Source organism: Pongo pygmaeus, chromosome 10, assembly GCF_028885625.2.
Source record: "Pongo pygmaeus isolate AG05252 chromosome 10, NHGRI_mPonPyg2-v2.0_pri, whole genome shotgun sequence".
Lineage (NCBI taxonomy): Eukaryota > Metazoa > Chordata > Mammalia > Primates > Hominidae > Pongo > Pongo pygmaeus.
This window is the reverse complement of record NC_072383.2, coordinates 55,269,313-55,495,894: the sequence shown is the minus strand read 5'-3', so window position 1 is coordinate 55,495,894 and position 226,582 is coordinate 55,269,313. Positions and strand designations below refer to the sequence as shown.

At 48.8% G+C, this 226,582-nt stretch overlaps 14 protein-coding genes, 1 long non-coding RNA gene and 3 pseudogenes across 59 annotated transcripts; 7 read left to right on the top strand and 11 right to left on the bottom strand.

Annotated features, from left to right (window-relative positions):
- Positions 1-4,960: 4,960 nt before the first annotated feature.
- LOC129010723 (large ribosomal subunit protein uL13-like) lies at positions 4,961-5,542 on the bottom strand (annotated as a pseudogene).
- Positions 5,543-21,650: 16,108 nt separating this feature from the next.
- LOC129011102 (small nucleolar RNA U13) lies at positions 21,651-21,746 on the top strand (annotated as a pseudogene).
- A 28,734-nt stretch (positions 21,747-50,480) lies between these two features.
- Positions 50,481-60,368, top strand: B4GALNT1 (beta-1,4-N-acetyl-galactosaminyltransferase 1). 5 transcript variants are annotated; one of them, XM_054443465.2, is made up of 11 exons: positions 50,484-51,016; positions 51,658-51,876; positions 52,423-52,587; positions 52,701-52,807; positions 53,269-53,309; positions 53,455-53,635; positions 54,639-54,737; positions 54,882-55,072; positions 55,523-55,663; positions 55,927-56,167; positions 56,821-60,368. In XM_054443465.2, exons 2-11 carry the CDS (start codon positions 51,659-51,661, stop codon positions 57,036-57,038), a joined length of 1,602 nt encoding a protein of 533 aa, XP_054299440.1. In that variant the 5' UTR covers positions 50,484-51,016; position 51,658; the 3' UTR covers positions 57,039-60,368. The 5 variants fall into 5 exon arrangements, with proteins under 5 accessions (XP_054299442.1, XP_054299440.1, XP_054299443.1 ...); XM_054443464.2 differs by lacking the exon at positions 50,484-51,016 and adding an exon at positions 51,110-51,250; XM_054443467.2 differs by lacking the exon at positions 54,639-54,737 and having other exon boundaries at positions 50,481-51,016.
- On the bottom strand, positions 57,629-64,453 carry LOC129009867 (solute carrier family 26 member 10-like). The gene is given in 17 exon segments (XM_054443469.2): positions 57,629-58,200; positions 58,324-58,372; positions 58,464-58,546; positions 58,626-58,659; positions 58,800-58,916; positions 58,989-59,058; positions 59,176-59,282; positions 59,684-59,779; positions 59,869-59,946; positions 60,640-60,753; positions 60,842-60,989; positions 61,137-61,219; positions 61,943-62,095; positions 62,358-62,522; positions 62,692-62,849; positions 63,333-63,443; positions 63,907-64,453. Coding segments are annotated over 17 exon segments (2,073 nt in total). The 5' UTR covers positions 64,250-64,453; the 3' UTR covers positions 57,629-58,036.
- Positions 61,806-65,382, top strand: LOC129009868 (uncharacterized). The gene is made up of 4 exons (XR_008492857.1): positions 61,806-63,144; positions 63,298-64,154; positions 64,948-65,045; positions 65,155-65,382. It is a non-coding gene; the product is annotated as an uncharacterized LOC129009868 (long non-coding RNA).
- Positions 65,383-66,875: 1,493 nt separating this feature from the next.
- Positions 66,876-74,008, bottom strand: ARHGEF25 (Rho guanine nucleotide exchange factor 25). 8 transcript variants are annotated; one of them, XM_054443459.2, is made up of 17 exons: positions 72,135-72,740; positions 71,559-71,636; positions 71,252-71,370; positions 70,982-71,085; positions 70,767-70,862; positions 70,610-70,686; positions 70,366-70,432; positions 70,007-70,110; positions 69,725-69,794; positions 69,520-69,609; positions 69,344-69,436; positions 69,108-69,158; positions 68,807-68,884; positions 68,409-68,609; positions 68,104-68,284; positions 67,626-67,837; positions 66,876-67,337 (listed from the first exon to the last, which is right to left on the bottom strand). In XM_054443459.2, exons 1-17 carry the CDS (start codon positions 72,164-72,166, stop codon positions 67,227-67,229), a joined length of 1,764 nt encoding a protein of 587 aa, XP_054299434.1. In that variant the 5' UTR covers positions 72,167-72,740; the 3' UTR covers positions 66,876-67,226. The 8 variants fall into 8 exon arrangements, with proteins under 8 accessions (XP_054299434.1, XP_054299431.1, XP_063528918.1 ...); XM_054443456.1 differs by lacking the exons at positions 71,252-71,370; positions 71,559-71,636; positions 72,135-72,740 and adding exons at positions 73,443-73,557; positions 73,809-74,008 and having other exon boundaries at positions 70,982-71,196; XM_063672848.1 differs by lacking the exon at positions 71,559-71,636.
- A 318-nt stretch (positions 74,009-74,326) lies between these two features.
- DTX3 (deltex E3 ubiquitin ligase 3) lies at positions 74,327-79,651 on the bottom strand. Of its 6 annotated transcripts, none has more exons than XM_054443453.2 (7): positions 79,263-79,651; positions 78,389-78,777; positions 77,867-77,929; positions 77,601-77,676; positions 76,518-77,266; positions 75,389-75,606; positions 74,327-75,052 (listed from the first exon to the last, which is right to left on the bottom strand). In XM_054443453.2, coding segments are annotated over exons 4-7 (1,044 nt in total). In that variant the 5' UTR covers positions 77,602-77,676; positions 77,867-77,929; positions 78,389-78,777; positions 79,263-79,651; the 3' UTR covers positions 74,327-74,976. The 6 variants fall into 6 exon arrangements, with proteins under 6 accessions (XP_054299428.1, XP_054299424.1, XP_054299425.1 ...); XM_054443449.2 differs by having other exon boundaries at positions 76,518-77,247; positions 79,263-79,639; XM_054443450.2 differs by having other exon boundaries at positions 76,518-77,247; positions 78,389-78,549; positions 79,263-79,639.
- Positions 79,652-80,741: 1,090 nt separating this feature from the next.
- On the bottom strand, positions 80,742-93,048 carry PIP4K2C (phosphatidylinositol-5-phosphate 4-kinase type 2 gamma). 2 transcript variants are annotated; one of them, XM_054443960.2, is made up of 11 exons: positions 92,709-93,006; positions 90,049-90,146; positions 88,952-89,048; positions 88,142-88,285; positions 84,946-85,092; positions 84,719-84,757; positions 83,731-83,844; positions 83,090-83,357; positions 82,820-82,923; positions 82,530-82,640; positions 80,742-82,240 (listed from the first exon to the last, which is right to left on the bottom strand). In XM_054443960.2, exons 1-10 carry the CDS (start codon positions 92,880-92,882, stop codon positions 82,560-82,562), a joined length of 1,266 nt encoding a protein of 421 aa, XP_054299935.1. In that variant the 5' UTR covers positions 92,883-93,006; the 3' UTR covers positions 80,742-82,240; positions 82,530-82,559. The 2 variants fall into 2 exon arrangements, with proteins under 2 accessions (XP_054299935.1, XP_054299934.1); XM_054443959.2 differs by having other exon boundaries at positions 80,742-82,640; positions 92,709-93,048.
- A 4,842-nt stretch (positions 93,049-97,890) lies between these two features.
- KIF5A (kinesin family member 5A) lies at positions 97,891-135,117 on the bottom strand. The gene is made up of 29 exons (XM_054445730.1): positions 134,737-135,117; positions 121,297-121,384; positions 121,130-121,203; positions 120,609-120,713; positions 120,309-120,357; positions 119,846-119,901; positions 117,584-117,671; positions 117,179-117,303; positions 115,724-115,828; positions 115,387-115,535; positions 115,108-115,256; positions 114,640-114,815; positions 113,097-113,165; positions 112,204-112,410; positions 111,745-111,891; positions 109,308-109,496; positions 108,823-108,940; positions 108,431-108,495; positions 108,204-108,313; positions 107,720-107,821; positions 106,807-106,867; positions 106,493-106,564; positions 106,231-106,335; positions 103,401-103,617; positions 103,005-103,158; positions 102,621-102,703; positions 101,945-101,972; positions 101,320-101,434; positions 97,891-100,310 (listed from the first exon to the last, which is right to left on the bottom strand). The coding sequence occupies exons 1-28, from the start codon at positions 134,863-134,865 to the stop codon at positions 101,356-101,358; spliced, it is 3,099 nt and encodes a 1,032-aa protein (XP_054301705.1). The 5' UTR covers positions 134,866-135,117; the 3' UTR covers positions 97,891-100,310; positions 101,320-101,355.
- A 2,703-nt stretch (positions 135,118-137,820) lies between these two features.
- Positions 137,821-155,065, top strand: DCTN2 (dynactin subunit 2). The gene is made up of 14 exons (XM_054445724.2): positions 137,821-138,276; positions 139,208-139,276; positions 149,507-149,603; positions 149,808-149,869; positions 150,197-150,295; positions 150,896-151,056; positions 151,251-151,395; positions 152,056-152,121; positions 152,334-152,372; positions 152,547-152,624; positions 152,714-152,785; positions 153,042-153,144; positions 153,251-153,342; positions 154,605-155,065. The coding sequence occupies exons 1-14, from the start codon at positions 138,241-138,243 to the stop codon at positions 154,689-154,691; spliced, it is 1,206 nt and encodes a 401-aa protein (XP_054301699.1). The 5' UTR covers positions 137,821-138,240; the 3' UTR covers positions 154,692-155,065.
- MBD6 (methyl-CpG binding domain protein 6) lies at positions 153,843-164,928 on the bottom strand. Of its 17 annotated transcripts, none has more exons than XR_008493113.2 (15): positions 162,365-162,658; positions 161,275-161,338; positions 160,947-161,083; positions 160,541-160,643; positions 160,248-160,410; positions 158,980-160,014; positions 158,141-158,802; positions 157,708-157,861; positions 157,350-157,519; positions 156,807-157,220; positions 156,649-156,701; positions 156,357-156,420; positions 156,038-156,207; positions 155,702-155,765; positions 153,843-154,219 (listed from the first exon to the last, which is right to left on the bottom strand). XR_008493113.2 is itself a non-coding variant. In XM_054445713.2 (13 exons), exons 3-13 carry the CDS (start codon positions 161,057-161,059, stop codon positions 156,133-156,135), a joined length of 3,006 nt encoding a protein of 1,001 aa, XP_054301688.1. In that variant the 5' UTR covers positions 161,060-161,083; positions 161,275-161,338; positions 164,615-164,683; the 3' UTR covers positions 155,228-156,132. The 17 variants fall into 17 exon arrangements, 8 of the variants coding, with proteins under 8 accessions (XP_054301688.1, XP_054301683.1, XP_054301687.1 ...); XR_008493109.1 differs by lacking the exons at positions 153,843-154,219; positions 162,365-162,658 and adding exons at positions 155,228-155,442; positions 164,615-164,928; XR_008493103.2 differs by lacking the exon at positions 153,843-154,219 and adding an exon at positions 155,228-155,442 and having other exon boundaries at positions 156,807-157,223.
- On the top strand, positions 164,868-168,300 carry LOC129010951 (DDIT3 upstream open reading frame protein). 2 transcript variants are annotated; one of them, XM_054445728.2, is made up of 3 exons: positions 164,868-164,940; positions 167,589-167,636; positions 167,975-168,062. In XM_054445728.2, the coding sequence occupies exons 1-2, from the start codon at positions 164,878-164,880 to the stop codon at positions 167,628-167,630; spliced, it is 105 nt and encodes a 34-aa protein (XP_054301703.1). In that variant the 5' UTR covers positions 164,868-164,877; the 3' UTR covers positions 167,631-167,636; positions 167,975-168,062. The 2 variants fall into 2 exon arrangements, with proteins under 2 accessions (XP_054301703.1, XP_063528915.1); XM_063672845.1 differs by lacking the exon at positions 167,975-168,062 and adding an exon at positions 168,146-168,300 and having other exon boundaries at positions 164,878-164,940.
- Positions 168,095-168,978, top strand: DDIT3 (DNA damage inducible transcript 3). Its single transcript, XM_054445726.1, has 2 exons — positions 168,095-168,301; positions 168,390-168,978. The coding sequence occupies exons 1-2, from the start codon at positions 168,095-168,097 to the stop codon at positions 168,759-168,761; spliced, it is 579 nt and encodes a 192-aa protein (XP_054301701.1). The 3' UTR covers positions 168,762-168,978.
- MARS1 (methionyl-tRNA synthetase 1) lies at positions 168,916-193,779 on the bottom strand. Of its 2 annotated transcripts, XM_054445716.2 has the most exons (22): positions 193,542-193,779; positions 192,633-192,723; positions 192,397-192,475; positions 192,184-192,318; positions 191,771-191,846; positions 191,363-191,535; positions 191,098-191,204; positions 185,698-185,814; positions 185,348-185,551; positions 183,492-183,693; positions 179,411-179,485; positions 173,694-173,864; positions 173,458-173,553; positions 173,208-173,325; positions 172,596-172,809; positions 170,716-170,847; positions 170,509-170,613; positions 170,231-170,417; positions 169,578-169,649; positions 169,413-169,436; positions 169,234-169,326; positions 168,916-169,136 (listed from the first exon to the last, which is right to left on the bottom strand). In XM_054445716.2, the coding sequence occupies exons 1-22, from the start codon at positions 193,648-193,650 to the stop codon at positions 168,990-168,992; spliced, it is 2,727 nt and encodes a 908-aa protein (XP_054301691.1). In that variant the 5' UTR covers positions 193,651-193,779; the 3' UTR covers positions 168,916-168,989. The 2 variants fall into 2 exon arrangements, with proteins under 2 accessions (XP_054301691.1, XP_054301692.1); XM_054445717.2 differs by lacking the exon at positions 169,413-169,436.
- On the bottom strand, positions 174,436-174,534 carry LOC129011023 (U6 spliceosomal RNA; annotated as a pseudogene).
- On the top strand, positions 192,851-209,205 carry ARHGAP9 (Rho GTPase activating protein 9). 4 transcript variants are annotated; one of them, XM_054445720.2, is made up of 19 exons: positions 192,851-193,127; positions 201,649-201,713; positions 202,152-202,352; positions 202,685-202,902; positions 203,763-203,984; positions 204,174-204,287; positions 204,480-204,572; positions 204,802-204,863; positions 204,999-205,089; positions 205,288-205,383; positions 205,523-205,621; positions 205,838-205,979; positions 206,064-206,171; positions 206,489-206,587; positions 206,759-206,836; positions 206,986-207,039; positions 207,286-207,420; positions 207,753-207,858; positions 208,780-209,205. In XM_054445720.2, exons 3-19 carry the CDS (start codon positions 202,283-202,285, stop codon positions 208,949-208,951), a joined length of 1,959 nt encoding a protein of 652 aa, XP_054301695.1. In that variant the 5' UTR covers positions 192,851-193,127; positions 201,649-201,713; positions 202,152-202,282; the 3' UTR covers positions 208,952-209,205. The 4 variants fall into 4 exon arrangements, with proteins under 4 accessions (XP_054301695.1, XP_054301694.1, XP_063528914.1 ...); XM_054445719.2 differs by lacking the exon at positions 192,851-193,127 and having other exon boundaries at positions 201,449-202,352; XM_063672844.1 differs by lacking the exons at positions 192,851-193,127; positions 201,649-201,713; positions 202,152-202,352; positions 202,685-202,902 and adding an exon at positions 203,111-203,658 and having other exon boundaries at positions 203,767-203,984.
- On the bottom strand, positions 209,200-221,504 carry GLI1 (GLI family zinc finger 1). 7 transcript variants are annotated; one of them, XM_054445704.2, is made up of 12 exons: positions 221,235-221,364; positions 217,672-217,798; positions 217,372-217,464; positions 216,590-216,785; positions 216,204-216,348; positions 215,763-215,852; positions 215,534-215,671; positions 215,070-215,219; positions 213,971-214,135; positions 213,245-213,475; positions 211,771-212,038; positions 209,200-211,152 (listed from the first exon to the last, which is right to left on the bottom strand). In XM_054445704.2, exons 2-12 carry the CDS (start codon positions 217,769-217,771, stop codon positions 209,408-209,410), a joined length of 3,321 nt encoding a protein of 1,106 aa, XP_054301679.1. In that variant the 5' UTR covers positions 217,772-217,798; positions 221,235-221,364; the 3' UTR covers positions 209,200-209,407. The 7 variants fall into 7 exon arrangements, with proteins under 7 accessions (XP_054301679.1, XP_054301680.1, XP_063528906.1 ...); XM_054445705.2 differs by having other exon boundaries at positions 216,590-216,755; XM_063672836.1 differs by lacking the exon at positions 217,672-217,798 and having other exon boundaries at positions 221,235-221,504.
- Positions 221,505-223,401: 1,897 nt separating this feature from the next.
- INHBE (inhibin subunit beta E) lies at positions 223,402-226,142 on the bottom strand. Its single transcript, XM_054445725.1, has 2 exons — positions 225,615-226,142; positions 223,402-225,355 (listed from the first exon to the last, which is right to left on the bottom strand). The coding sequence occupies exons 1-2, from the start codon at positions 225,910-225,912 to the stop codon at positions 224,601-224,603; spliced, it is 1,053 nt and encodes a 350-aa protein (XP_054301700.1). The 5' UTR covers positions 225,913-226,142; the 3' UTR covers positions 223,402-224,600.
- Positions 226,143-226,582: the final 440 nt, after the last annotated feature.

Here is a 226,582-nt window from a genome sequence, read left to right as displayed (position 1 = left end):
TAGAATTAAAACACATTAAAACAATAACATAGACCTTGGGAGGTAGGCGGACAAAGTTAAATTGTTCTAGGCTTCTTATATTGTCTGCAAGGATAGTATGCTGATTATCAAACTATGTCCTTCAACTTCAAATCCACCCTTCTATACACCATGATGCTGGGGCTGGTATTCTGCAAACTACATTTTGTTTTTTTGTTTTCTTTCTTAAATTGACTTATTTTTTCAAACAGCAGATTTAGGTTCACAGTGAAGCTGATCAGAAAATATGAGCATATTCATATACCCTTTGTCCCAACACATGCACAGCCTCCCCCACTGTCAACATCCTGCCCCAGAGTGGCACACTTGTTACAGCTGATGAGCCTATATTGATACATCATTATCACCCAAGGTCCACAGTTTACACATGGGTTCACTGTGGTGAACACAACTCTGTGTTGTACATTCTCTGGGTTTGGATAAATGTATAATGACCTGTATCCATCACATAAGTATCATACAGAATGGTCTTACTGCCCTAAAAATCCTCTGTGGTCCACCCGTTTATCCCTTCCCCTACCCCAGTCCCTGGCAACCACTGATCTTTTTACTATCTCCATAGTTTTGCCTTTTCCAGAATGTCACATAGTTGGAATCACAGCATTTAGCCTTTTCAGCTGGCTTCTTTTACTTAATAATATGCACTCAATGCATGTTCCTCCATGTCTTTTTATGGCTTAATGGCTCATTTCTTTATAGCACTGAATAATATTTCATGTCTGGATATACCATAGTTTAGTTTTCCATTCACCTACAGAAAGACATCTTGGTTGCTTACAAGTTTTGACAATTAAGGATAAAGCTGCTATAAACACTCATGTGCAGGTTTGTGTGAACATAAGTTTTCAACCAATTTAAGCATATACCAAAAAACATGAATGCTGGATAATATTGTAAGAGTATATTTAGTATTGTAAGAAATTGCCAAACTGCCTTCCAAAGTAGCTGTGCCATTTGGCATTCCCACCAACAATGAATGAGAGCTCCTGTTGTTCTACATCCTTGACAGCATTTGGTGTTTTCAGTGTTCTAGATTTTGGCCATTCTAATAAGTGTGTAGTGGTATCTCATTTTTGTTTTAATTTGCAGTTTCCTAAAGACATATGATGTAGAACATCTTTACATATGTTTATTTGCCTTTTTTTTTTTGGAGACAGGGTCTCACTCTGTCATACAGGCTGGAATGCAGTGGCACAATCATGGCTCACTGCAGACCGAACCTTCCACGTTCAAGCAGTCCTCCTGCCTCAGCCTCCCAAGTAGCTGGGATTATAGGCACATGCCACCACACCCGGCTAATTTTTGTATTTTCAGTAGAGACCGGATTTCACCGTGTTGGCCAGGCTGGTCTCGAACTCCGGACCTCAAGTGATATGCCTGCCTTGGCTTCCCAAATTATAGGCATGAGCCACTGCACCTGGCCGTAGTTCTTAGGCCTTTGGACTCAGACTAAGACTTAACACCATTAGCCCCCTGATTCACAGGTGTTAGGTTTGGATCAGAACTACAGCACTGGCTTTCCTGGCCTCCAGCTTGCAGATGACAGATTGTGGGACTTAATCATTGTGTAAGCCAATCCTTCATAATAAATATCTCTCTATATATCTAACTATCTACATTTCTACCTACCTGTCTATTTACTTATATATCTCTCCTATTGATTCTGTTTCTCTGGAGAACCTGACTAAATACATTTATTGTTGAATTTTAAGAGTTCTTTGATATTTTGGAAACTAGTCCTTTATCAGAAACATCTTTTGTAAATATATATATATATGTACGTGTATATACGTGTGTGTGTATATGTGTGTGTGTATGTGTGTGTGTGTGTACATATATATATTCTTGTGTGTGTGTATATATATATATATATTCTTGCTCTGTCACCTAGGCTGGAGCGCAGTGACATAATCATGGCTCACTGTAGCCTTGAGCTGTGGGCTCAAGTGATTCTCCCACCTCAGCCTCCTGAATAGCTAGGACTACAGGTGCATGCCACCACATCTGGCTAATTTTTATTTATTTATTTATTTATTTTGTGATGGAGTCTCGCTCTGTCACCAGGGTGGAGTGCAGTGGTGCAATCTCGGCTCACTGCAACCCCTGCCTCCCGGGTTCAAGCGATTCTTCTGCCTCAGCCTCCCGAGTAGTTGGGACTACAGGCGTGTGCCACTACGCCCAGGTAATTTTTTGTATTTTTAGTAGAGATGGGGTTTCACCATATTGGCCAGGCTGGTCTCAAACTCCTGACCTTGTGATCCACCCGCCTCGGCCCCCCAAAGTGCTGGGATTACAGGCGTGAGCCACCTCGCCCAGCCAAATTTTGTCTAGAGACAGAGTCTCGCTATGTTGCCCAGGCTGGTCTTGAACACCTGTGTTCAAGCAATCTTCCCACCTTGGCCTCCCAAAGTGGCAAATATTTTCTCCTAGTCTGTGTCTTGTCCTCTCCTCTCATTTCTTTTTATAGTGTCTTTTACAGAGCAAGTTTTTAGTTTTAATGAAATCCAGTTTATCAATTCTTTCATGGATCATGCTTTTGGTATTGTATCTAAAAAGTTATGGCCATACCCAAGTTCATCTAGATTTTCTCCTATGTTATATACTAAGACTTTTATAGTTTGCATTTTACATTTAGATCTATGATCCATTTGGAGTTAATTTTTGTTGAGGGTGTAAGGTCTGTGTCTAGATTCTTTTTTTTTTTTTTTTTTTTTTGGCATGTGTATGCCCAGTTGTTCGAGTACCATTTGTTGACAAGGTTATCTTTTCTCCATTGTACTGGCTTTTCTCCTCTTGTTTGTCAAAGATCAGTTGACTGCATTTATATGGGTCTATTTCTGGGTTCCGTTGATCCATTTGTCTATTACTTTGCCAATACCTCACTGTCTTGATTATTGTAGCTTTGTACTAAGTCTTGAAGTTAGGTACTATCAGTCCTCCAACTTTGGTCTCCTATGTCATTGTGTTGGCTATTTCAGATCTTCTGCCTCTCCATAGAAACTTTAGAATCAGTTTGTAGATATCCACAAAACAACTTGCTAGGATTTTTATTGAGATTGCATTGAATGTATCAGTCAAATAGGGGAGAATTGACATTTTGACAATATCAAGTCTTCCTTTCCATGAACATGGAATATTTCTCCTTTTATTTAGTTCTTTGATTTCTCCCATCAGAGTTTATAAATTTCCTTATATAGATCTTGTACATATTTTGTTACATTTAAACCTAAGTAGTTTATTTTTGGGGAGTATTGTGTTTTTAATTTCAAATTCCACTTGCTCATTGCTGGTATAAAGAAAAGCAATTTACTTTTTTATATTAACCTATATCCTACAAACTTGCTATAATCATTATTAGTTTCAGAAATTTTTCGTTAATTCTTTTGGAATTTCTACATAGACAATCATGTCATCTGTGAACAAAGACAGTTTTATTCACATTTCTTTCTTGTCAACTGGCTCCCTCTTAGTTTCTATCAATAGGATTGTTAAGGGAGACTGGAAAACTGAAAGAAAAGTGACTTTCATTTTCCTCTTTGCTTGCTATGCCTGTCAGTGTTGGCCTAGCATCAGAAGTTAGTCCAGCCTCAAGCTTCTCTCAGCTCTCCCAGAACCAGACTCATTGTGCCCCCTTAGACATCCAGCACCAACCAGGAAACATTCCCATCCTCAGAGGTCTAAGCCTCAGCTCTGTTAGGTCTTTTCTCTGAACTTTTGGTTTAGATAACCCCACCCTCTTCCCTTTGTTTCCCTAGCTCCAAAGGTGGTAGCTGCTCCTTGCAGATTTTATCTCTATGTTACCTCAATGTTTCCCTTTGCTTTTTCATTCCTCCAACACTTATTTAATTAACTCCCTGCATTGCATTTTGTATTGAAGCAGCTAGTGTTACTTTTGTTTTCCTGAATGAACTCTTAATACAAATAATACTGATTAACTTCATATTTTGATAAATGAAAGGTTTGTGTTGTAGGTAACCAGTAAAAGTGTGGATATAGAATTATATAACTTCAAATTGATCAAGGGAAAAATGAAATGAGAAATAAATACCAGTAATGATGCCACTGATTTCAGGAAATACTTGTATCTATCATCAAAAAGAATATCGGCGGGGCTTGGTGGCTCATGCCTGTAATCCCAGCACTTTGGGAGGCCAAGGTGGGCAGATCACTAGGTCAGGAGATCGAGACCATCCTGGCTAACACGGTGAAACCCCCGTCTCTACTAAAAATACAAAAAATCAGCCAGGCATGGTGACGGGTGCCTGTAGTCCCAGCTACTCGGGAGGCTGAGGCAGGAGAATGGTGTGAACCCAGAGAGGAGGAGCTTGCAGTGAGCCGAGATCGCGCCACTGCACTCCAGCCTGGGCGACAGAGCGAGACTCCGTCTCAAAAAAAAAAAAAAAAAAAAAAAGAATAAAAGTAATTTATTTGATTCTGATCACAAAATACAGGTAAGACGCACAGGCAATGCCTGTAACTTCTTGATCACACATCTTCCCAGTCTGTGCTTTTATAAATACCCTTCGTACAACAGCAAGCTAATGCTGTCCCCCAAGCGCTTGTTCACATTCTAACAGCTGCAAAGTATAGTGTATGACTAGTTGGGAAGTTAAACAGATGCCCCGCTCACAAGGTAGGGCCCCTCCAGTTAGTGTTCCAGCTCCCTTTTGCTGATATTGAAACTGAAGTAATTGCTTGCTCTGTTGGTCACAGATGAATTATGCCTGCACAATTCTTCGAGTGCTTTAAGTAACCTTATTGAAAGGCAGTGACTAAGACCCTTTCCTTGCTCCCAAGCTTCCTAAGTCCCAGGCTGCCTGTGGCACCTGGACTGCTGCCCCTGGGTCCCCCACATTCCAGGGCCACGATGGAGGAAGGGCAGGCCAGGCCAAGCATGAGGAATAAACAGTCTTTACTGGGCTCAGGCCAGGAGTCTGTGGGCCTTGAGGACCTCCCTGTATTTGTCAATTTTCTTCTCCACATTCTTTTCGGCCTGTCTCCCTAGCCTCAGGAGTTGTTTCTTCTGGTCGTGGATCTTGGCTTTCTCCTTCCCCTTCTCCTCCAGGATGGCTGTCATGGTCTGGTACTTTCAGCCAGTCTCGTGAGCCAGGCACCCCAGGTAGGCGAACTTTCTCGTAGGCTTCAGACGCACAACCTTAGGGGCAACAGGAAGCACCATCTGCTTTTTCCTGTCAGCGGTGGGATGCCACCGAACACCTGGTGGCAGGTCCTAGGCGGCCTGACTGGCAGCTGTCGTGGGGCGGCCCGCCTCGCAAGCTCCGCCAGAAGACATGGGGCCTCGGGAAGGGCTGGTGTTCATCTGCTTGTGGAGGAAAGCCAGGTACTTCAACTTGTTTCTGTAGAAATTGCCAGAAATGTTGATGCCTTTGCAGCACACGATCACCACCTTCCGGCCCAGCAGCACCTGCTTAGCCACGATGGCCGCCAGGCAGCCCAGGAGGTGACCTCGGCCATTGAGCACTAGGACCTGCCCCTCTGCCATCTTCGGCAGCCGCCTAGAAAAGATTGAATTATAAATCAGAAACTTCCCATGAAGAAAATATCAATACTATTTCTTCACAAGCTTTTCCAAAAATAGAAGAAAATGAAGCTCTTCCAAGCCTATTCAATGAGGTAGTACTACTCAGATATCAAAATCAGACAAACACAGGAAAACTATAGACTATTTCTTATGAATATAGACCCAGAAATTCTCCACAAATTACCATGAATTCAACAACAAATAAAAAGGATTATATACCACGACCAAGTGGGATTTATCCCAGGAATGAAAGCTTGAGTTAACATAAGAAATAAAATTAATGTAGTACATCCTATCCATAGACTAAAGGACAAAAACCACATGGTCATCTTAATAGACACAGAAAAGACATTTGACAAAGTCAACATCTCTTCATGATAAAAACATTTAATAAACCAGGAAGATAAAGGGACTTAATCAACCTGGTAAAAGTCATCAAGCATCTACAAAAAACCCACAACTAATATCATACTTTTTGATAAAAAATGAATGATTACTCTCTCTAATATTAGGAATAAGACAAGAATACCTACTCTTACCATTTCTATTTGACATTGTACTGGACATTCTAACCAGTGTAATTAGGCAAGAAGATGAATGTTGTATGTAGATGAATGAATGAATGTAAAAGGCATACAGATTGGAGAGAAAAACAAAACCATCTCTATTTGCAGATGACCTTATATCTAAAATATCCTAAGGAATTCACTAAAAAATCTATTAGAACTAATACAAGAGTTCAACAAAGTTGCAGAATACAAGAATCAATTGTATTTCTATACACTTGCAATGAACAATCTAAGAACAAAAGTAAGAACATAATTTTATATGCAATAGCATCAAAAAGAATAAAATAATTAGAAATACACGTAGCAAAGAGGTACAAAACATATACTCTAGGCCAGGTGCGGTGGCTCACACGTGTAATCCCAGCACCTTGGGAGGCCAAGGCAGGCAGATCACCTGAGGTCAGGAGTTCGAGACCAGCCTGGCCAACATGGTGAAACCACGCTCTACTAAAAATACAAAAAAAAATTAGTCGAGCATGGTGGTGGGCACCTATAATCTCAGCTACTTGGGAGGCTGAGGCAGGAGAATCGCTTGAACCTGGGAGGCCAGCCAAGTTTGCGATGAGCCAAGATCACGCCACTGCACTCCAGCCTGCGTGACAGAGCAGGACTCCATCTCAAAAAAAAAAAAAAAAAAAAAAGAGAAAAGAGGCTAAAAGAGGCTAAGTGAACAAAGCTAGTCTTCAAAACCACATATTGTGTGATTACATTTATATGAAATGCCCAGAATAGGTAATTCTATAGACAGAATGTAGATTACAGGTTACCTTGGGCTGGGGAGCTCACTGAAAGTTGGGAAATGGGTAGTGACTGCTAAGGGGTACAGAGTTTTTTTGGGGGTGATAAAAATGTTCTAGAACTGATTGTAGTGCACAACTCTGTGAATATACTAAAAACCATTGAATCTACACTTTAAATCGGTGTGATAGTTAATTGGATTGAAGGATGCAAAGTATTATTCCTGGGTGTGTCTGTGAGGGTCTTACCAAAGGAGATTAACATTTGAGTCCGTGAACCAGGAGAGGCAGACTCAACCTCTATCTGGATGGGCATCATTTAATCAGCTGCCAGCATGGCTGGGATAAAAGGAGAGGAATGTGGAAGGGCTAGACTGACCAAGTCTTCTGGCCTCCATCTTTCTCCCATGCTTGATGCTTCCTGCCCTTGAACATCAGACTCCAAGTTCTTCAGCTTTTGGACTCTTGGACCTACGCCAGTGGTTTGCCAGGGGCTCTTGGGCCTTTGGCCACAGACTGAAGTCTGCACCGTTCGCGTCCCACTTTTTTTTTTTTTTTTTTTTTTGAGACGGAGTCTCGCTCTATTGCCCAGGCTGGAGTGTGCAGTGGCACGATCTCGATTCACTGCAAGCTCTGCCTCCCGGGTTCATGCTATTCTCCTGCCTCAGCCTCCCAAGTAGCTGGGACTATAGGCGCCTGCCACCACACCCGGCTAATTTTTTGTATTTTTTAGTAGAGATGGGGTTTCACCGTGTTAGCCAGGATGGTCTTGATCTCCTGACCTTGTGATCCACCCACCTCGGCCTCCCAAAGTGCTGGGATTACAGGCATGAGCCACCGTGCCCGGCCCTTTTTTTTTTTTTTTTTTTTTTTTGAGATGGAATCTCGCTCTGTCGCCCTGGCTGGAGTGCAGTGGCGTGATCTCGGCTCACTGCAACCTCTGCCTCTCATGTTGAAGCAATTCTTCTGCCTCAGCCTCCGAAGTAGCTGGGATTACAGGCACTCACCACGACACCTGGCTAATTTTTGTATTTTTAGTAGAGATGGGGTTTCACCATGTTGCGGAGGCTGGTCTCGAACTGTTGACCTCAAGCGATCTGCCCACCTCGGCCTCCCGAAGTGCTGGGATTACAGGTGTAAGCCACCACACCCAGCTGGCTTCCCTACTTTTGAGGTTTTGGAACTTGGACTGGCTTCCTTGCTCCTCAGCTTGCAGATGGCCTATTGTGGCACTTCATCTTGTGATCGTGTGAGTCAATACTCCTTAATAAACTCTCTTTCATATATACATCTATCTTATTAGCCCTGTCCCTCTAGAGAACCCTAATATAATGGGTAAGTTGTTTGATATGTGAATTATATATTCTTTTATGTTTTAGAGACAGGGTCTTGCTGTGTTGCTCAGGTTAGCCTAGAACTCCTGGGCTCAAGGGATCTTCCTGCATCAGGCTGCTGAGTAGCTGGGACTCAAAGGCACAAGCCAGTACACCAGACTTATATAAATTATATATTGATAATACTACTATTTTTTTTTAAAAAAAAAGTGAAAGGAACAGAGCACATAGCTTCCAACCTAGATGAGGAAAAAAAAAAATAGGCAAAGGGCAAGGTGCAGTGGCTTCTGTCTGTAATACCAGCACTTTGGGAGGCTGAGGCAGGTGGATCCCTCCTGGGTCTGTCCTGCAGACCCTGGCCGATGGATGAAATGAGTACTCAGACACAGGTATGCAGTGTAAGAGCAGCTAGGTGACTGCCTGGCTCTAGTGGACAGAGAGCAGCCCCGAGAAGCTGGAGCTGCTTGCTTTTATTCAGTGCAGGCACAATGCCGAAAACCTGGAGCCAACACGACCTGTAGGTAATTAACATTTATTGTTCCCCTTTGAGGGAACGTCTGGTGAGCGGATAATCAAAGGTCAGCTCCTGGTCAACATAAGTAAACAAGATTGTTTAAGATAAATTCCCCCACACTCCCTTGTACTTACTCCTTGCCCTCTGCCTGAGGGTTATAGAACAGCTGCCTTCAGCTATTCTCCCCTGGGGCTCTGCAGAACCTTCTGACCTTTCAGAAAATTTGTGTCCTTTCCCTATAGTTTTTCCCACAACTCTGATCACCCCCCAAGGATCCCTTGAGCACGGAGTTCAAGACAAGCCTGGGCAACATAGTGAGATTTCGTCTTTACAAAAAATATTTCAAAAATTAGCCAGGCATGGTGGTACACATCTGTGGTCCCAACTACTTGGGAGGCTGAGGTGAGGTGGGAGGATCGCTTGAGCACAGGAGGTCAAGGCTGCAGTGAGCCAAGATTGTGCCATTGCATTCCAGCCTGGGTGACAGAGTGAGACTCTGTCCAAAAAAAGAAAGAAAGAAAGAAAAAAAAAAAAGGTGAAATGATTAAAACAAAACAAAAGCCAGAAGGGAGAGAAAAGAAACAGAAGTAGAATAAATAGAAAGCATAAAATAAAATGTTAGCTATAAATGCAAATATATTTATATATATATAAAATAAGTGTAAATTGATTAAACTTTTTAGATAATGACATGCCACACTGGTTAAAATTTTGAAAGTACAACTGTATACTGTCTAGAAAACATTTAAAATATAGGAATACAGAAACTTGAAAAGGATGGAAATATATTTAAAAACAGTAACTCAATATGAGTGGTGTTATAATTTGAGTATACTTTTTGTCTCCACCAAATCTCTTGTTGAAATTTGATTCCCAGTGTGGCAATGTTTGGAGGTGGATGTAGTGGGAGGTGTTTGGGTCATGGGGGCAGATCTCTTATGAATAGATTAATGAGGGGGGAGAAAGGGGAGTGAGCAAGTTCTCGCTCTATTCATTCCTGCAAAAGTTGATTGTTAAAGATAGCTTAGCACTTCTCTCTCTCTCTCCCTATCTCTTTCTTGATTTCCCACTGTGTGGTCTCTGCACACACCGACTTCCCTTCCCCTGCTGCCATGAGTGGAAGCAGCCTGAGGCCTTCACCAGATGCAGATGCCCAATCTTAACCTCTTGAACTTTTCCAGCCATCAGAATCATGAGCCACATCAACCTTTTTTTCTTTATAAATTACTCGGCCTCAGGTATTCCTTTATAGCAACACAAAAATGGATGAAGACAAGCTGTTATCACAATATTAACATCACACAAATTAGAGTTTATGTTAAAATTATTAAAGATAAAAAGGTCATTTCATAATGTTCAAAGATTCCATTTAGAGAAAGATAATTTCAAAATTGTACGCAATTATTTATCTTGCTTATGGTCTGACTCTCTCAACAATAGCAGGAAAGTTTGCCTGTTTGGTTCACTGCTATATCCCCTAGCAAGTAGAACAGTGTCTGGCACTCAGAAAGCTCTCTCTCTCAGGCTGTTCTCAAATTCCTAGGCTCAAGCAATCTGCCCACCTCTCAATATACCTTTAATGAATAAATGAATAAGTAGTTCCAGTATACCTAAAATAGCAAGTGACAGAATAATAAGGTATATAAACAAATCCATAATTATGGTGGGAGACTTATAAATCAATAAGGCTACAAAATATTTGAATAGCATGATTAACATTCATGACCTAGGAGACACACAGAAAACACAGTAGCCAACAATAGAGCATGCAAATAAACATTCACAGAAATTGATATATACTGGACCACAGAAGTCTCAACAAATGTAAAAGAACTCAAATCAATTAGGACAAGTTCTCTGACAACAATGTAATAAAGCCAGAAATCAGTAATAAAGAGATAACTAGAATAAATGCAAATGTTTGAAAAAGAAGAAATTTCTAACAACCCTATAGTTCAAAGCAGAAATCATAATGTAATTAGAACATGTATATATAATAATGAAATAATATTCTATTATCTCAATGTACTACAGTTTATTTTACCCATTCACCTACGGAAGGATATCTTGGTTGCATCTAAATTTTGGCAACTGAGGATAAACCTGCTACAAACACCCAAGTGCAGGTTTTTGTGTGAACATAATTTTCAACTCATTTGAAGCATGATTTCTGGATTGTATGGTAACAGTATGTTTCATTTGGTAAGAAATTGCCAAACTGTCTTTCAAAGCAGCTGTACTATTTGGCATTTCCACCAACAATGAATGAGAGTTCCTGTTGCTCCACATCCAATTTGGGCCATTCTAATAGGTGTGTAGTGGCATCTCATTGCTGTTTTAATTTTCAGCACCCTAAAGACATATGATATGGGGCATCTTTTCATATGTTTATTTTCCAATCTGTATATCTTCTTTGGTGAGGTGTCTGCTCAGGGCTGCTGCCCATTTTTGAATTGGGTTGTTTTCTTATCATTGAGTTTTAAGAGTTCTTTGTATATTTTGGATACTAGTGCCTTATCAGGTATGTCTTTTGCAAATATTTCTCTCCCAGTCTGCACCTTGTCTTCTCATTCTCTTGAAGCACTCAATATTTTTAAGATGACAATTATCTTTAGATAATTTAGACAATTCTACAAAGATTGATCTGTAGATTCAATGCAATCCATACCAAAATCCCAGAAGGATCTTTTGTCAAAATTGTCATGCTTACCCTAAAATTTATACGGAAAAGCAAAGATCCCATAACAGCCAAAATAAATTTGAAAAAGAAGAAATTCAGACTATTTACCTCATCCCATTTCACAACTTAGTATAAAGCCTCAATAATAAAAGACTATGGTACTGGGGTAAAACTAGGCATATAGATTAATGAAACAAATTTGAGAGTCTGGACATAAACCATTATACTTCTGGTCAATTGATTTTTGACAAAGTTGCCAAGGCAATTCAATAGTGGAAAGGGTAGTCTAATCAACAAATGGTGCTAAGACCATTGGATATCCATAAGCAAAATGTAGACCCTTGTCACACACAAAAATTAACTCATAATGGATCACACATCTAAATTGTATTAGTCTGTTTTCACACTGCTGATAAAGACATACCTGAGACTAGGTAATTTATAAAGAAAAAGAGGTTTAATAGACTCACAGTTCCACATGGCTGGGGAGGCCTCACAATCATGGCAGAAGGTGAAAGGTATGTCTTACATGGTGGCAGGCAAAGAGGAAATGAGAGCCAAGTGAAAGGGGTTTTCCCTTATAAAATCATCAGATCGCATGAGATTTATTCACTACCAGGAGAACAGTATGGGGAAACCACCCCCATGATTCAATTATCTCCCACTGGGTCCCTCCCACAACACATGAGAATTATGGGAGCTACCATGAGATTTGGGTGGGAACACAGCCAAACCATATAATAAATGTAAAAGCTAAAACTATAAAACTTCTAGGAAAAATTCTTCGTGTTTTGGCTGAGGCAAAGCATTCTTAGATATAACACTAAAACATGACCCATAAAATTAAAAAGTAATAAATTGGACTATATAAAAAATTTAAAATTTGTACAGGACAGTTCTCTGGGTGCATGGACCCACCCAGTTCTTCCCTGTTTCTTGCTTGTAAGAATAACTTGGAATGTAGTGGGAATGTAACATCCTCAAGAATAACTTGGAATGTACTGGGAATGTAACATCCTGAGACAAGGAGGAACCGCCTGAAACAGCCCAGGCCTTGTTCCTGTCCCTCCTGGGGAATGGAACATCTTGAGTAGGGAGAAACTGCCTGGGATAGCCCAAGAGTTTTTCCTCTCTCCCCCGGAAGCAGTACATTTTTCAAAGCATTGCCCAGCAAGACATATGACCATGAGATATGTAACACAGAGAGGGCTACCTTTTGGAGTCCCTCAGCTGTGGTGCAAGTGGGGCACATGCAGCGGAGACTATATCTGCCCCAGGCAGCTTTTTTGAGACTTGGCATATCAGCTCACAGTGGATCCCAGGCTTCTGCCATTCCTTGCTGCCTATCTGTAAGGAGTAATTCTGCATCATGTAACTTGCATATAAGTGTGTTCTGCCTCACCAGTCTGACACAAGTTGGTAAGCAGTGCACAGTGAACCTGCTTCACAAAATTGGCACAGTGAGCAGCATCTGGTCTGACAAAACCATGGCTTATTGTCTACATGGGAGGGGCAATACCCCCCAGTACCTGGCCCAGAGTGGAGAGATCAGCTTAGGGGTTCAGGAGCTGAAAATGCAAATGGATGATTTATGGGAAAGGAAGAGTGATAAGCAGGATATAGATTGCTAACCCTGCCCCAGCCCCACAGATGTGAGTGAGCTGGCTTCATGGACTGAGGCAAAGAGAGAGCGATGTCATGTCAATCAAGAAAATGACGAAACAAGTGTCAATCATTTTAGGAGGTTTATTTGCCAAAGTTAAAAATGTGTGCCCATGACACAGTCACAGGAAGTCCTGATGACACGTACCCAAGGTGGTTGGGGCACAGCTTGGCTTTATACATTTCAGGGAGACATGAGATATCAATCAATGTATGTAAGAAGTACATTGGTTCTGTCCAGAAAGGTGGGACAACTCGAAGCAGGGAGGGGGCTTCCAGGTCACAGGTAGGTGAGAGACAAATTGTTGCATTCTTTGAGTTTCTGATGAGACTTTCCAAAGGAGGCAATCAGAATATGCATCTATCTCAGCAAGCAGAGGGGTGACTTTGAATAGAATGGGAGGCAGGTTTGTCCTGAGCAGTTCCCAGCTTGACTTTTCCCTTAGCTTAGTAATTTTGGGGCCCCAATATTTTCCTTTCACAGTGGCAACAGGGAAACATAATGCAAGATCCTCTGGTTGTTGAGCACTTATGTGATCCCTCATTCCTGGGGCCAGAGAGTTTGGGAAGTGGCTACTCAGATGGACCCTGAGGTACTTGACTGGGTACAAGAAAGAGGTACTCAGGTGGCCCCTGAGGCATCTGAGGGGAAGCGGTGGTCCTTCACAGAATGTGAGGCTCACTATCTAAAGGTCAGACATGGAGAAATGCCAGGGAAGTCTTATGCAGCCTAGTTGGTGTGTCTGTTCGATAAAGGGACATTACAAACCCAGATGTCTCGGGCTGAATGGTGCAGTTAGGAATGGGGGCAAGGTCTCCAGGTCCCCACTGGAGGCCAATGGCCCTATATCTTTGTCAAGATAAAAGGGGGGAAAGATGGGGAGTTCAGGCTTTTCTGAGGCTCTTGAATACTGGGGCCCACACAACAATATTTCCATGTTCCCGTAGGAGAAAAAATTAAACTGATGACAGTGAGAAGTTTTGGGATGAATACAGTGACCCACGGTGTTCATCTGCTTGTGGTGCTTACTTGCTTGTGAATGGGGCCTTTGGGACATTTCAGGTGCTGATGCCAGTAGTTCCTACCACTGAGTGCATTATAGACGTTGACATTTTGACTGCTGCCTGAGGGGGTATGCCCCCTCACACCTGAAAATTCGAGCTATAACAGTGGGGCAAATTCACTCCTACCTGCCACCCAGCTACCCAAGCCCCAATGGGTCATTCAGCAAAAGCAGTGCTGCATACTAAAACTTTTAAAGGCAATGCCTGCTAGTCTGATGGAATTTCAGGTATCTCAGATATCCCAACCTCCATACACACTGATTAGAGTCTGTGGCAACAGCAAACTGCCACTGGGGTGCCCCAGCCTCTCAGATTTTGGACATGTAACTTGCTTGAAGCAGCATGAAACATAACCATTTAAATGGCAACTCCGTACTTGCTTCTGGGTCCTGGTGGAAACAGCATCTTACAGCTGGAGTGCCACATGTTGATGCTGTGACCCGAACTGCCAGTTCTCACTTGGGTGCTTAGAAATCCCACCAAGAAAACTGGATAGGCTTAACAGAGTGCAATTATCAAATGGAAATGGTACACTCAAGATAGGGCCCAGTCAGGACCTCAGAGGACCAGTAAGCTTCATGGACAAATGGCCAGCTTGCCACAAGGGACCAAGGGACCTGTAGGGGATGCTTTGGCTCCTTCTGTGGCTATCTGTAGCCCAAGACTCAGACCTCAGAGACATGCCTAGTGCTGGCATGGCATATTTTACTGATGGCTCTGTGAAACAAGAAGCAGACGGGATCCACCAGGCTGCAGCAGCCATCTATTCATTTTCACAGACTCAACGGCCATTGCCAACAGCCCAGCCACCTGGTCAGGAGAATGGCAACTAGGAGACTGGACTGTTAAAGGAACCCCTGTGTAGGGACAAGAACTTGCCGCCTGAAAGAGACAAATATACATCACTCACATGGATGCTGGGTCTAACATGACCACCCTCCACCCTTGAGAGGAACTTGTGTCATGTTTTTGGATGACCTATGGGACTTTACTCTGACCAAGAAACATACTTCACTGACCAAGAAACATGCTTCACTGACCAAGCAACTTGCCAGTGGGCACTCTCTCATGAAATACATACACCTCATCATCCTTTGAATGAAAACTTTTAATGATGAAACACCCAGCTCACACAACAACTGAAGAAAGACATCAAGATGGCCTGCTAATGGGATGGCACCCCTTTCTGACTAGGGCAGTATTGACACTAAACTCTGCACTCCAGTGCAAGGGAAACAGCACCACAGTGCATGTTGAGAGACAATGAGCTTAGCAGGGGTGTTGGTAGACCAGGCAGCCACCTGCTAGGCTGCACCTTTGAAATCCCAATCTTAGTGTTCCCAGACATTCTTTTTCTTTTTTCCCTTTAGAGTGCACACCTTGGGGGTGGTTTGCAATTCAGGCTGCCAGAGTAGCCCAGAGAAGGCACCCCAACTCTAATCTGGAGGTGAGGCTTCACTGAGTGACTCCACTCTATGTGATCCCACAGGAGTGGGGAATGGGACCCAGAAATACCGGGGTGCTAGGTCCCTCAAGCTGTGCTGGGGATGCCTGATTCTTCCATTCAGGTGAGCAACGTGTTCAAACATGTCAAGTTTGTATAGGATGTGACCTCCCTTCCTGGACTGGACAACTGAGGCAGAAAGGTCTGAGGCAAGCAACGAGGGCAATGGGTGCCCATAGAGGTTAACAGCCTCAGGAAGAGATAGACAGATGGAGTTGCTGCACTAACCCAGGCCAAGCCCATCTGATAGGTAGGGAACGCATAAGACCCCAGAGGATGGAGAGTGGAGCACTAACCTGTCCATCTGCTTTTTTCACAATAAAATGGCAGCAGAGGCCTGGAAACAAAAACACATTTGTTAGGCTCTCCCAGACTGTGGCCACAAAGGATAACCTGAAGCAGCGCTGGATCTGCCATCCTAGACCTCATTTTGCTGTTGACCAGAGTGACCTTCTTGTCCTGCAAGTAGTAAACTACACCAGCATTCCCAATACCACAGTGTACACCAGCACACCAGCAGAATGCCAGCTCAGGCTTACTGAGGATCTGGCACCCTCTGAGTGGCAGGGAGGTGGAAATGGCCTGTTTTAACTGACTCTGGCAGATTGTCACAACCACAACTAACAAAACTTTGATGGACTGGAACTTTAATGTACCAAGGTCTTTTGATTACATGAATGAGAAGTGTCCCAAAGGCAACAACAAAAAACAAGGACTGGACTAATGCTAATCCTCTGAATAGCGGCTTCATGAACAATATTATATGGGGGAAACTGAGCTCATGAAACCATGCCATCAATGACTTGATTGGCAGACACCAATGTGCCCATACATATATAGAATATATATGGTAAACTAGAGGAAAAAGAAAGGCAATATTTAAAACCCTGGATAGTAGTCACTGGTGGGGGAGGGAAAAGGTTGTAATAGGGAGAGTCATTTAGAGGCTTTAAAGCAATGGTTCTCAAACTTCTGAGTCCCAGGACTCCTTTATATCCTTAAAAAGTGTCAGCCGGACATGGTGGCTCAAGCCTGTAATCCCAGCACTTTGGGAGGTCTAGGTGGGCGGATCGCCTGAGGTCGGGAGTTCGAGACCAGCCTAACCAACATGGAGAAACCCCATCTCTAATAAAAATACAAAATTAGCCAGGTGTGGTGGTGGGTGCCTGTAATCCCAGCTATTCGGGAGGCTGAGGCAGGAGAATCGCTTGAACCTGCGAGGTAGAGATTGCGGTGAGCTGAGATTGTGTCATTGCGCTCCAGCCTGGGCAACAAGAGCAAAACTCCATCTAAAAAAAAAAAAGATTATTGGGAACTATAAAGGACATTAGTTTTTGTGGGTTAATATCTTTTCTTTTCTTTTTTTTTTTTTTTTGAGACAGAGTCTCACTCTCGCCCAGGCTGGAGTGCAGTGGCACAATCTCAGCTCACTGCAACCGCCGCCTCCTGGGTTCAAGCGATTCTCATGCCTCAGCCTCCCAAGTAGCTGGGATTACTAGCATGTGCTACCACTCCTGGCTAATTTTTCTATTTTTTTCAGTAGAGATGGGGTTTCACCATGTTAGCCAGGCTGGTCTCGAACTCCTGACCTCAAGTGATTCACCCGCTTCAGCCTCCCAAAGTGCCAGGATTACAGGTGTAAGACACCGTGCCCGGCCTTGTGGGTTAATATCTATTGATATTTACCATATTAGAAATTGAGGCTGGACACGGTGGCTCACACCTGTAATCCTGGCACTTTGGGAGGCCGAGGTGGGAGGATCACTTGAGCCCAGGAGTTTGAGACCAGCCTGGGCAACAAAGCAAGATCGAATCTCTACCAAAAAAAAAAAAAAAATTTGAGACAGATTATCACTCTGTTGCCCAGGCTGGAGTGCCACGGTGCAATCTCAGCCCACTGCAACTTCCACCTCTCGGGTTCAAGTGATTCTCCTGCCTCCGCCTCCTGAGTAGCTGGGATTACAGGCACACACCACCACGCCTGGCTAATTTTTGTATTTTTGTTAGAAACAAGGTTTCACCATGTTGGCCAGGCTGGTCTTGAACTCCTGACCTCAGGTGATCCACCTACCTTGACTTCCCAAAGTGCTGAGATTACAGGCATGAGCCACCATGCCCAGCCAAATTTTTTTTTTTAATTAGCCAGGTGTGGTAGCACACACCTGTGGTTCCAGCTACTCAGTAGGCTAAGAAGGAAGGATCACTTGAGACCAGGAGTTCTGGGCTGCACTGAGCTGTGATTTCGCTACTGCACTTATCTGGGTGACAGAAACCCTGTTTCAAAAAAAAAAGAGAAGAAATTAAAACAGAAAAACTGTAAATATATACTTATAAATTCATGTTAAATAATAATAAAACCACTAATTTTAAAATAAATATATATTTTAAAACTATTATATTTTCTAAAACAAAAAATAGTGAGAAGAGGCATTGTTTTAAACTTTTACAAATCTCTTTAGTGTGTGGGTTAATAATAAAAAACAGCTGGACTCTCATATTAGTTCTCCATTCAATATATTTGCTTTTCTGGGTTTTTTGTTAGTTGTTTTTTTTGTTTGTTTGTTTGCTTTTGAGATGGAGTCTCACTCTGTCGCCAGGCTGGAGTGCAGTGGCGTGGTCTCGGCTCACTGCAACCTCCACCTCCCGGGTTCAAGCAATTCTCCTGCCTCAGCCTCCCAAGTAGTTGGGACTACAGGCGTGTGCCACCACATCCAGCTAATTTTTGTATTTTTAGTAGAGACGGGGTTTCACCATGTTGGTCAGGATGGTCTCGCTATCTTGACTTCATGATCCACCTGCCTCGGCCTCCCAAAGCGCTGGGATTAAAGGCACGGGCAACTGTGTCCAGCCTGTTTATTTTTGAGATGGAGTCTCACTCTGTAGTCTAGGCGGGAGTGCAGTAGTGCCATTATGGCTCACTGCAGCCTCAACCTCCCAGGTTCAAGTGATCCTCCCACCTCAGCCCCATGAGTAGCTAGGACTACAGGTGTGCACCACCACACCTGGCTAATTTTTTTGTATTTTTTGTAGAGATGGGGTTTTACCATGTTGCTCAGGCTGGTCTTGAACTCTTGGGCTCAAGTGATCCACCCACCTCAGCCTCCCAAAGCACTGTGATTATAGATATGAGCCACCACCCCCGGCCTCCATTCAATATATTTGTGAAAAGTTATTTTGGCTAAACTATATGAAGAATTCTGAGCCACTGTACCTATAGTCCAAGCTACTCAAGAGGCCGAAGCAGTAGGATCACTTGAGCCCAAGAGTTTGAGGCCAGCCTAGGCAACATAGTGAGACTCCATGTCTAAAAAAACAAAAAACAAGAACTGTATGATGCAGGATTTAGTTGCCTTTTGTTTATTACACCACACTAAACAAATAGTTCTTTCTTTCTTTCTCCTTCCTTCCTTCCTTCCTTCCTTCTTTCTTTCTTCCTTTCTTTCTTTCTTTCTTTTCTTCCTTTCTCTTTCTTTCTTTTCTCTTGAGACAGGGTCTTGCTCTGACACCCAGGCTGGAGTGCGGAGTGCAGTGGTACAATCATAGCTCACTGCAGCCTTGACCTCCTGAGCTCAAGCGATCCTTCCACCTCAGCCTCCTGAGTACTTGGGACTACAAGGAGGTGCCATTACGCTTGGCTAAATTGAAAAAAAAAAAAATTGTAGAGGCAGCATCTCCCAATGTTGCCCAGGCTGAAATACTTGTTTCTTAAACGTTAGCTGCAACGTAAAATCTGAAACCATATCAATAAGCCTTTTCCACTCTGGGTTATATGAAAATCTATCTTGCACTTTGATTGGATTTTTTTACCCATGCATGATTTTGTATCATCAACGAATTGGTCATTTGGAAAACATTGGTTCACTGAGCTATGCAGAGCTTCCAAATGTTGCCACATTTCACTATACAACGTTTTTAAAATAACATTCATTAATATTACCACCAGTCTCATCAGAAAAGTCTTTAAGTATTGGGAAACGGTCAAGCTTGGGTGGCAGGTACAAAATTCTATTTCGCTTGAAAGTTCTAACTTTATGATTGCCAACAAATAATGTTAAGTTGTTTTCCTTGAAGTGACAGGCTTACTTTGTTTATTTTTGTAAAACTGTCTGCCAAATACTCAAGACTCAATAAACATAGTTCATTATACTTTCAAGTAAAAAATGCGTTCACTGAAAAAAAATTGGCTAGTTCAGCTTGTGTCTAAATAACACAAATGCTTTTCTTCCAAACAACCAGACTTTGGTAGGGAGCAAAAGCACTTTACGCATACTTCCCATTTTGTTAGACAGAATTTTCAAAAGATGTTCACTCAAGGGTTGAGATTTAACAAAATTAATACTTTTCACAGCTTCACAAAGGACACTCTTTGTTTTTGTTTTTTTCTTTGTTGTTGTTGTTGTTGTTGTTTTGAAATGGAGTCTCACTCTGTCACCCAGGCTGGAGTGCAGTGGTGCGATCTAGGCTTACTGCAACCTCCACCTCCCGGGTTCAACTGATTCTCGTGCCTCAGCCTCCTGAGCAACTGGGACTCCGTCTCACAAAACAAATAAACAAGCAAAAAGAGGCAAGTAGTGTTTTATTTGTTTCTTTGTTTGTTTTCTAATAGAGAAAGGATTTTCCTATCTTGCCCAGGCTGATATCAAACTTCTGGGCTCAAGGTATCCTCCTGCCTCTACTTCCCCAAGTGTTGGGATTATAGGCATGAGCCACCTTTTTTTTTTTTTTTTTTTTTTGTGATGGAGTTTTGCCCTTGTCACCCAGGCTGGCACACTGCAACCTCCGCCTCCCAGGTTCAAGTGATTCTCCTGCCTCAGCCTCCTGAGTAGCTGGGACTACAGGCACATGCCACCACACCTGACTAATTTTTTGTATTTTTAGTAGAGATGGGGTTTCACCATGTTGGCCAGGCTGGTCTCGAACTCCTGACCCCAGGTGATCTGCCACCCTCAGCCTGCCAAAATGCTGGGATTACAGGCGTGAACCACCATGTCCGTTTTTTGTTTGTTTGTTTGTTTGTTTTTAAAGAGACAGAGTCTCGCTCTCATCCAGGCCGAAGTGCAGTGGCGCAATCTCGGCTCACTGCAGCCTCGGCCTCCCAGGCTCAAAGAGATCCTCCCACCTCGGCTTCCTGAGAAGCTGGGACTGCAGGCGTGCATCACCACACCGGGCTAATTTTTGGGGATTTTTGTGTATGTGTGGAAATGGGGTTTCACCATGTTGTCCAGGCTGGTCTCAAACTCCTGGGCTCAAGCAATCCACCTGCCTTGGCCTCCCAAAGTGCTGTGATTACAGGCGTGAGTCACCTCGCCCAGCCATATTTTTTAAGAAAAAAGAAGATGATGCTTTGGGAGGCCAAGGTGGGAGGATCAGTGAAAGCCAGGACTTTGAGAGCAGCATGGGCAACATAACATGACTCTGTCTCTACAAAAAATTTTTTAAATTAGCCAGGCATGATGGCACACTCCTATAGTCCTAGATACTCAGGAGGCTGTGGCAGGAGGATTGCTTGAGCCCAGGAGTTTGAGGCTGCAGTGAGCTGTGATCATGCCACTGCACTCAAACCTGTGCAACAGAGTGAAAACCTGTCTCAAAAAAGAAAAGAAAATGGAAAAAGTGCCAAGAAAACATCAATAATATGATATAATAATATTGGCCGGGCGCAGTGGCTCACGCCTGTAATCCCAGCACCTTGGGAGGCCGAAGCGGGCAGATCACAAGGTCAGAAGATCAAGACCATCCTGGCTAACACGGTGAAACCCCGTCTCTGCTAAAAACACAAAAAAAATTAGCCGGGCGTGGTGGTAGGCGCCTGTAGTCCCAGCTACTCAGGAGGCTGAGGCAGGAGAATGGTGTGAACCCAGGAGACGGAGCTTGCAGTGAGCCAAGATAGCGCCACTGCAGTCCAGCCTGGGCGACAGAGAGAGACTCCATCTCAATAATAATAATAATATTAGCAAAAAAGTGAAAATATCTAGTAATAACAGCAATAATAATAGCATGCACGATCCTTTTGTGGGTCATACACATGATGATTGAGTGTTCACGCACAAGTATGAGATGTGCCACCTTTTTACAGCATTGGCACATTACCTGTCTGACGACGACGATGACAAGAAGGAGAAGGAGGAGAAGAGAAGGAGAAGGAGAAGAAGAGGAAGAGGAAGAGAAAAAGGAGAGCAGGCACTTTTTTTTTTTTTGAGACGGAGTCTAGTACTGTCACCCCGGCTGGAGTGCAATGTCGCGATCTTGGCTCACTGCAACCTCCGCCTCCCGGGTTCAAGTGATTCTCCTGCTTCAGCCTCCTGAGTGGCTGGGATTACAGGTGTCCACCACCACGCCCGGCTAATTTTTTGTATTTTTAGTAGAGACTGGGTTTCACTATGTTGGCCAGGCTGGTCTCGAACTCCTGACCTCATGATCCGCCCACCTCGGCCTCCCAAAGTCCTGGGATTACAGGCGTGAGCCACCGCGCTTGGCCTGGGCAGGCACTATTAAAGCATTTTAGTTATGGTACATCTATATCACAGAATACTAGGCAACCTTAAAAATATGGTGGCAATACTTGGTGAGAGTGTAAATTGGTATAACCTTTCTGGAGGACAATTTGGGACTAACTATCCAAATTTAATGTGTATATAATCCTTTCATTTAAAAATCCCACTGCTAGGAATTTATCTTAAAGATATTGTAATAAGTGTAGTTAATAAATTATAAGGTGATATGATGTATAAATTCAGAGTAATGTAATATATTCTGTCATCCTGAATTATTTGCTGAGATGTGTTGGATGGGGTGAGGAGCAATTTGTAAGTAAACATGTTACCTTAAACTTATAAACACATATACAGGTCCACTAGGCTGTATCACACTCAAAAATAAGCAGGTATTGTTTACACCACTTCATCACTAATAAGCACCTGTTGTGTGCTTAGATGTAAACAACTGGCCGGGTGCGGTGGGTCACACCTGTAATCCCAGCACTTTGGGAGGCTGAGGCGGGTGGATCACGAGGTCAAGAGATGGAGACCATCCTGGCCAACATGGTGAAACCCCGTCTCTACTGAAAATGCAAAAAATTAGCCAGGCATGGTGGCAGGTGCCTGTAATCCCAGCTACTTGGGAGACTGAGGCAGGAGAATTGCTTGAACCCAGGAGGCGGAGGTTGCAGTGAGCTGAGATCATGCCATTGCACTACAGCCTGGGCAAAAAGAGCGAAACTGCCTCAAAAAAAAAAAAAAAATTAGCCAGGCGTGATGGTGCATGCCTGTAATCTCAGCTACTCGGGAGGCTGAGTCAGGAGAATCACTTGAACCTGGGAAGTGGAGGTTACGGTGAGCTGAGATCATGCCATTGCACTCCAGCTTGGGCAAAAAAAGAGAAACTCTGTCTCAAAAAAAAAAAAGATGTACACAACCTAAAATTGTAAATATATTAGGTAAAACATAATTTGTAAAAAAGTGACATCTGTCACATACAGCCTTGTATAATAGGAATGTGAAAAGTGTGAACCCTGAAAATCTGAGACAGGTCTCAGTTAATTTAGAAAGTTTATTTTGCCAAGGTTGAGGACATGTGCCTGTGGCACAGCCTGAGGAGGTCCTGACGATATGTGCCCAAGTGGTCAGAGCACAGTTTGGTTTTATACATTTAGGGGCGTATGAGACATCAGACATATGTAAGATGAACATTGGTTCAGTCTGGAAAGGCTGGGCAACTCAAAGCAGGGAAGGGGCTTCCAGGTCATAGCTAAATAAGAGACAAATGGTTGTATTCTTTTGAATTTCTGATTAGCCTCTCCAAAGGAGGCAATCAGATGTGCATTTATCTCAATGAGCAGGGGGTGACTTTGAATAGAATGGGAGGCAGGTTTTGCCCTGATAAAAGAAAAACTTCAGCCAAATTAAATTTTAAGGAGTTTAATTGAGCAATGAAGTATTTGCAAATCAGGCAGCCCCCAGAATCAGAGCAGATTCATAGACTTCAGGGGTGCCTTGTGGTCAGAACAAATTTATAGACAAAAAAGTTAAAGTGACATACAGGAATCGGAAGCGAGGTACAGAAACAGTGAGATTGGTTACAGCTCCGCGTTTACCTTACTTGAACTAGTTTGAACACTCAGCAGTCTGAGTGGTTGGCCAACACTCAGCTATTGTTACGGGTGCATACTATTAAGTTAGGTTTTCAATTTTATCTGACTATTAAGCTAAGTTACAGTTCATCCACAAGGTCTCAAATATGGAAGTACGGAGTCCTTCTCAGGCCATATTTAGTTTGCTTTAACAATTCTCACATTTTGATCATTTTCTCAATTTTGAGAGATTGACCAAAACCTTAGTCATTGATGTTACTATCACTGTCATAAATGGACTTATATGGTTTTGAAACCCACTGGGAAACAGTAGAATAGTGGGTTTTGCAAGGAGAGAATAAGCACTGAGTAGAGGGTATCTCCTTATGCTGGAACATCTGTTTACAGGAGAAAAACAAAACCTGATCTGTTCTAGGAGCTATGTGTTTTCTTAAAGCCTTAGTTTGATTATGTCACATTTAGCACAAGTGACTCCATTTTAGTTTCATTTGGTTTTTTAGGGCCTAGTGCATGAGCTCAGTCCAAAATAATGGCCTCCCATAATTTTTTTTTTTTAATTCCCCTTTTCTGGCCAAGTTCTCACTTAGGTGAGAGTGTGACCAAAACTTAGGGCCTTAGTGCCACTCTCAGTTACCATCATTTTAGGTTTCCAGTCTCAGTGTGTCATTCATAGATTATGGTATCCTCATTGTTACACATTTCTTTTAGCTTTTGTCATTCCAGTTGAAGAGAGACAATTTGGTGTTCTAGAGATGGCTACATGCAAACATTTAAAATCTTTGAGAGAATACAGAGCACCAGGGAGACTGTTGTTATGACTATGGGGAGGCCATACCCCAAGAGTTTGGAGTATGTTCCTTACCCAGGGTCCCCATAAACCAAGCCACCTAAAATTAAATAGATTATGAATGAGCTAGCTAGAGTCTACTCACTTAACTAAGTGGTCTTTGCATTAATCCCCTACAACCGAATTTTTATAATTTACATTTGATATATTTCTCCATAGGCCACAAATGTCAGCAGCTGCACACGTACTTTTCTGTTTAGCCAATTCTATTATTTAGCATAACTTTCACAAGAGAATTTAAAGTCTGTTGTGTAACAATAGCCTTTAAAGTAGAATTTGCTGTAGAGCCTATTATGAGGGAGACATTTCTAATTATTGCCTCTTTTATTCTAAACCATGGAAAAAGGACCAAACAAATGATGTCCTTCTAGAAGAGTGAAGGCCTCCTGTCAATGTTCTCTTTAATCCATGATATGGGTTAAGAGGAGTTTTGACTGATTTTGAGGTAACGTATGTATCACTACAAACGTTTCTCACCTACATTGGGCCTTCATCTTTTATCTATTAAAGTGTAAGTTTATTCATGTATAAGGCTGGCTGCAAAATCCTTCACAAAGAAGAGCATACCCTTTAAGAGCACATAATAGACCCCCTTTTCATTTCTATTGTTCATAGAGGCATAAACAAGAAAAAAATATTCAAAGATAAGAGTCTCATGATAGCAGAAGTTTTGATCCGTGATCTTGCAGAAAAGCTGTTCACATCAAGGATGCCATCTTCTTCTGGGGAGAAGCTTTCCTGATTAGTTTTACCTTAAGGGTTCCAACAGGTGTACAGTTCCAGGAGTGTGGAGGGACCCTTTTCAGTTGTGAGATTATAAACCCAAGGTTCGAGGCTCCAAAGTTTTTCTGTAGTGTGGATGGCAAGGACGGTCTTTCTCTGATGTTCTCAGAAGATCCAATCTTCGGGTTCTAGATTGTGAAGGGATTGCCCTCAGTGAACCATAAAACCTTTCTTTACCTGGTTAAAATACACTGTAGCATAATAATATACTGCTATAACATCAGCCCTCTTGCATGGAAAAGCTTTTATACACCAGAAAACATGCACTGAAAATGACAATTGAATGAAATTCCTTTATAAATGTTTAAATGGCCCATCAGGTAGCCAAATGTACCTGAAGCTTTGATTGTCTTCCCGGGAATATGGAACCAAACATTGGTTTTAAATTATTTCCTCAATTTATAAGTCACCACATCAATATATTCAATTTGGATTATTTTATCTTTTCCATGACCAGTCATGGAATGAAGAACCTTTAATAACAAAAACTTTAAGGATTCAGGAAGGACAAGGCAGCTGTCCTGGTTCTTAATGAGACCATGCTTAACATTAGACATATGTCCTCTTGAATTCCAGTTGTTTTCCAATTTAGGTGCATAGCACTGATAACTAATGGGTTATCATAGGTAATTTGACTTAGACCATGGAGTTCATTCCAATTGTATATTTAAACAATTTTAGTGTTGGCTTATTTAGCATGATAATCTAGAGCTTGATTTTGAAAGGTTTGTTAAATACCAAAGGTTTAAAACATTGGATATTACAAAATAGATTCTCAGATTACCATAAGTCACTCAATTAGCCAAAATGATAACTCAAAAATTTTTTAGTCCAGGCATCATGGCTCATGCCCGTAATCCCACCACTTTGGGGAGGCCCACCACTTTGGATCATTTGAGGTCAGGAGTTCAAGACCAGCCTGGCCAACATGGTGAAACTCCACCTGTACTAAAAATATAAAAATTAGCCATGCATGATGGTGGGTGCCTGCAGCCTCAGCTACTTGGGAGGCTGAGGCAGGAGAATCACTTGAACCCAGGAGGCAGAGGTTGGAGTGAGCCAAGACCACACCACTGCACTCCAGTGAGACTCTGTCTCAAAAAAAAATTTTTTTTAAGGAAAAAACATTATTCTGATAAAGAGGAGACTCAGCTTTCCAAACAAGACCCAATGAAGATGAAGACAGCATGAGGACAACTGGTTCCATCTCCTTTCTTTCCTTTCCCCCACTTTTTCCTTTTATAGTTTACTTAAAAGGTAAACAAAACCTTTCATTATCTTTTAATATTACATAAAAGTCCTTTTTAAAATAGAAAACCAAATTTTTTATTTCCATTAGTGTTATTTTTAATGCTATTTTTAATTTTAAAAAGCTAGTTTTTAAAAACATTTTATAAATCTATTGAGTTTTAATTAGTTTGACTATAAGGTAAGATTTATATAAACATTTTATAACACTTTACAGCATTTTTTTCTCAGAGCAGAACAATGTTCTAATGAAACTCTGTTGTGCTTCTATTCCAATGTCCAATTTATGGGGAAAAAACTAAATAATGCCATTTTAACTTTAGCCAATATGTTCACACATAGAATCTCCTATAATTAATTTTTATAAACCTTTTACAACTTGTTCAAACCTTTAGCTTTATTTAATTTAAAACAATCCTTTAACCCTCTAACCTAGGCAAAACTTTACATTCCCATACTTTCTTATAATCTCTTACAAAAACACATTTTATTCTCCCTACACATCTTGTATGTAAACTTATTTTTTCAGTAGTCTCAATTACATATTACAATGTTAACTCCTAGTAATTTTACTTTTGGTGAAAACCTTGGTAAGTAAGAGATTTTAATTATGTACTAGGTGTGGAGCCTGGGACCCAGACAGAAATGCAGATAAGATCTGACTCTTTCCAGCATCTAACTCCATGTGTCCGAGGCCTTACCTAGCTGTAAAGCAGGCAAGCTGTACAGTTAAGAGTCATAGCGGCATTTTATGAAACATTTAGGAGGCCAAATCACCTTTAAATTGTACAACATTTTTGGCATAAATTTCTTTTCATAAATCTTTCACAACTTACACAGACCATGTACAACATGTTTAGACTTTATGACTTGCCCTAAACATCCCTCTTTTAAACAACCAGTCATTTTACTTTAAGACAAGAATTTACCATACAACATCCTTTCTTATATAAAATTTCTTTTCTTTATAACCTTCTTTGCATAGCTAGGGGGCATGGCTAATTCCATGTATCCCCATGTCTTATTTAGAATTTAATGTCTTCAAAATAAATTGAACAATTTTCAAAAGTTAAAGCAGTTTATGACCTTAAAGCCTTTAGCAAACCTAATATCTGACCTGCATAATTTAGACAAAATGTTTTTATTTTATCAATAATCTTTAAAGCTATTTTTATTTGCCAAAGATTACTAAAGTTACATGAACTAAAAGGCATTACAGTTTTTATTTTGCTTTTAAGAGCTTATTTTTGTTTAAACCAATTAATTAGAGCTCTTTTATATAAGCATTACACACAACCCATATACAGTTACACAGAAAGATAGACAGAAGATTACTACAGTAGTTGTTAAGATTTTTCATTTGCCAGTTTTTAAGTTTCTCAATTGGTTATTGGCTTTAGGGTGGAGCCCTTGGAAAAACAGAGCCAGGAAAGGGGTTTCTGGTGCCTCCTGTTTTTCCCAAGGAGTCCAGGATGTTAGAGCTTGAATATCTGCTTTTAATTAAGCTGACTTTTAATCATAGCACTTTTTAATGAAATCCATTTAAAATTTCCTATTACCTAATTTTAGCCAGGCTAAATGGCCGATATTTCTGGCTTTTGAAATTTACCAGAGGTAACCTCCCAAGTGCTCAGAGAAAGGAAAATTTTTTTGAGGCAGAGCCTCACTCTGTCACCAGGCTGCAGTGCAGTGGAGCGATCTTGGCTGCAACTTCTGCCTCCTGAGTTCAAGCAATTCTCCTGCCTCACCCTCCCGAGTAGCTGGGACTACTGGTGTGTGCCACCATGCCCAGCTAATTTTTGTATTTTTAGTAGAGATGAGGTTTCACCATGTTGGTCAGGATGGCCTCAAACTCCTGACCTCGTGATCCGCCCGCCTTGGCCTCCTGAAGTGCTGGGATTACAGGGATGAGCCACTGCACTTGGCCAGAGAAAGGAAAATTTAAGATAGTCTGTGGAGGAGAAGAGACTAGACAAAGTTATGCAGATATTAAACCAGAAAGGACTTACTTCCTAAACAGGGAATCAAACCTGGACTGCCAGTGTGAAATGCCAAAACACTAGCTATTGAGCTATAGCACAGGGTAGTCTCTGTTGCCCTTCCCAGAAGAAGTCTAGAGTAGTTAATTTTGCATTAATTTTGAGCTTGCAAAGGCTTTTATCTACTCAAGATAATTTTTAGAGCAACCTATGACATAAACCCTAAAATTCCTGTTCCCTGGAAGGCAGAGACCAAGAGAAAGTACTGCCACGTGGTTATAAGTTCAAGCACCCAAGGACATAAAACAAGATGGAGACCCCATCCAGTTGTTTGTTTGTTTGTTTCAGGGACATGAAGGAAAGTTTGTTATTAACCAGCTTGCTGGGTCATCTTGGGCAGCGAGTTTATGGGGTCCTAAGCCCATGTTTTATCCTAAGGTACCCCTCAACACAGAAAAACAAATTCATAGCACAAATACATCAATATGAGACTGGCCTCAGAATTCTTTTTTGCATTAATCCCAACTTTACAGAAGAATAAACAGCGATTTTTACCATTCATTCAACTGTTTGCACAGAGAGAGAGAACCCAGAAATCTGACTGGTAAGAAATTCTTACCCTTGGCTGGGTGTGGTGGCTCATGCCTGTAATCTCAGCACTTTGGGAGGCCGAGGCGGGCAGATCATGAGGTCAGGAGTTCAAGACCCGCCTGGCCAACATAGTGAAACCCTGTCTCTGCTACAAATACAAAAATTAGCCAGATGTGGTGGCACACCTACTCCCAGCTACTCGGGGGGTTGAAGCAGGAGAATCGCTTGAACCTGGGAGGTGGAGGTTGCAGTGAGCTGAGATCATGCCACTGCCCTCATAACAGAGTGAGACTTTGACTCAAAAAGAAAAAAGAAAAAAGAAATTCTTACCCTTTTGCCAGCATGCCAGGCTTCTGGGTTCCCTCTCCCTGAGTGGCCCCAGTGACCCAGCTTGTCGCCTCATCACGCTGGGGTCCAAGCTGCATCATAAAGGAAAATTATCTTTTTTGGTTCTGAACAGAGTAAAATACGTGTAATAAAACATAGACATTGGCCACTCTTCTTATCACCCAATATCAAACTGATAAGGCTTAAATTTGCCCTCACATGGGCCCCTTCATCTTTAATCCAACCTCCGACTAGGAGTTTCAACACGGGTCTCTGGGTAAGATGGTTGCCGTGAGTAAGAGAAAAGATAAAAAAGGGAAAGGAGAGAGAGAGAGAGAGATTGAGAGAGAGAGAGAGAGAGAAAGCATTGCCTGTGGCAGGCTGGGAAGGCAAAATGCTCAGGGAGCCCAGAGAAAGACCCGCACTGAAAAGCTCAGGTGGCTGCAGCTGCTGTCATGAAGGGATTTTTTTTTCCAACAGTTCCATCAGCTCTCAAGTTTCCCCTTTTGGGGAAGGAAAAAGCTCCCCATGTCCCACAATCCTCTCTATGCCTAATCCTGTCACCCACAGTCATCAGCAAAGAGTGCAAGGCAGATTATTCCAAAGGGAATAGCAGTTGGCATCCTGTAGTGCCAAATTTGTTCTTAGCCAAAAGGGACTTTACTGAGACCCTTTTTTTTTTTTTTTTTTTTTTGACAGAGTCTCACTCTGTTGCCAGGCTGGAGTGCAGTGGCCCGATCTCGGCTGCGATCTCGGCTCATCGCAACCTCCAACTCCCTGGTTCAAGTGATTCTGCTGCCTCAGCCTCCTGAGTAGCTGGGATTATAGGCACATGGCACCATGCCCAGCTAATTTTTGTATTTTTAGTAGAGACGGGGTTTCACCATGTTGGCCAGGATGGTCTGGATCTCCTAACCTCGGGATCTGCCCGCCTTGGTCTCCCGAAATGCTGAGATTACAAGTATGAGCCACTGCGCCTGGCCAAGAGCCTTCATTTTTAAATGTACTTCAATGCATTGCTGTTCATTCAGAACGTTCCACTGTAAGTTATCTTTAGTAAGATTTTGCCGTTTCTGTAAGACTTCGCTGCCTCCCAGGCCTAAAGTATAAGCCAGAAGGAACTCATTTTTCCAGAAATTAAGGATCCCATTTTTACCTAAAATATTGGCTTTACTCTCAGGTTCTCTTAACTTAGCCAATAATTTTTCCTACCTAAGCATGCAAGAAAAATGAAGCAAAAGGGTAGAACACAAAAATCCCTGTGAAGTTTCAAAAGCCAAATTTTATAATCCCTGAAATATTACTGCTTACCACCAGTTCCTTTCTGACCCATTCAGATGTTAGACACCTCTAATTGGATACAAGCCAGTTCATTACTGGATCAAATCCATTCCTGGACCCAGTCCAGTTTCTGTTGCAACTCCAAACCCAGTTTGAACCAGATATTTGCTCAAAGAAACTTGGAGAGCTCAAAACACAAATCTGTGAAACTCTGAAATCCAAGAGGAAGCTTACTCACGATCCCTAGCCACTCTTTGAGATCAATGGACACAAGTGGGTCCTGCAGTCATCTTTCGTGTTCACTCAGTGCTCCTGGGGGTCGCTAGAAGCTCCACTTCAGATCCCGCTTCTGACACCATCTGATAAGAAAAATTTCAGCCAAATTAAATTTAAAGGAGTTTAATTGAGCAATGAAGGATTCACAAATCAGGCAGCCCCCAGAATCACAGCAGATTCACAAAGACTCAGGGGTGCCTCATGGTCAGAACAAATTTATAGACAAAAAGTTAAAGTGACGTACAGGAATGGGAAGTGAGGTACAGAAACAGTGAGATTGGTTACAGCTCTGCATTTGCCTTATTTGAAGACAGTTTGAGCACTCAGCAGTCTATGAGTGGTTGAAGTATGGCCACTGAGATTGGCCAACACTCAGCTATTGTTATGGGTGCATACTATTAAGCTAGGTTTTCAATTTTGTCTGACTATTAAGCTAAGTTACAGTTCAAGCGCAAGGACTCCAGTATAGAAGTATGGAGACCTTCTCAGGTCATATTTAGTTTGCTTTAACAGCCCTAAGCAGTACCCAGTGTGACTTTTTCCCTTAGCTTAGTGATTTTGGGGGCCCCCAAAATTTATTTTCTTTTTACATTTCTCCCCTTTCTTTTTAAAAATCTTTTCTAGAAAGTATTTTAGAAGAAAATGAGTCTCTGGTTTGAGGTTCTGTTTGATCTCTCATGGCTAGAATGGTTTATTCCTAGACAGGTAGGTCCTGAGCTATTAGTGTATCTGGAATTGGTGGGTTCTTGTTCTCACTGACTTCAAGAATGAAGCCGTGGACCCTCGCGATAAGTGTTACAGTTCTTAAAGATGGTGTGTCTGGAGTTTTTTCCTTCTGATGTCAGGATGTGTTCGGAGTTTCTTCCTTCTGGTGGGTTCGTTGTCTTGCTGGCTTCAGGAGTGAAGCTGCAGACCTTCGCAGTGAGTGTTACAGCTCTTAAGGTAGCACGTCTGGAGTTGTTTGTTCCTCCCCTCCAGAGTTGTTCATTCCTCCCGGTGGGTTCATCGTCTCACTGGCCTCAGGAGTGAAACTGCTGACCTTCACGGTGAGTGCTACAGCTCATAAAAGAAGTGTGGACCCAAAGAGTGAGCAGCAGCAAGATTTATTGCAAAGAGAAAGAACAAAGCCTCCACAGTGTGGAAGGGGATGCAAGCGGGTCGTCATTGCTGGCTCCAGCAGCCTGCTTTTATTCCCTTATCTGACCCCACCCACATCCTGCTGATTGGTCCATTTTACAGAGAGCTGATTGGTCCGTTTTACAGAGAGCTGATTGGTCCGTTTTACAGAGAGCTGATTTGTCCGTTTTGATAGGGTGCTGATTGGTGCATTTACAAACCTTGAGCTAGACACAGAGTGCTGATTGGTGCATTTATAATCCTTTAGCTAGACACCAAAGTTCTCCAAGTCCCCACCAGATTAGCTAGACACAGGGCACTGATTGGGGCATTTACAAACCTTGAGCTAGACACAGGGTGCTGATTGGTGTGTTTACAAACCTTGAGCTAGACACAGAGTGCTGATTGGTGCATCCACAAACCCTGAGCTAGGCACAGAGTGCTGATTGGTGCATATACAATCCTCCAGCTAGACATAGAAGTTCTCCAAGTCCCCACTAGACTCAGGAGCCCATCTCCAATTACCCACTAGACTCAGAAGCCCAGCTGGCTTTGCCTAGTGGATCCCACGCCAGGGCCATGGGCAGAGCTGCCTGCCAGTCCCGCGCCATGTGCCTGCACTCCTCAGCCCTTGGGCAGTCGATGGGACCAGGTGCCGCAGAGCAGGGGGTGGTGCTCGTCTGGGAGGCTTGGGCCACATGGGAGCCCACCGGGTGGGGTGGGGGGGTGGGCCCACCGGGGGGGGGGGTGGGCACCCAGCGCACCCTCTGCAGCTGCTGGCCTAGGTGCTAAGCCCCTCACTGCCTGGGGCCGGTGGCACTGGTCGGCCATTCCCAGTGCAGGGCCCACGGAGCCCGTGCCCACTCGGAACTCGCGTTGGCCCATGAGCACCACGTGCAGCCCCAGTTCCCGCCCAGGCGTCTCCCTCCACACCCTCCCGCGAGCAGAGGGAGCCAGCTCTGGCCTCGGCCAGCACAGAGGAGCTCCCACAGTGCAGCGGCGGGCTGAAGGGCTCCTCAAGTGTGGCCAAAGTGGGCACCAAGGCTGAGGAGGTGCCAAGAGGGAGCAAGGGCTGCCAGCACGCTGTCACCTCTCATTAGGAGGGTGTGAAGTCTCATGTCACCTCTCATTTAGCAGGGTGTGAAGTCTCATGTCCTATGAAGAGAAAATAGGGGGAGGAAGGGAGAAAACAACAACAAACAAAGAAACAATTCTGGAAAATTGATACTGGCCACATTACTCTGAAGTCCATACATCAATCAGTAGGCAGGTATGAAAGTGCCTTATGTATGTAAATAGGTTACTATTATTTTCTTCTGAAGTTTAAGTTGTCTAGCTTCAGTTTACAGAGTTTTATGAAAGTACAGCTTAGTTTTTGGTGACTCCAAATTATAAAAAATGGGGAAAAAAGAAGGAAAAAAATTGAAAACATTATTTTGCAGGCTTATAGCCAAGAAAAGTTGGTGCAAATTGTAGGAAATAATAAAAATTGAAAAATATTAGGCAAGACTAGAATCTAACAACAGGTTACTGTAGTTTTTGTTTTTGTTTTTGTTTTGTTTTTCTTTTTTTTGAGACAGAGTCTCTCTCTGTTGCCCAGGCTGGAGTGCGGTGGTGTGATCTCAGCTCACTGCAAGCTCCTCCTCCTGGGTTCACACCATTCTCCTGCCTTAACCTCCCGAGTAGCTGAGACTACAGGTGCCTGCCACCATGCCTGGCTAATTTTTTGTATTTTTAGTAGACATGGGGTTTCACTGTGTTAGCCAGGATGGTCTCGATCTCCTGACCTCGTGATCCCCCTGCCTCGGCCTCCCAAAGTGCTGGGATTACAGGCGTGAGCCATGGCACCTGGCCTACTGTAGTTTTTGAAACATTTTTTCTGTCTCCAGTTTCCCATTTTTACTAAAGACAAATCATGGTAGGACTGGTTTTCTTTATTATGCTTGGCCTGATTATTTGTATACAGTGAAGCCAGAATAATTATTTTTTTACATAGCCTTTTAAATTGGCTTTGATGGAACTTTGTTCCATAGAAGGAATTTCAGATAAGACTTTTTTAAAGCCAAGCCTAGCCATAGATTTGTACCATCAAATACCTATGAGTTAGGTGAATTCCTCTCCTCTTGAGATTTTAAGATAAACTTAGGGCTCCTGGGCCTGTCAGAAAGTGACATTCTTTACTTACCACAAGTTAGGAACCCTGTATGGGGACTGTGTAGACAAAGCTATGAGACCAGTATTTCCAAGGGACTTTTATTGGCTCCATAAAACAAGTTTTATTCCTTAAAGGAAAGCACACCATTCCAGCCAAAGCCTTAGTAAAATAACCAGTTTCTTTAACTGTGACATGTTACAAATGAAAACATTCTTATTGCATTTATGCAAATAACTGTATTGCCATAAGTTAAGAATACTCAGAAATAGTTTCCAAATTCTGTAGAAATCAGGTAGAAAGAAATGAATATGCTCCAAATTGTGTTCATAGGAGTAACAATTGAGTAACAATTTTACTCAATTGTTAAAAGCTGTAAATAGCTTAAAAGTTTTCTTGACTCTGAAAAATGGAACGAAAGATCAGCAACGTTTTTAGCAAAAAGTTAAAAAGATCATTTCAGACTTCTATTATTTTAGTCCATGTAGTTAATTTCTGTTCTGCTTGATATTCATAAATATTTCAGCTCTGTACAAGTCCTGAAAGTTTTTCCTCTATTCTGATGTCACAATCATCAAAGTTATCAGAAATCTGCTTTCAAAAGCACCTGTTAGAGTTTTATAGTTGATTATAAAACCACCTTCTAAAGAGGACTAAAACAAGACAATTGTTCACAGGTGACAAAAAGTTTTAGGGCAGCCATAGCCAAAGACACAACTGACAAGGAAATTTGTTACCTCTGTGGCACACAATAATTTAACACAACAATTATAATTATTAAATGTACATTAAGCTATATCAGAATTATAGGAGTTTCCCATAATTTTGGGACACATGCTAATAATATATTTATACAAATACAGCCCAAGGGAAACCAAACACCATTTTATATTTAACAATATTTCCCGTACAATTTTTATACCAAATAAGCAAAATATGTCATTTTTGGACTTTAGGGAACCTAATATCTTAAAGAATTAATTAGGTCAGAAAAAGATATAATTTATAATTTTTTTTTTGAGATGGAGTCTTGCTCTGTTTCCCAGGCTGGAGTGCAGTGGCACAATCTCAGCTCACTGCAACCTCTGCCTGGCAGGTTCAAGCAATTCTCTTGCCTCAGCTTCCAGAATAGCTATGACTACAGGCATGCACCACCATGCCCAGCTAATTTTTGTATATTTTTAGTAGAGACCAGGTTTCACCATGTTGATCAGTCTAGTCTTGAACTCCTGACCTCAGGTGATCCACCCACCTTGGCCTCCTGAAGTGCTGGGATTACAGACGTGAGCCACAATACATGGCCATAATTTATAATTTGATTTGGAAAGTTTGTTCAACATCAAAAGTTTAAAACACTTGATATCACAAAGTACCATTACAGGTCACTATAAAATAAGTAATTTCATCTAACCAAAGTAATATCTCAAGGATTTTAAAAAAAGAAACAGGTAAAACCTTCATTCTTTGAGAGAGGAGACTTAATTTTCCAAACAATAAGCGCTAATAAAAACAGCATGAAGCCAATTAAATTTGTTTTTCAAAATTTAATGAACAATCTATAAAATTTTAATCTTGACCATAAAATATAACTTCCATAAGCCTTTTATAACCTTTATTCAGGAATTGGTTAATGCCTTAAGAAAACCTTGTTAATCTGACACAGGGGCCCATATGCTGGTATTGCATTAGTGTACCTCTGACATTGATGATTAATTTATAGAGAAACTGAACTTATTTTATCTCTTAAAATTGGCCTTTACAATCTCACATGTCTACCTCTTCCATGATAGTCCCTAGGCCTTGAGGAGTTGAATAACTTTAATTTCTGGCCCTGTGTCTCAAGAATGCAGTTTATTTTGATTGGCATCTTCAACTGGGACTGAAGACGGGGTTTTAATTGCTGTCAGTGTTTAAAATTTAGCAGGACTTGGTGTCCTTTTTAGACCCAGGAGTCAAAGCCCTGTAACTCAGTGTCACAAGTACTTTAAAAGCAGAAACAGAGAGATACACAGATGTAATAACCTTAATTTTTAAAAATTTTTATGTTTTTTCTAAAGCAACCCAAAACTTGATAATAATATGATAACTTGATCATATAAAAGTTTTGTTTTAGGCTGGGTGCGGTGGCTCATGCCTGTAATCACAACACTTTGGGAGGCCAAGCCAGGCAGATCACCTGAGGTCAGAAGTTCAAGACCAGCCTGACCAATATGGAGAAACCCCATCTCTACTAAAAATACAAAATTAACTGGGCACGGTGGCACATGCCTGTAATCCCAGCTACTTGGGAGGATGAGAGAGGAGATTCGCTTGAACCTGGGAGGCAAATGTTGCGGTGAGCTGCGATTGTGCCATTGCACTCCAGCCTAGGCAACAAGAGCAAAACTCCATCTCAAAAAAGAAGAAAAAAAAAGTTTTTAAAAATAAATCCTCTCTTTTTGACTTAGACCATTCACGACATGCTTGGACTTTCTGGTTTGGCCTGAACATCCTTTTTTAAACAACCAGTTATTTATTTTACTCCAGGACTAAATATACCATACAAGATTCTTTCTCATATGAAATTATTTCTTTTTCAGCTTTCTTACCAATAAAAAACTCTTTATTTTTACAACTTATTTTACATTTATCTTATTTCATGGTTCCTTTTACCTTGTTTTACACATGACCTTTAAATAAGCTTTGAATTAGATGAAAATTGTTCACATTTTTTAAAAGGACACACTTTTTTAAAAAGAATGTTTTCTTACAAATATATTTTTATTGGAAAATACCCAAATAATGAAATATCTATTATGTAATTTAATATAATTTAGATTCTAAATTATGACAAGTTTGTCTACAAGTATGTATCCAATTATAATTACCTAATTATTTTAATTGTTTTTTGTTTGTTTTATTTGTTTTTGAGACAGTGTCTCACTCTGTCACCCAGGCTGGAGTGTAGTGACATGATCTTGGCTCACTGCAACCTCTGCCTCCTGGGTTCAAGCAATTCTTCTGCCTCAGCCTCCTGAGTAGCTGGAATTACATGTGTGTGCCACCACACCTGGCTAATTTTTTTTTTTTGTATTTTAAGTAGAGGTGGGGTTTTGCCATGTTGGCCAGGCTGGTCTAAAATTCCTGATCTCAAGTGATCCACCTGTCTCGGCCTCCCAAAGTGCTGGGATTACAGGTGTGAGACACCATGCCTGGCCTAATTGTTTATCTAGATTATTTATGAAAACTGCAATAGTCATTGTTTAAAGTTATGGAAACACCATTGCAAAATTATAACTGAGACAGTGAAAAGATTTGACCTAACTGACTCCATCTTGCTTCTAACCTCCAAACTGTCCTTGTTCATTCCTGGACTTTGGGAGGAACTTAGCTTATAGTTTAGCTTTCAAACAAAGACAATAGCAGTTCTTTCCCAAAACAAACCTCATTACTAGCTGTGGACTAGACTGCCTAAAGTCACAGAATTAAAAGTTATGGTAATTTTATTAAATAATTCAAGATGTAGCTACTTTCATTAAACCAATATCAATGTCTTATTTATTAAAGACTATACAAGCAAAGTTTTATTCTGTCTTTGGCTGGTTTTATAATTTTGTAAGCCCTATGGCAAATTTTGACAACTTATAGTATTTGGCAGGGATAAGTATGAAATTGCTTGATTAAGAAATGCAAACAAAAATGTATGCTGGCAATTAGAAATGTATGACATTTCTAATATTATTTTACCAATAATTTTAAAGCTAGTTTATTTATTAAAGATTTTACTTAAGTTCTGTAAACTTGAAAAAGCATTTGACTAGTCTTTTCTTTTTTCTTGATAAAGTATATGATTCAAGCACTTTTACTTTTCTTTAAGCCAATTAATTAGAGCTCTTTTATATATTTTCAGTAGTGAAACGTTGTGTACACAACACATAAATACATAGACGTATTAGGCATGCCTATCAAGGTACATCTTATAGATTCAAAACACCCTTTTTTTCCCCTGTCTTAGACTTTCAGATTCTTGATAACCTGCTTCACAACTCTAGGCAGTTGTTAGCAAAACAGACTTAAATTTGCATATTAAAGGAAATAACCCAGGTGAAAATTAAATAGCAAAATTTACATCATAAGATATAGAGAGGGCCGGGCGTGGTGGCTCATGCCCGTAATCCCAGCACTTTGGGAGGCTGAGGTGGGCGGATCACCTGAGGTCAGGAGTTCAAGACCAGTCTGACCAACATGGTGAAACTCCGTCTCTACTAAAAATACAAAAAATTAGCCGGGCATGGTGGTGAGTGCCTGTAATCCCAGCTACTTGGGAGGCTGAGGCAGGAGAATCACTTGAAACCAGGAGGCGGAAGTTGCAGTGAGCCGAGATCACGCCATTGCACTGCAGCCTGGGCAGCAAGAGCTAAACTCCGTCTCAAAAAAGAAAAGCCAAACAAACGAACATGAAGGACTTCTAAATATAAACATACACATGCTCTCATACACACATACATTTTGGATGTTACCTTTTAATTAAGCTGACTTTAACCATTAAGCTGCTTTAAAAATTTTTTTTCTTTTTTTTTTTTTTTTTTTAGGCCAGGCGCAGTGGCTCACACCTGTAATCCCAGCACTTTGGGAGGCTGAGGCCGGCAGATCATGAGGTCAGGAGATCAAGACCATCCTGGCTAACATGGTGAAACCCCATTTCTACTAAAAATACAAAAAATTAGCCAGGCATGGCGGCACGCACCTGTAGTCCCAGCTACTTGGGAGGCTGAGGCAAGAGAATCATTTGAACTTGGGAAGTGGAGGCTGCAGTGAGCCGAGATTGCACCACTGCACTCCAGCCTGGGCGACAGAGAGAGACTCTGTCTCAAAAACAAAATTGTTTTTTAATCTCATTACTGAAGCGGCTTTATTGTCTGGGGTGATACCCAAGATTTATTCTCTCATAGCCACGAAGATCAAGGACATGAACACATAAGAGTTAGGTTAAGAATGGAAGTTTAGGGCCAGGCGTGGTGGCTCATGCCTGTAATCCCAGCACTTTGGGAGGCCAAAGTGGGTGGATCACCTGAGGTCAGGAGTTCGAGACCAGCCTGGCCAACATGGTGAAACCCTGTCTCCTCTAAAAATACAAAAATTAGCTGGGTGTGGTGGCAGGCACCTGTAATCTCAGCTACTTGGGAGGCTGAGGCAGGAGAATCGCTTGAACCCAGGAGGCAGAGGTTGCAGTGAGCCAAGATCACACCATTGACTCCAGCCTGGGCTACAAGAGCAAAACTCTGTCTCAAAAAAAAAAAAAAAGACTGGGCGCAGTGGCTCACGCCTGTAATCCCAGCTCTCTGGGAGGCCGAGGCAGGCAGATCACCTGAGATAAGGAGTTCAAAAGCAGCCTGGTCAACATGGTGAAACCCCATCTGTACTAAAAATACAAAAATTAGCCAGGTGTAGTGGTGGGCGCCTGTAATCCCAGCTACTTGGGAAGCTGAGGCAGGAGAATCACTTGAACCCAGGAGGCGGAGGTTGCAGTGAGCCAAGATTGCGCCACTGCACTCCAGCCTGGGCAACAGAGAGGGACTCCGTCTCAAAAAAAAAAAAAAAAAAAAAAAAGAATGGAAGTTTAATTGGCAAAAGAAAGTGAATAGGATTGACTTGGGGATGCGGGCTCTTTTTTGGTTTCATATGAACTTTAAAGTAGTTTTTTCCAATTCTGTGAAGAAAGTCATTGGTAGCTTGATGGGGATGGCACTGAATCTATAAATCACCTTGGGCAGTATGGCCATTTTCACGATATTGATTCTTCCTACCCATGAGCATGGAATGTTCTTCCATTTGTTTGTATCCTCTCTTATTTCATTGAGCAGTGGTTTGTAGTTCTCCTTTAAGAGGTCCTTCACGTCCCTTGTAAGTTGGATTCCTAAGTATTTTATTCTCTTTGAAGCAATTGTGAATGGGAGAAATGCAAATCAAAACCACAATGAGATACCATCTCACACCAGTTAGAATGGCAATCATTAAAAAGTCAGGAAACAACAGGTGCTGGAGAGGATGTGGAGAAATAGGAACACTTTGACACTGTTGGTGGGACTGTAAACTAGTTCAACCATTGTGGAAGTCAGTATGGCAATTCCTCAGGGATCTAGAACTAGAAATACCATTTGACCCAGCCATCCCATTACTGGGTATATACCCAAAGGACTATAAATCATGCTGCTATAAAGACACATGCACACGTACGTTTATTGCGGCACTATTCACAATAGCAAAGACTTGGAACCAACCCAAATGTCCAACAATGATAGACTGGATTAAGAAAATGTGGCACATATACACCATGGAATACTATGTAGCCATAAAAAATGATGAGTTCATGTCCTTTGTAGGGACATGGATGAAATTGGAAATCATCATTCTCAGTAAACTATCGCAAGGACAAAAAACCAAACACCGCATGTTCTCACTCATAGATGGGAATTGAACAATGAGAACACAAGGACACAGGAAGGGGAACATCACACTCTGGGGACTGTTGTGGGGTGAGGGGAGGGGGGAGGGATAGCATTAGGAGATATACCTAATGCTAAATGACGAGTTAATGGGTGCAGCACACCAGCATGGCACATGTATGCATATGTAACTAACCTGCACATTGTGCACATGTACCCTAAAACTTAAAGTATAATAATAATAAAAAAAAGAAGAAGAAAAAAAAAGAAAGTGAATAGCTCTCTGCTACAGAAAAGGGTCCTGGAAAAATGGATTGCTGGATCCGCAGTGAAATGCAGGGAGTTTTATAGATGAGCTGGTGGGGAGGTGGTGTCTGATTTACGTAGAGTGCAAAAAACTGGTTAGGACCAGGTGTGCCATTTGAATAGGGCACGAATCTCTGGTAGCCTCCATCCCAATCTTTATTTTATTTTATTTTTTTGAGACTGGGTCTCACTCTAGTTAACCAGGTGCAATCTCGGCTCACTGCAGCTTCGACTTCCTGGGCTCAGGTGATCCTCCCTCCTCAGCCTGTTGAGTAGCTGGGACTACAGGCATGCACCACCATGCCCGGCTCATTTTTTGCATTTTTAGTGGAGACAGGTTTTGCCATGTTGCCCAGGCTTGTCTCAAACTCCTGCACTCAAGTGATCCTCCTACTTCAGCCTCCCAAAATGCTGGGATTACAGGTGTGAGCTACCATGCCCAGCCTCCTAAAATTTTATTATGCAGATGGGTTATCTGCCTGAGCTGTGCCATGTTACCCATTTCTTTCTTACTGTACACATGCTAACAAAAAAGGGAAGATGGAGCCTCCATGTTGGACATGCTTGGTCCCCAGGTAGCCCTTTTCTATTGACACAGCTGCCAGCATTCCCCCGTGCAAGCTTCCAGCTTGCTTATCTATGTTTGCAGCTCGATTTTTCAGGCTTCTCTGTTTTAGAGGAAAAAAATGATTTTGGGGGACTGCTTACTGTTAGAGGGGAAGCTCTGCCGAGGACTCTTTTGCCCTCACTATCTGCCTAAATAATCTCTTTCTACCTCCTGTATCATTATCATATTTCAGCTAGAACAAATTGCTGCTATTTCAGAAGTACCAAGTATCAAACCAGAAAGGGCTTGATTTAGGAAGAAAAACCCAGTCTGTCGTGGTGGAAAAAAGAAAGCAGGAACTTAGCTATCGAACTGTAGCATGGGGTGACAGCCATTGCTTTCACTTTGGCCTGGCTAGCAAAAGGTGGCCTTGTTATGTAAATAAAGCCCCTTTTGTAGTCAAAATCAAAAATCTTTCCTCCTTTTTTTTCTTTTGCTGGCCATTTTTCTCCCCACCACACCACCTTTTTTGTGTGTGTGGGAATTTAAGCAGTTCAGAGGACTTGTTCCCCATAATTTGGAACTTCCTTTGTATTTGATCAAGTCAGATAGAGTTGACCAAACCCAATGGGAAAAAGACCGAAACAACAACAAAAACAGAAACAAACAAACAATTTTACCTACAAAATAGGTAAATTTATGTGATCACTTAGTGCTCTAATGGTAAGGAGAAATTAAGACCAGCTGGTTGTTAATTTTCACTTTAGCCACGACAATCCCCAATTCAGTTACTTACCTAGGGATGAGTCTCAGGCTGTAGACTGCTCTCTACTGTTTTAGAAGCCAGAAAAAAAACTCACCTTCCCTGTTGGAAGCGAGCTGAAACTCTATAAAGGAGTCGCCTGCCTTCCATCGTCATGGAAACAGGAAATCTTGCCTTCCTTGTTGGAAGCAGTAAAACTCCAAAAAATAAGAGGAGTCACACAGCAAAATAAACTTTAGACTTCAACCAAATTTAGGGAGATCAGGGATTTTCTGGAGGGGGTGCTCTTAGACCTCAGCAAATTGTCCTATTGGTTTGAGCCAGAGCCATGAAGTTAGCTCATGCTGGTCCCAAGCATTGATAGGAGATTTGTCAAAGGTCAGGGGCATCTCCACTCAGAATCCCCCCATGGTTACCAAAATGTGAACCCCAAAAATCTGAAACAGGTCTCAGTTAATTTTGAAGTTTATTTTGCCAAGGTTGAGGACACATGCCTGTGGCACAGCCTGAGGAAGTCCTGATGACATGTCCCCAAGGTGGTCAGAGCAGTTTGGTTTTATACATTTTAGGGAGACATGAGACATCAATCAACATATGCAAGACGAACATTAGTTCAGTCTGGAAAGGCTGGACAACTCAAAGCGGGGAGGGAGCTTCCAGGTCACAGGTAGATAAGAGGCAAATGGTTGTATTCATTTGAATTTCTGATTAGCCTCTCAAAAGGAGGCAATCAGATATGCATTTATCTCAGTGAGCAGGGGGTGACTTTGAATAGAATGGGAGGCAGGTTTTGCCCTATGCAGTTCCCAGCTTGATTTTGTCCTTTAACTTAGTGATTTGGGGGGCCCCAAGATTTACTTTCCTTTCACAGAAGTATCATATAATATTGAACCAATAGAATGTAAGGCATGTCTAAAACACCCAAAGCCCAAGCTAGCATAAAAATCCCAGCCTGCCACCAAACACTGGAGGACAAGAGCACTACTGTCCCTGCATCTCTCTGGAGTAACTGGACAATTTCATGTAAGTCGTGAGGTCTTTACGACTCCCTTGTGCTGGTTAGGGTAAACAAAATCCATGAGCAAAAGAATACTTCGATGAAAACAGCCAAGAAAAGCTGACCAAATCCTGGCACTAAAGTAGAATGGGGCTTCCCTTTTGTTAGTTCTCATTGCTAGCTAATTGAGCAATACACTGATTTTTATTAACTTGTTGAGTGCAAATAAATGTGTGTATGGCAAGCATTAACTGGCTCACAGTTTCCTTGGTTGCCTCTTCTGATTGACGTCTTTGAACTTGGTCTTTGCTGTAATCTAAGCAAAAAATCTAAATTAAAGAACAATGACATAATAATTGGCATTCAGTTTAAATAGATCGGGCATATTTATAACATTTCACCAAGTATGTTTATTGCAGCACTGTTTGCCATGAAAAGGAAGTGTCAATTAATATATTCATTTGATGTAGTAATATGCAAATTTTAAATGAGACATATTTTCATGTGCTCTTATAAAAAAAAAACCTCCAAGATATATGTGTCATGTAAAAAAGCAGTATGGGGTTCCACGTGTATAGTATAATTTCTTTCCTGTTTTAAAAAAAAGTTTATAAGTAGACAATTTGTAGGGTCACTTCCATCAAAATGATTGAGTAAATTCAAGGGAAAATCCTTCCTTTACTCCAAACAGATCAAATTAAAATGACAGATAATATATCCCAAATATGTATTAAGAAGACAAGCCATGTTCAATAAACAAAATAAGCATCCTTTGAATTGTTAAGGGAAAGATAACAGCTGGGGGCTTAAGTCACAGGTCTGCTGGGCCACAGGACAAGAAACAGCACCTGCCAGGAGCCCACGTCCTTTGGAGAACTCACTGGATGTTCTGATGCATGACAGGGGGCTGTATAACGTTGTGACTGCTAGCTGGGCTCCATCCATCCATTCAGAGCCACTTGCCTAGAGTGATTGAGAAGAGCAGCGAGGACAGGGCTAGCCCAGCCCTGTCCCCAGCCCTTTAGGCTGCCATGAAGAATTGGACTTTGCCTGCAGCTGGCTGGGGATAGGATCAAGCAACAAACAATCTGGATTTTTTGTTTGTTTGTTTGTTTGTTTTGAGACGGAGTCTCGCTCTGTCGCCCAGCCTGGAGTGCAGTGGCGCGATCTCGGCTCATGCAACCTCCGCCTCCTGGGTTCATGCCATTCTCCTGCCTCAGCCTCTCTGAGTAGCTGGGACTACAGGCGCCCGCCACCACGCCCGGCTAATTTTTTTGTACTTTTAGTAGAGACGGGGTTTCACTATGGTCTCCATCTCCTGACCTCGTGATCCGCCCGCCTCAGCCTCCCAAAGTGCTGGGATTACAAGCGTGAGCCACCGCGCCCGGCCTGGATTTTTTTTTTTTTAATGTAATCCCCCTGCCTGTCAAATGTAAATTCTAGGCTGTGGAGACAGGCTTGGCACCACTTAACATGAAGGGATGCAGTGGGGAGAGAGGGAAACTTACAACTCCAAAGTGGACTGGCATATTTAGCACCCATTACAATCTTTTCCTAATGAATCTGACTCTGCTGGAGTATGAAAAACTGCATTTTCTGAACTCCCTCTGAGCTAGCATTCCTTGTGTCAATCACGTGCACACTTGAGAAATCTGAATTGGAATAGGGCTTAAATGGGAGAACGGGGGAGGACCTTGAGTGGAAGGTGTCTGCTTTTCTCATGTAAATTGTGGCAGAGGCATTGGGGTTCCTCAGCTAGTAGTAGCTTCCTGGTTTTGAAAGCTTGCTGCACCGGGCATGGTGGCTCATGCCTGTAATACCAGCACTTTGGGAGGCCGAAGCAGGTGGATCATTTGAGGTCAGGAGTTCAAGACCAGCCTGGCCAACATGGTGAAACCCCATCTCTACTAAAAATACAAAAAATTAGCTGGACATGGTGGCAGGCGCCTGTAATCCCAGCTACTTGGGAGGCTGAGGCAGGAGAATCACTTGAACCCAGGAGGCGGAGGTTGCAGTGAGCCGAGATCACACCACTGCACTCCAGCCTAGGCAACACAGTGAGACTCCATATTAAAAGAGAGAGAGAGAGAGAGCTTGCTGCAGTTGTGACCCCAGTTTTGCTGATACCAACAGAGTTGTGTGATTCTGGAGGCAGGGAGCTGTTTCTAGAAGTTCTGCCTAAAGCAGTGCTTCTCCATTGAGTTTCTATCGGTGTCTAGGGAAGGGCAAGTCTTTGTTGCATAGGCTTGTTCTGTTCATCGTAGGACATTTAGCTCAGCTGACACCTGCCCACCAATTGCTGGCAGCTGGCCCAGCTATTATGACAACCCAAAATGGCCCCACAGATTTCCAAAAGCCTGGGGAAGCACTATCACCCATGGCATTAAAAAAAACCAGCCCCCAAATCACATTGTAAGCCCCCTAATACCAAGAAATAAACCCCTGTCATCTACATGTTTCTGTCAGCTATAATGAACCCTAACAAGGACACACACATGTACAAGAAATTCACACACAAAAAACAAGCTAGCAAACTAAAATTTCAAAGCTCTTCATGAAAATTAACATCACGAAAGATGAAAAGCTTAATACACAAGAGAATTTATTCTAGAGTAAATAGAAATAACAGACCAACTGGAGAAAAAAAATTAAATATAGTCATCCCCCATTTCTCAATTATCTGCAGAGGATTGGTTCCAAGACTCTTGCAGGTACCAAAATCCCAGAATGCTTAAGTTCCTTATATGATATGGTATATTATTTATATATAATCTATGTACATACTCTTCTATACTTTAAATCATCTCTAGTTTCTTTATACCTAATACAATGTAAATGCTGTGCAAATCGTTGTTACACTTTAAAATTTGTATTATTTTCAATTGTTATATTGTTATTTTTTTCCAAATATTTTTGATCAGCAGGTGGCAGAACTGCACTTCGTGAACCCAGAGGGCCCACTGTAAGTATGTTTAATATCCTCAAAGATGAGGAAACAAAAAGACATGACAACTAAATACACTAAGTAAAAAATCAGCCGGGCGTGTTGGTGAGCACCTGTAGTTCCACTACTTGGAGGCCGAGGTGGGCTTGAGCCCAGGAGGTGGAGGCTTCAGTGAGCCAAGATCACACCACTGCCCCTCAGCCTGGGCAACAGAGACTCAAATCTCAAAAAAAAAAAAAAAAAAAAAAAAAGTCTTAATGTCTACAAAACATGAGAAACAGAGAGAGAGAATTAAAATCAGTATTTCGGTATTCAGCTGAGGCTAAATATCACCATCATAGAATAAAATGCTGAGATACAAGAACTAATATGAAGTTCTATTAGAAAGTTTTAATTATTAATATTTCATTATGAAAAAACTTTAGTTTTTCATTTTTAGAAAGCGTGACAGTTACATGCTAAAACAATTTCTCAGTACTGTCACCAAATTATTAAATAGACATTCATTTTCTTTTTTGTTTGTTTGTTTTCAAGACGGAGTCTTGCTCTTGTCACCCAGGCTGGAGTGCAATGGCGTGATCTCGGCTCACTGCAACCTCCACCTCCTGGGTTCAAGCCATTCTCCTGCCTCAGCCTCTGGAGTAGCTGGGATTATAGGCGCCAGCCACCACGCCCAGCTAATTTTCGTGTTTTTAGTAGAGACTGGGCTTTACCATGTTGGCCAGGCTGGTGTTGAACTCCTGAGCTCAGATGATCCACCCGCCTCCGCCTTCCGAAGCGCTGAGATTACAGGCATAAGCCACCGCACCTGGCCAACACTCACTTTCAACTAAAGTAAATAAAGGAGTGATTTTTTTCTTTTTAATTTTTACTTTGAAATAATTTCAAACTTAGATATTTAAAGAATAATACAGAGCACTCCCACATATCATTTATTCGGCTTCACCAATTTTTCACATTTGGTCACATTTTATCATTTCCTCTCTATACATAATTCTATATAATTTATAATAAATAATGTGATTAATAATTATCAAATTAACAATAAAATATAAATTATACATTATATATACCACACATATATACTATATAAATGTATCACATACACATTACTATTATTTATTTTTTCTGAACAATTTGAGAGTAGATTGCAGACATCCTTCCACTTTACCCTTTAACACTTTAGATCATATTCTCTAAGAACAGGGATATTTTATTATATATCCACAGTTATCAACTTTGGGAAATTTAATATTTACCCTTTATCTTTTAACAAAGATAAAACAACTTTTATCTGATCAACTTTCCATATTCCAATTTTTTTTTTTTTAGAAAAAAAAAGATAGGTTCTTGCTCTGTTACCCAAGCTGGAGTGCAGTGGTGCAATCATAGCTCACTGCAGCCTCAAACTCCTGGGCTCAAGCAATCCTCCCACCTCAGCCTCCCAAGTAGCTGGTACTACAGCCACGTGCTGCCACACCTGGCTAATTTTTAAAAAAGTTTTTGTAGCCCAGCTAGGTGGCTCACATCTGTGATCCCAAAACTTTAGGAGGCCCAGGCAGAAGGATTGCTTGAGGCTAGAAGCTGGAGACCAACCTGGGCAGCATAGCAAGACTCCATCTCTACAAAAAATAAAAATAAAAATAAATTTCTGTAGAGATGAAATCTCATTATATTGCCCAGGCTGGTCTCAAAGGCCTGATCTCAAGCGATCCTCCTACTTTGGCCTCCCAAAGTGCTGAGATTACAGGCATGAACAAGCTCACCTGGCCCCAATTTTTTAAATAGTCCCCCAAAATGTCTGTTGTATCATTTTTAATCTAGGATCACATATTGCATTGAGTTGTCATGTCTCTCTAGTCTCCTTTAATCTGGAGCTGTTCCTCATTCTTTGTCTTTCATGACCGACATTTTTAAAAACTACTAGCCAGTTTCTTTTTCTTTTCCTTTTTCTTTTTTTTTTTTTTTTTTTTTTTGAGACAGAGTCTTGCTCTGTCACCCAGACTGGAGTGCAGTGGCGAAATATTGGCTCCCTGCAACCTTTGCCTCCCAAGTTCAAGTGGTTCTCATGCCTCAGCCTCCCAAGTAGCTGGGACTACAGGTGTGAGCCACCATGCCCAGCTTATGCCTGGCTAATTTTTGTATTGTTTCTTTTTTTTTTTTTTTCTTGTGACAGAGTCTCACTCTGTCACTCAGGCTGAAGTGCAGTGGTGCAATCTTGCCTCACTGCAATGTCCACTTCTGGGTTCTAGCGTTCAAGCGATTCTCCTGCCTCAGACTCCAGAGTAGCTGAGATTACAGGCACACGTCACTATGCCTGGCTAATTTTTATATTTTTGGTAGAGACAGGGTTTCACCATGTTGGCCGGACTGGTCTCGAACTCCTGACCTCAAGTGATCCACCCACTTCGGCCTCCCCAAGTGCTGGGATTACAGGCATGAGCCACCGTGCCCAGCCCAAGTTTCTTTTATACAGAGAAAATATTCCTTACTTGGGGTCTGTCTGTTTCTTTGTATTTAAAATCAAGTTATGTATTCCCAGCCAGATCACTACATAAATGATGTCATGCTTTCTCCAGGGAGCATTTCTGGAGGCACATGATATTCTTCTGTCCCTCATTGATGATGTTAATTTTGGCCACCAAGTCAAGGTGCTGTCTGGTTTTCCTACTGTGCAGTTACAATTTTTCCTCTTGCAACAAATAAGCCAACTATGGGGAGATACTTTAAGCTACATACATACCCTGCTTCTGTCAAACTTTCCCCCTAGAATTAGCATTCATTGGTAATTCTTGCCCAAACCAACTTTTACTCTGATGGTTGCAAAATAGTTATTTTCCAACTCCATCAGCTCCCTCCACATTTATTAATTAGCATTCTCCCTTCTCCTTCATTCATTTAATTAATTAATTAATTAATTATCTATGTATTATCAGTGTGGAGTCATGGATTCCTATGTTTTCAATGGTTCATAATTCATTCCTGGTCATCTCCGCTGGGGGCACCAACCAGATAAAGTATACCTGTCTTATATGTTACAAATATTTTTTCACGGTTTGTCATTTCTCTCTCAAATTTAGTGTATGTTAATTTATTCACTCAAGTTTTTCATATAGTCAGATTTATTAATATTTCCCTTTACATCTGGCTTAGAGATCTCTTCCCTACTCCAAGATCATAAACAAAACAAAAATTCCATGATATCTTTTTTTGAGACAGAGTCTCACTCTGTCACCCAGGCTACAGTGCCATGGCACCATCTCAGCTCACTGCAGCTTCAACTTCCCAAGCTCAAGCAATCTTCCCACTTCAGCCTCCTAAGTAGTTGGACTACAGGTGTGAGCCACCTTGCTGGGCTAATTTTTAAATTTTTTGTAGAGACGGGGGTCTCACCATGTTGCCCAGGCTGGTCTCGAACTCCTGGTCTCCTATCGCCTCAGCCTCCCAAAGTGCTGGGATTACAAGCATGAGCCACTGCTTGTAATCACTTCATGATTTCTTTCACTACTTTTATGATTTCACCTTTAATATTAAAATATTTAATACATTTGGAATTTTGGTGTAAGAAGGGTAGAGATTCCACTTTCCCCCCAGCTGATTAGTCATTTATTTGTATAAAATTCATTCATTCAATAATCCATCACACACACACACACATATTTTCATTATGTTCTATATTTCTTATTACATCTTTTTTTCCTATTGAATCTTGATGCATCTTTTATTAGAACCATGGAGCCACAGAACTCCGATTCTCAGCAATGTGAGGTATCAGGCTATGACCTAAGTCTTGCAAGCAGAACTACCGCCAATCTGGCCTCTCTGGGGTTCCCTTCCTCCTGCAAGGTTGCACCAAGCGGCAGTTCGGGGAAATAGGGCCTTGAATTACCCAGTGTGTATCTCTTGAGTGTCTGTTAAATAATGGGGGGCAGGGCGGGGGAGGAGGGGGAGAGGCTGTGCATCAGTCTTTGTTAGCCAGGCAGAGCATTTATTTCCCAAGGGTTGTTTCCTTTATCTTCACCCTAACATTCAAACTTGACGTGAGTTTTAGCGCGCCCCCGCCCTACCTCCTCCCAACGCCCTTATTTGCCCATCCTTGCCTACAAGCTCAGAACGAGCAGGCAACGGAATGGATGGTCTTGGGAGCAGGCTGTTGAGATGCCAGGGTTTGGAGGCCAAGGACTGGGGACTGTGAGCGAGGACCTTCCCGCGTTTGCTCCGCGCCCCCGCAGTTTCCTCCTCGCCCACTAGAAGGCGCCGGGGCGCTCGCATTCCCCGCGCGGAGTCGAAGCAGCCGCAACCAGCCGGGAGCTGAGCCGCGCTGCGCTGCGGTGCGAAGAGCCGGGCGGCGGCGAGAGCCCTCCCCGCACTGCCAGTGGGACGCGGAGCCAGGGATCCCCGGCTTTGCCCCGGGGCTGGGGTGCAACAGACTCTTAACTTGGTCCTCGTGCCCCGCCAACCGCCCCCGGGCAGGAAACGCCCAGAACCACCACCGCGCCGCGCTCCACAAAAGCCCCGGGAATTCCAAGGCGGGAGGGGTCGGGCGCGCTCCAGAGGCAGGAGGGTCCCCCACACCCTCAGGCTCATGCCCAGCTCCCCCACTGGGCAGCCCCCAGCCCCATGAGGACCCTCAGGCTGGGGCCGAGAGCCCGGCACAGCCCGGACCGAAATTTTGCCGCTGCCTTAGAGCGTTAGACAGGTCAGTGCCCGGGGCGGGGGGGGCAGGGAGGAGGCGGGGGTTGAGGGGAGGAGCAGGAGGCGGGAGGAGGCGGGAGAAGGTGCGCTTCCCGGTCCACCCTGTCCCCCGCGCCACTTCCCGAGGCCACTCATCGGGTCACCTCCGCCGGGGGCGCCCGCCAGCACGGGCGTGATTCTGCATTTTTTCCTGACAGGCTAGGTGTGGAGCCGCCCTCCGCAGCCCACCCCGGCCCAGGTGATGCTCGGACTGAGGAGTCGGGGGCGCGCCGGCCAGGGCGGGCGGCGGGCTTGGGGACTGCCACTGCCCTAATAGAGCGGGGCTTTTCCGCTCACGCACGGCCGCGTCGAAACCGCGGCATCCAAATATCTTCAGAATTAAGATGCCAGGCCTCGGGTGTGAGAGGAAACCGAGATGCAGGAGAGGGCGAGAAGAAAGGAGGCCGGGAGACCTTGGGGCCTGGGAAGTGAGGGGAGGGGTACCGGGAAAACCGCGGCTGGCAGTGCAAACCCTAGCGCGATGTGTGGAGTGAAGAGGGCTCTTGGGAGCCGGCAGGAGCCTCGGAGGACGCGGGGGCCAAGGGCCCCATCCCTTGCCCTCCCTTCTTCCCTCCCTTTCTCACTCCCCACCCTACCCCCACCTAGGATGTGGCTGGGCCGCCGGGCCCTGTGCGCTCTGGTCCTTCTGCTCGCCTGCGCCTCGCTGGGGCTTCTGTACGCGAGCACCCGGGACGCGCCCGGCCTCCGGGCACCTCTTGCGCCGTGGGCGCCCCCGCAAAGCCCCCGCAGGCCCGAGCTGCCAGATCTTGCTCCTGAGCCCCGCTACGCACACATCCCGGTCAGGATCAAGGAGCAAGTAGTGGGGTGAGTGCTGACCGCGGCGGCGCAGCGCGGCGCTCGCTGGGGGTGGTCTGGGGGCTTTTGTTTCCTCCACTGCTGGGCTCGGATGCCTGCATTCTCCTAATGGGTTGTGTGGAGTGAAGTGGGAGGTGGAAGTGGGAGGCTGCTGAGGCTTGGGCTGGGGAAAATCTGTTCTCCCTGAACCTTGCCATGGGGACGAGGATGGGGATGGGCGTGGGAGGTTGTGCAGTCAAGGGAGGGCCCTGAAAGACTCCCTGAGGTCCTGATTCAGGTATGAGACGAGACTCCAGGTGGGGTCCTGGTTGGTGGGTAGGCAGCTCCTGAAATCCTGGTAATTGGCCCTATCCTACAACTCTAAAATCCAGATTTAGGGGATACGTCATCCAATCCTTGGTCCCCCTCCCGAGGACTATTTGAAGGGCAGCATTTAAGGGGACAGATCCTAGATAGACAGAACTGCAGGGCCAAAGTGTGGGGTGCTGTGTCAGTATTTATGGGATGAATGGAGCTGTGTAGCTGGGCTCTGATGACCGTCACTACCCCCTTCAGGCTGCTGGCTTGGAACAACTGCAGTTGTGAGTCCAGTGGGGGGGGCCTCCCCCTCCCCTTCCAGAAACAAGTCCGAGCTATTGACCTCACCAAGGCCTTTGACCCTGGAGAGCTGAGGGCTGCCTCTGCCACAAGAGAGCAGGCGTTCCAGGCCTTTCTGTCGAGGTACCAGCTTGAAAGAAGCGCATGACTCCACAGGGGGAGAGCAGTGATTGTGCCGGGAGGGAGAGACCCTCTCCCCGCGACTCTGCTCTGTCCTCTCCTTCCTCCACTGCCAGGAGCCAGTCCCCAGCTGACCAGCTGCTCATAGCCCCTGCCAACTCCCCGCTCCAGTACCCCCTACAGGGTGTGGAAGTTCAGCCCCTCAGGAGCATCTTGGTGCCAGGTAGGGAGGAGTGTCCCAGAGGATGACCTCAGCCACAGTGGGGGTGGCAGAGCCCAAGGTTAGGTGGGGAAGAATGGGAGATGATTGGAATAGGAGGTGGGAACCTCTGATGAACGGGGGACTTAAGCTCAAAAGGGGGCTTAGGAGGTGGGAAGTGAGGACGGAAGGGACTCTAGGAATGTCAGAAGACTGTAACTGGGGAGTTTTGGGGGAAAGAATCTATTCTTTGCTGACTAACCGTTGGTTAGGTGGTGGTCAGGGCAGGCCATAGGGCAAGCTTTGATGGGACGGGCTCAAAAATCAGTCACTGTAGGCTATGTTATACAGTGTGCCCTGCTGAGGCCTCAATAAGAAGAATAGGTGGAAAGTTCTCTATTGTGTGTGGTGACAGCAGGGAGAGAAAATGAGAAAGAATTCAGGGCTGCCTGTGTGATTCTGATCCCCCCACTCCTTTCTCCTAGGGCTGAGCCTTCAGGCAGCTTCTGGTCAGGAGGTATACCAGGTGAGAGAAAACAAGAAGGCAAGGAAGCCAAGTAGGCATCAAGAATGCTGGGAGGGAGGCAAGGCTACTAAGGGAAGGATGGGCGAATCAGGGAGGCAAGAAGTGGGTCTGGGGCCTAACCCTGCACTCTCCAATCCCCTCCTAGGTGAACCTGACTGCCTCCCTAGGCACCTGGGACGTGGCAGGGGAAGTGACTGGAGTTACTCTCACTGGAGAGGGGCAGGCAGATCTCACCCTTATCAGCCCAGGGCTGGACCAACTCAACAGGCAACTACAACTAGTCACTTACAGCAGCCGAAGTTACCAGACCAACACAGCAGACACAGGTGCAAGGCCTGGGTGGAGAGAGGGGCAGGCTGGGCAAACAGAGAAGAACCAGAAAAGCTGGAGTGGGCAAATGGCAGAGGGCATGGGAGGCATCTGGGCTATGGCAAGAGCTGTCCAGCCACACAATGGCTGCTTCAACTGGACCAGCAGGGCCAGAGGGAGAAAGGGGGCCTTTGTTCATCTGGGGCTGGAGCAGGCCAGAGGGAAACCTGAGCCTTGGGTGTGTCTCCCCTTTAGGCCAACTGTGGGGGCCCCAGAAAGAGACCTGTCTAAGGAGTTAGAAGACTATATTCCCAACCCACCCCTTACTAGAGGGCAAAGGCCTTTACTTTCCTGAGTTCCCATTTCTCTTCCAGCAAAAGAGGCCTAAAAGCCCTCCTTGCTTCCCCCCAAAGCTGGTTTGTTGCACGAAGTTTGCTTCGACCTTAGGGCCTTTGCACTTTCTGTTTTCTCAGCCTGGAATGCTCTTCCCCAGATTTTTGCAGACTGGCTCCTTCTTGTCATTTAGATCTCAGCTCAAATGTCTCCTCTTCACTATCACATTACTTGTTTGTCTTATTTTCCACTCAATACTTACCAGTATCTGAATTTTTTAATTTACTTAGCCTGGCACCAGACTGACTAGGTTGCTCTCAGTTTTGTTGCTTAATAGTTGTGTAAATGTGGCAAGTTACTTTTCTGTGTCTCAGCTTCTTTTTCTGTTGTAGGAATCTACTTAATAGGGCTATCATGAGGATAAAATGAGTGCATATATTTAAGGTAATTTTTTAACGGGTCTGGCACATAGTAAGTGCTCAATAAAGGTTAGCTTTTACTTAAAATTTTCTTTATTGTTTTTTTCCTACCCATTAGAATGTAAGTTCCATGAAGGTAAGAACCTTGTGTTCTTGTCCACCAAGGCCTAGAAAGGTGGGACACAGAGTAGGCACTTAAATATTGATTGGCTGAAAACAGAATGTTATCCCACCCTTCAGGGTCAAATGCCATGTCCTTTCTTCCCAGTCCGGTTCTCCACCGAGGGACATGAGGCTGCTTTCACTATCCGCATAAGACACCCGCCCAACCCTCGGCTGTACCCACCTGGGTCTCTACCCCAGGGAGGTGAGGCTGGTAGGGGCAGGGACATATTAGATCCAGCCTTGGTGGGGAGCAAGTTGGGAGAGGGCAGTCCTGGGAGGGGATCTCTACCTGTTCCCCTCTCCCAACTCTCCTTGTCTGCACCCAACCCTGTGCCCCCAATCTCAGCCCAGTACAACATCAGTGCTCTAGTCACGATTGCCACCAAGACCTTCCTCCGTTATGATCGGCTACGGGCTCTCATCACCAGTATCCGCCGCTTCTACCCAACGGTTACCGTGGTCATCGCTGACGACAGCGACAAGCCAGAGCGCGTTAGTGGCCCCTACGTGGAACACTATCTCATGCCCTTCGGCAAGGTGTGCAGCTAGCAGGCTGAACGGCAGGCCAGAGGACTCCCGCAGGGGGTGTGCCCTCAATCTGCAGCCTCCAGGGTAGTGATTCGAGGACCACCTGCCTCAGAATCATGGGGTGCCTGTTAAGCATGAGGATTCCTGGAATGTAAGCTTCGTGGGAGCAGGAAATTCTCTCTGAATTCTTAGAATGGTGCTTAGTGCCTAATGGCATTCAATAAAATAGCTGATGAATGAATAAATAAATGCACACAGAAATTAAACGCATTCCAAGACCACTGACTTGGAACCTCTGTGGGGATCTGCATTTTTTTTACCTAGCTCCTGGCCTTTTGAAAGCACTCAAAAGTCTGGAGAAGGATACAAGCTGAGAAGGGTCGGGGGAGAGAAAGAAAGGTGACAGAGGGCCATGTCCTATTTCTGCAGCCTCCCCAACCACACACACCTTTCTGCCAGGGCTGGTTCGCAGGCCGGAACCTGGCCGTGTCCCAAGTAACCACCAAGTACGTGCTGTGGGTGGACGACGACTTCGTCTTCACGGCGCGGACGCGGCTGGAGAGGCTTGTGGACGTGCTGGAGCGGACGCCGCTGGACCTGGTAAGGCAGGGGCCGCAGGATGTGGGGGTGGAGAAGGGCCTTGAACAGGCTAAGGCCACAGCGGGGGCGCTGCGGCCAGGAACGACCAGCCCTGGGACAAAGAGAGGACCACGAAGTGGGGCCTGGGAAATGTCTGGGTCCTGCAGGGGTGAAGCGGAAGAGAATGGGGCAGGGGTACCCCCGAAGGCACCGGAGCGCAGACCTTGACCCCTTCGGGTCCCCTATCCCAGGCCGGCCTGGAACCAACCTTCCTCTCCCCGCAGGTGGGGGGCGCGGTGCGCGAGATCTCCGGCTTTGCCACCACTTACCGGCAGCTGCTGAGCGTGGAGCCCGGCGCCCCAGGCCTCGGGAACTGCCTCCGACAAAGGCGCGGCTTCCACCACGAGCTCATCGGCTTCCCAGGCTGCGTGGTCACCGACGGCGTGGTTAACTTCTTCCTGGCGCGGACTGACAAGGTGCGCGAGGTCGGTTTCGACCCCCGCCTCAGCCGCGTGGCTCATCTGGGTGAGTGGCGCCCCCTCCCGGTCGACCCTGGCAGGAGCCCCACGGGGAGCTGGCGCACCGTCACCCGCCTCTCCTCCTAGGATGCACCCGCGCCCAGCCGCCACCGGGAACCCTAGAACAGTTCTGCAGTGATTTACCAAGACCAGCACCTGGGCGAGAGACAGCTCCCACCCTCTCCCAGCCCCGCATACTCTTTTTTTTTTAATATATATATATTTTTTTTATTATACTTTAAGTTCTAGGGTACATGTGCACAACGTGCAGGTTTGTTACATATGTATACATGTACCATATTGAACTCCATTCCCAGCACAGCCTCTGGGTCCCCATAAGCTTCCCCATCACTGTTCCCGCCACCCCTACTCTACTCCCAGCGCTTCCCCTAGTTCAGACTACAGTCGGTGCAACTCATCTGGCGTATATTTAACCTCTGGGAGTGGGGGTAGGTTTTTCCATTTTCAAAGCCCAAATGTACTGACTCCATTTACACAAGAGTAAAACTGAGAACCAGGGAGTTGATTTACATGCTCAAAGTCCTTAGAAACAAGCCTTTGCACACACACTTTCCACACCCTAAATTTGAGAGTTCCCCCTTACCAGTCGGCCTTCTGCACCCTCAGGACCCCTCACTGTGTACTCCCCTCCACTCCCAGAATTCTTCTTGGATGGGCTTGGTTCCCTTCGGGTTGGCTCCTGCTCCGACGTCGTGGTGGATCATGCATCCAAATTGAAGCTGCCTTGGACATCAAGGGATGCCGGGGCAGCGACTTATGCCCGGTACCGTTACCCAGGATCACTGGACGAGAGCCAGATGGCCAAACACCGGCTGCTCTTCTTCAAACACCGGCTGCAGTGCATGACTTCCCAGTGATGGCCCGCTGGGGATTTCTGACTGTCAGGCTGGGCCTGCCTCCTTGTCCCTGCCAGGAATTTCCAACAAACCCCAACACCCTGTGAGCACTCTACTGGCTGTCCCTGAGCCTCTAGTTCCTCACTCTTCCTTTTCAGAACCTGATGCCCAATAGGGGTTGTCCTGGTGACACCCCTCCTTTTTCCAGTGCCCAGAGGCCTGGTGGAGCCATAACCTCTCCCACAGCCAGTGCCGAGTCCTCCCCCTGCCCATTCTCATGGGGCAGGAAATGGGGGGATCACTTTCCAAGTGCCAAAGAGCCCAGAGGGACTCTAAGAACCTAAGGTGGAAACACTGTCCTCTCATCTTGGGACTGAGGGGGTGGGGAAGTTCCCCAACACATAATCCCAAGACTGTGCCCCTCATCTGCATCTTCAGATCCAGTACTCTGTACCTGCTCCAGCCCCACCCCCACAGAGAGAACTTGTGGCTCTGGGGCTGGGGTGAGGGCTGGTGGTCGGTGAAAGCCATTCTTAGTTGTGTCTCTGCAATGCTGTGGGCACAAAAGAAGGGGCGCCAGAGTCCCTGTGCAAACACCTAGACTCACTTCATGGATTCCAAAGCTCTCAGCTTCATTTTATTAGTCACGTTAGGTAAGGGGGTTCAAGGGTCATGGTCCTCATCACACACATGTCATTGGGGCCCTCTGCACTCCACATGATGAGGTCAGACCCACACTGTGCAAATCTTTGGGTCAGTGAGCTCCTGGAGAAGAGAGGAGACATGTCAGGAATAGATTAGGCACCCATCTTCCTTGATGAAATGTGGCAGTCCTCTCGGGGTACCCCACCCACTTGGGGATCTGAGTTCTTCAGTTCCTCACCCATAGCTCAGCCCGGGCTCCCTGAGTTGGTCTTCAATCTAGTATTCATTCCGTCCCCACCCTTTTCTTCTTGATCTTCCTCCACAGACCCTTTCCCAAACCCCTCTCCCTGGGTCTCCAGCCACTTACCCCTGCCTCACTTGCCGCAGCCCAGTGCCTCCCGGCTCCCGCTCCTGGTGCTACTGCCCCTTACCAGGCTCCCCAGGGCATAAGCAGCTGCATCCTGCACACTCACAAACAGCTGATCTGGGGTCACCCTGTCCAGGAGTCCTGCCCGGGTCAGTGTCCCCAGCACCGAGGCTATGTGGGGAGGGTGTCAGGCTCTGAGCCCCTAAGTCCACACTGGGTCCTTTTCCCTCCCGCACGTGTCCAGTCATTGCCCAGGCACTGGGCCCCGCTCTTCTCCACACATCTCACCATTACCCTGAGCCAGGAGGAGGCCGATCCTAGCATCTCGACATCGGCTGGCCAGCTGCAGGGATGGGGCAAAGGGGTTAAGTCCTAGATCAGAGGGTATGAGTGAGATGCTAAGGGATTTCTCCTCAACCTACCCTCTCCCTCACCTGCACCACTTCTCTGGCCCCAGCAGCATCTGCAAAGGTGACACCACTGAAGTCTAGGACCACCACCCTGACAGGCTCAGCAACTAGAATGGGAGAAGACAGGAGTACCCAGGTGCCACCATGCAACATACCCAAATCTTCGTTCTTGTCACCCCATCTCACCTGCAACCGTTGGGCCATCTGGCTTTAAAGTCTCCTATGAGTAAAGAAGGGCAGTCACCACTCCCGAGACACAGCATGAACATGCACCCCTTGAGCACAAGGATTCCCCTCAGAACACCCACCTGCCTCCCACTCCTGGAGGATCCACATTCCTCCTAAACCAAGTTCCTTCACCTTTTCTCCTTCTCCGAGCCCCAGGTGCCACTCTAGGTTGCGGCGAAACTGCCCACGGGTCCCAAAGTACAGTGGTGTTGGATAGCTCAGGATGCAGAGCCCCGGGACCTGGAGGAGCTAAGAGGTCAAAGGATCAGAGAAACGTCTGGGGCTAATCTTCCCTTCCTTTGAGAAGGGAAGCCCACCCACCTTGTGGCTTCCTTTGAGTGGTCTGTAGAGCTCTGTCCCCTCAGCCTGTCCAAGTGCCAGGCACTGCACCCTAGGGAAGAAGGTGGGGCCAGATTTCCAGCTTAGCCTGGCCTGGCTGGAGAGTCACCCCAAGCACCTCATTCTCTTCCCCTGTCCCGACCTCAACTCCACTCATCTCTATGCCCACCTCCGGGTGCGGCAGACCACAGTCATCATGGAGAAGACCACACCCACAGCCAGGCCCAAATCCACACTCAGGGTCACTACAGCCACCCAGGTGACCATCCACACAGCCTGCAGGACAGGGATAGGGGTGGATTGCCCAAAAGAAAACCCAGGCCATCACTGCTGGGGAAAGAGATCCAGGGCAGTGACTACCAAGGCAAGTGATGGGGAGAGATGACCCAGGAAGAAGTAGAAAGCATGACAGAGGGAAAGAACAGGGTTGATTCAATGGGACACACACCACATGTAATGACCTGCACCAGTTGGGAAGTTACACATATTCAGGTCAAAGGGGTTCAAACCCCATCCTTTCCCTTGCCTGTGAGTAAAGCGTATTAGGAGTTATGTTTGTTAGGGGAGTGGGTGGGTTGCAGAGCTTAAGACCAGGACGATTAGGTTTGGTTCAGGGCAGAGGCTGGGGATGCTAACAAGATGAGAGGCGGCAATCTGCGGGTAATGGCATTTCTCACAAAGTCCACTCGGCTGATGTGCCATAGTTGTGGAAGTTCCTACATCTGGCAGAACATCTGGCGCATGCTGGAGATGTTGATGCAAGCCAGGACAGCCTTGAGGCAGAGGAGGTGGGCTGACTACCTTGATGTCCTGGAATACAGCCACCCCTCCCAGCCATGCTCATGCCTCCTCTGCTCCTTACCTTGGGCAGATAGTAAAAGAAGGGCCCCAGCCACAGCAGCACCGACAGGACCACTATGCAGGAGAAGAGGCCTGCCAGCTAGAGGGAAGGAGGAACAGGAGCAAAAAAGGAAGGGAGCCTCCCACCCCCACGAGAGCTGGTCTCCCTGCCCACTCTGCCTAATCTTCCTCGGAAGTCTCCCTTCTCCCAAATCTCCTTCCACACAACCCCCTTCTTAATATTCTGCCGTTCACATCTAACCCTCCCCCTCCCCCCAATTAATTAAATACCCATTATTCACCAGTATCCCTGTAGATGTCTGTTCAAGTTCCCCAGTTTTGCAGCCCACCTCCACCTTAAAAGCCACTGTTGGGTTACCCTATAAGCAGGCTATACGTGCTTAGGGCACCAGCAAAGTAAGGGAAACCAAAAATATTAGGGGGAGACTTTGATATGTGATATTCCTTTTAAAAGACAATGTCATTGTGTGAAAAAAATAAGAATTTTGTCTCTTAAGTTTATTTTATAGTTTTATGTTTTTATTTTGAACCACACCTGGGGCACCATAAACTTTTTCAGTGCTTAGAGCCTACAAAGGTCTTACTGCAACACTGTTATCTTCCATCTCTCCTATCTATAATTCCATCCCCTCAGTCACCCTTTCTCACAGATCCCCAGTCTTCTCTATATAGGTGCCACCTGAGTATCTAACCATCTTCCACCTGTTTCTCCACCACTGCCACCTTGCCTGGATGGCCCATCCTTTCTCCTCATCCAAGGATGCCCTCTTACCTGTGTTTTCCCACCAGCATCCACCAGTAGACTGGTGGTGGCCAGCGTAGCCGAGTTGGGAAAGCAAGAGAAGAGGGAGGAGATGAGGTTGGAGGCACCATGTGCCAGGAGCTCCTGAAGGGATGCAGTGAGATGAAGTGGGAGAGACAAAGGCATGGTGGGAAGTCAAATGAGAGGGTTGGGTCCACGGTCAGAGTCCCACCTGGTTGGAGTCAATAGTGTAGCTATACTTGTCTGCATAGATGGAGGCCAGGGAGGCAGACACCGCAAAAGTAACCAGTGCAATGGGCAGCGAGTCAGCCAGAATCCTAGGCAGCTCAGCCACGTTGGGGAGGAGGGGTTGGGGAAATCTGGAGAGGGAGGGATCCATGGTGAGGAGGGGTTGGGTGCTTCAGTGAGATAAGGAAGGCAGAGAAAATGGGGGGTGGAGATAAGAGGAAGTGTTGGGTGGGAGAGGTGGGAGAAGAGAAAGCTGGCATCTTTTCATTCTGTCTTACCCTCCAGGCAACAGCCCCACTATCTGGACATGGTATCTTGTGTCCAGAGAAGAGGTGAAGCAGAGCACGGAGGCCAGAAGCACCTGAGAAAGAGAGCAAAATGAAGGCATGGGAAGAGATGGGGTTCCTGGCAGAAGCTAGAAGGGGCTGACCATGAGAGAGGACCATAATGCAGGCCTAGCTGGTTGCAGAAGCCCAGCACCTGGGGGAGCGGGGATGTGTTTGGGATGGAGGCCTGACAACTGATTTGTAGTGTAGAGCTGGGAAAGAGGGATGACGTATGCCTGAGGCCACAGAGCGCTGGAGCCACGGAAGTAAGAGGAGGCTTCTGCGAAGGATGGTGGATATGAAGAGATGCCACTGAGCCTTCCAAAGAGGGAAGCTGGATGATATCTAGTGATATACTGGCATCTGTGGAGACGCGGAACGTTTATTTAGTGGGGGAGAGAGAGAAATGTCGGTGGAGGATGGAGAGGGAGATGCACTGTGAATTACAGGGAAGGACCCTGGTGAGGACGGATGTCAAAGAAGGTGCTGTGACCAGCAAGACCTCAAGGGAGCGCTGTAGCATGGCAGAAGGAACTCCAAGAGGTCTAAGGGGTGCTCCGTGAGAGACGTGGGACAGTGTCGAGGGGGGCTGTGGAAGGTCAAAGCGTCCTTCTGCAGGAGGCCAGGGAAAGTGAGTGTGAGCCGACCCCTCTGTTCCGTGGCCTCTCTGCACTCCACCAGGGGGCGGCAGCGGCCAGTTCCCACAGGACTGCAGGGTCTGCGCCGGCAGGGGGGCCGGCGCACACGGCTATCCTCACCAAGACGACTTCCCCCGGGATCGGCACGGGTAGCCGGTCTCGGAATCTCACGTTCAATTCCTTGACCGGCACGAGCAGCGCCAGGCTGAGCGCGGAGATGGTCATTTCGGCCGGACTGCTCCGGGGCAGCGCAGTCAGCACGGCGGCCAGCGTCTGAGGGCAGGGGCGATGAGCAGAGGGCCCCGTGCCAGGGTTCGTGCGCCCCGGCGCGGGCCCCCCAGAGCGAGGCCTTCTCTCCCCAGTGCCACCAGGGCTTACACCTCCTCAGCGCCCTCGTTCGGCCACGTGGCTCCAACCCCCTTTCCTGCGCCCTTGTCACATACTACCCCTCCACCCTCCGTCCTTCCTCCCTTTTCGAGTTTCCCTATTCCCGGGACCTCTAGAAGCCCCTTCTCCTTTCTTCTCCCACCCCCACCTTGAAGAGAGAGAAGCAGCCGATCTGGCGCGGGAGGGACAACCCCAAGAGGCTCGGCAGCTGGGATACGAGCACGTGCAGCGCGGCCCCGCTGGTCAGCGCCTTGACCACAGGCTCGGACAAAAAGGTGGACAAGACGCCGAGCTGCAGCACGAACATCCCCAGCTGCGGGGGAGAAGACGCGCTGTCACCATCTAGAGGAGGAGCAAACCAACCCCGCGCACCTCCGCCCTCCCGAACCCAAGCCGAAAGCTGGTCCCTCCCTCTTCCCCGGCCCAGTTTCCCCGGCCTCTCAGCAGGGATCCCCCGGGATCCTCCCCGGGTCCTCCCTCACCATCAACGCCCCGCTCCCGAAGGCCACGGCCGCGGCTACCCCAACCCGCTGAGCGTCCAGCTGCTCCTTCTCGATTCCGCTCAGGTTCCCCACGAGGGGTTCCGACACCAGCCGCTCGACGGCAGAGCCTGTCATGAGGCTGAGTATGGCGAAAGTTCCTGCCTCCGGGGGACAAATGCAGACATCACCAGCTGTGCAGCCCTGGGCAGGGAAACAGCTCAGGGTCCACGCCCTGGGTCCGAGATCCTGCTGCCAGACTCCGCTCTCCCAAGAAGGCTGCTGCCCCGTCAAGACTGTGGGGCGCGAAGAGCTACGCTAGCCGGCAAAAACTGCTCCCTCCTGCAGATTCTCTGCCTACTGCGTGCCCCTTTGGGGGACCATGCACCTATTCTTCCACTTCCAAGTCCCTGAGATGTTCATTTTAACCAAATTTCATAGGGGAAAAAAGTTCAGGTAAACTCCCACCTCTTTGCACCCACTCTAGCAAGCATTGCCTAGGTCAGTTTCCTGGCAGGATTGGGCAAGGAGGGAGGTGAAGGTAGGAGAGGTGAAGAGGGAAATTAGGAAGAAGGGAAATAACAGCCCCTGTCCATTTTCACCCCATAGGGAAGAAGAGTCATTGGAAGTCCCTGGTCACTCACCTGTGGACAGGTGTCTCCCAGTACCTAGCAAGCTATAGATGAGGACGGGGAAGAAAGAAGTGTAGAGTCCAAACACCGGGGGCACGGAGGCCAGGAGAGCAAAAGTCATGCCTGGGATAAAAGTGGATGGAAAGGTGTGCTGTGGGGAGGGGGCCTTGTCCAACCTCCAGGACTTAAATGCACTTCCCAGACTCTTAGGGACTGGCATCAAGGATGCTAAATCATGCCTCATGAGGGAACTGAGGGGTTAATGGGCCTCAGTGGGCGGTCATGGGGCAGACAAGGTCAGGGACGCTGTGGCCAAGTCCTGGGGGCCAGGTGTTGTGCCTCTCTCCAGTTCTCTGAGCCAGAACCTGTCTAAGGCTTCTCGCAGGATTGCGCAGATGAGGGGAGGTGGGGGTGGGGATCTGATGGAGCTCCACAGTCCTTACCTCAAACTTGGCCTCAGATCCCTCTCTCTCACCCTCAATGGCATGAACCCACCATCTGCTCCCGGATTCCCAGCTCCCTACGCCTCCTCCCGGAAGCCCTCTAGAGCTTGTGCTCCCGACAGGCCGCTGTTAGGGCCTCTCACCCTGGGGCACGTGCACGATGCCCACGGTCACTCCGGCCACCGCATCTCCGAGCAGCCAGGCCCGCCAGCGGTAATAGGGCAGCCAGTGCAGCGCGGGCAGCCGAGCCAGCAGCAGGCGCCACGCCCCCGTCCCGGAACAAGCGCGAGCCCGCAGCCTCCACAGCCCGAAGAGCCAGGGAAAGCGGCGCTCTGCAGGTAGCTCCGGTTCCTGCTCTTCGCGCCCGAAGAGCTGATGGAACCGAGCCTCGGTGAGAGCTTCCCTGAGCCTGGTTCCCAAGGGGTACTTAAGATCAGAGGTGTCCCCCGCGCCTGGGTAGGTCCTGGTGCCCTGAATCCCGCTCATTCTGCCCTTGGCCACCTCCAGCTCCGCCGGGTCTTAAATACTCCTCCGCCCGCTAAGCCCTGAGTCCCGCCTCCCACGAAGCAGGGTCCAATCCGGCCCTGAGGGCCCCCTGGCTTGAGGACCTTCTCCGGTCTGGCGAGAGCCGCGGCTTGGAAAGGGAGAGTCTCTATGTTAGGCGTTTCTGCAGACATCCTTGGCCGGATCTGATCGCTGGCTCTGGGGTGGCTGTGGAAATGTGTAGAGATTAGAGAGAGAGAATCCGAAAGGCAAGCGCACTCCGACACTCAACACCCGCTATTTACCCCTCCTTAGACTTTTCACTTAACTCCCGGTTCCTTTCCTCATCGGCACCTTGGGCGGGGAGAGAGGCTGGTTCCTCTTGGGTCACTGGTCCTTCCCTGAGCCACTACATTCTCCCAGCCAGAGCAAAAAAGTTCAGCGCCCATCCTGAACCTTACCCAGACCCACATCTTCATGGGGCACAGCTGGCTCCAAAAAGCAGTTTCATGTCCTACTGACATGGAATGCAGCCACATGTATTGGAGAGGGATAATGACAGAACCAGCACCCATACCTCTGTGAGGAGTGGCTGGGCCTAGTTCAGGGCCTCAGGGGAAACACTGAACCCACAGGATATTTTTTTCTTAGGAACCAAAAAAACTGAAGCACCATTTATCACATTCAAATGCTTTTCACAGGCCAGGCGAAATGGCTCACGCCTGTAATCCCAGCACTTTGAGGCCGAGGCAGGTGGATCACCTGAGGTCAGGAGTTTGAGACCAGCCTGACCAACATGGTGAAACCCTGTCTCTACTAAAATATACAAAAATTAGCTGGGCATGGTGGCAGGTTCCTGTAATCCCAGCTACTCGGGAGGCTGAAGCAGGATAATCGCTTGAACCCAGGAGGTGGAGGTTGCAGTGAGCCGAGATGGAGCCACTGCATTCAAGCCTGGGCGACAGAGCCAGACTACATCTCAAAAAGAACAAAAAACAAACAAACAAACAAAAACAAATGCTGTTCACAAAGTAGGCATTCAAAAGCACATATTGGTCAAACTAAGTGCAAAGGAGTCAGCCACCCCCCTCATGTGTCCCTATGGTTCCTAAATAAATATAAAGGTTCTAAGTCCAGAATCCTGCTGTTTGCCATGATCCCCCCCTCCATTCGCAAGAATCTTCGGCACCCCCCCCATGATCCTCTGGTCCCCCAGTCCATGACCCCAAAGCCCGGGGGGGGGGTGGGATGCAGTGAGGGTGGGTCTCCCCTCTTCAATTCCTCCTATTGTTCCGCAGAAGTCTTATCTGGGCGCTACGTCCTGTCCCCCCCTTAGTGAAAAGTCTAAGTGAAAAGTCTAAGGAGGGGTAAATAGCGGGTGTTGAGTGTCGGAGTGCGCTTGCCTTTCGGATTCTCTCTCTCTAATCTCTACACATTTCCACAGCCACCCCAGAGCCAGCGATCAGATCCGGCCAAGGATGTCTGCAGAAACGCCTAACATAGAGACTCTCCCTCTCCAAGCCGCGGCTCTCGCCAGACCGGAGAAGGTCCTCAAGCCAGGGGGCCCTCAGGGCCGGATTGGACCCTGCTTCGTGGGAGGCGGGACTCAGGGCTTAGAGGGCGGAGGAGTATTTAAGACCGGGCGGAGCTGGAGGTGGCCAAGGGCAGAATGAGCGGGATTCAGGGCACCAGGACCTACCCAGGCGCGGGGGACTCCAGCTCTCCTCCTCACCCTCCCACCCCAGCAGTCTATTGTCTGTTGAGGAAGCCCAAGTGCACGTGACTGAGCCCAAGGGACGAATGGATACAGTGGACTCCCAGATGCATAAGGACCCAGGACAGGGTATCTGGACATGGCTGTGTGAATGTTTGGCTTGCTCTGTTCCAGCAGCTCTCCCAGAAGTTGGGAGGGGTGAAGATCCCCTTGGGCTGTCCATTCTTGGGTCCATGGCTTGAAGAAGAATCCCCTTCTGCTCACTATGAACATGGCTTATGACCTCGCAGAGAGCAAAGATAAGGAGACCCAGAGCCAGGAAAAGGCTGCAGCCCCCAGGATCCTCTCCACCTTCCCATCCTCCCTCAGCTGAACATGGCAGCCTCAGAAGGAAAGGTACATTGGCATTTTGTGCTTTCGTATCTGGGTGTTGGGGGAATGGTGAGAAGTCACACTGCATTGGGCTTTCTGGTGGGGTCTAGACCAGAGGGTGGGTAGGGAAAAAGAAGGGCTGGGTAAAGAGGATACATCAAGAATCTAGGGCTGGCCAGATGCAATGGCTCATGGCTGTAATCCCAGCACTTTGGGAGGCAAGACAAGTGGATCACTTGAGCCCAGGAGTTCAAGACCCTGGGCAACATAGCAAGACCCTAACTCTACAAAAAAAAAAAAAAAAAAAAAGGAAGAAGAATCTAGGGCTTTCCAGTGGTTCCATGCCTCAGTCTTTGTCCCTCAACTGCTGCAACTGCAGTTGAGGGACAAAGATAGCAACATCTTTTATCTTACACCCTGTCCCCTTCTCCTTTCACCAGACCCCCTCCTCCAATGGCTGGGGCCAACCAATCTCTTCCATATCACTTCACTCCACCTATCCCCACTACAGCCTCCCCTTCCCTCTGCCAAGACAGCAGCCTCGGTGATATAACAAAACCTTTATTCTCAGAAAACAGGAAAAACAAAATTAAAAAACAAAACCAATAATTTCTATCTGGCCCCTGCCCCAGCCCTCCCACCCACCCACATATCCTCCTTTTGGGGGGACCGTGATGCATGCGTGGGGGTGGGAGCTGAAGGAAACTGTGTTCCTTGGGCGGAAAAAAGTCCTTGGGTCTAGGTGCTCTCCTCCAAGTTGATATCCCTCCCAGCCTTGCCCACCCTCCAGACACACCAAGAAGGAGGAATTCTGGAGCAGTGCCAGAAGGACTGCCCTGAAGCTCCTTGGGGAATAGGCGGCTGAGTCAGCACCACCCCCATGGTTTTCACCAGTTACAGCTCATCTTCATCCAGCTTGGCAAGTCTGGCTTGGCAGGGAGGGGTTTTTGGAGTTGGAGAGACTGGAAGAGAGTCATGGGGAGCCTGGGGGATGTCACCGAGGGCCTGAAGAAAAGATTCAAGTCAGAGGATCAAAAAGGCCAGAAATCTACCCTCACTTCTCTCTTTTCAGTTTAAGTCCCTAGCCAAGCCACCTCCTCTTGCCAGATATCTTAGACTGTCTGAGACTATCAGCTTCTCCAGAGTTAAAATAGAGGAGAGAAGCGTAAGGGATGGGAAGTAGGAAGGACCAGATAAAAGGAAGGAATGATATGGGGAGGGAACTTGGGGGTCCCCGAACAAGAGAGGCTCTCCCTTTTTATCCCTACAATGAGGGAGCTCTATTCGTCATACCTGTTTATCCAGTGGCAAGGGGGCTCTGGCCACCTCCCCTTTGGGTGACAGCAGCAGGGAGGGGAGAGAGCCATTGATGGGTGTGTGTGTGCTGCCCTGGGCCTGATCTCCAAGCCGAATTCTTCCAGGGCTCCCCACTCCAGGCCTTCCTGGCCGCCCCAGGCTGTTGGTCTGGCTCTCCCGTCTCTGGTACTCAATGGGTGACTGCAATGCTGGAGCAAAGAGAGGAAACAGAAGGAGGGTTACCGCAGAGACAGGTCTCTTCCCTAGGGCCTGTATCATTCTCCCACTTTGCCATCCTCCCTGTCAGCCAATGTCAATTGCTTAGGGCTTTAGGGGATTCTATCAAATTTTGAGCTAGCAGTGGAAAAGGGGATGGGCCATGGTCAGAGGGTAGGTACTGGAGACTGGGCAGTGAGGGATTCAGGAGGTCAAGGGGCTGAGAGAGCACATCGAGAAGAAAGGATGAGAGCTTCACCGTTGAGGAAGTCCCGTTGGCTCTCCAAGATCTGAGCCACATGCTTGATCCAGGCCTGACTGATAGCAGGGTCTGCAGCCTGCAGGACATAGCGCTGGATCCCACCCTCTGGCCCTCTGGAGGTCAGTGCAAAGCGGCAAGGGTCACCTTGGAGGTTCCCCTCCAGTCCCAGGCAGCTCACCTGAATTGGCAGATAGAAGACAGCCCCCAGATTCCTCAGGCCCTCTCTGGCTCCTCTGAGACATCCTCTCAGAGGCCTCATGCCCTCTCTCTCTCCAAGCCCTCCCTCATGGCCCTCTCCCCACCTTAATGCTGTTCTTGTATACATATCCAGGCTGTGTTCCACCCCTCACTCCTCCTCCCAGGGCTTCACTGAAGATGATGATTTGCTCAAAGAGGAAGACGCGCCTCTCTCGACCTCGGGAAGACAGCAGCCCTCCAGCCTCAGGCTCGGTGACCCAGAAAGTGTCCTGGCTCAAGAGCTTCCCCTGAGCAGTCAGTTTGCCCTGAAACCAAAAGGATAGCGGCCTTGGAAAAAGAACAAGAAAAAGGACAATTCTCTGCTCCTCCCTTCCTTGCCTGACATGCCCAACCAACCATGGGGTCAGACCCAGGAGAAGACAACTCCCCATAAGGACCTCCTGAGTGCTAGGGCTGGGGCAGAAGAGCATCGGGCCTCCAGTTTCTTGCCCTATCTCCGTACCTCAAATCCCCGCAATCTCCCCAGCGTCATCATATCGTTGCAGCGCTTGGGCACAAAGCACATGACCTCCACAGCTTGCTGGGACACACACAGGTGAGGGGGGCACATTGTTGGGCGAAGAGAGTCGTTATTGGGAAAGAGGCCTCCTCAGCCAGTTGCCTCTTCAGACAGTGTCTCAACCCCAACCAGCCTCCCCCTAAAAACCAGACAGCTGTAAACCACCCAAGGGGCTGGGGGAACCCATGAGATACTAGGAGGATAAGGAGCACATGGTGTGTCCTGGAAGATCTGGGGTCCTCACCTCTAGCTCTGCAGTATCCATCCCAGCTCTATTGTAATACTTGAGAAAATCCTAAGGCAGAGAGGAGAAACGCTCAGGGAGGTCACGAGGACACCCTTAGAAGCTTTCACATCCTTCCCTGAGGACACCAGTGGGGGCCCTCTGGAAGTCTGGGGGAGCCCTAAGAACCCTGGGGAGATGAATGAGGAAACGGCTGTGCCAGCCAGCTGTGCCCCCAGGAAAAAGGGGGTCCTGACCTTGAGCAGCAGCTGGTATTTCATGATCCGCTGCACAGGTTTGATGAGGAGGTCGTTCAGCTGCAGGCGGTGCCCCAGCTGCTGCCGGAGCTCCTGGGGACAGGGACAGGGTGATTATGCAGCCTGGAAAGCCCTAGTTCTGTCCTCCTTCCCACCAAGGCATCTCAGCCACTGACCTCAAAGTAGCTGTCCCCAAACTCTGACACCACATGCTCTGACTTGGGCTTATTCTGACAGTACACCACATACATATGCAGCCGGCGCTCCTAACAGGGGTAACGTTTAAGAGAGAGCAGGGTGGGCGAGGAGGGAGGACACATCTCCAGATAATCCCAGCCCATTCCTAATCCCCACCCCAGGCCCTGCCCCCTCAAGCCTCACGTGTTTTATGAATAGCTGAGCCAGCCAATCAGGATCTTTCAAACACCGTTGTAGCTCTTGCAAGAAATAGCTGGTGGGGTTGGTAGAGAAGGGCAGGTCAAATACATTTCAGAATCCCCACCTCGCCCACTCCCAGCAGTTTCGAGCTGTCTGCCCTGGTAGTGTGCCCTACAAAACTTCTACAAACATTCCTTAAGTCGCAATGGGCTGATGTTAGGATACAGGGACAACCAGATGAGGGCCCCCTCCCCAGGACCTAGCTGTCAGAGTTCCACCACTCACTCTCGGTGCCACTCATAGATTTGCTGGATATTTCCAAACACAATCCTGTCACGGCCTCGAAGACTCTCGGGGACCCCCTGAGCAGCCATGGTGGCCATATAACCCTGCGGGAAAGTTGAGGTTGGGTCATGAGCATGTGGTGGCCCTCTCCCCACCTTAATGGTGCTCCTGTATGCAAATCCAGGGTGTGTTCCACCTCCCCCTCCCTGTTGGGAGCCACCCTGCCTCCAGAGTAGGAAGGTCCAGGAGTGGGGAGGCTTGAGAGGTGAGACAGAGGAGCACCCAGGCACCTCCTGAAAATAGCCCTGGGCAGATGGAAAAGCAGGCAGGAGGGGCTGGGAAGGTGTAAAGGGAGCTACCTCCACAATCTGCCCCAAGTCATCCACGTACATTTTCTCTGTTTCAACCAGTTCACTCAGGACATACCTAGGATGAAAATAGGAGGAGGCCCCCACTTCAGCGTTGGAGCTCATCCTTGGTTCTGCCCGTTCCTCCCTCCTCTCCTTTATCATCATAGCCAACCTTGGAGGAAATTCCATCTAAAATGTGAGGGACAGTCTTCTGGAAGTTGTGCAACTGCAGGGAAGGGCTGTGGACACTTACATACTCCTTTCCAGAGCCTTCTTCTTCTGTTCCTCCTCACTCTCAGGGGCTTGGGACAAAGTCTCCTCTTCAGGTGGCTGGAAGGAAAGAACATCCTAGGGTGAGCAAACGAATGCCCCTTGAGTGAAAGGAGCCTCCCCAGAGCCTGTCCTCACACCTGTGTCTTATCTCCAGGGCCCTCCAACAATGTGGTCAGCAAGGTCAGTTCTGGCAGCTCCTCTCCTGTGGCTAGAGCTGGCTCCAACAACCAGTTCTGGGGGCCAGAAATCAAGTGTCAGAGGTCAGGGACAGTAGCTGGGTGGCCCCAACTTGCCCTCTCTGCCAGTGTCCTTCATAGATGTCCCACATGCTTTGGTGCCGTCCCCTGCTCACCTCATATGGTCCTGCCTGACCACTGTCTGCCTCAGTTTCCACACTGAGACAATGTTTGGAATGATCCAACCATCTCCTCAGGCCACTGACGGGCCCTGGGGGGCCTGGGGAACAGGGGCCAGAGCTGAGGCCAGAGCTGGGGCCAGAGGGGGCAGCCAGACCGGAGGCAGCAGAAGCCGATATACTCCCCTCACTGCCCGCAATGGAATAGGATTCTAATGGGAGGAAAAAGAGAGGAGGTGATAGACCTTGCCCCAGCTCCAGACTCACGGCCCCCAGGGAACTCCCAGGGTCTTCTCTTCATGATGCTCAGCCTCTCTCTCCAAGGGCTCACTCTCTTGCCATCCTCATTTGAGTTGGCCAGGATAGAAAATTTCACCAGGGCACCCCTGGGAGAAAGCACAGTAAGGTAAACACCTGGCTCTCCAGGCCTGGAACCCCCAGTTACATGTGGAGGTTCCCCATATCCTGAGCATAGCATAGATATGGGGGTGGGGGCAGCCATCTGGGCAGACATTGGAAGCTGGGGGTGGCCATCTGCTTTCCTACAACCCTCCCCCTTTCAATGGGTACAGACCATTCTCTGTGAAAGGGGGAGGATGAGCTGGGTCCATCTGCCACTCCCAGTCCCCTCCTCCACCAATTGCAGTAATCACTATAAAAAGAAAAGACTTCTGCAGCCCACCTCCCCAACACATGTGTAGACCCAATAGAGGAGGCCAGTGAGGAGGGTCCATCAGGGTTATCTTTGGCCTGTGCTCAGCGACAGAGAGCTGTGATTCCTTACAAAGCCCCTTGTAGAACCACCTCATTCTCATTCCTCCATTCCCCTGTCCCTCTTCAGAAGTAGATTCTTAGCAAAAGGTTTGAGGAAAATAATCGGTTCTAGGCCTAAGGGGATTGTGGATGGGTTTTTCTCAAACCCATTTGACTAAGGGAAAGAGATGAGTTCCCTGCCCCTTCCCCAATTTCCTTAACTTGAACTAACAGAAATTTGGAGGCAGAAGGGACCTTAGGGATCACTTAAGAAACCACTTTCCTGGAAAACACATACAGTCTCCAACCCTAAATCCCAAGGGCCAGGGCAAACAGATGCCCTGAACCCCCAGCCCGCCCCCCACTCAACACTGGGCCCTCTCGACCTGGCACTCACCACGTCCCCCCCGGGCGAAGCAGCAGCCGCATTTTGCCAGCACTTTTCGGATCACACGGGGACAGGCACAGCGACCCCCTTTGTGCCCCCCCCGCATGGCGCCCGGGCCCCCCCGCGCCCCCCACCCGGGCCGGCCATGCAGGGGGAATCACGGGGGGCGGGGCGGGGACGGCGCCGGGCGCACACCCCCCCTCCCTCCTACCCCGGTCCAGGCTGTGGGAGGGGGGGAGGGAGGGGACCGGGAGGAGGTGTCCAGGGGTAGGCGGAAGTCTAGTCTTGAGGCGGGCTGGGGGGCTGTAGAGAGAGAGAGGCGCGGGGCCCGGCCGCCGGGCTGGGCGGGGAGGGTTTCCGGAACCCTGTCGGTGCGGGGGCCTAGGGTCCAGATGTCCAGTGGAAGGGGGAGGGATGGTAGGGGAGGCTGGGCCGGGATGCGGCAGCCGCTCCAGCTGTCTCCGGCCTCTGGTTGGGGGTGGCTCTACGCCCGGGCCGGGGAGGAGGAGAGGGCCGACCCCCGAGCCACTGGCGCTGTGCGGGTCCCAGCGGAGCGGCGAGCTGAATAACAGGCCTGGCCGCGGGGCCGCCACGAGGCGGGGCCTCTGCGGCCCAGCTCCGCCCTCTCCATCGCGTTCCCCCTCCTGCCTGCGCCGGGTTCCCGCCCCGATCGCCCCTCCCCCAGACACCACCACGTTCCGACTTCACGTCCCCAGTGCTTTTTCCCCTCCCCAGCCCGTGCTCCCCCGCCCCGGGGTCCCCCGCCCTCTCGCATCCCGGGCTCTGCGGAGCGCTGGGGTCGGGGTTCAGCCTGTTGGCAGGGTCTGCCCAGGTCTCCCCTTGGCCTCTGCAATGAAGGAGGACTCTGTGGATGGGGCCTTGGCCTGTGCGAAGATGTTCTGGGTTTGGGGCTGTCCCCGGCCGCGTGGACAGAGGCCCCCTGGTACGGGGTGCGTGTATGGGGAGTCTTTTGTGGGTGAACACAACCCAGATGCCGCCCTCTCTCAGGACCTTTCTTTCCTCCAGGCCCCGGGACTCCAGCTAAGACTAATCGCCAATTAAGGCGAAGTCCTGGAGCCCGGGCTGGCGAGGGGCCAGGGGTGGGGCGCGGGGACACTCTGCCTGCGGGGGCTCGGGACCAAGTGGGATGGGGGACACACATTGGACTCGAAGGCGGGAAGAGTGGAGGTCTCTGCGATTAAATGGGTCTTATGCAAATTAGATGTGAACTTTATGCTAATAAGAGCAGAATATTTTTGAATTCGCCACTTGGCGCAGGATAGCAAACTGTGCCCCACCCCACCCCCAGCTTCTTACCGGGCTGCAGAGCCCCGGCGAGGACCTCATGTTCGCGATCCCTTCTGTGATCTCCCTCCGTACGTTCAGACTCTGGCTCGGTACCCCCCAACCCTAGGAGGCTTCTCCTCGGGGGCTGCGGGGACAGAACCACTGTAAGGAACCTGCCCTCCTAGGCAGCCCTGACCTCCCCCTTCCCCTTCTACCTGTCAAAATCCACATTGTTATAAAAGGGTCGCCCAGAACGGGGCTATGGCCCTCGTAATAAAACTCATGTATTCCTGCGACTGCCCCGCAGAACTCGTTTTCGGATAAATTGAGTTGTGGGTGCAGCCCTCCTGAAGGCCCCGAAAGACCCCCGACCCCACCTCGAGCCCCCATTCTTACCCCCTCCTGCCCGGGGAGGGCGCATGCGCGCAGCATGCCCCCCATGACCCCCAGTATCCGGTCAGTGCGGCCAGGGGCGGGGCGGTCCGGGGGCTTCATACTGAACCCCCACCCTGCTCCAAGTTTCAGGGTCGAGGGGCCACGGAAGCTGGGGGGCTTTGAGGCCTGCGCGCGTCCGGGGAGTTGCTGCTGCGGAATCCGCCCCCTGCCCGGCTCCGCCCCCACTCCCACCCCAGCCAAACTTCGCAGAGTGGGTAGAGTTGTTCTTTTCTCTACAACCATAGTTGAACAACAAAAAAACACCCTCTTAATACTAATTCCAAGATCGAAGTGTGACCCAGGGTTTCACAGTTTTACTACAGAGCCCGCTGGTGCATCCCGTTTCCCCAGGTCCTCAGGAGGCAGAGGGACTGGGAGTGCACGCAGGGCTCTCCCCATCACCCCACCTCCCCTTTCCAGCAGGTCCCTCTCTCCACCCCACCCCCACCCAGTCCCTGGAAAAGAACGGGTGTGGCATAAAGAGTTGCATATTTTACTTTATTTTTATTAAATTAAAAGCTACAGTCTGGCAGCGATTCCAGAACAGGGTAAGGAGGTTCCTCATAGGGGTCAGAGAAGAGCGGAGAAAGACAGACTGACGGAGACTGAGACACAGGAGAGAAAGGACAAGGTTAAGGGAGAACTGTTTCTGATGAACACACACAGCCGGCTCCATGGCGGGTGACGGGGAGCTCACATCAGCCCAATTTCGCCTCCCCGACACCCGAAGTTTAGCGGTGGAGCAGTATGTGGGGGCGGCTGGGAATAAACAGATCCTCCCTTCCCCACCCTAGGTCCTTTCTCGGCTTGGTCATGGAGCACAGCACATACCAGAAAAAGCCAAGGGCAATGGAGGGGCAGGGAAACCGGGAGTATATGTACATGGGGAGCGGAGAACAGAGCCTTGGAGGTCGGCCTCTGCCAGAAGGGAGTGGCTCACACTGCATTGAAACACTTGGCCAGTGGGGGATGGGGGAAGGGATTGCCCCCTCCCTCTCGGAACTCCCTTCCCAGTCAGACAGGTCCCCTACAGGTGTGGTGTGGGGGGCAGGGGGCAGAGAGGAGAAAGAGGCTTCTGCTGGGTCCTAGTAGAGGCGGACAGCAGGGGCCTTGGCAAAGGCGATGTCCTTCAGTCATCTGTGATACCCTTCGCTCTCAGCTCCTCTTGCACCCGGGTCAGGTAGGTGGGGTCTGGGTACCCAAACCTGGGAGCAAAGAGAAATGAGGGTGAGGTTTAGCTGTTCGAACTTGCTATTATCCCCATGCTCACCCTCATTCTAGGTGGCTCAGACACCTCCCCACCTCCCCTAAGGGAGGACACCTCCAAACCCAAGATAACTTAGCCCAATTCTGCTTATTTTTGTAGGCTAAGCTGGGCACACCAGGACCAGGTTGAATGCAGGAGAAACTGAGATGGCTGAACAGTTTGGAAGTGGTCCTCTCCAGTTAGGAGGCTCCCTGAGCAAGGGGTTGGTGGGTCCCTCAGTGGAAATGGAGCAAAGGGCAGGAGCCAAGGGAAAGGAAATGAAGAGGGGTCGCACAGCTGGGGTCCCCCTGTGCAGCTGGTCTTGTGGTGGATGTCGTTCCAGGTGATGACATTCGGTCTCCCTGTGGTCATGGACGTGCCGATAGTGAAGGTGAGACGCTGGTCAAACGCCTTGCGGAACAGGGTCAGCACCTTGTTGCCCTCAGGGCAGTCCGGGAGGTAGGCCACCCGTGTGGTGCCAGGATACCGAACTCCTGGGTTTGGGTGTTCAGCCTGGGAGGAAGGTGAAGCAGAGTGGGCAGTGAGCAGCCAGGCATCCTAAGGCCCAGATGCCAGTGGAGGGTCATCCAGGCCAGTCTCTGTCTGAGCACCCCCAGCTTATGCGAACGGGGCAGCAACAGGCTGACAGCTTTCCACAGAAGGACAGATTATACGGCCTCGGCAGCAAGAGCCTGTTTCAGAACATAATCCTTATGTGTTAAGAGATTTTTTCTGCTGTCTCAATCCCTCAAGTTTCCATTCAGCAACAAATGGATTCTCAGAAGTGATGGAAGTTAGCCGGTCCCTACACTCCAGACAACTAAGCAAAAATGTGAAGACAGAATAGTCTATCTCTCAGCCTTCCCTTCACCTGAAAATACTCCTAATGTTTCTGCCACTGTCTAACTTGTTCCATTTTCCATCACTCTTCTGTGCAGCTTCTTCACTCCTGTGCAACCAGAATTGCACATTACTCTTTGTCCAGCAAGAAGACACCTATAGGCCTTGACCACTCCTGTTTTTACAGAGTGATGCTCCTGGCTCTGTTGGGTTGGTCAGATCCCTTCCTATTGTGCCTCCCTTCCCCTAAGCCACCACCTCCCCAGAATTTACCTCTGCCAAGATGTCAGCACAGTATTTGTGTTCATCAAGGAAATAATATGCAATTCCTTTCTCTCATATCTGATTTGCTTTTTTTTTTTTTTTCCTAGCTCATATCTGATTTTCACATGTGCCTTGGGATCACAGGGATGGAAAAGCTGGGCCTCACGGGGACCTCCTAGGTCCAGGGCACTGAGTAGGAGGGCACAGTGGAAGACAGCAAGACTGTCTCACATCTAACAAGCACACTCACCCTCACCTGGTTTTCCTAGGTCAGAGCTTGGGGAAAGTCAAAGGGTAAGGGCAGGCCATGGGCTTCTTACCCCCTGGACACCGGGCGGGAAGACGTACTGGATGACAATGGTGCCGTACTTCTCATAGCTGGGCAGTAGGAGGGTGGCGTCCTTAGAGACCAGCATCCGCCCATTCTGGGGCTGGTTGCCCACCAGCTGCCCATAGAAGCGGCCGCACATGGGGCAGGCCTTTTTCACCTGCAGAGCCCGGGTGATGCAGCCCTCGCAGAATGAATGCCGGCACTTCTCCAATGTCTTGGCATTCTGGATCTCCCCCAGACAGATGGGGCAGGTGCTCTCCTGCTCTTCTGCCTCCTCCCGAAGGCGAGGAGGAAGAGGTGGGGGCAGGGGGGGAGGAGGAGGGGGGAGCCCCCGAGCTCCTGGGGGCAGAAGTGGGGCTGCTCGGAGAGGGGGTGGGCCTGCGCGGTGCATCTCAGGGTGCTCCCCTCCACCCCCCAGAGCCAGGCAGCCCATCAGCTCCCCCTGCCTCTGAGCTTTCTTCAGCTCTTTCTCCGCCTCTTTTAGAAGCCCCTTGAGAGCCTTCCGGGCTAGGTAGAGCCCATTGGGAGGGGCCGGGGGAGGGCCCTGTGGGGATAGCTGGAGAACATAGATGTCAGAAGTCTCCCCGTCTATGAGGATGGACACACGGTGCTCCTCCCGAAGCCGGGCCAGCCGGGCTGGGGTCTCTTTGCTCAGGAAGTCCCACACAGGCTTGGAGACAGTCACTTTGTTCTTGCAGGTGCCTCCACAGGCTGCCATTCTGGACAGGACGAACGACACTGCCCCCAGGGTGAAAGGGACTCAGGGTGGGGGGTCCCCATTTGACAAGTATCAGTGCCTCCTTCCAAACCCTCTATTACCTCTGTTTTCTCAAAGCCTAATCCCCAACCCTTCCCCCAAATTCATATTCTGTCTCCCCTTATCTTCCAAACCCAGCACCCACTGAAGAGCAAAAAAGTTTCCAGAGCTATATTATCATCTAAGCCAAGTATCAGTCTTGTTTCTCCTGTCATTTCTCCCGGATCATAGAAACAATTGGCCCCTCCCACCTCTGGGGGGGAAAATGGGCTGTTTAAAGGGGAGGGAGACTTTTTGCTCCTCCTTTTTGCTTACTTTGATCCTGAAGAGCTTAGAATTGGCATGCAGGCTCACTCTTCTTTCCCTGCTCCCTACTTGTAGGTCGTGTGACCTGGTAGGGCAGAAAAATGGAAGGAAAGTGAGAAACCCCTTCTCCCAATTCCCATGGCCCCCAACCCAGCAGCCCATGGAACAGAGACAGAAATCTGGGTCTAGGTTACTAAGAATGGCATTACTTGGAACATGGAATGAAGGAAACCAGTTTAAGGGTGAAAATTGAGGATCCCTTGCGGGGGAGATACCTGGAAAGCCCATGGAAGATGATGGCAGCAGAAATCCTTCTATTTCTACTCAGCTGACCAGGACTGGGAGTGGGGGAAGGGTAAAAAGTTATGATGGCAAATGTTACCATTTCCCTCAGCCAACACAGAAATAAAAACTCCCCTTCCATCTCCTCTCTCCTCTGCAGAATTCCATCATCAGCTTCTACCCAAGTTGCTCAAGAAGGAACTTCAACATGCTAACCTTCCTCCTTTCTTCCCCAGCTCTGAGGCCCCCAAGAAAGCCTAGGGCACACATAAGAGAAGTCAGGAAAGAAAGCGCCCACGCAGGTGGAGGTCTTCTTGCCACCTCCCTCAGATCACATGGACCGGAATATTTCCTATGCTCCCCAACTCCTCACCCTGCTCCATATTCCCAAATAATTCAGCCCCTATTGCCAAGGAGCCTTCCTTGAGAGCTAACTCAGTCCCTTCTGCTGAAGTCTGTTAAGGATGTGAACAAAGTGGCAGCAGCCCCTGCAATAACAAAGTTCTCATTGTCACCTTTTAAACCCAGCACAGGCAGGGCTGGCTGTCAGCTCCCAAGTCTGGCATTTAGGGAGGGGCGGGGCTCACACAAGTGCTCAGCTGGAGGGGCCTGATGTTTTCCCTGAGTCTGGTCGCATTGGGCTACGGGGCTGTCTCCACAACACTTCCAAATGCAGCTCAAACAGAAAGAAGGGCCATTAGTGTGACCTCCATTTATTGACTGATCCAAAAAGGAGCAGCTGTCCCTTCATGCCTCCATCATCGTCCCCCAAGGCCAGATGCACCTCGAGATTCATAAAGTGAAAATGGAACCCTAGAGTCTCAGCCCATACAGTCTATCCGCGATGCAACACTTCTCTCCCCATCACAGGGGACCCAGGACCTAGGTGTCCTAGGTCCAAGTCCTGCTGGCACAGAAAAGGGAGGCGGGGCCACAGTTTAGGGTGGGTCTGTGATTCCTCTGTGGCAACCCAGGCCGGACAAGGAACCAGACTCTCCCTCCAGACAGAGGCCAGAGGGAGGCACAGCCTGGATGAGCAAGGGTCCCTGGGGGCATCCACTGAAGCAGCTCCCGCCCTCCCCCCACGGCCTCCTCCAAGACCCGACCCGGAACCAACTCCCCACATCCCTCACTAGCTAAAGCCCCTGGATCCCCACCGCCGGGTGGGGGTGCATGTCGGCCCGATCGCAGCCCTCAGAACCCCCGAATGGAGGCCAAGGCTGGAGGGTGCTAGAAAGATGATCGGCCGGGCACGGAGCGGGGAGCCCGGAGTCGCGCGCGGGGAGGGGAGGTGGAGGAGGGGGCGCCGGGGGAGCGGGGGGCGCGTGAGGGGTGCGAGCGGGGCCCGGGGGGCGCGCGGTGGGTGTGGGGGGCGCCGGGCTCACCTACCTCTCATCAGCGCCGCCATTGCCGGTCACATGACTGAGGCTGTTGCTGGGATGACGGTCCGGGCCTTAGCAACAAGGCGGGGGAGACCTCGAAAGGTGGGGGGTTGCAGGGGTGCAGGCTGAGGAAAGGGAAGGAGGGAAGACAGCACCCCCTTTCCCCTCACGGGTGATAATCACCGTTCCTTTGACCCCCTTCCATCCGCAAGCCCCTGCCCTTCCTCCCCAAAACAAAAATGGAGGTGCTGTCCCAGTCTTTGGAGGGAGGGGGTGGCGTCATGGAACTGAGGGTAGGAGGTTAAATCCCTGGAGACGCCACCCTTCTCGCTCCCCGCTCCCGGCGGAGCACTCTCCCTTTTCTTTCCCAGCCAGCTGCGTAGCAGCTCCCGGGAGCTGGTGGTGGATGGGTGGGTGAAGTGTTGGTGGGTATATGGGGATTCGGGGGGAGGGCGGCAATTTTTTGAATCCTTATGGTAGAAGGGCCTTTGAGGAACAATGTGGGATGGGAAGAGTCATAGTAAAAAGAAAAGCATTGGCTCTAAAAAATAAATAAATCCGGGTACTAAACTATTTCAATCCCCTCCCTCATCTCCTGCCTCTTTCTAGATTGTTACCTCCTATGACCCCAACAACCTCCTCTCAGATGATCATTGATCAGTGCCTCTGATTTTTCTCTTTCCACAAACAGGGATATGGAGGCTGGTGCAGAATGGGAAGCGAATACATTTTTTAAAAAGTGGCTTGAGGTGGTGGTAGTGTCAAGTGTATGGTTCAAATAGAGTTAAAAACTCTCAATGGAAAAAAAAAAGCTCTGCTCTGCTTCCCACATCAAGCAGTCTCCGCCCAATCCAACTCACTTCCCTGGGGCCACATCAAGCCAGGTTTTTCCACCAGCCAAAGGACTTCCTTAGCCAAGACAGGCAGGAATCTCCCAAACTGGCAACAACCTCTGTTCATCCACCCGTTTTTCACTCCCCCTCTAGACTGGAGGGCTAGTCACTTTCTTCACTTTCCCAGGACCCTGCTGTACTCTTCCTTCCCTCCAGGAAGAGGACAGCTTTCCCAGGAAGCCTGGGGGAATACTGGATTCCTTTTCTTTTAGCTGGTGGGCTGAGAGGCCTACTCACCTTTACAAAGATGGAGTGTTAGCAGGTGGGCTGAGAGGCCTACTCACCTTTACAAAGATGGAGTGTTAGCAAGCCCAGAACTCTGGAAGAGGAAGGGTCCCATCACCCTACTTTTCCCTGGCCCTCACTACCGCTGACCTCCCACAAGGCTGAAGACTAAGTTTTCCATTCCCGTGCACACCCTTCACAGCCTTTTTAAAAAAGTTCACAGCCATCTGTCTAGAAACCCACATCCTTAGTTAGGGGCCCAACACCTTGAACACCAGAATTCTTCAGCTGGTCTCTGCACCCTTAAGCACAGGCTTCCTGAGAGAAGTGAAATTAAAAAAAAAAAAAAAAGCATTTCTGTACAGGAATTTGGATTGAATAATTTATTCCCTGTATTATGATAGTAATGGGAGCAAATACATAAATTTTTATTAATAAAACAAAAAGGATGAAAAACAGAAGCAACAAATGAAGACATCCATATTGCCCATAACACATCAGCCATGTGATCAGAAAACCTATTTCTAAAGAACAATGGTTGCTGGTGTCACAGAGTTTTATTGCATTCATCGGGGGAAAGGGAGATGGTTGGAATGAAAAAGATCCATCAGTCTTCTGACAGGAAGATGTTATATGGGGGCTCCAACCCCTAACTGGGTACTCCTCTTGCCACCACCTTTGGAGCAGAAGATGAAGGGGAGAGGGAGCTTCTCCCTATGGCCTCATGGCTTCTTGTGAGACAGATCAGTCCAGCCAGATACACAGCAAAGCAGCTTTGCATCACCACAGGCCAGTTGCTGGTGCCCATCTTTATGTTTAAAAAAAAAAAAAAAGTGGAAGCCTCAAGGGGGATGGAGAATAGCAAGAAGAATGGGTGCCTTGGCCCCAGAGGCATTGTAGGGAGAGGAAGACAATGTATCTCATCGGGGTTCTCAACATTATGAGAATATCACACATCAACTCAACTATCTTTGGAGGGGCTGAGTGATTGAGTTATGGCTCTGACTCCTCTCTGGGGGTGGAGAGTGAAGATGACAAAGAAGGCCATCTGTCCCCTAGGAGACACAGTTGCAGTATAAGACAGGACAGAAGAGAACAGAAAAACAAATCCAACTGGAAAAAGGGATGGGAGAAGAAGTGTGCTAGGCACACACATCCAGGGAGTAGGGGAAGTTCCCACACTTGAGGCCTTCATCCTCTTGAAATGACCAGAATTGATCCAAGTAGAGATATTCCTTTCTTCTGGAAATAAACCTTGGGGATGGCTAGGCAGGATGAAAGGAAACTTTACATGGAGAATGAATCTTACACCCTGGCCCATCATCCCAGCCTCCAAAACTGACCACACACCCACTGAAGGGTTCCAGTCCCAGGAGAGGTGTGAGGTTCTGGTGAAGAGCAGCAATAGTCAAACATCTTCCCCCAGGCTTGAATGCTTTTGGCCATCTCTGGGCTCCTGTGCCCAGATGTAGAGATGGGTGGAGATGGAATTGAGGTGAGGGAAGAGATTACTCAATCTTTGACAGAGACCCAATCCAATTCTCTGCATAATCACGAGTCCTCTTAGGTCCCACCTCTGTGAGGTGCCAGGCTGCTGACCCACTCTCTACCCTATCTGTGTAGGAATGGCCATATTCCATCGTGTGTGTGCATGCCTGCACCCACATCTGTAGTATCTTGACTGTCATCCATCCTAGGGCCTATCAGGAGGGAAGCATGCCATAGTGAGTTTTATAAAGTTATCAGCAAAATTCAGACACTTTTAGTTCATCCCACACAGCAAAGTGCATCCAGAGTAGTTGCTCGAGCCAGGTCCATCTGTCCAGTCAGGTCCTGAAGATGGCAAACAACCCCCTTTCCCTAGCTCCTATATCACAGAAACAACAGGAGATATTACAAAGATCAAGGCACTTGGGAGAGAGTCAACAATAACATTCTAATACTACAAGCAGACTTCTTGTGGGGAGGGAGAGAGGGAAGAAAAATGGGCAAAGGGGAAAAAGGACAATGTATTTCTGAGGGTCAGAAAGAGCCTACTCGACAGGATGGAGTTATCTGGATGGAAGGAGCCTGCAGCCTGAATTTAGCAAAGGAAGAAGAGAAGTGGTGGCTAGAATATCCCCACAATTCCCCCAAGCGTCTCAGAACCCCACCACCTTGAACATCAGAGAGAACCAGGCAGTCTCTTAGGCAAAGATGTTGGTAATAAAATCCAGGAATCGCTTAGCATACTGCTCTGGATGGACAGTAGAGATCTCTGCCCCAGCCTGTGAGAGGAGATATGGAACAATGTGTCAGGCCACCCTAGCACCCGTCCCCATCACCCCCACCCAATCTACCCCAGACCACTTCCATTCTTTTGCCACCCCATTGCTCTGGCACAAGAGACTCTCTCTTCCCAAAGAATAGTCAAGACAGGAAAGGAAAGGCTTTTGGGAACTCTCACCCCATGCTTGACAGTTTTGGCTGCATGAGCTGCTTTCTTCTTGGCATCATACTGTGTAAGGATATCAATGAGGCCCATGAAGTAGACCTCCTTCTGGGGGGCTCCTGGGAGATAGACCAACAATTCAGAGCAGGTTTAGTTCCAATTCCCTTTCTCCAGGAAGCAGTCAGTTTTGTTCTGAAAAGCTAATCAGGCTCTCCCCCACCACTCTGGTCTCTGTCCTCCAGGAAAAATCCCCTCTCCACCCTTAAATTGTCCCAGTTCTCTCACCTTCAGCACTCCGGATGGCGTAGACATCAATGAAGGACTCAAACTCTCCTGGGCCCAGGGGCCGATGGGAATGGATGTAGCCTCCGATACCCTCTGGGGAGGTGCCATAGGAGCCCACCAGAGCAGGAGGTCCAGTCAGGCTGCAGTCTCCATCCACCTCTGACTCATCCTCCCGCACAGGCCCTTCCTCCTCTGGTTCAGAGCCCCGAATGATGTCGTGGATGCCTAGCAGAAGGCTGTAGTCCATGATCTTCAGCTGCACTAGAAACTGAGACCCACTGACAAATCAGACACCTCTCTCTCACTCTTCACTGGTAGGTATCACCCCTGTACCTGTACCTTTGAATTTCGGGGGCCCTTCTGGGGAAAGGAAGTATAAAAATTGAGGTTGCAGGGCATACCACTGCCTTTAGTGCCTATATGTCCTGGTATCTAAAATCATCCTTTTAGCTTATTCCAGCCACCCCTTCCATGGGTCAACTCCAGGGGTTTTTCATGTCTCATACCAAACCCCCATACATGCAGAGGACCTGAAGAATAAAGGGAAGGGGAGGAGCTCCCTCATACTGTGAATGAAAGAGACAACTACTCTCTAGGGAGCAAAAAAAGGAAAGCCATTTCCCAGAGCACCCAATCATCACCTCCACATCTCTCTTTAGCTTCTCCAGAAATATTTTCTTCTCATCTTCACCAATATATACTTTCTGGTTCTTGTTGAGAAAGTCCATATCCTTAAGGGTGGGCAATTCTTTAACCTAAGTATAAAGGGACATCTTGGGAACATATCCCTTCCCCAAGGTCTCAGAACCCCACCTTCTGTCTAGGGCTCTATGCTAGCTCAGTTAGATCTCATCTAACTCCACACTGTGATGCTTCCCTGGTCTGTTCTCACCTCCAGTGACTTCCACAGACTCAGTCACTACAGCTGTATCCCAAATCACATCCCACTACTCTCTGCTTATGGTTTTTAGCCAAGACCCTCCAGGCTGACTTTTCTTTCTCCTCCTTTTTTTTTTTGAGATAGGATCTCGATCACTCTGTTGCCCAGGCTGGAATGTAAGTGATGTGATCTCAGCTCACTGTAGCCTCGACCTCCTGGACTCAAGTGATTCTCCCACCTCAGCCTCCCGAGTAGCTGGGACTACAGGCACGTGCCACCACGCCCAGCTAATTTTTTTGTTTTTTGTAGAGATTACGTTGCCCAGGCTGGTCTGGAACTCCTGGGCTCAAGCAGTCCTGCCTTGGCCTTCTAAAGTGCTGGGATTACATGCATGAGCCACCATGCCCAGCCTGTGTCTTCTTAAGCAAAAGTAGCTGCTTGAATAAAATAACCCAGAATAGGAAGTGAAAGTTAAACATTTTGCTCTTCAAGTCTGGCAACCTCACCCATCCCCAAGCCTTCCATATGGAATAACCCATGCCAGTGTTAAAGCAGCTGCTCCCACTGCCCCTTCCAAACAATCCCCGGATCAACAGAAGTTTACGCCCTCTTCTTTTAAGTGGTTTAAGATAATAAACAGCTAGTAATCCCTATTCCTACATAGAGTGGTCTCTCCATCCTAAGAAGTTCCCCTCATCTGCCCTCCCTCATCCCTCATCCCTCACCCTAGCACATAAAATTACTATCACCTTTTCCTTATCGCTGGCTTCCCGGGACACTAGGGAACCCTGCAGAGAGACCCAAAGACCAAGTCAGTAGAAGTGGCTAAAAGAACAGTCAAAACCCAGCCCCTAAGATGAGTACTCAAACCCAGCCTTCTTTCCCTTAAAAGGAATCATCCAAAGACTTCCCAGGGTCTTCCCCATTCTCAGGCTATCAGAAGCCTCCCTCTAAGTCTGAGCTATCCTCTTCTTACCTTGAGGTCATACTTCCTGTGCACAGGAAGACGGTGGCTAAACATATTGCGCATCACAAGCATGTAGCTGTCTTCATTGTCCACACTGACTCGGTACATCCCCAGGAACTGGGGCAGAAGCGTGTTGCCATGGCACTTCACAATGTACTACGGTGAAAGAGGGGGAAGGAATGGGGAGAGGCTGAGTAGCAGATACACAAACAGCCCAGGGAAATTCAAACACTGCCATTCCAGGGTAGAGCAGAGGACTTCAAGTAGAGAGGTTACAAAGTCAAAAGTGGTGGAAGCTTCCCCCAAAACACTCCAGGTTATCCATGCCGTTTCTGAATCCCCCTTTCCTCTGATTCCTTCCATTTGTACATCTCTTAATTTTTAAGTGTCATCTCTCAATTCACCTTTATCATTCTTTGAGATGAGGGAGGTTAAGTGTTATTATCCTTATTTTAGACCCTTTCTATATGCAAGTGGCACAGAACCAGGATTAGAACTTATATCTTATCAATGAAATCATTTTATCTAGAGCAGTGTTTCTTCATAGGCTAGGTTCCCATAATTTAAAATGTCTGCATTGGGTTGGGCTGTGCTGTGTCATTCTGTCACTGTAATATAAATACAGATTTTTATACCTCAAAAAAAAAAAAAAAAAAAAAAAGTCTGCATGATGGCCTACAATTTGGATTTTTTTTTTGGAGATGGAGTCTCACTCTGTTGCCCAGGCTGGAGTGCAGTGGCGCAATCTCGGCTCACCGCAACCTCCGCCTCCCAGGTTCAAGCAATTCTCCTGCCTCAGCCTCCCGAGTAGCTGGGAATACAGGCGCACGCTACCACGCTCAGCTAATTTTTTGTATTTTAGTAGAAGCGGGGTTTCAGTGTTACCCAGGCTGGTCTCGAACTCCTGAACTCAGGCAATCTGCCCACCTCAGCCTCCCAAAGTGCTAGGATTACAGGCGTGAGCCACTGCACCCGGCCTACAATTTGGATTCTTTTTTAAAAATTCTCCTGTTAAGCCAGGCTCACACTTGTAATCCCAGCTACTTGGGAGGCTGAGGCAGGAGGATCGCTTGAGCCCAGGGGTTTGAGACCAGCCTGGGGAACATAGTGAGACCCTGTCTCTAAAAAACAAAAATTACTCCTTCAGTGCTTACCATCTCTCTTTCTGTGTTGCTGCCTCTTTCTCTTCACAGCCAACCTTCTCAGAAAAGTAATCAGCAATAAATCCATTTCCTGTCTCTCATTCACACCTTGAATCACTGAAATCAGGTTTATACCTCATTTCTCCTCTGAAATCTCCCCCATATCCCTCAGTTGTCAAATCTAGTAAGTATTTTAGTCATTGTCATATTTCAGCTTTGTGGCACTTGATCCTATTGACCAGTCTCTCCTAAAAACTCTCTTCATCCTCAGCTCTTACTATACCACCCTCCTAATTCCCCTCCTCTCTGTCCTCGAATCCTGTATGGAATGTAGCATGGCATAAATAATTAAAAGTGTCCATCTACTCTTAGTTTCCTTTATGGGCTCATTGCTTCACTTGCTCCTTTAGGTTCTGTCCTCAACCTTCTTTTCATTTCACTGCACACAACCTCCCTACAATAATCGTATCTATAGTCATGGTTTTAATGATCACTTATTGACATATAATTCTCAAACCTATAATCCCAGTCTAATCCTCTTTCCTGAATTCTGTACCCATACCCCAACCACTTACTGGACATCCTCATCTGGATGAATTGCAGAAACCTCAAATTCAGTATGTCCAAATCAGAACTTTCTTCCTCCAAAAACCTGTTCCTCTGTTTCTAATTTCTGGCGAATGGGCACCCAGTTATCCCTAACCAGGAACTTGGAGGCCCCTGTGTCTTAACTCTCAGTTCTCCCATAGGTCTTCCTTTCTATCCTCACCACCATCGCTCCCCCAGGCCTTCATTGTTTCTACCCTGGACTATTAAAATTACCTCTTAACTGGTATCCACCCTTCGAGTGTTCCCTCCCACCAATCCATTCTCTAAAATGCTGTCACATTTTCTAAATATTTCTAAATAACAAATATATCATGCCCCTTGCAAAACCACCTTCAGGATAAAGCCCAAACTTCTTTGTGGGGCTTATAAGCCTCTTTACAATCTGGCTCCTGCCTATTTCCATAATACTACATCCCATCCAAATGGAATTTCTTGCCATTTCCTAACACCAAGTTCTCTCATGGCTCTGTGCCTTACAAGTGCTGTTTTCCTTTGCCTAGAATGCTCTTCCACCCTGTCCAATGGTTAACCTCTACTAGTCCTTCAAGGATCAACTCTTACAGTATCTCCTCTAAAAAACTCTCTTTAGCCTCCCAAGTGCACTTCTTTCCCCAGGTGAGTTAGGATGCTCTTCTCTAGCTTCAGAACATTCTGTACAGACTTCTACTATTGTATATATCTTGCTGTGTGCTAATACTGGGTCACTGGTCACTGCCATTAGACCAAGGGATCTGTAAGGGCCACAGATGTTTCATTTACCTCCTTCTCTACTGCCTAACATAGGGCCTAATAAGAGGTATTCAATATTTGTTGCATAAACCAAAGACTCCTTTTGGACTCTTTGGTGTATTCCTTGCTCACTGATTTTGGTGAAAGTTTTCTTCAGTAGAGACATTCAAGAAAAGTGTTTTTACTGCCAAAACATTCCATAAACTCCACACTCCAAGTAAACCTTTTTTTTTTTTTACCTTTTTTTTTTTTTTACCTTTTTTTTTTTTTTTAGATGGAGTTTTGCTCTTGTTGCCTAGGCTGAAGTGCAAATGCACGATCTCGGCTCACTACAACCTCTGCTTCCCAGGTTCAAGTGATTCTCCTGCCTCAGCCTCCTGAGCAGCTGGGATTACAGGCATGAGCCACCATGCCCAGCTAATTTTGTATTTTTAGTAGAGACGGGGTTTCTCCATGTTGGTCAGACTGGTCTCAAACTCCCGACCTCAGGTGATCCTCCCGCCTCGGCCTCCCAAAGTGCTGGGACTACAGGTGTGAGCCACTGCCCCCGGCCTGTAAATCTTATCAGACAGAATAGCTTCCTTCATCCCATTTAGGGCTGGATATGATTATGGATTCTCTCTTCCAATGAGTTTTCTCCCCAGTCGGCATCTATTACTGACAGCAGCTGAGCTGTATGTGAGTAGGGAGGAGAGGGAAAGAATGGGGCTAGAGAGAGGCCTGACCTGGTGATAGTTGGAGAGGTTGCTATGCATGTCAGCAATGTCCTCACTGGATACTTCTTTGATGACCAGAGTCCGATCGTAGCAGATAAGGAAGCGACCATCACTGCCTTCACTTTCGCTGGGGGGGTTTCGGGTAAGGGACACCTGGGGACACAGAATAGGCCAGAGCTCTTTTCCTCCCCTTTTATATGCAGAAACAAGTCATAGGAAAATGGTCAGCTGAAAGTGGATGAATCCCCGGGGTAGGAGATTCAGCACAGGTTCCTCATCAGGTGTCCGTATGTGGACTGGACTGAAGGAAACTGAATGCAAAAATTTTTTTTTTTTTGACAAGAAGTCTCGCTCTGTCACCCAGACTGGAGTGTAGTGGTGCGATCTCAGCTCACTGCAACCTTCGCCTCCCAAGTTCAGGTGATTCTCCTGCCTCAGCCTCCCAAGTAGCGGGGACTACAGACGTGCGCCACTACGACCGGCTAATTTTCATATCTTTGGTAGAGACGGGGTTTTGCCATGTTGGCCAGGATGGTCTTGAACTCCTGACCTCAGGTGATCTGCCTGCCTCAGCCTCCCAAAGTGTTGGGATTACAGGCGTGAGCCACCGCGCCCGGCCAAAATTCTTAATGTATCTACATCTTTTCCCCCAAGGACAAGGTTTATAGTCTTCATTAAATTTCTGAAAATGCTGCAATCACAAAAAGGTAAAGAATTATATTTGCCAAGACTCTCATTTCTCCAAATATGGCTGTCCCAAATAGTACTCCTCAGTTGCTGGGGGGAAATGGCTACCCTCACCCCTTAATGGACTCTCACCAAGTAATCTTGGTCATCAATGCCAAATCGATCACGGAGGTTCCTGAAGACCTGGGGACAATACTCCTTGAACTTGAAATGACTGGGCAGATTTTCCCTGAAATTCAGGTTTTCAAAGTAAGAAAACAAACAATAATACATATGCATATACTTGGTAGTTTATAAACTACCTTCAGACATATTACCTCATTTGATTCTCATAAAACCCTGTGAGGTCCTTTTTTATTTTTATTCTTATTTTTTATTATTTTTTGAGACAGAGTCTCACTCTGTTGCCAGGTTGGAGTGCAGTGGTGCAATCTCGGCTCACCACAACCTCCGTCCCCCGGGTTCAAGCAATTCTCCTGCCTCAGCCTCCCAAGTAGCTGGGACTACAGGCATGCGCCACCATGCCTGGCTAATTTTTTGTATTTTTAGTAGAGATAGGGTTTTGCCATGTTTGCAGGCTGGTCTCCAACTCCTGACCTCAAGTGATCCACCCACCTTGGCCTCCCAAAGTGCTGGGATTACAGGCGTGAGCCACCATGCCTGGCCCTTGTGAGGTCCTATAAAAACATATTATTTCCATTTTTATAGAAGGGGAGACTGTCTCAGAGTGATTCAGTGACCTGCCTAAGTAACATGGTTGGTAAGTGGTATAGTAGAGCCAGGATCTACTACCCTTCCAAACAGCAGCATTTCCCAAATCTCAAGCAAGTCAGAAGCATTCTAAAGTCAGCAACAGCCACCACTGTTTTGAATGGCATCTTCTTTTCCTAGGAGGGCTTAGATAATTCAAGTTTTTCTTTCAAGGAGTCCCTGTCAGAAGCTAATGGTTCTCATGGCATCTCCAAGGTCACAAGCAGAAAAAGAGAGAAGGAGCAGGTAATGGTATCTGCACATATTTACTCTATGGAATTGCCACGCTAGAGGAGAGATAACACTGATTCATATAAGGATATAGGGAACACCAGAAATTATTCTCATGGTTTCCTTGCACAGAACTGATTTCTGCATTTGGGAAGGATGTTAAATTTTCAACTCACTGAAACTTTTAAAATTACTTATTACTCCTTTCTGGGAAGGTTGACATGAGAATGGCAAAGATCATCGCTTACCTGTGGAAAAGGTGATTGTTAACCTTGATCTTGGAGCTGGCCTTAAAGTCATCTGGCAGCAGCATCACCGGGGGAGGCACCTGGCTGAGCTCATTGATCTGATAAGCCAAACCATGAATAGGGAAGCCATGAGAAAGGGTGTGGAGAGCTACCCATACACTGTGTCTGGGCAGCAGTCATGCAAGGGCCACTCAGACCTCATTCCTTTAAAAACACTGGCTATGCATATGCTTGACAGAAGTGAGAGAATGTGTCTAACCCTTCTGCTGCCCAAGAAGGACTACAGTAAGCAACCCTCACACACAGCCCCCAACACGCCCACCCCCATGGAACTTCATGCTCACAACAGTCATTTTATATTAGGCTAACCCTGTAAGCAACTCAGGACTATTTTTAAAGCTGTGAGAAATTCTAGAAAAAAAAAAAACCAAAAAAACTCTGCAAGCTCAAGGCAGCTACATGTTCCATTAGAAAAAGCAAAAAAAAAAAAAAGGCATTTTAAAACTGCACAAGAGTGTTAATGGGATTCTGTGGGGCCAACCACAGCAAAAAGGATAAATGTCCATATCCTGCAAAAGGCATCTCTTTGCAAACAGGACCAGTCTTCCTAGACCACTCTGACCCAGTTGTTTGCAGTAGGCCCCCACCTGTCTAGGTGTAAGGTAAAGGAAGAGCAGCTGATTTCACAGGGAATGCAGGCAATCAGAGGATATGAGCTCATTAGGCATCTGTTCCCTAAAGCCAAACTAATCCACAGCCCAAAGGACACAAGCATCACATGCTCTCCTCGGCCCCCAGGATCTGCAGTCTGCTAATTCAGGGTAGAAAGGCAGCTCTGGTACTTAAAAATCCTGAGCTGTGCTTTCTCCTTGGTGTTGCTACAGTACCTTTCACCTGCCTTTGTTACTGCGTGACTCTAATCACTAGTTTATGTAAGTTCTCCCATCTAGATTGTGAGCTCTTCAAGAGCAAGGGCTCATTCTAGTCGTCTGCATCTTTCCGGTGTCTAACTAGCACAATGTTTGGCACACAGTGATCCTGACATGTCTATTAACTGAATAAATGAATGCCTTGCCTATCCTTACTAGATCATTCCACAGAGGCTATGAATTGCAGTCTAACCTAAATCACACACACTGCAGTGCAACCAACTCCTCCCGTTCTCAGTAGAAAAGGAGGACAGAACATATTCCTCCAGATAAAAGAAAAAAAAAAAAAAGCCACTTGAGACTCCCAGCCTAAAATTCAGCTATAGCTCCTCCTGCCCCCTCCTCCCCACCTGCTAAGCAAGCTGAATCATCACTAAGACATATGTTCAAGGAATTTCTCCATTCCAAACACTTGAAGTAGATGTATGTTGGCAGAGGGTGGGGTGCTGGGGCTAAAGTATATATACCTAGTGAAGCTGAGGTAGGTCTTACATGTAACTCCCCCAATCCTTAACAAGGGAAAACCCTCCCTGTTAAGCATCCCACAGGGAATGGATGAATCACCTGGAAGGTACATATGAGAGGCAGCCCTACCTCCATCAGCCTTCCCCATACCAAGTGCCTTCCACTGAATACTCACTAAGAGCTTACCACCCAGAGAGCCACAAATCCAAAAGGGATCAGACTGGCCACAAACAACATTCTTAATTTGTGGTTAAGAAATTCTTTACCACAAATTAAAAATGTGACAAGACGTGTATTCTTCCTCACAACTTCCATCTCCACAGCCTAGCCGTGACTATAATCATTCAAGAACGTTGATTTCGAAAATATTCCGTGTCACATTCAAGATCACTGCATTTCTCCCACTCCAGACCTGACGGAAGATGGGCAATCGCTGTGCTTCTTTCAGCTGACGTATCCTCAGGAAAGGGGATGGAGGTCTCCTTGGCCTCCTCCTGACTCCCTGAGCAGTTTCCTGCTTCAAAAGTTCAACACCATAGTGACCCCAGGAACAGAGCCCCTCAGCCTTCTCTTTGGTCAACAATCGCCACCACCTACACCAAACACGATCGCTCTAGCCAGCGATAAGGATGCAGTTAAGACCAAAGGCATATATACATAAGTCCTGAGAGAGTGCAACTTCTAGCTCAGGGTGGGGTAGCTTCTCTAAAATGCTGTACCTCTGGACGGGAAAGGAAGGGACAAGCAGGATTAGAAAGCCCAGGAAACCTGGAGGTTCCCCGAGACAAAGCCAAGATTCAAAAGCCAAGGACCGGGGCTGGGAAGCAAGGTGGAAAGCAAAGTGAAAGAACCTCTTCATCCATCTACTCCCCTCGGCCCCTCACCCTCCACCTACACTCTCACCAACAACCACCCGAGAAAAAGCCACTCCCCCTAATGTCCTCCCGGCTTGCGCCCGGTCCTGGCCAGTCCGCGTAGCCTGAGGCTGAAGCTAGACATGGCAGGAAGGAGTCAAAGCACAGGGAGCTGGATTTCACGGGGGGAAGGTGGAACTAGAGTGGAGCAGTAAAGAACTGATGGGGAGAAAAAAGTCCACAGTCAGAAAACCTGCTGGGGGAACACCTGGGGTTGGTAGGCAGGGACCAAGACAACCCGGGGGAGGGGAGTGGCACTGCGTGGGGCTCCGGAGGCTGGAGCCTGGAAACAGGGAAACCTCGGAGCCGAGGGGTTTGGACAGGGCTGCGGGGGTCTAGGGCTGGTTCTCACCGAGTGGGCTACGCCCCACAGGAACACACCCACCAGCGGGTCGGCCGCCCGGAACACCTTCACCTTCTGCTGCACGAAATGCTTTTTCTTGGTCTTGGAGGCGAAGCCGAAACCTGGGCCGGGGCCTGTTGTCGCCGCCGATACCGTGGCTGGTGGCACCGAGGAGGACGCCATAGTCTCCCGCGCAACCGACCAAGTGGAAGCCGGAGCCGGCCGCGATCCAAGCGCCCGACTCCGGAAGCGGCGCTCACCTGCGCTGCTATCACGTGACCGGAGGCCAGACAACGGACGCGCGAACAGGGCGGGGCAGGACGGGGCGGGGCGGGGCGACGCTGGCCCCGCCCCCCGGCGCCTGCCTGCCTGCCCCAATGTCCGCGCAGTGTGTGGGCTCACCTGGCGCGCGGGATCCCTGTAAGCTGACGACGCAAGCGGCCCGCGAAGCCCCTCGACCTGTCAACTAGGAGACCGTGGTGCGGCCTGGGCTGGCCTGATTGACTCCCAAGGTCTAGGGCTTCTTTGCTGCAAAGTGGCCGCCTTCCGGCTTTGCCCAGTTTCTAATGAGTAACCTCGGACTTGATGCTCATGCGAAAGCATTCTTACCGAATGGGGGTTGGGAAGGGGAGTGTTTTGGAAACCCAAAATTCTTACCAGTGGTCTCAAGCGTCTTGAAATTCATTCATTCATTTAACAAGTATTTACTGAGCACTTACTTGTACTAGGTCCTGTTCTAGGGGCTGATTTTCCTTTTATTGAAGCAGAGAATAGGACAGTGACTGCCCCGAAGTAGTTGGGAGTCTAAGGGCACTGGCTGGCCAATGGAGATCAAGTTTGCAGTATGCGAAGTATGAGCTATCCTAGAACTGTGTATGAAGCAAAGACAATAATACAAAGAAAGGAAGTGTAGCTGGTCAGGGAAGGCTTCAAAGAGGATAGAGACTTTACTGAGTTTGGAAGGGTGGGTGGAGTTCAGGAATACAGTTTAAAAGGCTGTCTAGACAGAGAGAACAGCAAAGACATGGAGACAAGAAGGAACGAAGCCAGGCGCGGTAGCTCACGCCTGTAATCCCAGCACTTTGGGAGGCCGAGGCGGGAGGATCACCTGAGGTCGGGAGTTCAAGACCAGCCTGGCCAACATGGTGAAACCTCGTGTCTACAAAAATACAAAAATTAGCCGGGCATTAGCTGGGCGTGGTGGCGTGAGCCTGTAATCCCAGCTACTCAGGAGGCTGAGGCAGGAGAATCGCTTGAACCCAGGAGGCGGAGGTAGCAGTGAGCTGAGATCACGCCAAGCAGCGATCACGCCACTGCACTCCAGCCTGGGTGACAGAGCGAGACTCCATCGCAAAAAAAAAAAAAAAAAGCCGGGCATGATGGCAGGTGCCTGTAGTCCCAGCTACTTGAGAGGCTGAGGCAGGAGAATCGCTTGAACCCAGGAGGCAGAGGTTGCAGTGAGCCGAGATCATGCCATTGCACTCCAGCCTGGGCGACCGAGCAAGACTCTGTCTCAAAAAAAAAAAAAAAAAAAAAAAAAAATCCAGATGCGGTAGCTCACGCCTGTAATCCCAGCACTTTGGGAGGCCGAGGCGGGCAGATCACCTGAGGTCAGGAGTTGTGGGCGAAGGATTACCCAGGTGCCCAGGCAAGAGACTGAAGGCACAAACTGTTGCAGTATAATAAAGAAAATAGTTAGAATAAAGAATAGTTACAATACAAATTCGATATAGAGATGATCATGGACAATTATCAATCATCAGTATAAACATTATTAATCATTAGCTTTTAATATTACTCTTTGTTGCATTACTAATATAACCTAGGAATAACCGGCAGGTATAGGGTCAGGTGCTGAAGGGACATTGTGAGAAGTGACCTAGAAGGCAAGAGGTGAGCCCTCTGTCACGCCTGCATAAGGGCCACTTGAGGGCTCCTTGGTCAAGTGGTAACGCCAGTGCCTGGGAAGGCACCCGTTGCTTAGCGGACCGCGAAAGGGAGTCTCCCTTTCCTTGGAGGAGTCAGGGAACACTCTGCTCCACCAGCTTCTTGTGGGAGGCTGGATATTATCCAGGCCTGCCTGCAGTCATCCGGAGGCCTAAACCCCTCCCTTTGGTGCTGTGCTTCAGTGGTCACACTCCTTGTCCACTTTCATGTTACTCCTGTACTCCTGGTTCCTCTTTGAAGTTCTTAGTAGATAGCGGTAGAAGAAATAGTGAAAATCTTAGTCTTTGATCTTTCTTATAAGTGCATAGAAGAAAATGCTGACGTATGCTGCCTTCCCTCTCTGCTTTGGCTACCTAAAAGGGAAGGGCCCCGTGTCCCATGATCACGTGATTTGCTTGACTTTATCAATCACTTGGACAACTCACCCACCTTACCCTGCCCCTTGTCTTGTATCCAATAAATACCAGCGCGCCTAGCCATTAGGGGCCACTACCGGTCTCCACGTCTTGGTAGCAGCGGTCCCCCGGCCTAGCTGTTTTCTCTTTATCTCTTTGTCTTGTGTCTTTATTTCTTACAATCTCTCGTCTCCGCACATGGGGAGAACACCCGCTAAGCCCCGTAGGGCTGGACCCTACAAGGAGTTCGAGACCAGCTTGACCAACATGGTGAAACCCCGTCTCTACTAAAAATACAAAATTTAGCCGGGCGTGGTGGCACACACCTGTAATTCCAGCTACTCAGGAGGCTGAGGCAGCAGAATCACTTGAACTGGGGGAGGGGGGCGTGCCGAGGTTGCAGTGAGCTGAGATCCTGCCACTGCACTCCAGCCTGGGCGACAGAGCAAGACTCCATCTCAAAAAAAAAAAAAAAAAAAGGATCACTCAGGCATGTTCCTGGAGGATGACTTGAGTTTTGCAAAAGTTCAGGGAGAGATAATGAACTAAAGCAGTGGCTGTTGTGTTTGAAAGAAGGGGGTGGCATCTAAAGATGCAGTTTGATGTCAACTTGGAACATTCATATGAATGCGGGGATTAAAGGAAAAGGGAGGCATTGAGAGTGAGCCTAAGGCTTCTGGCTAATGATGATGATGATGACATCAAAGAGATGATGGTGACATGAAAAGGAGCAGATTCAGAGGAAGGTGAGTTCGGTTTGGAACATGTTTGAGGCATCTGAGGTCAGCTGGACACATGCTCCCGCAGCTGAGCAGAATGGTCTGGACTGGGGATACAGATATAAGAATTGTGGAATCTGCAGGCATAGATGACATGTCTTAGAAAGAGCCAGGAAGGAACCAAGGGCTGAGCCCTGGGATAGAGCAGCATTTAAGAGGCTTGGGGAGGAAGACTCGGAAGGGTGGCCAGGGAAGTACAGGGAGCCAAGACAGCAGGGTCACAAAAGCCAAGGGGAGTTGAGTTTCAAGAAGGAAGGAATGAAGAAGTGTCATATGTCATGGAGAGGTGAAGCAAAACAAGTACTGTTGTCCAGAAGAAATGTCCACTGTATTTGGTAACTAATGCCATTTGGAAAAGCAGTTTTGAGCAGAACGAGCGGCAGATCAAGGTGGGCTAAGGAATGAATGGGGGGGTGAGGAAGTGGGGATGGGAAGCTCGGGATGGTTTCTGGATATCTGAGTTTAAGAAGACAAGTAAGATAGAGAAACACACAGTAAAGGGAGGGACTCTTATGGGAGAGACCTTACAAGGAGATGAGACCACTGAGACAGGCATTAATAAAGAAGATGCATTAGTTGGTAAACTATTGATTATTGCCACAATTTCAGCTCCTGTTATTGGTCTATTCAGAGATTCAACTTCTTCCTGGTTTAGTCTTGGGAGGGTGTATGTGTTGAGGAATTTATCCATTTCTTCTAGATTTTCTAGTTTATTTGCGTAGAGGTGTTTGTAATATTCTCTGATGGTAGTTTGTATTTCTGTGGGATCGGTGGTGATATCCCCTTTATCATTTTTTATTGCATCTATTTGATTCTTCTCTCTTTTTTTCTTTATTAATCTTGCTAGCGGTCTATCAATTTTGTTGATCCTTTCAAAAAACCAAAAAGAAAAAAAAAAACTTTCAGTTAAAAAAAAAAAAAAAAAAGAAGATGCACCGAGGCGGGCAGATCACTTGAGGCCAGGAGTTTGAGACAAGCCTGGCCAACATGGTGAAAACCCATCTCTATTAAAAATGCAAAAATTAGCCGGGCATGGTAGCGTGCACCTGTAGTCCCAGATACTCAGGAGGCTGAGGCAGGAGAATCGCTTGAACCTGAGAGGCAGAGGTTGCAGTGAGCCGAGATTGTGCCACTGCACTCCAGCCTGGGCAACAGAGCGAGACTCTGTTTAAAAAAAAAAAAAAAAAAAAAAAAGATGCAAACTCCCCAAGTCTCCATCAGTTTATCAGTTTTAGATATGTTATATATTATATATTGAGATTCTATATCAGTATCTCAAGAATGAAATATCTAGAAGGGATTCACTTTAGCCCAGAGGAAGGAGATTTATCACTGGTCAGAAGGGAGAAGGAAAGGATAAGTTCAGACACAGATAGGTAATTGTGTAGGTGCATGTGGGCAGGGGACAAGATAAAGAATTTCAGGCTCAAGTGCCTTAGATGACAAAGTTGTTGCCTGACAGAGGACGGTGGAAAGGGTGTAGACCCTTGCTCTGGGAGATAGGAAAGTGAGCAGCACCGAAGGTCCTGGCAGGTTTGTAGGCTCTTCAGTTTTACTTGCCCCAGTTTTTTGGGTGTGCAGTTTTCTCCATCTCAGAAGCTTTGAGATATGAGCAGAGAAGAGAGGTGGAGTATGCTTTAAAATGGGGGTTGCAAGGGTGATTGTAGTGGATGATCCTGGGACAGGAATATTGATCTGTTGGCTGTGGAGAGATGGTGAAACACTGGAGTGGGAAGGAATTGATGCCAGGACTGAGACTGCTCTGGGTAAAAAATGAAAGAACAAGATAGTGCTTTTGGTAAAAATTACAAACAGTGTAGATATCCACCAGTCGTAGACTGGTTGAATGAACTGTAGGATAAATATGTGAAAAATTATATTTTAACGAGGTCAATTGATATATATTGACATACAAAGATCTCCAGGATATATTGTCAAGTGGGAAAAAAAGCAAGCCTTATGTAAATCTATAGAAAAACATCTGGAAGGATATATTCTATCAAGTTCCATTTCATCCAAAGAAGGCAGTGAGATTGGGAAGGGATAAAGAATATTTACAACAACATAGAGTTATCATTGAATTTATTTTATTTTAAAGATATCTATGTACACCAAGTAAATACACACAGGGGGTTGTGCAGTTTGGTTTGTCTTCCACGCTGGCATGCAACATTTTGGCAGATGTGAGTGGGCAGGCCAGGTGCCCCTTGCAGTGACCCTGGCTCTGAAAGGGATGCGGTGAAGGTGGGGAGCAGGAGGAGGAGGAGGATGTGGTGTGAAGCTTCTGGTGAAGGGTTTGCGTGTGTGTTGTTTCTTTTTTATGTAAGTGAATTATATTTCCCTTACATCTTGCTAAAGAGAAGGCTGCTCCCTCTGTGTCATCTCTCTCCTCATCTGCGCTACACCCTCACATTTCCTTATGTGTTTTTAAAAGAACCATGTGGTGGCAACATTACATAAAACCCCCTGGATTCTTAAGTGCCCTGCTGGCAGCAAACATTAGCCTAAGTCCACAGGCCCACACGAACCTTCCTTCCACCCTAGTGGGTCTGGAGACAGTATGGCTTGTCTACCCCACCGTTGCCCTCTTTTCCATGAGTTGCAGCTTTAGTGCGGAGGAGCCAGATTGGACCCCCTTCCTCAGAACAATGGTTTTCAAACTACTCCACAGAATCCTCAGGGTCTCTTAGGACTGTTCAAGGGCTCATTCGCTGAGGAGCCTTTGAACAGTCAGTCCTAAGAGATGCTGAGACTTCTTCCACCAAAAAAAAAAAAAAAAAAAAAGCAAACTGCCCAGGTCTGCATTACTTTATTTTTTATATTGGGGTTCTATGTAAGATTTGTTTTGAAAAACATTTAAAAATCACCGCTTTGGATTTATTCCACACTCCACTGGTATTTTTCCCCCTGCAGTTCTCCCTAACTGCTAAAAGGAGCTCAGCAGGTAAAGGGAGCAGGGCCTCTTTTCCTTGAAGGAGTCATGGGCCAGTGCAGCCTGCGCTTACCAGCTGGCATTCCCACTCAGCTTCCTTTCCTGACTTAGAAGTTGGGTGATAGGCTGCCCTGCCGCTGGAGAATCTTGGTCTTCCTCCTAGAAAAGACTGGCTATCAGGACACCAGACTTTCTCTCCTGGTTTGGACTGGCTAGTGACCTCCATCCCTGCAGTTACCTAGAAAACCACCTTAGCACCATGTGAAAGGAGAGGATCATCTGACACTAAAACAACAGTCCTCTTCAGTATGGAGGGTGCTGCATATGGGCTGAGAATGGCTGGGAGAAGACCCCTCAGGGTCAAGCCTTAGAGCTCCCCACCTCTTGAAAATCCACCCTGCCCCTTTCTTTAAAGTGCACTTAATACCAGATGGGGACATTAGAGAAAGAACTCTTTGTGGAGAAAAAAAAAATGTATATTGGGGAAAAGTCAGCCTCCAGCTTGAAAGGAAGGCAACTAGAGAGAGAGATTTTGCCAATGAGCTGGAAGCCCCCAAACCAAAGGGTGGAGATGGGAGGAGCATGCCACCCAGTATGGAATGAGAAAGAAATCCAGCTCATCGCTTCAACTTGAGGGCACTGTGACAAAAAAAAAAAAGGCTCAGAAATTTCCCAGCCTATTCACCCCCAAACCCAAGGAATCAATCATTTTGACTACACCTGCCTGTAACCATCTCCATGGACAGATGAGCAGCCACTGACAGGCTGCTGGGAGCAGTCTGCCTCCTCCATTTTTCAAAATATTTTAAATCAACTCTGGGTTCTGGTCATGAGCTCTGGGGCAGGGAATATCAAAAGGAGCCTGAAGAAAAAGGGAAATGGTCCTTGAGCAACCCATTTCTCAGTCCAGGGGAAAACAGGAAGAGGGAGGCAAAAGGCAGACTTTGTAGGGCAGAGGTAACACCTGAATCCTTTGATTAAGGTGAGGGGTGTATGAAGAAAATTATATTTCTCAATTAGCAGCCCTTCCATTTTACCTTCCCCTGTGCTATATGTGAAAGAGGAGGGAGGAAGAGTCTATTTCTCTGTCTTATGATGCTAAGACATTCTTCTGCTTAAGGCTTTGTGTGTGTGCATGCGTGTGTGCATGTTTGTGTGCGTGTGTGTGTGTGTGTGTGTGTGAAGGGTCACAACCTTCTAGCTCCCGTTTTTCCTTTTGTCATCTCTGTGACCTCTACTCAGTGACTAACACCACTCAGTGTGAGACGAGTAGATGAGAAAGAAGAAACATTCACCCTCCTCCCTATTGCCCCAAATAAGGAAGGTAGACTATGCTTTGAAATTGCTAAATACATCAATAGATACTTGAGAATAAGACAGAAGAGAGACATAGCAGCAGCTTTTGATATATAGATACAGAGTACAAAGAGATACAGAGTAAGTAAGAGAACACATCAAACATAGTACAGTCCAACAACAGGGGTTGGGGAGGGAGTTAGTATCAGAGACCACAGGTTTGCAGCATGCTGAGAGAAGAGGCCTCAGTCCCTCTTAGAAACTGGGAAAGAAAGAGAAAGAGGGTGTGAGGGCCCAGCTTGTAGCTCAGTCACAAAACAGGAACAGGTGGCATCTGCACACACTTTGGTTTACTGTCCTGTTCCTTTAATACCAACAAGCAGACCCCCCTACCACCACCCCCCGTGACCCAGGCTTGCACCTCCACCCCTAGGCCTCCCCAACTCCTCTTCCGCATTCCTACTTCTCTGCTTCTCAGGCTTTTCTGCCTGTGTGTGCCCGGTTTACTATTCTGGGAAACCCCTGGAGAGGGCTCAGCTTAGATGCAGCCCAGTAAGAGACTGGCCATGTTCTCTGTGCCACTTCTGGGCCCTAAAGCAACCTTGGTGAGAAACCCAGTGACACACAAGAACAAAGAAGGTTCCTGTGCTGCTAAAGGAGAGCACCCGGGGACAGAGGAGGAAAAACAGGGGCTTTTCCACCTCCACTGAGCAAGATGGGAGGGGAGCGCTGACTGATTTCGTGGGGTGTTTCCTAAAGCTTACTGGTGGTATATACAGATGGGAGAAGGGTGGGACACAGGTGCAGGCGTGAAGCAAACATCGCCTTAACTAGAGATGTCTTAGTTCCAAAAACACCTATCCATCCAAAATTATTTCAGGGTGGAGGAAGAGGTGGGGTTGAGATTGCCCCCTAGGGTCTCCTGATAGATCTGCGGTCTATCACCCCTGTGTGGCTCTAATCTACAGCGGCGAAGCTCCCTTCTCTGGACGTGTGACAGTGACCCCTAGTGGCAGAAAGACAGTACTGTGGTTACCACTGTAGCCTAAGGGAAAGCAAAAGGGGGCACGGGAGGTCAGTGTCCAGATTACATGGGGCAGCACAGGCGTAGCCCCCAGCAGAGGAAAGCAGGAGTTGAGGGGTAACTACATAGTAAAAGTTTTGAGGTGATTAAAAAAAAAAAAAAAGAAGCAGCAGCAGGAAAACCAAAGAGGCTGTCAGCAAGAAGGGAAGCAACCTGAGGCTGGTCTGAGGAAGCAGCCTGACGCTACCTGAAAGTGCAGGTATGCAGCCGTGGGTGTGGGAGATTAGCTGGCTGCTGTCTCTTGGTGGAGAGGGAAAAGCTTGGCCTGGTCCTCAGCCTCATAGCCACACGGCAGGTCACTCCTGGAGGAAGAGACCCACCATGATCAGCTCCATAGAAATCAAAGTATTCCTGTCATCATGGTTACTCTGCTCTGAGAGCGTCCCTGTGAGATCACAAAGGGCAGGGACTATTTGTGTTTTCCCTGTGAGATCACAAAGGGCAGGGACTATTTGTGTTTTACAGAAATACAGGGAAACTCAAGGCCAGAGGGACGTAAATGACTTGTCCAATGTCACAAGGCTTCCAAAGGTAGGAGAGAAACCCAGTCGTCAGATGCCCACGTTGTTTTCGTCCAGACCTTATCACTGGAATAGGGAGAAGCCACAGATGGGATTGGAGGAGGGGAGATATTCTGCACTGAGGCAGGGGAATGACTGGATCTCCTGGACAACACAGTGATGAAAAGAATGAGTCTCACTCCCTCCTCCTTCCCCAAAGGCTCCAGGAACCTCCAAGTGGGGCACAAGGGAAATTTAATCATTTCTTCTGGTCCCACCCAGAGAACCCAGGGGTAGTGGGGACTGTTATACCTATTGTCATTGATATCTGTGGCATTTCCTGAAGAGATCATCATTGAGAACACAGGATTAGAAGAAGAAAAAAGGAGATTGGGTGTTAGAAACAGTTTTCGCAAACCCTCTGCCATCTTAATCCCTTAGAGAAAAAGATAAGCTGTGACACTTTCTCCTTAGTTATCCCAAGCTACATCATTATTTTGTTTGAGAAAAAGTCTCCCCAGCCCCTCACAAAGGAGAGGAAAAGGGGACTGGAAGGTAGGGGCTGGGATTGGCACGGTAATAGGAGGAATCCACTCCGAGGCAGCCTGAGACCTAAAGGGCTGAGCAGTGCTCAGGCTGTAGGTACAGGGTCACTTTTTTTTCATATGTGTTATTATTATTATTTTAGAGATGGGGCTTTATTATGTTGCCCAGGCTGAGTGCAGTGGCTGTTCACAGGTGTATTCACAGTGCACTTCAGCCTTAAGCTCCTGAGCTCAAGCAATCCTCCTATCTCAACTTCCCAAGTAGCTAGGACTACAGGTGCATGCCACCACACCTGGCTATGTGTATTTTTTTTTTAATTTGAAGCCTTGGCACACCAGAAAGGTTCAGTCAGTGTTTTTTGTAGACTAAGGTCACTTACTTTTATGCCTCTCAACTTGCCCTGAGGACCCCAAAGGTGGGATTACACATCTTTTTCACTCACCATTGTCCATGTTGGCCTTCTGGTAGGAAGCCAAGGGGCCGCCAGAAGATGTGGCTCCACTGCCGGTACAGGAGTTTGCAAAGCTGGATGGAGCAGAGGAAAGAGGCAGCCTCTGACACCCACCCTCCACTAGTCTGAGGACCACTAATCCACACTCATCCTCAGCTATAGAGCTGCTCAGCCCTCCCCATCCCCAGAGAGCAGAGGACAACAAACATGGCCACAGGCTGGGAGGGCAGACACCTACCTTCTAATCATAGGCATGAAGTTGAGAAAGGGTTTAGGAAAATAATTAAGCCACAACCAATAACTGACCCCACCCTATGCCTTCTAGGGTCCAGTGAGCCTTGGCTGGGACTCCAACCCACACGTGTGGTCACTCACTACATATCTGAGGTGGAGCTGGGTGTGGCCTGCAGGTAGAGATTCTGGTAGTTCTGGAAGAGGCTGTTGGTGTAACTGATGCACTCAGGGCTCCGGGTGCCATAGGGGTTAGTGGGTGAGGATGCTGGGTAGTGTCCAGGCCGGACAGGTTTGGCTGCAATAAAGAAAGAAAACAACCATGAGGAGGCTATGACCCTGCATTTGCCCTGGTCCCTGAGGTCATTTAGCTGGGGTTGAACTGAGTTGCTTGTAACATAATCATTTTTTTACTTTTTGGGGGGAAGTGGGATGAGGCTAGGGGTAGGTAAGAAGCAATAATCTAGTTGCTTGGCAATTAGAAATTTGCTAAATTTGCTTCAGGAGATACTCCCACCTTGCCTGCTAACACCTACTCACCAATCTGGGCAGAATGGCCCCGTTTGCCCGAGCTCTTGTAGCGAACGGCCTCCTTGATGCGGTCCACCTCCTGCTGGTACCGGCGCTTGTCCTTCATGGCGCCCTCCTTGGCCTCCTTCAGTGCACCCTCCAGGGCCTTAACTCTCTCAGCCGTAGCCCTAAGTCGTTTTTCCAATTTAGGAAGCTCACAACGCAGATCTGCATTGTCACGTACCAGCTATGGGGCAAGCCAAAGGGGAGAAGTGGAAAGGAAGGCAAGTGACGCAAGACAGTCACCCAGACGAGTGTAGGGGACAGGGGTGAGGAGAAAGAATAAAGAAAAATCAGGGGTCAGAGAAGATGGAGACCATGTTATTTCCTCAAAAGGCCTCATTGCCTTTATGTAATGGACTGTTCTGTCCAGCTCATTCCTTCTCCCAGAGCGAAGGGTGGGTGGTCAGGCATTTAAAAGTTATATAATTTTCTAGGCAGTAAAACCTGCCATCTCCACTGCAGCCCAGAACTCTTGTGACAGCGCCTTGTCCCGTCTCCATCTGGTTTCCCCCATATCTCCCAGCATGTGCCAGATCAATAGCCCCAGGGCGGCCATGGGGATGAGGGACCCCCTTCCCCAGAGAGGGCTTTTGTGGGCATGCAAAGGGTGGGGCAGCAAGGGCACAGTAGCAGTTTGGTGGCTGTGGCATTGAGGAGAATCTGTGCATGGCAGGTGCAGTGCAGAGCAGGAGCAGAAGCTGGAATTCAGGAGCCCCTGACATACACATACAGACAGGCAGAGCCCGCCCCGTAGGAAGGAAAGAAAATGTTTGAGGTCTCACAAACATTTGCACTCATTACCTTCACATTCAAGGACTTCCTGGGTTATCCCTCCCCCGTGAAATTAAGCTAGAGCCTGGTAGCAACCACCTTGCAGCCACAAAAGACTACCTGATCTTTTTACAGTTTCCACACAATGACTGGGGGCACTACAGCTTGCAAAAGGAGCAGGGCCTTGGAAGACAGCGGGTAAATCAGCATAGCGGGGAACACTGGGGGCTCAAGGGGACAAGCTAGAAACCCTTCCATGCAGTTTCCATTTGGACAATTTATGGAGTATAAGCAATGTTCTGCTGTGACAATACTTTAGCTTAATTAATATAGGGCTATAGTCCTGGCTGTTAAGATTCTGGTAACTGAGAAGTTTTTATCTCCTTTTCCTTTTTACTCTTGTGTCTGTTGAGGTAGGAAATTGTAGTGAGTCCTCTATTTATCCTATAGGTGAGTCATTTTTGTTTTTTGGGACTTTGAACAGAGGCAGAGGCTTCAATGAAGATAAAGGAAACAGTGTGTGGTTGTGTTTTTTCACGGAAATTTTTTTGGGGCTTGCTCCATAGAGCAGGGCTTTCCCATAGGCGGAGAGGCCCAGAGTAGCACACACGTGTGTGTGTGTGTTTTAAGCAACATAATATGGATTTGGACAGAGAGGGAAAGTGAATGCGGGAATGAAAATCGAATGGCAGAATTGATTTCAAATGTTTCCTATCTGCCTTTCAACTTTTCTATAATTTTGTTACTCAGTTTCATAATAAACAAAGGAAATAAAATCGTAGCAAAGCCCTCTGCAGGCCTAAATAAAATAAACTCTGTACATTATCACGGGGCACAGGTTTGGGATTCATTAAGAAAAAAAAAAGTACTGAATATTTACTATATAGGCTGGGCATTATACTGGGAGGAAAAGAAGTTTAAGTGCTAGGCTAGTGAGAATGTAAGTTTAAATGAAATCTTAAGGTAGATTTGAAAGGAAAGGAATGAAGTATAGGTTAGGGTTTATTTTATGAATTAGTTAAAAGGACCAGTTGACAGCCTGCTGAGCCTGTCCTCAAGGCTCAGATATTTAGTGCTAGGGAGAGTGCCCCTACCCAGCACGCACCAAACATTTCCTGTCCTGACTCCTTTGGACTGCCCTTCTGCCTCCCCACCCCATACCTTTGAAACCCAGTCATCCACCTAAGGAACCGCAGCAGCAAGGAGGGGGACAGAGAGGCAGCAACTTAATACACAGGAGTTTTGACTGGGGCCCCAACCAGGGGCTGGTTGGGCCATCTTAGGGACATCATTTTTTTTTTAATTGAAACACGGTCTCACTCTGTCACCTAGGCTGGAGTGCAGTGGCATGATCACAGCTCACTGCAGCCTCTACTTTCTGGGCTCAAGCAATTGCCCTACCTCAGCCTCCCAAGTAGCTGGGACTATGGGTGTGCGCCACCACATCCAGCTAATTTTTGTATTCTTTGTAGAGATGGGGTTTCGCCATGTTGCCCAGGCTTGTCTTGTACTCCTCTGCTCAAGTGATCCACCCGCCTCGGCTTCCTGAAGCGCTGGGACTACAGGCATGCACCACTGTGCCTAGCCAGGGACATCATTTAATGTCCCTGCATGCCCGCCACAGACCTAGACAGATGGAGTTCTCTCCACGAGAGAAGCCCAACTCCCTTGCTTCTTCTCATCTCCCTGCCTTCCATCTCTGGGTAACGTCTGACCAGTCTCCCTCCTGTATAGTTACAGCCCATGCCTCTGTTAGTTTCAACCTCTCCCTCCAAGGTAGGCCTGGGGAATTCCACTTTGAGCAGAGGTGGGTTAGAAACTTTGAGAAGGGAATACGGGCATGAAACAAAGAACAAGATACAAGTGGACCAAATATTGTATAAAGAAGGGATTAGTACGGAAAGTAAAAGCGAACAGTAAGGAAAACATGCAACTAGATTTTCCTGAATCCAAGGGGCCTCTCAGGATTTGGTATGCTAGGTACCTGGCCTCAAAACTTCTCTTCACTCCTTCAGCAGACGCTTACCTGTTTGTGAACCTTTGTAAGCTGTTCCAGGTTGTTCTCAAGAAAGGAAATCTTCTGCTTTTGGGAGTGAATCCCCCCACTGTCTTCGGGCTCCATTTCTGCACTCTGAGAACAGATAGAAGGAAAGACGTGGCTGTCCTGAGGCCAAACAGGTCCCACCAAGACCAGGCCAAGCCAGCCCCATGGGGGCAACAGGGGCGGGAGAAACCTAAGGATGGGAGGAGGATGTGGGGGCTGATAAGACCCCAAGGACAACACTCACTTTCTTGACTCGAGTCGTGACGTCTTGAACGAACAGCTTGCGAAGGTTGTGGAGGGTCTGGAGTTCCCGGGCCTGGAAAGAATGATGAAAAATTGGGAATAGCCAGATACCAGGTCTGTCCTATTCCTCCAGAATTATAGGAACCTCCAGTTTCTATAATCAAGTGAGTCACTTATCCTTTAGGAAAAAATGTGTCTTGATTATGCTACAGAATGGCTGCAAAAGGGCAGGAGGAATAGGATTAGGAAGAAATGTAGCCTCCCCACTCCCCAGTCCTGTGAATTTGGCACAGAAGGGAGAAGGGAACCACTCACAACTGTTTCCTCCAGACCCTTGAGGTCCTGCTTGGACTGCTCATGTCGCTCGTACAGAAATCTGTAGCAAGAGAAATAAGGGAAATGGAAAGATCCCTCAGGACTCTCCTTCCTCCTGCCTCTTCCTCTATTACTTTCATCTCCATTTAAGTATTACTATTATTGTTATTTTTTGAAACAGGGTCTCATTCTGTTACCTAGGCTAGGTAGAGTACAGTGGCACAATCAGGGCTCACTGAAGCCTCAACCTCCTGGGCTCAAGGGATCCTTCCCACCTCAGCCTCCAAGCATCTGGGACCACAGACATATGCCACCATGCCCAGCTAATTTTTTAATTTTTAGTAGAGACAGGGTTTTGCCATGTTGCCCAGGCTGGTCTCGAACTACTGAGCTCAAGCAGTCCACCTGCTTTGGCCTCCCAAAGTGCTGAGATTATAAGTGTGAGCCATCACACCCAGCCTATTATTATTTATTACACAAGTTACTCGTGTTTACTGTGCAAAAATTAGAAAAGAATTTTAAAGAGAGACATAAGATGAGTTTTTATAAAAAGCCCATGATTCTACTATTTACAGATCAAACCAACATTAACCTTCTGGTGTCCACCTTTCCAGACTCTTTTTTCTATGCCTACATATCCATGTATACATTTTTATGGGATCATACCATGCATATGGTTTTGTAACCTGTTTTTACACTGACTAGAACATCGTAAACCTCCTTCCATACTGGTCAATACTCAACGGCAGTCATTGCTGAGAGTGTCCTTTTGGTCCCGTCCCTACCTCATCATATTTTTCCCATGAGTCACCCTATCATGTCTGCATGTGTGTCCTGCCTCTGCAAGCGTGTCTGAGTTTGCAGTTCTGAGCCTACAAGGCTGTGGGCTTACAGACAAATCCATGCCACTCACGTCAGCTCCTGCAGCTTGGTGCTCTTCTCGTGTTCTTCGCTCTTCAGCTTCTCGTAGTCAGCCTGAAGCTTCTCTAGCTCTAACTGGAGCTTCTGATTTAGGCTACAGAGCATCAGAAGGTAATGGAGATGGGGGAGAAAGATGTTAATGAGGGGGAAGGGAAGGCCAGCTCTTCAAACTTCTTCCTTTTTGAACGAGTGAGTCCAGTTAGAATTGATGTGTCCACCTTCAGATACCAGAGGCAGACTCAGGCCACTGTTTCCATAATAGAGCCAGGAACCCTGACCTCTCTAATCCTGGGACCCTCAAGGATAGGGACTAGTCCTTATTCCATGTATCTCCTGAGGTGGGGCTACAAAGCTGTGGCATTGTTGAGGGAATGCCACACGGATGTTAAAGAAGCAGATCCAGAGGGGACATGTGAGTCAATACAGCAAGGTGACAGGACCCGGGAGGGGCTGGAGTCACCCTTGGGAACCCTTACTCTTTGAGCTCATCAATGGTCTTCTGCTTCTCGTTGATCTCATCCCGGAGCCGGGCCAGCTGCCGGTGATGGGCCTCCCGGTGACTTTCCATCTGCAGCTCCAGAGCCTTCTGCAAACAACCCCACCCCAAGCTCAAAGGCCAGACTCCCAGCAACAAGCTCTGTGAGGGCCAGAACAGCTTTCACCACATCAGACCCCAGTTGTCCCTGACACCTTCCCCATTCACCTTCACTTCATCTGCATCCTGGGTGTCGGGCTCCTTGTCCTTCAGGGCCACTTCATGCACAGTTTCTAAGGGAAAGAGGGGGAGACAGCTGACATCAAACCTACCTCTTTCAGAAAGAACTTCATGTTGTGACCAGAACTCCAGGCAGGGCTGGGAATGGACCCACAGGGATGTTCTTCTGTGTTAGGACTGTCCAATTTGATATAGCAGGAACAGAGAACAAGGGTGTATGGTTCATGTAAAATGAGCTACATGCAAAATCTTGGCTAACATGAGTTGGCATCCATGATTTCAAGCTAATGCTTTGAGTGAGTGATTATTGGGGTGATTTATTTTGATGTTTCTGACTTTTCTGCCCTGGACGGTGGGATGGAGGTAAAAGAAGGCCTCACCCTGGGCCTGGAGCTTGGCCAGCTCATCGCTCAAGGAGTCATAGGACTCTTCCAGGTGCCGCTTCTTTAGCTCCACACTCTGCATGTATTCCGTAAGCGAGCGGATCTTGGCCTCGTGCTGGTGGGAGAAAGTTGGTGAGAGGAAGAAGATGGAGCAAAGGACACAAACCCAGGCCACACAGATCTCCAACTCCAGCTCTCCTCCCAGCCCTCCCTCCTGCTATACTTCCCATGAGGGTGCAGGGTTGGGGGCCATTCCTATGGGGCTCTTCCTTTAGCTCCCATGGCTCAGGGGGCAGTACCCGCCTTGAGCCTTTACTTTTTTGGCCCTGATCTGCACCCCTGCCACCCCAGCTTTTCTGTCCTTGATTTCACTTGACCCCAGAACTTTGACATAAAGGTGGGTGTTAGGAGTTTTAGCCATAACCCCAGAGTAGCCTTCTTTCTCCCATGGCATCTGAAGGTTCTCAAACTTAGGCACTCACCTGAGAGATAAGGAGCTGGCAGGATGAGAGCTCCCGCCCAGTCACTTCCATCTTGCGGTGACATTCCACCTGGAGGTTCTCCAGCTGCCGGCACCGCTTGACCACAGACTTGACTTCTGATTTGATTTTGCTGATGTAGAGTCGGGCCACAGTGAACTCCTCCTCGATGGCCCCACTGATCTCCACTGGCTAAGGTGATTAAAGGAGGAAGAGATGCTTCTTGGCTGCTGGGAAGCTTTATCCTTTCCCTCCCACCTTCTACCTACCCATACACACCCACATATGCAGGGACTCAAATGGGATGGGTATTTTCCAAACGACCTTTAGCAGCTCTCTATCACCAGCATTTCACATTAAATTCCTCCGCCTGCATTTAAAAATCCAATTCTGGCCAGGCACAGTAGCTCACGCCTGTAATCCCAGCACTTTGGGAGGCCAAGGTGGGTGGATCACCTGAGGTCAGGAGTTCGAGACCAGCCTGACCAACACGGTGATGAAACCCTGTCTCTACTAAAAATACAAAATTAGCCAAGCATCATGGCACATGCCTGTAATTCCAGCTACTCAAGAGGCTGAGGCAGGAGAATCGCTTGAACCCAGGAGGCGGAGGTTGTAGTGAACCGAGATCACACCACTGCACTCCAGCCTGGGTGACAGAGTGAGACTCCATCTCAAAAAAAAAAAAAAAAAAAAAAAAAAATGCAATTCTAGGCCGGGCTCGGTGGCTCACGCCTGTAATCCCAGCACTTTGGGAGGCCGAGGTGGGTGGACTACAAGGTCATGAGTTCGAGACCAGCCTGGCCAATATGGTGAAACTCTCTCTCTACTAAAAATACAAAAAATTAGCTGGGAGTGGTGGCGTGTGCCTGTAGTCCCAGCTACTCGGGAGGCTGAAGCAGAATTGCTTGAACCCGGGAGGCAGAGGTTGCAGTGAGCCGAGATCACACCACTGCACTCCAGCCTGGCCAACAGAGCAAGACTCCATCCCCCCCAAAAAAAAATCCAATTCTGACAGTCCCCCACTTACAAATAAATCTTATAAAGCAACATGATTTTCTTTTGATCTCCTTGATCACCCAGATTATTCTCACATCCACAGATTTGCATATTTCATTCTGAACTCTGTGCCTATGCCCCACCTCTAACTCCTACTGCAAGCACTGCTCTGTTGCTGCTGCTTTTTTTTTTTTTTTTTTTTGGAGACAGAATCTCGCTCTGTTGCCCAGGCTGGAGTGCAGTGCCGCATCTCTGCTCACTGCAAGCTCCGCCTCCCGGGTTCACACCATTCTCCACGATGGTCTCAATCTCCTGACCTCGCCTCGGCCTCCCAAATTTTTTTTTTTTTTTGAGATGGAGTTTCGCTCTTGTTGACCAGGCTGGAGTGCAATGGTGCAATCTCGGCTCACTGCAACCTCTGCCTCCGGGTTCAAGCGATTCCCCTGCCTCAGCCTCCCGAGTAGCTGGGATTACAGGCATGAGCCACCACACCTGGCTAATTTTATATTTTTAGTAGACACAGTTTCTCCATGTTGAACAGGCTGGTCTCAAACTCCTGACCTCAGGTGATCCACCCGCCTCGGCCTCCCAAAGTGCTGGCATTACAGGCGTGAGCCACCATGTACAGCCTTTTTTTTTTTTTTTAAGACAAGGTCTGGCTCTGTCGCCCAGGCTGGAGTGCAGTAGCTCAGTCATGGCTCACTGCAGCCTCAACCTCCCATACTCAGATGATTCTCCCACCTCAGCCTCTCAAGTAGCTGGTACTATAGGCGTGTGCCACCACGCCCAGCTAATCGTTTGTATTTTTTGTAAAGATAGGGTTTCACTATGTCACCCAGGCTGGTCATGAACTCCTGGGCTCAAGCAATCCACCTGTCTCAGCCTCCCAAAATGTTGGGATTACAGGCATGAACCACCATGCCTGGCCTCCATTGCTTCTTTATTCAGCACCCTTTAGAATTTTTTTTTTTTTTTTTTTAAGGCAGAGTCTCACTCTAACCCAGGCTAGAGTGCAGTGGTGTGATCTTGATTCACTGCAACCTCCAACTTCTAGGTTGAAGCGATTCTCCTGCCTCAGTCTCCTGAGTAGCTGGAATTACAGGTGCATGTCACCACGCCTGGCTAATTTTTGTATTTTTAGTAGAGACAGGGTTTCGCCATGTTGGCGAGGTCAGGTCTCAAACTACTGACCTCAAGTGATCCACCCGCCTCGGCCTCCCAAAGTGCTGGGATTACAGTGGTGAGCCACTGCGCCCAACCTAGAATGTATCTTTTCAATTGGGTCTATGCAAGCCTCTACCTGTCTTCCTGGGTCTAGTTCAAAGGCATGTTTCCTGGCTCTCTGGCTGCCTTTCTCAGTATCTGTGAAGGCCTGGATGGCTCATCTTGCATCTTCCACTAGTGCCCAGCCTGAACAAGGCTGCTGTCTCTCACCACTCACCAGCTTAATCTCCCCGTTGCCCACAATGACACTGAACTCGCTCAGATCCTTCATCAGCCCGTTCAGCACCTCAGCAATTCGTTTTCGCTGGTGTCCGCTGACCTCCTGTAGCCGCTGCAACTCAGACTCCAGGGACAGCATGGTGGCCTGGGGACAGCCCCTCAGGTCATTCCTGTTGCCATCCTCCTGCTCCCCTGCCCAGCCCAGGCAGAGGCCTCTCCCTTCATGCAAGACCCTGAGGGCTGCTATGAAGAGAACACAGGTCCTGCAGAAGAGTCTGGAAGACAGAGGGACTGAGAGGGGAAAGTGCAGTGACAGAGTTGGGGAGGGACTCACAATGCACTGAACAGCAGTGCAGAGGTGCAGCCACCATACAGCCCTGGAAGGGTGCAGAGGTCCCCTTGACATGGGAGATGTTCTGTGGTCAGGGAACTGTTGGGCCATTGGCACACCACTTACCACCTTCTGAGACAGCTCATCCACCAGAAGCTGGTTCTGCTGGCTCTTCTCCTCCACCTCCTGGGACTTCTGGTCATAGTTCACAGCCAGCTCCTCCAGGGCCTGCAGCACTTCCTTCACCTCATCCTTAGCGGCATCATTCTCTGATTGCAGGTGGCTCAGCTCCTGCTGGACCTTCTCGTTGTCTCCTCGGGTGGACACCAGCAGCTTCAAGGGAGAGGAGTGGCATGTGGGAAAGCTCACTGCCAGTGACCATTTGTATGGCCTTGGGTCTGGGAAGCTGAGCCCCCACCCTACCCAAAATAAAGAGTTAAGAGGAAGTGGGCTTTAGGCTTCATAGAAATAGGGCAACAGAATGAAGAATGAAGAAGCCCCCAGACTTTAAAATTTGTGCTTTAAGAAAAGCCCCAGCTGGGTGCAGTGGCTCACGCCTGTAATTCCAGCACTTTGGGAGGCCTAGGTAGGCAGATTGCCTGAGCTCAGGAGTTCGAGACCAGCCTGGGTAACATGGCAAAACTCCATCTCTACAAAAAATACAAAAATTAGCCATGTGTGGTGGTGCACTTGTAGTCCCAGCTACTTAGGGGGCTGAGGCAGGAGGACTGCTTGACCCTGGAATATCGAGGCTGCAGTGAGCTGAGATTGCACCACTGCATTCCAACCTAGGTAACAAATTGAGACTCTATCTCTAAAAAAAAAAAAAGAAAGAAAGAAAAAAAGAAAAAGAAAAGAAAAGCCCCAGTGAGGTTTCCCAGACTTATGCCATTTGGGGGAGTGATTAATCCCCAAGCAGAAAGCCCCTTCTTCCATCTGATTTTAAAAAGGTCTATTCCATGCCTTCCAGTGATGAACAGAACCCCTTTCCTCTCACGTCCTGCCCTCCCTCCTGTTACCTCTTCCTGGTCCAGCATTTGCTGCTTGAGCTTCTCTATGAGTTGGCTTTGCTGGTTGATTTCATCATCCTGTTGGAGGCAACAGGGAAAGACAGGTGAAGGGAAGCTGCTCCTTCCAGTTTAGACGTTAAGAAGTTTGGGGGTAGAGGCAGGATCTTGATAAAAATCCAGATAGTATAAGCTTTGAGTTAGAAACCCCATATCCTACAGGAAGATCGGTTGAGGCCAGGAGTTCAAGGCCAGCCTGGGCAACATAGTGAGACCCTGTCTCTACAAAAAATTTAAAATATTAGCTAGCTTGGTGGTGCATGCCTTTAATCCCAGCGCATTGAAAGGCCAAGGCCGAGCCGGGCACGGTGGCTCACGCCTGTAATCCCAGCACTTTGGGAGGCTGAGGCGGGCGGATCACAAGGTCAGGAGATCGAGACCATCCTGGCTAACATGGTGAAACCCCGTCTCTACTAAAAATACAAAAAAATTAGCCGGGCGTGGTGGCGGGCGCCTGTAGTCCCAGCTACTCGGGAAGCTGAGGCAGGAGAATGGCGTGAACCCGGGAGGCGGAGCTTGCAGTGAGCCGAGATCGCGCCACTGCACTCCAGACTGGGCGAGAGCGAGACTCCGTCTCAAAAAAAAAAAAAAAAAAAAGAAAGGCCAAGGCGGGAGGGTCACTTGAGGCCAGGAGTTTGAGACCAGCCTGGGCAACGAAGTGAGACTCCAACTCTACCAAAAAAAAAAAAAAAAAAATTAGCTGGGCGTGGTGGTGTGCACCTGTAGTCCCAGCTGCTTCGGAGGCTGAGGTTGGGGGGGATCCCTTGAGCCCAGGAGTTTGAGGCTGCAGTGAGCTATTACTGCACCACTGCACTTCAGCCTGAGTAACAAAGCAAGACTCTTTCTCTCAAAGCAAAATAATAATAATAAATGAAAATAAAAATACTTTTATGAAGAATTATTAATGAAGTAGGAAATTGTGCATAATATAATGCTGAATGAAAAAAATCAGATGTATAATTACATATACAGGCCGGGCACGGTGGCTCACGCCTGTAATCCAAGCACTTCGGGGGGCCGAGGCGGGCGGATCACCAGAGGTCAGCTTAGCCAACACGGTGAAACTCTGTTTCTACCAAAAATACAAAAATTAGCCAGGCGTGGTGGCATGCGCCTGTAATCCCAGCTACTCTGGAGGCTGAGGCAGGAGAATCACTTGAACCCGAGAGGCAGAGGTTGCAGTGAACCACAATCGTGCCACTGCACTCTAGCCTGGGCGACACAGCAAGACCCTGTCTCAAAAAAAAAAAAAAATTACATATACAGTATAACTCAATTGCATGATATATGCACAGAGAAAAGCAAAATGTTAAGTGTTATCTGAATAGTGGATGATATTAATTTTCTTCTATACATCTATATTGATTTTTCCACATTTCAAGCATGAGCATTTATCCCTTTTAAAACCAGAAAGAAGCAATATAAGTGATTTTCTTTGATCCCCTACCTCTCATCCCACCTGGCGTGCCTCAGTGCCCTGCCTGGCCGCCCTCACCTTGTCGTCAAGCTGCTTATAGAGACGGCGGATCTCCTCCTCGTATTTCTGCCGCTCCTCTGGCGCGATGCGCACCACAATGGATGAGTTGTCATTCACAGGGGTCTCCTCACAGAGCTCGGCTCCCAGGGCTGCCTCCTCTCCAGCCAGGCGCTCTGTCTCAGGCACATTCTCTCCTGCAAAGGGGCAGGACAAGGTGAGAGATGGGAGAAGAAGCTGCATCCTTCCTTCTCACTCACCATGCCCCTTGAACTCTCTTGCCAGGTGGACCTTCTACCTTTTGGGAGTCTGGGAGGTAGGTAGTCAGGCCCCTCCCTTCCCCCATGACTGCTGTACTGCACCTGTCCAGAAACACAGCCCCTCTTCTTGGAGATTGGCCTGGCCAGAAACATCACCCAAACAGAGTTGGCTCCCAAACCTCCTCCTCCTCCTCCCACTGCACCTCACTCCCACCTATCCCTCTCTAACCATTGCGCCACCGGCTCAGCTCAGCCTCCAGCTTCGCAATGGTCTCCTTCTGGGCCTTTGTCTTCTCCTTCTCCTTCTCATATTTCTTCTTCCACTGCTCAGCAGTCAACTCCAGATTTACTGAGGCAGTGTTCTTAATGGTCTTTGCCCTGGGTGAGGAGAAGAGGAACAAGGAGATGAGACCAACATTAGACTTGGGTGACCCTGAGGAGAGAGAGCCGCAGAGGCTGGGATGGTAAGCTGGGTACCAGGGATCCCTCTGGGGACCCTGCCACTGACCGCTGCCCAAACATCAGGGTGGACTTGGTCTCTGCATCATTATAACTGGACGGTGAGCAACAGATGAACATAGTCGTCCGGCAGTTTCCCCCGAGAGAGTCCTGGAGAATCCTTGTCATTTTGCTGTCACGATATGGAACATAGCTTTTCTGGGGGAGGAAGGAGACCATGAATCAGAAATAAACAAATAGAATTCAACAGGGAATCAGAAAGGATAGAGGTGCCACCCGGGGATCAAGCAACCCATGAATTGGGGCGTGATTATATGGTGGCATTAGCAGGTGGGGGAGGAGATGGGGTGGGGCTTGAGGGGTGAGGGGACCTAAGGATCACTCACAGTGCCCTCAGCCAGTGCGGAGATCACATTGCCCAGAGCTGACAGTGACTTGTTGATATTCTTTGCCTCGTCCAGCACGGCTCCCTCTGCTCCAGTCTTGCTGACCTACCAGGGCAGTAAGAGATGAGTGTGTATGAGCAGCTGCACATGGAGAGGGCTGTCACCACCTCGTTCCAGGGCTCAGTCCACAGAGAAAGGAAGGAACAGGGAAGAAGATGGAGTAAAAGGGATGCTTGGCTGGGATTCAGGAAGGCCCTTCCTCTGTTCCCCTAAACTGTCTTGTCAAACACCACATTGCCCCTAACCCCTGCCACATATTACATGATTCCTTTTTTTTTTTTTTTTAGATGGAGTTTCGCTCTTGTTGCCCAGGCTGGAGTGCAATGGTGCGATCTCGGCTCACCACAACCTCCACCTCCCAGGTTCAAGTGGTTATCCTGCCTCAGCCTCCTGAGTAGCTGGGATTACAGGCATGTGCCACCACGCCCGGCTAATTTTGCATTTTTTGTAGAGATGGGGTTTCTCTATGTTGGCCAGGCTGGTCTCGAACTCCCGACCTCAGGTGATCCACCCACCTCAGCCTCTCAAAGTGCTGGGATTACAGGTGTGAGCCACCGTGCCCAGCCATATGATTCCATTTATATGAAATGTTCAGGATAGGCAAATCCATAGAGACAGAAAGTAGATTAGAAGTTGACAGGGGATGGGGTTAGGGGACAATGGAGAGTGACTGTGAATGGAAGATGACAGTGTTCTAGAATTGGATAGCGTAATGGTTGCACAACCTTGGGAACGTACTACAAACAACTGAATTGCACTTTAAAATGGTGAACTTTATGGTATGTGAATTATATCCCAATACAAATCATTTTTTAGTTAAAAAAAGAGCCGGCCGGGCACAGTGGCTCATGCCTGTAGTCCCAGCACTTTGGGAGGCCGAGGCAGGTGGGTCCCAAGGTCAGGAGTTCGAGACCAGCCTGGCCAACATGGTGAAACCCCATCTCTACTAAAAATACAAAAATTAGCTGGGCTTGGTGGCGGGAGCCTGTAATCCCAGCTACTAGGGAGGCTGAGGCAGGAGAATCGCTTGAACCTGGGAGGCGGGGGTTGCAGTGAGCCGAGAGCGTGCCACTGCACTCCAGCCTGGGTGACAGAGCAAGAATCCGTCTCAAAAAAAAAAAAAAAAAAAAGAGCCAAGGACCAGCCTGGCCAATATAGTGAAATCCCGTCTCTACTAAAAACACAAAAAATTAGCCGGGCGTGGTGGCGGGCACCTGTAATCCCAGCTGCTTGGGAGGCTGAGGCAGGAGAATCACTTGAACCCAGGAGGCGGAGGTTGCAGTGAACAGGGATCGTACCACTGCAAGCCAGCCCAGGCGACAGAGTGAGACTCTGTCTAAAAAAAAAAAAAAGAGCCAAGGCTTCCACCCACCCCATATCCACAGGACCCCCTACCTTCTCACTCCCTGCCAGGTCCACCAGATACAGCTTCCCACTGAGCTTCTGCTCCGTTTCCATGTTCTCCTGCTTGATGTTGATGAGGAAGATGCTGTGGCTCCGAGAGCTGTGTTCATTCATGTCTGCAGGAGCAAGGGAGAAACAGGACCTGCAACACCCTGCAGAACTGAGATCCTCAGCCCCCGGCTTCCACTGACCCCAGCCCCGCCCACCCAGAGAGAAGGTGCCCACCAGGACTAGCCCTGCTGCCACATCTCCCAGGCAGCAGGGTCCCACAGACAAGGGGTCCTCCTCCTCTGGGGGGCACAGTTTCCTTGCTCACTTTTGAGTCCCTCTACCCCAGAGGACACAGAACACAGGTGGATCCTCGGACTCGAGAGATCCCCTTGTATCCTCACTCACTGGTGACAGCCACATGACGATTTGATTTCCCTTCATCAATCACATCCAGAATCTCCTCCGGGCTGGACACAAAGCGTTCAGTACAACCCTGTGGGGGACAAATGGACAGTGACCCATAAGCTTTGTTTTTTAAGTTTGTATTTATTTATTTTTATTATTATTATTTTCTTTTGAGATGGAGTCTCGCTCTGTTGCCCAGGCTGGAGTGCAGTGTCGAGATCTCAGCTCACTGCAACCTCCACCTCCCAGGTTCAAGCGATTCTCCTGCCTCAGCCTCCCGAGTAGCTGGGATTACAGGCATGAGCCACCACGCCCAGCTAATTTTTGTATTTTTAGTAGAGACGGGGTTTCACCATGTTGGTCAGGCTGGTCTCAAAGTCCTGACCTCATGATCCGCCTGCCTCGGCCTCCCAAAGTGCTGGGATTACAGGCGTGAGCCACCGCGCCCTGCTTTGTATTTATTTTTATCTTATGTATTTACTACTTTTTTGAAACAGCAGCGGGCACGGTGGCTCACACCTGTAATCCCAGCACTTTGGTTTGGGAGGCCAAGGCGGATGGATCACCTGAGGTCAGGAGTTCCTGACCAGCCTGGCCAACATGGCAAAATCCCATCTCCACTAAAAATACAAAATTAGCCAGACGTGGTGGCACATGCCTGTAATTCCAGCTACTCAGGAGGCTGAGGCAGGAGAATCACTTGAACCCGGGAGGCTGAGGTTGCAGTGAGCCAAGATCGGGCGCCATTGTACCCCAGCCTGGGCAACAAGAGAGAAACTCTGTCTCAAAAAAAAAAAAAAAAAAAAAAAGTGTCACAGCCAGGTGCAGTGGCTTATGCCTGTAATGCCAGCACACTGGGAGGCCGAGGTGGGCAGATCACCTGAGGTCAGGAGTTCGAGACCAGCCTGGCTAACATGGTGAAACCCCATCTCTACTAAAAATACAAAAATTAGCTGGGAGTGGTAACATGCACCTATAATCCCAGCTGCTTGGGAGGCTGAGGCAGGAGAATCGCTTGAACCCAGGAGGCGGAGGTTGCAGTGAGCCAAGATCATGCCATTGCACTCCAGCCTGGGCGACAGAGCGAGAATCTGTCTCAAAAAAAAAAAAAAAAAGTGTCTCTCTACTACACAGGCTGGAGTGCAGTGGTGCTATCATGGCTCACTGTAATCTCAAACTCCTGAGCTCAAGCAATCCTTCCGCCTCAGCCTCCTGAGTAGCTGGGACTACAAGTGTGTGCCACCATGTCTGACACTTTTTTTTTTTTTTTTTAAACAAGAGACTGGGCATAGTGGCTCATGCCTATAATCCCAGCACTTTGGGAGGCTGAGGCAGGTGGATCACCTGAGGTCAGGAGTTAGAGACCAGCCTGGCCAACATGGTGAAACCCCATCTCTACTAAAAATACTAAAATTAGCCAGGCGTGATGGCACGTGCCTATAGTCCCAGCTACTCGAGAGCCTGACGCAGGAGAATCGTTTGAACCCGGGACCGGGAGGTTGCAGTGACCCTAGATCGAGCCACTGCACTCCAGCCTGGGCAACAAAGTGAGACTCTGTCTCCAAAAAAAAAAAAAAAAAAAGAATTAAATTAAATAAGAGAGACAGGGTCTTGCTATGTTGCTATGTTGGCCAGGCTGATCTTAAACTCCTCAGGTGATCCTCTCACCTCAGCCTTCTAAAGTGTTGGGATTACAGGCATGAGCCACGGCCCCCAGGCATGTCTTCCAGTAAACTTTGATTTGCAAATTAAATTGCATGCACGCTGACCAATGACCTTTCAAGACAGTATCTTTTCTTTTCTTCCTTTTTTTTAAAGACAGGTTCTCACTCTGTCGCCCAGGCTGGAGTGCAGTGGCGCAATCTCGGCTCACGGCAACCTCTGCCTCCCAGGTTCAAGAGATTCTCCTGCCTCAGTGTCCCAAGTAGCTGGGATTACAGGCATGTGCCACCACGCCCAGTTAATTTTTTGTATTTTTAGTAGAAATGGGGTTTCACCATATTGGCCAGGCTGGTCTTGAACTCCCGGCCTCAAGTGATCCACCCACCTCAGCCTCCCAAAGTGCTGGGATTACAGGTGTGAGCCACCATGCCCAGCCAAGACAGTATCTTTTCTGATCCCCTAGACTCTCCCTGGCCCCTAGGCACATCTCATTCCTCCAGGATATCCACCCTCCAACTTCAGGGTCACTGACCTATGCTCCTCCCCCACCCACACTCTCAATACACTGGCCGCACATAGGTGCCCCACACCCACTCTCACCTTGACAAATGGCACCCGGTTCTTGTCCTCGTGCACAGACAGATTTGTCTTGGTCACTGAATCAAAAGAATGCAGGGTAAGCAAGACTAGTACTTCCACCGCCCCCACCTGCATCTTGCAGTCGGCTCAGATGGTGGTTTTCTTCTCTATGCTAAAGGAAGACTCTCCCTGTGAAGCCTAAACTCCCTGCAAGAGCTGAAGGCTCAGTTCTTCCTCCTTCTCCTCCTCAGAGCTCCTGCTCCCTGGCCCCAGATCCTCTCGAACTGTTTATATGTAGTCCTTGGCTGCTAAGCTCATCTCCTGACCTTCTCAGTTTTTGGAAATTCTGGTGAATGGAGCCAAAGGACTTGGGTGCTGTGTGCCCTCTGCATCTCTTGTCAATTGGTACCTAATTCCAAATGCAACGTGAGCTCTTTTCTCCACCCTCCTCACACACCCTCACCCACTGGGACAAAACACTCACCATCCAGAAGGTCACGAATTTTGTCCAGGTAAATTTCAAAGTAAGAAACCTGGTTAAGAAGAAAGAAGGAGTGTGAAGTAAAGAGGGCCTATCTTAAATCTAGTTCAGGAATCCCATACTAATGTGACCTGCTCAAACGGTGGTGGTGGGAGGAAAAGAACAGAAGAGAACACCTTGAAAAAGAACTGCGGTAACCGTAAAAGGAAGTCAAGTTGGGGAGCCCAGGTTCTTCAGTGTGTTTATTTTAGATCTTCCCCTCCCAGTCCCCATCTGAATGCCCAGCTGTCGTGCCCTGGTCACCTTGATGTGGAACTCAAGGTTCTCATCCATGGAGTAGATGTGGTTGAAGATGTCTCGGGCAATTCGAGGAATGATTCCCATCAGCTGAGGGTCGTGCAGCTTTCCCTGGTGAGTGAAGGTATTTGAGAGTGAAGCTGGAGCTCAGGGAGAATGAGACAACTCAGCTGTATGCAGGTGAACACCAAGGTAAGAGTCAATAAGAAGAACATCCTAAGTTAGGAGATGGTCACCACCATGTCTGCCTTTTAGAGGAGCAAGGAGATAATTGAGTAGCCCTTTGGACTTCCATTGCTTTTCCCGATCAAAAGAAGACTGGAGTAGTGGAAAGGATGATCCATTGCAGTGGGTTGAAGGGAGATTCCATTAAACTTCCCCTAATATTGCCCTTCAGTTCATCCTCTGTACTCATCTATCTGCCTCTGGACCAGGCAATCCTTGATTCCTAGATCTTCCCCCACTGAGATTCCCCGATCTTCCATTAATACTCCTAGCCCCTCAACCACCAGAGCCAGAACCCTCACCTCCATGGTATGTGTTTTCCCTGAGGATGTCTGTCCATAAGCAAAAATGGTGCCATTGTAGCCAGCAAGGACATCTGGAAGAGAAAGTAGGGAAAGAGTACTAGTGGAGATAGGTCAGGTAGGAAATTGGGTGCTGAGAAGAGACATTCTAAAAATAAATCTATTACCTTTGACAATCTGCATGGCACATGCATGATAAACTTGCTCCTGAGTCGTGTTTGGGGGGAATACACGGTCAAAAACATATGGCTTTCCCTGGAATGAAAATAAAAGATATTAGATATCAACAGGCAGGATGTGAGGGAAAAGAAATACCACAACCTCCTTCCAGCAGCTGAGAAAGGCACCCTTTTCTTCAATGCCTTTAATGAACAGAAATGTGGGAGAATGGCCTGGCGTGGTGGCTCACACCTGTGATCCCAGCATTTTAAGAGGCTGAGGTGGGCGGATCATGAGGTCAGGAGTTCAAGACCAGCCTGGCCAATATGGTGAAACCCCGTCTCTACTAAAAATACAAAAATTAGCCGGGTGTGGTGGCACGTGCCTGTAGTCCCAGCTACTCAGGAGGCTGAGGCAGGAGAATCGCTTGAACCCGGGAGGCAGTTGCAGTGAGCTGAGATTGCGCCACTGCACTCCAGTCTGGCAACAGAGCAAGACTCCATCTCAAAAAAAAAAAAAAAAAAGAAGAAGAAAAGAAAAGAAATGTGGGAAGAATAAGAGAAACTAAAGGTACTGATGCCAGGAGTTGTGTCTGTGTGGTAGAGGAGTGTCGCACAGTGAGATTGTGTTAGGGGATCTTAGTCATGGTGTGATGATTGAGCACTCCACTACCCAAAACTCCTCCCTGGGAAACCAGATGAAAAAAGACAATAGGGCCACAGGTGATGAAAACTGAAGAACAATTCATTAACGCTAAAAAGTATCTCAAGCTAGAAATATCTTCCTCAACAGATCCACGTACCCTGATATGGAAAGATCTTCAGATGTACTAAGTGAAAGATGCAAAGTTAGTGACATATATGTATAGCATGTTCCCTACCATGTAAATGAAATTCAGTCTACACTGAGAGCCTCTGTGGAAACATTAACACAAGCTCTCTCTCTTTGTGAAAGGAATATATGAAATCAGATATGTGGGTCTCCCTTTAAGAACAGAACAAGCTTTAATTAAAGAAGAACTGTGGGCCAGGTGTGGTGGCTCAAGCCTGTAATCCCAGCACTTTGGGAGGCCAAGGTAGGTGGATCACCTGAGGTCAGGAGTTTGAGACCAGCCTGGCCAACATGCTGAAACCCCCATCTCTACTAAAAATACAAAAATTAGCCGGGCGTGGTGGCAGGCACCTGTAATCCCAGCTACGCAGGAGGCTGAGGCAGGAGAATCGCTTGAACCTAGGAGGTGGAGGTTGCAGTGAGCCAAGATTGCACCATTGCACTCCAGCCTGGGGGACAAGAGCAAGACTTCGTCTCAAAAAAAAAAAAAAGAACTGTGAAGCAAATCATTCAGACCTATAAATCCTTGTTTAATTCAGGAATATGTTGTAAATCACGTGTGCTGATAAGAATGATAAAGATACAAAATACTTACAACTTAGGGAGCTAACCAATGAATATATTTGATGGCTAATCACATTAGAGGTAAATCTCTGGGAAGAGTAAATGAGACAATGCTTGTTCTCTATCATAGGTGACTGACTTGTCAAATTGTTTTACTACAGAGTCCATCTTTATCCAATCGAAACGTAAACCTCAAGATCTACAGATGCCAGAGTTTGCAGAGTTTGGGAGATATGTTTTAACTAATTAAGGAAAGTTGTAAACCTTGGCTAGAGCTGGAGATGTGGCTCTAGGTATAGCAATAACATTGCATGAATATATACAGAATTTTTTTTCTAGAAGGAATTATACAAAAGTGTTAACAGTGGTTACTTTGAGGAGAGAAACTGAGAGAAAGGCTTTTATTTTTCATTTCGTATCCTGCATGCTTTACATTTTTAAACTACGTACAAGCATTATATTTAAAAAAAGTTTTAATGGCAGCCGGGAGCGTTGGCTCACGCCTGTAATCCCAGCACTTTGGGAGGCCGAGGCTGGCGGATCATGAGGTCAGGAGATCGAGACTATCCTGGCTAACACAGTGAAACCCCGTCTCTACTAAAAATACAAAAAAAAAAAAATAGCCGGGCGTGGTGGCGGGCGCCTGTAGTCCCAGCTACTTGGGAGGCTGAGGCAGGAGAATGGCATGAACCTGGAAGGCGGAGGTTGCAGTGAGCCGGGATCGTGCCACCGCCCTCCAGCCTGGACGACAGAGCAAGACTCCGTCTCAAAAAAAAAAAAAAAAAAAAGTTTTAATGGCAAAGAAGAGATAATCGTGTATTCTTTTCTTCTCTATATTTCTTTGTATAAAAGAAAACTAATAAACGTTTTTTAATATTAAAACAATTAAATCTGGCTTATAGAAAAAAATCCTACCTAAAATATTTATCCAGTCTCTCTGTGGTGAAAGCCTCTGAAGCCCAAGAAACAGAATCCACAAAGGAAAAGAAGTTAGAAGAGTGCTCTCTGTAAAGTACCAACTGATAGAACCTTTCTGGAGGACAATTCTATTAAATATTTAAATGTCCATACTGTTCATAGTCTGTACCAGGATTCCAGTGCTAAGATTTCCTTTTACAAAACACCTGCTGGGCTGGGCACGGTGACTCATGCCTGCAATCCCAGCACTTTGGGAGGCTGAGGCAGGCAGATCACTTGAGGTCAGGAGTTTAAGACCAGCCTGGGCAACATGGTGAAACCCCATCTCTACAAAAAATACAAAAATTAGCTGGGTGTGGTGATGCACACCTGTAATTCCAGCTACTCAGGAGGCTGAGATGGGAGAATTACCTGAGCTCAAAAGGCAGAGGTTGCAGTGAGCCAAGATCAGGCCACTGCACTCCAGCCTGGGTGACAGAGAAAGATCCTGCATCAAACAAACAAACAAACAAACAAACAAACAATCAAAAAAATCTCTCTATTTTCTTTTCTTTCTTTTTCTTGAGTCAGGGTCTCATCTGTCATGCAGGCTGGAGTACAGTGGCGAAATCACAGCTCACTGCAGTCGCAACCTCCCGGGCCCAAGCAATCCTCCCAAGTAGCTGGGACCACAGGCACATATCACTATATCTGCCTAATTTTGTTTATTTTTTGTAGAGGCAGAGTCTCACCATGTTGCCTGGGCTGGTCTCAAACTCCTGGGCTCAAGCAATCCACCCACCTCAGCCTCCCAAAGTACTAGGATTGCAAGCGTGAACCACCATGCCCCGCCTTAAAAACTCTCATAAATTAGTAACAAAAAGACAAAAACTAAACAGAAAAAGGTGAACAAGAACTAGAAACAAGCAACAGAAGAAGAAACATAAATGTTCAGTAATCATGAAGGTGCTCAACATTTTCCAAGAAAAGAAACTGAAATGGTAAAATTTCTTTTCACCTCTCAAACTGGAAAACAAAATTTGCATTGTAATACCTAGTGTAGATGTGGGTTCAAAAAAGTGAAAACTTTCATTATTTTCTGGTTGGAGAGTACATCCATATAACAATTCAAAAATGCATAATCAAAAGCCTTAAATTTTACATATCCATTGATCTAGAAATTCTACTTCTAAGAATTGATATCATGGAAATGAAAATTTTGCTACAAGGATGTTTATCATCACATTGCTTATAATAATGAGAAATTGAAGACGACTTAAAGGAGTAACATTTAGGAGACTGGTTAACCTAAGGAGTGGATTAAATTATAGCATATACATATATTTTATTCCTCACTGTTATTTAAAATAATGCCATAACTGGCTAGGCATGGTGGCTCACGCCTGTAATCTCAGCACTTTGGGAGGCCAAGGCAGGCAGATTACTTGAGGTCAGGAGTTCGAGACTAGCCTGGCCAACATGGTGAAACCCTGTCTCTACTAAAAATACAAAAATTAGCTGGGCATAGTGGTGCATGCCTGTAATCTCAGCTACTTGGGAGGCTGAGGCACAAGAATCGCTTGAACCCAGGAGGCAGAGGTTGCAGTGAGCCGAGATCGCACCACCGCACTCCAGCCTGAGCAACAAAGTGAGACTCTATCTCAAAAAAATAAATAAATAAAATAAAAATATCATGATAGAACATTAATAAATAAAACGTCAATATATCTCAAAAACATGTTGAAAGAATCCAAACACAAAAGAGCACATACTGTATTACTCCCTTCATATGAAGTTCAAGAATGGACAGAACTTATCTGTAGTGCTAGAAGTCAAAACAGCAGCTACCTGTATTGTGGTAACAACATACAAGTGGTATTTACAGGAAGAGGATATGAAGGAGCTTTCAGGAGTGACAGAAATGTTCTAGATCTTGATCTGTGTAGTGGTTACATGGGTGTCTACATATGTTATAAAATTCATCAAGCTGTTTGCCTAAGATCTGTACACTGTATGTAAATTATATCACTATCATAAATTATAACTTCATAAAATGATGTTATAGTGGCTCTTAAACATTAAAATACATTAATTAATATTAATTAATGCTCGACCTCACTGTTAATAAGCAAAATGCATATTAAAACTGTGAAACACCATTTTTACCTATGAAAGTGGCCAAAATAAAATAGACAACGCATTACACTGGTGAGAATGTGAGTAAATAGATATTCACACATACTGCTGAGGGTACGTAGAAATTGGAGACAACTCTCTGAAAGGCAATTTGGAAATAGCCTCACATTTTTAAATGCATATGCTTTATGACCTCCACTTCGAAAAATTTATCCTGTAGACATACTGCACATATGCAAAAAATATTTATACAAGGTCATTCAACTGTTTGTAATAGCAGATGATTAGAACAATCCTTAATGTCCACCAACAGAGGCCTGGTTAAATAATGGCCTGTCCCTACAACAAATTATACAGTTGAATGAGAGCTCATGTGCGGTGTAATCCAAGCCCTTTGGGAGGTCAAGGCTAGAGGATCCTTGAGGCCAGGAGTTGGAGACCAGCCTGGGTAACATAGGGAGACCCTGTCTCTACAAAAATTAAAAAAAAATAGCCAGGCGTGGTGGCATGGGCCTTGTGGTCCCAGCTACTCAGCAGGCTGAGGCAGGATGATGGCCTGAGCCTCGAAGGTGGAGGTTGCAGTGAGCCATGATTGCACCACTGCACTCCAGCCTGAGCAACACAGTGAGACCCTGTCTTGAAAAACAAAACAAAACAAAACCAAAAAAGAATGAGATAAATCTTTATGTGCTGATAAGGAAGGGTCTCCAAGACTCAGTATTTTGTTTTGGGTTTTTTGTTTGTTTGTTTTGCTTTTTGTTTTTTGAGACAAGAGTCTTGCTCTGTCGCCCAAGCTGGAGTGCAGTGGCTCCATCTCAGCTCACTGCAACCTCCGCCTCCTGGGCTCAAGCAGTTCTGCCTCAGCCTCCAGAGTAGCTGGGATTACAGGCGCCTGCCACCATACCCGGCTAATTTATGTATTTTTAGTAGAGATGGGGTTTTGCCATGTTGACCAGGCTGGTCTCGAACTCCTGACCTCAGGTGATCCACCCGCCTTGGCCTCCCAATGCTAAGATTACAGGCGTAAGCCACCGCACCTGGCCTAATTTTTGTATTTTTAGTAGAGACGAGGTTCACCATGTTGGCCAGGATGGTCTCCATCTCCTGACCTCATGATCCGCCCGCCTCGGCCTCTCAAAGTGCTGGGATTACAGGTGTGAGCCACTGCGCCCAGCGGAATTTTTGTATTTTTAGTAGAGCTGGAGTTTCACCATGTTGGCCAGGCTGGTCTGGAACTCCTGACCTCAAGTGATTCTCCCGCCTCGGCCTCAAAGTGCTTAGATTACAGGCATGAGCCACCACACCCAGGCTGTTTTTGTTTTTAAAGGTGCAGAATGGACGTATAATACGCTACCATTTGTGTAAAAAAAGGTATGCATGTATATATGTATTTGCTTATAAATGTATAGTAAGTTTTTGGAAAGATCCACAAGAAGTTGCCTTCTGAAAGGGGAACTGTGTGGCTGGAAAAGAGGTGTGAGAAGGAGAAGGAAACAATATAAACCTTTTCATATCCTTTGCATTTTGTCACATGTGCAGGTAAGACATTCGAAAGTTAAATTGAAAATTGTAAAATATAGCCAGGCATGGTGGTACATGCCTATAATCCTAGCTACTCAGGAAGCTGAGGTGGCAGGATTGCTTGAACCCGGGAGGCAGAAGTTGCAGTGAGCCGAGATCACACCACTGCACACTCCAGCCTGACTCCATCTCAAAAAAAAAACAAAAAAATTGTAAAATAATAAAGTTACGTAAAAATATTTAACAATGGCAAAATAGTAATAATATTTTGTTTGAGAAAAAAGGTTACAAAACAATATATAGTTTATGATATAATCTTATTAAAATTAACATATGTATATATGCAGAAAAAACACTGGAAAAATACATCAAATTATTATTAATAACAGTGCTTTTTTGGGGTGGTAAGATATTGGGTGATTTTTAGCTTCTTCGGTGTCCTTTCCTTTGTCTTTAACTTTGTTAACAATTAAAATGTATTAGTGTTGTAATTACTTTATTTTTAATATTAAAGAAAAATCTACCTTAATTTTGAATTGTAATTAATTCTTGAATTGTAATCTACCTCAATGTTTCTCCCACCCAGTGGCCAAGAAACAGAAACAAGCAAAATATGTCTATCTCAAGCCAATGCCTCTCATCTTTTTTTTTTTTAATTTCCTTTTTCCTTTATTATGTGACATAAGACTTATTGACTTCATATCAGCATTTAAGTATGTTAACTTTATATAATAGCATTTGGGTTGGGGATTGGTGCATTTCCGGTTGTACGAAGGATAGTTGTATTATATTAGGTGCGTAATTATGACCTTATTATTGTCCTTATTTGAAGATTTGTATGGCCTCAGGAGATGCGTATGGGTTCAAGTTGATGAGGGGTGGAATTGTGATGGTTAATACTGAGTGTCAACTTGATTGGACTGAATGATGCAAAGTATATTGATCCTGGGTGTGTCTGTGAGGGTGTTGCCAAAGGATATTAACATGAGTCAGTGGACTGGGAAAGGCAGATCCACCCTTAATCTCGGTGGGCATCATTTAATCAACTGCCAGTGCAGCCAGAATATAAAACAGGCAGAAAAATGTGAAAAGATGAGACTGGCTTTCTCATCTCTTTCCCACCAACAATCTCTATCCATGCTTCATGAAGCCAGGCACCCAGCCAAAGGGGATTAAATGTAACTCTCAAGCCAATCTTGTCCCTCCCCTCCCCCCACAAACACATGGGCACCAACACGCCAACCACCCCATCCCAGCCCCCACACACACTCCCTCAAAACATTCCCAGTTACAGGATTCTAGAAGGCTCCACAGACGCATTAAAATGGAGAGCGCTCTCCAAATGCTGAAGCCAATTATAGCCCCTTTTCATCAGGAACCCCTTTACCTCAGTCTAGGCTGGGAAGAAAGAAAAGAGCAGAGAGGGAAGAAGGAAGAGATTCTCAGATCTGTGAATCTAAAAGATACCCAAGAGCAGGCTGGGCGCGGTGGCTCACACCTGTAATCCCAGCACTTTGGGAGGCCGAGGCGGGCAGATCACGAGGTCAGGAGATCGAGACCATCCTGGCTAACACGGTGAAACCCCGTCTCCACTAAAAACACACAAAATTAGCCGGGCGTGGTGGCAGGTGCCTGTAGTCCCAGCTGCTCGGGAGGCTGAGCCAGGAGAATGGCGTGAACCCAGAAGGCGGAGTTTCCAGTGAGCCGAGATCGCACCACTGCACTCTAGCCTGGGTGACAGAGCGAGACTCCGTCTCAAAAAAAAAAAAAAAAAAAAAAAAAAAAGATACCGAAGAGCTAAAAATTGGTGCATTTAGTAATCTCCTGAGCAGGGAAAGCCATGTGACGTGAGATATGATTTCAGGAGTTCTGGGAAGGCCTGCTACCTACTTCTCTATTCTTGGCTGGGCTCTAAAATTCCAAGCCTGGCTCTTTATTTCTTTAAGTTTTTTTATTCCTTTTAAAATGTAAATTTCTTTTTTATTTTTTTCTTTCTTTTTTTTTTTTTTGAGATGGAGTTTCACTCTTTTGCCCAGGCTGGAGTGCAGCGGCATGATCTTGGCTCACTGCAACCTTCGCCTCCCAGGTTCAAGCGATTCTCCTGCCTCAGCCTTCCGAGTAGCTGGGATTACAGGCGCCCGCCACCACGCCCGGCTAATTTTTGTATTTTCAGTACAGACAGGGTTTCACCATGTTGGCCATGCTGGTGTCCAACTCCTGACCTCGTTATCCGCCCGCCTCCGTCTCCCAAAGTGCTGAGATTATAGGCGTGAGCCACCGTGCCCAGCCAATTTCTTTTTTTAATTTTTATTTATTTATTTATTTTTGAGACAGAGTCTTGCTCTGTTGCCCAGGCTGGAGTGCAGTGGCAAGATCTCGGCTTACTGCAACCTCTGCCTCCCAGGTTCAAGCAATTCTCCTGCATCAGCCTCCTGAGTAGCTGGGACTACAGGCAGCCGCCACCACGCCCAGCTAAGTTTTGTACATTTGTTTTAATTTTCTATTGATTATACTCAGGATGAATTAATTTTGCCTGATTTTTTTTTAATTACTGCTCCTTGTACAGCAGGGCTAGCCCATGGGCAGTGTGCCCAGAGAAAAGTGATCTTTTCATGAAAATAACTAGACCAGTGGTCTTCCACTTTTCCTGCCCATAGACATGGGAAGCACCACCATTACTTACAGCTCTCATAACACACAATTACTATGAATCAGACTGTAGTATGTTGTGAGAGGTTTCTTATCAGAATCTGGGGGAGTATATAGATAGTTAGCAAAAGCCATATCTGATGTTATTCTCCCCTGCCTCTGCCCAGGCCACTCCGTGGGCGATGGATCACAACCTTGATCCAGATTTTCTTGAAGGCAGGGATTCCCTTTAAATCCCCAACACCAAACACAGTCCCTGGCCTATAGGATTCTAACGTAGTTTGGATGTTTGTCCCCTCCAAATCTCATGTTGACATTTGATCCCCATTGTTGGAGGTGAGGCATGGTGGGAAGTGCTTGGCTCAAGGAGGTAAATCCCTGATGAGTGGCTTGGTGCCTTCCCCATGGTAATGAGTGAGTTCTCGCTTTATGAGTTCATGTGAGAGCTGGCTGTTAAAAAGAGCTTGGCACCTCTTGCTCTCCCTCTTTTTCCCTGTCTCGCCATGTGATTCCTGCTCCTTCTTTGCCTCCCACCATGATTGGAAGCTTCCTGAGGCCCTCACCAGAGCAGATGCTGGTGCCATGCTTCTTGTACAGCCTGCAGAACTGTTAGCCAAATATACCTCTTTTCTTTATAAATTACCCAGCCTGGGGTATTCCTTTATAGCAACATATAGAGGACTATGACAGATGCTCTTCATAAATACTTGTTGACTAAACATAGATTATTGACAAGGAAGGGAGCAAGAAGATACTTGGGATCTGGAGGTTTGGATGAAACAATTAGTAAAAAGGAAAAGTGTTACCCACTTCCCAATTTTGTCAAAGCTAGCTTGTGGGGAGATAGCATATAAAATAGTGATAATATCTAACTTTTATTGAGGGTTTACTGTGTGCCTGCCATGTTACAAAGCAGTTTATACGCATTATCTCATTTAATGTTCACAGTAATCCTAGGACATAGATACTATTATTATTACCCCTTTATAGATGATGAAACAGGCTCAAAGAGGTCAGGTAGCTTCCCCACAGTCACATGGCTGAGAAATGGTAGAGCACAGTTTCAAATTCAGGCAATCTGATTCCAGACCCACACTGCAAAGTGATCCAAGAACTGAAATGCCAACACTGTGTCAGAGCCTTATCAAGGCTTTTCCTTCCCCTACTCCATAACCCCCCTCCTCACATTTGGGCATTTTTCCAAGTATTTCCAGACAGAACTAAAGCCTTTCACCACTCCCTTTTTCCAACCTCAATCCCATTTTCAGAATTATGTAATTCTGCCATCCACCCTCTCTACCTCCAGGTAATCGAAGACTCTGTGAGTTGTTAATGAGAAATAGTCACAGAGTCCCTCCTCCTCTTAGAAATGTCCCCGAGATCCAATCTCTCTCCCACCCCCAGCAGTCTAAGTGCTCCTTATAGCCTTCTCTGAAGGGCCTCTCTTCAGAGTCCCACAGTCCAGGGTTCTTTGTTCTCCTTTAATCACACTCCGAGCCTCCCTGGTGTCTCCTCTTCCATTTGTGTATCCCAGCACCTTTCTGTACTTTTCTATCATGTGTGCTGACTAAAGCTAATTGGGGCTGAGGGTTTAAGATCAGGGGTCCAAAGATGACCAACCTGTTCAACCCTCTGTAAAGCACTTGGTATAAGCTGAACTTCAAGTGCCAGGCCTGATTTCCATAGTGACACCCGTGGGGATTGTTGCCATGGTAATGCTGGAGAGACACTGGCCTCAGTGAACGTTACTTCTTGTCTCCATTTTTCTTTATGAGACTCCCCCAAAGCAAAGGAGAGCCCTGCTCCCCACTTCAGATATCAAATCCCAGGCCACCCCAAACAACACTGATTCTGCTCCAATAACCCTGCAGGTCCCAACCTAGCTTTGCCAAGTGAGGTGCACAATGGTCCTAGTTTCTTGCATTAAGAACCCACTTAACCATTGGGAGACCTGAGGGAGGTAGCTGTGTACACTTGAATGAAGGGGAAAGAGAAAGAGTGTGTGTGTGTACGTACGTGTTTCTTCACTGTCATCCCTCCCACATCTAGTACAGATGCAGCAGCCCAGACAGCAGGCATTGGGACACTGCTGAGAAAGACCAAGGAAGAGGAAGACAGATGGGTCTGGCGAAAAAGTCACACTGGATTCTGAGTGTGCAAAAGCAAAACAAGATGGGCACCACACATAGACGGTGACCCAGACACCCTTCTGCTATGACTCAGGCCATTAACTTTGGCTAAGCCCCATCCCCCAGGTTCCTGGAAGAAGTCAGAGGAGTAGGGGAGAAAAAAGGCACACAGAGCTGTCTCTCTAGCTTATTCTCCTACCCTCTAACAAGCAGAACAAAGCCCACAAACAGAAGGGACTCTGAAGCTCAGCGCTAGCCGCAGTGCTGCAGAGGCGAAGGGGAGAGCAGTCACAGGAAGGAGTAGGGGCTGCATTGGGAAAGATTCTCTCTCCCACCTTCACTCTTTCCGCACCTTCCCAGACATCCTGAAGTAGCCTCCCCCATTAATTCCTAAGCCAGCTCCCGACCTGGTAGGCTCCAGAAAGAGCTAGAGGAGAAAAGAGAAAAAGGAGTAGGAGTTTCCTTCCCTTGTTGGGACCCTCAAGGGTCTCCTAAAAATCATGTCTCCTGTAGCCCTCATTCCCTAAATGATGAATGAATATTAAGTCTGAAAAAGCAAACTCCAAGGATGTTGCCTAAGACAAAATGGCCCCCCGTAAGCATTTATCTTCAAGTGAGAGATTGACAGGGAGGGCTAGGGTGAGGGAAGATATGAGCAAGACAAAGGTACAGCCCTACAGATATCAGGCAAAACAGACAAGGAAGATCCAGCTGTGGAGCTGAGATGGAATCTGAATTGGCAGGGGGCCTGGGGCTTCTTTTCATCTTTCCTCCTTGCCCACCTCCCACTGTGTGTCTCTCCTGTTTAGCTGGGCTAACAACAGATCGACACCACACCCCTCTTACCAACATCACCCCCTGCCCCATCCCACTATACCAGGATGGCCCAGAGAGCCTAAAGGAGTTGGTTCAGTCTTACTGGAAAAACCTTCCAGAGCAAGGAAATTGGGCCTAAAAGTTTTGCCCCCCATCATCACCCCCCTCCTGTTTCCCAGCCTTTATGTCTCAGGGGGATCTTAAGCTCCAACTCTCACAACTAATGCTGGCTATCCAGGACACTCTGAGAGGCGTCCTCCAGAGTTGATCCAGGAGTTGTTTTGTGGTTGTTTTGTTTTGTTTTTAGCCCAGCCAGACTGAACAGACTGCAGGGCCAGCGAGGTCCCTGAAGCAAAAAGAAACAGAGGCCCTCTCCATGTGGCAAATACATACACACACACACACACACACACACACACACACAGAGAGAGACAAAAGCATCCATTTGAGTTAACAGTGTGGGTAAGGGTGCAAGGTGGTGACAGACTGGGGCCCTTGGGGACCGGTAAGCAGGTCTCCCCCAAAGCATGTTTATTCAAAGTCCCATTCTCACTGACTCAGAAGGCCCAGGCTTCCTCCCCTTCTTTCCTTCATTTCTTTAACAAGCGTGTGTCCAGGTGCTCTGTGCCAAGCACTGTGGATAAAGATACATAAGAAGCACCTCTGACCTTGACTGCCCTCGTACATGCCCCTCCCTCCTCAAGCTAGTTTTTGTTTCCTGGCTCAGCACCCCTCAAGCCCTACAGGACTCGACCCCAGATCTTTTCTCCCCACACACAGCCTGAGGTCCCTACCAACCTCAGGGGGAGTGGGCAAGGCCTAGAATTTCCCTTTGGGCCATTACAGATAAAGGTGCAGAACAGAAACCTGGGTAGGCAATGTGATAGGAAGAGATGGGAAGTTTGCAGTCACAGATTTAGGTTCAGATCCATGGATGAGTAGCATGACCTTGAGAAAGTTATTCAAGTTCTTTGGGCCTCAATTTCTGCATCTGTAAAATGGAAATATTGATACTACTTCCGAATGTTGTTTTGGGGGTTAAATAATATACATAGAGTAACAGGCCCACTGCTAATATTAGTTCCCTTAAGATATCCTCCTTGGGTAGGGCTGTCATGATGAGGTAGAGCTGGATGGCTACTTTCTATTGGATCCTCAAGAGAAAGGATGAATAAGCAAGTACTTACTAGGATCTCAGGGTTTGGGCATTTTTCTTTAGGGGGGTCAGTTGGGGAATCTGAAACCCTCTTCCTACTGTACCTGGGACCAAAAGGCAGATCTGACCTTAGGATTCCAGAGGCTCCCCCCAAGATTGGGTGTGGCATCAATTATTTCTTTCCCAGTAAACCCTGCATCAGACCTACTCCCCACAACACACACACACAAATCCAGGCTATAACTACTTTAGGGAATGATGGAAGGTTTGGTCTTAGAGCCCACTTCCATCCACACTCTACAGAGACCCTGGACTGCTCACCTCCCATCTAGTCCATCCAAAAGTCTTCCGCCTTAACCTTCCGGGAGGTGGGGGTAGAGATCTGAGCCAATAACAAAGGGAAGATGCGCTTTCTCTTGGGGAGCGGGTGGTGGAGAAGGGGAAAACATCAGAAAAACATGGGACTGGTTCTAACGGGTGGAGACGCTGCAGAGAGCAGCAAAGGGGAGCTGGATCTCCCGAAGGTAGGAAAGCAGCCCCCTGCCACTCTGCAGAGACTCGGCCGCTGGCCTGGCCAGGCCACACCCAGCCATCCTGATGCAGGGGAGAGGAGGGGCTGCGGGGAAAAGGATGAAGGATGAGCGGCGGGGAGGGGGAGCAGAGGGACCGGCAGAGACTAAGGCTCTGCGGAGGGCGGGGAGATTCAGCCACCTGCCCCCTCCCCGAATTCCATCCTGGGCGACACTCACCCCAATAACGACGCTGTCGTCCCCTTGGAAAATGGGGATGAACTTGTCTCCCCGCAGAATCTCAGCCTGGTTCAGGGGCCGGAATCGGCAGAGCACCTTGATGCTACATTCGTTGTTGGTCTCCGCCATGGTGGTAGCCGGCGTGGGGCTGGGAATCTTCTTGAGCTGCAGGGGTGGTGTGTGCTCCAGAGGAGAGGGCTCTCAGCGGAGGCCGAGGCGGAGGACAGGTGCTCAGTCTCTGGGGGCAGAGTTGAGGGCGCCCGGGCGAAGCCTGGGGAGCAGGGCCAGGGCGCGCTGTCTCTCTCCTGCGGCAGCTGGATGCGGGCGACCTGGGCGTCTGGTCCTCTCGGGCTCTCTGCCTCTCCGCCCCTCGCGCTGCAGCGCCGCGCTGCGGGCCTGGGCGGGGCCGCGATGGAGGAGCGGGGGCGGGGCTCCCTCCACTGGGGACGCTGGCTCGACGTCGACCCCCGAAGGGTGGGACTTCACCGTTCCTCTCCTCCCTCCCCCACCCCTAACGTTCGGAGATAACCTTGCCCTCGACCCTTCCCCATCCAACTCACTGCATCGCACCCCTATACACCCGACCTGTTTGTCCCTCCCTCAGACTCCACCCCCTGGAAGGGATAAGGGGAGTGAGGTGGGCCTGGTCGCCTGTGTAGCGAAAAGGGTCAACAGATCTCCCTCTCCCTTTATTCCAAGGCATTCCCCAACCCGTCATCTCTCCAAACTGGGATCACACTTCTCATTCTCCCCCTACGCCCATCCCATGCCCCACACGCACGGAAGCTGGACTCCCAACCCACTCAGCTTTCTGGGGGGACCCCTGCCTGTACTCCTATGGAGTTGGGTGTCATGGGAGGTTCTGGCTACTCCCTTCCCCTTCCACATCCAAAGGTGCACTATACTGTCTCCCCAACGTACACACCAGGTCCCCAGTTTCAGGGAAGATAAACTCCCATTCTGGGTTATGGGAATTCAAAAGCAGACACAATACTTATTTTTGTGTCCTAGTTTGAGGATGGGAGGAAGATGGGTAGTAAACATTTTTGCAAGAGAAAGGGAGTCAGAAAGCAGTGAAGGAGGGGCAATGATGGGGATGGGTAAGGCCAGAGAGACTTTGAAGTCTAAGGCAACGCCAGCATTTGGGTTTCAGGCAAATTCAGGTACCTACGGGAGTGTGTGTTTCCTGTCTCAGTAACCATTGGAGGATAGAGTCCCAATACTTCAGCCCCCTTCCCTGGCCAAAAAAAAAGGTGTGGGGGAAGAAAAACGAAAGAAATGCCAAGCCCAGAGATTCCTTGTCCTTCCTTCCTTTGGGTCAGACTCCTGCTGCAGCCCCTGGAAAGAACCACCAAGAAGCTGGCCAAATTGATTTTTCACCACATCACAGACCTCTGCTGGCCAACAGAGAGTTGGACTGCAGGAGTTGAGGTTCTAGGCAAAGGGGAAGGGCAGGGTGGATGGGAGAAGGAGGAGGAAAGGAAAGTTCTGCTCAGCAATTTTCTGGTGAGTGGTTAAGGTCACTTAAGACACTATGGGACAAAAGTAAGAGGCTGATAGCCTGACCAGACAAGACCTAACTATTCAGAACTCGGGGGGTTTCCCACATTGGGGCTACACCTCTAACCTACCTTGAATCTTAAGGGAACTGAAAGAAAAGAGTGCAACATAAGGAATGGGACAGGAAAGCTGTAGGACTATGGAGAAAGGGATAGAGGCTTGGGGAGGAGCCAGGAGAAAGAAAGACAATGAGTTCCGAACTCAGGAACTCTCTAGTCAGTTGGTTTGGCACAATTTCTAAGTGTTGCAGCATCCTGCAAACTCAGGAAACATCCTGGGAAACATCCCATCCTTGGGTCCCCAGGGGCTCCAAGGTGGCATCTTTAGTAAAGGGGTTTCAAAATGCCAGTCCATGGAGGGTCACTGGTCAGAGACAAAAGTTCACTGAGTATGCCCTCACCTCCAAAAGAACAATGGTGTGTATTTTTTTTTAATATAAAGCTGGATTTGATAAGTTTCAAAGGACTATCTTTTATTCTGAGTGTGTCCTTCTTGCTTTTCTACCAAGTAATGATGGTGATAGTAAATAATAGGTTTTCTATTTGTAATATACTTACTTGATAAAATAAAAAGGCAAATCTTCAAGGTTTGTAGTTGTTTCAATTTTATTGAACGATGAAATTTAAAAGTCTGAGAACGGAAGGTAAGGTTGGTGAATAGGTACAAAAAATTAGAAAGTATAATAAGACCTACTATTTGATAGCACAATAGGGTGACTATAGTCAAGAATAACTCAATTGTACATTTTAAAATAACTTAAAGGGTGTAATTGGATTATTTGTAACTTAAAGGATAAATGCTTGAGAGGATGGATACCCTCTTCTCCATGATGTGCTTATTTCACGTTGCATGCCTGTATCAAAATATCTCATGTGTCCCATAAATACATACACCTACTGTGTACCCACAAAATTGAAAAAATTGAAAAATAAATAAAAGTCTGAGAACTATTAACGAAGTGGTTAAGAGCCCAGAGAGTGTTCAGACAGACATGGAGACACCACTTACCTATTTATGAACTTCCGATAGGATTGCCAGATTTGAAAAACAAAAAACAAAAACAGGATGCCCAGTTAAATATGAATTTCAGATACATAATTTTTGGGGGGTTAGTATACCCATACACATTCACACACACCACACACCACACACACACACCTACTTATTATCTGAAATTCAAATTATCTGAAAGCCCTTGAGAAGATTGCCTAACTTTTTCATTCCTAACATACACTAAGCGTTTACTAAATTGCACTTCTTGTTTTTATTTTGTTTTTATAATACACAGTATCAAGCAAACTTCTTGTTTTTGAAACCCCGGCTGTGTCACAATATGACTAGCTGTATGATTTAATCTAGTCATTTTATTCCTGGGAGCCCAAAACAGGAATTATAAATGTTCTTTCACTGACTTGCTGTAAAAGTGAGAGAAAAGGCTGTATGAAATAGCTCCCCAAGGTTCGTTCCTCTCCTCCCTCCCCCACCCCTAACGTTCGGAGATAACCTTGCCCTCGACCCTTCCCCATACAACTCACTGCATCGCACCCCTATACACCCGACCTGTTTGTCCCTCCCTCAGACTCCACCCCCTGGGAGGGATAAGGGGAGTGAGGTGGGCCTGTCGCCTGTGTCGCTCGCCGCCCAAGCTCCCGTACACCAAAACTACACATCCCACAATCCTAGGCGGCGTCCCCTGGCCATTACCTCATTCCCTGGCCTCGTTCTCCCCAATCCTGGCCTCTCCAGGGGTGTGACAGCAGGGCTGTTCTCGCGACTTTTGCTTTACCCTTCTGCTGTGCTACTGCTGTCGCGAGACTTCCTGCTCATCTGCCGCTCCCTTTGCCGCCGCCTTAGCCCGGGACCCGAACCCAGCATCTCCCCTACCCGAACACCGGCCCCGGCTCCACCGAGGCCCCGGTCCCCCAGCCCCGTCTCGCCGCCGCCATGGCGGACCCTAAATACGCCGACCTTCCCGGCATTGTGAGTACAGGGCCGGCTCCGGCTCCCCAGGACCGCGCCCCCGACCTCCCAAGGACCCCCAACAGAAACCAGCCCGCGACCCCTCCCGCCTGCAGCCCATCCTCCGCCCAAGGGCTCCCGCCGCTCGTTCTCCGATCGGCCTCGGCACCCCCCGAACTCTTCTGACCCGACTGGGCAGGGCCGCCGGACGGCGCACCAGGCCCACTTTCCGGCAGTCGCCGGTGGCTCGGCCCAGAAATCGACTCCGGGTACTGACTGCTTGTGCCTGAGTGTTTCCACCATCCGTGTCAACGCCTTCCATGTCCCCCCCCAAATCTCTCCATAAGACCCCATCGCTACCCCAGACACACACACCAGACCACTTAGCGATGGCCTTCATCCTGCCAAAGAAGAGGTTCTGAAATCTGGCAGAACCCTCTTGTGCCAGATAAGGAGCTCTATCCTTGGGGGAACCTGTGCCCTCCCCCACCCCCCACTCCCATGACAATCCTGGCGTGTACCTTCCTTTTGTGCTGCCCTGCCTGCTTCTCAAGGTGAGGGTTGGGACACAGGACCTTGAGTACTAAGGACCTGAGTCACTCTCAATCCTTGTGCCAGGATAGTGGTGTACGGGGCCTAATTGGAGGATAGCCTTCACCTTCTTCGGCAATAGTGATTGCCAAGGACTGCCCGCCTCTAGATTTAGGGTAACATCGTTGCTATCACTTACACTCACCGTTTACTGTCAGGTCCCAATTGTCTCCGCTGTCATCCCTACCCCTTGAGACATGGGAACTGACATACTGTTGACTCACGGGACAGGTGGAGGAGAAAGGACAGAACCCTGGCATCGCACCCTGCCTTCTCCGTTAGCTTATTCAAATGGAGTGGGGTAAGGGGTGTTGTTGGATGCTGGGTAGTGAGGTTGGGTGGTCACTGCTTCTACTTGCAGGCCAGGAATGAGCCAGATGTTTATGAAACCAGCGACCTACCTGAGGATGATCAAGCGGAGTTTGATGCGGTAAGAATGTGTGTTGCCACAGACTCCTCCGGACTCTGACCTTTTTCCCCTAGACAGGTCCTTCCCTTTCTCTGGGGAGCTACAGCAATAAGCGGGTATGCCAACCCCAGCCTGGGTGGTATATAGGTTGCAGGGCTTGCAAAGACCTTGCTGGGCTTGCAGGCACCAATGAGCAATGGCAGGAGGGAGAGTCAAGTCAGTGGAATTACAGCTAACAACATCTGTTTGCAAAGCCCTGATTCCTGGGCCTTTTAAATAAAATTGAAATATCTCAAAACAGGTATGGGGCTAGTGACTTAGGCCCCTGGGTTCTAACCCATAGAAATGAATCATGAAGCCTGGGCACTTGTAATAAACTGCTACCAAGAACTAGACTTTGAAATATAGAGAAATACTTTTTCAATATGAATATCCAGTATCCATTGGGCAAGGAATTAAGAAAGTGATTCCAAGATTTTAGAGCAAAACAAATTTGAGGAAGAATGTAAATATTTCATGTCAGCGGAGGTGAGACTGTGGTTGCATTTTTAGATCGGAGAACTCTGAGGATGGAGTAATTAGGTATGGACACATTTTAACTGTGAGGGGAAACATTTAGTATGGTTTATTGAGTGTGTTCGTTCTGTGGTTTTTTTTGTGCAATGCAGAGGAAGAAATGTCTCTGCCCCCAATGAGCCCCAGACTAATGGGGAATTAGGATACATATAGGAAACATATAGAAGGGAAAAAGAAATTGAGTGAATGGAAATCAACAGTAAAAACTCTATTTAAGTGCCAAGGGGTGTGTTTATAGGATGTGTTTTAGGTTCTATTATTTCTGAAGAGAGCTGGGCTGGGATCACATTGATGATGTGAGTTCTCAGTAAAGGTGTGTCCAAGAGTCATTGCAATATGCAGGCTCAGTATGTTTGTCTGTAAGTCCTGTGGCTATGTCTGTGGGGCTGGTTAGTTCTGGGGAATGCTGACTGCTGGCTTACAATGTATGGCTTGGCGTACTCACTTATTTCTTATTTGACTCCCCCATGTGGAAGTGGTTCTTACATTGTGGGAAACACCTTCTCTGTCCCTTCTCCCAGTGGTGTGTTCCTTGTGGCTTCTGTATTTGCTGGCATGCCAATCTATCCCCCAAGCTTGAGTATCTTGGAGATAATGCAGATGATGTTGTTGCTCAAGGACCTGGGTGTGCACCTGTCACTCCAAGAGGCATCTTACAGGAAGCTGCCTCTGTCCTCACAGAATAGGAGTGTGTACAATCGGTTCTCTGTATTTATGGGTTCCAAACCCATGGATTCAACCAACCACAAATGGAAAATATTTTTTAAAAATAAAAAATAGGCCTAGTGCGGTGGTTCATGCCTGTAATCCCAGCACTTTGGGAGGCTGAGGCAGGCAAATCACTTGAGGTTAGGAGTTCAAGACCCCGTCTCTACTAAAAAATATAAAAATTAGCAAGGCATGGTGGCGAGCACTTTAGTCCCAGCTACTAGGGAGGCTGAGGCAGGAGAATTGCTTGAACCTGGGAGGTGGAGGTTGCAGTGAGCTGAGATTGCGCCACTGCACCCCAGCCTGGGTGACAGAGCAAGACTCCATCTCAAAAAAAAAACCAGTACAACAATAAAAAAAATACAAAATTTAAAAACACAATATAACAACTATTTACATAGCATTTACATTGTACTAGGTATTTTAAGTAATCTAGAGATGATTCAAAGTATACAGGAGGATGTAGATAGGTTATATGTAGATACCGTGCCAATTTATATAGAAGATGGGAACATATGCAGATTTTGGTATCAAGGGAGGTCCTGGAACCAGTCTCCTGCAGTTGCCAAGAGACAGCTGTATGCTGAGAACTTTACTGCACTACCACAGTTCAGACTGTTCAACTTAGGCCTAGGCTTCTGCCCTTCATGGTGAGATAATGAATAGAACTCAGTCCTTTTGTTGCTGTGATACAAACAGGTAGTTTCACAGTAATCCCCTTTCTAAACAAAAAAATATATATTGTCATTCCCTTTTGAAGATACTGGGATATCTCTTAATAAAAAGGAGATGACACCCATTCCAGGTGTGGAAGAACCTGACTATGCAGCTCTGATTGGCTATTTCTCCCTCAGAGCCTGAACAGCCTATTTTAGTAGCATCTAGTGGGGTGGCTGATGAGGAGAGGATACTGTGAGTGTTCATTTCCTTTGGCACGTTGCCCAGGGTGCCAATATAGAAGTGCATATGAGCTGAATGGCAAATACAAGAAGAGTTGAATTGTTTCTGTCACCTAAGGCTCAGCTAAGTGACTCTCTGTCACTAGGGAGGAATGGGGTGGGCAGACCTTCAGCCGCTTCAGGAGCCCTAAGAGCCAAGATGTTTCCTGATGTCAGCTAATGTCTCTGGCCCCCGCATGTCCCTATGGGGCTTGCAGCTTTTGGGAAGTCAGCTGAGTAATGGCTCTGCCGCTGCTTTTAATACTGACGTAAATATGCAATTTGAGGAGCAGTGAATTGTATGCTTAGATAATCTAGAAATGTCATGTCCATGAGGCCTGGGATCTCACCAGCAGCCTGTCTGTTTCCTGCCTACCTGCCCAAGACCTAGTACAAGTGACAGTGCACGTGACCTGTCTTGTGGCTGAACCATGAGATTTTCAGTCACCTTCTTTTTTTTTTTTTTTTTTTTTTTTTGGAGACGGAGTCTCGCTCGGTCGCCCAGGCTGGAGTGCAGTGGCATGATCTTGGCTCACTGCAAGCTCCACCTCCCAGGTTCACGCCATTCTCCTGCCTCAGCCTCCTGAGTAGCTGGGACTGTAGGCGTCCACCACCACACCCGGCTAATTTTCTTGTATTTTTAATAGAGATGGGGTTTCACTGTGTTAGCCAGGATGGTCTCGATCTCCTGACCTCGTGATCCGCCTGTCTTGGCCTCCCAAAGTCCTGGGATTACAGACGTGAGCCACCGTGCCCAGCCTCAGTCACCTTCTTAACCCCTGACAACAGCATTCTCCGCCTTAATCTTCAGATTATTTTCAACTTTAATTTTATCAGTTTTTAAAGTAGGTAATATATGCACAGGGAACAGGGGATTCAAGGCTAAGTAGTGAAAAATCTGCCTCCCACCTCTGCCTACCACCACTCAGTTCTCTTCCCTAGAGACAACCAATATGGACAGACTCTTGTGGAACATTTCAGGGGGTCTCCAGATTCCTTTTTGGTTTTTGAGACAGTCTCACTCTTTCCCCCAGGCTGGAGTGCAGTGGCACAATCTTATCTCACTGCAACCTTTGCCTCCCCGGTTCAAGCAATTCTCCTGCCTCAGCCTCCCAAGTAACTGGAATTACAGGCATGTGCCACCACACCTGGCTAATTTTCTGTATTTTTAGTAGAGATGGGGTTTCACCATGTTGGCCAGGTTGGTCTTGAACTCCTGCCCTCGAGTGATCCACCCATCTTGGCCTCCCAAAGTGCTGGGATTACAGGCGTGAGCTACCACGCCAGCCGGGTCTCCAGATTTCTGTCTAAAGGAATAGTCAAGTTGTGTCGACCCTCACTGCTCCATAACTTTCTTCCTGTGATTCCTCCACTGTGGAAGAAATTGGGCTACTAAAGGAAAAATGTCCTCAAATATCCTTTAAAGATTTAAATTGCTAATTTAACTTAAACATAAACATTTTCCGATTCCCATAGTGGGGAGGATGGGGGAGGAAAGCATAAAAATTTAAATTTTGCTACAGATGATTGTGAATTTTTTTTTTTTTTTTTTTTTTTTTGAGATGGAGTTTCACTCTTTTTGCCCAGGCTGGAGTGCAGTGGCGTGATCTCAGCTCACTGCAACCTCCACCTCCCGAGTTCAAGAGATTCTCCTGCCTCAGCCTCCCGAGTAGCTGGAATTACAGGTGTCCATCACCACACCCGGCTAATTTTTTGTATTTTTAGTAGAGACAGGGTTTCACCGTGTTGGCTAGGCTGGTCTCGAACCCCTGACCTCAGGTGATCCACTCACCTAGGCCTCCCAGAGTGCTGGGATTACAAGCATGAGCCACCATGCCTGGCCAATCCTGATTTTTCTACTACCCCTTTAAAACAATTTTAGCAGGAAGTAAAATCTTCTAAAACAGGAATGGACCAGGAAAGTGCACGGGCTGTAGCCCTTTCCTCCTCAATCTGGGAAGATCTCTTTGCACTTCAGACACTCCCAGGTTAATTGGGGCAATAGGCTTGCTTGGAGATTTTTCTTAAAATGTTTGGAAAACTAATTCCCAAATAGAATTCCACCCACACACACACTGCCACCCTAACCCCCGGGCCCACAGCCTGCCTTGGGTCAGTGAGGCTTTCTGCTCATGGCTTTTGAACTGCTGAAATAAGGGAAGTAAATTAAGAAAAACCTCATTAGAAACAATTTAGCTTCTCTCTTTATGGCATAACTACCCCCAGTAAAAGGGGAAAAAATGACCTAGCCATAGTTTGATGGGGCCCTGGCAGAGGCTTCATTTCTCCAAAAGGTAGATATTACTGGACACTCCTGAGATGAGAAACAGTACTTCCTTACAGTTTAGAAGATCCTGGAGTATGCTTGATTGTGTTCATTGACTGTTGGCGCACTTGAACTTACCTGAGTTTTTCCTAATGCTTCCCCCGTCCTCCCTCCTCACCACCTTGCCTGGACACTAGTTTGCACAAGTAAGACCATTCAATGCTTCTTCTCTGCATGTTTTTTTCATCTGCCATCTCGCATGCAATGCTCTGCCACTGTGCTATTGTTGTAGCTAATCGTTTTAAATTCCAGTGAGTCCCTGGCTGGGTGACTGAGGGGCCTGCTGGCCTTATGTTTAAAGATCATTAATCAAGGGTTAGAAACAGCTATGATCCATGAATCATTGTCTCTTCCCCTTGTGAGGTCTGCAGAGTAAAACTGTCCAGTGGAGGATGGGATAGAAGCATGGAGGCTATAAATGCTTTTGAACATGAGGCATTTAGGGGCTGGAGTTAGAAGGCAGTTTCCTTTCTCCTCCTCAGACTAAGATCAAATGAAGATTTTTTTATGGAACGACTTTTAGCTATTCTAGACAAGGATAGAGAACAAAAGGGATGACAGCCACAGTCCTCAGTTCTTGGCTGTATGTGGATTATCTCTGGGAAAAACTCATTTTAATATTCCCCTATGCTAGGTCTTTAGAGAAATGTAAATGGGATGAAAAGGAGGTTTATATGCAATTGTAAGATAATAACTTGGATTATTTGTGCTTTTGTGAGTCTTTCTGTTTCTGCACCCCTCCTTTTGAAATGGATGGATGGTCAGCAATATATTGATCCATCCCGGACAGTTTTACTCTACAGCTCTGTCCATCTTCCTTGTCATCATGGTTTTGAAGTCCCCTGGCTGCAGTGTTGGTGTACAGCCTGAATAGGCTCAGAGAGTAGCAGTGGCCACTTTCCCTGTCTGATTTAGAACCTCAGGTCTTGCCCTCTGAGGCACAGCCACTTAGCCAAACAGCCCTGGGGGGTCTGGGAGTCCATTAGTGAAAGAGACTGGGAGTCACGTACTAGGTAAGCTGGCACCCGGGGCCAGGGCACTTGAAATCTTCCAATCAAGGTGACTAGTACTACTCCAGGTTATGCAGGAATCATGCCTAAAATCTCATCATCCTTCAACCCACCCATAGGACAGATCTGGAGGTGGTATATACTATCTGCAAACTAATATACCACTTTTCTTTTTCTTTGATTTTCTGTCCTCCCTATTCTGCCCAATCCACATGGTTTGAACTTGAGCTTATGGCCCATTGTCTTCTTTCTCTCCTTGAGTTTCTCCCAAGCTGGTTTTAGCTTGGTGGGACAAATCAGAGAAAGGTATAGTGTGTGTACATCTCCTTTGTGTTTGCATGTTTGCACTTATGGGTGCTTACACCCACTCTATGCAGAGACATCCCAGCCTCGACCACAGGACCTGGAGCCACCTCTACCCTGAGCTGAAAGAGGAATAATCTTTTTTTTTTTTTTTTTTGAGACAGTCTCACTCTGTCACCCAGGCTGGAGTGCAGTGGCATGATCTCAGCTCACTGCAACCTCTGCCTCCCGGGTTCAACTGCAACCTCCACCTCCCAGGTTCAAATGATTCTCCTGCCTCAGCCTCCTGAGTAGCTGGGATTACAGGCGCCCACCACCATGCCTGGCTAATTTTGTATTTTTAGTAGAGATGGGGTTTCACCATGGTGGCCAGGCTGGTCTCGAACTCCTGACCTCAAGTGATCCACCTGCCTCGCCCTCCCAAAGTGCTGGAATTACAGATGTGAGACACCGTGCCTGGCAGAAAGAGGAATCTTGGCTGGGACCTTAGCATCGTCTAGGGAACAGAGAGGTTGTGGGTCAGAGGTATCTGGATGAAATCTTGGTGAAAAGAAGCACTTGTTTTTAATCCCACCATGGTTTTTCATATGCACACAACCATCCTCAACCTTCCACACCTCCATCTGCCCATCAGCAGAGCTCCTAGAAAGGCAGGGCATACCACTGGATATCCCCTCCTGGCAGTTCTAAACCAGCCTTGCCTGGAAGTGGGAGCCTTACCTATGTGGCCCAGACTCAAATAAGGCCTCTTGGAAATACTCTCACCCTTCCCCTTTGTCTACCCTCCAACCCCTGTGAATCTTGTGAACAGAGGGTTGAAGAAACATGTTCTGCACATGTGCTGGTAGCTGTGAATCTTGGTGTCCCCTGGACCCTCTGTGCAAGAACATCATGGCAGAATTGCTCTGGATCCCTCAGAGCTGCAGGGTGAGTTACCAGCCACTCAAGGTGGAAGCAAACACGCCAGGCTGCGCAAGGGACCAGGAGCAGCCTTGCCTCTTCCCTTGCAGGAGGAAATGAGAACAGGGCTATACTTAGGTACTTCATCATTCCTTAAACTCACCATCTGTACCTGATGTATTTTGTTTTGTCTCTCCTAAAGTCATATCAGACTTCCTACCTGATCACTCTCATTGTGACTGATTCTGTCATCCAAATGTCTAATTTTTCACAGCTAGAGAAACTAAGAGATAGGAAGACAAGGGCCATGAACTAAGAAGGGGAACTCCTCTCCTGAGAATTATTGACCCTCTATCAGCTACAAGTCTAAGAATCTCTAACTTCTGCTTCATCTTCTACCATTTCTAATAGCTTCCCCGCCACCTCAGCCTTCTCTCCCCAGTTTCTTATTCCATGCCACTGGCTTATAATATCTAACTCCTAGTTTTCAGATGATCCTAAACTGCTGCTGTTAATGGCAAAGCTTCATGACATCCTCACCACCAGAGGGAAAAGAGTCTCATGCTCTTCTTTCTCTTGGGGTATATGGTGACCCCAGCTGAAATTTCTTGGCCCCTAAATTTCGCTAGGCTCCCCTGGGGCCCTGTGGTGCAGTGTGTTGGAAGACTGTCATGTAGTGCATGTGACAATTTGCTAATAACAATTTTGTCTTTTTTTTCCCTCCCTCATCCCCATTCCCCCACTCCCTTTCCTTTTAACTCTTTTGATTTTCTCACCTCTGGGGAAACCACAAGGAGCTGGTAAGAAGCCTGACCTTTCATCTGCTTTTTAATGGGGTGTGCTATGATGAGCAGTTGTTTCTCTGTCCTTTAGACTCTACTAAATCTTTCATTCCTCTATTCAGTCCCACACCCAGCCTTTTCCTATCTCACAAGTCACTGTAATTATACTGCCCCCAACACATGCCCCAGATCTTCAAGACACTGCTGGAGTAGGTGCTACTGGAGGACTAGAGTGTGCTCCCGGGCCACAGCCTTGGAGAGGCTCCAGAGGATGCCAGCGCCAGGTAGCCCAACTGGCCCAGGACACTCTCCCACAGCAGAAATGAAAATGCTCTCTGTCCCTGTGACTGTCCGGAACCTCTGAGACTCACCGTCTATGTGTTGACCCTCTTTTACTCCCCACTTTCCCTACTTAGGAACGTAAATAAGAAAGTAGGTTCCCATCTGCATAGTGCCCGCCCGTAATAAGGGCTTAACAAATGGTAGCTATGATTAATTTTTTTCCTGGGTCTGTAGGTTATGCCTCCCATTCCTCTTTTTTAAGAGGATTAAACAAAAGAGGATGGGTGGGATTGGCCTGGATTGGGGCTTTCACAGGGAGAAGTGGCATATTCCTGAGTATGAACTTCAGAGAAGGTGGTTGTCTATCCTTAGCCTGAGCCCTTCTCAGTTGATAAGAGGCCAGAGATCACACAGCTATTAGATGGGTGGGTGTTCTGGCCTTAACATTTCAGAACAGGTTAAAGAGATAATCATTTGGAATTCAAATGTCTCTTCCCCCGGGCACTTGCATATGGGACACTGAGTCCTTTTGTTTTCCCTCCATCTATAGCTCTTACCCCTCTGCCCAGTAATTCCCTGAGGAAGAGGTAAAGATCAAAGTTGATGCTTTGTCCTTTCCCCCCTTCTTCCCTTATTTTTAAAGCTGCCACCCACGCTGATGCCTGCTCTAATAGCAGAGCAGAGATGAAGGAAGGAGCTTCCTTCTATCTGCTTTTCTTTCTCAATGATGTCCCATCATGTCCCCCTCATACCTTCTCCCCACATACCTACACACAGGCAGAGGTTCTCAGTCCTGGCTGTAGGTTAGAATCACCTGGATATCTGGCCCTACCCCAGAATAATTCATTAGAATCTCTAGAACTGGGCCCAGGCCTTTTTTTTTTTTTTTCTTTTCTCTCTCTCTTTTTCTTTTTTTGAGACAGGGTCTCACTCTGTTGCGCAGGCTGGAGTGCAGTGGCATGATCTCAGCTCACTGCAGCCTCCACCTGCCAGGCTCAAGTGACCCTTCCACCTCAGCCTCCTGAGTAGCTGGGACCACAGGCACGTGCCACAATACCCAGCTATTTTATATTTTTTGTAGAGATGGGGTTTCCCTATGTTGCCCAGGCTGGTCTTGAACTCCTGAGATCTACCCGCCTTGGCCGAACTTTGGGAGGCCGAGGCGGGTGGATCATTTGGATCCTAATTCCAAGTGATCCACCCACCTCGGCCTCCCAAAGTGCTGGGACTACAGACAGGCTTGAGCCACCATTGCCCGACTGTCTGTTTAAAAAAAAAAAAAAATTCTAAGTGATTCTAACATGCAGCCTGGGGTGAGAACCATTGTTCTAGGTGAAAGAAGGAAGGCTCATTTTGCCTTCCTCCCATAGAAGGTGGAGATGTCATCCCCAACAGAAAAGGACTCCTGGGTCTCCCTCCTACTTCCATCAGTACTCTGTTGGGAGCTGTCAGGCTTCTGACAATTGAAAAAGGGACATGCAGTCAGGAGTGCTTGGTGCAGTCTTGGTGTTGTCACTGGAATCTGAACAGCATGTAGATATCTAGTAAGGAGGGAACCTCTCTGCTTCAGTGTCTAGGGTGAAGTCTCTTTCACCGCCTACTTGTGTCCCCTGTTTTTGGAAGAGCTTCAGTGCTTAAAGCATAGCAGAGGAGTCAGGGAGAAAAATCAGGTGCTACAGCATCTCCGAAGAGATGCTGGGTTATCTCCGTTTCAGAGCTTACATGTGGCTCTTGCCCATGGATACTCTTGGCAAGCAGATATTGCCTATGTTTGTTGCTTCTAAGATGTCCCATAAAGATAATCCAGTAAGCCCTTGCCCCTTCTCCCTGTCCCTGAATTCGCTGGCCTCATGGCAGCCTGGAAATCAGGCTTCTGGTCAGGCCCTCTGTCGGCCTTCTTTTTGTGCTAAGAGCTTGTGTCTTACCTTCAACAGGTTTAAAGTCCTAATATTCACACTCAGGGTTAGTGGCCTGATTATCTGCCTTCCCTCCTCTTTCCTTCTAGCAAGGATGGGAGGTTAGCATTAAAATGGACTTGCTCAGCGGGCAAGATTTACTTTTGGGAGGGGGAGGTTAAAAGAGTTCAGGTTGGTTTCTTGCCTTGAGTGCATGGTGTGTGCCAGACAACTGGGAGGGGTAGCGTGGGGGGATGGGAAGGCTTATGTACAGAGAGGGTGGGGAGGTTATGCTCCCTCTGCTCCCAGTTGAATGAGGGTGTTAATATTTATACAACTGAGGCTCCAAATTTACCAGGAAGCTTCAGTTTCCTAGGTTAAGCCTGGGTAGGCACCTTGGAATAGAGCCACCCTTCTTTCCCCTTGGACAAGTAGGGCCCAGTCACCTAATAGTTTGGGGATTTTGTGGGGTAGAGTAAGTTCTAGAGTGGGAATGAGTGTGTCCCTGGCCTAAACTACCTGTTCTTGCAGGAGGAGCTGACAAGCACAAGTGTGGAACACATCATTGTCAATCCTAATGCTGCCTATGACAAGTTCAAAGACAAGAGAGTGGGGACAAAGGGACTTGGTGAGCCTGGGCTGGAAGTTGGGTAGGGGGGAAGACTGGAGGATAAGCATGAGAAGTGGTTTCCTGTCCTAAGGTCTTAGTGAGTTGTGCTTGGGGGAAGGGGTCCCTCATGGAGATCTTTTATGGAAGCCCTCATAGTCACCTGAGACCATGACTGCCTTGGGCCTACATCAGGCCCTCAGTTCCATCTTCTTTTCTTGGCAGATTTCTCAGATCGTATTGGAAAAACCAAGAGGACAGGATATGAATCTGGAGAATATGAGATGGTTTGTTGTGTGTCTGTGTGTTGATGGGAATGATGTAGTGACCCTATCTAGCAGACATGTAGTAGGGAGATCAAGGGATACAGGCAGGATTCTGTTCCTCCTGTGTTCCTGAGGAAGCAGCAGGATGCAGCCAGGGAAACTCTGCCCTACTGCTGTTTGTTCTGGAGAGCCTCCAGCCCTCTAGCTGTCCTCAGTTCTTTGGTACTAGGGTGTTGTGGATTCTCAATTGGATATGATACCTTTATGACTTAGGCCCAGGGTGTGGATGAATTCTTGAGGCTCCCTATATTGAGACATATAACATTACCCTCTGTGCTTGCTCTCTAGCTTGGAGAGGGTCTGGGAGTGAAGGAGACACCCCAGCAAAAGTACCAGCGCCTGCTGCATGAGGTCCAAGAGCTAACCACTGAAGTTGAAAAAATCAAGGTAACTACAAACTCTCTTCTCCCTTCTCTGCTGTGACTTACACAGTAGAGGAAGACCTCAAGCAAGAAGAGAAAGATTCCCTGCCTGGCCGGGTGTGGTGGCTCACGCCTATAATCCTACCACTTTGGGAGGCCGAGGCGGGCGGATCACCTGAGGTCAGGAGTTCAAGACCAGACAGGCCAACATGATGAAACCCCATCTGTATTAAAAAAATACAAAAAATTAGCCAGGTGTGGTGGCGCATGCCTGTAATCCCAGCTACTCGGGTGGCTAAGGCAGGAGAATTGCTTGAACTCGGAGGCGGAGGTTGCAGTGAGCCGAGATCATGCCACTGCACTCCAACCTGGGCGACAGAGCGAGACTCCATCTCAAAAAAACGAAAGAAAGATTCCTTAAGCTCCTGGATAAAGGGGCTAAGGTTTCCAGAGTTTACAAATACGCATCCATCTGTATGCAGTGCTCCATACAGGTGGGCAGTCTGTCATGCTCAAAACCATCCCAGTGACCTCCAGCTACAACTACCTTTAAAGGGCTTGACCTATTTTTTTGCTTCTTGATTCATTCTTGCCATCCCCCAATTTCTACCTTTTTTCATACTAGACGACAGTGAAGGAGTCAGCCACAGAGGAGAAGCTGACCCCTGTGGTGCTAGCTAAACAGCTGGCAGCCCTGAAGCAGCAGCTGGTTGCTTCCCACCTGGAGAAGCTTCTGGGACCAGATGCTGCAATCAACCTTACCGACCCCGATGGCGCCCTGGCTAAGTGGGTACCCTACTTTGTTGAAAAATCATTGCTGATTGGGGTTGTGGGTGGACTCAGCCAGCTACTGACAGGGGTGCTAAGTGGCAGAGAAGTGGCTTAGATGTTTCTTAATGCTGATTATGAGGCAAAAGTGAGGGAGAGTGACTGGCCCTCCTCCTTCCAGTCATGATATTATTACTCGGTCTCCTAACTAGGCGCCTACTACTGCAGCTGGAAGCAACAAAGAACAGCAAAGGGGGATCAGGGGGAAAAACCACTGGGACCCCCCCAGATAGCAGCCTTGTCACTTATGAACTACATTCTCGGCCTGAGCAGGACAAGTTCTCTCAAGCTGCCAAAGTAAGTGTGGATACAGTGTTGGTTGGGAAGCCAAGGGGAGACGTGACCCTAGAGATTTTCCTGCCTCTCTCCAAGGAGAGGGTGCTGGGAAGGCTTCTGATTCCTCTGATTCCTCTTGATTGATTCCTCTTTTGATTCCTTGATTCCTGATTCGTTGTTCTCTATGTTTCTTTTTTTTTTTTTTTTTTTTTTTGAGATGGAGTCTTGCACTGTTTCCCAGGCTGGAGTGCAGTGGCGCAATCTTGGCTCACTGCAAGCTCTGCCTCCCGGGTTCACGCCATTCTCCTGCCTCAGCCTCCCGAGTAGCTGGGACTACAGGTGCCCGCCACCACGCCTGGCTCATTTTTTGTGTTTTTAGTAGAGATGGGGTTTCATCATGTTAGCCAGGATGGTCTCGATCTCCTGACCTCGTGATCTGCCCGCCTCAGCCTCCCAAAGTGCCGGGATTACAGGCATGAACCACCGTGCCCGACCTCATTCTCTCTGTTTCCCTCGCCCATCTACCTTCGGTTAGGATTTTAAGATTGTGGCTAGGTATGTATTCCAGGAAAAGGAGTCCCTTGGGGTGGCGAGTGGCAAGCAGAGTAGAGCAGGATCGTATTCCTCCCATTGCAGCAGCAGGGAAGCAGATGGCAAATCTCACCTCCTTCCTCCCACTAGGTCGCAGAACTTGAAAAGCGCCTGACAGAGCTGGAGACAGCTGTACGTTGTGATCAGGATGCTCAGGTCAGGTGTTCTCCTGTACATAATCTGAGCCTTAGATCCTGCAACTCTAGGCCTTAAGGTCTACAACATTCCACATAAGCCTGGGAGGAGTCATCAAAGGGCTTCAGTTACAGGGATCAGCTAGTGGGTTCCCAGCTAGAACCAGGAAAGATGGGAGATGATAATCATGGAGATATAAGGACCACTCACTTCTTCCCTCCCTTTCCCACCAGAATCCCCTTTCTGCAGGTCTACAGGGAGCCTGTCTCATGGTGAGTTTGGAAGAAACTGGAGTATTTGGATCACAGAGGGGATAATTGGGATTGGGTTTGCTTTGAGGATTATTTTTTGAGTTTGTAGCTATATATTAATTTAGTGGAATATGGGAGGCCTCTTCCTAGTCTGCCTTTCCTCTTCATGATGCTTGTCCCAACTTCCATCCCCAGGAGACTGTAGAGCTGTTGCAAGCAAAGGTGAGCGCCCTAGACCTTGCAGTTTTGGATCAAGTGGAGGCTCGGCTACAGGTATTAAATGGAGGGAAAATTAAATTATGGATAGCTTGGGACTTTGGAAGCCCTGGATGCCCTATCAACCTTAAAATCTGTGTTTTCAGAGTGTCCTGGGAAAGGTGAACGAGATTGCCAAGCATAAAGCCTCTGTAGAAGATGCAGATACACAAAGCAAGGTCAGGAAGACACCTTTCCCATCTCCTTTCCACTCCCTCAGGTTCTCCGAGTGGCAGTGTCAAAGCATGAGAACACACTGACTCCTCAGGTCCCCATCTTCATAAGCTCTTATGAAGAGCTTATCAGCTTGGAAAGTCAGGGCACTGCTTCCCTCTGCCCACTTGATCCTTTCCCCCATTATGGTGAAGTAGCAGTCTGTGCATACTGACCTGGCTGCCTCAGCCATCCCCTCTGGGCCCTATTGTGTCCCTTCAGGTGCACCAGCTATATGAAACTATACAGCGCTGGAGCCCCATTGCCTCCACCCTCCCTGAGCTGGTGCAGAGACTTGTCACCATCAAGCAGCTGCACGAGCAAGGTGGGAGGCCAGCTGCCAGGAGTGCTAAGAGAAGTTGAAAAATGGGCAACTTTTGGTCCCCTCCCTCATCTTGGATTCTAGTCTCAACCATACTTTTCTTTTGTAGCCATGCAGTTTGGTCAGCTCTTGACACACTTGGATACCACCCAGCAGATGATTGCTAATTCCTTGAAGGACAATACCACCCTCTTGACCCAGGTGTGTGCCCCTTTGTTGATCGGTCTCCTTTCTCCAGCATGTGCAAACTAGGTTCTCCAGTGTTATAGGGTTCTGCCTTAGCCTATTTTGTAGCATGGTGTTGTGGCAGGGGGTTGGTCTGGAGTCTCCATCCTGCTTTCAATGTGAAGGCCCTTTGACAACTTATTTAACCTATGAACCTCCATCTTTCCATCTGGGAAATTATACCTCCCTCAGAGTTATGTAGATGAGGTGAAATAATATGGGCAAATTGTTAGGGGCTAGTGAACATGTTTTCTTATAAAACCCCACTCTTTCCCTTTGTCGTCTCAACTTTACTCTCCCTGATAAGCACAGTACACTGGAAGGAATCCGGGCTTTGAAGTCAGAAGCAGGCCCTAATCTGGTTCTGTCGCTTCCTTTCTGACCCTGGACAATGAGCCTCACCTAGTTCCTTCATTCTTTTAGTAATGCCTGGCACACAGCAAGTCCACAATTTCTTTTTATTGTTTTTTATTTTTAAGACAGTCTCACTCTGTTGCCCAGGCTGGAGTGCAGTGGCGTGATCTCAGCTCACTGCAGCCTCCACCTCTCGGGCTCAAGCGATTCAGGCGATTCCACCTCCCGGGCTCAAGCCTATTGAGTAGCTGGGATTACAGGCATGCGCCACCACACCTAATTTTTTTTTTTTTAGTAGAGACGGGGTTTCACCATGTTGTCCAGGGTGGTCTCAAACTCCTGACCTCAAGTGATCCCACCCATCTCGGCCTCCCAAAGTGCTGGGATTACAGGCGTGAGCCACTGCACCTGGCCGCAAGTCCCAATTTCTGTTGGAGGCACTGTTCTCAGTGCTGGAAGGAGCATTAAAGTCGACAGACCAGCATCAATCACAGGGTCACTGAGATAAATGAAAAAATATATAAAGGACTTAGAATAATATCCTCTTCCTCCACAGCAGTTTTCTAACAACATTTTGAACCAGTGAAACCCTCATTTCAACAAAATCTTATTTAGCTCTCATTACATAAAACAGATTTTAAAAAACTGTTCTGGCTGATGTCAGGATGGGAATTCTCAAGAGTCCTGCCTGCTTGGGCTCACCCCCTGAGCATGGTCTATGGTACCCTAAGGGTAGCTTGAAAATTGGTGCCATAAACATCCTCCCTCTGTGGCCCACAAATTGTGCTTCCATTTCTTGTCTTCTCTCAGAGAATTCCTTCAGGTCCTCATCCAGTTAAGCAATTGGACCTGACAAAGAGTAAAACCTCTCTACCACTTTGTAGGTGCAGACAACCATGCGTGAAAACCTGGCCACAGTTGAGGGGAACTTTGCCAGCATTGATGAACGGATGAAGAAGCTGGGAAAGTGAGCACATTTGGGAGCTGGAGAACAGGGGTTATCCCTACCCCTGTGAACTCTGTTAACAGCTTACATAGGGTTTCCCCTTTACTATAACTCTAGCATCCCCATCCCATTTGACACTGGGGCAAGGGTTGTTCTTGCATGTGGGTTTTACACCCCTCCCCTGATGAATACAGAGTGGTAGCTAGGGGTTGGTTATCAGAAGGTGGTCTCCCCTCAGGCCTAGGGGATAAGGACGTGGGCCCAGCCACATGCCAGCTCATGTCCAATACTGCTTTGCCTGGTATGGGGAAGGATTGGGTCTTGTCCTCCAACACAGCTTCTGTGGCTGACTGTAATACTGTACAACTGTTTCTGACCATTAAATGCTGTTGTACTCTGTGTGGCCTCTGCTGTGTTTCCTGGGGAGGAAGCAGCACTAGGACATAGATATTCATTCGTCATAACAAGCAATCTAAGCCACTCTATACTACAAGAGATGGATTTAAATTGTAACCTGTTCTTACCAAAGAACTAAATAAAAAATGAGTACAGAGCCAGAGCCAGAGTTTCAAAATATTCTCATCTGTTAAATTAAGAGTGTCTCCCATAGAAAAGCAGTGGAGGCCCCACAGGGCAAGTACAAAACAGAATTAAAACTCCCAAGGGTCTTGTCTTTACAAAAGAAAAGGCAGGAGGCAGCCCCTGGACAGCTGGTCATGCTGGCCGCTCCGGTTGGACCACGTTGCATAATCCTCAGTCGCATCATCACAACGTCTCTGAGCGTTTTGATGGGGGGAGAAGGGGCAGTGTAGTGTGTATGGGAGGAGAGGCCCAGAGGGCTCTCTTTGCCCCCTTACCCCCTTTTTTATATCCCAGAGGAAAGTCGGGGGAACCTGGCTACACCTTGAAATGAGGCTATGTGTTTCAAACCTGGGGACGGGGTAAAAGGGGATCTGTGCTTTGAGCAACCTGAGCCAGAGGCAGAGGGGTGTTGGAGGGGTAAGGGGAGGATGCATGATGCTTATTGCTTTGTACCTTTCACTGGGAAGGAGGGCAGCAGCCAACAGTAGCTCACAGGTTTGTAAACTGAGCCTGTTGGCTTTAAGAAGGGAGGCAATGAAATCGAATTAAATATAAAAGAGTCATTTGTGCAAAAATAACTTAAACAAATAAAAGACCTGGGGAAGGGGGTGTTCCCCTTAGCGCCTGGTGGGGAAAGGGCCATATACCATCCCCCCCAGGCCTTTTCAGTGACATGGCTTCGGGGGGTGGGGGGAGGGGGTGAACTTCCCTGCCCCCTGCAATGGCTCAGGATGGGATTGTAGGGGAAGGAGTTGCATTTGTGCTCTGAGTGGGGAGTAGTGCCCCCACCCACTGTCCACAGGTGCAGGTGGCTGGCAGGGGCTCCCAAGGCTCAGCACTCAGCTCTCCCCAATCAGGGTCAGATCCAGCTCCAGGTATGGCTGCTATGGGGCCAGTTTCCTCCTCTTGTTTTTGGCAGGACGGCCAGGGCGGGCCCGGGGAGGCAGAGGGACAGCCGCCTAATACCAAAGGGGAAGTTGATAGAAGTGGTTAATTGCTAGGTATCAGAAGTCTTCTTTTCTCCCCACTCCCTCTAACCCTCCTTTCCTCCTGCTGCCTCATCTCTTACACCCTACCCATGCACCCACCCACCCAAACACACACTTACTCGGGCTGTAGGGCTGGGTTCCAAGGTAATGTCCTGGCGGGAGCTATTGCTGTTCCGGGTAGGGCTGCAATAAGGGGCACAGATGATCAGGAACAGCTCCCAAGCACCAGGTGAATTTCAGAAGTTTGGGTGGGAAACTTTCTACATTTGGATAGTAAAGGCATAAATATCCTTATTCATATTCAAATAAGAATCTGCCCTTTTGAAAACCAAGCCACTATTTGGACATTAGAACTGTCCAAACCAAAAAGAAGTAGGCAAAGGCCAGCACTATAGTAGGCCCAGCACTCACTTGTATTTTCTCCTACGGCCACGACGAGACTTTCTGACTACTCCCGGGGGCACCTGAGAAAAGATGGACTGTGTGTGTGGGAAATTTTGAAAAAGGCACCACAGCCCCAACCTTTCCTCAGAGCCCCTGAGCTCAGACCGCCAGCACTCTGCACTCACCTTAAGGTCCTCAGAATGGGGCCCGGGAGGGGGTGGATCCTTGGGCTCAGCACCCCCTTCAGCCAGCTCCCCATTATGCTGCCAATGGTGGGTTCTTCTTGGGGACCTTTCTATTTGTCCATTGAAGCCACCACGTGTCCCCCATTTGAGGGCCAGTCGGCCAGGCTCCCGCCGGCTGCCAGGCTTTCGGCCCCGGGCTGGCCTGGCCTCACCATTAATGCCCCTAAGTCCCCCTCCTCCCCTCCGGCCCCGTTTCCCTGACCCCCTCCCAGTGAGCAGCTCAGGGACTGGGGGGTCGGGAGAACCATGGGGTGGGGCTAAGGCACTGAGGGGAGGCCTGGCAGGCTCTGGTTCGAGGGCTGAGGCAGGGCTCTCGGGGGGTAGACAGGGGGCTTCTGGCTGCTCTGGAGGGATCTGCTGGCAAAAAAATAAGTTCTCAGTCAATCTCAAATACAGTCCCTCTTCTACTATAACTCAGAAAGCCCTAAATTTCCAGTTTGAGAAAAAATTATCTCCCTGACAAATATATGCCCACACCCTCACCTGGAGACTCTGTAGCAGGCAGGCTAGGGGACTAGAAGCCTCTGAGAGGGGTGGAGGAGCTCCCCCCCCAGGGAGGAGCTGCAGCCCCAACTGGCCAGAGAGAAGAGGGCCAGGAGGCTGCAACAGGCTGGGGAGGGCTCCAGGGCTGCTGGTCAGTGAAGACAGGTCACCTGTTGAGAAATTATAGTCAGGGGTCTCTCCCTAGGCAAACCAATTAGGCTGAGCAGACCCTACTATTCTCTTTAGGCTTTATCCAGTGGCCAAAGACTTTCTTCCCCAGTTTATTCAGCCACTACTCCCAAGTTTTACTCCTGCTTTTTCACACCAAGAGTGTGAATTCACACTCCCTCAGACTCACCCAGCAGGCTGGCACCCAGCAGAGGGCTAAGGAGTTGGGGGGGTCTCCCTGAGTTGGAGGGGGCCTTGCCCAGAGAGGAGGCCCCCGGGTCAGTAGTTGCCGTGGTGACACTGGAGGTAGGTGGTCCAGGTTGGGGGGCACTCAGGACACAGGGCTAAGAAAAAAGAATGATTCTAACACTTACGCGTGTAAAATACTCAACAGATTTATAGTGCTTTCACATCCACTATCTGACTGAAGCCTCAAGTGAGATAGGCCATGCTTATTAAATACAGACCCAATTATTGCAGTCATCCTACCCCCAGCCAAGAACTAAGGCCTCCCCAAAGGCCCCAAGGAAGAGCTCAGGAATGAAACTGAAAGCTTTTGATTCCCAGCTCCCATCTCTCATTCTACATCTTATTCTGTCCCACCTACTCACCCCCATCCTCACCTGGGGGGGTGTCCCCGAGGGGGGATCCAGGCTGGCAGCCAGCAGCGCAGAATTTAAAGCTATGAGGGTAGGGGGGGCTGAAAGTGGGGGGAAAAGTAGGGGGGACAGGTCTCCCAAGCCTGAAAATGGCTCCCCACTTGGACCCCCAGCTCCCTCTGCAGATCCCTCCCCATCCCCAGCTGTAGGGCCCAGAGCCAACAGGGGCAGGAAAGAGGCAAGGAGGTTGCTGGGAGGTGCTGAAGGAGGTGGAAGAAGGTCTGAGGGTGGTGGAGGAAGCAAGGAAGCCACCAAAAGCGAAGGCCCTTCAGGCTCTCCTGGGGCTAGGGGAGGACCAGGTCCTCCTGGTGGGGGTAGCAGGGGCTCAGGTGGGGGTTGTCCTCCTCCCCCAGTCAGCACACCAAATAAACTGTGGTTGAGCAATGGAGAAGGTGGAGGCTGCCCCAGACTCAGAGGGAGAGGCAAGGCCCCAAGCATCCCAGGGAAGCCAGCTCCACTCAGTGCCAGGCCCTGCTCAGGGCTGGGGAAAGGGAAAGGCTCTCCACCAGCCAGGGGAGGCAGAGGGCAGGCCGGGCCTACCCCCATCCCCAGCCCTTCAGATGGGCTTTGAAGCACAGGGCTGGGGACTACTGGGGCTTTGGAGGCAGCTGGTGGGGCAGGGGCACCTGTAAAAGAGGAGAGAAATTCAGCTCAAGGGAGGCCCTTTCTCCCATCATCCAAAGAAGCCAACCTCCCTGCCCCCAACCCAGAAAACCCTCAAAGAGCTCTCTGAACATTCCCCTAAATGACTTGGCTGCCTCTTTCCAGCCAGGATTAGGAAGGGCTCCACAATACTCACATACCTGGCACACTGCTGAGGCTGCCACTGGTGGTCCCAGGCAGGGAGGGCTGGATGGGGTGCCTGGGCTGGGGAGGGCTCCCTGAGGAGAGGGTTGGGGGAGGAGGAAGGTGTGCATCTGACCCCAAAAGGTTAAAGCTTCCATCAGAGTGAGAAGGGCCGGGGGTGGGGAGTCCCAGCAGGGACAGCACAGAAGGGAGAATTGGTTGGGATGGCTCCGGGAGAGAAAAGGGTTGGGGGACAGGAGCAGGGGCCCGAGGACGGCTCCGTCTAGGGGTTTGAGGGCCTCTCCCTTCTAGCAATCGAAATACAGTAGGGGGTCTGCGGGGACGACGCTGAGAGGGACGAAGTGATGAGGAGTGGGAAGCTGAGGGCGCCTGGGCACGGGGCCTTCGGCCCTGTAAAGTGCTGGGAGGGGGTAGTGGGGGATGCTGTGCCTTGGCCGCTGCAGAGAGTAGGCTGCTAGCAAGGAAGGGGGGTGCCCCAGGCCCCTCCACCGTGGGGACCCCTCCTAGGGGCCCCAAGACCAGGGGCAGGTGCATAGTGGCTGAAGACACTGGTGGCTGAGTGGCAGGACCAGGGTGGGCGGGGAGATTATTGCTCGGGGGCAGGGGAGGGGGTGTTAAGGCATCACTACAGTGGAAGAGAGGAGGGTCTGAAGGTGGTGAGGAGGAGGCATGAGGGGCCGGAGGAGAGCCCAGGTCAGAGGGCACCAGGCTGGATCTGAGGGCAGCTCCCCAGTTGTATGAGGGAGCATTGAGGCTGATAGCAGGTGGAGGAGGTGGGGCTGGAGAGGGGGCATTGCCCCTTGGGAGGAAACGGGGACTGCCCCCAGAAGGGACTGGGTCAGGAAGCCTTGGGGGGAAAAGCCCCCCAGGGCCTGCTAGAGTGGGAAAGGCCTGGGAAACTGAGGGTGGTTCTGGGGGAAGGGAGCCAGGACCCCCATTAAGTGGAGTTGTAGGAGGAACTCGACAGGGAGGGCGGGCAGAGGGGGGCCCTGGGGACACAGTGTGGAACATTTGGGGGCTCGCTCCCTCTCCTGCAATAAATGAAAAATGAAGGGTCAGCCTGTGGCTCCCCTTCCAAAAACTTTCTTTTGTCTTCTCTAGTCCCATTTCCCACAAGTTCCCAACCTCCCTGTGCCCTCCTCTCAACACGCAGCTCCCCACCCACTCCCCTTTCTCTTTGCTCCCTCTCACGGAGCTCCTCCCACCACCAGCCTTCCAAGCCCTTAGGTTTCCTCGGTCTTCTGTAAAGTGGCAGAAGACTCACCAGGAGAAGAGTGTGAGCAGGTGGTCTCCATGCTGCGGTACAGAGTTGCCATAGCAACAGCTTTCCGCCGGTGGTTGCACAGCTTGGTCATGTCCTCCTCTGATGCTGGCCCCACCCCAGCCCCACCCGGGGTCACCGGGGCCAAAGGGTCAAAGTTGAAAACCTGTAAGGTGGAAAGCAAGGCCAAGGACCCTGAGGGGCTGGAATCTGTGAGAAGGGCTACCTCAGTCAATGATTTGCATTAAGACTTTTAGCTTATCTCTGTACTCTCAGGCGCCCCTCACCACTCTGACCTTGGGGACATTAAGTGGACACTCCAGACCGCACTTGCAGGTCCCATCGCTGAGGAGGTAGCTCCGGGTTTGCTCCAAGGAAGACAGCTCTGTGCCACTTGGACTGGGAGAGGACAGGGTCAGAGGACATGGGGTTAGCTGGCAGTGAATCAAGCAATACTCCTAAAGCACAGTGCTTAAGTTATAGATCCTCCTAGACGAACAGAGGATAAGGAATGTGGGAAGACACAGAAAAAGGGAGAATGGATTCAAAGGCCCAGAGCTACAGAAAGCAAAAAGGCTGAGGAAGGAAGGAGAAGAGAGGAGAGCAATCGGGTACCAGAGAGCTGAGCTGAGAGAAGAAGCGGAAGAAAGAAAACCCTGGCAACTGGAGTGGCAGAGCTTGGGGACCTGTGAAGATCCGTACCTGATGTAGAGCACAGCACCCTCTCGCACACAGCGCTGCCAGCCGATGGGGACAGATGTGGCCACAGGGCCCCCAGCTCTGTCTGCTCCACTGCTCTCATTGCCCCCATTCATTGTGTGTAATCAGCTCCCGCGTGCCTGATAACACAGACATCCATGTAGGCACTAGGAGAATTAAACTGGGCGAGGTACCTGAGAGAGGACTCCAGGAAGGCAAAGGTTGTGGGGAGACCCAAGAAAACTCAGGGGAAGCCCCAGAGGAGCAAGGGGAACCCCTCGGAGAGCTGGGAGGGAGACTGAGGAGTCCTCTGCCGTATCACCACAGCTACCTGAACATCTCTGCAAACATTGTGGGGTCCAGTCTAAAGCCGGGGCCACCAGCTTAGCCCACACCTGCAACGCAAGTAGAGAGATGGGACTGTCAAGAGTCTGCCCAACTCTAAAGAGCACCACAGCCCAGCACCCTCTCAAGAGAAAGATCCTTAACAATGTGAGGCAAGCACCTATAAAGATCTCGGGGATCTGCTGGCTTAGTCTACAACCATCCTTTCCAAGTCCAGTCCCTAGGGACCAGAGGGTCAGAACCTCAGCTCCCTGGGACCAAGAAAGTCCAGCCCAATTCTTAGGCATATGAAGGGCAAGGCCTCCGTCCATTCGGAGTAGAAGACTTCAACCAGGACTATAGGCACATTCCCATAATGCTAGGCCACTAGGAAGTTTCCCAGAGTGTCTGGCTCCTGTTGTTCTCTACCCAGGAAGATGATATAAAAAGTACAGATTGCCCCACAGGTCACCAGGCAATTGCCCAACTGCCCGCTGGGGTGGTACCAGCAGAACTCCCCCCATGCCTGCTCCATCAGACAATCGCTGATCTAGTTCATTCGGGTCTTAAGAGGTGAGGATCACAGCTCAGTCTTCTCCCAGGATCCTGAGAAGCTCCTGATTTTCCCTCAAGCCTAAGGCAAAGGGATTCAGAACCTCCTATTCCACTGGCTTCCGATTATCTCCAAGAGAGCCTGTCCTCTGATAGGAGGGGAAGCCCCTCCAACCTGCAGGTATCCTCCCCAGCCTCACCATCGCTCCCACCCCACACTGGCGGCTTCCAAACTTTCCCTCTCATAACAAGGCGCCCTGTCACCCAGACTGCTTCCCTCAGCTTGAGGAGGAGAGGAAGGCGCACGAAGTAGGAAGGAACTTGGGGAGAGGGCGGGCGGAGGGTGGGCGAAGCACTGAGGGGAGGGCGGTGAGGAAGGCAGAAGTCAGGCAGTGAGACAGAGAAGCGGCGGGGGCAGGTGAGGGCGGGGGAGTGGGGATGGGGCCGGGGAAAGGGGCCGAGAGGACGCGGAGGGGGCAGAGGGTAGGGACAGGAGGGGAGGGGAGGGGGAGGGGCAGGGTGGGGGGGCCGGGCCCCGCACTCACCGCGGCCCATGGTTCGGCCGGCCCCGCCCTGCGCAGTCGCGGCCCAGAGAGTGAGTGGGAGGGGGTGGGAGGAGGGTCGGTGGAGCCCGAGCCTCCGGTACGGCCCCGGCCGGTCCTAGCAGGAAGCGCCGCTGCCGCCGCCGCGGATCACCGAGCGGCCTCCCGCGCATGCGCCATGGGGGCCAGGGGCAGCCCTGGGGATTCCGTTCCCAGAAGGCACTGCGCAGGCTGCTGCCGCTGCCGCCGCCGCCGCCGTCGCTGCCGCAGCCGCCGCCGCCTCCGCCGCTGCCCGGACGGGAGAGGGGCGGGGCCGGGCCCCCGCCCAGCGGACAGCGACGAGCCAACTGGAGGGGCCGCAGTGCGCATGCGGGAGCGCGCCTACCCCTCCCCCACAACCCCCCATTAATCCCCAAGAGAACAAACACCCCACGCGGCCCCCCCGCCCTCCGCGGAAGGATCTGCGCCTCTTCCCAGGCCACTGGTGGCCAATCCCAGCCCTCCTCGGGGAGGGGCCCCTTCCAAAGCCACAGTCTTCTGAGGGAGCCAGGAATGCCAGGTCCGGGAGGGGCCGGGCCCCGAAAGATGAAAGTCGCGACTTGCCCTGCCCCGCCCCAAAGGCTTCCCGGGTAGTGTGCTGGGACTTGACCCGCCTCCCCAGGTCAACATGTCACAACACGACCTCGGCCTGTCAAGTCACATGACCTCTGCCTGTCACTGACAACCTGGTCTGTCTTTAGGCCAGGAGAGACCATCTGGTCCACCCTCCACACTACCCCCATTTTCAGAAGGGAAATGGAGGTGTGGAGCAACGGAGCAGCCTAACCAAAGACCTGTCATTGCCACACCACTCCAGTCACAACCAGCCTTGTGACAGTTTCTACTTAAACTCTGGCTGCCCCCATGAGGGTATGACAGGATATGTAACAGGCCACCACATGGCCTCTGTTTTCAAGGCACAAGAAAAATACTTTGCATTCTGCGTGGTGCGTTTTATTTTTGTTCAAGTTGCGTCCAAGTTCATGGTTCTCATTTTACCTTCACAACTCTTATCTTTAATTTACAAACAAGGACGGTAAGATCCCTTGGCAAGTGAGGGGGAGTTGAGGCTAAAATCGCGGCTCCGGTCTCCCCAGTCCAGGGCGGTCCTGCGCTGAAGTGCACTCACACGTCCCGGGATGAGACTCCGCTGTAAATCTTGACCCGAACACCTAGGAGGCAGGCCTGTGCCGCGCTCCTTACACAGGGAATCACAGGACTTGCTGTCTGGTACAGCAAGAGAGGGTCTTGGAGAAAGCCATAAGAGTACCGTGGAGGAAAATAGGTGGCCAAACAGAATCGGGTCCACTGGGCAAAATACATGACTTCTGGCAGGCTGAGGGCTTAGCAACAAGGTAAAAGTCAAGGGCGCTGTTCTGAGAGAAGCGGAAAATGACTACGAAGGGATTCCAGTACCTCGGCCCCTTTTGGGAGATTTACGGGGCTAGAACAGGAGACCACCCCCGTTTTTTTTTGTTTTGTTTTTTGTTTTTGGTGAAACGTAGTCTCGCTCTGTCACCCAGGCTGGAGTGCAGTGGCGCGATCTCGGTCACTGCAACATCCGCCTCCAGGGTTCAAGAGATTCTCCTGCCTCAGCCTCCAGAGTAGCTGGGACTACAGGCGCGCATCACCACACCCGGCTAATTTTTGTATTTTTAGTAGAGACAGGGATTTCACCATGTTGGTCAGGCTGATCTCGAACTCCTGACCTCAAGTGATCCGCTCTCCTCAGCCTCCCAAAGTGCTGGGATTACAGGCGTAAGCCACCGAGCCCGGCCAGGAGACCTCTTTAAGAAGACTCGAGATGTCGACAATCCCGGTGGATGGATACCAACTTTCAAAAGAAAAGTTCAAAAGGCCTATGTGCCCATTAGCTGGGAGAGGCCAAGAAAAGTGGGAGTCCCTTATAGTGGGGGTAAAACGGCGGGTAAAGCTAGGTGGGCGTAACAGCAGCTTCTGGGGGAGACAAGCGGCAAAGAGGTTCACGACCGACTAGGGGCGACCAAGGCTGATAGCCGTTGGGGCCGTTGGGCGCCGGGAGCTGGCGCCCCGCCCTCTCTCCTCTCCCCCACCCTCCGCACCTCCCACCACCCTCGTTGTCCCCTGCGCGTGCGCGTGCAGACACCGGTTGCCAAACATTGCATCATCCCCGCCCCCCTTTCCTCCCCTCCCCCCCGCTACACTCGCCTCCGCGCGCGCGCATGACTCACCCACCTCCTCCGTGAAGCCTCGTGACCCAAAGCCACTTCCGGGTCCGACACTACGTCGACCCCCTAGCGAGCGGGAGCGACGGGGGCGGTTTCGCGGGGCTCCTGAATGGCGGATGCGAGGGACGAGGCGGGGCCAATGCCGGCGTGCCACTTTCTGATTGGTAGGTTTTGGGGTCCCGCCCCTGAGAGGAGGGCAAGGCCATGGTAAAAGATTACAGCTAGGCGCTCCCGAGGTCAGAGGCTTAAGTCTAAGGCACTGAGCGTATCATGTTGAAGATGAGCGGGTGGCAGCGACAGAGCCAAAATCAGAGCTGGAACCTGAGGAGAGAGGCGAGTACTGACTCCTATCTACCCTTTACCCTCCCGTCTCCTCAAAGGGGGCGTTCGCTCTTTAGGATCGGCGTCACTCCTCCACAGTGAAGTTAGGGACCGTCCGAGAGAGGAATGAGGAGAGTCCCTTTTTCTGGGGTGGTGCTTACAAACCCCTATTGCTTCGGACGACAGTGTCTCTCCACTCCTGCCCGGAGCCGGAACATGGGCCCTGCTCTGTGCTGCTGGGCAAAGGGACCTCGGCTGCCCTTGGGAAATTCTCTCCCGTAACCAACTTCAGGCCTCATCGTGAGGCCGGTCCGGGGGGAGGCGGGCAGCAGGACACACCCCCGCTCTAAGACTGGGTGACCATCGCTCAGGCCGTTTCCGCCGCTTCGCCACCAGCGGTCTTCTCTCTACCCCACCCCCAATTCTGTCTCAGTCTTAGTGCCTCTGGTGTCAGCATGGCCACCTCGGTAGCTGGGGCTACTGGACCTTGCAGCAGATAGGGGAACCTTGAGGAGACACAGCCTTTGGGAGGGGTGCCGATGGACAGGGAGTGGTGTGTTTTCCTTTTGCCGTAGAGGTCTCTGGGCCTCCCGCACAAGAGAGCAGCCTGGATCTCTTAAGTGTGGGAGGCCATTTGGGGTCTCCCCAGGGTATTGTCCTTCCCTCGGGATTAATCCCTGCCTCTTTAACCCGGTCCTGTCTCCCAGCTAATCTCTGTGTAACCATTGCATCAGGCCAGCCCCGTTTGGCTCTGCAGCCTTCTGACCTGAGGCTCTACTGCTGATGAAAGCCAAGTCCCACACACTGGAAGGCAAGGGAGGGTTCCTCAGGGAGGACAGCCCTGCAGAGAAATACTTCGGGCAATATTGCATCTCTAGCCCCTAGGGATAGGCAGCTGCCGCTCTGCCTCTGCCCCTTCCCTATAAGAGAGACTGGGGGGAATTTATCCATTCATTCTTAACAAATACTTAATGAGGACCTACTGTGTGCCAAACAGTTTGGGGCTCAGGGTACATCCTTGAGCAAGAGGAAAAAATCATCTCAGTGGGACGCCTACAGTAAATAAAATATAAGTGCCATGGAGAAAGCTAAAGCAGAGAAAGGAATGGAGAATGTTCAGGATGGAGGTCAGAGTGTTACATCAGGTGGTCAGGAATTACCTTAGGTAATTCCTCCACTCAAAACCCTCCAGTGACTTCCATGACATGAAATAGGAAGTCATTGGAGGGTTTTGAGCAGAGGAATGACCTGTTTTAAAAGGCTCACTCAGGCTGCTGTATGGTGAATAGAGTTACGGAGGGGTGGCAAGAGAAGAAATGGGAAGACCTTCTGCAATCAAGAAGTTTCTGCAGTAATTTAGAGATGGTGGTGAATTGATCTAGATTGGAAACAATGGAATTAGAAGTGTTTAGATTCTTCTAAGCAAAGGTTTTAAAAACTCATTTTTAAAGAATGAGTTAAGGGCCGGGCATGGTGGTTCACGCCTGTAATCCCAGCACTTTGGGAGATCAGAGGTGGGTGGATCACATGAGGTCAGGAGTTCAAGACCAGCCTGGCCAACATGGTAAAACCCCATCTTTACTAAAAATACAAAAATTAGCCGGGCACGGCAGTGCATGCCTGTAATCCCAGCTACTCAGGAGGCTGAGGCAGGAGAATCGCTTGAACCCGGCAGGCGGAGGTTGCCGTGAGCCGATTGCACCACTGCCTTCCAGCCTGGGCAAAAAGAGTGAGACCCGTCTCAAAAAAAAAGGAATGAGTTAAAATTTGCTAGTACTTTGGATTGCAGGGTGTGAGAGAAGAGGAATGAAGGATGATACCAAGGTTTTTAGCTTAAGCAACTAGAGTTGTCCTCTGAGATGGGGATGACCTTGGAAGGGGAAAATCAGCAAGAGTTTGCCTTTGCACATAGTCTTAGGTGCCTATTAGACATTGAAAAAGAAATGGCAAGTAGGCAGTAGACAGCAGAGTCGGAAGTTCTGGAAGAGGTCTAGACTGGAAATGTACATTTGGAGGATGTCAGCCCTGTGGGAATGGAGTTAGGAAAATGCTATGATTTGTTCACTTCCCTGTAGTTTAGTCTTTACCCTGGGAGATTTGAGGCCTGCTTTGAATTTAGAGAAAGCTGAGTTGGCCAGGACTTTACTATTATGTAACCAGGACTACAAATGTCAGCAACTAAAAATAAAGAAAGTCAGGCCCTCTTCTGCCCTTGGAAATGGCTACAGGGACCAAGTATGCATACCCCACAAGACCAGAAGTAAGGAAGGACCAGTAGGAGGCTGGAGGTAAAAGAAAAATAAGGGCCCAGCACGGTGGCTCATGCCTATAATCCCAGCACTTTGGGAAGCAATGGATCACAAGGTCAAGAGATGGAGACCATCCTGGCCAACATAGTGAAACCCTGTCTCTACTAAAAACACAAAAATTAGCTGGGCGTGGTGGCACGCACCTGTAGTCCCAGCTACTCAGGAGGCTGAGGCAGAAGAATCCCTTGAACCGAGGAGGCAGAGGTTGCAGTGAGCCGAGACTGCACCACTGCACTTCAGCCTGGCAACAGAGCAAGACTCCATCTCAAAAAAAAAAAAAAAGAAAAAAAGAAAAGTAAGTTGCCTCTCCCCCTTCCAAAAATGGCTGACATTTCTCTTTGTTGCCCACAGTGTTCAAGAAGAAAGTGTATCTTCATACATCACCACACCTGAAAGCAGGTAAACTTAACCTACCCTTTCCCAAAAATTTTAAAGGGCAGGATAGTAAATATTTTAGATGTTAAGAGTCCAGACAAAACCCTCCGCCTTGGGCCGCACTCGGGAAGGGGGCGTCACCGCTGCAGCCGCTGCCTTGGGAGCCGGTGAGCGGTTAGCGCGGCCCCCGTGGGGCAGGAGCCTGAGGAGAAGGGAGGGAGGGGCGGGGTTGAGGCGGGTGGGCGGGCGGCTGGCGCGTGCGGGGCGGCCTCGTCGCCCCGATAAAGTCAGCTTTGACGAGGAAAAAAAAAAAAAAAGAGTCCTATAGTCTCTAGCGTGACTCTTCATCTCTGCCACTGTAGCACCAAAGCAGCCATAAACAATATGCAAATAAACAGATGTGGCTGTATTCCAATACAACTTTACCTACAAAAACAGGCATCAGACCAGCTTGCCAACCTGTGGCATAGACTGTTTGCTACATGGAGCTTGTTCCAGCCACTCCCCATTATCCTGCAAATGTGCTTTTCCAGACCGATCCAACTGCAGAGATGGCAGCTGAGTCATTGCCTTTCTCCTTCGGGACACTGTCCAGCTGGGAGCTGGAAGCCTGGTATGAGGACCTGCAAGAGGTCCTGTCTTCAGATGAAAATGGGGGTACCTACGTTTCACCTCCTGGAAATGAAGAGGTAAGAATGCTAGCCCTAAAGCTAAAGGGGGATGTTACCTTTCCCTTCTCAACTAATACCTATGTTCCCTTTCCTCATTTCCTTGAAGGAAGAATCAAAAATCTTCACCACTCTTGACCCTGCTTCTCTGGCTTGGCTGACTGAGGAGGAGCCAGAACCAGCAGAGGTCACAAGCACCTCCCAGAGCCCTCACTCTCCAGATTCCAGTCAGAGCTCCCTGGCTCAGGAGGAAGAGGAGGAAGACGAAGGGAGAACCAGGAAACGGAAACAGAGTGGCCATTCCCCAGCCCGGGCTGGAAAGCAGCGCATGAAGGAGAAAGAACAGGAGAATGAAAGGAAAGTGGCACAGCTAGCTGAAGAGAATGAACGGCTCAAGCAGGAAATCGAGCGCCTGACCAGGGAAGTAGAGGCGACTCGCCGAGCTCTGATCGACCGAATGGTGAATCTGCACCAAGCATGAACAATTGGGAGCATCAGTCCCCCACTCGGGCCACACTACCCACCTTTCCCAGAAGTGGCTACTGACCACCCTCTCACTAGTGCCAATGATGTGAACCTCAATCCCACATACTCAGGGGGAAGGCTTGGAGTAGACAAAAGGAAAGGGTCTCAGCTTGTATATAGAGATTGTACATTTATTTATTACTGTCCTTATCTATTAAAGTGACTTTCTATGAGCCAAGGTCTTTTACTTTTTCTTCTTGCCTTTAGGGGCTTCAGGGGGTTTCCCCTCAGCTACAGCCAGCTGTTTCTTTAGATCCAGGAGTTTCGCCACCTCCGCAGCAACCTCGTTCTTGTCTGCCTTTTGTGCTTTGAGTTCTCGGACAATGTTTCCCTAAGATAAAGGGGGGTGGGGAGGTAACAGTGAGGCAAGAAAAAGATCTATTTAGGATTCAGCTTGTCCAGTCTCCCACAGGGCTTAAGCTTCATACTTGTTTTGTCACTTCATCCATCAGCGCTTGTATCTGCTGTGGCCTGGCTGTTGTAACAGTCTCTACAACTGCTGGCTTTGGGGACGTTTTTGCCTAGAGAACAACAAAGTTATCACCAGCAACCATGAATATCCCCTAACCTCCAGTTTTATACAGCATCTCAGAAGGAAAGTGATTACCTTTAAGTCGAAGGTCTCTTCTATCTAAGACAGGAAAGAAAAACTAAGTGAGGAAGCGGCAGGGCCAAAAGATGGAAAGAGTGATGGGTGAGGACTATTTAGGGAAATTAAGGAAGTGATGCTGTGGCTGTTGTGGAGCGAGGGCACAGCCTTTAGCTTTCTCACCTGGCCCCCTCCAAAGCGCTGCCTTAAACTTTCAATCTGGTCATTTTCCAATTTTTGGAACAAGGGACTGACCTGTAAAAAAAGAGTTCGAGACTCATCTACTGATTGGATACAGACTCTACCAGACTGTACAGATGACCTCTCCAACCCCAATCTCTGATGTGTTTTAGAAAGAATGAGCTTAACACTGAGCTAATATCTGCTGATTTTAGGAAATTAGCGGTAGCTTTCCCTATGAAACCCCAAATAATTTATAGGGTCAAAGATTCTTTAAGTTCTCTAAGGATGCTAGGCTGATCCAGAAGTTTAACGATGTACTTACTTTTTCATTTTGTGTCAAAGAGGAAATGGCTATCCTGTGTTTTCCCTGCCCGCTATCTGCTAGCATTATGGAGACTAGGTGATCACAGCATTTCTTCAAATATCTGTTTACCAGTTAGTTTTGTGTGCCAGGTTCTGGTTTCTGGCATGAAGAACAATTAAGATGTACAGCTAAGTCTGGACTTGTGAATGACTACCAAGGACTTTATATCAGAAACTTAGGAGTCCCACGACCAAAGTAACACTGGAGAGATGTTAGGTCTTCTCTCACCCACTCCAAAAGCTGCATGGCAAGAGTATCAATTTTAAGAGAGGCTGGCTCTTCCACCTACTGTGCCAATCTGGTGTCCTGCTGGTAAGGTACACAGGAAGTTTGTCAGCAGGATACTGCAGGCTGGAGGTGGGAGCTGCAGCTGGGCCTGGATTGTGGCACTAACCGTGGGCATGTAAGGCTGAAGCATGACAGAGAGCAAGGCAGCTATATTCACTGCCAAGCCAGTCACTGTTCCTGCCCGTTGCCTGAGGAAGAAGAGATATTAGTCAAGACCTCCAGGAGGATACAGCTTACAAGCCACTTTATGCCCTTAGGCAACCCTCCCCGCTTACCTACCTGTCAGCCTCACTGCCTTTAATCCGCTTCCAGGGCTCATTCACCTGAATATATTGGTTGCCATGTCGAGATATGGTAAGGATACTGCGCAAGGCATCCCGGATCCTGGGAAGGGAGGAAGCAGGCCAAGGTGTAATGTCCTACAGAGACCAATACAAGGAGGCTCTCAACACGCCAGCAGATGAGACAGAGGTGTCAGTTACTTACCGAACCTTCTCAAGTAGCTGGTGATAGTGCTGGAGCTCCAGGGTGACATGGGCCAGCAGGCGCTTATCATCAGGGGTGAGCACCATCTCAGGCACATAGCCCCCAAAGAACTTAGACACAAACATCCCAGCTCTTGGTTGGGAGTAGGAAAGGAGAAGTGGAAAAAAGAGGGGAAGTTATTATCCAGTCTCCTTGTTAGAATTTGACCCAATTTCCACAGCTGTACATTCTCTCAGGATTCCTGCCTGGAACAGGTAATTCCTGGCTCCCTCAAGCTAGCAGACAAGGCCTAACTAATTATTTACTCTGTCTCTCCCCTAAAAATCTGACTCTGCACATAAAGAAACCTGATTTAAGTTAAACAACTGTACTTCTTATTTTTAAGAAGTCATTACTCAGCTGGGCGCAGTGGCTCACGCCTGAAATCCCAGCACTCTGGGAGGCCGAGGTGGGCAGATCACCTGAGGTCAGGAGTTCAAGACCAGCCTGGCCATGGTGAAACCTCGTCTCTACTAAAAATACAAAAAATTAGCCGGGCGTGGTGGTGTGCACCTGTAATCCCAGCTACTCGGGAGGCTGAGGCAGGAGAATCGCTTGAACCTGGGAGGCGGAGGTTGCAGTGAGCCAAGATTGCACCATTGTACTCCAGCCTGGGCAACAAGAGAGAAACTCCGTCTCAAAAAAAAAAAAAAAAAAAAAAGTCATTACTCAAAATGACCAAGCTGAGTATGTGTTAACTGCTATCAAACAAACACTCTAGGTAAGGACCTTTTTTTTTTTTTTTTTTTTTTTTGAGGAGTCTCACTCTGTTGCCCAGGCTGGAGCACAGTGGCATGATCTTGGCTCACTGCAACCTTTGCCTCCCGGGTTCAAGTGATTCTCCTGCCTCAACCTCTCAAGTAGCTGGGATTACAGATGTGCACCACCACGCCCGGCTACTTTTTGTATTTTTAGTGGAGACGGGGTTTCACCAGGTTGGCCAGGCTGGTCTCAAACTCCTGTAGGTAAGGACTATTTATTAAATGTGGTTAATGACCAAAGCTGAAAGTGAGTAGCAGGACTGACCTATAAGGGTCCAGGGCTCAGAGAGTGTGACTAAAGAATCCTAAGTTATGGAGGATACTGCTTTAGATTGCAGAAGAGCTGAGATAGGCACCAATGATAGAATGTGAGCCTAAGGTAACAAAAACTCTGAAGAGTATAGCAGAAGTCTTTTTTTTTTTTTTTTTTTTTTTGAGACAGAATCTCCCTCTTTTGCCAAGGCTGGAGTGTAGGGATACGAGTACTGCTCCACTGAAGCCTCAATCTCCCAAACTCAAGAGACCATCCCGCCTCAGCATCCTGAGTGGCTGGGACTACAGGTGTGCGCCACCACGCCTGGCTGATTCTTTTTGTAGAGATGGGAGATTCATTATGTTGGTCAGGCAAGTCTTGAACTCCCGGCCTCAAGTGATCCTCCTGCCTCAGCCTCCCAAAGTGTTGGGATTACAGACGTAAGCCACCATGCCCAGCCCACAGAAGCCTCCTACCCCCACACCAAATAACCCCTTTCTTCAGCCAAACTTTTCAATGATCTGCAGGTGAACTATTTTGCTGGGAGAGAATACATCTTCAATTCTACAAAGAACAGTAATAAGAAAACAATTTACAAAAACCCACTTTATAACCAACTTTGCTAAATCACATCTCTATAGCTAACTGTTCCATCAAGTATGTGCTAGTATGTGCTAGGAACAGATCCCAATTAATAGAAATCAACTTTCCACACTGTCCTCACAGCCTCCTGCCCATTTTCTAGTTCTCTCCGCATTCCCAGCTCCTGAGGGAAAATGAGCCGCACCCCAGCTCACTGCTAACTCTGACCCCTTACCAAGTCCTACCTGTTGATGAAGTTGCCCAGGTTGTTAAGCAGCTCAGAATTATTCTTCAGCAGCAGGTCCGTCCAGGAGAAAGCACTGTCCTGGCCCTCAGGCCGAATGTACAGCAGATAGAAGCGCCAGATGTCAGCAGGGATCCCCGTGTCCTGGGCCATGTCCCCAAACACTCCCACACCCCGGCTCTTAGAGAATTTCCCATCCTCATAGTTCAGGTACTCTGGACAGAGGAGAATGAGTGAGAATCATCTGCTCAAATCACATCCTTCCCCTCTCTAGCTCACTAACTCTTTCTTCTTTCCTCTTTCTAACCTCAACTATGGGTGTCTAGCAACATTTCTCCTTAAGGGGCTGGTATGCTCAGATTTTGGGAGTCCCTTCCTATCCATTCTGGCCCTTTTTTCTCTTTGCTTATATCTACTACAGAGTATTAGCTTTGGACTTTTGCTTTCTTCAGGTTCTTCTTTCATTTCTCTAGGTTGAGTTCTCATTTTAATTATTTCCTATTTCATCTCAACTCCTAACTCAAGACAGCAGCTCTCTAAGATCTTTTTCCAAGTACTGCCTCACCCCTCATTTCCTATGAACACCCCATCAGTAGTCTTCCAGGGTACTTACCTGTAGCAATGAGGTGGCTGACCAAGGTATAGTTATCCTCAGCTCCTAGGGCTGAGCAAGGAAAGACTAAGCCATGGAAAGGAACATTGTCTTTGGCCATGAACTGATACAGGTCCACCTAGGGGAATGTGGTTAGGAGAGATTTCCTCAGGCCTTCTTCAAAGGCCCAAGGAAGACCAGACACCCAACCCTAACACCCACACCCTACCGCCTACCCTCCCCATGCACAGTCTAACTAAGAACTGCTCACTTGCTCTGGGTTCTTCCACCATCTCTCCCACTGGTCTGTGTAGTTGGCTGTGATGGACAGATAGCCAAAAGTGGCATCAAACCAGACATAGAATACCTGGAGGTCAGGAGGAGGTAAACATGTTAGGGACCAATTCAAAGTCTCAAATTGAAACAAGACATAATCAGCAGTCTACTCTGCTAGCCCAGGGTTTCAACACCAAGGCTGAATGATATGAATAAAAAAAGGGTTTTTACCTTGTCTTCAAAACCTTCTAAGGGTACAGGGGTTCCCCATTTGAGGTCTCGGGTTATGCAGCGTGGCTTGAGGCCATCCCGAAGCCAAGAACGGATGATAAACCGGGCATTGGGTGTCCAGTCACTGCCAGGCAATGTCCTCCCCAACCACTCCTCCAGTCGCTTCTCCAGCTGAGATAACGGAGAAAGACAGAGGGCTGACTTAGGAAAGTCTCATATGTGGTTAGCATAAGGATAAACACATACAACCTTTTTGGAGCACAATTTGGCAATATATAACTTTTTTTTTGGAGACAGAGTCTTGCTCTGTCGCCCAGACTGGAGTGCAGTGGTGCAATCGTAATCACAGCTCACTGCAGCCTAAACCTCCTGGGCTCAAGCAATCCTCCTACCTCAACCTCCCCAGCAGCTGGGACCACAGGTGCACACCACCATGCCAGACTAATTTTTGTAATTTTTGTAGAAACAGGGTTTTGCCACATTGCCCAGGCTGGTCTTGAACTCCTGAGCTCAAGCAATCTGCCCACCTCAGCCTCCAAAAGGGCTGAGACTACAGTTGTGAGCCACCCTGCCCAGCCTTAACTAGATTTTTAACACACAGCCAGGGGCAGTGGCTTGCGCCTGTAATCCCAGCTACTCCGAAGGCTGACGCAGGAGGATCACTTGAGGGCAGGAGTTCATGACCATCCTGGGCAACACAGCAAAATCCTGTCCCTAAAAAAATTTTTTTTTTTTAATTTTTAAAAATATGGAACACTTCACAAGTTTGCATGTCATTCTTGTGCAGAGGACATGCTAATCTTGTCCATATCAGGGTCTCACTGTCACCCAGGCTGGAGTACAGTGGCACATCATGGCTCACTGCAGTCTCAACCTCCCGGGCTTAAGTGATCCTTCCACCTCAGCCTCCTGAGTAGCTGGCACTACAGGCACGTGCCACCACACCTGGTTAATTTTTGTATTTTTAGTAGAGATGGGTTTCACCAAGTTGCCCACCGTGGTCTCAAACTCCTGGGGTCAAGCAATTCTCCCGCCTCGGCCTCCCAAAGTGTTGGAAGTTGGAATTACAGGCATAAGCTATCATGCCCAACCAATTTTTTCTTTTTTTTTTAATACAGACAGGGTCTTGCTTTGTTGCCCGGGCTACTCTCAAACTCCTGGCTTCCAGCGATCCTCCTGCCTCAGCCTCCCAAAGTGCTAGAATTACAGGCATGAACCACCATGGCCAGATGAAGAAGTGCAAAAAAAAAAAAAAATTTTTTTCTTTTTTTTTTTTTTAAGGTAAGGTGTCACTCTGTTGCCCAGGCTGATCTTAAACTCCAAGGCTCAAGCAATCCTCCAGCCTTGGCCTCCCAAAGCATTGGGATTACAGGTGTAAACCAGCATGCCCAACCAAAAAAAATTTTTTTTGAGCTGGAGTCTCGCTCAGCTGCCCAGGCTGGAGTGCAGTGGCACGATCTCAGCTCACTGCAACCTCCCCACCTCCAGGTTTAAGCGATTTTCTCCTGCCTCAGCCTCCTGAGTAGCTGGGACTACAGGCGTGGGTGCCACCACGCCTGGCTAATTTTTGTATTTTTAGTAGAGATGGGGTTTCACCATATTGGCCAGGATGGTCTCGATCTATTGACCTCGTGATCTGCCTGCCTTGGCCTCCCAAAGTGCTGGGATTACAGGCGTTAGTCACCATGACCGGCCAAATTTTTTTTAATTAGCCAGGCATGGTAGTACACGCCTGTAGTCCCAACTACTCAGAAGGCTGAAGCAAAAGGATAACTTCAGCCCGGGAGTTTGAGGGTGGAGTGAGCTATGATTGTGCCACTGCACTCCAGCCTGGGTGACAGAGTGAGACCCTGTCTCTAGAAAAAAATTTTGTTTGAACACACTTGACTATATACCCTTAGTCTAGGGGAGGAATCAGGATTGCCAACAAATCCTAAACTCTTTTTAATAGGTTATTTTTTTTTGTAGACGTACCAGCAAAGCAATTCTGAAATTGTTTTAGGTGTATTGTAGGATTGAACTAATAAGTAAATGTGCTGATGCCTATTGAGAACCAGGACACCTACAGTGGAAGAAGGTAGATAGAGACATGAAATAAATAAGAGAAAGTGATGAAGAACTCTGTGGGGATGGACTGAAATTGCAGGTGTCCATGTGAACCTAAAATAAATACCAACTGGCCAGGCGCGATGGCTCACGCCTGTAATCCCAACACTTTGGGAGGCCAAGGCAGGTGGATCACCTGAGGTCAGGAGTTGCAGACCAGCCTGGCCAACATGGTGAAACCCTGTCTCTACTAAAAATACAAAAAAAGTTAGCTGGGTGTGGTGGCAGGTGCCTGTAATCCCAGCTACTCGGGAGGCTGAGGCAGGAGAATCGCTTGAACCCTGGAGGTGGCGGCTACAGTGAGCCAAGATAGTGCCACTGCACTCCAGCCTAGGTGACAGCTAGACCCTGTCTCAAAACAAACAAACAACAACAACAAAAAACAAATACCAACTCTCTTTGATAAAAGGTCCTAGTAGCAAAGACACCCAGTAGCAATGAGCACACCTACCACCTAGATTTCGGTATCTAATACTGTTCCCTACTAAATTAAACTCAAGGTTGGTGACATGGTTGATTTCAAGGCTGAACCAGATGAACCTAGAGTATCTTTTTATGCCACAAATTAAGGAAGTGTTTAAAAAATGATGGGAGATCTCAAAAGCAGACAAGCCACCTTGAATACGTTCCTACTGATGAAATAAGTAACAATTTGAACATGAAAATAAATTCAGGACAGGAAAGGATTATAAGAAATTGAAAAAATAGGAATCCATGAGTCTATACTGATAATAAATAGTTAACTAAATTAAAAAATAAATGGAGGGGGAAGGATAAATATAGAGGGTAGTGGTAGAGTTGGAAAATCACCATAATAAAGATTGATTCAGGTAAGAATGACCAATGAATGCTACATTTAGAGGGAATATTTTGTTCATGAAGAGCAAAGTATTGCATGGTCTTAAAGTGTATTCCCTCAAGGCTGGGCGCGGTGGCTCATATCTGTAATCCCAGCACTTTGGGAGGCCAAGGCGGGTGAATCATTTGAGGTCAGAAGTTTTGAGACCAGCCTGGCCAACATAGTGAAACCCCATCTCTATTAAAAATACAAAAAATTAGCCAGGCATGGTGGTATGTGCCTGTAATCCCAGCTACTCGAAGGCTGAGACAGAAGAATCGCTTGAACCTGGGAGGTGGAGGTTGCAGTGAGCTGAAATCACAACACTGCACTCCAGTCTGGGCGACAGAGCGGGACTCCATCTCAAGAAAAGAAAAAAATAAAGTGTATTCCCAGACTGCTCATAAGTTGCAATGGGGAAAATATTAATTACACAGTGGACAAATTGAATAACACCTGACCAAACAAAATTAAGATTCCCAATGAAAGGGATGGCCATCACATGCCTCTGAAAAGGACACAATGTCATTTATGTAGTATTCCAACCAAGAATGCATAGCCTGAAATCACGAGGAAACACCCAACAAACACAACATGAGGACTATTATATTTTATGTATTTATTTATTTTTGAGACAGGGTCTCACTTTGCTGCCCAGAGGGGAGTGCAGTGGTGCAATCATGGCTCACTATAGCTTCCAGCTCCTGGGCTCAAAGCAACCCTCCCTTAGCCTCCCAAGCAGCTGGGGCCAGAGATGTGCACCACCACATTTGCCTAATTTTTTCTTTTTTTCTTTTTTTTTTTTTTTTTTTTTGATACAGAGTCTCAGTCTGTCACCCAAGCTGCAGTGCAATGGTTCAATCACGGCTCACTGCAGCCTCACACCTTCCCAGGCTCAGGTGATCTTCCCACCTCAGCCTCCTGAGTAGCTAGGACTAAAGCCGCTCACAACCACACCCAGTTAACTTTTGTATTTTTTGTAGAGATGGGGTCTCACCATGTTGCCCAGGCTGGTCTCAAAGTCCTAGGCTCAAGTCATCTGCCCACCTAGGTAGGCCTTGCAAAGTGTTGGGATTAACGCGTGAGCCACTGCGCCCAGGCCAGGTTAATTGTTTCACTGTTTGTAGAGTCAGGGTCTTGCCATGTTGCTTAGGCTGGTCTCAAACCCCTGGGCTCAAGCAATCCTCCTGCCTCAGCCTCCCAAAGTAATGAAATTACAGGCATGAGTCACTGCATGTGGCCTTTAATTTTTTTATACTTTAGAGATAGAGTCTCACTCTGTTGCCCAGGCTGGAGTGTAGTGGCACAATCACAGCTCACTGTAACCTCAAACTCCTGGGCTCAAATGATCCTCCCACCTCAGCCTCTTGCATAGCTGAGACTACAGGATTGCACCACCATACCCAGCTAATTTTTCAATTATTTTGTAAAGACAGTGTCTCACTATGTTTTCCAGGCTGGTCTCCAACTCCTGGCATCAACAGATCCTCCCACCTCAGCCTCCTAAAGTGCTAGGATTACAGGCATGATAAGCCACTGCACCCAGCCTATTTTTTTTTTCTCCAAGCCCAGGGTACAGAAGGAGGAACACTGTATTTTGAAAAGGAGGTCAGGCTGGGCGTGGTGGCTCACACCTGTAATCCCAGCACTTTGGGAGGCTGAGGTGGATGGATCACCTGAGGTCAGGAGTTCGAGACCAGCCTGGCCAACATGGTGAAACCCCGTCTCTACTAAAAATACAAAAATTAGCCAGGCATGGTGGCAGGCACCTGTAATCCCAGCTACTTGGGAGGCTGACGCAGAGGAATCGCTTGAACCTGGGAGGCAGAGGTTGCAGTGAGCCGAGACCGTGCCATTGCACTCCAGTGTGGGCAACAAGAGAGACGCTCCATCTCAAAAAAAAAAAAACAAATTAGGAGGTCAATGCTGGACACAGTTGCTCATGCCTGTAATCCCAACACGTTTGCAGGCAGAGGCAGGAGAACTGCTTGAGCCCAAGAGTTTGATACCAGCCTGGGTAACATAGTGAGAACCCATCTCTACAAAAACATTTAAAAAATTAGTCAGGTGGCCCAGTGCGGTGACTCACACCTGGAATCCCAGCACTTTGGGAGGCTGAGCCAGGCAGATCATCTGAGGTCAGGAGTTCGAGACCAGCCTGGTCAACATGGCAAAACCCTGTCTCTACTAAAAATACAAAAATTAGCCAGGTATGGTGGTGGGCGCCTGTAATTCCAGCTATTCTGGAGGCTGACGCAGGAGAATCGCTTGAACCCAGGAGGCGACGGCTGCAGTGAGCCAAGATTGCACCATTGCACACCAGCCTGGGCGACAAGAGCGAAACTCCGTCTCAAAAAAAAAAAAAAAAAATCAGTCAGGCATGGTACTTGGGAGGCTGAGGTGAGAGGACTGCTTGGTCCTAGGAGATCAAGGCTGCAGTGAGCTATGATCATGCCACTGCATTCCAGCTTAGGTGACAGAGTGAGAACCTATCCCTTAAAAAAAAAAAAAAGAGAGACATAAAAATACTTTTATATGCATATGACGTTTCTGAATAGATACAAAGGAAAATGAGTAGTAAATACCTCTTGCAAGTGTGCCTGGGGCTTTCACTTTGTGCCCTTTAATCTATTTCATCTCTTGACAATAGTATGTACAATTCTTAATGGAAATTTAAAACTTTTAAGAGTAATCTGCTCTCAGTATTTGTGGCTAAGGCAGAGGGGACAGAAGAGGCCTCCTGAAAACTAGGTTGAGAGAAAAGCTCACTTACCTTAGGCAGGTCCAGAAACAGGTGCTGGCTCGACTGCACCACAGGGCATGATCGGCAGACTTTACACTGAGGCTTCTGCGAAGGAAAATTCCAAAGGACAGATCAGGCCTGCAGGCCAGGGGAGGGGTCCAGGCAAAGGGAGGAGCAGAGAGGGATTAGCTCCTCAGTCTGCCATCTAGTTTAGCTTCATGCTCACACCCCAATAACTCTACTATGTGGCCTGCTCTAAACATGGAGACTCAAGTCTCAGTATAACTCCATTTGTTCTCAGTTTCAGATCTCTGTCCCATCACACCAGAGTAGAAAAAGCATCCTCTGAGCACAGGCTAGGTACAGAGCACTGCACTGTACTTGGCTGTATGAGGGGAGGAAGGAGTGATAAAGTGAAGACATAGCCCCTCTCTTTGAGGAAGCTACAAGTCAGGGAGAGATGGCTTGTATAAGAAACAAGTGTGGGCCGGGCGCGGTGGCTCACGCCTCTAATTCCAGCATTTTGGGAGGCCGAGGCAGGTGGATCATGAGGTCAAGAGATTGAGACCATCCTGGCCAACATAGTGAAACCCCGTCTCTACTAAAAATACAAAAATTAGCTGGGCATGGTGGCGCACACCTGTAGTCCCAGCTACTTGGGAGGCTGAGGCAGGAGAATTGCTTGAACCTGAGAAGGAGAGGTTGCAGTGAGCCAAGATCACACCACCGCATTCCAGGTTGGTGACAGAGCAGACTCCGTCTCAAAAAAAAAAAAAAAAAGGAAAAAGACACAAGTGTGGCTGAGCACCGTGGCTCACGCCTATAATCCCAACACTTTGGGAGGCTGAGGCAGGTGGAACACCTGAGGTCAGGAGTTCAAATCCAGCCTGGCCAGCATGGTGAAACCCCATCTCTACTAAAAATACAAAATTAGCCGGGTTTGGTAGTGCGCGCCTGTAATCCCTGTTACTCAGGAGGCTGAGGCAGGAGAATCACTTGAACCTGGGTGGTGGAGACTGCACTGAGCCGAGATCGCACCATTGCACTCCAGCCTGGGAAACGAGCAAAACTCCATCTCAAAAAAAAAAAAAGAAACAAGTGCAGATCTTTACAAAATAAATTTATTTGTGTGGCATAAACTGACTATATAAACATGGAAGGGTGATGGCTAATGGAGTGAACAGTTAGGTGGAGCTAATGAATGAAAGCTTTCGACTTTTTTGTTGTTGTTATTGTTGTTTTTTCCATCTTTCAGAGAGGGCTTTGTAGTAGAGTTGTTTTTTTTTTTTTTTTTTTTTGAGACAAAGTCTCACTCTGTTGCCCAGGCTGGAGTGCAGTGGTGCAATCTTGGCTCACTGCAACCTCCACCTCCCAGGTTCAAGCGATTTTCCTGCCTCAGCCTCCTGAGTAGCTGGGATTACAGGCACGTGCCACCGCGCCCGGCTAATTTTTGTATTTTTAGTAGAGATGGAGTTTCACCATGTTGTTTAGGCTGGTCTTGAACTCCTGATCTTGTGATCTGCCTGCCTCAGCCTCCCAAAGTGTGAGGATTACAGGCGTGAGCCACCGTGCCTGGCTTGTTTTTTTTTTGTTGCTTTTTTTTTTTTTTTTTGAGACAGAGTCTCGCTCTGTCGCCCAGGCTGGAGTGCAGTAGCGCAATCTCAGCTCACTGAAACCTCCACCTCCCAGGTTCAAGAGATTATCCTGCCTCAGCCTCCCTGGTAGCTGAGATTACAGGCACGCACCACTACACCCAGCTAATTTTTGTATTTTTAGTAGAGGCGGGGTTTCACCATGTTGGTCAGACTGGTCTGAACTCCTGACCTCAGGTGATCCGCCCGCCTTAGCCTCCCAAAGTCCTGGGATTACAAGCGTGAGCCACCACGCCTGGCCCCAAGTGAGTTTTGATCTGAGTTTTTGAAGGTGAGAAATTATAATTCTCTCAGGACCTCTCTCCTAAATTCCATATGCCTAATATCCAACTGTCTACCTAACTTCTCTGCCTGGATATCTAACAGGCATCTCAAGCTTAACAAACCCAAACAGTATGGCTGCATCCACCTGAAAGCCTGTTCTCCTCACTCACGTTCACAGATGGTACTACCATCTACCCAGGCCAAAAACTTACAAGGCATCTTTTTCCTGAGCATCCCAAATTCCAGTCTATCCAACTCCGTGGAGTTTACCTCCAAAAATATACCTCAAGTCTATTTTTTCTTTTCCATTTCTAGTGCTACTAACCTAGTGCAAGCCACCATCATCCCATTTCTGGATTGTAGCCTTGTAGCCTCCAAATCCTTCTCCATACTTTTTTTTTGGGCGGGAGGTGGGGAACAGTCTTGCTCTGTCACCCAGGCTGGAATGCAGTGGCAATCTTGGCTCACTGCAACCTCCGCCTCCCAGGTTCAAGAGATTCTCCTGCCTTGGCCCGGCGCGGTGGCTCACGCCTGTAATCCCAGAACTTTGGGAGGCTGAGGCGGGTGGATCACAAGGTCAGGAGATCGAGACCATCCTGGCTAACACGGTGAAACCCCATCTCTACTAAAAAAATACAAAAAATTAGCCGGGCGTCGTGGCAGGCGCCTGTGGTCCCAGCTACTCGGGAGGCTGAGGCAGGAGAATGGCGTGAACCCGGGAGGCAGAGCTTGCAGTGAGCCGAGATCACGCCACTGCACTCCAGCCTGGGCGATGGACCGAGACTCTGTCTCAAAAAAAAAAAGAGATTCTCCTGCCTCAGCCTCCCAAGTAGTGGGGATTACAGGTGTGCGCCACCATGGCCTGGATAATTTTTGTGTTTTTTTTTTTTTTTTTTTTTTTAGATAGAGTCTTACTTTGTAACCCAGGCTGGAGTGCAGTGGTGCAATCTCGGCTCACTGCAACCTCTGCCTCCCAGGTTCAAGTGATTCTCAAGCTTCAGCCTCCCAAGAAGCGGGGATTACAGGGGTCCACCACCACACCCAGCTAATTTTTGTATTTTTTTAGGAGAGACGGGGTTTCACCATGTTGGCCAGGCTGGTCTCAAACTCCTGACCTCAAGTGATCTGCCCACCTCAGCCTCCAAAGTGCTGGGATTACAAGCGTGAGCCACCGCACCTAGCCATTTCTGTATTTTCAGTAGAGACAGGGTTGCCATGTTACAGGCCAGGCTGGTCTCAAACTCATGGCTTCAAGTGATCCACCCAGCTTGGCCTCCCAAAGTGCTGGGATTATAGGTATGAGCCACTATGCCCAGCCCCTTCAACATACTTTATTTCTTGCTTCCCTGCCATCCATTTTCCACAGAGCAGCTTGTCATTCACCAGAATAAAATCTAAATTCCCACAATGGCTTCACAGGCCGTGGTGATCTGGCCCCTGCCGTCTCTCTCACTTCATTTCAGTCTACCCACCTCCTCCTCACTCACTGTGCTAGTGCTATACTGGCCTTGCCAATTCTGCCTTTTCAGCTCTTAGCTGCCTCATGGCCTTTGCATTTCCTAGTCCTTCTGCTTAGAACATTCTTAACCTCTTATTGCCCGGCTTGCTCCTAATTCTTTGGTTAAACTCTCAGTTCAAATGTTACTGCCTCTGAAAGGCCTTCCCTATCTACCTAAGTTAAATCTTCCCCCAGAAGTCACTCTCTGTCACATTTTCCTGGCAGTTTATTCTATATCATTTCCTTAGTGTTGGTCTCCTGACCATACTAAATAAAAGTCTGTCTTGTTCATTGCTATATCCCCAGCACGCAGAATTGTAATTGGCCTGTTCTAAGGACTCAAAAAATGTATGTTGAATAAATGAATGAAGAAATAAATTAACAAATGGCTAGAAGAGAAGGTATTTAAGGAAGAGAGAAGGATCTAAACAAATGTAGATCAGGTGGTGTGATGCAAGACCAAAGATTGGGAAATATAAACTCAACTTGTCTGTTTCTTAGCAGTGTTCAGCACATAGTAAGTGCTCAGCGGGTATTTTTCAAATGAACTAAATGACGAGTTGCTGAGATGGGGCAGAAAGGGCCACTGGTTAAAGGTCTAGAATGCTAAAATAAAAATCCTAAATGGGACAAGAAGGGAGTCCCTTGAGAATAAGGACTGTCTCCCTCCAGGCTCCCATGGAGACCCTCCTCTTACCTTAAGCTCGATAGCATTGATGAGCTTGCCGCACTTGTCACACTGGTCACCCCGAGCCTCCTCATAGCCACAGAAGGGACACACACCCTCCACGAAGCGGTCAGCCAGGAAGCGAGCACAGTGCTCACACCGCAGTTGCTCCACAGTATCTTGCAGCACAAAACCTCGTTTCAGCAACCGCTGGAAAATGTCCTGGGTGATTCTGGTGAGGCGGGCCAGGGATCAGGAAGAGACAGTCAGAAGACATGGTGGACCCCTTCCTCCTGCCACTCCAACCAGGGAACCAAACTCAGTGACAAAGAAATCAGGCAGAAGGCTCCTCAAGGAAAAGGGCATCTATTCATCTTTTGAGAGTTTTACTGGATGAGCTCAGACCCATCACACATATTCCCCAACTGCCCACACAATCTCTCCCCTCAACACTTTAGAATTCACTTTTGTTGAATACAGATTTATCTGTTTGGTATTTTTCATTAACAGAAATCTCCAATAGGATAGGACTGTGTCTGTTCTTTAATATATCCTAAAAATTAAGTCAGTCCAAGTGCTGAACTAAACTGCATAGCACTATCAGTTGGTGGCCTGTCTACTATGTAAAGTTTTGGGGTTTTTTTTGTTTGTTTTGAGATGGAGTCTCACTGTGTTGCCCAGGCTGGAGTGCAGTGGCGCGATCTCAGCTCACTGCAACCTCAGCCTCCCGGGTTCAAGCAATTCTCTGCCTCAGCCTCCCAAGTAGCTGGGATTACAGGTGCCCACCACCAGGTCTGGCTAATTTTTGTATTCTTAGTAGAGACGGGGTTTCACCATGTTGGCCAGGCTGGTCTTGAACTCCTGACCTCCTGCCCAGCTCTTTTTTTTTTTTTTTTTTTTTGAGACAGTCTTGCTCTATCACCAAGTCTGAAGTGCAGTGGCACTATCTCGGCTCACTGTAAGCTCCGCCTCCCAGGTTCACGCCATTCTCCTGCCTCAGCCTCCGGAGTAGCTGGGACTACAGGCACCCACCACCACGCCTGGTTAATTTTTTTTTTTTTTTTTTTTTTTTTGTAGTTTTAGTAGAGACAGGGTTTCACTGGGTTAGCCAGGATGGTCTCAATCTCCTGACCTCATGATCCGCCCGCCTCGGCCTCCCACAAGTGCTGGGATTACAGGTGTGAGCCACCGTGCCCAGCCCCAGCCTTTTTTTTTTTTTTTTTGAGACACAGTTTTGCTCTTGTTGCCCAGGCTAGAGTGCAATGGCATGATCTTGGCTCACCACAACCTCCGCCTCCTGGGTTCAAGAGATTCTTCTGCCTCAGCTTCCCAAGCAACTGGGTTGACAGGCATGCGCCACCATGCCCAGCTAATTTTTGTATTTTTAGTAGAGATGGGGTTTCTCCATGTTGGTCAGGCTGGTCTCGAACTCCTGACCTCAGGTGATCCGCCCGCCTCAGCCTCCCAAAGTGCTGGGATTACAGGTATGAGCCACTGCACCCGGCTATGCAAAGTTTTTTAAGGATGAGTATTAGGCAGAGGAAGAAAGAGTTTATGCGTTATAAATGCATACAGGAGTGGGAAGAAGTGTCTCAGACTTCAGGACAGCCAGAGAGGAAGGGAGGCACTAGAGGGAAGATAGATATTTCCCAGCAGCCTACGTCTGGTCTCTTCTCTCCCTTAGCTGCTCCTTCAGCTCCTGGTCAGGCTTCTACACACACCATCTTCCCTCAAAAATGCCTGGATAACTGCCCAGGGTGATATTGAGATCCTAAGTTTAGGAGTGCCCAGACAGCCACCCAGGTTCCTTCTGTCTCCAAGATACTCTTCACTGTTCCCAGTCCCAGCCTTTAAGCCCCATTTCTGCCTCATTAGAGGAAACTTACTTGGTCTGCTGTGGAGTGGTGGTCCGACCAAAAATATCAAATGAAATGTTAAACCAGCGGTAGATGTCAGCATGGATGATGTGGTACTTGTCGCAGATCTCCTGGGGGGTTAGTCCCTCCTCCAGAGCCTTGGTCTCTGTTGCTGTACCATACTCATCTGTCCCACACAGATAGAGGGTGTTCCACTGGCGGAGGCGAGAGTACCTGCAATGGAATATGGTGATCGCTAGGGGGCCCCGCTTCAGCGCTTCCTTGTCCTTGGGATCTCCCCAGCCCCACCCTTGAGGCATCCTATTCCCCTGGGACCCGCCCTTCCCTTAGGAGGTCTCTCCCCCAGCAGCTGGCTCCACCTGGCAAAGACGTCGGCACTGAGCACACAACCAATGATGTTCCCAAGGTGGGGGACATTGTTGACATAAGGGAGGGCACTGGTGATGAGCACATTCCTTTCCCCAGCCACAGGCAACCTAGTAAGGAAAGAGGAAGAGAACAGTGCATGGGGGGATGTGAGGGTCAAGAGGGACCAAAAGTGCACAGAACACCCAGACACAGATTTGTTCTACTGTTGTGTGTTCATGTACACTTGAAGTCTTTCTGCACAAGAACCCACAGGACCACAGCTTCCCGAGGCACCCTAAGATCCCCAGAGCTGCAAATACAGGGCACTACCACAGTGAGGAAGTCTCCTGTACTGCTATGAAGGAGCCTTGTTCAACACCAATTTCTGTCCCTTTTACTATCATGACTGCTTCTTTTCTATTACCTCATTCTCAGGCTCAAACTCTCCCTAGGCTCTGTCCAATCATCACCCTCTCACCACTCCCAAGAACACTTTCCCAGCGCTGGCTTCTCCCCTTCTTTCCAGGTGCTTTGTTACTATAATCTCTAGCCATGATCTGAAATCCAAAGAGCTCACCACCCTAGATAGGACCCTTAACAAGTCCTTTTGTACCGACTCTCTAACCCATGTCTGTCACTTCCTCATGGCCTAACTCAAACCAGCAGGCACCAGTTTTGCCTTCACCGTCACCCTCTCCTTCCCACTTTTCCAGGATCATTGCTGGTCATGCCATTCAACCTGCTGTCTGAAGGCACTCAATTCAGTATTCCTTTTCAAGTTTCATCATCCTTGACATCTGAGCTGTACACATCCTGTATCAACATCCCCTCTTTAGCACTGACACTACACTAAGGCTTCTATCATCTTTCCAACCATTCTTAGCCTACAGTCACTGCCTCCCCGATTCCCTCACATTAACCTCAGTGCTTCTTCCCAGCTGCTGCTATATATCCCAATAGATGGCCCAACTACTTCCTAGAACATTTTACAGCTTATTTCCATAAAACACATCTCACTAATTTCTTGTGCATCTCCCCATAACTGAATATCGTAACTTTCTCTGAAATCCAGCTTAGAAATCACCTCCTCCAAGAAAACCTTCCTTCACTGATGGCCATCTTCCCACACAGTCTTTTTTGTATCCCAACCCCCTAACCACTTTGTACCATATTGAGTAGTACACCTTTTGTGTTACCCTGTCACTTATCTCTCAGAATGAGTGTGCTTACTGCTGTGGCAAGTATAGAGGCGAATATGCCCTAGGTTCTGCTCCCAAGAGTATTACATTCTATTATGTAACTGCTGACTGGGATCAGTGTAATGAAGAGGTGCAAAGTGTCAAAGGAGATCAAAGGAAGGCAAGCACTCTAGCCCAACACAGCTTAGTCTGCCCATAGTATCTTCAATGCCAACTGTCTCCTCCTCCACTTATGCATTTAAATGTATTTGCCTGTACACATGCCTGAGAAAGGTTATCTCCTTTTTTGTTTTTTTTTTTTTTTTGGAGACAGGGTCTCCCTCTGTCACCTAGGCAGGAGGGCAGTGGCACAACACAGCACACCGTAATCTTGAACTCCTGGGCTCAAAATGATCCTTCCATCTCAGCCTCCCAAGTAGCTGGAACTTCAGGCAGACATCACCGTGCCTGGATAATTTTTAAATTTTTTTTGTAGAGATGCAGTCTATGTTGCCAGGACTGGTCTCGAACTCCTGGGCTCAAGTGATCCTCCCGCCTCAACCTCCCAAAGTGCTGGGATTTCAGGCATGAGCCACAGCAGTGCTTCCTATTCTATATGAGCCTTGAAAGTGCTTAGTATTGGCCGGATGCAGTGGCTCACGCCTGTAATCCCAGCACTTTGGGAGGCTCAGGCAAGCGGATCACGAGGTCGGAGTTCAAGACCAGCCTGGCCAACATGGTAAAACCCCGTCTCTATTAAAAAAGTACAAAAATTAGCCGGGCGTGGTGGCGCATGCTTGTAATCCCAGCTACTCGGGGGGCTGAGACAGGAGAATCACTTGAACCCAGGAGGCGGAGGTTGCGGTGAGCCTACATTGCGCCACTCACTCCATCCTAGTGAGACTCAGTTTCAAAAAAAAGAAAGAAAGTGCTTCGTATTGCCGGGCGCGGTGGCTCATGCCTGTAATCCCAGCACTTTGGGAGGCCGAGACAAGTGGATCATGAAGTCAGTTCAAGACCAGCCTAGCCAACATAGTGAAACCCCGTCTCTACTAAAAATACAAAAAATTAGCCAGGCATGGTGGCAGGCACCTGTAATCCCAGCTACTCAGGAGGCTGAGACAGGAGAATCACTTGAACCCGGGAGGCGGAGGTTGCAGTGAGCCAAGATCATGCCATTGCACTTCAGCCTGGATGAGTGTGAGACTCCGTCTCAAAAAAAAAAAAGTAAGTGCTTAGTATTAAACTGAATCCACAATATATGCTCAAGATATACTCAAAACAAGGCTGGGCATGGTGGCTTACGCCTGTAATCCAAGCACTTTGGGAGGCCGAGGCAGGTGGATCCCCTGAGGTCAGGAGTTTGAGACCAGCCTGGCCAACATGGTGAAACCTCGTCTCTACCAAAAATACAAAAATTAGCCTGGCATGGTGGTGTGTGCCTATAATTCCAGCTACTCGGGAGGCTGAGACAGGAGAATCACTTGAACGTGGGAGGCGGAGGTTGCAGTGAGCTGAGATCACGCCACTGCACTCCAGCCTGGATGACAAGGCGAGACTCTGTCTTAAAAAAAAAAAAAAATATATATATATATATATATATATATATAAACTCAAAACAAGCAAAACAACAAGGATGGACTTTCATAAATTCATTCAAATGTTATCAATAGCTACAGAACATTTGGCCCTGTGCTAGCAACTGAGCCCCATAAAAGACACATCTCTACCTTCAATGAGCTTACAAATTAGTGAAGAAACAAACATGTAATGTGACAATTACAACATAATATGACAATGGGACCTCCTAGAAATTGAAGCACTTAAGACTGTCTCACACTCTATAGAGAAGGAAAAGGCAGAACTCCTCTCTGCAAGAAGAATTGTGTATCAGGCAGGTAAGATGCTGGCATTCCAGGGAGAAGGAACAGTATGCATAAAGGCACAGAGGTGAGAGACAATAGTATGATGCCAGCCCCACCTGCCTCTTAAAACTCATTTTGACCCATGTGCCCCCGACTGACCAGCCTGCCGCCACTGCCCTTTTAGGAATTCCTTAAGAGGCAAACTCTCTTGCTCCTCAGGTCTTTGCATATTAGGTTTCCTCTCTCTGAAACACCCTCTCTCCACTCTCACTCTTGCCTAACTAGCCCCTACTTATCTTGCAAGTCTCAAATTTGTTTAAGTCTTTGTGTGTGTGTGTATGTGTGTGTGTGTGTGTGAAATGGAGTCGCACTCTGTTGCCCAGGCTGGAGTGCATTGGCGCAATCTCGGCTCACTGCAACCTCCGCCTCCCGGGTTCAAGCGATTCTCCTGCCTCAGCCTCCTGAGTAGCAGGGATTACAGGCACGAGCCACCGTGCCCAGCTAATTTTTGTGCATTTAGATAGAGACGGGGTTTTGCTATGTTGGCCAGGCTGGTCTCGAACTGCTGATCTCAGGTGATCTGCCGCCTTGGCCTCCCAAAGTGCTAGGATTACAGGCATGAGCCACCGCACCTGGCCATTTTAAGTCTTCACTCAATTTTTTAGAGAGGCCTCTAAATTAGTCACCTCTGATATTTCCTCGCATAGCAACCTCTTCTTTTCCTTCATTGGACTTTTCTTTTTTTTTTTTTGAGACAGAGTCTTGCTCTGTCGCCCAGGCTGGAGTGCAGTGGCATGACCTTGGCTCATTGCAACCTCTGCCTCCCAGGTTCAAGCGATTCTCCTGCCTCACCTTCCCGAGTAGCTGGGACTACAGGTGCCCACCACAACGCCCAGCTAATTTTTGTATTTTTAGTAGAGGCAGGGTTTCACCATGTTGGCCAGGCTGGTCTTGAACTCCTGACTCAAATGATCCACCCACCTCAGCCTCCCAAAGTGCTAGGATTACAGGCATGAGCCACCGCGCTGGCCTGGACTTTTCAAAATGTGTAATTCTACATTTGTGTGATGGTTTTTAAAATACCTGTCTATCCTACCAGACAGAAAGTCCCATGACAGCGGAGATCCTGTCTGTCTTGCTCCCCTCTGTATACCCAGCTCCTAGCATGCAGGGACTGGCAAGGAGTAAACACTCAAATTTTTATTGAATGGCAAACATACTCAGAACTATAAATAATTTCATTTTGACGGAATAATCTGCATATGTATAAATATAATCTTAGTGTAGCAGGAGAGTGACAAAATATGTTACTGAGCCTGCAGTCAGGGGCCTTGTGAATTACACAAAGGAAACATCGATAGAATTCTAAAAAGGAGTGATAATAGTCTGTGCAGTTTTAAGCAGTCACTCTGGAGGCAGTGTGGAGTACAGAATGGCAGGGAAAGAGGATAAGAGATGACAAGGTCTGTTAGTGTCTGTGTAGTGACAGTGACAACAGAGAGAAGAGGTAGATTCAAGGACTACTTAAGAGTTAGAATCAATGACTTGGTAAGGGAATGAATAATACAGCTAGGGAGAAAGGAAGAAGTCTAGATAACACCAAGATTTCTGGCTTGGATTTTTAGGTGGAAGGTGGAGGTTGTTCAACAAAGGCAGGTGAATAAATAAAAGGGCATTTAGCAGGAAAGGTAACAGGTTTGGTTTTGGATATGTTGAATTTGAGATGCCTGTAGAGGTGAAGGAGTCTAGGATAGTATGGCAAATGTGTCTGGAGTTCAGAATACAGATCTGGACTGGAAAAATAGATTTAGCTCCTATCAGTGGGTAAAAAGTAGCTGAAAAACATGGGTGCAGGGCCGGCACGGTGGCTCATGTCTGTAATCCCAGCACTTTGGGAGGCCGAGGCTGGTGGATCACCTGAGGTCAGAAGTTTGAGACCAGCCTGTCTGGGCAACATGGTGAAAACTTGTCTCTTCAAAAAATTAGCTAGGCGTGGTGGTGCACACCTATAATCCCAGCTACTTGGGAGGCTAAGGCAGGAGACTCACTTGAACCCGGGAGGCGGAGGTTCCAGTGAGCTGAGATCGCGCCAATGCACTCCAGCCTGGGCAACAAGAGCGAAACTCCACTTCAAAAAAAAAAAAAGGATAGACAAGAAAAACATGGGTGCAGATGGGACAGATGGAGTGTCCAAAATGATAGGCTAAGAGAAAATGTAAAAAAAACAAAAAAGAGGTGTAAGAATTAAAAGGAGAGGACGAAAAATTAAAGAGAGATCAGCAAACGGGACCTAGCAGGCAGGTTCTGGCTCTATCAACAATTTCCACTACAAAAACAAGCCCCACTCACATGTGCCATGTCTACTCACACTGGATTCTGATGGGGCCGCAGCGGGGGCAAACTTTCTAGGCCCTTCTCCCAAGCAGTAACAGCCATAGCAATCTCCTCCTCAGATAGGGTAGCCAGCTCCTCCTCCTATAAAGAGTGGAGAGAATCCCTTACCAGGTGAGGAGGGCCCACAGGGTAAAGAAACTTTCTCCTTGCCACTACCTGAAAAAGTTAGTGGCGATGCTCAAAGTCCATCTCCTAGCCACCTCCCACCTCAGGCCCCAAGACTCTGCCCTGTTCCAAACCTCAGGCTCATTGGTGACAGCCCTTCCCTCAGGGGAGCTGGGCTGGGGCTGCTTTTGGAGGTAAGGCCGGAGAGCCAGGACACCTTGCTGTTTCAGTACAGTCTCTGCAGCTTGCTGACATGGCTCCTGGGTACTCAGTGTCTGGAACCAGCTGTGCAGGGCACTCAGCTCCTCTGTGGGTATGGAAGAAAAGAAAATCAGCAAACATAAGGACCTGGTAGGCAGGAGCGGGCATCTTTCCCCTTCTTTGTGAGGTTTCTCCAGTTGCTTTCCCCAGTTCCCTCAGCCATCTTCTGCTATAGTTGCCCAGTCAAGCTGCACCTTGAAGGGAGTTCTCAGTATTCTACTGCCCATTCTGTAACCCCTACACCAAGCTCCTAGGGTTGGAGTGATATGCACAGTTCTCACCAGGGAGGTAGGCGGGATCTTGCAGTAATGGGTATAGGGCTCCCCACAAAACAATGTCGGCTAGAGATTCTGTCTCCTTTGTTGGGGATAGAAAAGGAAAATGTACACAAATGAGACAATCAGTTTCTTCCCAATGGTAATATCTAACATTTACTGAGCACTGTATGTGTCAAGCACTGTATTAAGCACTTTATATGATCTCACTTAATCCTCACAATAACTCACCGAAATAGGTACTAATATTATCCCATTTCACAACTGAAAAAAATTGAGGATTAGAGAGATTAAGTGATTTGCCAAGATTACACTACTAGTAAGTGGCAGTGTTGGGTTCGAACACTCTGAATACAGTCTTCTCTCTCAATCCTTACACCGTAAGCCTTCCCCAATCCTCATCTCAAGACCCAACTCACCCCAGCCAGGAAAGGACAGTTCTGACGACTCAAGCTGTGGTCAATGTGAGTCAGGGCTCTCCGCACTGAACCAAGAACATCTTCCCCCTTCTTGCCTTGGACCACTAAATAGTACAGGGCAGCAGACAAAGTTGGCTAAAATGCAGGGGACATGAGTCAGGATGGCCACGCAGAGCAAGGGCCTGCCTGACATCTCCCATACCTTAGTCCTACCTGCAGCTGTGTCGCTTCCCATTCCAGCCACTGGTTAGTGAGGTCATCTTGCTCCCAGCCAGATAACAAAAAGAAATATCTGCCCAGAGAGAGAGCAACAGATGATGGATTTAGAGGGGCCCATTTAGCCCATTTCTCATCACACAGGGAAACAATGGCTGCAAATAATGCCACACAAATGATAGTGAGGCCTGATTTGATTCAGCCACCTCCCTACACCAAGGACCAATACTGACCGGCAGATTGCATTAGTGGAGAAGAGGTAGTTGCCACTATCCAGCTGCAAGACAGGGACCTTAGGCCGGGTCAGGAACGGGACCACACAATCTGATGCAAGAATGGAAAATGGGTTAAAAAAAAGGAAAATAAAAGAAATACTTTGTCAACTTAGGATAACCTTGCACTGTTCAGTGAGTAAAAAAAGAAAGACGGGCAGTCTCAACCCAGAAGTTCCAGGATAGGACCACTGAAAGGGGGTGGGTCCGCAATGGGCTGGAGAGGCCAGCAGGTGTTCAGCTGAAACTGCCAGCTGGAAGCGACAGATGGGGACTGCAGAGGAGGTGGTGGTATTGGGATAGTGCTGCAGCCAAGAACTTAACGACTGAAAGTAACTGGGATATCTTCATAATTATCTGAAGGTCACAGTGGCAGAACAAAATTAAAAGAGCTGAGAAGACTTACAAGAGAACCTCCTAAGAGTTACCCAAACAGTTGGCTGAGAATGAGAAGAGGTAAACAGAAAGGAACGTGTGTGTGTGTTAGGAGGGGAGAGAGGGATTTCCTAAGAACACAAAAGGGTGCCTGGGGGCTGTCATGCTAGTAACTAAAGAACAGAGGGGGGATGCCTGATAGGTGTAGGAGAAGGTTGGGAAGGGAAGAGCAGTTTACTGGGGTGAGGCGGGGACCTGGAAGACGGAAGAGGGGAGGAGAGAGATAAGGAAAGGGTATTATATTGAGGGTAATTAAAGGAAGTGAAAGATGTGACTGGGAGGGAAGAAGGCGTGGAGTGATCAAGGATAATAGGAGAAGTGGTCGATTGGGGTTTGTGGCGGGGGCTAGGGGTTTGGCAAAGACAGCTGCAGAGAATCTGGCGTGTTTCGGTCCCGCCCCCCTCATCCACCGCCCACCAGCACCAGCACGAGTACCTTCGGGGCCTACGGTGCTGATGAGCACCTCTGCTCTACCCCGGGCTCTGCCGGCTGCGGCCAGCACCGGCAAGCAACCCGGGACGCCCTCACTCACGAACAGCCTCATTTCGCCGTGAATCCCACGCTGATGCAACCGGAACCGGCCTCCAGCTTCTGAGTTGAGCGGCCTCCGCGAGGCACGCCGGGAAATGGAGTTCCATATTAGTTCATTGCCCTGGCACCGCTACCGGAAAGTAGACTATTTCTCCCATCATGCAACACTAGGACACAGGAAAAGACTATCATCGAGATGAAGAGGCCGCAGATGCGGGCTAGAGTGCACTTTTTTTTTTTTTTTTTTTTTTTGGTGTGTGTGTGTGAGAGGGCGTCTCCCTCTGTCACCCGTGCTGAAGTGCAGTGGCACGATCTTGGCTCACTGCAACCTCTGCCTCCAGGGTTCAAGCGATTCTCCGGCCTCAGCCTCCCATGTAGCTGAGACTGCAGGCACGTGCCACCACGCTCGGCTAATTTTTGTATTTTTAGTAGAGGCGGGCTTTGACAATTTTGGCAGGGCTGGTCTCGAAGTCCTCACCTCAGATGATCCGCCAGCCTTGGCCTTCCAAAGTGCTAGGATTACAGGCGTGAGCCACCGCGCCCGGCCTAGAGCAGCACCTTTTTTCTGGAGATCCAGAAGAGACGTTTAGATTTTAGGGCAAGTCCCACTTTTATCCTCTTACGCTGCTGGAGGGCGGTGACTGAAACTGCGGCTTCTTCTCTTGTCGTTGTCGAGAATGAAATGGCCATGTCATAACAGCAGCTACTCGCAGTGGCTCTCGATGCAAGCTCTTAAAGTTCAGAGTTTTAGAGTTCGGAGTTACCATGTGCGGAATTACTTTAGTGACAAAGTGGAAGTTAGTGTACATACCCATCCTATCAACAACAACAACAAAAATGCAGATAGGCCGGGCGCGGTGGCTCATGCCTGTAATCCCAGCACTTTGGGGAGTCGAGGCGGGCGGATCACCTGAGGTCAGCAGTTCGAGACCAGCTTGGCCAACATGCTGAAACCCGTCTCTACTAAAAATACAAAATTAGCTGGGCATGGTGGCAGGCGCCTGTAATCCCAGCTACCCGGGAGACTGAGGCAAAAAAAATTGCCTGAACCCGGGAAGCGGAGGTTGCAGTGAACCGAGACCACACCATTGCACTCCAGCCTGGGCAACAAGAGGAAACTCCGTCTCAAAAAAAAAAAGAATGTAGATAAGTAAAATATTAATACCAATCTGAGTTCATATACAGCTCGACGTCTCATCAAAGGGGTAGAAGAGAATCTCTTTTTTTTCCTTTGAGACGGAGTCTTGCTCTGCCGCCCAAGTCTGGACTGCAGTGGCGCGATCTCCGCTCACTGCAGCCTCCGTCCCCCGGGGTTCACGCCATTCTCCTGCCTCAGCCTCCCGAGTAGCTGGAACTACAGGTGCCCGCCACCACGCTTAGCTAATTTTTTGTATTTTTAGTACAGAAGGGGTTTCACCGTGTTAGCCAGGATGGTCTCGATCCCCTGACCTCTTGATCCGCCCGCCTCGGCCTCCCAAAGTGCTGGGATTACAGGCGTGAGCCACCGCGCCCGGCCGAACATCTCTAGGGAAAAGATGAAATTGAGAAGTAAGGCCGGGCGCGGTGGCTCACGCCTGTAACCCCAGTACGTTGGGAGGCCAAGGCGAGCAGATCACTTGAGGTCAGGAGTTTGAGACCAGCCTGGCCAACATGGTGAAACCCCTTCTTTAGTGAAAATACAAAAATTAGCTGGGTGTGGTGGTGCACGCCTGTCATCCCAGCTACTCAGGAGGCTGAGCCAGGAGAATCACTTGAACCCAGGAGGCAGAGGTTGCAGTGAGCTGAGACCGTGCCTCTACACTCCAGCCTGCACAACAGAGCAAGACGTCGTCTCAAAAAAAAAAAAAAAATTGAGATTCAAGATGGCTAAGAGTTTGGCAATAAGTATATATTATGCAAGGAAGCACATACCCGTTATTGAGAAAGGGACGCTTCTTATTCATCTTTATATTATTTTAAGAATAATTAATATCTAATAGTACTTATGAGCTAGGCACTGTTTTAAGCACTTTATATGTGATCTCAGAAAATTCTATGGAGGTTCTGGGCCTTTTGAAGCTAGGCCATAAGAAGTTTTGCAGCTTCAGTTGCAGGCTATCTAGCACACTGGTAGCTTTGAGCTGCCGTGTAAGAAATCCTACCACTTTGAGCTGCCATGCTAGAGAGGTCTCATGTAGATATTCTGTCTGACAGCTCCAGCTAATCCCAGCATTCCAGTTATCCTTACCAAGGTGCCAGACTTGTGAGTGAAGCCTTCCAGACCAGCCTGTCTGCCCACTGAAAACTCTTAAGTCACCCTTGGTAGGGTCTCAAGGCCACATGAGACAGAAGAATCACCCACCTGAGCCCTACCCAAATTTCTGCTCCATACCTGTACAATTGTTAAACTATAATAAAATGGCTGTTGTTACATTAACAACAACAAAACAAACAAACAAACAGAAAACTAGGCCAGGCCCAGTGCCTTATGCCTGTAATCCCTGTGCTTTGGGCAGCTGGATCACTCGAGCCCGGGAATTCAAGACTGCCTGGGCAACATAAAAAAAAATAGTTTTTTTGTTTTTGTTTTTTTTGAGACGGAGTCTCACTCTTATTGCCCAGGCTGGAGTGCAGTGGTGTGGTCTTGGCTCACTGCAACCTCCGCCTCCTGGGTTCAAGCGATTTTCCTGCCTCAGCCTCCCTAGTAGCTGGGATTACAGACACCTGCCACTACGCCCGGCTAATTTTTGTATTTTTAGTAGAGACGGGGTTTCGTCATGTTGGCCAGGCTGGTCTCAAACACCTGACCTCAGGTGACACACCTGCCTCGGCCTCCCAAAGTGCTGGGATTACAGGCATGAGCCACCGCTCCTGACCAAAAATAGTTTCTAAAACTAGCCAAGAGGCTGGGCGTGGTGATTCATGCCTGTAATCCTAGCACTTTGGGAGGCCGAGGCGGACAAATCACCTGAGGTCAGGAGTTCGAAGCCAACCTGGCCAACATGATGAAACCCAGTCTCTACTAAAAATACAAAAAATTGGCAGGGTGTGGTGGTGCATGCCTGTAATCCCAGCTACTTAGGATGCTGAGGCAGGAGAATCACTTGAATCTGGGAGGCAGAGGTTGCAGTGAACCGAGATCGTGCCATTGCACTCCAGCCTGGACGACAGAGCCAGACTCTGTCTCAAAAAATATATAAATAAATAGGCTGGGCGCAGTGTTTCACACCTATAATCCTAGCACTTTGGGAGGCCGAGGCGGGCGGATCACCTGAGGTCAGGAGTTCGAGACCATCCTGGCCAACATAGTGAAACCCCGTCTCTACTAAAAATACAAAAATTAGCTGGGCATGGTGGCACATGCCTGTAATCCCAGCTACTTGGGAGGCTGAGGCAGGAGAATTGCTTGAACTTGGGAGGCAGAGGTTGCAGTGAGCCGAGATTGCACCACTGTACTCCAGGCTGGCAACAGAACAAGACTCTGTCTAAAATAAATAAATAAACAAACAAACTGAGGTAGGTGTCTCATCCCCATTTTACTAATGAGGGAACTGAGGCACAAAGATGTGACTTTATGCCAGAAATCACTGTAGAAGTGACTGTAGAAGGCATTGAAGGTACAGTTATCAACAAAATGGATGTGGGCTTCTGCTACCTTGGCAGCACTCACAGACTTCCTGAAAGTCAGAAAATCAAATAATCCTTAAAGTGTGATGAAAGTTATGATAGAGGAGGCAAAGCCTGCCATCATACCTCCTAGTTACGGCCCCTCTAATGGGTGAAAAGATGCTTTTTTTTTTTTTTTTTTGAGACAGAGTCTCGCACTGTCACCCAGGCTGGAGTGCAGTGGCGCAATCTTGGCTTACTGCAACCTCCGCCTCCCGGGTTCAAGCAATTCTCCTGCCTCAGCCTCCCAAGTAGCTGGGATTACAGGCACCCACCACCACGCCCAGCTAATTTTTTGTATTTTTAGTAGAGACAGGGTTTCACCATGTTGGCCAGGCTGATCTCGAACTCCTGACCTTGTGATTTGCCTGCCTCGGCTTCCCAAAGCGCTGGGATTACAGGTGTGAGCCACCGCACCCGGCCTTTTTTTTTTTTTTTTTTTTTGAGACAGGGTCTTGCTCTGTCACCTAGGCTGGAGTGCAGTGGCATGATCTCAGCTCAATGCAATCTCTGCCTCCCAGGTTCAAGCGATTCTTGTGCCTCAGGCTCCCAAGTAGCTGGGACTACAGTAGCTGGGCCAGCACACCCAGGTAAATTTTGTATTTTTAGTAGGGACGGGGTTTTACCATGTTGCCCAGGCTGGTGTCAAACTCCTGACCTCAAGTCATCCGCCCGCCTCAGCCTCCCAAAGTGTTGGGTTTACAGGTGTGAGCCATCACGCCTGGCTGAGATGCTTTCCTGTGCATGTGACCTTTCAGCTGAGATCTCAGTGATGCGTAAGAGTTGTCTAGGTGAAGACTGGAGGGACTGGAGAAGGGACATGTTTCAGGCAAAGGATACAACGTATGCAAAGGATCAAAGATTTCAGTGCACTTTAAGAATGTGAGGAATTCGCATAAGACTGCAATGAGGAGTTTTTGGTGGAGACTGTGAAAAGGGTAGAGAGGGAATCTGTAAATGACATTATAAAATGTGGAAAGTTTAAATCAGGAGAGTGGCAGGGTATATGTGTTTTAGAAAGGTCACTCTGGTTGCTGTGTCAGGAATGGATGGAAGGGGAGCCAGAACTATATGCAATGAGAACTATATGCAATGAGACTAGTTAGGAAATTATATCATCCAGGCTAAAGAAGTGGTAGTTGTGGGGATAAAAGTAGGTAGATTGGGAAAATATAAATTAAAGTGTTCAGTAATCAATTGAATCAATGTGGGTGGCGAGGAAACAAGATAAATTCAGGTTGGCTGCTAGGTTTCTGGCATGGGAAGTAGGGCATACTTTCTATGTGCTACAACAGATGATAGTATTTCCTCTATTATAGTGATCATTATTACATTGTATTTTCATTGTTATGAGTGGGCGAGTGGGCAGGGATCATATTTTTTTGTTTTGTTTTAAGACAGAGTCTTGCTCTGTCACCCAGGCTGGAGTGCAGTGGCACGATCTTAGCTCACTGCAACCTCCGTCTCCTGGGTTCAAGCAATTCTCCTACCCCAGCCTCCTGAGTAGCTGGGAGTACAGACACCTGCCGCCACGCTCAGCTGATTTTTGTATTTTTATTAGAGATGGGAGTTTCACCACATTGGCCAGGCTGGTCTTGAACTCCTGACCTCAGGTGATCTGCCTGCCTCAGCCTCCCAAAGTGCTGGGATTGAGCTGGATGTGAGCCACCACACCTGGCCCCATATTTACCATCTTAATTGACAATGCTTAGCACATAGTTCCTGCCTGGCATATATGGTAGTAAACATTCAATAAATATTTATTAAATTGTTTTATTTATTTATTTTGAGACAGGGTCTCACTCTGTCGCCTAGGCTGGAGTGCGGTGGCACTATCACGCATCACTGCAGCCTCAACTTCCCAGGTTCAATAGATACTCCCACCTCAGCCTCCCAAGCAGCTGGGACTACAAGGCACACACTGCCATACCTGGCTAATTAAAAAAAATTTTTTTGTAGAGGCAGGATCTCACTATGTTGCACCTCACGCTCCTAGGCTCAAGTGATATTCTGCCTTGGCCTCCCAAAGTGCTGGGATTATAGGTGTGAGCTACTGTACCAGGCCAATATTTATTGATTTCATATTAAACTAAATAGTGGTATTGGGAGAGAAACAGGTTTCTCTGATAAGTTCGATTTGGTTCATACTGAGTTTGTCGTACCGGCAAAATACTCAAGTGGATTTTTTGGTGTACAGTGGATTAGATGGGAGCCCCAGAGAAAGATCTGGACTGAAGATACAGTCCTTAGCAGCATATGGAAATCATTTGAGCTGGGGAGAGAATAAGACCAACCAGGGAGGGCGTGCGGAAAGCACAGGGCACAGGATCTCAGATAGGCTTCTGTGGTTTAAGGAACAGGCAGAGGAAGGTTATTTCTCATGCCACAGACAAGGAACTGCTAGAAAGGTAAGAGGGACACCAGCAGAGTGTTTGTAGGAGAGAAAGGTCAATTGTGTTGCCTGCTACTGAGATGTCAAGCAACATAAGGACTGCATAAGGACTGCAGCATGCTCAGGCAAGGTTGGGGGTGACTCTGTTGAGGAGTGACTTTGAAAAGGTGGCCAAGTGAGGGGACAGGAAATGGAGATCCCCTATACAGTGCAGGCAACTCAAGAAGTTTGACTGTAAAAAGAAAGAGAGAGGCGGGGCGTGGTGGCTTACGCCTGTAATCCCAGCAATTTGGGAGGCCAAGGTGGGCAGATCACGATGTCAGCAGTTCGAGACCAGCCTGGCCAACAGAGTGAAACCCTGTCTCTACTAAAAATACAAAAAAAATAGCAGGCGTAGTGGCGGGCGCCTGTAATCCCAGCTACTTAGGAGGCTGAGGCAGGAGAATCGCTTAAACCTGGGAAGTGGAGGTTGCAGTGAGCCGAGATTGTGCCACTGCACTCCAGCCCAGGCAACAGTGCGAGACTCTGTCTCAAAAAAAAAGAGAAGAAGAAAGCCCAGTAAGGGGAGGTTTGTCTAAAGACGGGAGAGACTTGGATATGTTTAAAAGTGAATGCGAAGAAGCTAACAAAAACAAGCTAAAGTATAGGAGAGAGAGTTTCAGAGAAGGCAAAAAAAGGGTGGATTCAAGCACTGAACACCAAATGAATGAATAAGTGAATAAATGGGTGAAATTAGACACTATTTTGGAAGTGGGAAGGAAGAGTTGAGGGGTAGGGTTCTCCATGTGTTGAAGCGAAGTAAACTAGGAAGATCACTGAGGCAGAAGCCCAGTACTAGCCACCCAGCCCTCAGGGGAAGAGAGCTGGTTCTCTGATATCACCAGTGGGGAGGGGCATTCGCTCCTTAACCCACCTCTCCAAACCCAAACAGAAAGCCTCACAATTGTGCAGTGGAGAAGCTGAGAGAAGGGGAAAAGAGGAGTGGTCAGGTAAGGCAGAAGCAGAAGTGTGGGTTTCAAAATGCTGGTAATCCAGGGAAGATCAGTTCCCACCTTCCACCAAGGAGAAGCTGACATCAGTCCCCTATCTACCTGTCATAGCATCTTGTATTACTTGTCCATTGTCCCTGATTCAATTGTAATTATTAAGGTTATTGTGTCATTAGTTAAGGTCTGTCTCTCCTTAAGCTCCAAAAGGGCTCATTCCCTTCTCTCATCTCCAGTGCCTGACACTGCTCCTTGCACGCAGGAGGCACTCAATCAATCCTTGATAAAAGCATAAATGAGGCCGGGCACGGTGGCTCACACCTGTAATCCCAGCACTTTGGGAGGCTGAGGTTGGTGAATCACCTGAGGTCAGGAGTTCTAGACCAGCCTGGGCAACATGGTGAAACCCTGTCTCTACTAAAAATACAAAAACTAGCCGGGTGTGGTGACAGGCACCTGTAATCCCAGCTACTCGGGGGGCTGAGACAGGATAATCACTTGAACCCGGGGGGCGGAGGTTGCAGTGACCCGAGATTGCGCCATCGCACTCCAGCCTGGGGGACAAGAACGAGACTTCGTCTCAAAAAAAAAAAAAAGCACGAATGAACCCACACACTAAAGTAGCTCCCGCCTCAAGAGGTTTGTGTATACAAGACAGTATCAAGGCTTCTCAGCTCCCAAAATCGTGTCCTGGATTGGGAGGGTGGTGATATTTCAACTCCGAATCCCTCTGTGTTTCTCCCACTTTGTCTTTCTCTCTGATTTGGTCTTGGTATTTATTTGGCTTTCTGTTTCTCTGTCACCATGTCTCTCTGAGTCTGCACAGGAAGCACGCAGCTATGGTCTGAGGTGATTGGTACCGGAAACATTGATGCTTGCATAAATTTAATAAAGAATAACACACATTGTTGTCTTTGTCATTAACCTTGTGTCTCCCTGTTTCTGTCTTGAACCTGATTCTTTCTTCTTATCTCCTTCCTGTGTCCAGCTCAAGACTCCCACCACTACCCAGGACCAACTCCTGCCCCTGAATCTTCTGATGGGCCCCACAAGGTACTTGGAGGAAAACTACTGGCCTAGGTCGTCTCCTCTAATTTCCTGCCTTGCCGGCCATGCAGCCCTGCTGACCACATCCTCTCTCATGTTACTTACATACTTCCTCACCAGACACCACCAGGAGTTCTCAGCCCCCAAAACCTGTCACCGATCCTCACCAGGCTGTTTGCTCTACCCTCTCCCCCAACTCAAGGGCTCCCGTCCTCACCTCCCCGCAACACTGCTCCTAGAACCATGTCTCTCTCCTTGGAGACAGCCAGGCCTATTCCCTTCTGGGTCTCCAGTGTCCCTTTTTCCCACAGATGACAGTGCTGGCTACAATGCTATCCAGCCGGTGGTGGCCAAGTTCCTGGGGGATCCTAGGGCTGGGCCCCCGAAGCCCTCCTCAGGGATCCCAGCTCTGTGCCCTCTATGCCTTTACTTATACTGGGGCAGATGGCCGGCAGGTGTCTCTGGCTGAAGGGGACAGGTTCCTACTGCTTCGAAAGACCAACTCCGACTGGTGGTTGGCAAGACGCCTAGAAGCTCCCTCCACCTCTCGACCCATCTTCGTCCCAGCAGCCTATATGATAGAGGAATCCATCCCTTCCCAGACTCCAACTACCGTCATCCCCGGCCAATTGCTCTGGACTCCTGGTGAGTAGCGCTAAGCCCTCTCCCTTCACCTTCCTACCTCCCATCACCTTCCTACCTCCCTGGCTTCTGGGAATTTTTGGGAGGTCCCCCTCCATCAAGCTTCTGCTAACCGTCTTCTCTTGTTTTTCTTTGATCAGCCTACCTCTTGCCCCCGCCACGGCATCCTCACCCCACTGCCTGTCCTCCTATTCCTAAGGCTTCTAGGTCTCATGCCATTTTCCACATCCTCCCTCTGCCCTTCTTGACTTCCCTGTGAGTTCCCAAGATGGGGGACCCAGTTACAACAACACCTCTGATCACCTGCCACCCACCCTCCCCTTTTCTGTTTCCAGGGCCAAAGTTGTTTCATGGTTCCCTGGAGGAGTTGTCTCAGGCCCTCCCAAGCAGGGCTCAGGCTAGCTCGGAGCAGCCTCCTCCACTTCCCCCCAAAATGTGTAGGAGCGTCAGCACTGACAATCTGAGGCCCAGCCTTCTGAAGCCTTTCCAGGAAGGACCAAGTGGAAGATCCCTCTCCCAGGAAGACTTGCTGTCAGAAGCCAGTGCCAGCACAGTGAGTCACAGCTCTTCTGAGCTGGGCCCTGTTCTAGGCACAGGACAGACAGCACCCCTATCTTCAGGGGACTCCCCTGGGGATGACAAACACAAAAACAAATAAATAAGATAACCCTTGGTACTACTGATAAGTCTACAAAGGCAAGTTAATGTGGTGGAGAGTGGCTGGGGTGGTGTGGGGAGACATCTGTGAGGTCACGGCATTCAGTTGACTCTGAACAAGGAGGAGAAAGAGGCAGCCGAGAGGCAAACTGGGTAGGAGGTGAGAAGGGACAGCAGGTACCAAAGGCCCCGAGGGGACAGGGCACAGGGCGCAGTGGAAGCACTGAAAGGCCAGCCCTGTGCTCTTCCTTCCTCCAGACTCCTAGCCCAGGGCAGGGTTTTTCTGTGTTCTGCTTGCCTGATAGGCCACAGCAGGTCTTCTCTAGAGATGTGACTTGCCCAGCCCTTCCCTCTCTTTCTTAACAGTGGGTGAAAAGGGGCTCCTCCTCCCTTCTGTAGACCCTTCTTTGTCTTCTTTTACCTTGCAGGATATGAGGGTGGGGCACCCCCTTCAACATTCCCCCCACCCCACAAAAAGCCTGTTCCCCTTTCCTGTGGCCCTGAGGTGGGGGTGGGGTAGGGGAGGCGGGAAGTTGGCAACAGGAAGTGAGGAGAAGAGCAAAGAAAACTGTGAGAGAGAGAATTTTTAAAAAGCAGCTGGGACCTGGGGTTTCTCCCCCAGTACCTGGGTCACCTCAGCCCAGAGCTGGCGGTGAGAAGACAATGGGGGAGGGAGCAGGAGGTGGGAAGGCCAAGAGAAGCATGGGAAGGGCAACAGGCAGAATGACCACCTCCTTCTTCCCCTTTTTCTGGCAGGCAGGCCCCCAGCCCCTCATGTCAGAGCCCCCTGTGTACTGTAACCTGGTGGACCTTCGCCTCTGTCCTCGGTCCCCACCCCCAGGCCCTGCATGCCCCCTGCTGCAGAGGCTGGATGCCTGGGAGCAGCACCTGGACCCCAACTCTGGACGCTGCTTCTACATAAATTCACTGACTGGCTGCAAGTCCTGGAAGCCCCCGCGCCGCAGTCGCAGCGAGACGGTGAGACCTTACCTCCTGCTTCTCCACTGTCCCCTCAAGCTCTTCCTTCCCCTGCTGAACCTCAAGGTAGTGTGTTTTCTCTCTGGGGCTCTCAGAAGATCAGAAGAATCAGCCAAGTATAAGAAGGGTGTGGAGAGTGGGTAGAGGTGGCATCTGGATGTAGCTTTATTTCCTCCTCCCCTAACCCAGAACCCTGGCTCCATGGAGGGGACACAGACCCTGAAGAGGAACAATGATGTCCTGCAACCTCAGGCAAAGGGCTTCAGATCTGACACAAGGACCCCAGAACCTCTTGACCCACAGGTGAGATCCCTCCCATCTCCCGGTCACATGCAGAAAAAGCCAGCTTGTTATGACTTTCTGTTTTGTGTAAGACATTCTCCATTCCCCACCACACCCCCCACCTCTCACCGGTATCCCACCCCTCTTCCTCCTTCAGCCAGGGATCCCTGAGTCCAGGGTTTCCCCACCTGTTTCTCCAATCCTCTCCCCTAGGGTTCACTCAGCCTCAGCCAACGCACCTCGCAGCTTGATCCTCCAGCCTTGCAGGCCCCTCGACCTCTGCCGCAGCTCCTGGACGACCCCCATGTGAATCTCCCATTTCTTTGTGAAGGCCAAGATCCTCCCTGCCCCACCTCCCCCCCCACCCCCGTTTTCCTGCTCCACATAAACACCTTCCTCTTTCTGAATATCCTCTTACCCAGCCCTCCCCCAGCAACTTTAAGGGACTTCACTCCTGGGAGACCCCCTAGGGAAAGCCGTGGCCACTGTGGAGGGCGCAGGGTGACTTACAGATACCATTCCCTCCACTTCCCAGGAGGTGGAAAAGTCGGGTCTGCTCAACATGACCAAGATTGCCCAAGGGGGGCGCAAGCTCAGGTGAGAACCGGGAATACAGCTAGGGCCTGGGCTGTCAACTCCATAGGGTAGAGCAGGGTGTTGGAAGAGCACCCTCCCCGTGTCATTCTAGAATGACCTGTTCGCTACCACTACCTCCCCTCTCTGTCCCCGCAGGAAGAACTGGGGCCCGTCTTGGGTGGTGTTAACGGGTAACAGCCTGGTGTTCTACCGAGAGCCACCGCCGACAGCGCCCTCCTCGGGCTGGGTGAGTGTGAGCGAGAGGCGCAGGAGGGGTGCAGGCGCTGCCTACCGCCTCACGCCAATGTGGGGGGCGGCAGCGGGGAGGGCGGTGCAGAGGAAGGTAAAGAAGTGAGGAAGCCTCCCACCTCCTCACAGCCCACCGGGGAGAGGGAAGCAGTGAAGGAAACAACACCGTGGCCTCAGTTTCCTCCCTCATTGTCAGGGGCCAGCGGGTAGCCGGCCGGAAAGTAGCGTGGACCTGCGCGGGGCGGCTCTGGCGCACGGCCGCCACCTGTCCAGCCGCCGCAACGTCCTGCACGTGAGCGCCCTCCCGCGCGTCCCCAAGGCCCCACCCGACCCGAGGGCGCCCCCAATCTCCCGCGCAGGCCTCAAGCTAGGTCTCCCGGCTTTTCATACTCCTCCCCGTTGACCCGAGCGTTTCCCCGCCTGGCCCTCAGATCCGCACGGTCCCTGGCCACGAGTTCCTGCTGCAGTCGGACCACGAGACAGAGCTGCGAGCCTGGCACCGCGCGCTGCGGACTGTCATCGAGCGGCTGGTTAGATGGGTGGAGGCCCGGAGGGAGGCTTGGGCCGGCCGGGATCAAGGGAGTGGGGTAGGAACGATAGGAGTCAGGAGCAGTGGAGCCAGGGTGGGCTCGGTGGAGAGCCCTGGCCTGGGCCGGGACGTGGGACCCTGGCAGTGGGTCAGAGTTCAGCTGGGGGTGCAGATTTCTCTCCTCTCTCACCTTCGACACGGCCCGCCCCGGGTCCAGGATCGGGAGAACCCCCTGGAGCTGCGTCTGTCGGGCTCTGGACCCGCAGAGCTGGCGGAGCTGAGCGCCGGGGAGGACGAAGAAGAGGAGTCGGAGCCGGTGTCCAAGCCGTTGCTGCGCCTCAGCAGCCGCCGGAGCTCCAGTGAGGCGCGGGCTGGGGAGGGAGGGTCCGGGAGCGCAGCGAGGTTCCCGGGCGCTCACGCCCCGCTCTACCTGCCTCCTGCAGTTCGGGGGCCCGAAGGCACCGAGCAGAACCGCGTGCGCAACAAACTAAAGCGGCTCATCGCGAAGAGACCGCCCTTACAAAGCCTACAGGAGCGGGGTCTGCTCCGAGGTGAGGGGGCTGGGCCGGGTTCATGGATAAGAAAACTCCAGCGAGGCTCAGAGCAGAGCTTCCCAGAACAAGACCACAACCTTCTGTGACTGCTGCTTTCCCACTACCCCAGATTGTTTAGGGGAGAAGCCGGGGTGACCTGTACCCCTTTGCCAGATTGTTTGAAGCAGGAGAAGGGGGGTGGAGTGTATTTCCTTGCCCAAGCCTGGCACAGGCAGCCAGGAGGACCAGCCTCACTTAAGGATAAAGACCTATGCTGAGAAGAGCTCCTGTGAGTGACGCTGGCACTGGCTTCCCGCCTCACTCTGCTTCCCCAGATCAGGTGTTCGGCTGCCAGTTGGAATCACTCTGCCAGCGGGAAGGAGACACGGTGCCCAGCTTTGTGCGGCTCTGCATTGCTGCTGTGGATAAAAGAGGTCATTTTCTCAGAGACCCCCGAATCCTCTTCCAACAGGCTAAGGCCTAGAATTTTCTGCCTCCCTCATTCTACCTAGTCTTCCTACTGCCCTTTTTCTCTCCACCCTTCTGTCCCTAACCACACACACTTTCAAGCAGCAGTCCTCATCTACTCCTTCCTCATCTCCCAGGTCTAGATGTGGATGGCATTTATCGGGTGAGCGGGAACTTGGCAGTGGTCCAGAAGCTTCGCTTTCTGGTGGACAGAGGTGAGAAGGCTTGTGGGCCAGTGGTTGTACTAAGAATGTCTTGCCTGAGAACCATGGGCGGTCCTATATGGGGAAGCTGGCAGAACAGAGAGGCCATCAGGCTGGAAGTGTATGTCTTAGCTCCTGATCTCTTCTCATTCATGTTGCAGAGCGTGCGGTCACCTCCGATGGGAGGTATGTGTTCCCAGAACAGCCAGGACAAGGTACTTACATGGAATACCCTTCAGACCCCTAAAACTTCCACATATCCTCTTTGCTTTCCGTGGAAACCCCCATGTACCACTCCTGGGAGGGTTGTCCTCATTCCCACCTTAGCTACCTTGCCCCACTGCAGACCTTCTAGGCATTCCTATAGTCTGCTTTGACTGGATTTCTCCAGAAATTCCAATCTCTCAGTCTCTAGATCTTTCTGGCCCTTCATGAGCCCCTATACCTCCTTCTCCCTCCAGAAGGTCGGCTAGATTTGGACAGTACTGAGTGGGAAGACATTCATGTGGTCACCGGAGCCCTGAAGCTTTTTCTCCGGGAGCTGCCTCAGCCTCTGGTGCCATCACTGCTGCTGCCCCATTTCCGTGCTGCCCTTGGTAAGGGTTGGAGCTTTGGAAAGAACCCTTGATATGGGGACACGGGCGGTAAATAATAGAATAGAGGTCCCTTATACTCTTCTTTCCCATTCTGACCTTAGAGATGGAAAATAACGTTCAACTCAGGTGCCTACTCCAGTTGCTTTTTTTGTGAATGTTTAGAGGGCTGAATTGAAAAGAATTATGAGGCTATAGTTGGGCTGTGTGAAAAAGAAAGCCGTGCTAGATTAATGATGTCTTCCATGCCTGTGGGAAAGAGCAGTGAATTTACCCACCCTGTCCTAGCACCTTCCCTAACCTTACTACCATGCCTTTCCCATCACTCTCTCTAGCACTCTCCGAATCAGAGCAGTGCCTCTCTCAGATACAAGAATTAATAGGCTCAATGCCAAAACCCAACCATGACACTCTACGGTACCTCCTGGAGCATTTATGCAGGTCAGGAAGACTGAACCTCTTTGTTCATGCTGGGGAAAGGTGGAGTGGGGAATGCCACAAGGACTTTGTGCAGGTGGAGTGAAGGTAGGGAAGCACCTAAGTTTAATGGGCAGGTGAGGAAACAGGCAACCTCTGTGCAGGAGCATATTACCAGAGTCAAAACCTTTATTTTTTTATTTTATTTATTTTTGAGACAGAGTCTCACTCTGTCACCCAGACTGGAGTGCAGTGGCGCAATTTCAGCTCACTGCAACCTCTGCCTCCCAGGTTCAAGCGATTCTCCTGCCTCAGCCTCCCGAGTAACTGGGATTACAGATGCCCGCCACCACGCCTGGCTAATTTTTGTATTTTTAGTAGAGATGGGATTTCACCATGTTGGCCAGGCTGGTCTCGAACTCCTGACCTCAGGTGATTTACCCACCTCAGCCTCCCAAAGTGCTGGGATTACAGGTGTAAGCCACCGTGCCCGTCAAAGACTTTAGATCAAAACCTAAAGGTCAGCATCAAGTGGGGAAATGGAACCAAGATGCTGTGAAAGGAATAAGGGAAATCTTACTTCTCCCTTCCCTCTGCCTCTTTGTCTCCCATTGGGACATTGCTGATGGCTTCTTTGGTTGAACTGGGCCTGGGCAGTGACTTCTGAGAGAGGATGGCCACTTGAATTAAAGACTCCCAAACTGTGAGCAGACAGAACTCTTGGGGCAGCCCCTGAAGCCGGAAGAGGCAGTTGTATCTTCAGGTTGTATCCTGAAGGTTTCTCCACTGGTCCATCTCCATTCCCCTTGTGTCTTCTTGGTTTTTTTGTCACCACGTGGAGGAATCCCAGAGTGAACTCTTCCCTGCTCAGAACTTTGAAGGGTTAGATTGCTATGAAGTGGCAAGCTGCTGCCATATATCCTCTTCCTTGGCCTTTGCTTACAGGGTGATAGCACACTCAGATAAGAATCGCATGACACCCCACAACCTGGGAATTGTGTTTGGACCAACCCTGTTTCGGCCAGAGCAGGAGACATCTGACCCAGCAGCCCATGCTCTCTACCCAGGGCAGCTGGTCCAGCTGATGCTCACCAACTTCACCAGCCTCTTCCCCTGACGCAGGGAAGGAAGAAGAGAAAACATATTTCCAGTCATCTCTGGTGGTGAGAGGCTGGTGTTCTGTTTTGAGGACATCCCTTTAAATCTCCCAAATGACTGTCTCTATCTTCATGAGTGTGACTTGAGGTGTTGGGATGGGTGAGGGAGCTTCCTTTAAGAGGAAAGTGAGTGGATTAACCCCTGCTTCTCTCCTTGTTCCCTGTTATCATTCCTCCCCAACATAATAATACATAAAGCGGCATGTTATTTTTTTCTGATGCAGTTCCTTTATTATCAGGAAACAGTGTCATTATCAAATTTCTCCTCAAAACATATACGGACTATACATAGCCCCCAGCCCATACCTCCCATCCCTGGGGCATCTTGTGCAGGGGACTGCAGCTCCCCCAATTTTTCTGGAAGGATAGAAACCCCTTAGGAAATGCAATCTGTGATGGATGAGATTCCCTACTCTTTAGGCACTAGAGTTGAGGAATTGTGTTTCCCCAGGTAGGGATCTCAGTAAGACACTCATGTTGCCCACAGCCATGTTGGGGGGCCCAGAGGGAGGTGGGGTATGTCCAGAGCTGCCCCCCTGATCATGGGAAGGAGGAGGACTCAGCCCCTGGGCCTCATCCAGAATAGCCACAAAGTCCAGCTGAGTGTTGTCAAGATCAAGAGAGTCCAGGGGGTTACATACCTGTCCTTCGGGAGGAGGGTACAAGGCAGGACCCCCTCCTAGCCTGCCCACCTCAGGATGGCCACAGCTGGGGTTTGTGCCTCCCACTTTGAGAGGCCCATAGCAAGTGGGCAATGGGGGCAGAAGTCGAGGTGGTGCTGCTGCCCTATGTGAAGCCCTGTTTGCCCCCACTACAAAATTTTCATGGCATGGTGAAGGGGTGGGATAGGAGCCTGACTTGTGATTGGGCAAGTTGGGTCCAAAGCCAGGTCCATATGTGGTCACTGGAGCTTTAGCAGGGCTTGGGCTAACCTGGGAACCCCCCAGAAACTTGGGACTCTGGTAGGAAGGTTCCTGGGTTGGGGCATCTTCCCTGCCCCCACCCTCCCACAGCAGCTCCTGTTGAGATTGAACATAATTACACACAAGCTGAGCCTTGAGCTGCCCTGTGGAATGGGTGGGGGAATCAAAGTCCAGGCAAGGCCTGGGTTCTGAAGGAAGATAATCAGGGGGTGGCTGGGTATAGGGGCCTGACTGGGGATATTGGGGAGGAGGGGGCTGGGGGTAATGGGAAAAGAGAGGCTGTGGATGTGGGGGCCCCTCACTGGGGTGGGCATTGAGGCAGGGTGCCAGTCCTGTGGAGTCAGACCCCACTGGGCACTCCTGTTCCGGCTTGACTTGCACTTGTCCATAATGTTCAAGTCGAGGACACTGGCTGTAGGTTCCACCCAGAGCCTTGGGGCCTGGGTACAGCCCAGAGTGGGAAGGGAACTCACCCCATGTTTCTTGGGTGGGGTCAGGATATGAGGCCTGCTGGGGACGGGGGTTGGGGCCATAGTTGGTGGGTGGACCAGGCCCAAGAGGCAGAGAGCCTGGACCCCTCGCTCCATAAGGCTCAGCTGCTGCCCCTTCAGGTCCCCCATATCCCAGAGTATCAGCAGGTGGGAAGTCCATATAGGGGTTCAGACCACTGCCCACCATGGAGGTCCCAACTTCTGGCTCTTCCTGTAGCCCTCTAGCATCCATGGCAGCATTCTCAGTGATGCTGGGGGGCTGTGGTGAGTAGACAGAGGTTGGGAGGTAAGGATCAAAGTTCTGTCCTCCCCCTGCCACAGTGGGTGGGGTATGGACACAGCCCAGGCTCTTGAATCTCTGGACTCTAGCTGGAGCAGGACGGTCAGCAGCCCGGGCTGGGTCACTGGCCCTCCGGGTGACCCCTGCATTGGGGTTGTATCCTGGATACTCGGCTCGGCTTCTCCAAGGAGGCATGGGAAGACCCCCTATCCGATCCAGGCTGGATGCTGCAGTGGGCGGAGTACCACCCCCTCTGGCTGAAGCATATCTTGCCCGGAGCAGGTAGTGCTGGGCAGGCATAAGGCCAGGCAGGGAGGATGCTCCATTCTCTGGTGGGGAACCAGGGGGGAAAGGAGAGGCCAGGGAGGAGCGGCGGCTGACAGTATAGGCAGAGCTGATGCTGCTGGAGCTGCTGCTGCGGCGGTCAAGAGAGACTGGGGGGCCCACGCGGCGGGACACAGGCGTACCTGCAAGTGATGGGGAGAAAAGGTAGGATAGTCAAGGAGCTTCCTAAATCTCACCCTGCCTCCTCCATGCAACAGCCTTGTCCTGGATTCCTAGGGGTAAGCTCGTTATCCCTAACCAGTCAGTTCTGTCTCCTACTTCTCCCATGCCTATTCTGTTTCTGGGTTACCAAGGATTCAGGGTCGCTATGAACAGTTGTGCAGGTTGTATGCTGCACAATTCTAGGGAACAGCATTCGCATCATAGCCTTTGCATACTTGTTTGTTGGTTTGTTTTGTTTTGTTTTGTTTGAAACAGAGTTTCGCTCTTGTTGCCCAAGCTGGAGTGCCGTGGCGCAATCTCAGCTCACTGCAACCTCTGCCTCCCAGGTTCAAGCAATTCTCCTGCCTCAGCTTCCTGAGTAGCTGGGATTACAGGTGCCCACCACCGTGCCTGGCTAGCCTTTGCATGTTTGTACATCACAACTATTTTCTGATAAATGGAAAGTGTCTTGAGGAAGGAGATCATTTTCTAATTATACAAAAGTGCTGTGTGACAGCCCTCAAGGGTGACTTCCTCCTCTCAACCTCAGGGCAGGTCCAGATCTCACCCCAGCCACACGTCCCACATCCAGCTCTCACCGGTGTGGGACAAGCTGGGCAGTTTGAGACCCCGGGTCCCTATTGGCCGGAGTTGATGCAGCTGGTCCAGCCTGAGGTTCTCAAGGCGGCGAAGAGTGGACAGACCAGTGCCAGCAATGCAAGGTCCCTCGTCCAAGCTGGAGAGGTCTTCAGTGCTGCCCCCCGCATTGCCAGTCATTTCCACACCGCTGTCTGTATTGGCTGCACTGCCTGCCGGGGAGTGGTCACTGCTGCAGGATGACTGGGCCCCAGGGCTTGGCTGTGGCTTCTGTGGAGAAGATGAGGTCTGAGGGCAATACCCTTCCCCACAGCTCCTTCAACTTGATGAATGGCTGAAGCCTGTGTCCCAATGACTGCTGGGGTTCCAAGGAAGCTTGTAAGTGTAGAAAGGGCTAAGCAGGTAAGAGATGGGGGAGGAAACTGAATGTGAGACATTTGATGAGAAGAACCTAGGCTGGAGCATGGACTGGCTGAACTCAAATTCTTGCTCTTAGTTCTATGACCTTGGGCTATTTCTCTATGCCTGAGTTTCTTCATCTGAAAATGGGAACACTGAGTCCCTTTCTCATGAAGTTGCTGTGAGGAGTACATGAAATTATACATGTAAAAGGCTTGGAACATATACTAAGTGCTATTTAAGAAAGAGTTGCCAGGTGCGGTGGCTCACGCCTGTAATCCCAGCACTTTGGGAAGCCAAGCTGGGCGGATCACGAGGTCAGGAGATCAAGACCATCCTGGTTAACACGGTGAAACCCCGTCTCTACTAAAAATACAAAAAAATTAGCCGGGTGTGGTGGCAGGCGCCTGTAGTCCCAGCTACTCAGGAGGCTGAGGCAGAATGGCGTGAACCCGGGAGGCGGAGGTTGCAGTGAGCCGAGATCGTGCCACTGCACTCCAGCCTGAGCAACAGAGCGAGACTCTGTCTGAAAAAAAAAGAAAGAGTTTGGGTTGGAAGCATTGGCTCATCCCAGCACTGTGGGAAGATGAGGTGGGAGGATCGCTCGAGGCCAGGAGTTTGAGACCAGCCTGGTCAACATAGCAAGACTTGATCTCTAAAAAGAAGAAAAATTAGCCAGGCATGATGGTGTGTGCCTGTAGTGATCACTTGAGCCCAGGAGTTTGAGGCTGCAGTGAGCTATGATTATGCCACTACACTACAGTCTGGGTGACAGAGCAAGGCCCTGTCAGAGAGAAAGAGAGAGAGAGAGAGAAAGAAAGAAAGGAAGAAAGGAAAGAAGGAAAGAAGGAAGGAAGGAAGGAGAGAGAGAGAGAGTGAGAGAGTGAGACAGAGAAAGATTCTAAAACCTCTAGATTTGGGGAAGCCCAAAGAGCAACACTAAGACAAGAGACAGGCAGACTGGTCACAGAAGAGTGACTTCTATAGGAGGGAATGGATGGGTTGGGAAGAGTAACTAGAAAGATGTCCACAGGGTGGGCTGGGGTATGGAGGTGAGGGTTGCCTGGGCTCTCTCACCATGGCACCCTCTGGCACAGTCAGTCTGCTCTCCTCCCTGATGGGACCTCCTTCCCGCTCCCTCTTGGGCTCCACTGTAGAAATGGATGGTGCCCGAGGCAGGGGGCCATCCCCACGGTGCCGTTTGGTTACATGGGCGTCAGGACCATGCACTGTCTTGACATGTTTTCGCAGCGAGCTGGGATCTGTATAGCGTTTGGTGCAGCCAGGGAGCTTACACACATACGGCTTCTGTTGAGTGGAGAGTGGAGACAGAAGGCAAACGGGTCAAAGCGGAAGAATGCAGAAGAAATGGGAAAAAGTGGTGACAACACAGGGGGCAGGGGAGGAGCACACAGCACCAAAGGAAGTAAGGAGGGTGGAGGCCTCGGGTGGGAGTCAAAGATGCAGAGATTAAGTGGAGGGTTAGGAAAACTGACAGCCTGGGAAAGATGAGGGGGTGAACCCAGGGCTGTGAGGTCCCATAAATCCAGGGGTTGGAGGGATCAGGGGTCTCCTCTAGATGGCATCTTTTAGGTTAGCCCTTTGGCTGGTTAGAGGTTAGAGGTAGGAGGAGAAGTGGTTAAGTGGAAATTCTGGGTTTCAGAAAAGCCTTTTCTGGGCGAATTATGTGGGGAGGGGGACTCACCTCTGTGGAGTGGGTGCTGGGCTAAGGGATTTCTTAGGGGAAATCTCCCTGGTAGGTGGCTTCTCAAGAGGGGAGGGTCTCTTAGTTGGGGCATTCACCTCATTGGAATGGGTCCGATTCTGGTGCTTGGCTCGGTCACTGGCATTGCTGAAGGCTTTACTGCAGCCCTCATGCTCACACATGTATGGCTTCTCACCCGTGTGTGACCGCAGGTGCGTCTTCAGGTTTTCGAGGCGTGAGTATGACTTCCGGCACCCTTCAAACTGGGGGACAGGAGGGGGTCAAAGGATAGTTCTCAGACAGAGGACATGGAGATGGAAGGAACCCTCAGTCTCCAAAAGGACACACATCAGAGAATATAACTCAACATGAAAGGCACTGGGGCTTCAAGAGAATTCCCAAAACTAGGGGCCAAGGGCAGGCAAGAACTTGGAGAAGGGAAGCAGTTGGAGGCACTCTCCCTTTGGGAATATAAAGATGCTAGAGCATCTTCTGACCAAGCCAGGGCAGATTTCTCTGCATGGGGATCTTAGGCTGTCCCAAGATGGGGTCGTCTTGGGGGAACGGGCTGTTGTCCTTGATGCAGGGTTTATCCATTAGGCAGAGTAGCAGGCACAGTACTGAAGGCCGACAATACTTTAAGAGGCCCATGAACATGTTTTAATGTCTTTTTAAAAAAATTTTTTTGAGGCGGAGTTTCGCTCTGTCGCCCAGGCTGGAGTGCAGTGGCGCCATCTCGGCTCACTGCAACCTCCACCTCCCGGGTTCAAGTGATTCTTCTGCCTCAGCCTCCCGAGTAGCAGGGACTACAGGTGCCCATCACCACGCCCAGCTAATTTTTCTATTTTTAGTAGAGACAGGGTTTCACCATACTGGCCAACCTGGTCTCGAACTCCTGACCTTGTGATCTGCCCGGCTCAGCCTCCCGAAGTGCTGGGATTACAGGTGTGAGCCACCGTGCCTGGCCTGTTTTAATGTCTTTTAAAATCAAGGGAAAAAATGAGCTTTTAGGTCCAAGAGTGTTTTAATATATATCATCATATTCATCTTTATGCCAACACAGTCACACAAACATTATTTTTAATATTTGTTTATGGAAGAAAGGACTTATAAAAGCAAAAGTCTGCCTTGGGCCCTACCTTGAAGGAGAGCCCCGATTTAGGAAGAGACCCTGGACTTGGGACACTGGTGCCTCACCGTGCACTTGTGTGGCTTCTCGCCAGTGTGTCTGCGCATGTGCACCACCAGCATGTACTGGGCTTTGAAGGGCCTCAGCTCCCTGGAGCAGCCCCCCCAGTGGCACACGAACTCCTTCCGCTCCCCGTGGATGTGCTCGCTGTTGATGTGCTGAGGGAGAAGATACAAAGGCTCTCCAAGGCTCTCCCATGCCCCCGAGGTCCAGAACAGACCTTCCCTTCACCCCCTGTTCCTCTTCCACGACTCCACCTCAAGGAGGAAGAGGCAGGAACAATATCATATCTCACATCTCAGGTCTTCCAGCTCCCTAAGGCAAAGCTACAACTTCTGAGCTTCTGCCTACCCAAGTGAGCATTCAACCTCAGTCTCCTCTGACCTCCTGCCCTCAGCCAGATTCCACCATGTCCCACTCAGAATCTCCTAAAGGTTCCGGCTAGCCATTCCTGTTACCCCCTGGGGCTCACGTGCACCAGCTGCTCTTGGGAGTCAAATTCCTGGCTGCAGCCATCCCAACGGCAGTCAGTTTCATACACAGATTCAGGCTCACGCTTCTCCTCTCTCTCAAGGTCCTCCCGCCCATCCAGCATCCCCAACAGGGGATCCTAGGGCAAGAGAGGCAATCTCAGGGTCACTTGGGTGACAGTTTTAGTTTTGCTCAGGTCCCAGAGGTAAAGCTCCCGCCCATCCCCTTACCTGTATGCCTGTGGAGTTGGGGCTGGACATATCACCTTCCAAGGGTTCCTCCCGGCACTTGCCAACCAGCATGTCCAGCTCAGACTTCAGCTTCCCCAGGGGAAGAGATGACAGTGATGAGGGTGGAAGTAAGCAGAAGGAAGAGGAAACCAAGCCAGGTCTTCCTGCCCTAAGTGCCCCCACCCAAGCAGCTGGAACCTCCTGGGTTTGGAAGGGACTTCATCCTCAGACTACACTGGTGAATGGGATGGGCAAAAGGTGGGATCCCATTTGGAAGCATCTGACTCAACTGCAAGGAGTGAACCCCAGTACCCACACCTCTTTACTTTTCTAGTACTGAAAACTTATATCCCTTGTCCTTCCTTCACCTTTCCCCTACAAAGTCCACCACCCACCCACCCTGAGCTGAGGGAAATCAGGTAGCAATATGGGGACTCTCACCTGGCAAGTTGGGAGGGGTCCCCGGGACTGAGGATGTGGGATCATCCCAGCCCGGGCGGAGTCATGGGGACCACAAGGCTGGACCCCGAAGGAAGGCGAGGGCCCTTTTTGGTGATTCATCTGGGCTGGGAATCCCAGAGATGGGCTGAGGAGGAGAGGAGGCAGTTACTTAAGACAATTAGGAAGTCTCAGGAGGGATTGGGCTATTTGGAGGATTTCTGGAAGACTTGGGATTTGTAGTGGTTGAGGCAGTCCCAGGGAAGTACTGAGGAGAGTTGTCTTTGAAATGACAAGGATTCAAATAGGATTAGGCAGTTTGAGGGCTTGAGACTTTTAATGGACTTGGGTAGGGGCTTTAGGGGCCTCTTGGCCCGGGGTGACTGTACCTCATGGTGCCAATGGAGAGATGACCGTAGGAGCCTCCTGGAGATGTGCATCGTGAGTTGATGAAAGCTACGAGGGAGCTGGGTGAGGTGCGGATAACCGTCTGCAGGTCCAGGCTGGCATCCGACAGAGGTGAGATGGACAGTGCCCGCTTCTTGGTCAACTTGACTGCACTCCGGGGAGAAGAAAAGAGTGGGCCTGGGGCAGGAGACAGCGGAGATGGATATGGTAAAGGGGCATGTCTCTCCATGCACCTAACCTATGGGTCCTGACTTGGCAAAACCAATGATACTTGATTCTGCTTTGCCCTATTGATGCTATCTGTGACTTTTTTTTTTTTTTTTTTTTGTGAGAGACACAGAGTCATGCGCTGTAACCCAGGCTGGAGTGTGTGGCACCATCTTGCCTCACTGCAACCTCCGCGTTCCCGGGTTCAAGTGATTCTCCTGCCTCAGCCTTCCCTGTAATCGGGACTACGGGTGCATGCCACCACGCCTGGCTAATTTTTGTATTGTTAGTAGAGACGGGGTTTCACCATGTTGGCCTGGCTGGTCTTGAATTCCTGACCTCAAGTGATCTTCCTGCCACGGCCTCCCCACAAAGTGCTGGGATTACAGGCGTGAGCCACCGCACCCAGCCCCATCTGTGACTTCTCGATGGTGCTCTGATGCCTCACATCTCCAAGCATCTCCTCCTCCAAGTGAGATCCCCTGCCCTCCCACTTTCTCTTTCAGAACAAGTCAGAGAGGGGCAGAAAGGGAAGAGGTGTTGCCTGAGCCCTCACCCTCGGTGCAGCTGTTGGTCTCTCTGGCTGGCCCATAACTGTGGGGGCCGGACATGAGGTTAGCTTGGTGGCAGAAGGGTGGGCCAGACAGTCCTAGAAAAAAGAGACAGCTGGAATGGGAATGGAGGATACGTAAGCCTCACCTTAAAACCCCAGACATGACCTGATCCCAGATTCTAGGTCCATATGACATGGGGCCTCAAATCCTCCTGTAGATAGGAAACTGGCATGGGGTGGGGGTGGGCCCAAGTGGGAGATCTGCCAAATCCTCAAGGCCCAGGGATTGGTATATACACTGACCTTCTGTCCCCACACTGGGGGCCCCCTGACTGGGGAGGGGCCGGAGACAGCAGGGCTCGCCATAGCTACTGACTGGTGATGGGGTCATCGAGTTGAACATGGCGTCTCAGAGGAGGGTGTGGGGACACTGCAGAAAGGGAAGGTAGTTATAAAGGTGGAGGCAAATAGAGACGGTCAGACAGCAGTCTCAGGCACAGAATCCTGGGCAGAACATCCCTGGTGTCCCCCGCCCCTCTAAGACCTCTGCCACAGAAATCGAGTTGAAAAGAGCATCACTGGGCTGGGCACAGTGGCTTACACCTGTAATCCCAACACTTTGAGAGGCTGAGGCGGGAGGATCACCTGAGGTCAGTTGAAGACCAGCCTGGCCAACATGGTGAAACCCCCGTCTCTACAAAAATACAAAAATTAGCCAGTCATGATGGCGGGTGCCTGTAATCCCAGCTACTCGGAAGGCTGAGGCAGAAGAATCGCTTGAACCTGGGAGGCGGAGGTTTCAGTGAGCCGAGATGGCGCCACTGCACTCCAGCCTGGGCAACAGAGCGAGACTCCGTCTCAAAAAAAAAAAAAAAAAAAAAGCATCACTCGCTGAGTGAGGGAGGGGGTAAGGGGAAATGATGTCCCAGAAAGGCAGAGGCAGTCTTGTAGTCTGTGTACTCTGGGGATCTTCTTGGGAACTGGGTGGGAGCTTTGCCTGTGTGGTCTGTGTAGAGGGCATGTTTTGGACTAATTGTGCCTATATTAACTTCAAATGAGTTTAGTAACATGGACCCTCTAATTCTTCTTGCTCTAACCCTGGGCCGGCTTTGAGGGGTGGGACGGGAGAACTCGTGTGATGGATCTGACTTCAAGCACTGGGCGGCTCTGCTAGATCCGGTTTCCCCTTTCTTCTCGTGTCCCTCCCCAGGGACAGCTCGTGTACAATCTCTGCAGTGTCCAGCAGAGGGAGCCCTAGCCACAGTCCAGACACAGAGCCAGGTGGGGCCAGGAGGGGAGCACAAGCGATCTGCCCTCTTAGACAGAAAACAGTGTGGAGGAGGAGGTAAGGTTCCTGAGGGGAGTCTTCTGGGTCTGTTGGGTACAAAGGTGAAAGCTGGTGTCATTCTGGGGTAGTTTAAATCGGGCCCACCTAATCTTTTTGGTTTTGGGGGAACAGGAAAGGAAGTATGAGGGGAGACTCTGAGAGAATGAAAAAAACAACGTGATCGTTATAAGAGCGTAGCGAGGAAGAAGGTGCTGCTGTCCGTTTTTCTTTTCAAACTCCAGTTTTGACTCCAGCCCGGGTTTTCCGGTCTCCCGGGAATGAGGGTGGGGTGGGGCGGGGTGGGGTGGAGAACCACCGGGAGCGGGCCGGGCCGGCCGGCGCGGTGGGTGATCCCGGGATGCTGGGATTTAAGGGTGAGGGCGGGGTGAGATGGGGAGCGGAACCCGGACCCCGCGACCCAGCCCGGCCCGGCAGCCTGGGCTGTACCCTTCCTAACTCCTCCTTTTCCAACCGAGATGCGGATCCTGCATCCAAGACCTCCCAACTCGACCTTGGCACTAATGTTGGGGGGCGGGGGGCACAGCTGGCTGGCAGCTGTATGGGGGAACAATTCTCCCGCCTCCTTCCCTCTATGACTCACCCAGGGGAAGGAGGCAAGTTCGCAAATGATCCCCCAAACACTAGAGACTCCCCCAAACTTGCCTACTCAGTCATCTTTCTGCCCCACTGCCCAGCCGCCGAAGAGCCTCCAAGGAAATGGGGCTACACCTCTCCTCGCCCACGCGTGCCACAGCCCACCCACATCTCCCCTTCAGGCTAGTAAAAGGAAAATGTCGCCAACTTTTTTAGCTTCGGTAAAGTTTTTCTGGAGTGTGAGAGTTCGGGATGGGACAGGGAGCTCTAGGGTTCCCCTGCCGGAGCCCTAAACCATCTTCGGTGTCTCCCTGTTTTCCAGCGTCCCCCCTCGCACCCCCGCTCCCCAACTCCCAGGAGTCGGCTCCGCCCCCCTACTCCCGGTCCCGCCTTCCCCGCCCCCGTGCCTCCTCGGCCCACCCAAGTCGCCGCCGCAGGCACTGGCTGCAGACGGCTCCGCTCCCCCCGCCCGCCCCGGGAGCCCAGTCGAGCGAGCCATAGGCGTGGGGGCTGAGGGGCGGGCCACATTCTTCCCTCCTCCTCTCAGCGCATCCGGAAAGCAGGCAGTGGCGCCCAGGGGGGCACTACTGGAGAGTGGGGGTCCCCGTTGCTGGGGTTAGAAAGGGAGAAGAATCCAGAAAGTATAGGGGAGAGAAAGGAGAGAAAGTGACTGGGTCAATAAAATTAAGTGTGTATGGGGAGGAGGAGGGGCCCGGACACCTTAGGTTGCTGGTTATAGCAGCCGGCTTCCCAAGGGTTAACCCCTCCAGACCCCCGGGAACCCCCTGGTGACGTCAAGGGCGGGGATGCCAGGGAGATAATGGCGGAGGGGGAGAGGTCTCTGGACCCCGCCCCCTAGGGAAGACCACACTTATTCCGACCCTTACATATCGCCCGCCTTCTCCCTCTACTGGAACGTAAAGACCTATCCTAGAAGACCCCAGCTCTCCAGACCCCTAAAACCCTCAGTCCTCAGGCTCTACGGGGTCCCCTTTCCCTAATCCTGTCCCGAAAGCTAGCTGCCCAGTGCTGATTGTTTCGGGGTCATGGGACCTGAAAGAGGATTCAGAGCGGGGAGCAAGGGCAGGCAGGGTGGTCTGAGCCAGAGGAGGGGCCTCGATCCCCAGCTCCCGTTTGGGCGGGGGGCCAACAGGGATACACAGGCTGGCAGTGACCAGTGGTCCCGCCCAGCCCCGGTAGGGGTCTCCCTGCGGCTGGCTCCCACTGCCCCGGTGGTCCTGAGGTCAGAGGGTCAAGACAAGGTCTCCCCGGCTCCTCCTGAGCGCCTTGCCCACAGCCCTTGGGACTCAGGAGTCCAAATTGCCTGGGGTCATTCTAGGGCCTTCACTAGACCTTGGACAGCCCCCCACCCCCAGCCCCCTTCCAAGTCCAGAAGACACTCCTTTCCCCTAAAGCACAAGCATCCACTGGCACATCTGTCACAAGACAGGTCAAGGGTTCAAGCCTGGCTGGCCCCTAGTGGCTCTGTTGCCTCCCACACACCCGTCCCCACCCCACCTGGAGCTCCCTCCTTTGCAGTCCCTTCCTTTCAGAAACACTGACGTCTTCCTGCCCCAGGAGCAGACACACACCTGGAGTTCCCTCTCTACAACGCAGACCTCCAGCTAGCCATCCCTCCAGCCTCTTCAGCTTAACCGCATGAAAGTGAGATATTTCTAATACATGGGAGAGGCGGAGACAAAGACCCACGGTTCCCTGAGACAGAGATACACAGACTGACAGAAGAAAAAAGGGAAGAAAAGGAAGATACAGAGAAAGATACAAGTGAAAAATTTGGAGTTTCTAATGTCTCACCCCAGGCTCTTCCACCCCTATTTTGACTCTATGTCCCGGGTCTGGGATGAGTCCCTAGGAAGCTGAGCATCCCCTCAGGCCCCCTCCCCCACTGCTCCCAGGTGGTCCCCCGCCTGCCCCCCCTTCTCACCTCTGTCTGGGTGCTGGGCTCGGGATGCGCGGTCCAGGGCTGGAGTCTGGGCTGGGGGGTGTGCGGTGGGGAGGGGGGGCGGAGAGGGCCACGGCAGCGCAGCCTCGATGCCACCCCCACCCCCCCAACCTGGCCCCCAGCCCTCCCGCCGGCCCAGCCCGCCGGGCCGCAAGCCCGGACCACCCGCGAGAAGCGCAAACTTTTTTTTTCCTTTTGCAAAAACTTTTTCTCGCTCCAGCCGCTGGCTCGCCGCCGCTCTTCCCGCTCGCCCCTCACCTCCCTTCTATTTCCCTCCCTCTTGCCGTTCTGGAGGATGAGGCGGGGTAGCTGGAAGCAAGAGAGGGGGTGTCGGGCTTATTGCACCCCCAGGACCCCCAGGATCCTCCCCCTCCCTTGAGGGACCCTATACTGCCTACGCCCCCCACCCCCCGCCCGCTGAACACGCTGCTGTTGGTGGGTAGTAAATCCCGGCTTGGATTTCTGGATCGGCTGGCCCCAAAGAGGCCCCGACAACCAGATCGAGGAAAATATTGCGGGGCAGGGGGAGAAGTTCAACCAAGAACGATAATAGTGGAGGTAGGGTAGTCGCCTTTGGTTGATGCTAACTGAGCATTCTGCCATCCTGTGGTTTATCGGCAGGCTTCACCCTTTGGATGGAACTTGGAGCGGATGGGACAGAGTTGGGGTTTGGGGCAAATCAAGTTGGGTTGGGAGCTCTGGCAGAAGGTGAGGAGTCTATGGAGCATAAAAGCAAGGAGCAGCGGCTGAGGCTCTGGGTGCAGGGTGTGTGTTCACGAGGTCACCAAGGAGCCCTGGGACTGAAGCCCCTTTCCCGAGAACCCCGGCTCTCTGTCTCGAAGTTCTGGAGACTGCCGCCCCTCCGCATCACGTCACTGCAGGCTCTAGCCGCTCTTCCAGGCTTTCTGCTCCCTCTGCTGGCCGTTCTCACACATGACACCCGCTCGGAGTCGAAGCAGAAGAGCTGGGGAACTGACGGAGGAGCCCAGCTGAAGGAGGAGCCCCTCACTAAAGCCCACTTAAAAGCCCAGGAGGTGGATATGTGAGCTCAGAGAAACGGAGAGGCAGAGGTTGCTATGCCCAGCGGTACTGCCTGACAGGGAAGTGCCCTGCCTCTTTAGATTTGCGTTGCCATCGTGACCGGATATAGGGGAGGGGCAGCATTTCAGTCTCTGATTTTTAAGAGAAAGAGGAAAAAGCATGACAGGGAAAAAGGGCACCCTCTCCCCTTTTTTTCAACCCCACAGACAGACCTCCCACATTCTAGCTCTGCTTCCAAGAACCACCCCCTTGGGTCTGGAAGGTCGGTGGGTTAACTGTTCAGTCTGAGGGTCAAGGGGGAAAAGAAAAGGTGAAGGTAGGGGGAGGTCTGGGACTTTGACCCAGACTAGTTATCCCCAGAGGGTCAGAGACCCAGCTCAGTCAGACCAGACTAATGGTCACTGAAAAAAAGGCACCCCACACATGCTCCTGTCCCAGCCTCGAGCCCCTTCTTCCAGAGGAGTTATTTACGTATTTATTTATTTATTTATTTATTTTTATTTGGGACGGGGTCTCACTATTTGCCCAGGCTGGAGTGCAGAGGCTATTCACAAGTGTGATCGTAGCCTTGAACTCCTGGGTTTAAGCAGTCTTCCGGCCTTAGCCTCCCAAGTAGCTGGGACCACAGGTGCCCAGCAAGAGGAGCTCTCTTAGAACACGTTACTTTCTTCTCCCCACCCAGTTCTATAGACCAGTGAGTCTCAAACTTTTTGGTTTCCTCTATACTCTTAAAAGTCATTAGGTTAGGCACAGTGGCTCAGACCTGTAATCCCAGCACTTTGGGAGGCCAAGGGAGGCAGATCACCTCAGGTCAGGAGTCTGAGACCTGCCTGGCCAACATGGTGAAACCCCGTCTCTACTAAAAATACAAAAAATAGCTGGGCATGGTGGCGCAGGCCTGTAGTCCCAGCTACTCGGGAGGCTGAGGCAGGAGAATAGCTTGAACCTGGGAGATGGAGGTTGCAGTGAGCTGAGATTGCGCCACTGCACTCCAGCCTGGGTGACAGAGCGAGACTCTGTCTCAAAAAAAAAAAAAAAAATCATTGAGCTTTTGTTCATATGATTTACATCTATCAATTCACTACATTAGAAATTAAAACTGAAAAAGACTGTAACACAAGACCATACAAGCACACATTCCATTAACAATGATGTCAGAAAGATGATGTAATCACATGTCACACGGCCTCTGGAAAACTCCACTGTACAATTTTAAGATAATGAGAATTCAAAAGGCAAATAACATGTTAGTATTATTATGAAAATAGCTTTGACGTTGTGGACACCACTGAAAAGGGACCTCCCAGAAGCCTACAGAGTACACTTGGAGAACTGTTGCTCTGGACTATCACCCGAACCCTTCTTTATGACTCACATTTGTTGATTTTCTTTTTCCTTTTTATTAAGAAAGTATAAGCCGGGCGCGGTGGCTCACGCCTGTAATCTCATCACTTTGGGAGGCCAAGTCGGGTGGATCAAGAGGTCAAGAGATCGAGACCATCCTGGCCAACATGTTGAAACCTCGTCTCTATTAAGAATACAAAAATTAGTGGGCGCCTGTAATCCCAGCTACTCGGGAGGCTGAGGCAGAAGAATCACTTGAACCCAGGGGACGGAGGTTGCAGTGAGCCAAGATCGTGCCACTGCACTCCAGCCTGGTGACAGAGCGAGACTCTGTCTCAAAAAAATAAAAAGAAAAAGAAGAAAGAAAGTATAAATGCTTGTCTCCCAGTGGGTCCTGTCCCCTGGGAAAAACCAGGGAACTTCTTAGGCTTAGTGCCTCATTTTCCTGACTCCTGTTTCTGGGGGTACCCTAAGCATCCTCCCTCAGTGCCTTGCCCATCTCCTTCTTGACCCTCCCTTAAGGTACCTCAACAGCCCTTACCCTGGGCCAGCCTGCTTACCCTGCTTCAAGTCTGCTGGACCATCTATCTGCTTCCTCCTCCCCTCACTTGGGGACTTTCTCATCTTGGGAGAGGCTAAGTAATTTTTCTCTGCCTTCCCTCCCTCCCTCCCTAGTCTCTGACATCTTCTCACAGGACTTAGGGCAGGAAATCATGCTTTCTGGGTAGACCCCTTTAGAAGAAACGCTTTACCCATCTCCCAACACATCAGCCAACCTGGAACAAGCCAGAGTCTCAGACAAGAAAGTGCCCATTTGGGTCCCATAGGGGTCAAGTGAGTCATATTGCCAGGTGGTTGTTGGGTTGGGGTGTGGATCAGGAATCTGATGCCTCCAGTCACAGATGCCCTGTGCCTGGGAAACTTCATCTTGGTCTCTTCACTCCAAAGCCCCAGGTCCTCTTGCTAGCTGCAGCCACAGGCCTCCACCACCATATCTGGCACATCCGTCTTGACCACATTGCCATTATGATCCAGGTAGAGGAGAGAGAGGGGCCTTCGGGCAGTAGGGACACAACAAGAGGTACTGGCAGGCCAAGGATTGTTGGCTTTGAGGAGGCTGAAGACGGCAGAATGGAAAGAGGCAGCAATGCCTGGGCTGCCAGCCAGGTGGGGAGGGCACTGCCCACTGCAGTAATTCAGCTGGTACCCCTCGGGCTGCAGTATCCAGTCCCGCCATCCCAGTTCCTGGAAGTCTACGTAATGGTCTCGCCTGCAACATAAGGGGGTCGCAGGCTCACAGGTGGGGGTCCTCCTCCTGGCCCGGCCTGCTCCAGGCTCATTGGCTCGGATCTTAAGCTCTAGGAAGGGCTGCTGGTGTCCTGCTGTGTCCACGAGCCGCCTTGGTTGTCCAGTAACTGTGCTGTTGCCTTCTAGGGGTCTGCAGTCTAGTTGCAGTTTCAGGACACCAGACTTCTCATCCCTCAAGCCGCTAGAGGGCAGAGTTAAGGCATGCCAGCCCAGGTTGGTGATGTGGTGCTCAGCCAGGAGGGTGCGGGACCCTGGGCGCCTCCTCCTTGGTCCCCATCGGAAGATCCTCAAGCAAAGAGTGCCAGGAAGGGTGGGGAGCACGTGCAGCCACAGGCGGGCATGGTACAGGTGGTGGGACCGAGGAGTGGACAGGTGAAAAGTGAGCAGGGAGCTGTAGGCTGAAGTGGAGTCTGCCCGAAAGACAGAAAAGGGAAAGAAAATGTGAGCAGAGATGAAGCTCTCCTCTGAGACTCCCCAAGCCCTGCCCACTGCTCTCCCTCAAACCTACCTTTAGAAAAGTAGAGACTGCTTTGTATCCTCTGCAACCAGTCCCTGCCCCAGCTCCTCCTTCTCCTGCCACACCCCACTCCCTCTGCTGCTCCTGCCAGGCTCCCCTTCTGCCTCCCTTTCCCTGTCTGCTCTCTGCCTGTTACTCTCTCCCTCACCCACCTGTGACAGTAGCAAAGCTGATGACCTCCTCCCCATTCCCTGGAGCCACACTCCCTGGCTGTAGTCTCCGGAGGGCTCTGGTCAGCGCTGCCTGGGGTGGAGGATGAGTTATTCTGGGACGACTGGTCAGGTGCAACCCATCCAGGATTTGCTGCTTGGCTAGCTCCAGCACCAGAGCTCGTTCTGCTTGGGGTGCCAGTTTGGAGCCCCCACAGGAGGGACACACAGACCCTGTCCCCTGTGCTCGCACCAGTGCCCACAGCAGCACCAGCCAGAGCTGGACATCAGGGAGCCCCATGCTCCTGGTGAATGGCCCTGGTTCAGGAGCCTCGGATGGCAGTTGCTCCGTCTGTTGAGTCTGATTGCTGGGGGCCAATGAGGGCACAGTGACAGCAGACACCACTGCCACACCTACCCTTGGCCAAGGGTAGAGCCACCTGTCTTCTATTGTCTGGGACTCAGGAAGGCTGAAAGTAGATCATCTGATGGATAGCTGTGCTTGACCCTCACAGCTCATGTCTGGCTACTGACCTGGGGCCTCTTTAGAGCCAGCTGCCTGGGGCTTCCAAACCTAGTGGTCAGCCAGCCGACCTACACTCTGAGTCCCAGGATTGGCCAGCTGTGCTGCCCATCAGGCCCCTGCAGGGGGTGGAGGTCCTCCTCCCCACCAGCTCAGGTTTCACCATCTGGCCATGGTGACTGGGTCTGAAGTAGGGGTATGGGGGTGGGGGGTGCAATGTGGACATGCATGATGCAAGAAAGAGGATGATTTCACATGCTCAGTCCCCACGATCTGGGACTTGGGGGAGGGAACGCCTTATGAGCCAGGTAGGGAAGGGCAATTTTCCCTCATACCTCTAGTCTTTCTAGCTTCACCACTGCTGCAGCAGTTTCCATGAGGCAGCTGTGAGTTCCAGTGGGTATTTCTCTGGGGCCCTTAGGCCAGAAGGAAAATTCTGGTCTCTTTA

Bases quoted from the DNA above. Each gene is read 5' to 3' on its own strand.
- KIF5A (XM_054445730.1), bottom strand. From the start codon at position 134,865: ATGGCGGAGACCAACAACGAATGTAGCATCAAGGTGCTCTGCCGATTC. The intron at 117,672-119,845 runs GTGAGAGTGGGT...TGTCCCCCACAG, and splicing joins ACCGGGTGCCATTTGTCAAG to GGTTGTACTGAACGCTTTGT. The intron at 108,496-108,822 runs GTGAGGCCTTCT...TCTTTCCCTTAG, and splicing joins GGCCAAGCTCCAGGCCCAGG to AAACTGTGCATGAAGTGGCC.
- ARHGAP9 (XM_054445719.2), top strand. From the start codon at position 202,019: ATGACAGTGCTGGCTACAATGCTATCCAGCCGGTGGTGGCCAAGTTCC. The intron at 202,353-202,684 runs GTGAGTAGCGCT...TTCTGTTTCCAG, and splicing joins CCAATTGCTCTGGACTCCTG to GGCCAAAGTTGTTTCATGGT. The intron at 204,573-204,801 runs GTGAATCTCCCA...TCCACTTCCCAG, and splicing joins AGCTCCTGGACGACCCCCAT to GAGGTGGAAAAGTCGGGTCT.
- MARS1 (XM_054445716.2), bottom strand. From the start codon at position 193,650: ATGAGGCTGTTCGTGAGTGAGGGCGTCCCGGGTTGCTTGCCGGTGCTG. The intron at 192,476-192,632 runs GTCAGTATTGGT...CTCTCTGGGCAG, and splicing joins TCCACTAATGCAATCTGCCG to ATATTTCTTTTTGTTATCTG. The intron at 185,815-191,097 runs GTGAGTAGACAT...TTTCCTTACTAG, and splicing joins CGGCCCCATCAGAATCCAGT to GTTGCCTGTGGCTGGGGAAA.
- ARHGEF25 (XM_063672846.1), bottom strand. From the start codon at position 71,799: ATGAGAATGAGGTGGTTCTACAAGGGGCTTTGTAAGGAATCACAGCTC. The intron at 70,433-70,609 runs GTAAGTGTCCAC...TTTTCATCCTAG, and splicing joins AAGGCTCTGGAAAGGAGTAT to GTATGTCCTGAGTGAACTGG. The intron at 68,885-69,107 runs GTGAGGACCCCA...TGTGTGTCCCAG, and splicing joins TGGATACTGCAGAGCTAGAG to CAAGCTGTGGAGGTCATGTG.
- B4GALNT1 (XM_054443463.2), top strand. From the start codon at position 51,428: ATGCAGGAGAGGGCGAGAAGAAAGGAGGCCGGGAGACCTTGGGGCCTG. The intron at 53,310-53,454 runs GTGAGAGAAAAC...ATCCCCTCCTAG, and splicing joins CTGGTCAGGAGGTATACCAG to GTGAACCTGACTGCCTCCCT. The intron at 55,664-55,926 runs GTAAGGCAGGGG...CTCTCCCCGCAG, and splicing joins AGCGGACGCCGCTGGACCTG to GTGGGGGGCGCGGTGCGCGA.
- DDIT3 (XM_054445726.1), top strand. From the start codon at position 168,095: ATGGAGCTTGTTCCAGCCACTCCCCATTATCCTGCAAATGTGCTTTTC. The intron at 168,302-168,389 runs GTAAGAATGCTA...ATTTCCTTGAAG, and splicing joins CACCTCCTGGAAATGAAGAG to GAAGAATCAAAAATCTTCAC.
- DTX3 (XM_054443451.2), bottom strand. From the start codon at position 77,629: ATGCCAATTCTAAGCTCTTCAGGATCAAA. The intron at 77,248-77,600 runs GTAAGCAAAAAG...CGTCCTGTCCAG, and splicing joins CTAAGCTCTTCAGGATCAAA to AATGGCAGCCTGTGGAGGCA. The intron at 75,607-76,517 runs GTAAGAAGCCCA...CCTTCCTCCCAG, and splicing joins TCCCGCCCGGTGTCCAGGGG to GCTGAACACCCAAACCCAGG.
- LOC129010951 (XM_063672845.1), top strand. From the start codon at position 164,878: ATGTTGAAGATGAGCGGGTGGCAGCGACAGAGCCAAAATCAGAGCTGG. The intron at 164,941-167,588 runs GCGAGTACTGAC...TGTTGCCCACAG, and splicing joins GCTGGAACCTGAGGAGAGAG to TGTTCAAGAAGAAAGTGTAT.
- MBD6 (XM_054445708.2), bottom strand. From the start codon at position 161,059: ATGAATGGGGGCAATGAGAGCAGTGGAGCAGACAGAGCTGGGGGCCCT. The intron at 156,702-156,806 runs GTGAGTGCAGAG...ATCTTTTCTCAG, and splicing joins CCCATTCTGAGGACCTTAAG to GTGCCCCCGGGAGTAGTCAG. The intron at 156,421-156,648 runs GTGAGTGCTGGG...CCCTTATTGCAG, and splicing joins GGCCGTAGGAGAAAATACAA to CCCTACCCGGAACAGCAATA.
- DCTN2 (XM_054445724.2), top strand. From the start codon at position 138,241: ATGGCGGACCCTAAATACGCCGACCTTCCCGGCATT. The intron at 152,373-152,546 runs GTGAGTTTGGAA...TTCCATCCCCAG, and splicing joins TACAGGGAGCCTGTCTCATG to GAGACTGTAGAGCTGTTGCA. The intron at 152,786-153,041 runs GTCAGGAAGACA...GTGTCCCTTCAG, and splicing joins ATGCAGATACACAAAGCAAG to GTGCACCAGCTATATGAAAC.
- GLI1 (XM_054445704.2), bottom strand. From the start codon at position 217,771: ATGTTCAACTCGATGACCCCATCACCAGTCAGTAGCTATGGCGAGCCC. The intron at 216,786-217,371 runs GTGAGGGCTCAG...CTCCTGCCCCAG, and splicing joins GACCAACAGCTGCACCGAGG to GCCCACTCTTTTCTTCTCCC. The intron at 212,039-213,244 runs GTGAGAGAGCCC...TCTTCTCCACAG, and splicing joins CTGTGCCAGAGGGTGCCATG to AAGCCACAGCCAAGCCCTGG.
- INHBE (XM_054445725.1), bottom strand. From the start codon at position 225,912: ATGGGGCTCCCTGATGTCCAGCTCTGGCTGGTGCTGCTGTGGGCACTG. The intron at 225,356-225,614 runs GTGGGTGAGGGA...TCTTTCGGGCAG, and splicing joins CAGCTTTGCTACTGTCACAG to ACTCCACTTCAGCCTACAGC.
- PIP4K2C (XM_054443959.2), bottom strand. From the start codon at position 92,882: ATGGCGTCCTCCTCGGTGCCACCAGCCACGGTATCGGCGGCGACAACA. The intron at 85,093-88,141 runs GTCAGGCCTCTC...CTTTCACCGTAG, and splicing joins ACCTCTCCAACTATCACCAG to TACATTGTGAAGTGCCATGG. The intron at 84,758-84,945 runs GTAAGAAGAGGA...GTCTCTCTGCAG, and splicing joins ACAGGAAGTATGACCTCAAG to GGTTCCCTAGTGTCCCGGGA.